This window comes from Phyllostomus discolor, chromosome 1 (genome assembly GCF_004126475.2).
Source record: "Phyllostomus discolor isolate MPI-MPIP mPhyDis1 chromosome 1, mPhyDis1.pri.v3, whole genome shotgun sequence".
Taxonomy (NCBI): Eukaryota; Metazoa; Chordata; class Mammalia; order Chiroptera; family Phyllostomidae; genus Phyllostomus; species Phyllostomus discolor.
In genome coordinates, this window is record NC_040903.2 from 199035963 (window position 1) to 199321412 (window position 285450).

Below are 285450 nucleotides of genomic sequence, written 5' to 3' on the forward strand. Positions count from 1 at the left end.
TTCCCTAGACCCAGAGATGTTAAGTAACTCTCATGATATCACACAGCTAACAGGATTCAGAGATAGGTCTGTCTGATTCCAACACACTTTTCAATTGACTTAGAATTCTTTATTAAGTAGGGAAAATTAAATGCTTCCAAAAGAGTAAGAGTAAGGTTTTGGAAAAGGGGAATTCTGCCTCTCTACTAGTAGGAACATAAATGAACATAACCTTTCTGCAGAGCAGTTTGACATTATGAACTAAAATGTTTTAATTCTGAAAATATTTATATTCTTTTAACTAATAATGCTATTTTAAAAAACTATATAGTACTCCAAAATAAAACTTTTCAAGGATGCTCATAGCAGCAAAGTTTTTAGTAGCAAAAATAGTTTTGATTACATATATGCTAGGAACTAAAATACTAATACAACTACTAAGAATAATGTTTTAGAATTTTTGATGACAAGGAAAATATACTGTCTTAAGTGAGAAAAGCAAATACAAAACACTATTCACAGCAGGATTTCTAATACATATTATTTAAAAGGCTAGAAGGATATATTGGGAAATGATAGTAGTGATTATCTCTGCAGGGTGGGATTATGGCTAATTTATATTTTCTTCTTTTACTTCTTTGAAATCTTCAAGTTTTAGCCATGAGTTTGCAGAACATTTTATTTGTGAAAATTTCAAATGTATTCAAAAGTAGAGAGAATAGAAAAATGAACCTGATGAATTCATCACTGGCTCTAACAATTTTCCATGGAGAGCCAATCTTGTCCATCTTACCCTTTCCTACTCCCTTGCCCAGATTACTTTGGAAGAAATCTCAAATGTCATCTCTCATTTGATGTGAAAATGTTAGCACGTGTCTCTAAAATATAAAGACTCCACTTAAAAAAACCACAACCACAGTACCATTATCATACCTAAATTTAAAAATAATTAATTCCTTAATAGCATAATATCATCAAATATCCAAGCACTATTGGCATTTCCCTGTTTATCTTAATGTTCTTATGTTTTATACATATTTTTATGTGTTCTTGGTTTTGCTTTTTGATCCAAATAAGTTTTACTCATTGTGATTTATTAATAGGCTTCATTTCTCTTTTACTTATAGGTTTCCATCCCTCTAATTTTTTTCCATGCAATATTTTATTGAAGAAACTATATCATTTGCTGGTAGGGTTTTCCATAGCCTTGATTTTGTCTTTGTGATGTTGTCCCTTCTCTGTCATTTCCTGTAAATTCTTCATTAGATTTATGGACTTGATCAGATTAAGGGTTTTGTTTTGCTTGTTTTTGAGGTGGGGTGTGGGAGGGATAAAGCAACTTCAGAGATGGTGGTGTTTACTTCTGTCAAGAAGATTCAAAGTCTGGTGGTCTTTGTTATGATTATAGTGGCCAGTTGTTTTTTTGTTGTTTTTTTTTAAGATTTTTAATTATTCATTTTAGAGAGGGAAGGGAGGGAGGGGGAGAGAGAGAGAAAGAGAGAGAGAGAGAAACATCAATGTGCGGTTGCTGGGGGTTATGGCCTGCAACCCAGGAATGTACCCTGGCTGGGAATCGAACCTGGGACACTTTGGTTCCCAGCCCGCGCTCAATCCACTGAGCTACGCCAGCCAGGGCATAGTGGCCAGTTGTGATCATTGCTTCATCCATAAGTCATTAGGGATAACAACTTGGTGATATTCTATCATTTCTTTTCCATGTATGAGCTGGAATACTTCTGTAAAAGAGAATCTACCCTTCATCAACCATTTGATTACCATTGGGAACAGACAACAAAGAGAGAATGAATGCCTGTTTTTTTTTTCCTTTAATGATTAGTTTTTTAAAATAATTAGGTGGTTTCCTAGCATTCTTCAGAAGTGATTTAATTTTTTTCAGAATATCATTATGAACACAGAGTTAAACATACCTGATGTGCTTTAATCCATTGATGTTTTTAGCTGATTGATGATGAAATTTTCCCACTTTTAGCAAGTGGGAGGCTCTTTGTGTTGACTTCTGAGTCCTTTTGACCCAACCCCAGTAGCCTTTGATAACTTCTGTGCTTTGAGTTATGACAAGATATTCTAGGATCATCATATTCATTTCCAACTTCGGATGTGGGATGACTCATTTCTCTAAGTAGCCCCATTTTCTCTTAGTAGGACAATCTGTGTACTAGGAGGTGGTAAATAACTGATGTTTTATAAAAGGAATAATAGACACTGGATGGGGAATGGCAGTTAAAAATAGGTAGAACTATAAAAATGTTACAGCCCAAGACCCCTTTAGAGACAGGGACCTAGTCCTATATAGGACTAGTCCTATATAGAACTCAACACGAATGTCCACCCATTCAGCAAACTTACTTTACAAAGGTGGGTAACACTTTCAAAAGGTCTACATGCATGGATAAGTTGTTGCTACCTCAAAAATTAATGTAAATAGAATGCTTCACTTGCCTTAACAGTGGCTCTTGGCTTATGGTACAGAAAAGAATCATTTAGAGAACTTGTCAAAATACAGATTTCTGGACTTTGACAAGTTCCCCCTCCAGACTGTCTGAATCTGAAAATAGAATTTGTGTTTTAATAAGGCTTAGAATTTGTATTTTAATGAGATTTCCAAGTGATTTTGAAGAAGGTGGTCCTGCCAACTACCTTTTGGGGTAGTTGCAAGATGGATACACAGATAGACAAAGCAGGGGAGGGGGGATATGCCTCAGAAGAGTGGACCTTGGAGCATACTTCTGATGATTAAACCACATTTAAAAAATTTAGTGATTCTCTTTTTCTGATTGGAAAAGGATTTTATTCTCTGTGGAAACATTTTTAAAATGTATTGACTTTTAGTGTGTATGTGTGAGAGAGAGGCAACAAATCATTGTTGTTTCACTTATTTATGCATTCATTGGTTGCTTCTTGTATGTGCCTGGACTGGAGATTGAACCCACAACCTTGGCATATTGGGATGATGCTCTAACCAACTTAGCTACTCGACTAGGGCTTCTGTGGAAAATTTTTTAAATAATAGAAAGGCAAACAGAAGAACATAAAAGCTACCTGCAAACCTCTTACCCAGAGACAACATCCATTACATTGATATATATGCTTCCAGACTTCTAAAGGGCATATCAATTGCTCAATTGCTTTTTTGTGTGTATGTGCGCCAGCAGACACCATCAGTGACTTGCTTGGAGTCCCTCAGCTAGCAAGTGGGAGAGTCCACACTGCAACCCAGCTACTGGATCCTGAACTTCATTATGCTCAGGGACAGAGGAGATTTTCCCCAGCCCCCAACCCCAGTATTACTTTAGACATAGGTCTACAAAGTACTTTAAGAATTAATTGTAAAATTAAAAAAATTATCTGTGTCTACCACCAGGCTATAGAGTTCTTTTTTTTTTTTAAGATTTTATTTATTTTTAGAGAGGGAAGGAAGGTGGAGAGAGAGAGAGAGAGAGAGAAAGAGAGGGAGGGAGGGAGGGAGAGAGAAAAACGTCGATGTGCGGTTTCTGGGGGTCATGGCCTGCAACCCAGGCATGTGCCCTGACTGGGAATCAAACCTGCAACACTTTGGTTTGCAGCCCACGCTCAATCACCACTGAGCTACGCCAGCCAGGGCTGGCTATAGAGTTCTTAGCAGGGCGGGGATATCATCTTACTTATGTCAGTATCCTGAAAACAAGGTCTGGTGCTCAGTAGTAGCTCAGTACCTGGAACATCGTAGATACCCAACAATTGTTCCCTCCAGTCAGGGAGATAATTAGGACTCCATGGCCTCTCATGAAACTGAGTTGCAGGTGCCCCCGATTTCCCAACACTGACCTGGTATCCTCCCAAAGAAGCAGTTTTGTCGCATCCTAGTGTTCAAGAAACAGAATGCCTTCCTGAAAACCTGATGTGGGAATATGGGAGGGTATTACTGTCCAGACATTTCCTGATGAAGCTCCCTTCAGTCCTGTCAGTTTTCTGGAGAATGGGGCAGCTGAGTGCTGGGGGTACTGGTCTGGCAAAGGGGACCCAGGCAGGGCTCTAACTGTGTGTACTACACCACCTAAAATGACCCAGTGTCCCACCAGGGGCACTTGTACCATAGTTTAGAAAGTCCCCATGTAGACGATGGCATTGTGGATGTAGTGTTTTAGGTGGTCCTTTGTGGGATGTCTTTGAAGGGGCAGATTCTGGAGGAAGGGGGACTGGATGGAAGTCTATGGGAAAGTCTAGAGATGAATGTATGGGGAGCTTGACAGTGTTCGTGGTGATAGGAATGGGGAGGAAGGGGAAGATGGGAAGGGTGTATAGAAGGAGGTATCAATAGGCTGAGTTAGCTAGTGGTGAGTGAACTGAGAAGAATGAAAAGAATGACCTGAATTTGGATCTGGGGACCCTGGAAGAACAGCAGTGCCCAGGCAGGCACAAAGATTCAGGGCCAGGAAGCTGGCTAGGTCCTTCTGGGAAAACCAAAAGAGCAATTCTCTATCACTAATCTTTGTGGGAATATCTTCTCCTTTGCTTCTGTCTAGAATATCTATGGTTAAAGATAAGGATTTGCCCCCCCTCACATTTTAGCAAAAGAGGCATGATAGGTGGATGGCAAAGCCTCCTTTTCCTACAGAAATGCCAACTCACCCACCTGCCCCATCAGCAGGGTGACCAGGGTTTCTGCCAGCAGCTCTCAGGGGAAGCCATAAGACACTTTCCTCTTTCAAGATCAAATCAGCCCTTGACATGACCCACAGTTCCAATTGCCCTTCTTTTCTGATGAGAAGGTGCTCAGTGCCTCCTCTGTCCTCCTTTCCTGGCTACAGAAGGGTGGTGTGAGAGTTAATTTCTCAAGAAAACTAAAAAAGACACAAAGATCCCCAGTCTCCATCTCATGTGAGCTAAGACCTTCTTTGGGTGTAGAGGGTCAGTGCAGACAAAGGCGCTCTGATCACTCTTGATGGTTTCTCGCTCTAATTATAGAAAGTATTTAGCTATTGTTCCCTAATTGCTTGCTGCAGTTGGGTTTGAGCATTGTCTTCTTCTTTTTTTTTTTTTTAAAGCCTGGTTTCTGATGAGTTGTTCTTTTTTTTTCTTTCTTCTTTGGTCCATTGCCATTCCAGCGCCTGGCTGTTCCATTGGAGAAATGAAGGAGGTGGCATGTATTTCTGGAGAAGCCACATTCCCTCACCTAGTTGTTTCCATGGCTTCCCCTCTCTTCCTCTCAGATGCCTAACAGAGAGGAAGAGAATTAACATTTACTGAGCATCCATTTGGTATGTGCCAGGCATGGTGCTAGCTCTCACATAGGTTGTCTTTCTCAATCCTTGCAGCAACCCTGAGAGGTAGATACTATTACACTCAATTTATAGGTGAGGAATCTAAAGCACAGGAAGGTCTCACAGCCAGAAGTAGCTGACCTAGGATTTGAACCCAGTGAATTAGAGCCAAGATCCAAACTCAGGTTTTTCTGATTCATGTTGCCTCTCTCAAGAGAGCCTGAGAGCTTTTATAGACTTTGGTGTTGGTGCTCCGACCACTGTGGGAGATTTGGGGAATCCTGCTCCCTTACCCTGAAAGTGGCTATTTCTAGGTTCTCTGCTGAAGGTCTGGGATTCCTGTGTTGGTTCATGACAGGTGGAGAGATTTTCAGTATAATGGTAGCAATAACAAAGAGGAAAGCCACCTCCCCACCAGGGTCCTACAGGAAACAGCTGGCATGTTCAAGGGTTCCAATGCAGAGTGGAATGAATGGACTGTGTGGAAGAGCTATGGGCAGTTGAGGGAATGAACAAGTGGTAGGGAAGCAGCTGGGTACTAACATGGCAGGAAGCCATCACCACCCTTAGGTCTAAAGCGGTACCATGTGGCAATGGTGTTCCTGAGTCCAGCAAGAGCTGGGACTAGGGCAGCGGTAGCCTGATGGGAGCTGTGGTTGGAGAGGAACCCATCCCCTGCTGCAACACAGACAGGAAGGACAGGTCACACAGGAGTGTGTGTGTGAGTGTGTGTGTGTGTGAGAGAGAGAGAGAGAACAAACATAGACACTTCTGTTCTTCAGTCTCCTGTCTCCTGCTCATGGTCAAACCTAACTAGAAGACAGATGGCAGGGAAGCCCTGGGGAAGCAAGCAGTGCTGGCCAGCGTCCTGGGGCGGAGGGCAGGGCACAGAAGAGTGCAGAAAGCACTTGGGGAGGGTACAGAGGATACTCAGCATGGGGATTACTCACGTGTGTCCTCTGTGCCAATCCTAGGAGGTAGCACGTGGCTTCCATCAGCATGGAATCATGGAACGTGAGACTTGGAAGAGCCCCTTGAGTTCTGCCAGTAAACTCCCTTTGCTTTGCACAAGAGGATCCTGAGTAACTGACTGGTAGGTCCAAGGTCTAAGGCTGGCAGCCAGTTAGTAGCATAGGCAGGACTAGAACCCACTCACCTAGTTCCCAGTTCATCCTGCCCCCTAATCTGAATGCTAAGGTCACTTAATGGTTGGTAATAAAAGATCAAGCACTGAGCCAGCTTCCCTATTTCCTCTTAAAACTGCTCAAAGACCTCAGGGCACAGTTTACTTTGGTTCCAGATACTTGCCTCAAATCATTCCCTCTCTAAATATATCTGTGATCAGAGTGGGCTGCCCGATGCGGAATGCGGGCTCTGGGGTCAGAATCATTGGGTACAATCCCAGCTTTGCCCTTATAGAGTGACCTTGGACAAGTTAGTTAACTCTCTGTGCCTTTGTCTGCTCAATTATAAAATGGAAAATAAAGATATCTATGTGGATTATATGAGAAAATATATTTAAAGCACTGAAAAAATAAATACTTGATACATGATAGCATGTGTATTTATTTATTTGCATAGAAATGTATACGGAATATATATCTCTATATCTCCAATACACTGATTTAGAACTCTGGCTATGCATTCCCATGGTTTTTATTCCTTACTGAGAGAGATCAGCTGTTTTTCACAAGGATTTTTCCTCTCCCTTATGGCAGTTAAGAAAACTTAAGGGTATGTCAGTTATAGCCCAATGAATCTGAAAAAAAAGAAAAAGGAAAAAAACCCTGAAGGGCCTGGGTAATGTATCTTTTGGGAGATTCTTCAGCCAGGCAGAGGCAGATAAGAATTCATATTACTTTTTTTGGCCCCCAGGTTGCAAATTAAGTCCAGATAACTCACCTTGACTTATTTCCTCCCAGGTATTAAAAAAATTTCCTTTAGCCTTTCATCAAGCCAGGTCAGCCTGACCACCTCATGGAGCAGGCCAAGCAAGTTTCCATGTCATGGTTATTGAAACCTAGAAGTGTCCAGAGCCAGCAGACCCCAACTTCTGCTTTTCCACCCCAGCACACAAATGTATAGACACCAATCCTCTGACAAATGATAACTGGCCCTCTGGGGTAGCAGAACCCTGACCTTCTGACCCTAAGTCTGGGGTTGACTGCCTCTGTTCTGCTGGGACATTCTGTCCTGGGGAAGCGCTAATACAAGCTTCCTGGTCTCCAGCTCATGCTTCCTTTAGCTACCGATATGGATGCAACCTCTTTAGGGTGTTGCCCACCTTTGAGATGCTGTTAGCACCAAATGTGGCTTTCCTGCTTCCCTTACCAGAGGCCTCAAGCTCTCCCTCCTGCATAGAACACAGTTTCTTTATCACTTCATCTGTGTTGGTCTTTTCTCCTTGCCTTAAGGAAGAACCTTGTGTTTGGTTTCTTTTGCTTTTCCTCTGGTTGGCTGCTATGTGATGCTTTCTCCCCGATGGTCCATGTCTCAGACAAGATACACAGCGTCCTGCATGAAACCCTCTCTTGAACAGTATTCCAAATACTCAATTTACCAACCCGTCCTTGCTGCCCCAGAAACACAACTGGGACTCTGGCAGATTCTGAAAGAAGATAGTTGCTTCCTTTTATGTCTTTGGTTGCTCAGTGCATTTTGTATTAGCTTCTCTGGTCATATCCCATCTCAGTTTAAAACATGTTTCTCAAACACGCCAAGATCTTTTTCATTCCCGGGTCTTTGCACTTGTTATTCCTTCTGCTTGGAACATACTTCCTCATCTTCCCCATGGCTGACTTCCTCATCCACCAGGTTACGGCATCCTCAGAGACGCCTTGTCTGACTGCTCTGTCCAGTTGTTCTTTACCACACTCCCCTGCTCCTTTCCTTCACAGGCTTTACCATATCATGCAACTATCCTGTTATTTCTTTGCTTGTCTATTGTCTGTCTCCTCCTACCCCACCCAAATGACACTTTCCAAGGGCTGGGACCTTGCCTGTTTTGTTCACCATTATACTCTCTGTGGTTTTACATTGCCCATTTTTAATTTAAATATCTTTATGTCTTTTATGTATTCTGCCATATCTTTATGCTTATTTTATATGACTTTTCCTGTGCTGGAGCTGCTCCTTAATACCCTTCTCCGGGGAGCCGCTATTCAAGCTTTAATTCCCAGCCTACAGGTCAGTTCTTAATTTACAGAGCACTTCAAATTCTCCTGGGCAAAATTAATTCTCCCTTCTTTGTGTTCTTATACCGCTTTGTTCATACCTCTATCCTAACACTTCTCCCACCACTTGGGAATTATTAATTTTCTAATGTTAACATCTATATGTTGCAGACCGAAAATGGTGGAGGCTATATCATGCAACTCCACATGGCTGCTATCTTTGTGTTGCAAATGTCTTCTCTGGCTTGTCTTTTTCTTCATGCTTTTCAGTGAAGAGAAGTTTTTGAATTTAATGCAGTCCAAATTTGTCAAAGTTTACACTACCTAGAGATTATAGAATGTTTTCCTTGATTTTCTTTCAAAAGCTCTGATTTTTGCTTTTCCCCTTTAAAGTCTTTAATCTACCTGGAATTAGGTTTTGTGTGGGGGTGAGTTAGGACTTTAACAGATAACTAGTTGTTCCAGCTTATGCAAGGTCTATCCAGAAAAAGTCCAGCCATTGTTAGTATAACGAGAACAGTTTGCATGACATAGAGGTAACCTGGCAGCCAAGGAGAGTGGACTGGAATGTGCATACATGAACAATGACAACTTCACTGTACTACTGCCACATTCAAAATGACTGAACAAGTAGACCAATGAATCTGCACCAAATTTTGCATTGAGCTTGAACATTCCTCTGTGGAAACTAATTGGATAATTCAGAAGGCTTTTGGGGACAATGCAGGGAGTGCAGTACAAATAAAAGTGTTGTACAAATGCTTCCAAGATTGGCAGCTTCATCACAACAACATGCCCACTCATGCATCTTGTCTCATGCAGAGTTTCTGGCAAAACATCAAATCACCTAGGTGACTCAGCCCCGCTACAGCCCAGATTTGGCTCCCTGAGACTTCTGGTTTTTCCCAAAACTAAAACCACTTTTGAAAGGGAAGAGATTACAGACTGTGGGTGAGATTCAGGAAAATACAATGGGGCAGCTGATGGAGATTCCAACAAAGGATTTTGCAGAATGTTTTGAACAGTGGAAGAGACACTGGGAGGTCTGTGTGAAGTCCCAAGGTGCCTAGTTTGAAGGGGACTGAGGTGCCATTGTCCGATACACAATGTTTGTTGTATCTTCGTCAGTAAATGTTTCTATTTTTCATATTATATGGCTGGATACTCTCTGGACAGACGTCATATACTGAACAGGTTATCTTCCTCCACTGCTCCGTAATGCCAGCTCTGTCGTATCAAGATTCCAAACATGGGAGGACCTGTTCCTGGGCTCTTTGGGCTGTTTCATTTTCCCCTTCTGCCTATCCTTATACTAATGCCACATGTCTTAATTTTTATAGTTTTATAATAAATGGCTATATATGGAAGGGTATGTCCTTAAAACATGTTACTCTTCCTCAAGAGTATTTTGGCTATTGCTTTGCCCTTTGTTTTGACATGTAAATTTTAGATTACTTTGTGAATGTCCAGAAAAGGTCCTGTTGGAAATTTAATTGCATTGAATCGATAGATGAGTCCCACCCCCAATTCTGTCCCCGCCGAAAGTAGCTCAAGAGATGTTTGTAGAATGCACGAACATCTGATGAATGTGTCTAAAGTACATCTCATAACAAACATTCGATAGCCGTCAGTGAATGAATAAATGGGGCCAATGATAATTAAGATGAATCAGCACATTCTTACTATTTAGCAGCTGCAAGTAAATTGCAAATAAATTTTTTCCTCACCTACTTGTTCTAATACTTTATTTAAAAATACATGACCTGTTACAGAGGATATATGAAAACTTATGTTAATCAATGAAATAACCTTCTTGATTAAACAACATATAATGAACAATGCTTCCCTGAATTAGGGAACAGGATGTACGCCTTAAAACAAAGGCTGGGTCTTGGCTGGATGGCTCAGTTGGTTGGAGCGTGGTCCTGTACACCAGAAGGTTGCAGGTTTGATTACCAGTCAGGGCACATACGTAGGTTGTGGGTTTGCTACCTGGTCAGTGCATGTATGGAAGGTAACTGATCATATTTCTCTGTCACATAGATGTTTCTCTGTCTCTCCCTCTAAAAATCATTAAAAACATATCCTCAGGTGAGGATAAAAAAAAAAAAAGGCCTGGGGTTGTCAGGCCTGCCATAAATGCTAACAGCCTTTTGCACATATTACAGGAACTGGCTTCTGAAAAGTAGGCTGACTCCAGCAACTGGTGTTCTCACTCCGGCAGACTTGCTGACTCTCAACCATAAAAAGGGGACCTCTGCTTGATTAGTTTGGAGATAACCATCGGAATGGACTATGTCAACTTACACTAGAGACCTTTCAACCTTCCTCCCACAATCTTTGTTCTACTTTCCCTCTCCCTACTGATAAAAACTCGAGCCTGCACTGAGATGTTAAGATGGGCTTGGCGGCACTTGAATAAACCGCTTTCCTTCTCCCCAGCACATGTCTCAGGAGATTGGCTTTCGTTGAGGAAGGCAGCTGAAACTGCGTTTGGTTAGAAACCCACAACTCGATCCTCTACTGAACACTTTCCTAATTGGAAAGCCTTTCGAAAAACAAATCTTCAGGAAGATTCTGTGTCCGCAACCCGGGGAAAGAATCAAGGCCATCTGATAGGTAAAGTACCTGTGATCCCTCTGCCTCCCCGCGTTCTGCGGTCAGGCGGGACCTCGTGGTTCTTTGTCCCGGGTCCCTACGGCTTAGGGAACCAAAAGAACTACAAGTCCCAGCAGGCCGCGCGGCGCCCCGGCCTAACCAAACGGAATCAGGGGGTGGAGGAGAGCGACACTGCCTGAAAACTCCCCGTTACTGGCGTCGGGAGGCCGGGTACAGAAGCTGGGTTTCCCTCAGGGTGAGTAGGGTGGCCACGCTGGGGCGGGAGCAGAGCTGGGGCCGCCAGGGTCTCGTGGCGCATGCAACCCCGGGCAGCCAGTGTGGAAGCTCCGGGCGCCACCCCTGCTTGGGCTACCGCAGCCACCTCGGGAGCCGGGAGGAGACCCCAGTCAGTGACCTTGTCCCCCTGGGCATTGGCGCTTGGCTCAGGTGACTGGAAGTGCCCTGCCTTCTCTGCAGCGACTCTGCTGCCTGGCGTACCAGTGGGCTGAAGCGTGGACTGGTTGTTTCTTTGGCCCAGCCTTGCCTGTAGGCAGAGCTGAGCTACAGGAGGGCAGCAGGTGGCTCACCCAGACATCCTCACCCCCAGATAGTCTGTGAGCTCCAGGACGCAGGCAGCTGGGGCAGGAGCGTGACCTGAACAAGAGCAGCGGCAATGCAGAAACCCAGATCCTTCTAGCAGCTGGACGTGCGGCATTTGCCAGAGCGCTCCTTACTTCCATCACCTTACCGAGCCCTGTGCTTTCGTGTTTTGGCCGCACAATGAATGAGTGCCTACGACAGCCAGTGTCTGGAGAGCAGCCTTTGAAAGACAGCTAATACAGCTCTCTCCCCAGCTTAAGTGGCATTTACTTTCTACTGACAAGGAAGTCATTCAATTCAACGAGTATTTATCGATTACTTTCACGATGCTTGGCACTTCGGGGATGCTCCAGAAATATTTGCCCAGTTGAAAGTGAACTAGAGTTTATCTGTGCCTTCACATGTTTTCTCTAAGCATTTTCTCATTGCAGTGGTTCTCACATGTAGTGTGTATCGCAATCACCCAGAGGGCTGTTACAACACAGTGTGGGACCCCGTCCCCAAAGTTTCTGATTCAGTGTCTGGGCCTGGAGCAAGAATTTGGCTCCCTTAGAAGGTGGGGTATTGCTGGTTGGGGGACTTATTTTTGAGTTCTACTGTTGTATAGTAAAAAATTCTATGATCTTAAAGCTCCAACTCTTTACACTTGGTTATGGGCTTTTTCCATCCTTGTTTGATGGTTTGATTTTGTAATTATAGTAAACACATAAGTGTTACTTTGTACACTGTTAATTCTCCCCACATTACTTTACAGACAAATCTTAATGTAGTTTATACTTCCTGGAATACATCATATTTTATCTTATTGTGCCATAACTGGCTTGGCTAGTTCTCAGCAGCCCTTAGGGATGCAAGGTTTGACCTCTGCTCAGAGAGTTTGCCTTTCATTTCTTTCTGATGTACACATTTTCTTGTCAGACAAGGGACCTGTAAGAGAAGAATAGTGCTTGATTCAGGCACCCATTCCTTCCCTCTCCCATCCCCCTCAACTTACTGATTTACCTCCTGGGCTTAGATTTTCACACCAGAGGGACTCCAGTGACCCCACCTCAGGCCCAGGAAGCCACTTGTTTACCTTTACCCTGTGCTCTCTTGGTTGGAAAGACACACCTGTATTCAAGTTCAGGCTCCGACACTCACTAGCTTTTCTGCTGGGTTTCTTACCTTTTCTAAAACTCAACTTCCTTATCTGTACAATGGGGTTCTAATAGTGTACACGTCAGAATGTATTGTGCAAGCTGCGTGAGGTGTTTAAGCACTTGGCAGTCTACCTCTCCTGTTGGAAGCTCACACACTTAACCTCCTGCTGGCTCTTGGCACTTGGTTTGCCACTGTTCTCCCTGAGCCCCTCTTTCCCAGAATGGAGACTTTTTATTCCTTGCTTGGGCGAGATTTATTTTCCCTGTCTACTCTGGGACCTTGGCATCCGTCAGGGATTCCTTTATTTCCTCAATATTGATTCAGCCACCTTCTGGCATCAAACACTAGGAGGGGAGGGTGGCCACATTGGGACTGCATCACTCTTGGGCAGGGCAGATTGTAAACCTGCTCAGGCCAACTAGAAGGTCCCTGGGCATTGATTCAGCATCTCTCCAGACTGGAGACACGATGGTACCGTCATCTTGTTTGCTTTTTTATCCATGACAGGCACCAGGTTTCCCTAAAAACCTGATTACTTGAAAGGTATGACTGGGTCTTTTCCAGCCTTGGGAGCAGCCCAGAAAAAAATAATGCTCATTTGTCTAATACTCTGTCTAGGAAATGGGAGGAGGCTGTGGTCCTTTTACAGGATTAAAGCAATGAAAGCCCTAAATGCCTTTCCTCTGGCTATTCTCAACTGTGCACCAGGCAGGGCAAGGTGATTCCCAGCTTATTGTCCCGAATGTGGCCTGGGGAGGAGGCTGGGGATGGATGATAACTGAAAAGGTGTAGCCACTCGCTGGCCCATGAACTGGAAGTGTTTGGTTCCCCATTTAGTTCTGTCCAGGGGATGGATATTTTATTTGACCGTCAACTTCCATTTGTAGAACTTTGCAGACTTTTGCTGTTGCCTCATTTCATCCCCCGCTGGGGTGTTCCCTAATGGTCCGACGAGATGGATTCCATTCTTATCATAGATTTGACATAACACAGCTCTCCTTAGTGTTTCAAAGAATCAGTTGTTTCTGGTGAGGTGATGTGGTTGCTCTGGTGACAGGGTGTTGATTTCCAGGGCTCCCAGCAGCATCTCCCACATGCCTGGCATTGTTTGGGTGCAGCAAGTAGAGGGTCAGAAATCATAGTCCCTGCCCACGGTGACTGATGCAGGTAACCTGGGAACAGTGTTAAGAACGCTGGTGAACGGAGGTGTGCGAATGCCTGTCAAGGAGGTCATGTGCCATGAAGAAAGGGGCCCAAGCTCTCACTCCACTATTGAGTAGCTGTCACCTGGGGCAAATCACACACCCTCTGTGCTCCTGGGGTTGCTCACTTGTACCTGGGCTGATGATAACATTTATCTCGTCCCGCTCGCTTGTGTGGAATGCCTAATGAGATAAGCAGTACAAAGGGCTTTGGAGAGGTTAGTTATTGCTATTATTATCTTATGATTAGGTTTAGGGTCTTGATGGCATCAGACCCCCCCCCCCCCCAAGTGTGTGCTTATTATGACAGGAAACTCAGGTGAAAGTCAAAAAGGCAAGTAAACAGAAGAGGGCAGGTGATTCATTAGCAAAGGGTTTAATAATAAAAGGTGTTTTTCATGGACAGACATATTTCACGGCTGACAGGGTCTTTTAAAATACCCTGAAGGAAGCAGCTCATTTGCATGTTAAAGACTCACTGACACCTTATGGAAAACTCCAGCTCCAGTCTATTTAGACACAGTTTGGCTCCTATATCATCTGTTTTATGTTTTTCAATTTCCACCTCTTTTATTATTGAGGACATTTGCATGAAAACCAGGTCTTGGGAGTTGTGTCTGCTTCACCGCTTCCCCACCTGGAGGTTGTCTCAAGGCTAGGGGTGGCCTCATCACCTAGAGGGACAGACGTGGAGGACGGTGAACTAGGAGGTGGGATTCAGAGGAGGCAAGGGCTGGGATCTGGTGCTGGGAGTGGCCAGAGGAGGATGGCTATCCAATTGTCAGCCTTGCTCTAGGATTCTCAGCTGGGGACCTCTGTTGTTACTGCCTCTGCCCAGGCTCATGGGATATAGTTTATTCATTCATCGATATATTCATCCAGTAAATACTTTTGGAGCACCTACTGTGAGCCAAGCCAAGGTTTGGCAAACTATAGCTTGAGCACCAAATCTGGTCACACCCATTACTTATCCTCTAGACTGCTTTTGGCTTTGAGCTATAATACAGAGTTGAATTGTGACATTAGAGTCTGCAAAGCCAGAAATATTTACTATGTATATGGCCCTTTAGAGGTGTAGTTTGTTGACTCCTGTCCTAGGCAAGGGGAACGGAAAGTACAAAGGCTCTGAGGCCAGGAGGTGCCTGGCATGTTTGAGGAAAAGCAAGGAGGTCAGGGCCATTGGAGTGCAGTGAGCAAGGGGGAAGGAGGGAGGGGCTGAGACCCTGGAGGGAATTGGGCAGTTAGGTCAGGTTGGGCCGTGTAAGTCATGTCAAGGCCTCAGCTCTTCATCTGAGGGAGGTGAGAGCCATTGGAGAGTTGAGAGCAGAGGAATGCACAGTTGGCCTTAAGTTTCCAATGCTTAGAATGGACAGGGAAAAAACAGTCTCACTTATTCATTCAGTCATGTATTTTTATTAACAGACTTACTTATTAGCGAATTGTACCCTTTGCATCTGGTGGAAGAGGCAGATACAGGGCCACTTAGAGATAAAAGCAGTGCGTGATACGACCAGAGAGGAAGGAACAATGAATTCTGATTGGCTCCCTAAAGGCTTCATTGAGGGATGATGGGGGATTGAGTGTGGAGGGATATTTTGGGAGATGACGTTGGAAAGGTGGGTTGGGCAGAGGATGTGGTGGGGGCCTTGAAGGCTGTGCTAGAGAATCTGGACTTTTTGGTAGGTGGAGGGGAGGTAGGAGTGAGGCGAATGTTACTTGTGGGTTAGGATGGTGATAACTCAGGTGGCAAGGTGAAGGTTAGATGGGATGTGGGAAAGAGTTTGTAGTGGGGAATGGTTGAGTGGTTCAGGCAGGATGTGATGGCCTTCTCCTCCTCCTTTATTAATTGTACAACGTTGTGCCAAACCCTGGACCCTGAGGTGCGAGGAGTTCTTGTACGTAAGTTCTTCAGATTTTCAGAGAAGAAATGAAGTTTAAAAAAATAATGGTAAGGAAGTCACATTACTGAGAATGTTAGGCGTTACGTTAAAGCAGCATCTCACAATGCTAATTCTCACAGTGACCCTGTGAGGTAGGTACTGTCAAGAGCTCCATTTTGTATTGGTTTGGCAAAAATGTCTGTTATGCTTTTTCTGTGAAGTAACACATTTTTCATTTTCACCAATAACTTAATTGATTTATATATTTTGAGTATGTCGGCTATCTACCTCTGTTGGCTTCTAGTGGGTAGAGGCCAGGGGTGCTGCTGAACATCTTCCAATACATGAGACAGCCCCACAGCAAAGAGTTATTTGGCCAAAATGTCAGTAGTACCAAGAAACTTCAGAAACCACTTTTGACATGTTTGATCAGTCACAGCACCTTCTCCATACACTACACTAGTCTGTTTTTGCATTTCGGTTGTGTTTTTACCTTTCTTGAAATGACAAAGCATAATACACTGAAAATGGTGTGTATGTTCTTCCATCTTCAATATTAAAATGGCTGTACAAAAATTCACCACTTTTGATGTTTTTTAAAAATGAATGCTGCTGTGGCAGCTGTCACAATACATTCTAACAAAATTATTTCAAATGAAGTTCAAGATAACTAAACATTGTTGTCTTGAGCTACTAGGGCATTGTACGGAAAAAACGTAATGGACTTTTTGGCCAACCCAATAGATGATTACGTGGAGGTCCCAAGGGTCTGTGACCTGCTTGAGGTCACACAGCTGGTGAGCAGTAGAGCCAGGACTCTTTCTGGCTCATACTGCATTCCTTTTTTTTTTTTAGGGGATCAATTCCCTTTTTTTTTTTTTTAAAGTCCTTACCTCAGGATATATTTATTGATTTTAGAGAGAGGGGAGGGGAGGAAGGGAAGAAGAGAGAGAGAGAGACCAAGAGACAGAGAGAGAAACATTGATTGCTTGCCTCCCATACACCCCACAACTGGGGATTGAACCTGTGACCTAGGTATGTTCCCTGACTGGGGATCGAACCTGTAACCTTTTGGCATACGGTACAATGCTCCAACCAACTGAACCACTTGGCCAGGTCTCATACTACATTCTTAACATGGACTTCTCTGCAGGCCCCACAAGGAAGGTGCCTGGATCACCTCTTATGGACCTTTTCGTACTGATGATCTTGAACAAGGACGGTGTGAAAGGAGCTGAGGGCACTCCATGCTTCCAGGTCTGATTGGGAATCTGTGCCTTGGAAGAAACAAGGTGGAGGATGACCTGAGCATGCCACCCTATTGGATAGAAAACACTGTAGACTGAGGGTGTAGAGATCACAGTGAAAGGGTGGGATTAGGTGGGGGCCTGCTGGGCTGTCAGAAGTGGGGCGCACAGAAGTCTGCTGGGAGCTGACAGGCAGGGGAGCAGTGGGACCCTTTGCCACAGCCTGGCGTTGGGTGAAGAAACAACAACAGCAGTGGTGGTAATAGCGGTGGCCACTCTGTTCCTACTGTGCAGGTGGCACCTTGCCAAACATTGTGCACGATTTCTTCATTCCTCAACACCCGTCAGATAGGCACAGCTGTTATCATCCCGTTTTACAAACAAAGTCACAGCATTCAGAGAGCGCAGGTTGCCCCTGCTTACCCAGTTTGTATGTGGCCTCGTCTGGACCCGAACCCAGGCCCTCGGACTCTGGAGTGCATGTTCTCAACCACCAAGTGCCCCTGTCTGAAAGGAACCCTTGGCTTATTAAAATGTTAGCAGAATGATGTAGAGAGAGGGATATTTTCATAAGTAAAGAGAATATAAAGAAAACAATGAGTATGCTATTGTAAAAAGTGCTGAGTCCAGAAAGAGTCAAGAAAAGAGAGAGAAAGAAACAGAACAGGTAGGAAAAATAGGAAGCATAGAAGAAGATGGTAAAGCCAAATCTGAATCCATAAATTGAGACATTAAATGCAAACAGAAAAGAATCAACTATGTGCTGTTTTAGAGAAATAGCATAAAATGTAAGTTGGAAGTAAAAGAATGGAAAAAGATATACTTGTGAATACTTAAAAAAAATCTGTGGCTGCATTATAAGGCATGAGTCAAAGCAGAACATGAAGACGAGGCTGTTTGTAGCAACAGTTTCCACACAAAGGGGAAAAGGAGGCACAGAGCAGTGAGGGGTTGGCCATAGATGGAGTCCAGAGCAGAAGACACCAGGTGACAACCCGAATGTTTCTGAACGTCTGTGTAAGGGTTGCACCTGCAGGTGGCTCGGTGGTGCACTTCTCCTGGGGACACTTCTCTTTGGGAGCTGCAGCTAAGGTCCAGGGTGTTAGTCTAACATGGAATTCCCAGGAATTGAGGGGGAGGCAGCCCACCGAGTGCATGGGCCCCAGAGAGTGACCGTGTGGCCGTGCGGTGAACTGAGGCAGATCCAAGCAGGATGGGAAAAGGCATCAGGCAGGCAGGAGCCCACTGGGTCCCACTGACCGTGAGTGTGGGTTCGGTTACACAGATCCAGTCGATAGGTGGATACTGAGAACCTAACGGTAAAGCACCCTGCAGTGCTGTGAGGGCTGTCGCGGTGTTTGCACTCTAGGAGCCCACAGTCTTGACAAGGGCAAGTCTATTCTAAGCAAAAATCAGCCAAACATGGAGGGCTTACCTGGCTGCTCCTGACCAGCTGCCATTTTGGCTGTGGCCTGACCCCTTCTGACCTGGGCATAGGGGGCTAATGATGCCTGTGTGTGCTTGGTGGTATCATGAGTCACAAGCAACGATTGTTGACCTGCTCTGCTGCTTTTCCTACCTAAAACAGCATCCCTCATCACACATTCATCACCTTTCCTCTTACCCTCTTTGGTTTTCTTCTCAGCACTTAATACCAGCTGGCATTCTCATAAATTACATCTCTTTGCCTATGCTCTGTCATCCCTTCTGAGTCTAAGTGCCTCATGGGCAAGAACTTGGTCTGTTTTGTTCCCTCTGTCCCAGTACCCAGAGCAGTGCTTAGTGCTGCTAGGGAAGAATGAGGTTGAAAGTTGGCTTGTGCTGGGTACTGTGCTAAGTATTTTATACGCATGATCTCATTTTATCCCAGTGACTTTTGAGTTGGGCATGCTTCCGTTTTACAAATGAGGACACTGAGGTGCAATGAGAGTAAGGAAATGACCCAACGTCATACAACCTATTAAGTGGCAGAGCCTGGATTTGAACGCTGGTGTGCCTATGAAACTCGACTGTTCCTCTTTCTCTACTTTCCTTCTGCAGGGTCTGGGGACATGGCCCGAAGGGCCCTCAAGCTCGCTTCATGGACCAGCATGGCGCTTGCTGCCTCTGGCTTCTACCTCTACAGTAACAAGTACTTGGACCCTAATGACTTCGGCGCTGTCAGGGTGGGCAGAGCAGTTGCTACGGTAGGTTTTTTTTTTTTTTTTTTCCATTTGGGGCTGGAGAGGAACTCCAGATTACATACAGGTGTTCTTGGATGTAGCAGATGGACATGCCAGTCACACGTGTGTGGAGATACATATGTACCCTTACATGTGCAGAGCTCCCGCTACACAGTTGCACAGGCATGGCTGTCTACCCTCATGTACTGATCAGTATTCCTGTATGCGCAACCTCTGCTGTCCTATAGTTAGAGAGTGGGATTGCACAGGATCTCTGCTTTATTATTTATTTATTTATTTGTTTGTTTGTTTTTAAGATTTTATTTATTTATTTTTAGAGAGGGAAGGGAGGGAGAAAGAGAGAAAGAGAGAGAAACATCAATGCGGTTGCTGGGGGCCATGACCTGCAACCCAGGCATATGCCCTGACTGGGAATTGAACCTGTGACACTTTGGTTCGCAGCCCAAGCTCAAACCACTGAGCTACGCTAGCCAAGTATTTTTTATTTTTTTAAAAGAGTTTATTTATTTATTTTTAGAGAGAGGAGGGAGAACAAGAGGGAGAGAAACATTGATGTTTGAGAGAAACTTCTGTCAGTTCCCCTTTGCACGTCCCAAACTGGGGACCTGGCCGGCAACCCAGGCATGAGCTCTGAACAGGAATCGACCTGGTGACCCTTCAGTTTGTGGGTCAGCGTCCAACCCACTGATCTATACCAGTCAGAGCTGGACCTCTGCTTTAAAGGCTTTACATTTTAAGTTCCATATCTTATTTTAGTCACAGATTCAGAGAGTGGCGCTCCTTAGCAAATGCCTGGAAGGAAGACTTTGCTGCTTTGACTAAATTCTGCCAGAAAACTTGGTGTCTCCCTCTCTCTCTCTATGAATGGTTCCTGCTGTGGGCTCATACCCAGAGCATCTAGGCCTCAGAGGACTTTGGGGATACCCTCCCATCCCCGAACTGATGGAGAATCTGAGCTGACTATGTGACCATTGATGGTTCTCTCCAGTGGCTCAGGCACGTCATTCTGGTGTGACCATGTCCCCTCTGTGGGAAGCAGCTTTCCCAGACGGGCCTGTTTAATTGTCCCCTTTGCTTGTGGGTGGATCACCACGGGCCTCGTGCCTCTCTCCTCCTCTCTGTGCTGCAGGATGAACTCATCCTTTCTCCCCTCTGGTGAAGCACATTTTGATGCACAGCCTGTCCTGCTTGTTGTCCAACCACTTCCTTACCACTTGGTGTTGTCAAGCCTTCTCCCTGGCCTGGCTCAGAGGGGAGGCCATTGTGGTGCCTGCCCTCTAGGGGGCGCTGAGGCAGAGAATTAGGACGGACAATAGATGAGCAGGCCGTGGACGATGAAATGATTTCCATGTTTACTGAGTGCCTTTTTGGGTCTAAAACTGTCTTATATGCTTTGAGGGGTGAAAACAACCTGTTCCACCTAAACACAGCTTTGAAGGAGCTTCTGGTTGGGAAGTGCTCATGTGAATGGGCCGGAAAACAATCTAAATCTATGTACGGGCTCGAGTTGGGTGACTCAGATGACCGCTGCTGTGGGTGGGACCTCAGACACAGGAGCGAGCCCTTGGCCTGGGAGTCAGGATGAGTGCAGGGGGAGGGCGGGGGGAGCAGGGTTTGATGGAACCTTGAGGACTGGAGTTGGAAAAAGTGGTGGAAGGTTTTTACCAGGGCTTTATAAGTTAGCCACGAGGCTGTGCATTCTTTGAAGGACATGATTGTGACCTTGACCATCCTTCTGCACTGCTTAGTGACCTGGTCTTGCTCGTGAATGGTCTTCAACAAGTACGTGTCAAGTGAATTAAAGCTTTGGAGGTGTAAAGGAACAAACTCCTCTCAATATTGGCTTTGTAAGACCCTTAATTTCTAGGGTCCTCAGTTGCTCAGTTCTAAAAGGGAAGGTTTGGGCTAGGCAATCCCCACAGTCCTCCTCCCTGCCTGAGATATCTGGCAGTGTGTAATCTGATTCACCAGGAGTTTTGGCCAGGGGACCGAGAATAAAAACTTATGTAATTAGAGCAAGCATAAATGTAAAATGATGTTTACTTGTGACACAGAGAGGTGGGATAAGTTTATCCAGCAGCATTCATTCAACCAGTATTTGTTGAGCATTTACTGATATGATGTGAATCAACAGGAAGGACAAGGCCCTGTGCCTATGGAGGTGAAATTCTAGCAGAGGGGAGAGAGTCCACATACGAGGAAATAAATGAGCACGGTACTTTGGGGTGGTGGTTTGTTATGACAGACAACAGAGAGTTCCTGGTGGGCGGGGCAACTTTAGATGGGAACTCTGCTGAAGCGGTACTTGTGCCGAGCTCTGAATGACAGGAAACAGCCAGCCAGGCTAAGAGCTGGGGGGCAGAGCATCTTAGGGGTGGGACTGCCCATTCCCCCAGAAGTACCCACCTATGTCGGGGGCCTGCCACTTTAGTTCTTTGGCAGAGGAGTGATATTTGGTGTCTGGGCACTAAGTGTTCCCCTTCCTTGGTTCTCAGACAGCTGTCATCAGTTACGACTATCTCACCTCCTTGAGGAGTGTCCCCTATGGCTCAGAGGAGTACTCACAGCTTCAGTCTGAGGTAAGAGACCCATGGGACCCATCTGAGGCAGGCCAGGACTGAGAAAGTCCTGAGGTGGCTGCAGAGCCGGCACACTTCCCGTGTGCAGCTGGAGGTGGGCTGGGGACAGTGTGGGGATTGAGGGAGGGGGCCGGGGAGGAAGGAGGGAAGGACCACCTTGTTGGAGGTGCTTTAGCACCCATGGGCTCGGCTGGCAGGCTGACGTCAAACTGGATCCTGTGGTACCAAGGCTGTGAACTGCAAGGTGCTGTTGGGGAGACTCCCGTGCGTTTCTGGGGAGCGCCAGTGTCTGGGATGACTCAGGAGGGACAAGGGCTCTGTTCCTGAGATAACGCAGCTGGCTTCCAAACTGCTTTGTCAGGCAGAACCCAACTGGAAGAGGTTAATTGCTTTTCCGTCCTCTGGAGGCTACGCGGGGGCCTCTTGCAGGCCTCGGAGTGGAGCTGTTGACCCCACACACTCTGTCCTCACTCGGAATAGGGTGGCTGATTTTGATGCTGTGACGAGATTTCCCAGAGAGTTAGGGCACCAAGCAAGAGGGCAATTTTTGTTGATGCAAGTCGAGTTTGGGGTCAAATGTAGATACTTTTGGTTCCTCCAGAGAGAGGTTTGTGATAGATTTATGTGTCTTTGCTCAGCCTGGAATGCCCTTCGCCCCTTAGAAAATCCCCGGTCATCCTTCCACACTCAGCCCAAACACCCCCTTCTCAATCATCCTTGGTGGGTGGAATAATTAAATTTTAAAATTTTATTTATACTTTTCATTATGGACATTTTAGTCATCCATAGGAGTAGAGAGAATAGTATAACAAACCCCTATAGAACTGTTAGCCAGCTTCAGAAATTATTAATATTTTGCCAATGTTGTCTCATCTACTCCCCCCTTTATTTATTTATTCTCTTGTTCATACTCATTCATTCATTCATTATTATTATTTGCTTAAATACTTAAAAGCAAATTTCAAGCTTTGTATTATTTCATGTGTAAATACTTTAGTGCGTGTTTGTAATAGATAAGGACTTAAAAAAAAACCTTAACTACAATACCAGGATGATACCTAACAAAATTAATAAAAAATTAATAATATTCCTTGGTATCTTCTAATAGTCCACATTTAAATCTCCCTTGTTTTACAAAAATGTGTTTTTGAAGTTCGTTCGTTCAATTATGGATCCAAACAAGGTACATGCAGGGTCCCGCAGAAGCAAGGCCTATGTGAGTGTGGTTGGTAGTAATAATATGGGTGTAATAATTTATAGTTTTAATTTGAACATTTTGCCTAAAATGTCATATAGTATGCTTGAATGTGATCTTGTTATGTTACAGAATTATGTGCTTATGGTTTTGTAATAACGGCATTATTTGTGCTAGACCCTGTTTGTTGCATTTGGTTGATGTTTCCTAAATCTTTCCATGCCCCCCCTCTTTTTTTACATTTTTTTGAGCTATGGTTTATTGAAGAAACCAGATCCTTTATCCTATAGAATTTTCCACATTCAGGGTTTGGCTGGTTGCATCTTCAAAGTATCATTTAATGGGAAATAGATTTACATGGTACACAATTCAAAATCTATAATATTTGAACATATAAAATGATTCTCTTATTCCCGTTCCTCAGGTACCCACTTTTCCTGCCAGGCAATCATAATTTCCTGTGTATTATTTCAGAGATAGATTCCTATTTGAATTTAATCACTCTTATCTCCTTTATTCCTGCCACAAATGATAGTTGGTTACATGTGTTTCTGTTTAGATTGTAGATTCTGTTCGATCAGGGATTAGGTCTTTCTTTTTTATATCTTCTACCTCTAGTGATGATGCCCAGGGCTGAGTTGATTTAAGATCTGTTTCAACGCCAGGCTGTACCCTGCTAGCTCCTTGCCTCAGGTGAGGCCCCAGAAGGAGAGTAAGGTGTGGAACCAGAAGTCCTGAGTTTGTGCCTCAGCTTTGGGGAGGTCATTTAACCCTTTGCAGCCTCCGTTTTCCTTGTCTGTAGGCTGGAAATGGTAATACCACTAGATTATTTTGGGAAATGTACATGTAAAGCAGGTATCAAAAATAGGTCAGATGTCTGCTAAAAGGTATGCTCCTTGAGCACAGGGAGTTGGTCTGCGTTGTGTATGGCCATGTCTGAAGCATGGACAGTACGCAGGTTTGTTGAATGACTGAATGAAATGTGAGTTTGTCTTGGAAGATCTCGCAGTCTGTGAGATTTAATGCCTCCCCACTTTTCTCTGCCCTCCTTTGCCCATCTAACTAGTGCTGTGAGCCCTGGAACCCACTAGAGCGACATTCTGCAGAGAGGTCCAGGCCGGAGTACAGGGGCAGAGCGGGCAGGGGGACGGTGCCGTGGAGACAGTCACCTTTCGTGTGTAAGTCATCCGAAAGACAGTGGTGCCGCAGCCCCTGGAGGAGGTGGCAGCTTTGGGGGACGAGGAAGGGAAGTGCAGCCTGGCATTTGAAGAGAGGGCAGCATGTGGTAGTGGGCATCAGATAACAGGGGTGCAGGCTTGTCCCGGACTGGTGCCTTGGAAGGAGGAGCTAGCTGGCACCAAAGAGAATAAGTAAATACTGCAGGAGTGTGTTCTTCCATCAGAACACTTATCTGTTATCATCCAGGTGACCGATAAAGGAATGAGTGAAGGGTAAAACATAATTACCTCACCTGTCAAGCAAGCGTCCCCAGGTCCCAGACTGTGCCAGAGCCAGGAGACAAGCTTGGCAGGCAGCGACTTCAAGAAGCACATTCAAGGTTGGTGCCCAGCCGGCTTGCATCTCAGTGACTCAGCTCCTCATCAGGAGGGGGTGGGAGCCGATGTGAAGGAGTGCTGTCTAGGGGTGCAGTGGCACTTTGCTAGGCAGCTGAGGCTGTGAGGCGGGGCCCAGGTGCTTTGGAGACCCCTGGTGCTCAGGATGCTTAAAAACAGACAATGTGTATGAACTGGTCTGTCCACAGGGCAGAAAGAAGTCCTGGCTGAGGCAGACATTCATGCAGTGGGCTGGGGGGTGTAGGACTGAGTTCATTTTGACCGAGGGGTTGTGGAATAGTGGGCATATGTTAATCCTACAGCTCAGGAACCGTTCTCATCGAGAAGCCGCATCCAAACTTTCTTTTGGGGAACCGCTCATATCTCACTCCACCCTCAGCTCCAAGGGTGGGCGTGTGACTTATTCAGGCCCATTCCTCTGGCCCTAGAGATGGATTCAGGGAGGCCACCTTTGCCAGGCTGGTCAGTGAGCATCAGCTTCCGAACTTTTGGGGGTGTCCCCCACAGGACACTGTCTTTTCTGCTGGTTTGGCTGAGAGTAGAGGATGTTGGTTTAGGGCTGCTGGCAGCCATCTTGCCACCACGAGAGGAAAGCCCATCTGTGAATGGAGCCCGTATTGTGGAGCAGTGTGTCCTTTGGGCCCCTAGATCTAGCCAAGGCTGACACTACACCACCACCAGACTTTCCAGTTGGGTATGTCAGGAAATTCTCTTTTTGCTTAAGATGGTTTGAGGTCAGTTTTATGTTACTTGCAACCAAATGTGTCCTGAGACACTGGGGAGTCTTGGAAAACCAAGCTGGATCTTAAAGTACAATCAGGGTTTCGAAAGGTCACAGAAGGACTGGTAACTCAAAGGAAGAAATGAAATTCAGACATTCTGAGGCCTGAACCGGGTGAGGAGAGGTTTGGATGGTGCTGGGAAGAATTGGCCGTTTTGGACCTGGGTAGCATTGGAGCCAATTGGATGGTGCTGGGAACAGATGGAGCCATTTTGGCTCCCAGTCCACCGTGAAGCACCTCCACTTTCCGATCTGTGAAGTGGGGGCGGTGGTCTTTGCCCCGGCTGAGCTTGTAAGAACAGAGGTGAGAAGCTTGACTTAATTAAACACTGGCTTATTTAAGTCAGCCAGAGGGGCACCTCAGAAGCACAGGGTTTGCCTTGCTGGCTCCTTATCATTTCAATGACCATGTTTATGATTTCTGTTTTCCTTATCTCTACATCTATTAATTGGAATTCTTCTAGCAGGAAGAGGTATACCTTCTCCTTCAGTTCTTTATGGAGTTATTTTTATCACTATGAATGCATGGATATTTATTTTATCTATGAGTTGCAACCCAAAACAATTATTATTCATCTTGCTGCTTCAATATTTCAAACTTTGGCCATTGGGAGCTCCTTCAGGTTGTTTCCTGTGTTTTTTTCTTTTTTTTTTTTTGATATGCCTCATCATTTTTTCAACACTATCTTAACTGTTTAGTACCACAAGATGCCCCAGGCTCTTCTTATATTTTCTTTGTCCCAGCCTTGTAATCAATCACTTCTCCTTTTATTGGAGAATGATATTTATAAACCAAGATGTGGATGCATATTGCTTTGTTTTTGGGCTCTCCCAAGAGACAGGGCCAGGGAATATATATGTATACTTATTCTTGCATACACACATCTACCTGTCCATCCATCCGTCCACCCTCCCACCGACTTACCCATCCATCCATGAAAAACCATGAGTTCGTACTGATATCTTCAATTTCAGTCTAACATCACAGGATTCATTTAGCCTTCTCCCTTTCTTATATGTAACTTACTGCTCGGATAATGAGACACCTGCCTCTTATTATCTACAATATATTAACTTCTTTGTTCAACCCTATTGTATCCCAATGTAGTTAAGACCCCCCAAGGTACACAGAAGCAGGGACAGTGGCCTAAGGTGGGTGATTGAATTCAGTAAGGGGTTTTGAGTGAGGTTTGGAAAGGCAGGTAAGATTGAAACCTTTAGCTTAGGGGACAAGATGATTTTGGTGGAGGGGTAAAATTTTGGAGACCATCCTTAAGAAATGGATCAGTGTCCGGAATGGACTAGAGTAAGGGTGAGTGAAGGAACATACTGGCACATACAATTAGAGCTAGGTCACAGAGGGACCAAATGCCAAGTTTTATACCATAAGGAACCATGGAAAGTTCTAGCAGGTGTCCATCCCACTGCCCATGCAGCTGGATGGGGCTCAGGATAGCTAAGAATGCGGCCCAACACAAAATCATAAATTTACTTAAAACCTTGTTTTTTTGCTCATCAGTTTTCATTAGTGTTTGTGTATTTAATGTGTGGCCCAAGACAATTCTTCTTCCACTGTGGCCCAGGATGCAAAAGGTTGTACACCCCCGTTGGCAAAGTTTTATTAAGCCCTAAGTGAATGAGAATGCTTAAAGTTATCAGTTACTGAATATTTTTTGTTTTTACTCTGTGCCAGACAGTGAGTAGAAGAGTAAGCCTGAGAGAGAGAGACTGAGTGATTACACGTGCCTTTTCCTTTCTTTTTTTTTTTTTAAAGATTTATTTATTTATTTATTTTTAGAGAGAGAAGGGAGGGAGATAATGAGAGAGAGAGAGAAACATCAATGTGCGGTTGCTGGGGGTCATGGCCTGCAACCCAGGCATGTGCCCTGACTGGGAATCAAAGCTGCGACACTTTGGTTTGCAGCCCGCGCTCAATCCACTGAGCTACGCCAGCCAGGGCCTTTTTCTTTCTTAATCGCAGTTCTAATATAGGAGGGGACCTTGGTTGCTGCTTGACTGGGAAGCTTTTTAGCAGAATTCAATTTCTTGTTACCAACTAGGTCACGGGGCTGCTGTGGTATCACATGCTTTAGGTCAGCAGTATGTGTGTGCCATATTAGTTTCTATAATACTTAATGTTTGGGCTTGAGGAGGTAGTGATTAATGTTCTTTTCCCCCTTGCCTGAGGAGCAGAACCAAGGAGTTGCAGGACTCTGCCGGGAAGAGATCAAACTGTCAGCCTTACTACTGATAAACACTGGGCTGGAGCACGTGGGTCTGTGCACAAGTGGGCTTGTTGAACTTCACCCCTAGATTAGCTAGGCTTACCTACCAGGCACAGATGTGGCTGGACAGGTCTCTCGGGTATGCCTGCCTCCTAGGTCAGGGAGGAGCGGAATACCAGTGCTCTGCAGGTATGTGCTGTAGATCCCAACGGGAAGGAGAGAGGAGAAAGGAAGCAGACCATGCTGTGTTTCTTCTCCCAGCTCAGCAGCTGCAATTCCCCCTGCCGCACGCAGTGAGGGGCAGGGCAGGGAGAGGCCTTGCACCTCTCTTGGGGCTCCCTCCATGTGCTTGCATGACACCTAGGGATAGGAGCTACCCCTGCAATACCTACCTTAAGAAGAGCAGGTAGTTTTCAATTTTATGCAAGAACTTTCTGTGCCTACTAAATTTAGCTGACCTTTACACCTGACCTTGTTTAAGGACACAGGTGCTCTGGGCTTGAGTAGGGGATCGCAATTTCAGCATTACTGAAGTTTGCATTGAGAGGGAGGGTCATATGCTGTCAACCTTAGAACCAGGGCATATAGTAGGGTGTTTTGGGGTGAAAGGGACTCAATTTCTGACCAGTGGATATTGGTCAGAGGAGTAGAGTAAGGGGCTAGGTGGGGTGATGACTCTATTTATATAATAATTATTCCATTGAACTTGATAAAGACATCTTCGGCATCAGCTAGCTCCGTCTCTAATGTACAGATGTGTAACTGGGGGTCTAGAGGTGTGATATGATTTGTTTAGGCCCACACAGGTTTGTGGCAGGTCATGGACTTAGTCTTGGACATCCAGGTCTTGCCGAATCTCATATTGTTTGCATTTTATACTTGGTTGTCTCCATTACTCACTTCCAGCTGAAGCACAGCCTGCTGTGCTGCCTGGGGTGGGCTTGGGAAACAAGGAGGGGAGGAAGAAGGACAATAGAGCCTCCTCCCTGGGATTTCTTTACTCTTTCACTCAATCAGCCTAACAGCTGATTCAACAAATATTTGGAATTGGCGCTCCTCAGTGTGGGGGGTGGGGGTGGATGTAGTCCTTCTAAAGGAATTGGTAGTGACCAAAGGGGAGAGGGGAGGGAATTTCTGGGGAAGGGAAGAAAGGTTTGAAGGAACTAGTATAAAGGACACATGGACAATAACAAGGGGGGTGGCGTGGAGATGGGAGGGAGTTGGGGAGGGCTGGGATATGGGTAAAGGGCAGAAAACTGTACTTGAACAACAATTAAGATAAAAAAAATAAAGGAATTGGTAGATGCTAGCTCTGTGCTTTGGGAAAGCAGTTCCACTCTTAAGCTATGGAACAATGGCCAGTTTGGAGGATAGCCATACTACCAGCTTAGTGAAGGTATGGGAATTCAACAGGCGGTTTAAAGACCTTTTTGCTGTGCAAGGGGAACTGTAGTGATGGCCGCCTCTTTAGGGATATTCTCTGAAACCTGGGGACTGTCCTGGCCAAGCCTGGACATGGTCTTCACCATTCTTTCATCTATTTTAACCCACATTAACTGAGCCTGCCGTGTGCCAGGTCCTGTGTGAGGCTCAGGCTCAGAGGATATAAAGGAAAGTAAGAGGTGTCCTCTGTCCTCCAGTGGATCACAGTCTAGTGGTGTGAATTCACCAGTTGCAGAAGGATCCCTTTGTCTTCATTTCAGTGCTGGCCCCAGACAGCACTAACTCCCAGCCATGAGGAATGGGGGCAGGAGCCCTGCACAAGAGGGGCTTGTAACTCAGCCTGGGGGTGGGGGCGCTTGCCCAGGAAGGCCTCCTCCAGAGTGGTGGTGTCTCATTGTGCCACAGCTCTTTTGCATGCACAGTGTCTGTCAGCCTGGGGTGGAAGCTTTTCAGTGAGCCTCCGTGCACTCTGTCCCTCTTTTGCTGGCCATCGTGGAACATTTGCCTGAGAGTGTTCTGCACAGAGGAGGAGGGAAATTGAATCCCTGCCCTCTTGGTGACTGTTTTTTTCAGAGTTTGTGATAATTTTTGCAGGAGCATGAGTTGCATTTAATTCGCTCTGGTTGGGTTATCTAAGGACCAGGCTCCTGGAACAGGGAGTGTGCGGTGGAATCCATCACCTCCTTTTTAGTGTTCTGTGTACCCAAACCTCTCCAAGCACTGCATCACAAACCTGTGCAACTTTCTGCAGTGGCCGTGACCCCAAAGCCCTCTTGTTTGGGGATAGTTCTGTAGGAGTGGGCTTTTAAGCCTTGGTATGATCTGGGGAGAGACTGGGGGGTCCACTCCCATCAGTGGGGACCCTGGAGGAAAATTTGACATGGCTGCAGCTTCCTTTGGAGACGGGGCTCACTGTGCAGTTCTCAGGCAGACCACACAAAGCCCTTGATTGCTCTACACTCACCAGCAACTTATGGACCATGGCCAATAACAATATTCCATCTTGCCATGTCTGCATACCTCTTGTCTTTTTGAAAACATGTGAAATATATAAGACCTAAGGAAAGGTATAAAAATTAATTTAGTGATTACCCTTGTAGTCACTGGCCTAGTTCAAATTGTAGACACCTCGGTGCTTCTTCTCTGACTTCAACCTTCCTCCTACTTAAACAGACGTGAGCACAAGCGTGCCTTCCTTTCCATGCACTTCCTTATAACCAACCATTCCTGTGTTTGCATGGCATTTTCCATTCTGTTGACTCTTTTTCCATTACTTGGTTTTGTTCTAGGGAAAAATATCTGTGAAATTACAGATTTGATAGGGTAACTCTCTCTTTTTTGGGGGCCTAATACTTATGCAAATATGCATTCTGGGTACCACCCAAAATTACCTCTTGTACCACATTTTTGCACACCATCACTGGTGCTGGTCACACTTTGAGAAGCTCAGGCTGCACTGTCTATGGTAGATGCTGGGCCAAACTCTGGCTTGCAGCAACTGTTGCCTCGATCTTTCCCCTGCTGGGTCTAGCTACTCTCTTTCCAGCTCTTCCCTACCCCCCGCTCACCCCGTTTATCTCCTGGGGCTGCTTCAGGTTTGAAGCTCCTTGATGGGATGATGTTTGCTGCTGCTGCTGCTGCTGCTCAGAGGCAGTGATCGCTTTCCAAAGGCCACAGCTGAAATGAAACAAAATAAGCCCCTGGGTTTCCAGTGATGGGGGGCTGTTGCTGTGTGAGGGGCGTCTCTCTCTCTTGATCAACATGAGCACCACATCAGCCAGTTCCTTGTTCATGTGCTTCTGCAGCTCCATGGCCTACACGAGCTGCCTGGACACGCAGGGTTGGCTTCCTCCTGCCGCAGAGCTGCTGTCCACCTGCCCTGCCTCCTGGTTCTTGTGTGGCAGGTGGAGGAGGGCAGAGCACCCTGCTCCCCACAGACAGTACTGTGTTGAGGTACTCCACTAGCCTGCACCCAGTGGGGCAACAGCTGGAGAAAACCCTCAGCTGCTGCCTGTTTCTACCCATCTCACACCCATCCCAGGCTAACCACAGCTGGGCTTCTCACCGCTGATTACTTTTCCCTCTGAAAAGCTCCCAAGTGCTTTCCGCCTCTGCCGAGGGTAGTGAAGGGAAGTGGGACGAAGCTACGTGATGACGGGTTCAGGGTGGGCATTAGCTGGTGCTTCCTTACCGCTAAGGCAGCTTATAGTACTGGAATGGATTACCAAGGACCGTCGTGAGATCTGTATCTGGAAGGTCAGCGTTCCAGAAACAGGAGTGATTCGGTCTGCCTGTCTGTCATGGAGGGGAATGTGACAGCTCACGGGTGGTTCCCAAACTTCAGGCGTTTAGAGTCTCCTGGGGAACCTTATAAAGTGCAGCTTCCTAGACCGTACACTCTGCAGATTTGTTTCCGTGACCTCAGAGCGAGGCCTAGAAAGCCATGTTTTTAATGGGTTCCTGGGTAGGCGTCCGATGCTAAGAACAAGAGTTACACTGACTGGACACTAAGGGACAGGTGCTGTGCTCAGTTCTCTCCCCATTACCTTCTTTAACTTCATAACAACCCTATGAGGTAGGTACTGTTGTTTCATCCCTATTTCACAGATGAAGAAACTGAGGCAGCTTGATTAAGTGGCTTGTTTAAGGGCCCACAGCTGATAATTAGGGGTATGAGTTTCCTGTGACTGCTGTAACAGATAAGCACAAATTAGCTGGCCAGTGACAACAGAAATTTATTCTCTTACAGTTCGGGAGACTAGATGTTGAAAACCAAGGTGCCGAAGGGCCATGCTCCTTCTGGAGGCTCTAGGGAGGGATCCGTCTGGCCACGTCTGGCTGCTTCTGCTGGCTCCAGGCACTCCTGTGGCTGCATCATCCCAACCTCTGCTCGATCTTCCCTTCTCTTTCTTCTAAGGACACTTGTCATTGGTTTTAGGGCCTGCCTGGGCAATCCAGGATGATCTCTTCTCAAGATTCTAAACAAGGTCACAATCACAGGTTCTGAGGGCTAGGACATGGCAATATCTTTTGGGGTGCCATCATTCAACCCACCATGGGGTCTTGGATTTATCCCAGATAGTGCGGCTCCTGAGCTTGTGCCTTTAACTGCTTGACTCCATGGCCCTCTCATCTTTTAGAAGGGCTGAGCTCCTGGGGGTTCCTCTAGGCCAGCAGTCCAGGTGCGGACTTCCTCACTGTCTCGGGGAGTTTGTTAAGCCTCGAGAAACCACTGTTTTCCGCCAGCTCTCTCTCTCCTGCCCCCTCAGCCCTCTGCAGTTTCTCTGGAAACCCTTTGAACTCCAAAATTTCTCACGGCTCACTGTGCTCAGGAGGTCAGGCTGCAGGAGCTGTGACGCCACATCCGGACTGGCTTGGCTGAGCTGCATTCCTCGCGCCTCAGTGGTCATGCCTCCAAAATGGGAATCGCTGGAGTAGCCAGTGGAGAGGGAAGGCCGTGCCCTAACTAATAAAGTTGACGGAAGGCTCTCTGCAGCCGCAAGGGCGATCGAGGTGCTTGTTAACAACAGTAATAACCCAATAGCCTCTTCTTGATTTCCTGCTTCTTACTGTCTTGGCCCCAAGCGGCTATTTTCTAACAAATTAAAATCTACTCAGCCTCCTTCCTGTCCCTGAGTAAAACTACCCTCAAAGCTCTTGCCTGTTACAAGCCTTTTTAATAGACTTTTCCTTGTAGAACCGTGAGACATATGTCCAATTAGCAGAATAACTTCGCTTAAATATACAAATAAACTTGTTAGCTGATAATGCCGGGGCACGCGTGGGGCTAATTTAGGGCAGTGTGGTTCAGGAGCTGGGGCCTGCCCCTCCCCCGCCTACAGTCTGTCTCCAGCCTCCCCTCCCCTCCGGTTTTGTTCCACTGACGGGACAGATCTTCGGGCCCCACACTCTGGAGGACGAAGAGGGACGTCTTCATGCCATGCCCGCTCACGGCACAGCGTACCTAAGCCACTCATTCATGTAGTCGATGGTGCAGCTAGTATTTATTGAGCACCTACTACGTGCCAGGCACTGTGTGAGGTGCTGGGTGTGCAATGGTCTGTTCTTGAGGAGACAAGAAGTGATTACCAGTTGATGGAACTTGGAACGCCCACTGTAGGAGGGCGAGGACTCGGTCAGCGTGCCTGCTGCTTTATCCACCGCACTTGGAACAGCGCTTGGCCCACGCCAGCTTCACTGAGTACTTTTTAGAGAATCAGTGAGGTAAGTGAGCAAGTCGATGTCAGCTCTTGCTGAGGGCCCTAAGAGAGATATGACGTGGTCATGGGATGAAAAGTGACTTAAGTGGGGACGGGCCCTCGGATGGGGGTTTTCAGTTGAAACTGAAAAATGATGAAAAAACCAGCAAGTGAAGAGCTGGGGGAAGACTGTGTGAGGAAGAGGTGGGGTGGGCCATGGAATTTTTGGGACCCATGGCAAAAAGAAAATATGGGGCTCTGGCTGGGGGTAGGGAAATCAGCCGCCCCTTCCTGTGGCCCCGTACCCCAACCAGTGAGTCTATCCAGAGATTGCAGCCTCTGTGCTGGGGTGTGCTTAGCACGTGGACTGGGGGTGGGTGAGAGGTTACTGCCAGGTCGCCTGTTGACCTTGCTGTGATGACGTGGGTCCGGGGTGGGGAGAGGTGCAGAAAGAGCGTGACCCTGACCCTTCCTGTGTCTGCACCCAGCGGAGATGGAGGGCAACGGCAGAACGCAGGCCTCCCTCACCTGGGCGCCGTGCTCACCCCCCGGGTGGGCAGCAGCTGTGGCTGTGGGGCGGCAGTGGGGAGGCCTAGGAGCCGGAGTCCTGGGGGTGAGGAGTGGGAAGCCCACTGGGGAGCTGGGACTTTGTGTGAGCTGAATCTCCCAGTGCGGGCTCCCTTGTCCCATCAGGCTTCACTGGTGAAACACAAATTCAAAGGTAACGTTAAGAATTCCAAGACAGCTACTGTATTAGTTTCCTAAGGCTGCTGTGGCAAACTGCCACATACTTAGTGGCTTAAAACCGTAGGAGTTACCCCTCTTACAGTTCTGGAGGTTAGATGTCCAAAATGCTTCTCACTGGGCTGAACCAAGTGCGCCAGCTTCTGGAGGCGCCCTGCATTCCTCGGCTCTGGTGCCCTTTCTCCATTGCTAAAGCCAGCTGTGTCTGGCCAAGTCCTCGCTCTGCTGTCTCCCGGGTTCTCCTCTTGTCCCTCCCTCTTCCATTTAACAGAACCTTTGTGGTCCACCTGGGTCCACCTGGATAAGCTGAGATGGCCTGTCTGTTTCAGGGTCAGCCGATTAGCAACCTTCATTTCATCCTTAACCTTAGTTCCCTTTTGCCATGTCACAGGCCTTATCGTTGTGGGAGGGGGGAGGTGGCATTATTCTGTCTCCCATATTAAACCACAAGTGCGGGGCCCTTCTGAGTGCGGGGCCCTTCTGAGTGCGGGGCTCGGAGTGGCTGCACCGGTTGCGTGCCCACGAAGCTGGTCCTGGGGCGAGGAAACTGCAAGCCTAAAAGCCCTGAGGCGGGAATGAGCTTGGCTTGTTTGAGGATGAAAGGAGGCCAGCACGATGGACCAGAGTGAAAGACAGGGCGTGTGGCACGGAACGAGACGGGAGAGGCCGGCTCGGGTCAAGGGACACAGGAACAACAGAGGGTTAGGAATGGCAGGCTGGGACCTGCCTTTGAATCTTTAAAAAAAAAAAAACCCTCTGTATGAAAAATTTCAAATACAATGAAAAAGTAGAGAGAATAATATGAGGAACCACATACTTGGCACCTAGATGTAAAATATATTGCTGCAATTCATTCATTCATTCATTTCTGAAGGATTTTAAGTTACAGAAATAACTTTTCACCTGCAATTTCAGTGTGCATCTCTAACAGTGGATAGTTTTCTAAGCATTCACACCACGATCGCCATGGACAAGAAAGTGGTGCTGACCGCAGGAAATGGTGAACTTAACAAGAGTTCTTTACCTTCATTTAATTCCTACGTGTGTTCAGTGGTCTCCCAAGTGCCCTGCCTGTTGCTCTTCACATTGCACCTGAGCTTTGCACCTACTCCCTCTTAGAGGGAGGCCTCTGTCTCCCAGTCTTTCTGAGTTTTGTCCTGTGGTCCTTCCCACCAGCCCCCAAGATCTCAAAGCTGTGAGGAAGTGAAAGAGAGTCCTGTTCCACACCCGGGTCCATGGCCTGAACAGAGATGATGGGGAAGGGAAGGGAAGCAGGCTGGCTGGATAAGTTATTCTGCTTGTGGTCTAACATTGGTTTTTCTGGTCTGCAATTGCTATTCTAGCAATGCCCTCCCTCTTCCAGCCGCAGAGTAACTGCTGAGAACAAATTAATTATGCATCTCCTCAGTGTGTGTGATTCAGGGGCACGTGGAGGGAAGGGTTCTCTTTAGTCTTTCTGGCAACTAGATACCCAGATGGATGCTTTTCAGACCAAAGAGGGTGCATCCTGGGCCCCGGTGGGCATCTGGGTCTGCCTGTGTGGTGGACAAGCAGAGTCACGAGTTGCCAGCAATATTATTAATCTCTTAAACTTGCAGCATGTGCACTGTTTGCTGAGGACTTATCCACTCATAGCTCATTTTTTTGGGATTTCAGGAATGCTGGGGCAACTTTCTTTTCTTAATACCGCCCTAAATCATTGCTGATGCTTGTAATTCCACCATTAGAGATTAATTCCTTTGGCCTAAAACTCAGTTCCCTATTAAAATACAAGTATTCTTGGCAGCTGTGTAGCATGTTTTATTCATTAAGCTTTCTCAGCCATTAGCAGCTGCCCTCCCCAGATGACCCCTCTTGCAACTTTCTTTTTGAATGACTTTCTGTTAAATGGAACTATATTTGGAACCTATTTCATTCCATAGAATTCGGCTCTCAGTTGCTGAGGGTGGAAAAACAGACAGGTGAAGAAACCTCTGCCAAGGCGACAATGACAGAAAATGACTTCCTGTGTTACCACTTCTAGGGAGTATTTGCATTTTAACTGGAATTTTTGGAAACACGGTGCTACTGCAAAGGAACCCGTAGCCCTTCATTCTGTCATGCTAGTAGTCTTAGCCTTAGATCTCTCCTTTATCGGGCTCCCTTACTGAGGCAGAGGTGAGAGGGCCCTGGCAGGGCCACCTTGAGAAGAGGTCCGGTTTGTGTAACACTCAGATTCTTCACTGGTTGGAGCGGCGTTCCCTGTGGGTAGCAGAGAGAGTGGAGCTGATCACGTGTAACGACGTCGTGTCTGGTCTGCAGAAGAGAGATCGAGTGTCAAGACAACTTTAGTTTGAGTGGGGCTGGAATGAAAATGTCTTCAGGAACCCAGTAAACACAGTTGTAGACTGTTAGAGTCAGAAGACACCCTAGATGGGAAAACAAATATATTCCATTTCCCAATTCCAACTGATAAGTAGCGGTTGTCTTAGTGCAGAGTGGAGACAAGTGAGTCTTCGCCTGGGCTCAGTGATTGCATGTCGTGGTAGGTTAGTGAAGTCTGATGTGTGCCGTGGGTGTAGTGGGAGAGGGGAGACGTGTATGTCACCCACTTGCTGTGCCTGATTCTGCTCAGTCTCTCCTGTACAAATGAGCCAGCGGAGGTCCAGAAAGCTGGGGCCGTTTGTTCAGTATTACATTAGCAGGGGGCAGTAAGTTAGGGGCAGAATTGAGTCCTGGTTCAAAGCCTTTTCTTCTGAAGTGTCCAGGTATTCTAAGAAGCATTTCAGTGTGGTTCAAGAGCCCAGTTTCTGGGTTCAAGTCCCAGCTTTGCAACCAGTCAGCTGTGTGCCCTTGGCCAAGTTATTTAATCTTTCTGAGCCATGGCTGCTTCACCTGTGAAATAGGGGATAATAGTTGTGCCTACCTTGTTGAGTGGTTATGGAATTAAATGAGATATTACACACATAAAGTGTTCATATTAGGGCTTAACACGTAATAAGTACTTAATACATGTTAGAGACTTAAAGTGTTACATTTTTATTGCGTTGTCCTTGTCGATTCCTGCCGGGCGTGGACACACAGCCTTCTCACGGTCACCCCTTTCAGTGCCTGCCCCTCAGCACCTGCTTTTCTTTGTTCCTTGTCAAAAGCTCTGGGAACCTCTGGCTTTGAAGTGCTCCTGGGATTCGTAGTTTGGTGATGGAAGGTTTCAGTATAATGACCAAGTGTGAAATGGTGCTGGATCTATACACGTTGGCAGTTCTGGGGCAGCTTTTGTTGTTACACCTCACTCTCCAAAGACATCGGTTTGGGTTTGGAGCATGCCGTGCAGCCTGTGTGTTTCCCCAGGGACCTGCTGCCCAATTTTGTCTGGTCTCCCCTCTGGTGGGGCCATCATGATACCATCTCCCCTGATGTTCTTTGTTGCTGATCCTTTAAGCCAGTGTGTACCCTGCACCCTGACCTAGTTTAGAGACTGGGCATCGGTGCCCAGCTGGTGGCAGTCCCACCCCCTTATGCCCACCTCTCCTGTGGGCCAAGGAAGCGGGGCCCAGTCAGAGCCCCGACCCCAGAGCTGTGCTGCGGTCCTCTCCATGTCTCGCTCCAGCTATGCAGGCCCTTGGTCGTGGTTTTCTTTGGATGACCTTGAGGGGGACCCAGGGAGGCCTTGACAATCAGGAAGAGTCTGTGATAGCCCCTGAAGTCTGGCCTGGGCGGCGGGGGGAGGGACTTTGGGTCGACTCCTGCAGGATGAGTGGTCACTCCTTGTACTATTTGACATGCTCTCACTTTGGGTCACAGTTCTCTTGTACCCTGGCCCTGTCTGGGCCTGCTTTCTTGTTTTCTGTTGTCTGGGCCTCGAGCGGAGCAGATGGTCATAGCCCCAGAGCTGCAGGAGGGGCAGCAGCCCAGTTATTTCCAAGGGAGGCTGGGAGAAGGGGAGGACTGAAAGCCGGGCTGGGGTGGAACTCCTGGCTCTGCTGTTAGTTCTGGGATGGTGGGAGGCAGTAGCTTCCTCTGTGAGAGGGAGAGCAGGAGGAGAGGAGAATGGGCCAGCTCGGGCTAGGAAGAATGAAGGGGACAGGAACTCTGGGTCCAGGCTGAAGAGAATTTGACAGAAGGTGAGAAGGTGAGAGGAGTGGTGAGATTGTGGAGCCACCCCTGCAAAGGCAGGGGGCGCAGAAGATGGCACAGGAGGCGATGGGTCACTGTGGGTGGGGGGTGGGAGATAGCAAGTGAGTGAGGAGGTAAGAGATGAGGCCAGAGGGTGCCTGGGTTGCATCGTGGGGGGCCTGGTAGCTCCCAGGTAGGAGTTGAATTTTATACCAAAGACAGTGGGGACTTGTGGAGGGTTGTCATTGAAGGTCGTTTCCCTGTACCCACTGCGGCAGTGTCCTGTCCCTTCCTGACCTGCCTCCTTGGGCTGCACGGGCTGTGCCCTTGCCAGTGCTCATATTGAGAGGCCTGGGGCCTCCTGGGCTGCCCTTGCTTCCTTCTCCCGGTGGCTCCCCAGTCTCAGTTTGTTTGTGCAACTGGTGCTTTCCAGGCCCTGTGTGTTCATGAATTTGTTCCTAATCTCAGTGTTGTTAGCTGGCTTACTGGGACAGCTCCCGGGAGCCCAGACATGGCCAGCTGCCATGGTGGCCATGCGGTCCAGCTGTGGGGTGTAGCCAAGGCTCCGCTGTGGCGGCAGTCGGGGTTGTGAGCATGTGAGGAGGGCAACAGAGTGGGCCCAGCATTGTAGGCACTGGCTGCCTGGATTTTTTTTTTTTTTAAATACATGAGGCATTCTTAACAGTGTACTTGGAGGGGCAGCCGAATTTGGTAGAAAGGGATCAGTTTTGGAATCAGAAGACAGTGGCTCAAACCCTATACCTACTACTTATTGGCTGAGTAACCCCGGTAAAGCCCCTGACTTTTTAGAGCCTCAGTTCCTGCATCTGCGTGGTGCGGAGAATGATAGTACCCACCACAAGGCTCTTACCTGGATCAGGTGAGCTACTGTGTGGGCAAGGCTTCCCGCGCTGTAAGTGACCGTGCCTTTACTACCGAGGACCATTATCGCAGAGTGTGCCGTGAACAAGAGTTGTTTCCCAGCAGCTCGTGTCGGGTGCTGGTCCAGGGAACCAACAGTTCAAGTACAAACTAACGATCATGGAGAACAGTGTGTGGGAACTCCAAAGCAGGGACCTAGTCATGCTTGCATGGTGCTGACAAATCACTTGGCAACTTAAGTTTGATCCTCATTTGAATATGAAATTATTAACTGAGCTTGGGTGATAGTAAAACACAGGATGACGGAACACATGCGTGCTTGGGGCATTCCCAGCCTTTGTCAGCCTGCTAAGGAAGACATAAACTGGGAGAGGACAGGAGTCTTGTCTGTAAATGACTCGGGTGGGTATTTATGTAGGGTGTGAGTAAAGTGCTATAATTGATTTTAAAAAATAAACAATTTATCTGTTCTGGAATTGTGGTGTAGTCATACAACTTAGTGACTATAGTAAACACTGTTGAAATGTACGCTTCAAAATGGTAAATTTTGTGGTATGTGAATTATATCAATTTAAAAAATAAAAAAATAACTAAGGTAATAACATCACAAAACTTTAGAGTAAAAAAATTACCCATCCTTTTACCAATTCAAACAGTATGATTTCGATGTACTCTCTTCTAACCCTTTCCTGGTGCGTCCATGGTGTTCTAGTAACATAATGAACTGTTTTTCTCATTTAACACGTTATCCTTGGCATTTTTCCCTGTTGTTACGTAATGTTCACTTAAAACAGCAATTTAATACATCATTCTGTAACTGTTGCATAAGTCACTTAACTATTCCTTTTTTTCATGTCTTGGGTTATTTTTTAGGAGAAATTTCTAGATGGTAGATTTTGCCCAGAAAGGGTCCGGCAGAAGTGATGTCTGCTTGAGTGTGGTTGGTAGGGTAGTAATACGGGTGTGATAATTTATAGTTTTAATTCCACCTAAAATGTCGTATGTGTGCTTGGGTGTGATATTATTATGTTACAGAATTATGTGCTTATGATTTTATAATAAAAGATTTTGTCATAAAAAGGGGGGGTTATTTGGGCTGGACGCTGGACATGAAAAGAAAGACAAGGCACAGACTGGATGAAAATATTTTCAAATCCTATATCAGATAAAGTACTTGTATGTGGAGTATTTAAAGGATTCCTACAACTTAATGATAAGAAAACAAACAACCCATTGAAAAATGCACAGGCCTGGCCCGGGAGCTCAGCGGGTTCGAGCGGCACCTGATGTGCCAAGGTCTCAGACTCTGTTCCCAGTGGGGGCACACATGACAGCAAACGCACAAATGACAAAAGAGCAGGGCCACACAGCGATGTCTCTCTCAAATCAGTAAGTTAAACATTTAAAGAAGGACAAAAGATCCAGACATTTCCCCAGAGAGATAGAAAGATGGCAAATAAGCACTTGAAAATATGCTCAACATCTTTACTCTTAGGGAAGCACCAATTTAAACCTCAGTGAAATCACTTTTCACAGCCACTAGAACGATTAAGATGAGGGTGTGGAGGAACTCTCACACCCTGTTGACGGGGATTGAGAATGGTACAATCCCTTTAGAAAACAGTTTAATTTCTTAAAATGTTATATGTATGAAGGGGGCCTCCCCAAATGGAATTTATTTATAAAAATTTGTGTGTTTATTCTTACATGTTTAAACTTCAGTCACCTTCGAAGTACTCTCCATTTGATGCAATACACCTATCGAGATTTTTTTTCACTGCTCAAAAACGGTTTTTGAACTTGTCGATTTTGATGGCTTTTAGTGCTTCTGCTGTTTTTTGTTCCACCTCTTCCACATCGGCAAAACGTTTCCTTTTGGGGACTTGTTTCATCTGGGGAAACAAAAAAAAGTCACTCAGGGTGAGATCGGGTGAATGGGGAGGGTGGGGCCCAGGGGTCATGCCGGTTTTTGGTCCAAGACTGCTGAACACTCCGTGTGGTGTGGGCAGGTGCGCTCCTAAATCACTCGTCATGAAGTGGGAGCATTGAGATTCTTCAGAATAAATTCGCTGAAGCTGAACACAGCCTCTCGACAACACCGCCAGCTGGTACACGGCACAGATGGGTTCCTAGAACACTCTCCTCTCAGGGGAAGCCTGTGCTCCAAGGGACTGGCCCTCCAGAGGATAATACCAGGGTTTTTTGGGTCCCCTCTCATACACCTATCATGCAGTTTGACCATTACTAAGGCAAGCCCCCTCTGGGCATTATAACAAATCCCTCATGAAGAGTGAGAATTGCCAGTCTGGCTGGTGGAAATAGGCCCGATATGAGCCCTGGGTACCGTTAACCCTAGTCGTCCGGGGTTGTTCTTTTTCTGGATTCGGGAGTTTTCCCATCAGCATGTTTGGACTAGTTCTCAGCTGAAGAGGTGAGATGGGCCCTCTGCAGGTCTTCAAGTGTTCCTTCTTTGGCTAGCCTTCTCCTCTCCAGGGCCCCCTCCTGCAAACTCCAGCTGCTTTGGTCTTCCTGGACTCTTAGCTCTGTCTCCTCCACTCAGGGTCCTCTGGCCATTCCCTCCCCTGCTCTGTGGCCTGGAAGCTCTTCAGGCAGGAAACTGCGACAGTCATAGGAATCCCTGCCCTTCACTGCCTGATGTGCAGTACCTTAACGACCATTGCTTTGTAGATCTTGTCATTTTTTTGTTGTTGTTGTTTCACATTGGGATGTAAAATTGGCCCCTGTTTAGGAAGAGATGTCAAGGATGACATCATGATTTACGGTTTCAGCACCCTCAAGTTTAGGGTTGTTTCCTAAGATGGGGCAGACAGTGGGGGAGTAGGTCTGGTGGCGGCGGGAGTGGTGGGGAAGTCATGCTGAGTTCCGGGGAGCTCCTTGGAAACTGGAGTGATGTCAGAGAGGCAGTTGGGTATGGGAGTCTGGAGTCAGGGACGGGTCTGGGCAGGGGATACGTGTTTGTGTTCGCATCTATTACGGATGAGCCCCCCAAGGGAGTATACCTAGAATGTTGCATTCATCAGGTGTTTTTCTTCTCCACTTTTTGATCCTTTGGCATCTGGGACCTTGCTGACACTGGGGAATTGGGTTTACCAATTCATGGAGATAGCCAACACCTAACCTGGAAGCACGCCTTTCATATGCACACCAACCAGTTCAGAGCCCACACTCACCGGGTGCCTCTGTTATTGAGCACTTATGCTCTGGGACACTACCCACCTGCCCTGACTACCCCAGAGGCAGGTGCCAAACAACTAGGGACATGCCCTGTGCTCCCAGGTGGACTGCAGTTATTCAAACCGGTGAATCCCAAGCCTGCTTACTCTGCCTCACCCCTTCTTTCCCATGGGATCCACAATAAAAGCTCTTGCCCACATTTTCCCCACCCTCTCTGTGCTCTGGGCCAACTCTGGTGCTTCCCTGTGCGGTCCTGCATGGCATGCCAAGCCTCCTGCTTCTGGGGAACTGTGAGTAAAACCCTTCCTTTGTGACAGTCGTTTCTATGTCTGTCTGACCACCTCTGATTAAAACGAAGGCTACGTACCCTTACAACACGTACAGAAGTGCCAGCTCTGGCTAAGTGGAGCACATGCATTACCTGCCTCATTAAACCTTCACAGCAATCCTGTGAGGTAGGTGCACGTCTTCCTTTTATAGACGAGGAGACTGAAGTAGACAGAGGTCACGTAACTGCCCGATGGCAGCAGCTTCTGATTGCTGTAGTTGGACAATAGACAGAGGCAAGCTGGTGCTGGCCCTGTATTCCTAACCACATGAGGCCAGCGGAGAGGCAGGACACACCCCAGGAGGGGGAGGAAATTTGTGGCCAGGCCCCTTCAAACCATTTAGAAACTGCAACCTGTTTTGCCCCCGCAAGATATGATGAGTTTTCCTTTGTTGCTGAAATGACAACTTAAAGCAAAGCATGACCCATCAGAAAAGAGACCTTTGAGGCAGTCCTGGACTGATTTCTTGGGATGAGGGGGAGTTACAGGTCCATTTTCATGATGAAAACACGCATGTGCATCACAGCATCCTGCAGAATCGGGGAGGAAATGCTGGGCTCCTCTCTCTGCACCAAAGTCTGCATGGCAGAATCTTGTACACTGGAAGCTGAAAAATCAGCTGAACTTTTCTATCCCCAGAAGATGTCGAAGAAGGGATGATTAAAAAAAATTCTCCCCCCATAGTATAATTGACATAATATTATGTCAACATAAAAATTCAATATATATTGACAAAATACTTATTAGTTTTAAGAAATTCAGAAAATACTGGAAAATCCATAAAGAAGAAAAATACTCATATAATTTCACAGTCCAGAGATACCACTGTTAATATTTCAATGTATTTCCTTTGGATCTTGAGTTTTTTTTTTTTTTTAAACAACAGAAGTTTATTTTCTCACGGTTTTGGAGGCTGTAGAGCTCAGGTCAAAGTTCCAAGGTTTCCGCAGGATTCAGTCTCTGGTGGGAGCCCTCTGCCTGGCTTGCTGATGTTCCCCTTCTCACTGTGTCCTCACATGGCCTTTCCTTGGCGCTTGTGCACAGAGAAAGGGAGCGAGGGAGGGGGAGGGAGGGGGAAGGAGGCGGAGGGAACGCTCTAGCTTTCTGGTGTCTCTCGTGCAAGGATACTAATCCTGTCATCTCAGGGCCCCACTCTTAGGACCTCATTTAACCTCCGTTACCTTCTTACAGGTGCTGTCTCCAAGTGCAGAAACATCGGGGGATTGGTTTTCAACAAGGGAATTTGGCGGAGTGGGGGCACAAACATTCAGTTCATAACACTAAGTACAGGAATTGCCTACTTTCATCCCATAACGAGATTAGGGTCTCCTATTGCATGCTTCTGTGACACCAGGGATATTATCTCTTCTTTATAACTCTTATCATACTTGAAATAATTCAATAAATGTTTATATTCTCTGTGAGAGCATAAGAACCCCAGGACAGGAACTTTGTGTTTCTCACTGTCATAACCATAACAGTCCTTTTATCTTGGCCCCTAATTTATGCTCAATAAATATTTAAGTGAGTATTTCATTCCATATAGAAGTCGGTTAGTTAACTTTTTAAACAAGAGAATTAAGATTTTAATATGTAACTTTTACCCACTCTCAAGAAGTTCTTCTTGACCATTTCCCTTAGAAAAAAGAACAAAGGAGAGTAACTCACACTGTCCTGGGTCTAGAATGGATTTTCTTTCATGAATCATACCATTCATGATATATGCATTTTGTGCTACTTGCGGAGAATACTGAAGTTGCAAAGAAAAAAGTCAAATGGGAAGCTAACTGTTGCCTTATTCTGGGTTGGGAAAGCTAGGAAGAAATCTCTTGGCCCCCATTTCTGCTCTACCCTCCCTCCACCGACCGGCCAAGCCTGAACTCGGGCAAGCACAGTTGGCTCTGAGCTTGGGGGTGGCAGCCCGATGGGTTGCATTGTGTCTTCTTCGCCGAGTTTCCGCTGGTTTCCATGCATGTAGATGACACCGTACACACACAGTCCACTGAGTAAATGAAAGCTGAATTTCAAGGAGGTTAGGTAACTTTCCCAAGGTTACACAGCGTATTGAGTGGTGGAACAAAGACTTGAAACCCTATCTGTCTGATTCACTGCTAGAGGCAGGGTCTTGAATCTTTGACTAGAAGAATTAGTCAAAGATCCTTCTCTGCTTTGGGATCTGTCACCTTCCAGTGACTCATCCTTCCTGTGTTGTGTGGGGTACGTGTGTATGATGTACGACTGTCTCTTTTCTCCCTGGTCACACTCACCACACTCACCACTAACCTCCTCCCCCCCCCCCCCCCCCCCCCCCGGGATATTGCTCAATTCTGAACTCAGTGCTTCAGTCTGGCTTTGGTAACTCTGATGAGTCTGGGGGCTGAGACCCCTGTTGTTGGGGATTAGACATGAGTGAAGACTTGCCCTCCTTAGGCCTTTGCTCCATCCCTCTCAATCAATAACTAATCAGCAGTGAGTTGATCTTATTAGCTAGTCTCTGCCACCCTCGCAAACCCCAAACCAAACTGGCTAATGAGAATGCTTTTAATTAATGTAAGGCAGATTAAAACCCATTACAGCATGGTGATTGGTAATGAGATCATCATAAGGCACGTTATTGAGCTGGGAGTGGAATGAAGTTGGGGAGGCACAGGGAGACGTGCCAGCGGTTCCTGCCATCTTTTGTCAGGGACACAAGGGGGCGTGTGGGGCCTCTGCCATGAGGACGCATTACCGTGACACACCCACACCAGCCCATGAAGCCAGGTGCTGGGTGGAGGCAGGAATCGAGTTCAGAGAGCAAATGGGCGGCCAGTATTAGCGTAGTAGCAGAAGCAGGGAGAACTCTGGGGACGAGAACCTGAAAGTGGTATCTTTAGAATAGGGCTCTGTAGCTATTTGCATTTTGTATGCACGGATGCTTTGCAATTTAGATGACACAGCTTGAAATTAGCTATTATTTCTGTCTGTTAGATTGTGGTCCAGACTCGTTGGACTGAACAAAGTGTAGGGAGTAGATGGGCATGAAGTTGTTTTTTAATTTTCATTTTTCAAGGAAGATTGACTTTTCCCCTCTCCTGTCACTTTCCATCCATTCAGTGGGCACTGACTGTACGCTGGGCCTTGTGCGAAGCTCTTTTTTTATGCATTGCTTTATTTGATCAACACAGTTATCCTTTTTCTCTTCCTTTTACTGATGAGAAAGCTGAGGCTCCGATGTTTAGTAACTTATCCTTGGCTATGTGACAAGTAAGTAGCAAAGCGGGATTTGAACCCAGATCTTTTTGATTTCATAGCCAGTGCTATTAATTGTTATACTTTATGATCCCTTATTGTGCTCAAGACCAGCTACAACTTGCATTGGACTTTTAAGTTGCCTGTACTTGATTCAACTTCCACAGTCACCCTGGCCCACCTGGTGACCTCTCCAGCACAGGTTGTACCTGGGTGTGCCGGGCCTACCTTTACTGCCTGCCATTGGTGATTCTGGTTTCATGGGTGCATGCCCACCTCTCGGTCTGCATTGTAAGCTCCTGGCCTGTGAGGGCCATGGTCATATGTCTTTGTATCCTCACGATGCTTGTATGTAGAGCAATTCAGTGGATGTCTGTTTCTGGCACATGGTTGAGCACCCCAGTGATCTGCCATTTACTGGCTCTGGGACCTTGGGAACATCACGGGACTTCTCAGATAATTTATTCATCCCTAAAGATACATATTGAGATCACTTTACACAGATATTGTGCAGATTTAAAAACAATAACAACCCCCCCCCCCATATTTGAGTGTTTACTATAGGCCAGAAATGATGCTTGGAATAGGATACTAAATAAATGATTATTCAAGTGTTGGCGAGGATGTGGAGAAAAGGGAACCCTCATGCACTGTTGCTGGGAATGTAAACTGGTACAACCACTATGGAAAACAGTATGTAGTTTCCTCAAAAAATTAAAAATAGAACTACCATATGATCCAGCAATTTTATTTCTGGGTGTTTATCTGAAGAAAATTAAAACTCTAATTTGAAAATATGTCTACACCCCCATGTCCGTTGCAGCATTATTTGTAATAGGCAAGATGTGGAAACAACCTAAGTGTCTATCGATGGATAAATGTGTAAAGAAATTGTGGTACATATTCACAATGGAATATTACTCAGTCATAAGAAGAATGACATCTTGCCATTTGCAACAACATGGGTGGCCCTTGAGGCATTATCGTAAGTGAAATAAAACAGATGGAGAGAGACAGATACTATGCGGTCTCTCTGTGTGTAGGATCTAACAAAACAAAATAAAACAAAGCCAAGCCTTAGGGGGTGGGGTGGGTTGGAGGGCGGCGGGATAGAACAAAAAAGAAAAAGAACTCATGGCTATGGGCAGCAGTGTGGGGACTGCGGGGAGAGGGGTGTGGTTGGAGTTGGAAGGGGGCATAAAGGGGATAAATAGTAATGGAAAAAATACATAAATAGTTTTTTAAATAGTTAAAAAAACCAAGCTCATGTATATAGAGAACAGATTGGTGATTGCAAGAGGCAGGAGCGGGGTGGGTTGGGAGAAATGGGTGAACTCTTTTTTAGTTTAAATAAATAAGAATTTTTTTTAAATGATGATATATTATAGCTGTTACTAATTTATAAACCTGAGCTGTCCAATATGGTAGCCATGAGCCACATGTGGTGATTTTCATTTAAATTATTTAACATTAAATAAAAAAAATTCAGCCCCTCAGTTGCACCGGCCCCGTTTCGGGTGCTCAGCGGTCGCAAACCGGACAGCACACACGCGGAGCGTCAGCCTCGCCGCAGAAAGTGCTGCGGGACGGAACCATCGTAAACTGACTTCCGTTTACTTGCGTGTCCCTCCTGGTGCTTATGCCCGTGACGGTGCTCAGAGAGATGTGTGGTCTGAAGGCCCAGGTTCAAGGGAGTGCAGAGTCGGGAGGTCCTGGAAGCTCTGCCTTTCACTGAGCGCGCTTGCGCGGCCAGGGGAAAGGCTCCTGGGTTGGAGAGAATGCCTGTGTATACCCTTCCCTGCTCCTAGCAGGCTTAGCCCCTGAAGGTACCAAGGTAAGTGATGCTGAAAGGGGGGTTTGCACTAAGCCAGTAGTTTCTGGAAATTCGGAGTGGGGCCTGCCTTTCGATCCCAAAGGCCAGTGAAGCTGCAGGAGCTGGAGCTGGAAAGGGACCCTGGAGATCAGAGTGCCCGCTCTGTAATTGAGCATTGAGTCTTTTGGCCTTCAAAGAACATCTTAATTTTCTGGGGAGTGGCTGTGTGTGTGTGTGTGTGTGTGTTTATCTAGAAGCTGGTTGAAGGTGACTTTGGGGCCTCTTCAGTTGAAATACGGGTGCCATTTGCAGTAGCTGCTGACTCATTTTCATGGAGGATGATTTTGTGAGCGTGTGACCTGTAGCCGTCATCAATTACATTATGACACACGGATGATGATTTTGTGAGTGCGTGACCTGTAGTCATCATCGAGCTACATTATGACACACGCAGGGCTTGCCCTGAGGCACACCGAGTGTACTGGGACACACACGATTTGCCCTAACGACCGATGTGCCGAGTACCTGGTGAGTCAGGAGTAGACTGGCCTTGCTGGGCTTGTGTGACCAGAGAGGGTCCACAGAGAACATTACCCAGGCAGTGTCCTGAAGGTGACCATCACTTTGTGCCAAGAGTCACCCTGCCCAGGCCTGTCTTATGCCACAGGTGAGAGACAGCAGAGCCCTTGCTCTCTTCCCTGGTGGGAGGGTGTGGCAGGGTGAGGCCGACACCCCCCCGAGGGCTGCCGGAGGCAGATAAATGCAGATGTGCATTCAGTTTGGACAAAACGGTGGGGTGGGTCTTAACATGCATGCACACGTGTACACACACACACACAAGCACATGCACACATGTGCACATATATACACACATCCACACACAAACACATATAGACGCATGCCGTCATGTTCTCTTTTTCCGAAATGCCCTTCTCTTTCACCTGAATCTACTCAACTTCAACTTCAGGCAGGGTCTAACCTTGTCTATCAGTCTGAGTCCAGTCACGCCAGTAATGGAACGGGGAAAATTTCATACAAAGGTAGTTTACTTCTGAAAGGAGTAAAGGAAGATTCTAAGGCTACAGAAGTAGCACAAAGCAGCTGGGGCAAGGGGACGGAGCTGAGGACGCGGCCACGTGCTTCCCCCCTGCGAGGCTGAGGGAGGTGTGGGCTTCCCTGGGGGTGAGGAGATGCGGTGGAAGGAGCAGCTGGCCGGGTGGCAGTGAAATTGGTAGGATTTGGAGCTGCCATGTAGGAGTGGCCTCCTGGGTGGTCAGAACACCTGCTGGGGGGTGTGGATCCGAGTTGATCTGTAGGAGGGGCCCACCAGGTGGTGGAGAAATTTAGTGAGGGTGGGCGGGTCTGTGAAGGCCACTGAAGTGGGCACTCCCAAGCTGCTGACCTGCTCGCTGCTGTGCTGAAAACAGCACACTGGGACCAGAAAGGGAGACTCTGCTCTGTCATGGCCTCGCAGGGTCTCTCCAGAGCTCCTGCTGACAAAGCCTAATAGCCCGCCATCTGACAGAGGAGAAATGACATAGGCTCCAGCTCCGGCATCACGACCCAGGGCAAAGGGGTGGATTCGGAGCCACGCGAGGCCATGTGTGCATGAGTGGCACAGACACCGCTTCCCTTCCCAGGAGCCAAGCCTTTTCTCTGACTCCAGCCCTCTTGTGCCTTCCATCCGTGCTGCTCACGGATCCTACTGCTGAGTGCCACCCTCTGCTTGTGAGTGGCTTCGTCAGGTCTCTCTGTGTGGTAGAGGGCACAGGACTCAGCCTGCTGCCGGTCCTCAGGGAATTCAGGGGGGTATATCTTTCCTGGGAGGGCAGGACTGTTTCCCAGTCCTGGGCTTCCCTTTGGCATTGACCCTGCAACAGCGTGGAGTGGGGGCTGAGCGTGCCTCCTTGGCGGGGAGATGATGGGCTGCTGGGTGGTCAGGGCAGCCTCACTGGGGTGTCTGGCTAGACCTGGGCTCTGGTCACACTGTACATTAGGACTAATGGACTGTGGATGCCTTTGTGGCCACTTCATCTTCTGCTGATGATTGCGATCCTCTCCTCGGCTGGGTTGGAATCGGGGGACAATTATTTGAGTTGCAAAAAGTCATTTGTTCATTACAGCCTCCATCCTTGTATTGTGAGGATATGCTTGTTCCCTGTCTGAGTGTATTAACCTTCTTACTTCCTTAGGATGAGGGCTTGAGCATGGCCTTGGCTGGCATGGCGCTACTGACCTTTTGTCATCTGACACTGGCCAGCTCAGTCCTCGGTTCTAGATTCTCTTTCTTTAACCCCTGGTGACCCGAGACTGGGTGAGGGTTAAAAAAAAAAGAATCTAGAACATGAGATTGAACATGCTAATTGATGTTCTCAGGTGAGAGAGAGAGGAAGGGAGACAGAGAAAGAAAAACATCGATGTGAGAGAGAAACATCAACTGGTTGTCCCCTGTGAGGGACCTGACCGGGGATCGAACCCGCAGCCTTTTTTGGTGTCTGGATGACGCTCCAACCAACTAAGCCACTTGGCCAGGGCCAGTTCCAAGCTCTTAAGAAAGAGGATCTTGCCCATCCCCCACAACCCTTTGATTCGCCTAGGGTGCACTGTCTTAATTCTTAGAATTACTTCTCCTCTCCCTATAGCCTCCCTTCTGGGGAAAGAGGCTGCCCCTGGCTGGCTTGGATCGGGCACCTGCATCAGGGCCGGAGGACCCTGCCTGGGAGGACGCGGCTGTGTGAATGCAGGGCTCCCTGAGAGCGCACTGCGGCGGGAGGTGGAAGTGTCCCCCAGAGCCAGCGGTGGATGGGCCCCCCGGGGCCTAGGGACACCTGTCCATGCCTGGGCTTGGGGACACTTGCCCCGCTGTGCCGGGAGGGGGCAGACAGGCTTCCTGGCTGCTGGGACAAGGCTGTTCGGGGCTGTAGTGTTTTCTTCTTAGTTTCTAGAGTAACAGTTTTCTGTGTGGTTCACTTGGCAACTAATTATATAGGAGTTTTGAACATTTCTTTCACGTGTGTTACCAACTGTTATTTAACTCTTCATGTGGTTTATTGCCTCCAGTATGTACTTAATCACGTCAGCATTTTTCATAGCACTCGGGAGAGGCTGAGTCCATCACAGAGGTTCATCCTCTCTTGGTTGACGTCGTGGGTGGAAGAGGTACCAGGTCCCCACAGCTCCCTGGACCCTCTGTCTTCTCTGTGTGCTCATGGCCCCGTCTTCCCTCGGGAGCTGTGGCTCCAGGAAGGCAGGGCCTGCAGAGTTCCAGGACCCTCAGCTGAGCTGGGGTGATGCCTGGGGTTGCAGAGCCTGCCGGTAAAGGGGGGCCACCTCCAGCTCTGGAAGGACAGGTGGGCACCAGGTCACAAGTTAAGGCTGCCTTGTCCCCGACAGCCTGCTAGGTGTCTGCTCCATGTGCCGGAAACTTTTTGCTCCAGTTAATATGAGGCCACTGCAAAAGTTCGCTAAGTTAAAAGAGCCCTAGGGTTGGAGTATTTTGTAGACCCCCTCCCTGAGTATTTTGTTTTTGATATTTATCAGCAATTTCTGAGTATTTGTTGAGTATTTTGTTTTTGATATTTATCAGCTATTTCTTTATAAGCAAACCATCTGAGTTCCCTATCTTCAAAGATACCAACACCTGCCTCCCCGAGCTCCTGTAGGAATAAAAAGAAATGATGTATGTGACCATGTTTTATAAACTGTAGGCCTCCAAACAGATCGTATTGTTAGTGTGTCTGAGGGCTGGGTGGCAAATGCATTAACTCGATGTACCCTTGAATGAATCATAAGTCGATTAGATTTGGTTAAAAGCCTTGAACAAATACTCATTTCTGAGGGACTGGGACCCAGACCAGGTAAATTTGATGGAAAGAAAATCAGGAACACCTGGCACGTGAGACGGTGCATGAAGGAGTGTGTGTGTGTGTGTGTGTGTGTGTACCAGGGGTGGGGTGGGGGCGTAAATCAGGGTCGTCAAGCAGTGGGGGCAGGGGAACAGTGTCCACTGGGCAGTGTGCACTCACACCTCTCTGGTCCCGGCCTGTCTCCCTGCAGGTGCACCTCCGTTCTGCCAGGCGTCTCTGTGAACTCTGCTGCGCCAACCGAGGCACCTTCATCAAGGTGGGCCAGCACCTGGCGGCGCTGGAGTACCTGCTGCCCCAGGAGTACACCAGCACGCTGAAGGTGCTGCACAGCCAGGCCCCGCAGAGCAGCATGCAAGAGGTCCGCCAGGTCATCCGCGAGGACCTGGGCAAAGAGGTACCGCCCTCTGCCAGGAGCGTGGGCCCGGGGACAGCGTACTTCTGAGAAGGTCCCGGCAGAGTTGTCTCCAACAGGGGCTGGGGACCCGCCACTACTGTGGAGCCACACCTCACGCAGCTTCCAGTGGTCAGATCTGAGAGGTTAGAAGGAACCTCCGTGCCCTTCAGTAAGAAAGATTAGTTGAATCATATGGGAAAGTTGATATTCTACTCTTTTTGACCTGCAACCTAGTATGATGCACATGGTTCAACCTAATAATATCTATGGACCGTGGAGGGCTTCCCGGGTGCCGCCAGCTGTGCCGTGCTCCCTGTGTTACCTCACTTGATCCTCACGCAAACACATGCGGTCGCTGCTGTCATTAACCCCATTGTGCCGACGAGGGATGGAGGAGGCTTAGGTGCTAAGGTAACATGTCCAAGGGTGAATTAGTTAGTGATTCCAGCACACTGCTCTATGATCCTATCAGTAAACTGTCCAGATCCGTGCACCGGCTTTTCCAGAAGATCTCTGGCAGGCAGTCACCAGCCTCTGCTTGATTACCTCCAGTGACAGGAAGCTTATTCTCTCATCAGCTGCCCAAGGTGGCCTCTTCTTTGTTAGTCATCTCTAATTATAAAAGTGCTTCCTCCTAAGGGCTAAAACCTTCCTCCTCAAATGTCACTTTTCTGATCTTTATTCTGACATGTAGGGCAATGGAGAAAGGGGAGAAGGGCCCTCCTGTCCACAGCCCTGGTTACATGCCTTTGGACTCATGCTAGTGGCCTGCAGGATGTGTAGACCCTAAACTGGGCACAGTGGCACAGACCCTTGGGGACCTGTTCTGGTCATCTTGCTTCTGGGGACAGGGAGGGGCTTGAGCATCTGTCTGCAGGTTGCTGAGCTGTGGGTCAGGCTCAAGCCTACACATTTTGTGCTATAATTTGAGGGTACTTTAAAGATCTACACTGTACTAAAAACAGTTTCTCTCCCCCCTCACCTATTATTCTATTTGACATTCTCCTCTTTGATAGAGAATCTTCTGGGTCTTCTAGAATTTTTCCTGAGCAAAATAATCTTAAAGTCAAGCCTCAGTCAGCTAATACCTTCCCCAAGATTAGTTTACAACCTTTGATGCCTCCCATTTGCTCTCTAATAAAATCCTTACCAGGTTTTTGAGGTCCACCCCGTCCCTTCAAGTTGCTTGTCTGTTTCATGACCATATCTGGGTGGGGCACAGGGGCTCCAGCATTTGGGCTCTGAAGCCAGGGGTGTGGACTGTGCACATGTTATTTATCTGGTTCCTCACTTTCCTCACCTGTAAAATGGGTCATGGTGTCCACCTCATAGGGGTGCTGTGAGGGGAGAAGCAATCATGAAGATAAAGCACTTTAGTGCCGTCCCTGACCCGGGACAGGTGCTCAGCCAATACTAGCTGCTGCTCAGATTTGCTCTGTGCCCTCAGTGCCTAGCCTGTGGCCTTCTGTCTGCCTGGACTGTCTTCACCCCGCTCTCTCCCTGGCATGTGGTTTCTTGTGTTTGTAGACCATTCATGCCTCCATCCATCCATCCACCAAACGCCAGGCCCACTGCTAGGTGTCCCGGCCAAAGCCCAGCTCCTCTGTGGAATCTTCTGTGCCCTGTGCACAACTTTGCCTCCTCCGCTCGTGCATCTTGTGGCTTGGTTAGTTACCCTGAGGTGCTTTCATTGCCAGTTTTAAAGTCCTTGGGGAGGAAGACCATGATGGTCCTTTTGCCCTGTGCCTGCAGCACCAGAACAGTGTCTGATACAGAGTGGGTGCCAGTGTTTGTTCAGTGAACCGACGGATGAACGAGTGACAACTTCCTTAGGCTACTCGGGCAGGGTGGAGAGTAGGGCCAGAGGTTTCATGAAGACTGGTGTTCCATTCCTCTGATCCGCATGGAGCTGGTCCTGGCTCTTTGTCCCCTAACGCAGAGCCAGTACCAGGTGCCTAGCATGTAGCCAAAGGTGCCCTGCTGGCCTTGAGGGGGCCTGGATCACACGGGGTCGGGGAGCATAGAAGCCTCTGTGGACTCCCTTCCCGCTGAGGAACATCTCCTCCGAAATGGGGGAGATTGAGCGAAGGTGAAACCCCATTTAGGGCTGGAGTCAGGAGCAGGCTGCAGGCGGGGAGGAACAGGGTGAGGACGGAGGGACCCCAGGCAGAGGGGCCAGGACTGGCACAGTGGGGGCCCATACATGGCTCCGCTTCTCCCCAGGACTATTGGCTCCTTGCTTCCTATAGTACAAGACTCACCCCCAAATTAAAACTAAATAAATCACTATAATAACAGTGTGAAGTGCATCATTGCTGGCATGTGGCAGCTCAGTGGGGGTGGCTGCAAGGGAGGAAAGCCAGCAGATTAACCCTCGGAGGCAGACTTGTCTGTGGAGAGCTAGAGGAGGGCGGCAAGAGCAGGTCCATGGCTCTCTGTAAGCCAGGGGGTGAGTCGAGAAGTTTGGGGTGTCGGCAGTCATGGTGGGCCCACCCAGCTGGCCAAAGGGTGTTTGGGGTTGGAAGCTTCCATCTGCATCTCTAGGGCCTCTTCTCCAGGTCCCCCAGCCAAGTAGTCCTGAGCATGGTGGTGGGCGGCTCCTGCCCCACAGGCCGTCTTGAGCCTTCTGAGAAAGAGAGGCCAGCGTCAAGGTCACGGTTCTGTGGGGGCGTCCCTCACAGCTGGGAAGCTCAGAAACCTCTGGTTTCTTACCCCGGCCCCCACAGGCACACAGTCGAAGTCTTCCCTCCCCATTCCTCCTCCTCCTCCCTCCGGGGAAGATGGCATTTGTTCCCCGGTGACACACTTTCTCAATCTGTGGGCGGAGGGAGGGGAAAGGGGCTGTGCGGGGAGCAGGGTGGGCGGGGATGGGGGCGGAGGGCGGGGGAAAGTCACTCACGGTGCACTTTCCTCCCCTTCCAGTCCCTGCCTTGACACTGCTCAGGGAGCAGCTCTCCTCCCAGGAAGCTCTTTGAGTGGCCTCACGCATCTGGGGCTCCATGCCTGCCCAGGCACCCTCCGGGGGAGTTCCGTTTGGCCCCTGGTTGCAGGAGCGTGGTTAAAGGAAGCTGATGTTGCACCATCTTCCTTCTAGGTCCACGTTCTTGGATGAGCTCTGAGGTTACCTGGGGCTCAACGACTGCATGGCCGCCGGAAATCTCAGCCTGAAAAGAGGGGAGGGGGCCAGAGAGGAGCTCGAGGCTGGTCTGTTCCTGCCTGTGCTGGTTGGTTACAGCTAAGCCTCTTGGGAACCCCTCTCATTAGCTGAGGGCTTAGAGGGTCACTCATGCTCTCAGACCAATCCCTGTCCGAGGCAGATAGGGCTGTCCTGGCGTGGGTGTGGGCAATGAGAGCCAGGTGGCAGCTCTCTGGGCCCGTGGTTTATGTCGGGTTCTGGTCAGTCCCACGCCTGGACCACAGCCAGTGCCATCAGTGTAGAGGTGAGGGCAAGTGAAGGGATACCTCCCTGGCACAGGGATTGGCTTAGGCAGGAAGTGTGCAGCCGGTCGGGGGGCGGGGGGGCGGTTCGGGGAGGGCAGAACCTGCATAGCTCAGTGAGGGGCGTGTGAGACCCCGGATAGCACAAGACCTCAGATCTTCTGACTCCCAGCCCAGTGCTCGGTCTTCTATGTAACAAAACTTCTGTTTGGCAGAAATCCTTTTGGAAATCAGTTTTCTGTGTTTGCATGCTGTGTCTTAGAAGTTTCTCAGCTAGTGTTACCAGAAAGAATCTTACATTTTTCCTTTCAATATGAATGTTAGGCTTAAGTTCTGAAGGGCTGATTCTGGGAAGCAATTGGGAGCCCCAGCTCTAGGAGATGGGGTCATTTCTGCACTCTCAAAAGTGACCTGAATCTGCCGTGGGTTGGGGACCGTCTCAGGCTTGGTCCTCTGGCTGCCCCTGAGGCTGTGGGTCCTGGTGTGGTGCTGACCTTGGCCAGCAGATGGCGCCTGAGCCTGAGAATCAGGGAGGGGTGTTTAAGGCATGGCCCTTCCCTGCTGAGGGGAGCCCTGTCAGGTGGATGGGACTCAGGTTTGTTCTACTCCTGGGCATGGTCCATACTGTGGAATGAGTGAAGGCTGACACCTCTGCACTCTGCATGGGACAGAGGAGGCCTAAGCCATGAGGCTGTGGGCCACCCTAGTCCCTAGGAGCACTTGGCTCTGATGGAGGGCCTGGTGGGGCTCTTCACAGTGACCACCTACCCATCCTTACACCTTCCTCATCTCGGTTAGGAGTCTTCTGAGGCCCCCTGCACACTCTAACAGCCCATAGTTCTTCCCTTCCTCTTGGGTTCAACATCTTGCCCTTCATTCTTCCATTTCTTGTCTCTGTTTGTTATCCAAGCCACTGGTATTTAGTGAAAGGGGCACAGTGCTGGAAGCTGTGGGTGCAGCCCAGACCTCATCCTGGCCCCTGTAGTCTGGGACCATGGGGAGGCGCACTCCTCACTGGCTGTGTAATAGCTGGCTGTGTGAGTATCCATGGAGCTTGTGGATGAGAGAGGGAGAGGGTTGAGTGTGGAAGGGGAGTAGGAATGGGAGGAGGGGAGAGAGGTTACATTTGGGTGGATGGGAGCTTTCTGAAGCAGGTGGCCTCTGACCCAGGCTCCCAGAGCTGGGTGAGACGGGGGAGATGGAGGTTGGAGGACAGGGTTACCGATGAATACAATGGGCTAAGCAAAGGTGGAAAGCATAAAGCACAGAGTCCATGGTGAATAGTCTTGTTGACTAGAATCTAGCATTCTGGTTGGTGAGTAGTGGAGCTGAGGTTGCAAAGTTGGGGCTGAAGTCACATTATGAAGGGTCTTTGAATGTTCTTTTTATAACATGAGCCCAAGGGTGAGGAGAACTTGGAGGAGGATCTGAGCAAAGTAGGATGAAATGGGGAGAGATGTAGTAGTATGGGAGGTGATGTCATCCTTACAGGTGGGGAACGGTAGAGGCGGGGAGGTTTGTGGTTTGCTGGGGAGCTTGGGCATAGGAGTTCCAGAGGGGCTTAGGAAGAGATGTGAGAATTGTCAACTGCACTGGCACAGTTACCTCTGGTCACGGACACACACACGTCTCCCTCTTTCCTCCCTCCCTCCCCAGCACATACAGAGTGTCCAATCTCACTGTAATATATTTTAGTAAATAATTCAATTTTGTTATTCTGGAATAAGGTTGGATCAGATAAGGTTCTTTCTGAATCTGCTTTTCTCTGCGCCCATGACATTCAGCTCTGAAATTCTGTGAAAAACCTAAGGAAGTCAGGTCAGCTATTGGCGTGGACACAGAAATATCTTTGTTAGGGACACTGCTTATACTGGTGGTGGGATATCAGGATTCAACTTGTGTACTCTGAAACATTTTTAACTAGTTGTTTACCGCTGAGCCCCATGGGGTGGGGATCTAGACTTGACCTTGTTTTGTAACTTACCATAGTACCCAAGGATACTTCTGGATGTGGCAGGTGCTCAGTGTTGTTGGTGGACCCTTTGACTGCAGTGGCTGTGAAAATGCAGAAGAGAACCATTGTGCATCAGATTGGAAGATGCACACCCCATTGTTTCATATGCACCTACAGGTGCAGGTGGAGGCTGATGTTTTTGTCACGTTTTGCTCAAGGTGTGTGCAAAAGTTTAGAAAAGACAAAAGGAAGATCTCTCAAGAACACCAAGCATTTATCAAGCTTGATGGGGTGACAGAAAAGATAGTGTCAGTGTCAGGACCGGCAGGAGCAAAGGTGGAAGGTGGGGGGTGTGGCAGGAGACCGCCTGGCCTGTGCAAGGGGTTCCTGGGGGTGGGAACATTGGGAGGGGCAGTGCAGAGACTAGAGCAGGGGCTTTTGTGGAGGCCTCGGGCCGGGGGACAGGGTGGTGGGCATAGATAATGAATGGCAAACTCTGGGAGGACGCTTGTCACCTCTGTGAGCCTGCATACAGGACCTCTGCTGGAAACCTTTGTGGGAACCAGGAAAAGGCACCCCGCTGGGCATCCCTTCCTCCAGGCTGTGGTAGCTCCCCCAGGGCTGGATTTCATTCTTCTGTGAGTCGGAGAAACAGAGCCAATGGGATATGTGTGTGTATATGATAAGTAAGTGCAGAGAAGATTGACTGATTTTAAGGAATTGGCTTGTCGCTTACGAAGGCTGGCAAGTCAGACATCTTCAGAGTGGGCCATCAGAATGGAGACCCAGGAGAGCTTATGTCACAGTTCATGTCTGAAGGCTGTTTGCTGGCAGAATTCCCTCTTGCCCTGGGAGGTCTGTCTTGTTCTATTCAGGTCTTCAACTGATTGGATGAGGCCCACCCACATTATGGAGGGCAATCTGCTTTTCTCAAAATTCACAGATTTAAATGTAAATCTCGCCCCAAAACACTCTTATAGAAACAGCAGAATAATCCAAGTTGATACACAAAATTAACCCTCATGCTTCCCCACACGGCCCTTGGTCAGGACTATACATTTGTACCCTGGTTCTGTGCCCATGACATTTAAACTTCCTGTTGAGCCTTTGAGGTGCGCAGAAGCCAAACTGCCTGTTGCTTTATTAAATTTGTGACCTTGGGAATGTTTTTTATCTTCTGTCTCTCAGTTTCCTCATCTGTAAGATCAGGATACTGACAGCATCTGCCACATAGGCTAGTGGCAGGGATTAATGAACTGTTGAATGTGGAGTACATAGAGCATGCCTGGCACAGAGCAAATGGCCAGCAAATATTAGCCATTATTTCTGTGTTATGTTGGATGCTCTATCTGTGTGAGGAACTGAGGTTCTGAGAGACTGACAATAAATGGTAGAGTTGGGTCTTTAACCAGGCTTTCTGATACCTGGTACAGTTCTCTGTCCCAGGTACTATTTTGCCAGAAGAATCCTCTTTTCCCCTCTCTGATCAGTCCCCAGCAATCCATCCAGTGGCCAGCCCCTTCCCTCCCACTGTTAGAACCCTCCCACAGGCTGCCTTGGGAGGAGCCTGCCCCCAGGCGTCTGGACTGCCTCTCCCTGCTCCCCGTGATCCTCACTCTGCGGGACTGCTGGCAGCTCACCCAAGAAGTTTTGACATCTGTGGTTTCCAGAGGTCCATTAGCAGCACCTGCTGCTAACTCCATGGAGGAGGGGGTGGAGGAAAAGCCCTGGGGGCCCAGGGTCACAGGTTGGTGGCTGTGCTATGTTCAGGACCCACCCAGCCTTGCTCACCCGCCAGGTGGCAGCTGCACGCAGCTTTTCTTGTCCTGGGAGGAGCTGGGTGTGGGGTGTAGGCAGGGACGAACAGGCCCTGGGTTGGACTAGGGCTGGGGAAGTGCTTAGGGTAGAGGGGCGAGAGGAGCCCCTCCTGCCCCCAGGGTCAGTGGGGCCCCCTGGCTGGCAGAAAACTCTCCTTCCCTGGTGGCACGTGCCCCATGCCCTCACAGTCCTCGCTGCTTTCTTTCTGGAGCTGATCCAGCTGCTCCTGTCCTTCTCCTGTCTAGGCTGGCTCACTCTTTCCCGCCCGCTGGCGGCTCCGCAGGCCTGCGCTGAGGACTCCGCTGAGGGCTTCAGCCACCTGCAGGTTTGCTTCCTTGGGTCTTCAGCAGGACCTTCGTTTGTTCTGGCGCCTGGTTCCTTTGTCTCCCCAGACAGTGCCCCAGAAGGCCATGGTGTGAGTGTTCTGGGAATGGAACCAGAGGAGCTGGCGGCCACCAAGCTGTGTGTGGGGAGGACTGGGGGGCAGGGGAGCCATTCCCCTCTCCTGACTCAGCCTCCTCCAGCCTTCCCAGCAGCTCTCAATAAAAAATGCATTTATATTAAAAACACTATGAAGAATAAAAACGCATTTTCCCCCAATAATGCCGAACATCAAAAGGAGATTTTTATCAATTATGAGAGAGCGATTTTGGCCATAGATGGCAATTTAGCGAGCGAGAGATGGATGGTCGGAAGCATTAATGTCAGCCAGGACGGATGGTGTGCCATTAGTCACCGAGGGGAGAGGCTGGGGCGGCGTGGTGGCGCTGGCTCATCCTCCCCAGGCCCGTCTGGCCCTGGCCTGCGCCCTGCAGCTGCTGCCCTCCCCCTGGTGGCCCTGCACCCTTGTCCCTGCCGTGCGGGGCTCGTGCTCCCGTCTCCGTCTCCGAGTCACCTTCAGTCCAGTCACTCTGCAGCTTCCAGGTGAACCCTCCCTGCCTGGAGCGCGTCCCCGCCGTGCCTGTGGAGTAGGGACCCTGGAGGGCAACTCCGGACGGAGCTGCTCCATGTGCTTTCCAGCCCCAGGCCTTCTCCACGCCTCTCAGGTCCACCTCGGGGGGTGGGGCCCCCCTGTGGGGCTTCCCTCCCTAAACCTGCATGTGCCCCTGGGCCTGGCCTCTCCTTTTCTTCTCCACCCATTGGGCTCTTTCTCATGTTTTAAGCTCTGGGTCTAACACCAACACATGCATCCTCTGAATGCTTGCTGGGCATCAGACCCTGTTTAGTAGTTTCAGGGGGATCAACGTCTCACTACAACCCTCTGAAACAGGCACTGGTACTTAGTTGACAGATGGGAAACTGAGGCACAGTTTCCGGTGAAATTGTCTCTCTCGCCTCCTCACACGTCCCCTGTCAGGATTCCTGGCTGTCTTGTCTCCCCTGGGTGCTTCTGTCCGCTGCTGCGGCTCTTGTGCAGGTCTTCATGCTGCTGAGGTGTGTCGCGTCCCCCATGGGTCCTCGTGTGGGCTCTGCACATGGTCGGTGTTAGTAAACGTGGCTGAGTTGAACTGATGAGCTACTTTGAACGCCCCTGTCCCTTTGCCACCTTCACTGACCTCCCAGCCAGGTGGCACTGCATCCAGAGCACTTGGCTTGACCCACGGGTGGTCCTCTCACTTCAGCCTTGTTCTCTGGGCATCTCAGTGCTCAATTCACGTCCTCAGGAGGGCAGGTCTCCTCCCACTCATCCTGGGGTTCCTTTAGAGCACTGCCCATCACACAGAAATTGCTCTGTAAAGGACTGTTCTGTGCACCGAGACCCTCCGTCGACCTCACGGTGTGGCTTTCTGGGGCCTGGAGTGGACGGGGAGCCAGCTCTGCCTTGGTGTTGGTTCCACCTTTCCCTGGGGCGTTCTCGTAGGAGCCTGTGGAGGGCCGTGGAACGGCGTGTCTGGGGCTATCAGAACTCTGGGCCAAGGGCAGGGGCAGGGTCTGATTCTAGGAGCAAAAGGATCATTTCTGAGGCATATGGCATAAAGGTCAAAAAATAGGCGTGGAGTCAGAGAGCCTTTCACCAGTCCCAAATGCTGCCGTATTCTAACTATTATTTGTCCTTTCTGAGCCTCAGTCTCCTCATCTCTAAACTGTCTTGGATCCCAGCTCCTGGGGTCCAAGGCGTTATGGATGAGACGAGACAAATTCACACAGACTACCGAGTCCGGTGGAGGGAAAGGGACGGCTCGGCCACTCTCTCAAGAGGAGAATGCCTCGACCCTTGCCTTGACAGGCTTTTATTGGGTTCAATTTGCACAGGAATACGGGGTGTATATGTAAAACTCATCAGTCATTGTCTGGCAGAAATGATTAAACAATAGATAACATTCGAAGAACTCTGAGGGCTTATTCTGAGTCAGGGTCAGATAGTTAAAGGGCCATAAAACTTTGGGGAACAAACTCACTTCCTGCTTGGACCATTATCACTTAAATTGAGGGTATTAGAAAAACAGGTTTCATAGAGTTTTATGCATTCTTTCTTAGGCCTGATTTCCCTAGGGAACCCGCCCTTTCCAGCACAGGGCAGCACGGCCCTCTGTCATTGATTCAGGCTTAAGTCAGGCAGGGGAAGTAAGGCAGCCAAGAGATTAGGAGACGTCTTGCAGACAGAATGAAGACTCAGGCTATGTGAAAGCCGAGGGGCGAGGGTCCATTACGCCCTTTTTTGTAGCCCCCCAAGTCCTTCCATGAGGACCCCTTCACAACCATGCCTGTCTTTGGTTGTCCCTCCTTTGAGGAAACTTACTTGTCATTGGCTAACCAGTCATCCGCCCGGGGCCAAGCAGGGTGAAGAGAAAGGGGGCAGAAGTGGTGCCCCTACAAGGAAGATAAGCTTTGTCTCCTAAGTGGCTTAGGGTCCCAAGGTCCTTCACTCAGCCTTAGCCACAGGGCATTATAGCTTCTGAAACCAGGCAGGGAGGTTCCCAACACTAAACAGGCCTGATAATAGAACCTTCACATTAGTAGGGCTGTGATGAGGATGGAAAGATATAACTCACCTGAAGTGAAGTGCCTGGGGGTAGTAAATCCCAGGAGCTGTGAGACCAGGACCTCAGATTATATCCTGGTGCATGTATCTTCCTGGGGGTTGAAAAGCACCAGCTCTTTTTCAGTGGCCAGTGCTTTAGACTCGCCAACGTTAAGTCAAATCAACTAGTAGTGTGTGTGTGCGCATGTCTGTGCACAAGCGTATTGTTCAGGAGAGCCACTAACTCGTGAGTTGTAAGGGTTTAGAAATCATCTCACCCGCCCCTGTGGTTCATGAGCTCAGGGAGGGGGAGTGACTTGCCCAGTGTGGCACAACTGGGTGGTGGCAGAAGCAGGACTAGAACCCAGGCCTCCAGACTCCCGATCCGGTTTCATCCCTCCTGGACTGTTGTGTCTGCAGCTGGAAGCTCAGGGCCTGGAATGAGATGGCCGGCACGCAGGAATGGGTCTGGTTTTGTCGTCAAAGACACCCAAAGGGCTTCTAGTGGCTTTCACCCTATGTGGGACTTTGTAGTGTTCTGTGGATTTCAAAGAAGCTGCATTTTCCTAAGTTTATCCCTCATGGGGGTAGGATTCTAGGGTGCTCTTTGCACCCTCCAGCCAGCCCTCCCACTTCCCTGGGCTAGGGTGACTATATTCACGCACTCGCCATATCACCCTCTGTGCACAGACCGTGCTTGGGTACTCCCCCTCTTTGGGGTCTGACTTGCAGCTGCTGAGTCTGGGCTGTTCTGTGGAGACAGGCCTTGGCTCATGGTGGCCCCATTCACTGACATGGGACAGTTGCCTACCACGTGCTATGCTCACTAGCAAATACAGATTTGCTGAGCAGCTGATATATTCTTACCTCTGTGCCAGTGCTGTGGGGGGTACAGAGAATGTTACAGCCACGCCCCTCCCGCCTGCCCTCCCAGAGCCAGGCAGACAGAACGGCACATGGAGGGAGTAATTACAGAGCAGTTAAGTGCTCGGCTGTGGGGCTGGTGCAGGAGAAGTTCAGGGGAAGTTCATGAGAGAGTTCTTGGGGGAGGTGGGTCTTGGGCTGGCCCCTGAAGGATGAGTAAGATTTAAGGAGTAGAAGTATGAGGGCATCCAAGGCTGGGCTGTGTGGTGGCGGGGGCCTGAGAGCAGACCTGTGGGGCTGGGATGGAAGGGAACTTGGGTTGTTGTAACAAAATACCATAACTGAGCAGCTTAAACAACAAAAACCCATCGTCTCACAGCTCTAGGGGCTAGAAGTCCGGGATCCAGTGGGCAGGGTTGGTTCCCCCGAGGGCTGCGAGGGAGAACCTACTGCACGCCTCTCTCCCTGCTCCTGGTGGTTTGCAGGCTGCCTTTGGCATCCCTTGGCTTGCAGAGGCGTCACCCTGATCTCTGCCTTCGTGCTCACCTGGCGCTCTCCCTGGGTGCCTGGCGTTTTTGTGTCCGAATTTCCCTGTTTTGTAAGGACGCACTCATATTGGACAAGGACCCACTCTATGCCAGTATGACCTCTTCTTCACTAATTATATCTGCAACGGCACTACTTCCGAATATGGTCACCCTCTGAAGCACTGAGAGGTGCAATTCGGGCTGTAACAGAAAGGTGCATTACGTCTTTCGTAGTTGTGAGGGTCAGACCTGCAGCTTGAATGAGCTGAGGCCAAAAGGCAGATGTCGTGTGTCATGTAACTGAAGTTTAGCAAGTGCTGGGGTAGAGTTGGTTTTGGGGGGGCTCTTCCAGGATCCCTCTTTGTCTCTTCTCCCTGCAGCTCAGCTCTATTCACAGATCGATCCTCCATGAACAGCCGCCACTGGCGGCTCTCAGCCTCGCCTCTTCCCACCCGTTTCACTTTATAGGATTCCAGATTAGGACTCTGACCCAATTAATGTAAGTTAGACGCTATACTGGGTTGAACGGTGTCCCCCTCGTGCCTCCCCCGATTCATGCCTACCTAGACCCCGAGAGTGTGCACTGAGGTTTTAGAAGATGACAGGAAGTAACTTAAGATGAGTTTACGCTGGGTTAGGGCGAGCCCTCAATGATACGTGTGGTGATAGAAACAGACTAGAGCAACGCAGCCACGGACCAAGGAACTGCAAAGGTTGCTGGCAGCCACGAGGAGCTGGGAAGAGGCAAGGAGGCTTCTTCCCTGGAGCCTGCAGGGGAAACGCAGGGCTGCCAGCACCTGGATTTCAGACTTCCAGCTGCCCGAACTGTGAGACAGTAAATTTCTGCTGTTTGCAGCCACCCGGTGTGTGGTAATTTGTTATGGTAGCCCTGGAAAACAAGTACCGATGTCTGCTCTCAGACCGATGGAACAAGATGTGACCCCTCTCATTTAAACCCCAACGTTAGAGTTGGACTGGGATAGGAAGCAGCAAGGCAGGAAAAGGCATCAAGCTAGGTAAAGCGGAAAAACCATCCGTAGTCATGTCAGTGGATAGTAATGCTACACTTTCTGTTTACTTGTTACTTGTCGTGTAGTACATACTGGCTGGATGTTTTATAGGCATTGTTTCTAACTCATAATAATTCTGCAGGGTTGGTAGATTTTACCATTCCAGTTTTCCAGAGGAGGAAGCAGAAGCCCTGAGAGGTTAGGTAGTAGCCAAAGTCACGTAGGTAGAAGAAGCAGAACCACTTCTGAGCTCTGTTGCCTAAGCCTCACCCCTCCGGCTCGGCAGCTGCTAGTGCTGAGCCAGGCTGGTTCCTGGAGGGCAGTCGCATGGCTGTTGGAGGTGGGCCTGGTGCAAGTTTTAGGGCGACACTACAGGCTGCAGGTCTGAGAAGTGGTGTTAAGTCAAATCAGCTAATTGTGTGTGTTTGTGTATGTGTATGTATGCATGCATACGTGTGTGTCTGTGTGCAAGCCCCTGTGACTGAAGGAGAGACATTTCAGGCAGAGTCAGCCAGCAGTGCAGGATGGATGCAGGGGCCGAGGCAGGAGCCGAGGCAGGAGCCACTCGAGGAGCCTCTTCCCATCATCTGCATCTGGGGAATGGAGCCTTCTTAGCCGGACCTGGGGTGGGGCCCGTTGTTTTCCCCTCGCCATCCCTGTGGAGCTCAGAGTAAGTGTCTCAGGCTGGGCAGTGAGTCAGGAGGCCACAAACCCAAGGACAAACGGCACAGCCACTGTTCTTGAAGGAGCTGCCCTGACGGCTGACCCCACACCCTCTGGGACTGCCAGAGGGGCAGCAGGTCCCCCTCTTCTTGAACAGAACTCAAGGCCCACCTTCGCCTCCCCAGGGAGAGTGGAGGGAGTGTCCTGCAGGCTGCTGGTGGCGTGGGCAGGCTGGACGTGACTGCAGTGGTTCTGATGCCTTCTTCCTGTGTCCTGGTGAGGCCCGGGGTGGAAGCAATGGCTTGAAGGAGCCGCAGGTCCTGCCCCGTCTCACAGTGAACGTGATTACCAACTTTGATCCCGTGTTCACAGGGTGAGAAGGGATGGCTCCAAGACAAGGGCTCTGGGGAAGGTGGTTTTGTGGGAAGGTCAGGAGCTGCCAGTGCAGGGGTGGAGACGTGGTGCAGGAAGAGAAGGCAGCTGGTGACTCTGGTCTTAGACCAGCTGCCACGCCCGTGCAGACGGAGATGAATCCTGTGGGGAGGCAGGGAAATGCGTTGTCTCCTGTAACCCTCCAGCTGCCCAAGGCTGGAGAGGTTGAGTCACGTGCCTGAGGTCGCACAGAGAGTACGAGGCTGAGTCCAGAACCCACGCTCCTAACCCGTGCCCTGCCACTCTCTGAAAGCAGCCCTGTGCTCCTCACAGAGTTTCCCGGCCTTGCAGGTTAGGGCCTCTCGCTGCACTCCCAGGGGGAGGTGGGCCAGGCAGGTGGAGAACCCCAGCAGGTCAAGGAACTGGTTGTTTATTACGTGTTCTCTGTCCCTGCAGTGTGTTAGATGTTTTCACACATAAGATCTCATTTAGGACCCACAACAGCTCGGTGAGGTATGTGTCCCGTTCCCCATGTTTCCCAGGTGTAGAGGCCGAGGTTCGGAGATGCTGAGTAACTCATTCAGGATCACGCAGCAGGACAGCGAGCGCCTCAGCTGGGAACGGAACCTGAGTATTGCTTGACCACAGAGGAAACTGTACTCCAATCACCGGGGGGCGGGGGGCCTGGGTTCACGGCCACGGTGATGGGCCTGTGAGGCCCAGTCTGCCTCTGAGGGCCATGTTCTTCCCTCTGGCATCACACCAGTCTGCCCTCTCCCCTTCAGTCCGGGACTTGTGCTGCCTGCCAGCCAGTTAGATGGTGGCAGAGGGGGAGCTCTGAGAGGTGCGGGTGGCTGAGCTCTTCTCCTTGACCTCCCCTCTGGACAAGGTGCCGCCCCTCTGTGTGCACAGGCTGGGGCTGGGGCTGAGGGTGAGGGTGGTCTGCCGTCCCTCATGGCTTCTCAGAGCTGGGCCCTTCTCCAGGGAAGAGCCCCCTCTCCTTCTGCTGCCCCCCGCTTGCCGTCTACCTGATGCAGCAGAGGGAGGCCAGCCCTCCACGTCTGCCTGATTTATGTTCATCGTTGAAACAATAATGTTTAATCTCGAAAGGGCTAATCAATTTTTTATGCTGATTATGAATAGGCCAGCTGTGCCTGCTTCTTTATTCATGGAGCTTCGGGAACAAGCCGGCGTCCCAGGCCAGGCTCCCTCAGCGATTTCCGCCGTGGGAGGCCCTGCGTCGGGACTGCTCCTTGGTGGCCTTGCCTGCGCCACTTTGGAGGCGACTCCCGGTGTGGGTTCATGTGTGTGAGCATGCGTTTGTCTTCGGGGGGCAAGCTGATACCAGGTGGAGAACCAGGTTTCAGTGTGTGTGTGTGCGTGTGCATGCGTGCCTGTGTGTGCACAGAGGGTGGTTGGGATGGGCTGGGGCACAGTGCAGGGAGTGCAGGATAGGAGGTTAGAGTTACAGGATCACAGGGTCAGGACGTGCTCCAACACCCTCCCGTTACGTGTGGGGAATTAAGACCCCGAAGGGACAGAGGTAGGACTAGCACCCTAGTCCCCTTACTCAGAGGGCGGGACTCCTTCCACAGTGGTACAAATGGACGGAGAGAGTCAGAAGAAGGTACTGCATATACTCCTGACACAACTCTGACATCTCCGAGGAGCTTATGTTTTAAGTACAGAATGGGCTACAGACATAACTCCTAGGAGGTCAAGACAAGACGAGGGCAAGTGTTCAGGTGGGGGCCACAGCTCTCAGGAGTGCCCGAGTGGGCTGCACAGAGGGCGCGAGTGCACAGAGGGGGGAGGTGACCCTGGAGCAGGGCTGAGGGCTGTGCATGGGAGAAGCAGCCGCAAGGCCTGGAGAGGCCACTCTGGGTGGAGTGCCTGAGCCGACAAGTGGAGGCAGGGCTGAGGATGACGTCGTTGGTTGGCATTGGGGAGCTATCTGAACCTTGAGGGAGACTGTAGGGGCTGGTGTCTCCTGGGCCTGGAGCTGGAAGCAAGGAGCCTTGGGCCCATGTCGTCGGGGCAGGAACCCGGCGGGGGCACACAGCTTGGCTGTCCCACAGGCGGGGGCTCCTGCGTGTTTGCACCCTCCGCCGCCTTTCTCCCTCTGGGACTTCACTGATCGTTCGTTCATTCATTTGCTGACTCAGCACATGTTTACTGAGCTTCTGTTGTGTGGGCCCCAGGGGCTGTGTGGGTGAGCACGACACTGTCACTGGGCATGGCAGCTGTGGCACAAGCGATCAAAACAATGAAGATGTTATGGCACTTGTGGTAAGGGCCATGAGGGGGAAGTTTAGGGTGCTGAGTTCGGGGTGGCCCGGGGGGCCTTTCGGAGGAAGTGGTGGGTAAGCGGAGACCAGGGATGATAGTTAGGGGAAGGGAGGGTTGGACAGAGAGAAAGAAGAGTGCAGAGCCTCCGGGTGGGGAGAGCGTGGGTTTGTCCAGGGACGGAAAGGGAGTGCCGGCGGCAGGGCAGAGGGACACGGGGAGAGGGAGCTGGGGAGGGGCGCCCGGCCTGTGCAGGAGGTCCCTGGTTGGCAGCCACTTACGGGCGCCGTGGGTAGAGTGACATACCCGGGCTGCAGTGGCTTCTGCAGGGCACCGGTGGGACAAGGAGACCAACTAGGCTTTGTGGTTGTCCAGGCTAGGGGGATGGTGGCTCTGATGAAGAGTGTAGGGACGCATTTGGGAGACAGTCGGCGAATTAAGTGGACAGGGGCCGAGGGAGAGGGAGATGCGACAACAATGGACTCCCAGGTTCTGGCATGACAGTGGGGGCAGCCTCAGAAGTGGCCGCAGGGTGAAGGGGACGGTGGGGGCGGGTGTGTTAGCAGGTCATCCCACTGTCAGTTTGGGGGAAGATTTTTCTTTTTTAAATGGGGCTGGGATTTGCACGGTGTCCCCCTCTCTCCTCAGAGCAGAAGGGGTGGGTTGGTGATCAGAGAAGGCTGGTGAGTCCTTTGTGGGGCAGAATAGTTTGGGGTTCTGCACCCAGAGGCTGGGACCCCATCGGGTTTCTGGTTTACAAATATGAAAAAAATGTCATCAGCACCCTGATCTAGTGAGAACACTCTGTGTGTGTGTGTGTGTGTGTGTGTGTGTGTGTCTCCATGTCCCTGTAAGTGGCTTTGGAGCAGGAGAGGCCGCAGCTTTAACAGCTGGAGCAGCCTCTGCAAATCACCTGTGTCACCACCACAGTGGTGAGAAGTCTCTGGCAGCCCCACTGCCCTCCTCGTCTTTGCTGTGAGAAGTGAGGACGGTGGTTCTGTGGGAGGTTTAAGAGGAAACGGGGCTCCTGGGGAGGAGCCACTGGGGAAGATGTCATTACAGCCAGGTAGCCGTTAGGATTTGGCCTGGGGGCTGGGGAGGAATGATATGTAAGAGGCAGCCAGGGGAGGAGAAGACCCCTTCCTCCTGGACCAGAAACAGGGACGGGTGCTGAGTTGTCACCTGGCACAGCAGAGCTGGAAGCCGCGATGTGCCCTCCTGGTGCCACATCGTGGAGTTCACCCTTGTCTCGTGTCCCCCACACTGAGTGTGCACCCTCTTCTCTTGCTCCTCAGCTTTCTACTCTCACCTCAGCCCTGGGAAATACAGCAAACAGGTAAAAATAGACGTGTGCTGAGAGTGGTTACATGAATGCTCTGTCTACATCAGGGGTCGGCAAGCTGTTTCCGTCAAGGGCCTGTGTTAGGTCCCTATTGCTGCTGAAGCAAATTGCCATAAATCTGGTGGCTCAAAACAATACACACTTGTTATCTTACCATTCTGTGGGCCAGACATTCAAAAATTCAGGTGTTGGCTGAATTTTTACCTTTTTTCCCCAGTACCGTTTAGCCCCCTTACACAGCACCCCCACTGCAGTTAGCACACTGTCGTCCATGCCCATGAGTCCCTCTTCCTCTCGGCGTTCCTTTCAGAGGCTGTGCGGGAGATTCTCTCTCTTGGCCTTGACTAGCTTCTGGAGGCTGCCGGAATCCCTTAGCTGGTGACCCCGCCCTTCACCATCAAAGCCAGCAGTGGAATCTTTACGTCTTTCTCCCTCCCCCCCCCCCCCCGCCCCGCCCCCAGCTGTCTCTCATCCTTTGACCTCTGTGTCCTCTGTCATTCCTCCGCTCTGACCTTCCTGCCTCCCTTTTATAGGGACCCTTGGGAGACGCTGGGCTTCCCCCGCGCTAGTCAAGGTACTCTTTCCATTTCAAGAGCCTTAACTTAATCACACATTTGGGGTTAAGGACATGGACATCTTTGGGGGGTGGCGTTTTGCTGCCTACCGCAAGGCCAGACAGTCGATATTTTAGGTTTTGCAGACCACACACTCTGTCACAACAGCTAAACCCTGCCGTTGCGGAGCAGGGTGAGAGCGGACTAGACAGCGTGTGCTGAATGAGCACGCTGTGTCCTGATAAAACTTCCCTCATGGACACGGGAGTAATTTCCTGTAATTTTCACATGTCACAGAATACTTTTCCTCCTATTTTCCTCAAACACTTAAAAACATGGAAAAGCATCCTTAGCTCTCTTGGGCTATACGGAAAACAGGCCTCGGCTTGGATTTGGCCCACAGGCTAGAGCGTGATGCCCCCTGCTCTAGATGCATAATTTCCTTTGACGTTTGGAATGCCCCTACCAAGTGGGTGTTGTTATTACCACTCCCATTCTGCAGAAGGTCAGTGAAGCGAAATAGTTCGCCACATGGCTACATGGTGGCAGAAAGGGCTGCCGGCATGAGAGCTGGTGTTTTTCACCGCTGCTCCCCTTTGCTGGGTCAAGCTAGACCCAGTAGTGTGTGTGTGCTTCTCCTAAATGTGGGCATTGTCCTCCCAGGAAACTCAGGAAGTCTGGGTTTACCTCCTTTGAAAATCCCTGGGCCCTGCTGTTACCACGTGCAGAGAGAATCTGGAAAACTTGCTGAGAGAGACATGCACAGGTGTTCCAGGAAGATTGCAAGGGCTTGGGTACTGGAACTCTCTGTCTGGGGCTCTGAGGCACGGGGACCCAGCCAAGGCCCGTCTGCTGTGTGGCTGTTTGCCACCTCCCGGGAGTGGAGGGAGTCTGTCCTCATGGCAAATGCTGCTGTCGTAAGTAAAGGAGGCTCTGTTTTCTCTCCTATGTTTTCAGGCATGGGAACACCTGAAGGTTGTTGGAAAAAGGCCTTTGGGGTTTTGTGAAGGTGAGCTCATCAGGTTTTCGAATCCCTGGGCCTTGCTGGAAATGTGTGTGAGCCCCTGTGGCTGGCCTTTCTCCCTATGGGCGGAGCTGTGGATGTAGGAACCCTCCCCGGTGTTGGGGGGACCCGGGGAGCCCAGGCCGTCCTGGAACCTGGGTTGGGTTTGCTGGCCATCTTCTGTCTGGCTCTCTCCTGTCGCCCTCTCAATCCTCTCATTAATGGTTCGCATGAGCTGCTCCCTCTGCCCGGGTGGCCCGTCCTTCATTTCTGCAGCTAGGTAGCTGGCTCCCTGGCCTTCAGTCTCAGTCCTTCGATACCGCCTCAGAGGAGCCCTCCCTGCCCAGGTTTAATCCTCCGAACACAGGCGCTAAATGGTGCCAGCTACCTCCCCCCTCATAGTATTGATCACAGATGGCTATATTGTGTTTATTTGTGCTTACTTGATTAATTCCTGTGTCCCCACTGGACTTCAGGTTCCCATGGTGACTCCAGAGGGCGGAGGCTGTACCCGATTTGGACTCACTCCGCACTGAGTCCCCAGTAGACCAGCACCGTGCCCTCACATATTCGTAACTCAGCACCCATTTGACAGACGAGTAAACAAGTGGCCTGTAGCAAATATGTTCCTCCCTCTAGAATGGGGCAATTATGTCTCCTCTACCTAACTCAAGAGAAGGTTGAGAATTACGTGAGAGCACTTTGAGGGCAACAAACACGCGTAAGTAAGGAGTTATCCGTGGTGGGACGTTCAGTCCTACAGAGCAGAGATATCCGGACATCCCTTATGCGAGCCCACACTCAAATTCAGAGAAGAGGGGGTGCGTCTTCACGTGAGCTGACTCGCAGGGGAAGGTGTAGAGCTCAGCCTGCCTGAGTCTCAGGCCTGAGTCCTGGCACCAGCACCTGTCTCTCGGCCCTCTTATGGGTTGCGAGCACTTGGCCCCTTAGCACCTCACGCCTCCCGGGACGGCCCATCACCTCTGCACTCAGACCTCCCGCCCAGGGGCTGTCTGCCTGGGCGGCTCCGGCTGTGGGGGTCCCTGGCTTCACACTGCAGTGTCTAGGATCTGTGGGTGCTTCTGCCCCAGAGATCTCTGTCACAGGCAGAGACACAGGCAGCGTCACCCTGTGAGGCTGTACAAGTTATTAAGATGAGGAACATTGAAAGGTTAGATTTATGACAGCCAACAGTGGATTATGAAGAATAATTTATCAAATGTCAGCGCCTGCAGCCTACAATTTACAGAAGGTTTGCTTAAGCTGAGGAGATCTGATTGGACTGCCCCCTCCCCCATCCCTAATGAATGACAGATCTAATGGATGGCTTCCCAGGCTGGCCAGCCACACTGGGTGTTTATCTGCTTTTTTATTAATCATTATTATCACAATATTTCCACAGAGTCCCTCCTCCCACAGCTCTCGAAGTGCCCAGCACCAGGGGGGCTTCTTTGGCCCGCTTGAAGGAACTGTAGCCACTTCTGATGGGCGTTTTACTTATCCTGGAGTATCTGGAAGGTCCAAAGTCCCCTCACCAAGAAGAAGTTAGGGAAAAATGAAACTCATGTCCATTTGATCATTTGGAAATAGCACTTACTACGTGTCAGGTGCCTTGGATGCAGAGCTGAGCAAAAACAGACATCTGTGTGGTCCTGACGGGAGGAGGGACATTAAGCAAATTCAAACCAAGGCAGAAGTGCAGCTGTGGACTTGCCCTTGAGGGGAGTACTTGAACTCTGGGAACGTACACAGGGAGGCTTCCTTGAGCAGGTGACCATTGAGCCGTGGCTTGAAGGATGAGTTTACCTGAATGAGGAGGGAGAAGAGCCTTCTGGACACGGGACAGCATGTGCAAAGGCCCTGTGGTGCGCAGGGAGGGAGTGTGCCGGTGGTGGAAGAGGCCCAGAGAGCTGGAGTCAGTGCGGGGTGGGGGGGGGGCGGGGGGGGGGGGGATGGGGCAGGAGAGGTAGGTGGGGTCAAGCCTGTGGGTTATGATAAGGGTTTTGGTGCCCGGGGAGCTGGTGAAATGGCTTGAGCAGAGAGAAGTTATGCGGTTGGCTTATGTTTGGAAACTCACCTGTGTGTGGAGGCTGGCGTAGAGGAGAAAGGAGTGTGAGTGGGCGGGTCAGGCAGGAGGTTGTCACTGTCGCTGGGTAAAGGGGGACCGTGGCTCCTACTCGCTGACAGGAAGGAATGAGAGCCTGGAGCTGCTGACCCTGTCCAGTGCCCTTTTCATTGGACCGTGCTGCCCTCTTCCTGGAGGCATCAGATGGGGCACCTGCTCCATAAGCCAGGTATGGGGGGTCTCCTATAGGCTGTACTCCAGACACATTATGTGTATTGCTTCATAAAACAACTCTATGAGGTGGCTACTGAAATTCCCCTTCTACAGAGGAGAAAACTGAGATACAGAGGGGTTACATACTGCCCGAGCTGGGGCACCCAGGGAGCCAGAATTTGAGCCTGGGTGTTTGACTGAGGGCCTGCGTCCGAATCACTCTGCCCTGATGGTCTCAGGTTCCGCTGCCGGCCCCTTCCTTCCTTTCTTCCCAGCTTGGCAGTAGCAGCACCTCATAGCTCTGCAGAATGGACAGTTTGATCTCTCCAAGCCTCAGAGAGAACACAAACTCCGTGGAAGACAGGGTCTGCGTGTTCTTGAGCTGTTACTGTTATTATTTTTATTATAATAAATTGCTGTGAGTGGGAAGCTGGGGGCGGGGTACTCCCACGTCGAGGCAGGGCAGCTGGGGCGTGGGGAGCGGGAGAGACACTCGATGACTGTGCCCTCCCCGGGCCCCCCAGGGTCTACATGGTGATACTGGAGCGTCGGGCGCAGCAGCCCGGGCAGGAGTCACTGTCTCCAGCAGGCCTGCTGACGTGCAGGTGTGTTCTACAAGGGCTGCTGCCTTCTGCCGGACTGAGGTCTGTCTGCTTGTGGCCAGGGACTGCGTCTGTTATGTTGGCCCACGTGCCCAGCGGGGTTTCCGCCATGTGGTGTTCTTCTAGCCTGCAGTAAGTGCAGGGTGGGCAAAAGTAGGCTTACAGTTGTTTGCATGGAAAATAATACAACGATTAATACACAAATAAACTGTTTCATATACTCACGACTGTGAACGTACTTCCCCCACCGTGTCTGTTGACTGGCTGAAGCTGAGGAATGGCAAATTGGTTTCATTTCCCACGTTCACGCTGGTCCCTTGATAGTGGCTGCTGGGAGCTCTGTGTGGAGAGGGATTCTGGGGCTCGGCCTGGGCCCAGCAGAAAGGAATGCTGGGATTGGGAGGTCTGGTACAGGTGTGTTTGGGGTGTATGAATTAGCCATTGCTGCGTAACAAATTACCCCAGAACTTAGCGTCTTCAAACAACAAACATTTGCTCTCTTAGTTTGTGTGGGTCAGGCTCCGGCTCAGAGTCTCTCCCGAGGGGGCGGTGAGGCCGTCCGCCGGGGCTGCGCCACCTGGAGGCCTGCGGGGGCCTCCCGAGTGCCCTCCTGGCGAGGTAGCCTGCTCCCCTGGGGCCGGCGATCTGAGAGATGGCCCGGTGACAGCGCAGAAGTCGCACAGGACCCTTCCTCCACACGCGGTTTGTCAGGAGGGGCACCGAGCCCAGCTCACATGCCAGCAGCAGGGAGCCGGCTCCACCTTGCACAAGCAGGAGTAGTTAAGCACTTAGGAACGTCCTCTGAAACCGCCGCAGGGGGAGCAAGAGTGCGTGTGCCACCCGTTTGCCCTCACTGGCAGTCAGGTGTGACTGTAGGAAGTACAGGAACGACTTCCTGCCACCTTGTTTTGGGCAGCGTATGGACCCTGGCCAGTGTTTTCTGCTCTTAAAAGCACCCCTAAACCCCCCCCCCCCAAAAAAAAAGCAGACCATAGAAAGCTAGAGAAACTTTTTTCCTGATTATTTTTCCTTTTTTTAGACAAGGACATCGATATATTTGAATCATGGGCCGACAGTAATTAAAAAGCACATAACTAGTCATTCTAAAATGCAGTTGTTTTGCTTAATTGATTTTTGCCGCCGGACCCAGAGGAAAACAAAAAGGACCGGGGGAGCGAAAGCCTCAGACGGGGAGACAGGTTGCTGCGAGCGGCTGGAGGCTGCCGAGGGCCCCGCTGGAGTCTAATTGCTGCCCGCGCGGCAGTTTGTTTCTGCTGATGTTCCTCCGCCGCCGGGAGGGCTGGGGGGCCGGGCCTCACTGGAGGGGGTGTCGTTTGTTTCAGCCACGTGGGGGGTGTAATTCTGCTTTCAGGACAGGGTCTGCTTTTCCTTACTATCTATCAGCTTAAAATACTTCCGCTGAACACTTTGAATCAAGGTTCCATTTAGAGATACTTTATTCATATTTAATTACAGGCTGTAGCACCCATCTTTAATTACCTTTTTTATAAGCCAGCAAGGAACATCCACTAGCAATCAATTACTCTGTGTGTGTGTGTGTGTGTGTGTGTGTGTGTGTAAGCACAGGAGGGCATGGGCGTGTGACTTGCTCCCTGATAGAGAGAGGAGGTGGTAGGCCGGCCGGGGTGGGGTTGGGTGGGGTACCCGCCTGACAGGCTCCCTGGGTGGCGTGAGTGGTGCACCCTCATCTCCCATGCTTCTCTTTCCTTCCTCTGGTCACGCTGGGAATTTGGACAAGTGTTCAGAGCTGGGCCTCGTTCAGGGTGCTGAGTTGGCTCGGGCGCCTCCATTCCCCGGTGGGAGCAGGGAATTATGGGATGCCCCTCATCTCATCCCCTGGGGATGTGGCAGACCAGGCTTCATCTACCCTGGAGATCGGGATGCTTGTCTCGGCCCTTTCCTTTCTTCACCTCCCTTTGGCGTGCTCTTGGCAGCTATTTTTGTCACACAGCCCTAGTGATGCCATGTCACTCTTTGGTTGCAGTGACTCTACAGTGTCCCTGCAATGACACTGATTTGAAGACTGGTTGTGCTTCTCAGAGAATGAGCCAATATTCCCAGGGAGTGAGGTGAGATCACTCCCAAGGTCTTTTGCAGTGGGGAGACAGGCCGTTCTAACTGTCTGGGAGGCGAGGGTCCTAGTCCAGAGCTCTTGGCACTCCTTTAGGGACTAGCAGAGGGTTTCCAAAGGAACTTAATATTCATCTCATTATGTAATGGCCAGAACATTGCTAAGTAATACCTCCCTTAATTCCTGGATCCCCGTCCCAGCAAGAGAGTGGAGAGAGGATGGCAGTCATACTTACTGAGCCTCTTGGGGACTCCGGGCACCATGCCTGTGTTTCTTTAATTTATCCCAACTGGGGTGAGAACATATTGTATCAGTCAGAGCCCCTTCAATTGTGTGTGACAGAAAAGAATTCAAACCGCCTTGAGCAAAAAACAAAAACAAAAACAAAAAACAACAACAACAAAAAGGAATTATAGGGTGGGCATTCAGGTATGGCTAGACCAAGGGAGCTCAGCCATTGTGATAAGGATTTACTCTCTCTGTCTCTTGGCTTTGCTTTCCTCTTTGTTTCTTCTATGTGACCCCTGGCATCTCTAGGCTTCAAGTTCAATTTTAGCAGAAAGAAAGAATCCCTTCTCCTATAGTTGAAACAAAAGGAAAACAATTGAGTCCAATTGGACCAACTGGGTCATATGCCTGTCTCAGAACCAATCAGTGTGACCCAGGGTATTTAGGGTTCTGATTGGCTAGGTCTGGGTCTCACACCCACCCTGGGGTAACAGGCAGAATCCACCTGGGTAAACCCCACACATGACATGTGCTTTTACATTTGAGGCCTTTGGATTAGCAGAGTGTGAGAGCAGGAAGGTCCAGCCATTCAAAAGGAAGAAAGAGTTCATCCAGTTCTTCTCCAATGGACAGAATAATGGATTCATTCCTTCAACACATCTTTGTTACTGACTCATTCTAGGCCTGTTCTAGGTGCAGGGAATTCAAAGCAAACAAAATAGATAAAAGTCCCTGCCCACTGGGAGCTGATATTCTAATGACGTGTATGTGGATGGTGGCCTTTGTGTTCTCTTAATCCAAGGTCCAGGATAAAAGGTCTTGTGCAGAGAGACCCAGGGCTTCAGGGTGGATGATGGGGGAAGAATATGGCTGTCAGGGGGCCTGAACTCATAAAGGACGGAAAAAGATGGGTGAATAGTTGGGGAAGAAGGGATCAGTAGGCACCGGGAGGGGTACAGACAAAAACCCAATGAGGAAGAAGGGGGGCAAGGAAGCCAGTCCATACCCATCTTTCGTGACAGTGAAGTGTAGGCCCCTCCCACATTGCCTGGACCTTTGGCTTCTGCAGGATGTTGATAAATGGGATGGAGTTTAGTGAAAGCTAAAAAAATTGATGACAAGGCTGGAGGGAGTGATTTATGAGACAAGATTAGCAGAGTGACGGTGCTGCCTAGCAAACGGGGAGGGGATGGTGGCTGCGGGTCATGTGACTTTGGAAGTCCTCGGAGAGGAGAGGGCCTGAGGGGCTGGGTATCTGCTGCTGAAGGGGACAAAGGGAGGCAGGGGGCACAGGCTGAAGAGGCCTTGGCCTGTGAGCTGGGGGATGTGTGAGGAGGAGGGGAGGCGTGTGCCTGCACACTTGCCTCTGCACAGGTGTGCGCGCGGATGTCTGGGCTCTGCAGAGTCGGGAGGCTGTCCAGGGACTTCACGGAATGGAGAGGATGAGAATTTCAGCCTTGGTCAGTCTTGCAAAAGCCTTTTGGGGGCCTCCTTCCCATCTGGTGGTATATTTATATCTGGACCATGTAGGTGTGAACACTCAAGCCAGAAAGACTTTTTCCTTCAGGAAAATCAGTATGACATTTCTGAGAGGGAAGGAGGGAAGGCAGAAGGGAAGAGAAGATGGGAGAATAAAAGTATGTGTTCTACTTCGTAGAGGAAGTGAGGCACAGAAGGAACAGGGGGTCCGCCCCAGGCTGCCTGTGGGTGGCATTGCAGGTGAGGACCTAGGACAAGGCTTGGACCTACAGGCCCGGGATGGACTCTCTGCCGGGTGGCTGGGCTGAGGATGGGCTCAGGGACCCCTGTTGAGGCTGCTGCTCAGGCCGGAACAAGAGGTGGTTGTGGGGTCTGCAGCCTCCCACAAGGGTCCCTTAAGCTCTCCAGGTTGGTGGGGTTAGAAATCTCCCACCTGACCCCTGTCTTGGGTTGCCCTGGGTTCTGTAAACTTTTGATCACATCCATATGTGAGAGCCTTGGGGACACAGTGGTGGGTAATTAAACGGGAGGATTAGGAGCCGTTCTAAACATTCTAGAGAGCACTTGTTTTGCCTTAAGTTGGAGGTGGTCAGAACACCTTTGCACATGTATGAGAACATACCCTTCACACCTGTTTTCTGACTCTCCATATGCCTGGTGCGACTCTCTGTGGCAGCAAAGGGCCCAGGCAAGGAGCTGGGCTGGCATACAACTGACAGAGCAGAAAATCTGTTGTGGGGGCATCAGGTGGCACTGGCCTGGCCCATCCTCCTGGCCCCTCTCGCTGAACTGAGTCCTCTTAATGGCTCTATCCTCTTTCCACTCTTGACAGATCCCTGATTTGTTCGTGAGCTTTGATGAAACCCCTCTGGGGGCTGCCTCCCTGGCACAGGTCCATAAGGCGGTGCTGCATGACGGTCGGACGGTGGCCGTGAAGGTCCAGCACCCAAAGGTACAGACGCAGAGCTCGAAGGACATTCTCCTGATGGAGGTGAGGACCTGCCCCTTTCGCCTCCCTGCGTTTTCATTCTGTGTTTCCCTGCGATCCAGGCAGCGCCAGTGAACCTGGTTCAAGGCCGGTGGGTAGATGTGTCCCCTTGAGCAGCAGAGTGGGAGAGAGGAGCTTGTGACAATGCTGAGACCACAAGACCCTATGGCTGGGTTGGTCGGTTCTTCTTGATCCGTTCCTGGGGACTGCACTGGATGGTCTCAGAACACAATGAGCACCACTGGGGCCAAGGGGACCTGGGCAGAATGTTGAGAAGTGAGACAAACCAAAGGTGATTTCCTCAGGGTAGAAGAGTTACCTTGTAGTTTGTGAAATTATAACAAAAGAGAGCGTGTGGCCAACCAAGGGATACAAAAATGACAGGCAGATCACAAAGAAATATTTATGCAGATTTCACGTGTGCCCGTTTGATATGCTTTGAACGAACAAACGTGCGTGTGTAGAAATGGCCCTCGGAAAAGCTCTAGTGGAGACTGTGTCTCTGGACGTTGGATGTTTCGAGCTCTGTGCCCGGAGCAAAGGAGGGGGGCTGAGCCCGCTATGGCTTGGGCGGTAGCCAGCACCCTCCATGAGAGGTCCGAGGTCCATTTAAGCTGCCAGCATGTCCGGTCCCTTCCTTTTCTCTTTGCCTTTCCTTTGCTCCCTTTCCTCGTGTTGGACTCTTAGCTTATTCTTTCAACTCTGCCTAAACACACTCACTGAGTGTCTCTTCTGCATCAGGTGAAGGAGCAACATCTGCATCCCTGGGGAATTCCTCATGTCGTGGAGCAGCAGGTCTCTATGCAGACAGCCGTAGTGTGGGGACAGGAGCCCCATCCAGGGGGTGTCTAACGTGCCGGGAACACTATGCCTGGACTGATGAGGGCATCGAGGGGGCTTCACTGGGGAGCCCATGAGACAGCCAGGCAGGGGAAGGGCGGCCCAGCCTGTGCGAAGGCCCCCGGTCTTAGAGGAAGAGGTTGGAGAACTTTCACTGGTTCAGATGGTGTGAGCTGGAATGGTAGCAGGGGAGGTGCTGGGGAGGTAGTCAGGACAGAGCATGGAGGGCCTTGTCTTCCAGGCTCAGGCATGGAGAGTTTCACGTAATAAATACGTATTTACTACGGAACTGAGCTGATCTGATTTCCTCTTGTTGTTGGTGAGGATGTTATGATGAGATATGCATTAGAAATAAAAGTCTGTTGGCCACTCGGAGGGTGTATCTGAAGGAAGAAAGACTGTAGCTAGGGAGACTAATTGAGGGGCTGCTACAGTACTCCGAGAGAGAAATAATGATGTGAACCAAAGCAGTGGAATGGGGGTGGAGGAAAGGGGTGGGTCCCAGGAGTAGCATTGTTTGGACTATATTACCAGCTTTACAGGGGGTGGGGCCAAATACTGGTGTGAATGAGAAGGAAGAGACTAAAATAATCTGTGGGTTTCTGGCTTAAAAGTTTTGATTTCTTTAACCGTATGTGTCAGTCTGAGCCCAGCTGGGAAGAAAGAAACTGCTCTGGGTATTTCAGAGGGAATTTGAAAGAGAAAACGGGGCTCACAGGGGGTGGAACTGCTGGGAAACCCAGCGGGTTGTGAGACAATCCTCAACAGTTGGAAGCTACCCTCAAGGTGCAGGGGCAAAGAATAGGCGGATTCTGGAGCCCAGGAGCTGGGGCCCCTGGCAGAAGTTGGGATGATGGTGAGCTGGCCTGACGGGAGATGTCACAGGTGTCACCTGGAGGTTGGCCACAGATGCTGTTTGAGGTAGCAGGTTTCCACCTTTTCCTGTTCCCCGGTGTTACAGCCACGTGGCCCGTTGGCCAAACCTAGTAGGCAGCCAGATGGCAAGAGAGCCTGGGAAATGTAGTTTTTTTTAAATGAGAGTAATGGGGTTGGAATGGATTTCACTTTCAGAGCGAAGTGAAATGGTGATTGAGCAACAGTGTCGGGTGAGAGAGTGCTGTCGAGAGTTTTGGGTTGGGAAAGTTCCATCAGCCTGCAGATTTAGGGTTTATCAACAGGGGAACTCATGGGAGCCGAACCTGGGGGGGTAGCTGAGATCACGTAGCAAAGTTACGTAGAGTGAAAAAAAGAGGTGAGGAAAGAACCTGGAGGAGTGTCATCCTTTGGGGAATGCGCCCAGGAGGACAGAGCAGTGAACCTGGGCTTGAGCAGAGAGCACTGTTATCAAGGGCTGAGTCATGAACCACTCAGAATGTAGTGGCTTAGAACAACAGTCCTGTGTTTTGCTCATGAATCTGTGATTGGCAGAGCTTGGTGGAGACGCTCGTCTTTGTTTTGTGCACCACCGGCTGGGTAGCTTGACTGGGCCTGGAGAATGCACGTGGGGTGGCTCCCTCACGTGGCTGGCCAGTGGGTGCTGGCTGTTGGCTGGGAGCTCAGCTGGGGTGTGGGCCACGGCCTCGGATCTCCTCCCTGCCAGCCGCTCTGTGGCCTCGTGGCCTTCCTCACAGCATGGCGGCCAGGTTCTCAGAGCGAGTGTCCTAAGAGAATGAGGTGGAAAGCACGTCACGGGTTTATGGCCACGTCTTGGCGGTCATGTAAGTCACTCCCTCCTTACTCCTTTGGAGAGAGCAGGAGTCACACAGGCCCCTTTGGTCGAAGACCCTGCTTCTTGGGGAGGGCATGGCGAGGTTCTAGACGAGCATTAGAATGGGAGATATTGTTGCAGCTGTTTTGGAAAGTACAGTCTGCCAGAACTGCTCAATGTCGTCAAAGGGGAGAGAAAGTGAGTACAGTTCTTAAAAGGGTGTTTTGGATTTGGTTATTTAGATTTCTTGGGAAGAGCGAGGGGAGTGGTTGAGGCGGGTGAGGTAGGACTGAGCCCCAGGGAATGGAGACAGCTAACATGGGACGCTCTTCAAGGCCATCCCTTTGTGGTGAGGGCGCGTGAGGGTGGAAGTGAGAGCAGAGCACCGGGAGAGGCCAGGTAGCTGACGGGGATGGCGGCAGCAGGGGAGGGCACTGCAGCTTCCGGAGAGGAAGGACCTGACAGACGTGGTCCAGGAGGAGACTCAAGGGACTGGGCTGCAGGGACGCAGGTGGAAACCTCAGCCTTGGCCAGCCTTTGTTTTGAGACTGGAGGGAAGTGGGGAGGCCGGGCAAAGACAAGTGTGGGGGGCAGGGGGGACAGGGTGGGGAGGTGGGCAGCTGTATTGTACCAGCCTGATGGCCTCTATTTTTTCCTTTTAAGTAGGAGGCAAGACCATCTGCTGAGAAAGAGGAGATATGAGGTGGCTTTGGAGGCTCTAGTGGGGGCGAAGGTTTGGAACAGCTGCTGTGTGCATTGGAAAAGGGAGCAGGGTGGCTGAGTGGCCCTGGGAAGCCACCTGGAAACCTGCATTTTCTGGAGCACCTATCAGTGTCAATGGAATGGCCCTTGCTGGGAGTGACCCAGGGTCTCGGAGGATCCCTGGGTGTCTGTCCTGAGACCCAGCAGCCACTCCTGCATCAGGTGGGAACCTGTCTCTGGCCAGCAGTGCTGTGAGGACCCGCTTGGGCGGGAGGACAGCTGACACCCGTTTTCTCTGCTCAGAGCCTCGCTGGCTCCCTAAGTAATGGTGGCTGTGAGGTCAATGGCAATAATAGCAGTAATAAAGATTTGGCATCTTCTGGAGATAAGCATCGGATGCTTTGCTTGGGAAGTGCAGCCTAGTGGCCGTGTACAGAATACAAAGTGGCTCCTTCACGGTGCCAGAGGCAGAGCTGGGGCTGGGAGCATGAGGCGGCTCGGGGACCTGCACTCACAGCCTTCAGGAGAGAAGCTGGAAGCGAGGCCTGAAGTCAGCACCTCTGTGGACCATCAGTATTAGCAGCGACACCAGATGGCCCTGCCTTCTCTCCAAGCTGCGTCTCTGGAGGGAAAGATTCTACCTGGGTCACCGTGCTCTGCTGGAAAGCTAAGAAGAGCCTGACTGGAAGACTCGCTTTATTTTATATTTGAAATGAGTATTTTTTTTCCTGAGTCCAGACCTAAAATGGTGCCTTGGTTTTTAGGAGTGACAACCCCTAAAATGGTGCTCAGGGATGCTTGGCAGGAGAAGAACAGTTTCTAGGGAGTATTAGGGCCACCTCAGCCACTGGAAACTTGCAGACGGGGGCTGTGAGGCCAGTATTCTTGCCTTCAGGTGCTTCCTCGCCCATAGCTTCCAGGTGTTGTGTGCCCTCATCCTTATCTCCCACTGCCCATGACTTCATCTCTCCTCTCCAGTCCTGGGATTGATCACAGCGTGGTCCCGAGAGGAAGGCTCTCTGATGGAAGTAATTCAGACTAAGGAGAGAGTGGCTAATAAGCTTAACCTCTGGATATGTGCAGTTTGAAGAAGTGAGCTTATAAATCCAAACACATATCTGCTGTAAGGTCTTACAGGAGTGAGACTTTTGAGAGTGAGGAGGTGGGGACTACCATTGTATCAGTTAGGGTGTTGTTGGCCACAGGTATCAGGGAATGCAGCTAAAAGTGGGGCAAATAATAGTAACCTGTGTTATCTCACATTTCAAGACTTCTGGCAGTAGTGGCGACTTCTCCAGTGTTGATTAATCCAGCACTTCAACGCGCTTTTTAACAACCTCAGTTCCTTTTGTCTCCCACTTTGCCATCCTGACGTGTCCTTCCAAGGTAGTGCCCCTCGTGGTCCCACGTCAGCTGCAGCCGTTTCTGCTATCACGAGTAGATGGCATCTAGATGCCAAAGAGGTCCTGTTTCCCCCCATGCCCCTTATCAAAAAGGAGCCCCGCAGTAGCATTCCCTTCATTCTTCACTGGCCAGAAGTAGGACACATGCCCTGCCAGAGAGATGAGACTGCTCTGATTGGCCCGTTGGCCAATCATGATTCACCTTCTCAGGCTAAGGCCTGCCTTCCTTGAAGGACGTGAAAGACGTAACATATTTGAGGTTCTGTTAGCCAGGAAGGTGGGGGAAATGGCTTTTGTGTTGGCACTTAACAGCATGTGCCACCCTAGTGTTCTGTGTCTGTTGTGAACCTGGCCCTCCCCTTGGGGAGAGCAGGGGACAGTCTCAGGGACAGACTGTTGCATGGTGGCGGAGAGACGAAGGCCGAATCTCAGGAAGTGGTGTTTGACGAACCTGATGGTGTTGGTGACTTTGCACAACAGAGAAAGGCACGGCCAAGGGTGTTTTTCAGCTTTGTCATTATCACCTGATATTGTCCCTTTAATAGCTGGGGCACCTCTACTTGTAGATGCACGGCCAAGGACTTTTATTGATTTGAGTGGCTGTCCAGAGCCAGACTAATTGGGCCCAGAGATTGGAACAATGATTCAGCAGGAAGGGGTGAACTGACAAGGCAGAGTCCATCCGTCTGCTGGCGGGCTGGCTTTGCAGCATTTCCTGCCAGCTCAGGGCAGCAGGGAGCTCAGCTGACGGGACCCCACTGCCGTCCTCACCGTTTGAGAGCGGGGTAGGACTCGGATGGCTGGGGAGCTGGTGGTAAGATCATAGCCCCCAGGTCCCCGGTGGTGACACCACCCTGTGCCACTCACTCTCTGTTACCTCTCCAGCTTCTGAGTCTGATGCTGAACACCCCCTTACTCAACACCCTGTAAAGAATCTAGCTCATGGCCAGGTACCCTGCCCTCCCTGTACCACCTGTCGCCGAGGTGTGCTGCGATGTTGGGATGGGACTCTGTCCTGAGCACCAGATGCTGGTCCACCATTTGATCTCACCCGGCCCATCCCAGGGCCTCTAAAAATGAAGACCTGTGACAGTCCTGTTTTTGACCTATTTGAACATTTCCGTGCATGCTGTCCATCATCTGGTTTCTTTCCCGAGTGTGTTGACTGAGCAGCAGGCAGCTAGGTAATGTTTGTGTTTGGCACAGAACCCAACTGTTGATTTTAGTTGTTAAGGTATATATTTTTAAAAACCCAGCAATGTAGGCAACCCCACGGAAGCTTCTCTTCACCCTGTAATTCTGTTTTCTGAACAGTGTGCACTTCAATAACTTATCAGAGAAAGATAAACCTGTGAATGGCGAGTTATTTACATTGTTCTGAATTGATTTTCAATCCTTGTCGAACATCCATTTTTACAGTGTGGATCTGTGCAGGTATTCTATTTAGTGTGCTGTTTTCCATAGAACATCATTTCTTTTATAACATTGTAATAACTCGATAATGGGAACTCGCCTTTCAGTTGCATTTTTACAGTTTACAGAGCTCTCCTTCTGCCTTATCTCAAGCTTCCTACTGTAGCGTCCTGTATTGTATTGCACGAGACAGGCTACATAAAGGAAGAAGAAGAAGAAGAAAAACCCAAAACAAACCTGGGTCCAAGTCCTGCATTTGAAATGACAAGCTGTGTGACCTTGAGAAGTGCCTTTACCTCCTGGAACCAGTTTCCTTCCTTGTAAAATGGGCAAGAAGAGCATGAGATGAGAGCACATGTATAAAGCACCTTGTAGCACAGTACCTGGCATGTAGTAGGCACTAAATAATGATCATTCTAATTTTTTGCTATTATAAATAGCAACCATGTTTTTAAAAAGATTTTATTTATTTATTTTTAGAGAGGGAAGTGAGGGAGAAAGAGAGAGAGAGAAACATCAATGTGCGATTGCTGGGGGCCGTGGCCTGCAACCCAGGCATGTACTCTGACTGGGAATTGAACCTGCGATGCTTTGGTTTGCAGCCCATGCTCAATCCACTGAGCTACGGCAGCCAGGGCTGCAATCATGTTTTTATGTGTCTCTTAAGTTTTCCATTATATTTCTGTATGGCCCACAATTAATTTTTCCTTCTATGAGCCAATGACCCTTTAGGAAAATAATTTCATTATTCTACCTTGAAGGAAGTATTAATTGTTGAGTGTACCTTGATTGATTCATAAGGTTCCAAATCAAGTAGAGAATTCTCAGGCATTCCAAAACTATAGTTCCCAAAAATTCGGTGATAATCTCTTTCCCACTAAAAGCTCAGAAACAGAAAAACTGAATCCATTGGAATAACACCCCTGTGAACGTATAATTGTCTCTGGGGAGAGGACAAACCCTTTGAAATGTCATTTGTTCATTCATTTGTTCATTCACTCACTTATTCCCATGAACATTCAGCAAACATCTGCTGAGTATTGACTATGTGCTAGACAATGCTGAAAACATTGGCTGTTGGGAGAATTTTATGGAGAAGATACATTTCAGAAGAAAAATCAAAAAGTCAAATTGATAACAACACCTGTTTTATTTTAGTTGATTGCATCTGTTGTTAAAAAAACCAACAACAAAAACCAACAACCTTAAGTGAATCTACTAGGGTAGGCTCTTAAGAAGGGAAATGAATGAAAACAGAAGGTGAAACCGAATTTTATTTCACTTTCCTCAGCCAAGAAAAGTCTAAAATGGCAGCTGTCCAAACCGTTTTAGACTTGGACCAGACAATGCCTAATCGGACCCCTCCCCGCAACTGCCTTGAAGTCCAGGGAGTTGGTAAACCCTCTGTGTTACATGCAAAATTATGTGAGCATGTCCATTTTCTGGGCTTCAGAGCTGGCACCGAATTTTCAAATTGGCAACTGCCTGTAACAGGGATGGTGCCCTCTTCGAGAGCCAAGAACCGTGGACCTCCACTTAAACTGACCTTCGTAGTAAAGTAACCGAGGGAGTGACTCACCCTCCACCCACAGAATGCTTTAGGGAACGAGCTTTGTGAGTGCCGCACCGTTGTTTGGGGGGGGGGTTTATGAATTATTTCACTGATTAGTTAGTAGAAGTTAATATCAGTCAATAAAATCTTTGACTGCTTTTATGATTAAGGACATTAGGCATTAAAAATAACCAATAGTACTATTAATAACTATATAATGGATGAGTAGCAGAAAAATCTTTCAAGTGCCGATCAGTGCTGTTTGGATATTAATGATAATTAAAAACTTAACAAACAACAGTGACCATATAGTGAGTGAGGAGGATTTATTGTTTAGCCAGAAGCCTCTTCCCCAGGTGTAGGCCCCATGAGGTTGCATGTGACTTCCTGTGTATACCCACAGCTGGCCCAGGGTCATGACCCCAGCAGGTGGTCCGTAAGTATTGATTGAACAAGTGACTCAGCCTCATTGTGGCCCCTTCCCTTGTCCCTACTGGGCAAGAACCGCTGGCATCTAGGCTGGAGCTGAAGTCTGAAGAGAATTCTTACCTGAGCTCTGAGCCCAGAGGGGAATGCAGGCACCTATGATGACGTGTGTGCCCCTGGCCCTGGCCCGGGCAGGGGGGTCCTGTTTCCTGTGCACCAGCTCTGCCTCCTCTTTGGTGGCAGCTCAGGGCCCTCCGAGGGCATCGAGACAAGATGTGACGGCTGGAGGATGCTGTGCCCGGGTGTCTGGGTCTGCCACCTGCAGTCTGGGCCTGGCTGCTGCCACCTCCGCCTTCTAGTTGCCCGTGACACAGACGGAAACAAAACATAAACCAAATCGATTATCGTAAGGTCACAGGTGTAGCTTGTGAAAGACTAGACAAGACTTAAAAGAAATTAGACTGCAGCCGAGTGAAATGGAAAAGAGTCTTGAGAGAAATTGAATGTAATAACCCCGTGTGATGATTATTTTGGAACGGCGTCTGGTACATAGCCTAGAACTTGTGTTTAAAAACAAAACCGTACGTGCTTTTGTAGTTCATGGCTCTGCTTTGGCTTTATTCCTTTTGTACCACTTGTACTTACCACAGTGCCGGGCATAACATTACAGACCAGGGCGAAAAGCTAGGTGGGGCCCAGTACATCCTCCTGGATAGACTGGGTAGGGTCTTGGTCTGCTAGGCCTCCCGTAATGAAATGCCACTGACTAAGTGACTTAAACTGCGACATTTTTTTCTCGTGGTTCTGGAGGCTGGAAGTCCAAGATGAAGGTGTCAGCCGATTCAGTTCCTGGGGTGGACTTTCTCCCTGGCTGGTAGACAGCTGCCTTCTCTTGGTGTCCTTGCATGGCAGGGAGAGAGTGGGCTCTGGTCTCTCTCCACCTGTAAGAACACTAATCCCATCACAGGGGCCCACCTTCATGGTCTTACCTAAACCTAATTAGCCCCCCACAGGCCCCACGTCCCAACACTGGGGTCACACTGGGGTTAGGGCTTCCAGATACAAATTTGGGGAAGGGGGACACAAGCCCTTGGTCCATAACAGTTGGGGAAGGCACAGGTGGGCCCCTGGCTCCTTAGTTCTTGCTCGTGTCCTGCTGCTCTGGCCAGGGCGAAGATGGGTATTCTCAGAGAACTGGACGATAATCTGTACCAAGAGCGACTGGGAGGATTGGTCGGTGGTCTCCCCAGGAGGGCTTATCGGAGAGCAGGAGAGTTGCCTACTATGCTTCCCTCCTGGAATGCCGCAACCTTTCCCACGGCCCTGGCGCCAGCCTCACTCACCCACTAGAGAGCCATTGTTGGTGACCTTGTGAGGCCGTCTGGGATCCGCAGCTCCGGTGGGGAGGTAGCCCCAGAGCCGAGTCCCTGCCCGCAGAGGGGCCGGAGCGTGCTCTGCAGATGTCACTGGACTCTGGTCCTCTGCCAGTGACATTTAATTTCACACCATTAAACTGACAGCTGAAATGCCAGATAAATCTTCCCAACCCCCCTTTTTATCCAGCCCTCACTCAAGAATCCCCGGGGGTGCCAAATTGCCAACATTCCGAGCTTTTCATCCACGTGGTCCAATCCCTTATCTCTTACTTCTCCTGTATCACCTAACCTTGTTTTCTCATTCCAATTTAATTTTTAGCACAAAATAGTTTAGATGTACAAAAAAGTACAGAAAGTAACGTAAGTGCTGAGGTACCAACCGCTCGGCCTCAGACACGAACTAAACCGCAGGTCCGGTGCGGTAGCACGCTCCAGCCCCCTGGGAGCAGCACCACGAAGCCCGGGTCAGGGGGCAGCAAAGGCAGTTCAGCCACGTGCTTAAGAGCGAGGGTCTGGGGGCTGGGCAGGCCCAAGTGAATTCTATTTCTGCTTCCTCGATGGGCCAGAAAAATCTGAAAACCTTGCAGAGCCTCTGCTTCCTCATCTGTGAAATGGGGAGATGGTAGAGTGTACCTCCCAGAGCAGTGGAGATGAAGTGGAGTAACTCAGTAAAGTGTCGAGCCAGCGCCGGCCATGTGGGGAGCACTCGGCAAGTGGTAGTTGTTGTTACTGCTGGTGGCTGGTGGCTTTTTATTGTCTTGGATTTGGATTACGTTGACGGGCCCCAGGGGAGCAGTTTTCCCACCCACCCTTACTCCAGAGGAGGTCTGGGGAGTCGTCAACATTTAGACCCAGGCAGGCGGGCAGGGTGCTTTGGTGGGGTGCTGTGAGCTGACGGATGGGGTGCTTGGTGGATTTCAGATGCTCCTTCTGGCCGTCAAGCAGCTGTTTCCAGAGTTCGAGTTCATGTGGCTGGTGGATGAAGCCAAGAAGAACCTGCCCTTGGAGCTGGATTTCCTCAACGAAGGGAGGAATGCGGAGAAGGTGGCCCAAATGCTCAAGCAGTTTGACTTCCTAAAGGTAGGAGGGGGCAGGGCAATGGGGGCATGGTGGCTTGTGGGAGAGTGCTGGGGGGGGGGCTGATCCCAGCCCCAGGCACCCCCCCCCACCCCCGCAGGACGTGAGTGGGGACGTCTTCCTGAGGGGTGCACATTGAAGCCCTGGAAGGCACCACTACAGAGAAATACCAAATGTAATTGTTGCCCTGTCAGTCAATCAGACAGATGTTTATTGAGTGATTTACAGTTTCAAGACACTGAGTGCTACCCAAAGGCCTGTAAGCTGTAGTCTCTGCCTCCATGAAACACAGTGCGATGGTGATGGTGATGGTGGTAATGGTGGTGATGATGATGACAGCGAATGCTACTCTATTATGGCACTGTTCCTATACTTTATGTATATTATAGTAGCTCATTTACTGTACAGTCAGTTCTGCCAAAACAAACGTGTGTGTCCTTAGAAATATCCACAGCATGCAAAGTCACTCAACAGAAACCACTGGGTTCATGGGGAAAACAGGTTATGCTTAAAACACTCAGAACATCACCAGTGACACAGAAAGTGAAACGAGATAGGAATCTGATAGAAGTGGTAGCATAGTTTTGCACACATTAAATAGTTATGCAATACATGAGACGCCAGGACACGTGGCACTTCACCTTGACATCGGCTTGCGAAGCGGGCCTCAGAAGAGGAGCCACTTGCGAGTTACCGTGAGGTGGTGGGAGGAGGGCCGCCTGCAATGGGACAGGGAGTTGTGACACCAGGTGTGTGTGGGGGTGGCCCACATCACACGGGGAGGTGTCTGAGATACGTGTGTGTTGTGTTTTCCTGGGGGGTGTGGCTCAGCTGGGCGCAGCTTTCTGTGTTCGCGTGGCATTTGTTGTGGGTGGTAGCACACATTAGTAAGTGCAAAATTGGCACTATGATCGACTTGTTCCCTAACTTGTCACTAGCACGGGAACAAATCTGTGTTTTCGAGTATTACAGTAGAACTGCCTATGTGATAGAAGACGCTTGTTGTGGGAAACAGACCGTACACGGTTGCAGCCTGGTGACAGGTCCTGCTGGCGAGAGCTCCAACGGTTCAGAAGAAGGGACGCCCACGGCCGACGAGGGCAGGAAGGCTCTGCTGAGGAGTTGGCACTGGCGCTGGTCTCCGGGGGCTGTCCAGATGACCCCCCACAGGGCTCATGGGGGTTGGAATGAGATGTACGTCAACACTGCTGTTCTAACGCAGTTTGTCCTTTGCGGGCTTTGTATCCATTTACCCGGCGGCACCTCTTCATGGTGCAGGGGTTGGGGCCCGGTGGCCCTGTGTAGTCTATATAGAGAGGTTGGCTGTCAATTCTCAGAAGGGATCAGCCCGTCTCTCTTGACTCAGGACATCTGGAGAATGTGGGAGGGGAATTGGAAAGTGGTTAAGAGCTTTTCCAGGGCTGTCAAGAAGCACCCACCCCTCTTGGGGAGGGCATCTCGGGACATTGAGTGGGAAGGTCTCTTGCTCTGGACTGAGGTGTTCATGTGGCTTAGAAGACATCGTGGGAAATGGAGGTAGTGTTTCTACTTCTGCTATCCGGATTGATTAACAGAGGTGGGGAGACCGAGGGAGTGTCTACACTGGCCACCTAGGAATCAATCCTAAGAATCACAAAGTTTGGCTGATGAGAAGAAAAGCCACGACTGGGGTGATCAGTGCAGTGCTGTGACACGTTGCTTCTGGAGGGAGGTGGAGCCCCTGGCAGCAGTGAGCTCTTCGAGTGAGCTGGGAGTCAGGTCTGTCTCCGCGGCCCGAGTCTGCTTGCCTGGCTTCTGCTCAGCTGCCATGATAGAGGGGCCCGGAGGGTCTGTACACCCAGATGTGTGGACTGGGTCTGGTAACACTGCCCCAGCCTTGAAGTTCCCATCACCAGCTCACAGAGCCTGGCTCTCAGACAGGTAATAATATTAACTAATTGTCTGATGCTGTAGAGTCTAAAATAAGCATCCACTTGCATATCCTGTGTCTTTCGTTTTTTATCCCACATTTCTCGAGCATTTCCTGAGCCTGTGCTGTGCTAGGAGCTGGGGCGCGTGTAGATGAAGTGGTTGGCTCCTGCCTGGAGACAGACACACACATATGCTACAATACAGGCTGGTCACGCTGTGGCAGAGACTTGCTTATCTGTGTGTCTGTGGATGCCCAAGGGGACGTACTTAAAGCCACCCGGGATACGGAGCTCAGAGTGGGCTTATGAGAAGTGTTGGTTATATCAGGGAATAGGCAGTATTCACCGGATGTTCCTTTTGCTGCAGTGAGCGCTGTGCAGGTACGAGGACATCAAATCCTTGCAACAACCGCCGTCCCATTCTGTACGTGCAGTCAGAGTGGAGGTGCTCGGGCTGCAGCCCACATTTGCTGACTTCGACTCGGGTACCCGTCTGAGGACATTCTGTTGCCTCTTGCACGGCAGGGGTGCTCTTCAGAGCTAGAACTATGAGCCAGACAAACAGAACCATCTCCTCCACCGTTCCCATGGAAACAGCAAAATTGTCCCCTGGCTGGGGCCAACTAGCATCTGCCAGACCAAGACATGTAATAATAATAATAACACAAAATTTTGAAATGCGGGTGCCAAATGGGTAAAAAAATTAATGTAACAATTTGACCTCCCGCTTCTTAAAACCCGCACACCACTCCTAAGACAAGGGTAGAGGTAAGGCTCCTGAGTACTTAATTTTGCCTAAACAAATAACAAGTGGGAAGCAGATTCTGTGCTGCAAATTCAGTTCGGCTCTTAAAACTGGAGATAGATTGCTCTCGCACACTGGCGCCCCATCGCAACATCTGTGCGTAATTAAGCCTCAGCAAAGAGTTTACCTCTCGGTGTGTGAGGCATCTTCCAGTGGGCTGTAACAGCCTCAGCCCCGTGCTATCAGTCTCCGAGCCTCAGACCAGCGCTGAATGCAAATGCGGTGCTGGGGAGACTGGGAGAGGGCAAGGAGGCAGCCAGGCTGAACGGGCTGAGCGGTCAAGCCCAGGGTGTTTGTGCATTTGGCATCAGAGTGTGTGTGCTGGGAGACAGGGCAGGGCACGCAGTGAGGTCTGTGACTGGCCTGGGAGGCAGGCAGCACAAGGTAGGGGGGAGAAGCCTTGTAACCCCAGAATCTGGGGCTGGAAGAGATGGGAGTGTGTCTCCATATGGAGGTGGGGGTGGGTGGGGACATCATCTCCTGAGTAGGGCCACTCCACTGTTTCTTTTCTTTTTTTTAACTTTTATTGAATTTGGGGGTAACATTGGTTAATACCCTTATACGGATTTCAGGTGTCCAGTTCTATAATACTTCATCCGTGTACCACATTGTGTGTTCACCCCCTCCGCTCTGCAGTTTCCTAATGTGAGGTTTGGAGCCCAGGACTCTCCAGATGTTGTGGATGAACCCCGTTCGATGAAGTGCATGCTTTTGGAGAAGTGCCAGTTTCCTGAGACTCTCAGAGATTAACAACCACTGATGTATAATAATATCAGTTAAGATTTTTTACACACTTATGTTGTGTTAGATAATTTTAAAGTGCATTACACATGTTTATGTGTTAGTCCTTATAACAGCCCCACAAGGGAGTCGTCATTATTATCCCCATGTCACCAGTGGGAACCCTGGGCCTCAAGAGATGAAGCCATTTGTCCAAGGCCACACAGCTTCTTGGCCAGGGGCAGAGGGAGGCTCTGAATGGAGGCAGCCTGCTCCAGAGCCTGCGTGTTAAACCACGGTGCTATTCTGCCCAGGTGGTAACTTGTGGGGCAGATCTAAATGATGCTGAGCTGTCTGTGACATTAACTGTGAGCTCTGGTTGTGTGTCAGGACCTCATGTGAAATGCTACATGGCTGTCACATGGCAGCTGATGTTTGTCCAGCAGCTGCTACGTGAGTGCTTCCGTGTTGAGCACCAGGTATCCATCCACACATGCCACTAGGGAGCTGGGCATGTTGCTTCCGTTGTCATGGCCATCATCATCCCTCAGGTGGGGCAACTGGTGCTCAGAGTGGCTTTGAAACGTAGCCACTGTCACAGAGCTTGGAGGTGGCAGGGCTGGGGCTCCAGCCCAGCAGTCTGAGTCTGAGACTGAGCTCTGCCCTACTGGGCTCGGGAGATGGGGGTGTGTGGCCCTGGGTGGCAGGCACTGGTCCAGACAAGCCAGGGCTGGCTTCACAGGTGTGCTGACCGAAACACAGGAACAGCGGAAGCCAGCCTGTGAGACCGAGGCCCAGGGTCTTGAGCTGGACCTTTCCGTAATCTGCACTCTCTTGGGGTTGGGACTGGCCCCACTGTGGGTGCAGGTAGAGGCCACAGGAGTGGGGCCTCTGCTTTGTGACAGGAGACCCTGGACACACAGGTCCTAATGGCCAGGGTGTGACCTTGTCTGTGGGGTCAGCAGATGCCCTGGCCGTGAGCCTTCCAGGGTTTGGTCATGTCGGGGAGCTGTAGGACAGTGGCTTTTATTACCTCTTTAAAATTTTTCTCTTTCATCTTTCCTGTCCTTGATAGAAGCAAAGGAAGGCTCAGTGGTGAAACATGCATGTTTGGGCAAAGTGAATTTCACCTTACACCCAAACCCTCCTGCCCACATGGTGATTTAGTGTCAAGTCCAAGTTCCCTGTCAAGCCAAGTTCCTCCTAACTGAGCAGGGAGCAGTTTCACATTGTGCAGTCATTTCTGTGTTATATCTATCGGGGGGCAATGTCCTTTTTGAGCTCCCCTGACAAATGCCTCTGTCTCCCAGGTTTGATATTTCTGTCATTTCAGACCTAAGCAACTGAAGCAAGGGGCGCCTTCTGTTGTCACACTGGGTTGGTTGCATTTGGGGGGAGGTGGAGGGAGGCGATGGAGGGGGAAACCCAGGACACCCCTGATCTTGGTTGGCAAACCTGGAAAGCCTCTGGGTTTCTCTTTCCATCGGGGGCTCTTTCCTGGCTGTTTGCACATTGCCCCAGGTAGGCCCTGCCTGCCTCCCTGTCTGACTGCCTCTCTCCAGAGTCTCGAGTGCCCACTGCGAAGCTTCAGTTCCAAACACCCTGAGGGATGAACTTAACCCCAAAATATGTCCCTTTCATTTGGAAGCCACAAACGATAGCAGCAAACTTGCACTTATATTTTTATTTTAATTATTTTGAAGCAGGTTTTTTATTTTCAAAGTATATTTTATGATTATGCTATTATAGTTGTCCTATTTTTTTCTCCCTTTTCTCCCCCTTTGCCCTGTACCCCCTCCTTCCAGCATTCCCCTTTCCTCTTAGTTCATGTCCATGGGTTGTACACGTAAGTTCTTTGGCTTCTCCATTTTTTATGCCATTCTTAACCTCCCTCTGTCTATTTTGTACCTACCATTGATGCTTCTTACTCCCTGGAGCTTTTACCTTCATTCTCCCCTTCCTGCTTCCCTCCATGTGATCTCCATTTCTGTGATTCTGTTCCTGTCCTAGTTGTTTGCTTAGTTTGTTTTTGTTTTTCAGGTTCAGTTGTTGATAGTTGTAAGTTTGTTGTCTTTTTACTGTTCATAGTTTTTGATCTTTTTCTTAGATAAGTCCATTTAACATTTCATATAATAAGGGCTTGGTGATGAGGAACTCCTTTAACTTGACCTTATCTGGGAAGCACTTGATCTGCCCTTCCATTCTAAATGAAAGCTTTGCTGGGTAGAGCAATCTTGGATGTAGGTCCTCCCCTTTCATGACTTTGAATACTGCTTTCCCGCCCCCTCTTGTTTGTAAGTTTTCTTTTGAGAAATCAGCTGACAGTCTTATGGGAACTCCTTTGTAGGTAACTGTCTCCTTTTCTCTTGCTGCTTTTAAGATTTTTCCTTATCTTTAATTTTGGGTAATTTCATTTAATTATGATGTGCCTTGGCGTGTTTCTCCTTGGATCTACCTTCTTTGGGACTCTCTGGGTGACCTGGACTTGCATGTCTAGTTTTTTCACCAGATTGGGGAAGTTTTCCTTTTATTATTTTTTCAAATAAGTTTTCAATTTCTTGTTCTTCCTCTTCTCCTTCTGGCACCCCTATGATTTGGATGTTGGAATGTTTAAAGTTGTCCTGGAGGTTCTTAAGCCTCTCCTCATTTTTTTTGAATTCTTGTTTCTTCATTTTGTTCTGGTTGAATGTTTATTTCTTCCTTCTGTTCCAAGTTTTTGATTTGAATCTCAGTTTCCTTCCCTTCACTGTTGGTTCCCTGTTTATTTTTCTTTATTTCACTTTGCATAGCCTTCACTTTTTCCTCTATTTTGTGATCATATTCAACCATTTCAGTGAGCATCCTGATTACCAGTGTTTTGAACTCTGCATCTGATAGGTTGGCTATCTCCTTGTCGCTTAGTTCTTTTTCTGGAATTTTGATCTTTTCTTTCATTTGGGCCATATTTCTTTGTCTTGGCATACCTGTTATGTTGTAAGGCGCAGAGCCTTAGGTATTTGCCAGGGAGGGCAAGCCACTTTGCAGCATTGTGGCGCTTATGTGGGGGGAGGGGTCAGAGAGGCAACCCTGCTGCTTGCTTGGCTCTCGCCCCACTTGCATCCAGTCCCACCACTTTCCACAAGTGGATTGTGCCCTTTCAGGTGCTGGTTCCCAGGTAGGTGGGTTTGTGTGCATTCTAGAATCCTGTGGGTCTTTCCAACAAACTTTCCTGTTAGGCTGGGAGTTTCTCCCACTGCTGCAACCTCTGCAGGTTTTTGTAGCCAGAGGTTTTGAGTCTTTAGTTTCCCCACGCTGGAACCCTGGGTTGTGCAGTCTGTCTCGCTCCCCAGTTGTTCCTCCTGGTTTATCCTCATGCGAATGTGGGACTGCCCAGTCTGTAGCTGCCTCATCATGTGTCCTTGCCACTCCAGCTTCTCGTCTCTGCCCCTCCTACCAGTCTGGATGAATGTTTCTTTAACTCCTTGGTTGTAGGACTTCTATGCAGTTAGATTTTTCTGGCAATTCTAGTTGTTTTTCATTTTTAAATTGGTTGTTATCCTTCTTTTTTGGTAGCGTGAGGAAGTGAAGCATATCTACCTACGCCTCCATCTTGGCTGGAAGCCCGTACTTATATTTTTAAAGATACCTTTTAAGAAATGCCATGTAGCCCTAGCCAGGTGACTTAGTTGATTGGAGCATTGTCCTGCACACCAAAATGTTGCGGGTTTGATCTCTTGTCAGGGCACATACCTAGGTAGCGGGTTTGACCCCTGGTTGGGGCAGGTACGGGAGGCAGCCTATCCATGTTTCTCTCTTACATCAGTGTTTCTCTCTCTCTTCCTCCTCCTCCCTCCATTCCTGTCTTTTTAAAACCAATAAACATATCTACCCTCAGGTGAGGCTTAAAAAAATCCAAGCAAGACTGAATTTTAAGTTCAAGGTAACAAAAAATCACAGATTTCTCTGTTGGCCCAGATTTTCAAATGGCAAAAACCGCAGGAAAGTAGCAAACATAAATGACACCTTGATTGCGTGGAACCTTTGTTCTAGGAAGCCCAGAGCATTACACTTGTGTGTAAGCCCTAGTTACGCTCAGTCTCTGTATTGAGGGGGGGCAGGAACAGTCTCCTCTCCAATGAGAACTAAGCATAGAAGAGCCCATGGGCTGGACTGAGTCACAACAGATATTAGCAGAACTGGGAGCAGCAAACAGGTGTTTGGACTTCAGGGCTGCTCTCTTGCTGCAAGGTGAGTTTTGGGGGTCGAGATGAGGGAAGTCCTAATTCCCCCCAACACTTCACTTCCCTTGTTTGTTTGTAAGTAGAAATATACCCATCACGTTGTTGGGGACAGGTGGCATGCTGATACCCGGTGACGACTCCTTCCTGGCTGTGGTGGGACTGATGGGTGGCGCTCACTCCCATGGCAGCCGGGGAGCCCTGGCGCAGTCCAGTCTCTTGCCTGTCCTTGGGGAGACCTCTTCCCTTTTTGGCAGCTGGATGTTCTCAGAGTCAGAGGGGCTTGGAGAGCATATCAGGTAGGAACGCATTTGTCTACAGGTGACTGTCAGACTGATTTAGAGGGTCTTAACCAAGAAAGGATTTATTTTCCTCACGTGGCAGGAAGGCTCGCAGAAGTTGCCTGCTGATACTGTCTTAGTGCTTTAACAAGATCAGGGCTGGCATCTCTGACTTTCTTGAGCTTTTCCTCATGTCGCAAGATAGCTGCTGCAGAATAAGAAGAGTTGCATCACCTACAAACACCTCATTTTTTAAAATCTAGAAAATAAAAACCTTCCCAGGCCCCCTAGTAGGCCTCTACCTAGGGTCTCGTAAGCCAGAACTGTGTCACGGGCCATACCTATTGCAGGGCCAGCGGGGAAAGTATTTAGTTTTTCCTGTCGCTGAGAAAGAGAGGAGGATTGGGAGTGGGTGTTGGGTTAGGGTCCAGCGTCGTTTGCCACAGGGTCTTGTGTGTAGGAAATGGACACGGGAAAACTTATGACTTCCTGACCCAAAAAGTTATCATCCAATAAACATTCATTTGCTCATACATGTATACATTCACACACAGGTACAGTGCACCAATGGCCCAGATGTAGAAACTGAGGCAGAGGGTTGGGGTTCACGTTAGGTGCCTGAAATGGGCCTGGTGAGAGAGCGAAATAGCTTTTAACACCAATTCTTGCTCAGGTATGAGAGGTTCCACACACTTCTCCTGAAGTCCCAGTTTTAGGTTTGGCTTTTAATAGTATCGGGAAGGCACCAAGTGGGGCAGGGAAGCCATTCTCTGGTCCCCAAGCGGGAGGGGTTGCTAAAGGAGGGGCCGGGGGCTTGGCTTGGGGAGGCGAAGCAGCCCTCCTCTCCTGTCCTGCCTCCCTCTTCCCGCCTGTCACCGCCGAAGCCCCTCCAGGCCTTCTCTCCTGTTCCTGGGAGGAGTGCCTCTCGGTGGTCCTTACCCCCAGTTCCCGGCCCTCCAGACTTTCCTGACCTGCCCTTTCCCACTCCAGGTCCCCCAAATCTACTGGGAGCTGTCCACGAAGCGGGTCCTCCTGATGGAGTTTGTGGATGGTGGGCAGGTCAATGACCGAAACTACATGGAGAGAAACAAGATTGACGTCAACCAGGTGAGGCTGACATGTCATGGCCGTGTGCCAGGGATGCAGGTTGGGTAGGGCCGGCCCGCGAGGACAGCTGTGCCAGGTGAGGTCTCAGTGCCCTGAAAGGGGGCCTGTTGTGTGAAGAATTATAAAATCGGAGTATGAAGCATCCTTCCAGGCCATTTGGTACAACCCTCTACCCTGTCTCCTAAAGCTGGGGTTGCCAGCGCACAGAGGGGTGCAGGCACGTACAAGCCTCTCCTTATAGCTCCTGCCTGGACAAGTGATCGCCATCTAGCTTCTTGCACTGTCCATGGGGCAGAGCGGCTGCAGAGAATGATGGTGTGAAATCCATGCAACTTAATCCTTCTGCCTCTTGGGGTCTGGACACAGCACCCTCCCTCTTCCCCCTCCCTGCTCCCTGCCACTCCCCAGATCTGAAGGTATCAGGCAAAAGGGAAATGGCAGTAGCCAACTGTTTCCATTTCACAGAAACAAGGAAAAAGGGGCCCCTGTGTCTCACCCCGTGGGTCTCAGGGAAAGCTGGCCTGTGGTGGAACCTGGACCCCATTTTCTTCTTGGTCCTCATAGGGTCCCGCAATTGGGGTGGATTCGTCCTTTTCAACAACATTCATCGTTTTTACAGCCCCTGCTGTGTCCCAGGTGTGGAGGTTAGAGGGGAACTCGCAGCCTGCGTTGGAGTTAGATGCACAACCACTGGGCTTCCCTGCAAGAGTTCTGCTTGGGGGCAAAGGATAGAAAACTACTGTTCTAGCTCCACCCTCTGCTCTACAGACAGGGAGAAAAGTTCAGAGGGAGAGAGAGCAAATGTCTTTCCCAGGGTCACGTGGCCAGTAGCACAACTCGGGGCTTCTGACCCCGCTCCCCTCTGTCAGCCTCTAGGGTAGGCCTGGGGAGGGTGGGCAGAGCTGCCTGCAGGGGAGGGAGGGGGAGATCTGCTTGCCCATCCTCTCCCCTGTTGGTTGGTGTAGGGGTATGCCCTGTAGCTAGCTGGGGGTCTTTTTCCCACCAGGACCCTTGAGTACAAAATCCTGGGGTCCAGTGGAAAAAGGGGTGGGGGCGGTGACCTTTGGCTTGTTTTGAACAGCCTCAAAGGGAAGCAGGGGCTGTCTGCCTGCTGGTCAGGAAAGATCCCAGAGGCCTCACCCCCTCTGCCCTACCCCACCCCACCCCAGGTTACTGGCGTGTCAGCTGCCGTGGCATTTTCATTTGGGCAGTGTCCCCAAATCCATTAAACTCTTTGGATCCAGTGAGCTCAGGCAGTAATGGCATTTAACCAGAGGCAGCTTTGATTTCAGAGATGAGCACAATACAAACAAAGATGTGCTCTGGTATAGCTGTTTGTTTGTGGCTGAGCGAGGGCTTGGTAAGAGGGGACAGCTGGGTTGGAGGTGGTCAAAATCGGTGGGCGCCGAGGCAGGGTCTCACCCGCTCCTTGTCTCTGCAGGGCAGACAAGATCCGTGTTCTGTGCAGAGTGGAACCTCTGTTGACATGCTTTGAATCAGTCCGTGGGTAAATAAACCGGCCTTACGCCCTGGGCTGGCTTCTGTGAGGCAGGGCTGGTGTAGAGCATTGGTTTTCTGTGAACATACATAGTTGGGCAAGCTGATATCAGAGCAATTTGGGAAAACAGTAACAATAACAGTAATTATTATATGCAACTAACATGTGCCAAGCATGCGACACGTCTAGTCTCTGCTCCTTACTATTGTCCCGCTGAGGATGTGTTATTAACCCCATTCACAGGTGAGAAAGCTAAAGCTCAGAGAGCTTAAACCACTTGCCCAACATCACACACCTAGCAGAAGCAGAGCCAGGATTTGAACCCAGGTCTGGCTGTGTGCTTCTCTACCTTCTCCATCTCCCTCCCAGCGGTTGGCCTTGGGCTGCAGTGGAATCTGGGCCACCTGATCGATGGCCACATCAGTAACCCCGCAAGGCAGGAGCTGGAGGACTGGCTGAGAAACCTTACCTGGCGGCCCAGGCAGTATCTGACTGCAGTCCTTCTCCTCCCAGCCTACGTCAAGGGTCGTCTCAACTGTCTCATGCAAATGTTGCCCCATTTGAGAGAGATGTGTGGACTGAGTTAGTGCACCAGCAGGGCTTAGCATAACGCCTGGAATATGGTTAGTTCTCAGAATCGGTAACTAGTTGATTATTGTTGTTGTTTTCATTGTTAGTATCACCCTTGGGCTCTGTCCTTTCCTCCTTTACCTCCTTTTACACGGGTATTGGCTGACCGATGACTCCCCGTGCCAGGCCCTTTCTGCACTGGGACCTTAGGAGGGAGGTCTTATTGTCTCCATGTGCACAGTGAAGCGTCAGAGACTCAGACCTAACTCATGTAAGGGCCCAGATCCGAACCGTCTGCCTCAGTGAGTTTTCACAGGGGTGCACCATGCAGTCACCAGCCAGCAACTGTGCAAATCGTTTCCACCCCCTGGCAGGCTCCCTCATGCCCCTCCCAGTCGATGCCCTCACCTTGACTTCTGTCACCCAGGTCACTTTTGCTCATTACTGAACTTCAGGTAAATGGAGTCATACTGAATGGTCTCTTAGGGCTGGCATCTTTGTCATCAGTCAGCTGTGGCTCTTTTGGAAGCTCTGTTCTCTTCCATTGGTCTGTGGGTCTACCCTTACCATAATACTGTGCTGTCTTAATTCCTTAGGAATTTCTAAGGAATCAATTGCTTAATTCATTAACTGCCTGCCCTGGCTTCTAGCATCTGTATGACCTAGGGAGCTCTTTGGTATTCTGAGATGATGCCATGAGCTACTTCTGCAGAAAACCCAGGCTGGCCAGGGGGCTGTGGACCGTGTGCCCCACTGCGCTGTGGCGGAGCATTGGTGGTGCTGGGAGCAGACCAGCATTGGGCCCTGCTTTGTAGAAATCAATCTGTTATGCCTCTTACTAACCAACACCAAAGCCAGAGGCCTCACGGAAGGCCGATGGTGTGCATGTGTGTGTATGAGCGTGCACACACAGAGTGTGAAAGAAGCCATGTTGCTGAGTTTCTCTGGGGTTCTAAAGTCCCCCTGGGACTGTGGGACTCAGGGAGCCCCTCCCTAGGGACTCTTCCTCCTGAGGACAGCCTGGCGGTGTGTGTTCCTTGGGGAGGGAAGTATAAGGGACAGATAAGAGTGACAAGGACCAAATCCTGGGGCGGGGGGTGGGGGAGGTCGGGTAGGGGGGCGCCAGGTTAGGAAACAAGAGACCTGGTTTCACACTTCAGCTCTGCCAGGGGCTCACTGTGTAATCTTGGACAAATCACTCTCCCTCTCTGGGCCTCAATTTTTTTATTGAAGGTTTTGGGCTAGCCGGATATTTGAGAGAACAGTGATTCTCAGCTTGCTGGGAGCAGGAACCTGAGCCATCTATTTCAGAATCACTAGGGGGCTTATTTAACAAGGCAGATTCCCCGGCCCCACCCCAAATCGACTAAGCAGAATCTGGGTTGGGATGGGTTGAAGAATCTGCATTTTAATCAATTCTCCAGGTAAGTTCTAATACTCAGTGAAGTTCAGGAATCACCTGCCACAAGGCCAGAGGGCCTGGGCGCCTATGATGTTTTGCACCTCTGGACACAAGGCAGCCCTGCCCAGGTGTCCTCACCTGCCAGGGAGCATGGGGCCCTGGGGAGCCAGCCGCCCACAGGGGCCCTGTTTGCCTGTATTTCTGAGCTCAGAAGCAGATATTACGGAGGGCCTGACCTGATGATCATATTTGCCAGTCACTTTAAGAGCTGGCGACAGTGACTGTCATTGATTTCATTAAAAGTAAAGGTCGTGCAGGAGTACACGTTCCCAGGCCGGATGGAGCCTCCTCAAACCACAGGGCGACTATTGATTGCGGGACCTTTATCGAAGGTTAATTGGATTTCAGTGAGTGTGTATTTAAGACCCAGCCTGGGCTGAGGCCCAATTGAATTTGTGTGAAATTAGCCCTAAGAAAGGTGACAGAGGCTTGAGTTTGGGGTTGGCAGGACGGGGACTGGAGGCCTGGTGGGCAGCCATCTGCAGTCTGCGAAGAATGGGGTGGGGGGCACGCAAAGACTCCAGTCTGTTCCAGAGGCCTGGGAGCCAGCTGGGAGAGGGGGGTGGGGGCACCCGGTGGTGGTTATGTGGACTTTGACTCGGCCCTCTGTTCTCCATGGCCCTCCTGGTCCGTGGCATGGCCGCCAGAGGCTGTCGTCCTTTTACTTGTGTCAGGGTTAGGAGGGGAACTAGGGGCTTAGTTCTTACTCTGAAAGTCTTTCTACTAATCCTCCTGCTTTGGGCCCCCAACTCCTGTTTTCAGAGGTGCCAGTTGTCCTCAGCTGCATCCTCTCTGGGTCTGAGTCCCTCATTTATAGAGTTGGAGGGATCACAATACTTACATCACAGGGTCGTTTGCAAGCTGTGAAGTTCTGTAAAAAAAAAAGTCATTTATAATCCGTGAGGTTATTATTCACAGAGGCATGTCTCCCTCCAAGGAATCTTTGAGAATTTTCTCTGCTCCCCTCCTGTCCACCTACCTCTGTTGTCTGAGTGATGCTCATCGATCAGCGTGTGGTGACTTCCCTTCGCCACCTCCTTAGACTTTCCCTTGCCCCGCCTGTGCCACCAAGGACTGAATAAGACGTTTCTCTTTTGCTCAGCACATCTCCCACTGACCAGACACTGACCGGACTTCTCAGGCTCTGTGGTGGGCAGTGCTCCCGAGACCAGGGAAACGAAGCTGCAGAGGCATGCAGACCCTAGTTACTGAAGTCACTGCGAAGAAAACACCTTCCATCACCGTCCCTCCGTAACTTCTGGGACCACATCTTGAGAGGCTCAGGGTTATTGAGGGGGTGGGGGGGAGTCGAGGGCACAAGATGAGTTCCTGGAGATTCATTCCCTAGTAGCAGGGCTGCCAGGAATGGGGACCAGTGTCACTCTGGACTCAGCGTCCCTGGGCTTGGTGCTGCCTCTGCCACTTACCAGCCGTGCCTGTTTGGCGGAGCTAGTCATCCTTTGGAAGCTCCAGCTTCTTGTTGTCAAGTAGGGTGCCAGAGCGACCTGCAGGCCTGTTGATGACAGACACACGAAGCAGCGGGCGCAATGCCCATAGTACCTGCTCGACACGTTACCACACTGGAATTCCGACCCTCGCGCACAGAAAATACATGCCAGAAGGAGGGGAAACGTGTAGGAAAGAAACCCTTTCCCCATTTTTTGTATGGGCCCAGGTGAGGTGGGAGATGTGGAAAGAGTTCTTTGGAGTGAGTTGCGGCCCGAGGCAGGGAATGTCAGATGTCTACAGTTGTGCCTCCCTTCACCGCATTTTCCCATAGTCATGTCCCTGGGGACCCACTCCCAGTCCCTCTGGCAACGAGGACCCTTTGAGGCTCTCAGGTGACATCCCTGTTTAAGCCTCATCTAGAGAGGCTATCACCAGCACCCAGATGCCGCAAAACTAGAGTACGTCCCCCAGCTTCCTGTAATGAACTCAGCACCTGTCTCCTTCCAACATCACATGTGGTCGGAGAGGCTCCCGGTGCCTTCATGTTCAGGGGTTTTACTCAGTGTTTGCCAGTCCAAGATCAACCCCTCCATGCATACATGTGGCCGTGGGCTGGGCAGCAGCAAGTATTGAAGTTTATGTATTCCAGGGGTGGTTCCTGGGGGGAAAGGGGGTGGGGAGAGGAAAATGCTCTAGGCTGTGGTCTGGTCTGATCTTTCAGGCTGTTGGTTCGTCTGATGAGGCCTGGGTAGAAACTGAGGGTGTGGGCAGAGAGTTTGAATTATCAACCTCCTTATGCTTAATACTGGGCCACTTATGTGATTATTAATATCCTGCAACACCAACCTCCTGTTTCTTTCAGAGATCTTGGCCTTGCTTCCATGACATCCCCCTGCCCCCCGAAACATAAATAGATTTTCCCTTGGGGGTGGGAATAAATTAATCTGTGCAATTACAGAATAATTGAAGTACTTTCAGCCAATTCAAGTTTTCAGAAAAATCTAAAAATAACTCCTTGATTTACATATTATTTACTAAATTAATTCTTTACTCACCACTTTTATAGATTCCTGGCTTCCCTCCTCTTTACTGTTAGAGAATAAAGGCACTGCATAATTACCAAAATCACTTATGTGAGTAGTACAATCCTTTTTACATGGAACAATTAACACGCTCGTCACTGAGATTTCTTCTAAAAATTGCTGTGCTGTGGCTTTCGTTAGCAGTGTGTTTTTGGTTAGACAAACAGCCCTGGGTTTCCCTGCGATTCATCTCCAAATGTAATGACTTCTCGGATGCTGTGGGGCCTTCGGAGGCTTTTGGTGGAACTTCCCTGTACGTGGGAAGGCAGGACGTCCTGGTGATCGAGAGCTTGTTTCCTGGAACCCAAGTGGGGCCACCTGGGTTCGGATCCTGGTATTCCGAATTGCTGGCCAGGGGCCCAAGCTTCTCCCCGTTTTGGAATCTTGCTTCCTTTCCCTGTCTACTGCCGAGGGTGGCTGGGAGTCCCTGCACAGTGCCTGGACTGCGCCTGGCATGGAATGTTAGCTGTCACCTTTCTAAGATGATGTCACTTCCTGCCTTTATGCAGATACCACCGTTCACAGGGCAAGGGGAAGCCTTAGGGGACTGAGGAGACATTTTCCAGAAAAGATATACTGATGGTCAAACGGGTACATGAAGAGGTACCTGACATCACTAATCAAGGACATGAACATCAAAACCACAACGAGAGATCTCCACATACCTGTTAGAACGGCTGCTATTGAAACACGAGATAACAAGCGCCGGAGAGGATGCAGAGAAAAGGGAGCCCTTGTGCACTGTTTGGTGGGAATGGAAGCTGGTGTAGCTGCTATGGAAGACGGTGTGGAGGTTCCTCAAAAAACTGAAAATAGAACTGCTGATACCATATGACTCAACAGTTGTAGTTCTGGGTATATATGAACCCTGTCCAGAAACTATCCAGCCACGTACTATGAAAAATAGAGACGTTTTCTGAAGAAGATACAAGAAACACTGTGCATAGGACAATGACACCTCAGTCCTCTTCAAAGTAGGCACTTTGGGACCTCACACAATTCTCCCAGTCGCCATCAGCTGCCCCGTCGTATTTTCCTGAATCTCACCGACAGTCTGAAATCTTTCCCTTTTCAAAGGCGATTTTTATTTTGGGAAAATCCAGAAGTTGCAGGGGGTCAAATCTGGGCTGTAGGGGGGCTGAGTCACCTGGGTGATTTGACATTTTGCCAAAAATCTGCAAGAGACGTGATGCACAAGCGGGCATGTTGTTGTGTTGAAACTGACAGTCACCAGGTGCCCATATTTGCGGCCTTCTGAATCATCTGAATAGTTTCCATGGAGGAATGTTCGAGCTTCATGCAAAATCTGATGGAGATTTGTTGCTGTACTCGCTCAGTCATTTTGAATGTAATGGCCACACAGCACACATGGTCACTGTACCACCTCCACTGACTAGAACAGTGAAGTCGCCATTGTTCACACATGCACATTCCAGTCCACTCTCCTTGGCTGCCAGGTTACACTGATAACACGCAAACTGTTCTTATTAGATTGACAATGGCTGGACTTTTCCTGGACAGACCTGGTATGGCCAAAGGAAATGAGAACAATATCTTGGAGAGATACCTGCACCTCCATGTTCATCGCGACATTAATTTCAATTATTTGTTCTTTTTTCTTTGTTTTTATGGTTGTCAAGTGATCTTTAATTGAAATATTTTCCTTTGTAGTTCTTAACTAGACGGGCATTCCACTGCACCACTGCTGATGTCACCTATGATGTCATTAGGGTGGTGGCCATCAACACTGCAGCCCGCAGACTAGGCAGTCCCCAGGATCTCTCTAGGGTTCCAGAGAGTTTTCTAGTGCCGCACCTGTCGGACAATGTCGATAACCTCCTCAAATGTGGTATTTCCACTGTGCGTGATGGTTTTTTTCTTTTCTTCCTTCTGTCTCTTCACAGTTCTTTGAGGGCTTTGATGATCAGGGCAGGGGCAGAAGGTGCACCTCAGTCTCGGCTGTCTGTTCTGAATGGTCCATTTCACTGTAATCCTGGGACCCTTCCAATCACCAGTTGCTTTGGTGATGTCATTGCCAACCATGTTTGGAGAGAGGCCCAGGGGGCCAATCTTGGGGGCCAGGGCCAGGCATGGCATTAGCTTCCCCACTGGTGCACCTCACGTGTACAAGTTTGATCTTGTTGGCGTCAAGCTTTGGCAGAATGGTGGGGGCGGCTCATGTTGAATGAGCCTGGATTTGGGACAGCCAAAGAAAATTGCACCTCAGCCTCCTCCAAGCCAGAAGCCAAAAGCCAAAAGCCAAAAGGTCAATTGTTTGCTCTTCATAATGAGGCATAGCTGAAGTATCTTAGAAGGGGTAGGACAGAGGGTTGTGTGCTCAGTGACAGCCTTAGACGTCTCCTGGGACCCGCAGTGTCTTCGTGAGTTGGAGGGAACTGGCTGCCTTTTTCTGAGCAAATTGGCTCCCAGAGACTGTTTAGTACAATTCTGACAAATGTAAAGAAAAATTACCCCAAATTTAGAAATGAGGCCAGGAGTACGCAGTGTGTTTTTAAAGTCATATTTGAACATTGTTCAACCAGCTCCCCCGAGGATTTTTTAATATTTAGGGGAATGTATTTTTGTTAGACTTTGCTGTTGAAAAATTAATTAAGGGAGTGCGGGCTGTGTACCAAAGTATCACAGGTTCAATTCCCAGTCAGGGGACATGCCTGAGTTGCAGGCCATGACCCCAAGCAACTGCACATTGATGTTTCTCTCTCTCTCTCTCTCCCTCTAAAAATAAATAAATAAAGTCTTAAAAAAAAAAGAGAACTCAGTTGTTTAAAAAAAAGAAAGAAAAATTAATTAAGGGCCCAGAATGAAGTCATATGTCAACCTGTAGATCTTATCCAGTAGAGATGCAAATAATTTCTGCCCCATACGGTTGTGATAATCCTCCAAGGTTATGATTTCCTTATTGCCTTGAAGGACAATGGCCAGTTTTGTATCTGATTCAGGAATCTTAGGCTTTTATTCCTGTTTCAATGTCCACAAACACCCAGTCCTTCAACGTTCTCTTTGAGCCACTCTACCTTCATGTTTGATCCTTTACTGATGAGCTAAATACATTTTTAAAGCTTTTTAAAAATTGTTGTTCAGTTACAGCTGTCCCCATTTTCCCCCTGTTATTCTCCCCTGCCCTACCCACCCCCCACCTCCCACATTCAGTCCTCCTCACCCCCATTGTCTTTGTCCCTGGGTCCCTTCTCCTTCTCTCCCCTGTTTCCCCCACCTCCTCCCCTCTGGTCACTGTCAGTTTGTCCTTTATTTCCATGTCTCTGGTTTTAACACACATTCACTCTATATTTGTACGAGTGTCATGCTTTTAACTTTTTGAAACTTACACTTTGAAGGTGATAACAGGTATATTTTTTCCAAGTTTGAGATAATTAGCTACCCTGTTACAAACGCACACATTTTGTGGTGTGGCACATAAAGGTGCCTTCCCATATGTGATCACATTTTGATTTTGAATCTTGGGGTTTCCCTGTGAGGCAGAGGAGCAGACAGGGTCAGTCCCACTTAACAGCCGAGGGAACTCAGACCTGGACTGAGAAGGGAGGTGACTTGTCCCCCAGCTCCCCCAGACCCCAAGTGGCAATACCAAGATGGCTCCAGAGGGAAGCTGGGTGCATAGGCTAGTTCTCCCTCCTGTCTTTGCCTGGCACACCTGCTATCCTGGTGAAGTCTGGCTGAAACGAACATCAAGAGCAGCCCCTAGGTGGAAAGACATACAGGTCGGGGCAGACGGATGGGGTATCGCAAAGGGGAGGGCCGCTCTGGGCGCTTTGCTTGTGTGTGTACGAGCTGCAGGGGCCCGCACCTGCTCCTCCTCCGGTGGCAGCAGCTTGCTCTCATGGGCAAGAACTCCCCCATCCCGAGTCCCCAGACCCCCTGGGGCCATCCTTCAATGTGGTAATAGGGGGCCCAGAGCGATCAGCAATATTTCAGGAGGCTTAAGGGAGATCGTACATCTCCCCATGACAGGTCTGCCCAGACTAAATGAAATGTCATTTCTCTGCTTTTGGCTGGAATTCCGTCAGCGCAGTCTGGCTGCGCTGCTTATCTTGGGCTGATCAGGAGCTCTGATGGACCTTATATACATCCTTGACAAATAAAAATGAATGATTGCTTAATAAATGCAATTGGTGTGGCAAACACAGCCTTTCAGAGCGTGGCTCCACGGAGCTGCAAAGCGCCTAACAAAAGGGGTTCCCAGAGGCACAGAGGTAGGGACTCGCCGGCTGTCCCGGGACCGGCTCTGGCTGGAGCCCCTTTCCCAGGTCACAGGAAGTGGTGGCCCTGGAAGCCCTGACAGGCCAGCCTGAGTCTGAGAATGTGACTCGGTTCAGAGTCCTGCTCCAAATGCCAACAGATGCCGAGCACTGGGCGTTGGTTTCACCTGAGGGGAATGTCAGAAGCCCGGAAGCTGGCGTGGTGGCAGGGCTTCAGACAATCCCTTTGCCCCTGGCTTCTTCAGCTCTTAAAAGGGCTCAATGAAACCTGGTCTGCTGCTCTCCCAGGAGTGTTATGAGGGATTGGGAACAATAGGGGCACCGTGGGAGGTCACTAGGTCCCTAGCACCACGATGTTCTCTCTTGCCCCTACGGTAGCCCTTGTGAGCGGCACTGCTATTATTTCTACTTTACTGAGGCTGAGAGTCACACTTGCTTAAAGGCACAGAGTTCAGCTGAGTGCAGAAGTCAGTGGGTAACCAGTGCAGAATGATGGTTACTCGGAGGCCGTGGGGTCACACCTGGTTTGAATCCTGGCTCTGTCCCTTTCTAGCCAGGTGGCTCTGGGGAGTTAAACCTCAGTGTGTTTCAGTCTCTCATCTGTAAGGTGGGGTTACAATTTTACCTACTGATAAGGCTTTTTAATAAGGATGATATCTGTTGTTACGAAAGTAGGATGATTCTTGATTGATTTGGGGCCCAATTATAACTGGTTGGGATTCAGGGGAAATTGATGGGGTAGGATGAGCATCAGAGGCAGGAACCATGGCATCTCAAAAAACAAAACAAAACAAAAAAACCCAAACAAAAAACATAGCGACAAAGGTCTCATTTGTGTTGAAAGCTGAGTCCTACATTCACATGTTTGGCCTGTTGCAGGCCAGTGGATGCATAATGGAGCCAGCCTATGGTATGTAAGTGACACCTCAGTAAAGCTGTTTAACAAAGTAGAGCCAGTCCCTGCCACCTTTGAAGCTTATGATAGTGGGCTAGATGGTCAGTAATCATATCATGACATAAATAGTGTGCGTGTGCCGTGAGAATAAAGTACAGCATTCTATGAGAGTGTATGGTGGGAGGACCTCGTCGAGTCTGGAAGGTCAGGGAAGGTTTCCCCAGGGAGGCGATGCTGAGCTGGCATGGGAGGAAAGAGAGGCGTGAACCAGGTGAAGGGGAGATGGGAAGAACGATTCTGGCAGAGGCAGTATCACACTCAAAGGCCCTGAGGTAGGAAGGCATGGGGGTCATTGGAGAAGAGAAAGAGAACAGATGTGGCTGGAGTGTCATTGTGCAAGATGCGACCAGGAAGGGAGGCTGGGCTTGGTGGTGCAAGAGTTTGTGGGCCAAGGAAAGCTCTTGAGTCTTTATCTTTAGACACTAACCTTGTGTTCCCCACCCAATGAGCCCAGCTCCCCTCTGCTGGCTGGGGTGTGTTTGTGAGTGACCATGGGGTCCAGCTGAGGCTGAGAGAAATGCCCAGGGCAGTGAGTATGTCCTGGGGCATTCGCTTCCTGGGTTGAGCATCTCTTTGTCCCATGGAAACCTCTTGGCAGACCATCTGTGGGCTCAGGTCTGGCTCTGTTCAGCAGTTGCTCCCTCGCTGGGAAGAGGCTTTTAGCTTTAATAAAAAGGGAGTAGAGATAAGAAGACCGCCTCGGCAGGGAGAGCAGCAGTGACAGGATGATTTAAACGGCCTCTCCAGTGTCATTTCTTCTGTGCAGACATCATAAATCAGATCAGCATTGGGCTCTGATAGGAGCGGTGCAGGGAAAGGGGCCTGCAGGGAGAGAGGAGACGGGCCTGTGACTCTGGGTCCTCCTGGGACTGGCCTGGAGTAGGGGGGGCGGGGGGGGGGGGTCACCTGTTCCTGGTCCTCAGCTCCCTAGCCTTACTCTTTGGAGGAAGAGCAAGTGGACTGACTCCTCCAACCCAGATTTCCAGTCCACATTCAACTTTGGGGGGGAAAAATGAAAAGGGACTGATAAGAGAAACTGGGAAGAGAAAAATCGGGGCAGAGCGGAGGGGCGGGTGTGGGAGATGGGTGTTGCAGCCACCAAAAAAAACAGAAGCAGCGGTTCTTCTGCTGTGGCATGTATTAAAATCACCATGGGAACTTACAATACTGATGCCTGGGTACCACCCACGACATTTCTGGGTTCTAGGTGGTTCTGACGTGCAGCTGAAGTTGAAGAGCACTGGATGAGAATGCAGCTTCTAGTTTAAACTCAGGAACTCCGCAGTCTCAAGCCTTCACTTCCACCACGGCTGCTCAGACCCCCTTGGTCCCCCTGGCCTTCCTCTTGACCGAGGCCAGATTGAGGGACCAGAGTGGACGTCTCCGAGACAGGTGTTCATGCTGATCAGCCCCCACTCACCTCTCTTCTCTTCCAGATCTCTCGCCACCTGGGCAAGATGTACAGTGAGATGATCTTTGTCAATGGCTTCGTGCACTGCGACCCCCACCCGGGCAACGTGCTGGTGCGGAAGCAGCCAGGCACTGGAAAGGCAGAGATTATCCTGTTGGACCATGGGCTCTACCAGGTAGGAGAGGCCTTTCCTACCCAGCCAGCCCCAGGGCCTAGTCCTGCCTGGATTGGAGCTCACTGGTCTCCCCTGTGGGCTACAGAAATGGGAGGCAGATGGCCAAGGGGCCTGGAGAGGCCCTTTCCTGGCTCCAGAGCTGTCGTTTTGTATAAATCACAGTCATACACTCTGAGACTCAGCTCCCTGCAGGGTAAGGAGAGGTTGGTAATGCCTCCTTTGTGGGCTGCTGTCAGGAGCACATGGGAGTGTACCTGGACGTGGGAAAGTGCTTTGTCAGCTGTAAAACAGCCTTGTTTTCCCGGGGAGCCCAGGCCAGCCCAGGCCAGCCCAGACCCTGGGATGCGAGCTGTCCTTTGATGAGCTGGGACTTGATAAGAAGGGGTAATCCAGCCCCAGTGATAGGTGGTGGGTGGCAGGAAAGGGGGCTGGGAACTGAGAGGGGCTCTGTCCTCTGGCATTGGGATGCAGAGCTGGTTCAGATGAGCTGCAACTTCCAGCCGGAAGTTGGGAAGTTCACTGCCAGCCCTGGGACCCGGGGTCTGGTTTGATTCCAGGAGGCAGATGGTCCTGGGGGAGGTTTTCCCTACGGCCTCTTGCTCCTTCTCTCAGGGCCCTAATTCCACATCCCCAAATCTTGGCCCCCTTTCCAGGGCTCAGTGATGCTGAGCACCACTGAGCATGTGCTGGGCACATTAGTTTAAGGTAGGCCGGCTGCTGTCACACGGAGCTCCCGAATAAATGATGACCCACACACAGCAGATGTCTAACACTTGATCCTGTGCCAGTCCTGAAGCGGGGCAGGAGGCCAAAGGCTGGTCTGGCTGAGACTCCACCTCCCAGGCCTTCCTGGGGAAGGCCTTGCCACCTGCAGCCAAAGGGGTCGTCAGGGCTCGGAGGAGCATGTGTGGGCGAGGTCAGGACGTGGAGCTTCTGCTACATTCCCCCCGCCAGAGCTCCGGCTGAAGACGACGTCGAACTAGGGGGGATATGGGGAGTGCGATTTTGGTGGGCACTTGGTAATTTCTGCCACTTAGGACCAAGGCTGGCTGTATAGTAGCTTTGAACTTGGACCTTCAGGGATGGCTGAACTTTGAGAGGGAAGCAGACGTTGTGCAGGAGCCATGGTCTTCATCCCCTTCACAGTGGTCACTCCAGCCAGGGACTGGGTCTTCGGTAGGGAGAGATGGCTGAGATGTGATGATGGCTGCCCCTCCCACCGCCCCCCCCCGGCCCCCCCCACCCCCCCGCAGGTGCTCACGGAAGAGTTCCGCCTGGATTACTGCCACCTCTGGCAGTCGCTGATCTGGACGGACATGAAGAGGGTGAAGAAGTACAGCCAGCGCCTGGGAGCTGGCGATCTCTACCCGTTGTTTGCCTGCATGCTGACCGCCCGCTCGTGGAACTCGGTCAACAGGGGCATCAGCCAAGCCCCAGTCACTGCCACTGAGGTAGGTGGCCCCTCCTGGCCCAGCCCTCTCCCGAACAGAAGGGGCAGGACCAGGGATGGCCTTTGGGCCCCTTCCTATCCAGGGTCTGAGGTTCTGTCTGGTGGGAGTTGTGGGCAGAAGGGGAGCTACACCGGATGAGAAGGAGGGAGGGGAGGAGAGACAGTGTCCCTGGACAGAAGGAGGGACAGGGAGTGACATCCCCTTCCTGCCCTTCTTATCAACCTGGAGTACAAACAGGTCACACTAACCATGTGATCAGACTTCTGAGGCTTTCAGTGCAACCTGCTCACACAAGATTTTGGGCTTCCACAAGGCTCCCTCCTAGGGCCTCTGAGAGTCCCCAGAGACTGTCTCATTCATACACCTGGCACCACGTCTGCTGTCTCCTCCTGGGGACTGTCTCCGTTGTGTGGTTCCTCTGGGGGACCCCACTGGGGAGAGTGCTTCAGTTCTCGCGCTGTCTCTTGTCCCGTTGCTCTACGGAGTTTTTAGTGAAACGGCTTTTTGGTCTTTCTCGGTAGTTCATTTTTTCATCGGAACTAGACAGTAGTTCTACAGAGTCTGGGCTGAGACCCATCCAAGTGACGTCTCCTCCCTGCACTCATTTTCACGGCTGTCCCACCACAGGGGCTTCTACAGCCATTCATTCCTCCTGGCTCAGCGCTCCCTCCCTCCCTGGCCTCTCAGTCCACCGTGGGATGGACTTCTGCCTTCCCAGCCTGTCAGTTTGCCGGGCGGAGGCAGACGTGTCCGTGTCCTTGTGGGGATGGGCTCGGGCGAACCATAAGGGACAGGGTCCTGCTTGTGCAGTTGGAAAGACCTGGGTTCTGGTTCCAACACCCGCTCTTCCTGGTGGCATGGCCGTGGCTAGCTCTTGTCACCTCTTTGAGCCTCAGAGGGGTGCCCTGTAAGCTGCCTTGTGGCAGGTGGCTTTAGGAATGGCTGGATCCAGAGTGTCCAATGATGTCACTAAAGAGGGCACCTGTTGCCATCGCTTGTCTGCTTTCCTCCAAGTTTGCATCGTTCTCCAGCAAGCTTGGTGGCAGAAGATGACCACCAGCTGCCCCAGGCCTACATGGCTTTGGAGCTTGTCCTCTGGGAAGCGGACAGACAGCCTCCCTCCTTTGTTGAATGGGGATGGAAATTTCCACTTTACCGATGATGCACGGGAAGTGCCTCTCCACAGCTCCTGAAGCTCATTCACTGAGCAAACATTTGTTTTTGCTGGACCCTGGAGTAGGTGCCAAGGACCCAGCGGTGAGCGGACAAACAGTCCTTCTTTGTAATTTGCACTGTGGTTGAGGGAGACAGACAGTAGTAAACCAGCGAACAAACAGGTAAATGGAATCATTGCAGGTTGTACGTATCAGGAGGAAACAAGCTTGTGTTGGGGGTGCCATAAACTGAATGCTCAGAGGAGAGATCTCTGACGAGTTGACATTTAAACCGAGGCCCGGAGGACAAGAAAGGCACCAGCCGCAGGAAGAGCTGGGAGGAAGCATCCCAGGCGGAGCACGCACAGTGTGCCAAGGCCTGGGGGAGAGAGAGCTTGCTGGGGTCCGGAGTGTGGCGAGGTGGCTGGTGGAATGGGAGGAACTGAGCACCACGCGGAGAGAGCATCACTCTGGGCGTATAAGCCATGGAAAGAAGTTTGGATTACTTCTAAGTGCAAAGCAAAGCCTTTGAGAGGCTTTAAACAGGAGAAGGACATGCTCAGACTGGCTATTTTAAGTGTCTCTCCGGAGCGGGGCAAGGTGAGCGACGGGGTGATTAGCTAGGAGGCTGGGGCAGAGCTCCACATGGAGAGGTGCTGGGGGCTCAGACTATGCTCATGGCAGTGGAGGTGGAGAGAAGCAGGTGGACTTGAGTGTGAGAGGCTTTCCCGTCGGCCTGGATGTCGAGAGGATGAAAAGTTGTGCCACAGCTCTTTGGGGTGAATCACATGACCAGGGAGGGGGGTGCCGCTCCCTGATATAGGGAGGACTTTGAGAAGGCCATATTTAGGGTTGGGGGTGTCAGCAGGTCTCTCGAGCATTCAGACAGAGAGGTGTCATGGGCCATTAAGCCTGGAGCTCAAAGAAGGGGTCCAAGCCTGAGAGAGAAATCTGGGAGTCCTCAGCAGACAGGTGGTACTTACAGCCACAGGAAGGGACAAGCTCCCCTGGCCCAAGTGGGTACTCAATAAATGATGTCTGATTTTATTAACTAAATTTGAATTTTATTTTTGCATCCTTATTCATTGGTAAAGACCCAGCATAAACGCTCCTGTAGTCATCTGCTTGGGTTGCCGCCACAGAACGCCTCCAGCTGGGCGTCTTAGCGACAGAACTGTGTTCTCTCTCGGTTCTGCAGCTCGAGTGCATATCAAGGCATCACCGGGGTTGGCTTCTGGAGGGAGCTCTCTCCCCGGCTGGCAGACGGTCGCCTCCTTGTGGTGTCCTCACACGGCCTTCCTTCTGTGTGTGCACACTCCTGGCATCTCCTCCTCTTCTCTTAGGGACGCCAGTCCTATTGAATTCAGTGTCCCACCCCCTTACGAATGCACTTAACTTTAATGATCTCTTTAAAGGCCCTGTCTCTAAGTAATCACGCTGCAGTTAGAACTTCGACTTAGGGATTCTGTGGGGGCACAATCCAGTCCAGAGCACCAGCCTGGGAAGCCTCTCCTTGTACCTTTGCCAAAAGTGATCCCTTAATACTTGTGTCATGTGTGTGCAAGCACCTTATACTCCGTCTCCTGTGCTTACGTGAACTCTCTGACTCGTTGGTGAGGGCCTGAACCGTGGGCATTCTGTCTGGTCCATCTTTTATAAAGCCTCTCCTGTTCTGCGGCCAGGTCTAGCGGAGAGGGGTTTGTGTAGGTTCCGGAGACATAGACTGCATTTGCTTGCTTTGGACAAAAAAAGCCCAGGTGGAGAATACTTAGCCACTCTTGGCCAGCCGGGTCTCTGAGATGGAAGGGCCCACTTTCCTGAGTCCTAGTCTAACTTAGAAGTCAGGGACCCTGCAACTAAAACTGGCTTCAGCAATTAGGAACCTGTGCTCTCCGTGCAAGAAGCCTGGAGGTGGGTGGGCGCAGGTTGCCGACTGAGCAGAGCAGGTCGACCGTCTCAGGGCTCTGGGCCGACTCCCCCGTGATTCTCCTGGTCTCCTCTCATGATCCCAAGATGCCTCTGTGGGTCCAAGCTTTACATCTTTGTTCTGTGGTGATCAGAAGTGGCAATGAGGGCTCTTCTCATATATTGTTTCTCAAGAGCAAAAAAAACCCCTCCTCAGAAGTCCCCCCAAAAGACTTCTCCTCGTGTCTCATTGGCCAGAATCATGTCACATGTTCATGCCTAAACCAATCACTTGGCAGGGGCATTGAGCTCAGAGCCGGTATTGACTGAGATCCGTCAGTGACCTGGGACTAGGGAGGGGCTCTGTCTCCCAGAAGAGCACAGCCCCAAGGGGCCAAAAGAACAAAAAGGGGGTTCTTTTTACGAAGGAGAATGGGGGGGAAGGCTGTCAGATGGGCACCCAGTGGGGTCTACTGCCGACACCCACCATCCTGACTCACCCAGATGTGTCCAAGCTTGCAGGCTGTGACATCCCCCTGAGGCAGTCTGGGTGGGCTCGGGTGCTTTCCCTTCGGCTTGAGACGGGCTGCCTCCAGGCCAGTCCCTGCCTTGCTAAAAGGGGGGTCCCCGTGGTGAGCGGGGCTTTGGTGAGGGCTTAGCCCTCTGGCAAGGCGGCCTGCAGCTGTGGCGGGAGGTGGTGGGCAGGCAGACGGTTGCAGTCTGACGGCTCCCCCCCGAGGGGCGTTTCAGGTCCCCGAGCAGCGCAGTTATCAGCGCTGCACACGTGCTCCCGAAAGGGCAGCGAGCCCTGCTTCTGCTGCAGAACGCGGCCAGGCGGCGCAGCCCTTGGCAGCGCCGGGGCGCCCCTCGTGACTCCCGTTGGCACCGAGCGCTTCCCCATGCCTTATCTCCCTCCGATGGCCCTCTTGGTGTCGCTGGGAGGTGGACACAGAGGGTACTGGCAGTGCCAGTTTGTAGGTGAGGACACTGGCTCGGAGGAGATGGGGGAGGACTTGTCCAGGCTCACAGAGCCCGCTGGGAGGGGAGGGGCAGGATGGCCTGGTGGTGGGGCTGTGGGCTCGGGAGTGGGACTTCCTGAGCTGGGATCCTGACTCACCACTTCCCAGCTGTGGACGTCGGGCAAGTCACTTTAGCTCCCAGGGTCTCAGGTTCCCCTCTCAAAGCCCGTAACACCCTTGCCTGGTTAGGGTTGTCTCGAGGATTCAATGAGTTAACACACGCAAGCATTTTCAAAGCGCCTGGCCTACTTGGTGCATGTGCAGTATGTGTTGGCTGTTGTCACTGTCCCTGTCATTCTCATTGTTTCTCTGGAGACCAAGGAGGGACCAGAGCCTCACTGCCGTACTCAGGACTCTAGTGGGGGCAGTTGTCTGCCCAGAGCCATGGAGAGCTCAGGGACGGGGAAGGGTGGGAAGCCAGAGCCCAGCACGGGGCAAGGGCTGGCTAGCCCTGAATGCTGTTCTGGGCATCAGGGCCTTGGGCACGGATAGGCTGAGATGGGCTCCGAGGGGAGCACAGCGACAGGCAGGGCTGTGTGGGTGGCGGGGGCTCTGGGTGTGGTGCCAACCGAGGCAGGGCCTAGGCAGGACTTCAGAGCTCGGTTGGGGTCGGGAGCTCAGATCTATGACCTGCAGGAGCCTGGGCTTGGCTGAAGGGATGGGGGACGTGACTCAGCCGGTGCCGGCTTCCAGGGCTCCTTCCGAGGCTGGCCTGAAAGTGGTGGCCAGGAAAGAAGCCTTGAAGAGTAACTCGAGGGTGGGCACCTGGGCTGAGAGGCTCCAGCCTCATCACATGGTTGGTGGGAAGGTGGATTTCCTGCTGCAGTTGGTACTGGTGTGGAGGCCTGGACGATGGGCATTCATCAAACATCAAATGTGAAGTCTCCTTGTACTAAGCTTCCCTTTCAGGCTTTCAGGAGGGTTTCCAGTAGCACCAAGGCAGCTGCGCCAGCAGCTCCCTCCTGGAGCGTTCTCGCAGCCCCTCGGGTCACAGGCTTGGATACCTGCCATCCTGAGCTCCATTTCCCATACCCACTATTTCTGTTTCCCTGCGGCTGCTTTAGGACTCAGAGATCCGCAACAACGCAGCCAACTACCTCCCCCAGATCAGCCAGCTCCTCAACCACGTGCCACGCCAGATGCTGCTCATCTTCAAGACCAACGACCTGCTGCGCGGCATCGAGGCCGCCCTGGGCACCCGCGCCAGCGCCAGCTCCTTCCTCAACATGTCACGTTGCTGCGTCAGAGCGCTGGCCACGTGAGTGTGGGCTCCGGCTCCTCTGCCCCTCCAGCTCCTGGGCCTGCCCCAGGAGTCCCGCTCCCCTCCGCTTTCTCCCGCTGGTCCCCAGGGCCCTGCCCCTGCGTCCCAGTCTCCAGATCTCCCTGCAGGAATTTAGGGGCAGGGAACTGCTCCAGCACACTGGCTGCTGCCTCGGGGCAGTGCTCCGGGTGGTCCAGAGGGCCACCCGCACTTGAAGATGGTGGATTCTAGGTCCTCACCCTCCCAGTCAAGCTTTTCAAGTGATTCTTACCCTCAGTAAAGTTTGAAATGTTTTCTGAAAGTCTCAGTCCCACCCAAGTGTCCCCTGGGCTTTGGATCAGGATGGCCTGGTGCATATTCCACCTCTGCCTGGGCCCCGGGACCTGTCTCCCCAGGAGTTCTTTCCCCTACAGGTATGGTTGTGACACGGGAAAGGGTGGCAGCTGACTCTGGGTTCTCCCAGGATCTCAGATCTCAGGATCATCAGGTGATGAGATGCTTCATCACCCCTGTGGTGTGGACGGACAGCGGAAGGGCACTTCCTCAGGGAGGCAGGGACAGAGGAGCGAGAGTGCTAGGCCCTTTTCCCTGAGGGTGGCATGGGTGTGGGCAGGCTCGTGCTGTGGCCAAATGCTCCCCGCTGAGAGGGGAGGCCTCCACCGGTTCCATCTCCCGGCCCACCCGTCGCACGCAGGGGAGGGGCCATTCTCGCCAACTACTTGGTGAAGGGAGAGTTGACCACCTGTGTCATGTACCCACTGCCAAATATCAGATTAGGTCAGAGAAGAGTAGACTGCACACGGAAAGGGCCGAACACGATGTATCTTCCTTGGAGGGTCCAGGAAAGGAAGCTGGGAGTAGGTTACATCACAAACACCAGTTTTCACCGTGTCCTTTTGTCGGCGCAGAGAGACGGAGCTGGGCTGCCTCCGTAAGGGCCTCAGCCCCCTGGGACCACCTGACCAGGTCTCCAGGTGACCCTTGCCTTCAGAAAGTGTGGGGAAGCTTTTATATTTGAGTTTGGGAGGTTCTGGTTTGATAAATGCTAACTATACTCTCGGGAAAATAGAAGCTTTGAAACATTGTACCCAGTGGGTCCACTGGGCCTTTGATTCCCTGTGACACGGCTGCCTGTGCCTCCTTACCCCACTTACCTGGAAAACCCGGGTGGCTGAGTCCCTCTGGTCCCCGACGGGCAGTGGAATGGTCACATAACCAGGATTCGTGCACTGGGGCGGGGGGCTGGGAGCTGGCACAGCCACTCTCTTCTGTTTTTCCGAATGATCCCAAGCGTTTCTTGCCTCTTCATCTCTGGTTCTCTCCTCTCTTCTCGCCCCTCCTGCAGGCACAACAGGAAGACTACCTGTTCGTTCTTCAGAAGGACCCAGATCTCCTTCAGCGAGGCCTTTAGCTTATGGCAGATCGACCTCCACGAACTCATTCTGCGGGTGAAGGCGCTAAGGCTGACCAGCTGGGTCTTGGCCCTGCTTTGCAGGCTGTTGCCTGCTCCACACTGAGTGGACCTCCTGCCCCCTGCCATTTTTCGGTGGGCTCTGTAGTGGCAAGGGGTCTTTTCACTCATTCTTTCGGCACGTCTCTACCAGTTGCCCTGTTTCTGCCACGGGGTGGCCTGGAGCCCGTGGTCACTGCCCAGGGCACCGTCCTGCTCCGCCTCTGGAATTCCTGCCCCGCGCTGCAGCCCCTGTCTCGGGGCCCACACGCTGAACCGTGTCATAGGTTTCTGTCCTTATGGAGGGCGATGGCCCGCAGTCTGCTGTCCCACTCCCTGCAGGTGCCACTGGATTAGATGTCCTCTCACTCCCATGAGCCCCTCCCGAGTCAGGATGGACCACGAGTCCCACTGGGGGCTCATTTAACTTGCAGGCAGTTTGATTTTGTTGGAGGGGAGCGTGGTCTCTGAGCTTGCTGGGGAGCAGGTCCCCTCCCCTTGCCCCGCCACGCCCCAGAGGTGTCGCCCCTTAGCGCGAGTCTCTGCTGCAGCTGTGAGTTCACTGCTGTCACGGGGACCCCTTTGGTGTCTTATGTGCTGTGTTCGGTGAGACCCCTCAGGGTTGCAGGGCAGCTCTCAGTCGGTGGGATTTTTATTCCAGGCTGGGCGTGAATCCGCTTTGGCTGTTGGCCGTCGGGTAGGAGTGGCCCCGGACACCACATGCCGTTGTGTCCTGCTTGGCTTTTTGCTTCTGTGTTTCTCCAGCCTGCCCCTGTGGGGCCACTTCCAGCTTCTGGTAGGTTTCTCTCATCTTCCAAGACTTAGACCTTGCTTGCTGTTGTTCAGAAGCCCAAGGCCAGAACCCAGAGGCTCAGCAGAAACCTCAGACTTTGGTTCTCCTGGGTTCTCACCTAATTCCCAGTGACCTGGCACCTGCCTTGTCCTACTAATTGCTTCCCGACCTAGCCCTTTGGTTCATCATCCGATGGCCGCTGTGCTGGAGACTGGAGACTGAACCTCACTTACTGTGGCTAGGGTTCCACTCGGAAACCTCCCTGTCACCTGTCCAGACTCTGCTGCACCTTTTTGCCTGCTGCCAGCCTGCCCCCTCCCAGCACGGTCGTCTGCACCTGTTTCTGGGACACCCCAGGCTCCGGCTGTAACTCCCGGGCCTGTACGGTCTCCTGGGGCTGCTGGGTTGAAGTCCCCCAACTTCTGTTAACCCTCCCTTTGTTAACTAGTAGGAAGTCTGAGTTTGTTGGAGGGGAGCATGGCCTCTGAGCTTGCTGGAGAACAGGCCCCCTCTCCTTGCCGGCCACTCCCCAGAGCTGTCAGCCCCCAGATTTGGGAGGTCCTGGCTTTCCCTGAGCACAGCTGCTCTCAGACAATGATTACATTTGAGTCTCTCTGATCCCATTCTACCCGATTCATGGGGCGGAAAACCCCCAAGTTTTAGCCTAATTTCTGTTCTCATTAATCCTAGTACAATGAGTAGATTTTCCACGGACCAGAGACGATTTGCAATCCCTTTATTTCCTGAAAGAATTAATTGTTCTTAGTGACCATTTGGATGTACCTAGGCACCTGAGAGAATAATTTGCAAGATCTGATATTAATCATGAGGATGCACACTGTGCGTTATATTTTATGGTGTCTTTTGTAGTTACTGGAGTAAATATAAATGTCCTTTTCTTCAAGGTAATGGTTACTTGCTTTTCACTTCTGGTTTAATGGCTGGTTTCCTGCCGGCCTGGGATGTGGAACAGCAGCGCGCTGCCAGTGGGCCCCAGCACCCAGAACAGATATCCGGGGAGTGGGGAGGGACCGGGAGAGTTTGGGTGCAGGGCGGTTTGAAAGTAGGAGAGGAGTAGGCTGATGACTGTTGAGTGCCTCCCGCATGTGCGAGAACAGGCTGGGCTCTTCGTAAGTAAATTCTGTCATTGGTTTGTCCCATCAGCTCTGTGAGGGGTCATTAGCCTCCTCTTCAGAGATGGGAGCCACGGCTCAGAGAGGTTTAGTAATTTGCCTGAAGCCACACAGCTGCCTCAGTTTTTATCCCATAGTGCTGTGACATGGGTTGTGCCGCTTGTTCTTTGGGCTGTCATATGCGCCTGCACTGGGTCTGAAACACCGTGATTTTGCAGGCAGTTGGATTTTCAGTGGGAATGGAGGAGCGGATGGGTAACGGAGACAGAAAGTCTTGGAAAATGCAGGCTGAGTCCAGCAGGTTCCCCGGGGCCCAAGGCAGCATGGACCTGGACTACTACACTCTGCAGTGCAAATCTGACACCGACCACTCAGCGCTGGTGCAGACCCCACTGGCTTAAGGTCACGGTTCCCCCTGAGACTGCTGTCACTTCACACACAGCTGCAGGTTTGGGGGTCCCCAGGCCACCCGCGGTTCTGACCAATTGACTATGAATTTGGAGGCTCCCCTAACCCCTTCAGATTTAGTCATTTCCTAGAATGACTCAGAATTCAGAAAGTCACTGTATTTGTGAATACAGTTTTATTGTAAAGGATACCAATCAGCACCAGCCAAACGGCATCAGGCGAGGCCTGGGCGGCCCCTGAGTGCAGGGCTCCCGAGTCCTCACCTGTAGAATCGGGACACACCCCCTCTCGGTGCAGCAGCGTGCTCACGGAGCTTCATGTTCAGCTTTTGTCAGGGCTTCGTTACACAGGCATGACTGATGAGTCACTGACCACATGCTCGCACTTGAACTCCAGCCCCCACCTGTTCCCAGGTAGATGGGGCTGGCGTAGCCCCCATCCTGAGTCACCTAGAGGAACTCAGGTGCAATCCAAGGGGCACAATGTGAATATCAAAGACACTCCTGTCGCTGGGAAATTCCAGGGAGTCAGAGGTTTTCTCCCAGGAGCCAGGGACAAAGGCCAGACAAATTCTTCATCCGATAGCAATCACTCTGGTGTCTTTTCATCCTGTGCCCTTGGCCTGAAATGCGTCTTTACTGTCCGACTGCTGACCCCTGCCTTCTGCTTGGCCTGGGTGGAGGCGTCTCTGGAGCTCAGAGCTGCAGGAGGTCGTCTCTCCGGCTGTCTGCTCTGCGGTTCACAGAGAGCTCCTGTGGACCTCTGCGTGGGACCTTTGTCCTGCTTTTTCCTCTGTCCTGTGGGACTTGCCGTGAACTCATTTGGGTTTGGAGCTTTGCGGTCAGTTCTGCGACTTGTTTCTCCCAGCACTGCCAGGGTGTCAGGAGGGCACCACAAACTTACTTTGAAGAGTGCTTTCTCTTTCAACACTTGGATACTTAGTCACCTTAGGTTGGCTTCTTTCGTTGGGGCAGCACGGCTCTTTCCCTTCCCTTCCGCTCCTCAGGTGGAGGAGAGAGGCCTTCTAACTCTGCGTCCATTGGGTGGAGTGCCCTCAGGTATGTTCCCAGCCAACAGTAAGTGCAAATGTCCTGGCTTGTAGGAAGTGCTCGATAAACATGCAGATATTTAGGATCTTGGAATACTTTGTTTGCAGGGATGTTGACATCTGTGTGTTAAAGAAGCTTCCCATGCCACTCATCCTCCATGAGGAATGCTGCCTTGTTTGGTTGCCGGGTTCATTTCCTCAGAGCCGGGGCATTGCAGGTGGCACTTTCAGCATGACAGGCTCCCTAGGGTCCTCCTGCCACAGCTGCAGGGCTTTGAGAATGCAAGTGTCTAATGCCATCTCAGAAAACAAAAGCGGTTCCAACAGGCCCTGGAGCAGATCCTCAGGGGCAGGACCGGCTGAGAGGTGTGGAATGACCCACAGTGCTAGCAAATGGGAGGCGTTGCATAGAGCCACACCAAGTGACACTTGGGTCTTAAGTGGTCTTAAGGGTGCAGCCACGAGGAGCTGGGGGCTAAGTAGGAAACTGGTCAGGGGGCAGTTCTTCACAGAAGGGGTAAAGCCGCAGCGAGGGGCGTGTTCCTTGCAGCCTGGCCTATTGGAGCCTCGATGTTTGCAGGGCTGGATGGGGCACCTGTATTTAACAAGAGGCCTGGAGTGCCAGAGGTGACCAGGTGCCGCTGCTACAGGCAGCTGGCCACAGGGGAACTGTGGAAGGCTCACTCCCCTAAGCCTTCTGACTGCAAACATTTTGGTAAGAGCCCATTCGTTCAAAAAGGCTCTGCTCTCACCTCCTTTCCTTCCGCCCTCCCCCACCCCGTCCTTCCCGTTATGAAGCTGCACGGACTAGCTTGGCTTTCTCTCCTTTTCTGAAGGAAGGATGAGGTCAGCCCTCAGCAGAGTAAAAATTAAACCTTAGACTGGGCTGCGATGTCCATTTCCCCGCGCCGAGCGCCTCCTGGCCTGGTTTCCTTGGAGCGTGCCTCAGCGCCCGCCAGCAGCTCACTTCCCCCCGCAGCCAGGTCACCGCGCTCCGCTCCCGGGCAGCCCCGCCTGCCCAGGGCACAAAGCACTCTTTCTGCTGAGTTCTGCCTCTGGCTTAATAGTGGCGGAGCTCCTGTGATGTTTTCTTCCTGTGTTTTCCTCTCCCAGGTGTGAGAGGAAGGCCAGGCCGGTGAAGCGGTGCAGTGATGGGTGCAAGCCCCTGACTGCTGCCGTTTCAGCTCCCATTTCCTCATCTCTCCCTGCGCTTTCATTCTAGAGCAGCGCCTCTCAGACTCACGTGGAAAGGAGTAAGCTGGACTCCCATTAAAACACAGATTCTGACTTAGCAGGTCTGGGTGGGGCTGAATGCCTGCATTTCAAACAAGCTCCTCGGGGGCTGCTGATGCTGGCAGTCAGAGGACCACAAGGAGTTGCAAGGATCCAGATCAGTGGTCCCAGGACTGGCAGCATCAGCATAACCTGGGAGGGTGTTAGAGATGTAGATTCTCAGACTCCGCTCTGGAAGTCCTGAACAGAAACTCAGGTGGGCCCAGCAACATTTCAGTAAACCCTCCAGGGGATGTTGATGCACACACGGTTGGAAACCCTGGTCTCTGGTTCTTAACCCTGCCGGCACGCCGGGATCACCAGGAGAGCTGCTCATGCCCAAGATTCTGATTTATCGTACTTCTCCCTCATTGGTGGTTTTGCTTTCCACAGTTTTGGTTACACGTGAGCAGTCTTGGTCTGAAGATATTAAACAGAAAATTCCAAAAATTAACAATTTACAAGTTTTAAAATGTGTGCCATTCTGAAATCTTGTGTCGTCCTGCTCTGTGCTGCTGGGATGGGCATCATCCCTTTTCCAGGAGGCCCATGCTCCATCTGCTATCTGCCCTTAGTCACGTAGTAGCATTTTTGGTTGTCAGATGGTTAGCAGAGGGAGGGAGAGAGAGAAGGAGGTAGAGGGGGGCAGGCCACATTCACATAACCTTTGTTACAGCATATTGTTATAATTGTTCTATTTTATTATTCTTGTTGTTAATCTCTTACCATGCTTGATTTGTAAATTAGTTTTATTGTAGGTATGTGTGTAGAGGAAAACACATTGTATATGTAGGAATTAATACTATTTGCTGTTTCAGGAATCCACTGTGGGTCTTGGATATAAGGGAGAGCTACAGTTGTAACTGGTTTGAATAAGGGCCAGGAATTTAAAAAAAAAATATGAATTGGTCCCATCAAGGATGCTGTATTCCACTGAGTTGTCATGTCTGCTTAGTCTGCTGTGCTCTTTGACAATTCCTCAGACTACCTTTGTTTCCCATGACCTTGAAAGACCATGACCTTGAAAGACCATGACCATTGGAAGAGTACGAGTGAGGTATTTTGTAGAACATCTCTCAGTTTTGGTTTGTCTGATGTTTTTTCTGGTCAGACTGGGGCTATGTGTTGGGGAGGAACACCACAGGGGTGAAGCACCCCTTGTTTCATGTCATATTTGGGGAAACACTGACATGACTTACTTGTTCTTTAAAGCTCTCCAGCAGGGTTGGAATCCCTGCTTTATGTCCACATACCTGCCATGTGTCTTCTGGAGAAGGAAGGAATGCAGTTTGTGAACTCTTCCATGTGTGGGCTTTGGTGTACCCTCTTTGCAATTAAGGAGGCCTGGCTATTTTCAAATTAAAAGGCTCCCAGGAAACTACAAAATGCAGATATGCCAATGCAAGGTTTTAAACAAATGGCAGTGTAGTGTAGTTTTAATGTTTACATTGACCACAGATTAACTCTCCTAGCACACACACAAATGTAATGACCAATGGATATAATATCAGGAGCATGAGCATCGAGCTCCATCCCCCAAAAGACAGGCCTGGCACTAGGGTTTCATTTTCCAGGTGTATTTGGAGTTCCAGTTGGGGTTTGTAGGGAGCTTTCTTATTAGACATTGCTGAATGGTGGGCACTCTTTGCATCAGCCTGAGCTGGTAGCTGCCTCCCAGTGCTCAGAGGAGACAAGTCAGTGTCTCATTGGGATCATTTCAAGCCATGATCCCAACCGTGAATGATGGAAGTGGTTTCTGGTCTTTCTCTAGATGGGTATAATGGAGAAGGAGGGGCTGGAGGATGGAGTGCTAGCAGCATGGATTTCCTTTATTCAGGCTAGCAGTGGGTGGGCTCCCCAGGCTGGTGCATTAGGGACAGAGATTCTTGCTGTTTCATGCATTCTTGGAACTGCTAGGACTGTGTGTAGTTGGTGATAGTGGGGGTCTTCTGCCCTGGTTTTTTGGAGGCTTGCCCCTTTTCGTGCCAAATGTAAGCATACACACATTGGAGCATCTGCAAATGCTGAGGCAGGCAGTATAGGGTACTACTTAAGGGTCTGGGCTCTAGAGTTGGCTTTAGTTCAAATCCTAATCACGAGCAAGTAATGCAACCCCTCTGGGCCTCAGTTCCTCAATTTGAAAAGTGGGGATAATGATACCTACTTCATAGTGTCCTTGGGAGAATTAAGTTAGATAATATATGTAATGTACTTATAAAAGTACTTGGAGAAGAGAAACCATGGTAAGTGCTCAATAAACGTTCGATTTCTTTCATTAGTCCCTATGGTAGACACTATCCCCAAACCCCTTAACTCTTGCCTGCCCTCTACTTGAGTGGCTGAAGAAGTGAGGTCTTGCTTTCCCAGACTCCCTTGCAGCTAGGGGTGGCATGTGGCGTAAGAGAAGTGAAGGGGAATCTTATAGAACACTTCTGGAAATTTTTTCTTTACAAATTTGTCAGTGTGGACCCTTTTTCCTTCCAGCAGGGGAGGCTGGTATGTGGTTTTGGATGTGTAAAAGTATAGCAGCCCCTTTGTGGTTTTAAGGCAGTAAGCACAACATGATGTTTTATTTGGGCATCTAGCATTCTTGGATGCTGGGCAGGCCTCCTCTCAGGCATTTATGGGTGTGAAATGAAGTTTATTACCCATATAGTACCTAGCAAAAGGATTCCCCAAGGAGAAGGGCTCAGGTTTGGTCTGGAGTGAAAAATGAATGAGACGTGGGGTTGGGGTGGCTCTGGTTTTTTCTCTGGTTGAGGGTTGGAATCGGGATGAGGGCTCCTGTGGGCGGGCTAGGGTTTGCACAGTTTGAATTTCCCGAGAGCCAAGGGAGGGAGCATCCGCACGTTCTTATCAGCTTGCCCAGGAATGGGGCAAAAGGAAGAGGGGTGGGGGTGGAGCTTGAAAGCTGTCAACAATCAACATCGGAAATGGAATCAGACTCTATCACCCATGAAAATCCAACAGGCTGGAAATAGCCCACCAGAAAGATGGAAGGAGCCTGGGAATGAGCCCCCTGCTGAGTGGTGAGTGTGGCCATGGGCTGTTTTCCAGAGTGGACACGATAAAGATTTCTTAAGGGGATGAATGGGAACAGATGCTTTTAGAGCATGGAGAAGCTTTCTTGTGAGTGTTCTTTATGCTCCCTGCGCCCATGGCTTGAAGGTGGTAGTCAGGAGCCCCATGTCAGTCACAGTGATCCTAACCACTGAGTAGCGTAAAACAGCACACATTTCTTGTTTTACAGTTCAGAAATCAGAAATCCAAAAATCAAGTACCAGCCAGGCTGCATTCATTCCTCCTGGAAGCTCTAGAGGAGAGTCCACTCCCTTACCTGTTCCGGTTTCTAGGGGCCGCCTACATTCCTTGGCTCATGGCTGCATCACTCCAGCCTCTGCCTCCTTTGCAACATCTTTTCTCATTCTGACGCTCCTACCTGCCTCTTATAAGCACCTTGTGATTACTTTGGGCCCGCCTGGGTAATCTAGGAAAATCTCTCCATCTAAAGAGCCTTAACTTAACCACTCCTGCAAGGCCTTTGACCATGTAAGGTAACATTTCTAGGTTCCAGCAATTAGGAAGTGGACATATTTGAGAGGGGTCATTCCCAACCCTGTGGTAGGCTTGGGAATACTAGGCTAGGCTTTGTTCTAGTAGAAGAACTAGCTACAGCCCTGGCTGGCGTAGCTCAGTAGATTGAGCGTGGGCTGCGAACCAAAGTGTCGCAGATTCAATTCCCAGTCAGGGTACATGCCTGGGTTGCAGGCCATGACCCCCAGCAACCACACATTGATGTTTCTCTCTATCTCCCTCCCTTCCCACTCTAAAAATAAATAAAACCTCGAAAAAAAAGAACTAGCTATCAATAGATGATAAAATAATAGCCATAATAATAATAGCTAATGCTGAGTACTGACTGTGTACTAGTCTCTTTGCATGGATTCAGTTTCTCCTAGTTTATCTGACAACCCTATGAGGACTAGGGAACGCTATGACTGCCCTTGTACAGTTGAGTAACCTGAAGCACAGAGGGCTCAGGTTACCTGCTAGAGGCACCCAGGCAGTGAATGGTGGAGACAGGTTTGAGCCAAGGTGGTCTGCAGCCAGAGTTTGGGCTCTCAACCCCTGACTCTGCGTTTCCCTTTGCTGGAGTGGACTGCTTCCACAGGGCCTGTGAGAGGTGGGAGCTCCCTGTCTTCCTGTAGCCTTCTTGGCCTGGAGCTGGTGGGGTCCTGCAGTGAGGTGCTTCTGTGCCTCCTGCAGTGCATGCAGCTGGGCAGCGGCAGCCCCTGGACAGTCACCTCTCTGCAGAGGGTAAGTCTTTATGTCCCAGAGCTCACCTGAACATTGGGGTCTCAGACTCCAAGCCCCTTGGGAAGCTCTAGTTGCTGGGATATACGCCCTGCTTGGGAAGTCCTTGTGAGGGGAGCTAACATCGGCAGAGATTTTGCTCCATGGTTAAGTAGGAGCATAGAGGAGGTTCTGCTTTTTTTACTTCTTCCTCTCCCTCCCAAGTATGCAGGGAGAAGTGCACTACTGGGAGGAAATTGGAGCATTCAGGACATTTTAATGAGCTGATCTGAAGTGAGATTGGACTTGTAACAGTTCATTGCCATCATCATGTGACAGCAGGATGTGTCCAGCATAAGCTCTGATTTTTTTCCTTCCCAGTGCTGGACAGGGTTCTCTGGTCAGGGTTCTGGGGTGCCCACCCTGGGCCAGGCAGCAGGAGGTCAGGTACATCGTTCTCGTTCTGCTGTCACTGGGCATGGTGCTTTGGTTTCTGAGCTTCTGCTTCCCCTGCTGTGAAATGGGGTGCCTGTCCTTAATTTGCCTTTCTCAGAGGGCTATGGTGACCATGAATGCACAATAACAGTGAGAGTGGCAGGCAAAGCAACACTGAAAAACTAACAGACAGCACAGCATACGAGAGGACAGTCTATCTACTTAACATTCCTTGCAGCTTTAACGGAACTCCTTTTTCTTTCAGGGACACCCATTTCCGAAAGTGTGCTGATCCAGCATCTCCCACAGACTCTGGGGGTAGGCAGACAGCCACCTCTCTGGCCACAGAGGTTGGTTGTAGAATGGGCTCATGACCCTAAGGACCTTCCTGTACCTTTCAGCTAGGGCTGTGGAGAATGACTACCTTGCCACTTATTGCTAAGCTCCAGTGGTTATTTTGCCTGCCTCACCCTTCAAACCCCTGGATCCAGCCACTCCTGCAGGCCTGATCCATCCTTGATCTTTTAATTACAGGAGTCAATAAATCTGCCTTCCTCCTTTTTGTGTGTGTGTGAGTTACTTAAAATTGAGTATCTAATTTTTAACCCAAAGAGTCACTACCATAGCAGCTATTATGTTTAAGGGCCCCAGACCCATGTTTGGAGGATGTGGAGAGCCTAGAGGAAGTCTGGAGGAGAATGATAGAGATGTCTACAGGGGTAGAAATAAGGAGGTGATTACAGACTGGACACTCTCCAGAGAGCTGTACGAGGACAAGCAAGGTTAAATTATAATACATTCTTATTGTCATTGCTGTTGCTGAGACAATGAGAGTAAGGGCTACTGGTTGGGTACTTTATATGCCATTTTCTGGTCAAAACCATCACAAAGGCCCCTGCCATTCTGGCTGCATGCCAGTTTTGTGGAGTGCTTTTTACAACAGTCATGCCTCACGGGGTTCTTAGAAACTGGCTATTTGACTGAAATAGGTTTAATTCTCTCATTGATGCTTCTACTTGCCGTCCTCACAGGTCACCCTCAGAGGGCTGGCAGGAGCTGTTTCTCTAATCACAGTGTTATTTTGATGGAGACATCCCTGGGGTTACGTAAGATAAACAAAGTCTCACGGAGGTGTTCCCTATTGGCCTGAGTTGCTGGCCAGTTCATGGAACCCATTTTAACCAGGAACGAGTTGTGGACATGGACTGTGTGTGTGGAAGCGTCTCTCTCGCTAATTTCACGTGTCTGTTTGAGTGAGCTAGAGCTCACATGGGGGTCGTCACCTCTTTTCCTTGTCTGGGTCGTGAGGTCTCTAAATAGGCTGACCTTGATGTGTTACAGATGCTAAATGTGCATGCAGATGGGCTCACCCCTCTCTGGCCTGCGCTCGTTCACTCCGCCTCTCTCTGCCTTTCCTCATCCCCACGCCCTCTGCTTCCTCTGTCGGTGACAGCACTCAAGTCCTGCCTTCTGTAGGGAGCTTTGTAAAACCACCCTGAGCTTGTTCCGTCTGCCTCCTCCTCCTCCTCCCAGTTCTCCTGATACTTCTCTCCACTGCCACTGCCCCCACTCAACTGTCTGCCTGCCCAGTGCAGTCCTCGGAGGGCCAGGAGAGACTTCTTCGTCTCTCATACGCTCTTTGACACCAGGACAGTGAAAGCCATAGCAGGCCTTTTGTTGGTCACTGTGTGGTCATGTACGCATGCCTGAATTCATGCATTCTTTCAGTGCCCATTTAATGGGGGGAGGAGAGGAGAGACAAGATGAATTGGACAAGACGTCTGCCTGTGAGGAACTGTGGTCCCTCTGATGAAAGGAACTGGCTTGGGTAAGGAGAGGGGTTGCTGCCAGTGGAGGCAGTGGTGGAATGGGAGTCTCCAGCCTGGGAGGAAAGAGAGGGATTTGAACTCTTGGGACCAGTGACACAGGTCGGCAGCTCCACCTGGAATCAAGATTTGATGAGACCATTTCTATGCTGCTTTTCTAGGCCCGTGTTTCCCCAAATTTCATTTTGACCAAGGTGCCTGCATTCACTGTCTCAGTGGATTGTGCCACCAGCTGCCACCCAGGTCCAAAAGCTGGGAGGCAGCTTTTACCCCTCCTTGACCTTCAGAGCAGCCCCCATAGACTCTCCCTCCTTGTGTTCTTGTATTCACCAACCCTCCTCTGCCTCTCTGCCAACACCGTCCTGGCTTAAATCATGTAACCTCACTGTTTTCCTCACCTCCCATCTTGTCCCGCCAAACCAGCTCTTGTTCAATTCACCTAAAGCCAGCTGGCCTGTAGTCGCATTGCCAAAAACCCTTTGCCTAAGGATCAGTTCTCCCAAAGACCAGTTCATCTCAAATTGAGCATTCTTGAATGTGTTCAGATCTTTTTGATCTTCCTATTATTTCTTGCCTTTCTTTTTCATGTTTTAAAGCTTTTGGAAACCAATTCATGCAAGTGCATTTGACTTAAATTTGTATTTCTAAAAGTATTTATTAAACAAGCAGCTTTTAAAAAATGATTATTTTATATTCCTATAGATATATATTTTCTAGGTATCCTACTTTCATTAACTTTAAAGATAACCAATATTTTGCCATTTTTTCTAAAGATACTTTTCTCAAAATATAGATGTCCTAGCAAGAAATATTCAAAGCCCTAATTATAATTAATTATTATGCATTGAGTCTTTTTGATCCTTTAATGAAGAGCACATAGGTTTCAGATGAAAATGGTAGGCATTAATTTGAGTTTTGTGTGATGCATATTATTTTATGAACTACGAACTGTGAAAAAGGATGGTTATGTGCAATATGAAAGTATATATTGCCTTCTAATGGTATACACATATGCTCTAATGGTATATACATATATATGGTATACTGAGTGAGTGAGATTCTAAGATGAGGTCCTAGTACTGTCACTTGTGGCAAAACAATTTATCTCATGCTTGAACTGTTAACCATTCAGAGGGAGACATTTGCCTCAAATTTTAAACAGGGAAACCAATGGAAGGAAATAGACTATTATTGGTAAAGCTAATGAGATTTGACCTAGGAAAGCAGATAGGATTTGTCTGGGGTTCCGAAACAGATATGGCAAATATCTGGCAGGGGGCTGCCACCCGCTACTGTGGCCAATGCAAACATCACAAATCCATCACTGCGTCCTTTTGGGGTGAGCTGGGGTACGGGTCCAGAATCCTTAACACAGCATACCAATCAGCTGCTGCGGAAGGAGCAGTGTTGGCATGTAATGCCCAGTTGCTAATTTTGCTGTCAAAACAGGATCCTTTCTTTACCTGGTATCATTTCAGGGCTCTCATTAATGCACATAGGAGGACAAGTAAGCTAACTTCTTTACCATGACGGCACAGTCCTAACTTTCAGGTGATGGGGAAGAGACATCTTGGGCTCACTTGGGCAGATAGACTCAAAGGCATTACGGTGTCATTTCCCAGCTTAGAGGACTGCATGGACACTGCATGGCCACGTTTTCTGTTGCAGGCAGTTGGAGCTTCTGCGGCATGGGGCACCATCCTGAGTCTGTGTATTGGATTCCACAGTGCTCAGTGTGGGCAGCTGCCATGTGAAGCTAGGAGGGATCCTGGCACAGGGGTTCGGGGACTTGTGGGTCACTTAGAGCAAATCTCTTCCTCCCCACCCTCTGATTTCTCACCTGCAAAGTAAGGAGATTGGGTTAAATCAGTGGTTCTCAGTGGGGTGCTCTTATCCCCTGCACTTCCTGGAAAGGTGTGGGGACATTTTTGATTATCAGGATGACTGGGGGGTTGTCACTGACACCGAGTGGGTGGCACCAGGGATGCTAGATGTCTTCTACGGGCAGCACAGCTTCATTCAACAATAATATTCTTGTGACCTGTGTGATTTCCAAACGCCCCACAGGATATCCATGTGGTGAAAATCCTGTTTACAATGAACCGAGTCAACAAGTTAATTCTGTTTTACATATAAAGGCAAGGCATTTTTTTTGCATGGTTTTTAAAACCCATTGACTATTCCAGGAATGCAATTACCTTGAGAGTGGAGGGATGATTTGTTTCTTTAGGAATTATTGTTCACCACTTTGGAAAAGCATATAACTAATGACAAAAAAAGAGCCTAATTTTGAACGGCCAGTGCAACCCACCTGTGTCAGTGTGACTTTTAAAAATTAAATTATATCGGTAGATTATAGTTTCTATGGATTTCATTTCAGGATGGTAGGGGCAAGACCAAATATTTGTTGTAAAAGGGTGTGTGAGGTCTAAAGATTCTCCACAGGTCCTTTTTGAGCTCTAACACACCTGAGACTATGAGACTAGAAAGGAGATTCATGTGGCTGGATGAACAGCAGTAGAAACGGGTCGAGGCAAATCAATGTCCCCATGTCGGGCAGAGCCACAGCGGAGAGTGCCCACTGCTGCACAACGCTGGTACTGTCTGAGGTCTTCGGTTTTGGGCTCCGCCTCTAGATGGGACTCAGGATCAGAACCCCCTGGCTCGTTAGACAGCCACGTGAGTCTTGCACCGTTGGTGAGGGGTGCCACCCAAGGTGCACCTCCCGCACACGGAGCTTTGCTCATGGCTCTGCTCCTTCTCTCTGTCATCCTTCCTCCTGCCCTGCTTCCATGAGGTAATTTTAGTAGAATTAAACTTGAACAGTCCCAAATTATATAATTAATTACATTCAGCTTCAATTACAATCACTAATTGATCTAAGCCTGCTAGCACAACACTCGTTATTTGGCACACAATTATTGAGCTTTTACTTTGTGCTGGGAATAAAGTAGGAAATGGCCAATTTTTCCCAAGGAAGGAGGATGGAGGCTGAGTGTTTGTGGTCGTCAAGGGTGTGGTGGGGGAAGTGGCAGGTGGGTCAACCTTGCTGGCTTCTAGTTCATCTACGAACGATCGTATGCTAAACATCCCGCATGGCCACATGCTGGGATCGGGCAGGCTGGTTTTGGCACCAGATGTCCCTTGTTGTACTCTGCGTCTTGCTGATTTTTCTCTTATTTGACTGTTGAATAATAGCTAGCTTAGAAATTAATATATACAATGAACACCTGCCATTTAAGGTGCTCTTAATCACTTCACTGGTCTTCCTGCTCCTCACTCACAAGGCTCTTTCCTTTCTCTCTATAATCGAAGGCCTGTTGGCCCAAACCTGAATATATACGCTCCTGTGAAATTAAGAGTCTGATTGTGCCCGTCTGGGGGGGCCTGGGATTCTGCATTTCCAGCAAGGCCCCAGTTGTCACTGACGCTGCTGGTCTCCAGAGTGCTCTGTGAACAGCAAGGTGCTAGGGCCACTAGGTTGCCTTTCTTTCAGGTGCCATCATTCCTAGAGGGAGAGCTGAAGCCAAATTATTAAACAGCTAGCTTTAGGAGATTGTCCAGTTGTGGTTCTCCTAGAGCAGGACAGTTACTCTGCAATTACATTGGGGTTACTTCCTCCTTGTCCTCCTGTGTTCCTTCACGGGGCAGGGTGTGTTTCCTCATTTCTCCTGGTAGCGGTTGTATGCAGTAGCTCACCAGGTGAGTTCAGGTGCGGTAATGAAGGTGACACGTCCTTGAGGTTGGTTAGGCATTTGTTAAGTGAGTTATTCACATAATACTTCCTGTCTACCTCGGATGAGGGCCCTAAAAAAATAAAGACACACACACACACAGAGGTAAACAAAGGTGTTCCCTGGGGTAGGGAAGGCAGGCATGCAAACCAAAGCATGGGATTACAAAGCGATCAGCACCCTGTGTGGAGTAACCTGTCCCTGCTCTATTCCAGGGACACTAAGGATGAGCAGTGTCCTGGCGTCAGGGTGATTGTATGTCCACTTTCCAGGGGTGTGGGCAGGATGGTGCACTTGGCAGCTTGACTCAGAGAGCCCTCTGGGAATCAGTGGCCAACACGGAAAGGACCCTACTCCCGGAGTTTCTCCACTTCTGGCTCCTTCCCCACTTGCCTCTGCTTTTCTCCTTGTCCTCTGCAGAGACTCAGCTTCCAGCAGCGCTGAACGGAGCTGCTGGGCAATCAACCAGGAAAGAGGTGCTGGCAATTGGGCTGTTTCTCAAAGAGGAAAGAGGAAGAGCTGTAATTACATCTATTGTCATTGCAGCCGGTCTGATGGCAGCTCATCAGGCTGAGAATCTCGGAGGTGGGACCCCTTCTCCTCCAACCTGTGCCTTCCTGCTCATACTCTGCAGCACAAGCAGAGCGTGTTTTTATGGGGATGAGCACCTCAGCCCCCACCGGGTCCTCCCTGTTCTGACTCTCCCCAAGCAGTGGCTGTGGCCAGAAGGCCCCGTGCCTCCTGTCTCAGACTTGAGCCCACCCAGCCAAGAGGAAGAGGTCTTATCAGAGTCCTTCTCTGTGTCTCCTGAGTCCTGAGGGTTTCAGTGGAGCCAAGGCATCTGAGGGGCCATCTTGCCTTTGATGCTGTCCAGCCATGCAGGCTTCCACTGGGCAGGACTGGTCCTCGGTCAGCTGGAGCCACTGCTTCCCTTCCTGCAGACATTCACCGAGTTTGCCTGGGTGCCAACCCTCCTTCTCCTCCGCTCCCACCCTGTCAGGGCGGGCAGCTCCGCCTTGACTTCTGTGCGCAGCGATCACGGGAGCGCTATTGTAGAACCATGCTGGGAAATGGGGGGGCTCTGAGGCCAGAAACCTGGAGACCGTTCGTTTTTTTCTTTCTGGGACCCTACCTCCAGTACGGAGGCGGCTCTACCTAGAAAATGGTCACAGGTGTCCTCTGACGTCAAACCCCTCTGGACTCTGAGACTTGAAATGGGTGCAAAGAGGAAGGTGTAGGACTGTTTCTCTGGGACCCAGGGATGTCTCAGCTTTCATAACTTTCCTCTGACTCTCTCCCCTCCCACCAGCCTGGGAAATTTTTTTTTTAGTTGTGGTTGGTTTGGGGGAAGTGGTGGAGAGTGTAGGGGGAAGACAGAATCTTGCTTTTATTCCTAATGTTTTCTCCCAAATTCTTTGGTTAAGTTTTGAGTCTATTCCATTCCTTGAAGGAAAATCCAAATAATAAGCTTTTTGAAATCGGAAGTTGGTAAGCAGGTGCTCAGTAAATACTTGTTGAGTGAATGATAGTCCAGATTTTTCAATTATACTCCAAAAATAATGGGGCCACATTTTAAATCCCTCCTCTCTCTCTCATGTGTGCACCTGTGTGCACACACACACTCAGGCACACACCATTTTTAACAATTTAGTCGTCTTTAAGCAGACATAGACTGTACATTAGTTTTCTATTTCGGTGTAACAAATTACCATAAACTTAGCGACTTAAAACAGCACACATTTCTCTCACACTTTTGGTGGGGTCAGGAGCCCTGCACCTCAGTAGGGTCCTCAGCTCAGGGTCTCCCATGGCTGCGGTCCAGGCTGAGCACAGTGCCAGCCTGGCTGTGTTCTTGGGATCCTCTTCTGAGCTCCTGCAGGCTGTTGGCGGAACTGGCCTCCTGACAGTTGTAGGATCGAGGCCCTCAGCTTTCAAAGGTGCCCCTCTCCACAGGCAGTTCACTATGTGGCCGTTTTACTTCTTCAAGGCCAGCAGGCGAATATCTATCTTCAAGAAGGACCCAGTCCCTCTTTTAAGGCCTTACCTGATTCATCGGATCCCAGCTTGGATAATCTCCATTTTGGTTAATTCCAAATCAACGATGTAGCATAATCCTTCCATCTTTGCCTAGGAACCAACCAAATCACAAGGTGACACCTCACCCTGTTAGTCTCACCCACATTTAGAAGGGAGGGAATTATAGAAGATGCATAGGGTTGTGTGGGGGGAATTTGGGGGGGTGGGGAGTGGGGGTGGAAATCTTGGGGGACATTGAGGAGTTCAGCCTATCACAGAATGTGTCTTCCACGTCCATGTACCTATTTTAGCCTAGTGTGTGTATGTCTGTATATTTACAAACAGAAACTGCCAGGGATGTTTCTGTATTAGAGTTGATCTAAATTCAGAGAAGGTGGGGACCTTGTTGAGGGCAATCCCTGGCTACAGCACCATCAAGTCAATGACAACGATAGTTTCTGCGTGCCAGCTGCTTTTCAGTACTTTCACATCCATTATTTTGTCTAATTATCACAACTACAGCGTTTTACAAGAAGAGCTGGAATATGAACCTGTGCATTGCGACTCTGGCTGCTCTCTTAACTCTTGCATCCTAAATGGAATGTAGCAAAATATGCACAGATAAACAAATGCATGATAAATGATTTAAAATAATGACCCTGATGGCAAATATTATGCCCACATGTTCTTTCTCTCTGTCTCTCTCTCTGTTTCCTGCTCTCTCCCATTCCCTCCCTCCCTCCTGCTCTCTGACATTAAATGCTTGGTTACTCAAGGCCACGGTTACAGATGTTAAGTAAACAGCATCTCCCACTCCCCCATCCACTTTTTCCAAGACTGACAAAATACAAGAGACCATCAGGGAAGGCGGCTTCTTGGAGTCTCAGGTGCGGTAGCCATGCAGGCGCCTGGCCTGGCCCCCTCCCTCCCTGTGGTCACCCCTTGGTGCTGCTTTGACCACGAGTGGCTCCGTGTTGCCCCGCCTCCTCCCTGGTGCATGGACATCTCTGCTCCATGCAAGTCTGGAAGAGACATCTGAGCAGCTCCAACAAGGGCCTCTCTTTGGCCCCTGCAGAAACGGGCTCTGAGGCATAGGAGGCTGAGAGGCCAGCTAGACATGGCTTCGCTGTTTCCCTCCCTCCTTCGGACCACCGACCCCCCTTGGCTTCTGACCCATCCCAGCCTCTCAGTGACCCTGCCCAAAGGTCTTCCCCACGTCCTGCTTTGCCAAGAACAACTGCAGCCCTGGGCCTGCTCCACAAGGGCGCAAAGACCAGCTTGCTTACCTGGGCCAGGCAGGTACCACTTCTGAGTCCAACTGCTGAGGGATTTATATTCATACATACAGTGTTTGCATGTTAAGCCAACAGAAATATGTATTTTTTGCTTCTGTAAAGAAATACAAGCTTCCTGTTTTCCTCCCCCTAGAAACATACAGCTGTCTTTCATTTGTTTCTTCTGAGTATGCAGAAGAAATAGGCAGTCTTTTTCCACTCAGAAACTTATTCCAGGTGGTTGCGATGGAGATTACCCCGCCCATCCCCCCCAAGCACAGGAGTGGGAACACGGGCCAGGCCTTGCCACTCAGATCGCCTCGTCCCTCTGGCCACAGCCCCTGGGAGGAGGCAAAGCTGTAAATGAGAAGCATGAAGTCACAAGCTGTGTTGAGAATTGAGGGCCTACCCTGGAGATGAAACTGCTGTAGAGCAGGTGGGGGTTAGCAGTAAGACAGTAATAGCCAACGTGTAAAATACATCACGTACTGCATCTGTAATAATTTATAATTGTATGAGGTCAGTATTGTTACTGTTCCTTATTTACACGCAAATAAATGCATATAGAGGGTTTAAGAGTTTGCCCAGGGCAAATATTTTGTATTGCTCCTTACCACCCTGTATGAAATCCATAGAAAACTATAATCTACCTACATAATTTAATTTTTAAAAGCTGGGGTGAGAAGCTGGGCTTTAGTTTTGGTGTTATCACTACTGCACTGTAACTGCTTTGATGAGAGCTGATTAAGACTGCATCAAAGTAATAGAAGATCCCGTCTCCATGCTCATGAAGAGATACAGGAAGAGCATACTTAGGGTGCGGCACAGTGGCCTTCCGAGGTGGGGGCCAGAGCACTTACCTGACTGAGGTCCGGATGGTGGGCCAGGAGGCATGGGCACTCATCTTGGCCTTGCCACCACCTTCCAGGAATCTTGGACAAGTTACTGTCCACTCTGACCACCCCATCCTCATTGTGCAGAGAGGGAGCTGGCTCCCATAACTCACGTTCCTTCCATCTCAGAAATTCCAGTCTCCAGTCAGGGCTCTGCCTCTGTTAACAAGGGAGATTAGCACATGCCATGGACAGCACTTTTCCTGTAACAACAGGGACAAGGTGTTAGAGAAAAATCAACAAATAACTGGTGTCCGCTAGACAGACTTTTTTGATGGTTACTAGGAACTAGGGTCTTGGAAAAGAGGAATTATGGAGAGAACTGGCTCACTGAAATGTTGTCCCTTTAGGTGGCCCGTTTCCTTCTTCTGCCATCTGTCCCTTGTTCCTGGTTCCCTTTGAACAGCCAGCATCCAGCTGTTCAGGGTTCTCTGTCTCGTGGAATGACCCACGCCTTCCTTGCTGAAGGATGTGATCTCTTGGTGGTCCTGCCTGTATTAAGTTACTGTGGTTTTCCACCACCTTTCAAGGCGGTACTAGTAGGCATCCTCTGGGTTGCAGACATAAGCCTCTTGGGTCCCCACTGAGTAGCATCAGTCTAATTTTCCCTTAACAGTCAAGATCAGTCTGAACTGAATTAAAATCAGAATAACTTTCATGAGGTTCCAGATAGGAACATAGCCCGCCAACACCTTGATTTTATCTTTGTGATATCCTGAGCAGAGAACCTAGCAAGGTCATGCCTGACTTCTGGCCGACAGACCTGTGAGCTAATAAGTAGGTGTTGCTTTAAGCCGCCCAGTGCGTGGTAATTTGTTGCACAGCAATGGAGAGCTAATACACGTTCAGAGATCAGAAAGCTACAGAAACAGAATGTTCAAAATTAGAATCATCAGTAGTGGGACAACTGGATATCACGTTCGTGTAGATGTGATGTGAAGTTCAATAGGAAGTTCAGAGCTCCGCTTTAAAGCATTTTGACCAGTCATGTTCATCTGAATGAGACCAAGCTTTTAGATTATGTGACTGTTTGCATTTGTTGAAAAGCATAAAACTGTGAAGTAAAAAGGATGGTGTTTACTATACATACGTAAATTATACCTCAATAAATCTGGCTTTAAAAAACAAGCCTTTAGGTCTACCTGATTTTGCGGGAAATACGAGGGATAGTTAAATGACAGCATAAGGAAACAGGCATATTTAGAATGTCGGACAGCCTATATGACAGCTGGCCTGGTCTTTTCAAATGGTCAATGCCGCAAGGATGGACTGTCCTAGATAAGACCAGACTTAGGAGGCATTGTGAACAAATTAACTGCCTGTCACTTGTTGGATCCTGATTTCAAAGAAATGGCTCTAAAATACATTTGTAGGACAACTGTAGAAATTTAAATAGGAAGGAAGATTTAGGTGATATTGGGGGAATTGCTGCTATCATTGTTCACTACGGTATTGGTGCTGTTTGTTGTTAATGGGAGAAATATCCCTACTCTGTGGAGATACATGTGGAAATATTTATGAGTGAAGTGCCATGAGGTTTTAAATTTACTATGAAAGGGTTTAGTAATAAGGCAAAACATGGCGTAATTATTACTGATGGTTGAAATTTGGTGGATGGTACTTGGGTATTCATTGTACTTCCTTCTTCCCTGCGTGTTTGAAATTAGAATTGAACTTAAAACAAAAAACCAGGAGAAAGCTGCTGCTGACCCACATAGCTGCCCTACACAGGCCATAGCCCCAGAGTGGGGGTGTGGACTGCAGACCATTGAGCCTAAGGCCCACTGCAAAATCTCGTACCCCAGCCACAGCCACTGGAATGGAGGAAGGGCTGCCGCCTCTCCTCTTCCTTTCCAACCCTGCGTGTGTGCTTGGCCAGACTGCATCCAGGATGCTGCTGGCCGGGGTGTTGTGCCACTCAGGTAATAGAATTAAGCCTCAGAGCTCCATCGTTCCTATGTGTTCACACAGTCATGTGCTTTTGTAACCATCTCTGCAAAAGTGAGATATTTCAAATGCAGATTATGAAGACTGCCCTTTCTGCTCTGATTTTCCCTGTTTCACGCTTTCCCTGCATCGGATGGTATTGGAGTGGCCATGGGAATTTTGGGGATCCAGCTGAGAGGAAGTTGGACTGGAGATGCGTTTAGTTGGTATTTAGTGGGATACGCTTCCGTGGTTCACAGTCATTTGCTAGTTGTGCTGTGGCAGGAATGGCTTGCTTCCATAAATACTGTTTACCACTTACTGTGTTGACTCCCTGGCTTTGTGACACCAACGTGCAGGGCCAGAGGTCATATCACAATGTGATCATGTCCTGTGCCCAACACGAGAAATATCTGGTAGAATAGGAGAAAAAAAGATTAACATGTACAGAGGCAGAAGCTGGTCTGTATAATATTCTTCCACTAACCAGATGAATAAAATTGTAAGAGGTGGAAGATTTGGTACTCACTGATGCCTGGTATAATGGAAGCTTTCTCCAACAGAAAAATGCTTAATAACCTAGCTTCTACATTTATAAACACACCAAATACTTTTTTATGGGCATTATGAATCATGGAGTTGATTAGAATTCCTGTATTTATAGGGCAAAACCTGTAGTAGTACTGCAAATAGTAGGTCTTAAGTGTTTTATGCATATCAACTATCAACAATAAAAATAAATTTTAATGAGCCATGCTAAAGGAAAAAATTTAATTATCTTTTTATTCTTCAGAAGATACATAAATCTGGTCCTATGAAAAAGTGATCAAAGATCATATATTCCCCCTAAATAGGGGGGAAAAGCCTATTATAAAGATATGTTGGGAAATTGAATAATTATATTATTTTCCTCAGGTTTTGTGATTTTTGTGTTATTTCAGATAAATAAATAAGTATCCCCGAAATCACCCATAAGTAGAGATGGCATATGCCTCGCTTGCCCGGTCTCAGTTTACACCTCCTATCCTGGTGTATCACTCTCGCCACACTTCACTCTCAGTGGTGTCCTGGCTGGGATGATGAGCTGTCTGGTCAACCCACCCCCAGAGTGCGTGGTAGCCCGTGAGAGGTTCAACCCAGCCTGTGATGAAACTGAACCCACTTCTTTGGCTGATGACCAGACGAAGTAGTTGACTTGCGTGTAGGGGCCTTGAGGAAAGAAAAAAGTGTGTTTTTAGTAATAAATGAGTGTCAGTGAGACAGGCCACGATCGCGCCACATGAGGTCGTGGGAAGTGGAACAAACTGGAGGTGCACTAGCTTCGCTTTCCCATCTCAAGCCAAGGCGGGGGCACTGCTTATCGGGAGGAATGGTGGGTGAACCACTGTGATATTTATCTAATTGTTTTCTCTCTCTCTCTTTGCTGTGTAATGACATGCACCAATGTTACAGGCACGCGCATCATGACTTGACTCTGTAGAACTTAACACGTTGCATTTGCCATCTGCCTCTGCCTCCTGAACTGTGAGTTCTCTGAGGGCAAGGACCATGTCTGATTTCTACCTGTGTCCCTGCACACAGTCCAACTCTAAATGTTTGTTGGGTGAATGAGTAAACTCTGTGGAGACCTACACTGACTTCTGGTGCTCTCTCCTCCACAGATTCTGGTTGTCAACGTTGAAAACTATAATCTTTATGAAGGCAGGAACTAGATTTACTTGAATCAACACCGGAACCCCAAAGCAGAGCATTGGTATACAGCATGCGCTAATAAATATCAGTTTGATGAATGAATGAATGAATGATTCAGTTTTTATGTCAGTCACCTGAGGGCCAATTTCTTATATTGATCATCCCCATTAGTTGTGGCCTGTTGTGAAATGAATGTTCCTGTCTCCTCTCCCCGCTAAATTTGTATGTTGAAACCCTAATCCCCAATGTGTTGGTGCTTAGAGATGGGGCTTTGGGGAGGTAATTATGGTTAGATTGTTTCATGGGGGTGGGGCCATCATGACAGGGTTGGTGTCTTTATAAGAAGAGGAAGTGTGCATGTACCAAGGAAAGGCCGTGTGGGGACATAGCAGGAAGGTGGCTGGCTGCAGGGCAGGAAGAGAGCTCTCACCAGGAGCCCAGCCTGCTGGCACCTTGATCTTGGATTTTCTAAACTCTAGAACTGGGAGAAATTGATTTCTCTTATTTAAACCCCTCAGTGTATGGCATTTTGTGTGTCAGCTGAGCAGACGAAGACAGGTGGCCTCCCTGGCCCTGGCGTAGGGTTGGAGTGTTCTCTCCCACTGGCAGAGGAAGGGTTCGTGGAGGGGGCAGGTTTTGGAGACCTTGTGGAATGAAGTCAGGAAGCACCTCGAGAGCTGTCAGGGCTTCCTGTGTGTCTTGGCAAAGTGCCCTCCCTTACCTGCAGTTTCTTTAGAGCATTTCTCCCCAGCTGTTGCCTTCATGATGGATGACATTCCTGTGCCAGGGAATGTATTCCCCGGGATGCTCAGGTTTGGATAAAGTCTAAAAAAAAATTGGGTGGGAGAAAGTAAAGTGAGATAGTAATTCGTAAATGCCCCAATCACTAAGAATACACCAGTTCTAATGATTAACTTGGGTTGTGCCGTATTCAAAATGTGTTGTGAGTTATGCAGCTATTGAAGTAGCTGTCATGCCATTTTCTCTTCCACTCAAGAGCACATATTCAATTCAAGTGACTGTGATGTTTTTTTAGGGAAGATATTGAATTTACTCTTGTTTTCCAAAACGTAGCTCATTCACAAATTTTAATATTCTTACTGTTAATAGGAACAAATTACCTTTCAACTGATTGAGACACACTAAGATAGAGATTCAAGTATTCCTTTGTTTTAGCATTGCCTCCTTCTACAGCCACTTAAAGCAGTAATTGCTCTTAAAGAATAACATGTCACTCCCTCTCCACTTGTCTGTGTGATGATGGAGTGGTGTCAGGTGTGATATGGAGTTGCTTGAGTGTGTCTGTGTGTGTGCATGTAGAGAGAGTTGCGGGGTGGGGGGGGATGTGGGGCAGGGCTGCTAGAAAGGGGGTGGGCAGAGAAGGGGGGGCTGAGTGCTCCAAAGCCTGACAGTTTTGCTTGGGCCCCACAAAAAGGCTCAGAGGCAGGTCTGATGTTCTGTGTCCTGGGTGGCAACAGTCACCATCTCTCCTCATCTTTAGACCTTATTGTTTTTTGATCACTGATTGGCTCTGGGGCGCCATCTTCTGAAGACATTGGGGCCTGGCCCAACTTGGCCTACTTTCTGGTGTCTGGAACCCAGGTGACCTCTGGGAAAGAGTGAGTGGTTTCGTGGTGGCAGGAAGTTAAGAGCTTGGGGTTGGATGCACCCGGGCTTGACTTCTGGTTCTATCACCAGCTGCATGAGCTTGGGCAGGTTGCTGGATGTTGCTGAACCTCAGTTTCTTCATAAGTAAATGGGGTTGATCATAAAAGTTTCTACCTCAAAGAATCGTATTAAAACCAACATAGTCTTTAATAGGTCTTAGCACATAATAAACCTTCAATAAGTGTGAGTTATTATTTTTTCTGTATGTTTGCTCATTCTTCTGATATACTGAAGACCAGGTATAAAAAGACTTTGGTTGGGACATTTCCCAGTCATCATTGACAGTCTGTCATTCAGCCTGGGATGAGTTTACCATCAGAACAAAAACCCAAGTGAGTGGGTGGGGCATAGTACTGTGCCGTTTCAATCCAGGAGGCTTGCCTTTATTGTCTGAGTGACACGTGGGATGCACAGAGCATCCTGTGGGTGTCGAGCTTTTATGAGTCCTCAACGTGCAGGAAAAAGGCAAAAGTCCAACCCTGAGAGGGGTTGTTGAAATCCAAAGCTCGAGTTCTAGAAAGCGGGAGTCTGGGTGGTCTCCAGAGAGCAGTCCTTTGCTGACAGAGGGGAATATGGGAGTGCCAGGCTTCAAGGAGAGGGATATAATCAGCCAGCAAATGTCTGGTCCCTGGTACACAGCTTGGCAGCCCCCTCACCTGGTACAGCGAGCTGTGCCTGGGAAGCCGTGCCTGCCTCCCAGAACAGGCCAGCCTGGGCTCAGATTTTAGCCATGAGCAAGAGGATGCAGTGTTTGGAGGATGGTCACAAATCCCAGGATCTTTGTAGGCCAAGGTGCCTCTCTGGGTCTCGGTTTTCTCACCTGTGAAATGAGAGAATAAATGGTCCCTGACATGGTTTTAGATACTTTCCCCACAAGCATCTTTGCTGTAGACAGCTTTGCCGGAAGCATTTTTGCTGCCAACATTTTTGCTACATAACTAATTGGATGTAGGGTAATTTTGCCATAAAAAGATAAAATCTTGAAAAGTTAAAGAGGTACATTAAAAATGACTTAACAAAATTAAAAAGACTTTATTATGAAGTACGAAATATTTAAATACACTTACAATGTGTGTAGGTTCATGGTAATACTGTGCAAATAGCTGATTTTGTATTGTGGGTTGTACCCAAGCACTTGTCTTCATTCTGTGGGGCTCAAACCTGTGTCCTCAAAGAGGGTCCTCGGCCTCTCTTTCTGCTCCCAATGTAGTGCGTTTCAAAATAAGAAAACAACTGTCGGGGCCAGTCATTGTCATCTGAAGGACACGCTAACTACTCTAAGACCACCACCACAGTGCAGATTGGCAATTATTGCAGGAGAGTTGGGGGGATGTAAAGTACAGCTCAGGGAATGTAGCCAATAATATTGTAATAACCGTGCATGGTGCCAGGTGGGTAGTGGAAATAAAGGGGGATCACTTTGTGAAGTGTATGGGTATCTAACTACTATGCTGTACATCTGACACTAATACAAAATAATATTGAATGTAAAAAAGAAAGGACCATCACCTCGACTGTTTGTCATGGTATAAACAGGTATGAGGCCTAACAGGAATAACTGTGATAACTTCATTAATGGAGGAATGAAACGAAACAAACAACTCCCCTCCAAATATCAACCAGTTATTTTATTTTATTTTTTTTATGGCAGAATTGCCTTATGGCCACTTAGTTATGGGATGAAGATGTTCGCAGCAAAAATACTTCTGCCAAAGATGCTGCTGCAAAAACACTGGAGACGCCCTGAGACACCTTCCACTGCTGACACTCTGTGGCTGGCAGATCGTGAGGGAGAACGAGATGGTTAGTGTTGGGCGGCTTGCTCTTTTTGCATCGCGCTGTTTCTCCCCCTTGCCACTTGCTCCAGGTTCCGGGACATTCTCGCTGCTGCTGGATGGTTTAGAGCTCCACAGTGGTCACCATGGTCACCAGTTGTGATTACAGTGAAATTTTGCTCCTTATCTGCCTATCTCTGTCCATCCTTGAGGCTGGGTTTCTCGTTTCTCCTCTTAGCGTCCACTCATGGCAGCGGTGTCACTAGGTCATTCATATAGTCCTTCCTTCCTTCATTCCTTCATTCATTCATTAGGTACCAGGCATGGTGCTAAGGGCAGAGGATATAGTAAGAGAGAAATGGGCATCGTCTTGTGCTTGTGGAGTGAGCGTGGTGGTAGAGGAGACAAATGTAATGACAGTTCAATGAAAAAGGAACCAGCTTGGTGAGGGCAGTTACTGGGGGCGGGTAAGGTAAGGGGGAAGGAGGGTGGGGCAGGTAAGATCTCTCTGAGGACCAGACATCTGAGCTGAGACTTCAGGGGTAAGGAGGAAGGAGACAAAGAAGCACGTGTTTATGTGTGCGGTGGGCAGGGAGTGTGAGAATGGCGGTGGGCGGGGGCAGGGAATGTCAGCTCCGTGAAGGCACGGATTTCCGACTCTCATTGGTTGCCGTGCCCCTCAAAGGGTAGGCACTCAATGAAGAGCTGTTGAATGGAACAGTAAGTTGAGTCACCCAGGTGAAGTCCCTGTGGCCTGAAAGAGTCTGGAAGAAAGCCGGTGCCCTGCTGTTTTCAGAAGCTCACAGCAGCAAGCGTAGATAGAGGTCAGGGTGTTGGTTAGGAGGCTTGCCTAGTTTGGTTTCTCCCCAAAGCAGAGGCTGAGACCGGGATCTGGGTGCAGGGAGTTTTTATTTGGGAAGCACAGGTGTGGGGCTGGGGGAAGTGAGAAGAAAAGAGGGGAAAGCCAATAAGGAAAGCGTGGGTTAATGAATGGGGGCTGCGTGAATCCTCTGGGGACCTCTGAGTAATCCTGTGGAATGCGCCTGAGCATTGTCCTCCCAGTGGTGGGGACGGGTATTTGTCCATGGCTCCTGCCCTCACTGGTTGAGGAGTGTCCTGGGAGCTTCAAATCCCTAACACCTGTGCACTGCCCTGGCTCGGGCTGAGAAAGCCCTTAGGCAGAGGAGCCACGTGGGGTGGGAAGGGGCCATCTCCTCAACAACCCTCCACCACAGCTGCAGCTGCACTCAGAGGAGGCTAGAGAGTCTGGGGTGGGCATCAAGGGGGTCTGCTGATGAGGTGATGCAGGGCTCTGAACGAGAGAGGATTGTGGTTTTGGTTACAGTGGTGGCACTGGATGTGGAAAGAAGTAGGCAGACTGGAGGTATTTTCTGAGTGTGGAAGGTGATCGACAATAAAGGGTCAAAGCTCTTCCTCTCTCCGGGTCTCCCCTGTCAGTCCACAGGTATGCACTGTTGGGGGCCTGGCGTGCTGGGAAGCAGACTCTGAAGCTCAGTTCTCGGAGCAGGCTGTTGAAGGAGTGTCCTCGCACCAACACCTGCCGAAGGGAGGGGAGAGATGCAGCAGTGGGCAAATGGAGAACCACTGATTGGCCAGCCAGAGCTGAGCTAGTTCTGTTCTTTAGAGTTGTCCTGGGCGGGGCCCAGATGCTGGACTCCATCAGCCCAAAGCTGTGTCTGACCTGGGAAGGGCCTGTGACGGGGGCAGGCAGCTCCGTGCAGCCAAGCCAAGTGCTGTCCCAGAGCCTTTTGCATGCCAGGCACTGCTGTAGGTGCTGGGAGGGTAGCAGTGAATGGGGTGAGGAGATGAGGGGGAGGAACACACATCAGGTGGAAGGGCAAAGCAGGAGAACAGGGTAGCTGAAGATGATGGCTAGGCGGGGGATGGAGGGGGGATGGAAGTGAGGGAAGCTTGGAAGTAAAAAGCAACTTGACCGTGACAATTTGGTGGTGGGCTGCTTCTCCTTGTCCTGGACTCCCCAGGAGTTACCATCTGACCCATCTCTTGGCTGCAATTGCCTACCTCTCTGCCAGGGTAGGGGCAGCCCCCATCCTGGGCACAGCCTTGGGACCTTCTGCTTTCTGGTTGGCAGGCAAGCTGGGGGTGGGGGGTGGAGCTGGAGGTTGGCACGTCTTCATGCTGGTGCTGTCTCCTTCCACTCAGAACAGCTGGCACAGCGTCGGGCCTGATCATTAACCCAGAGACGGGCGGTGGGTGGGTGGAGCCGGGCCTGGGCCCCAGTCAGAGCCAACACTGTGTTTATGTGTCTGCCCTCACTCGTTCAGGCAGTCTGCTGGCCAGTCTCACCTGGGCTCATGCCTGTAGACTCCCCCTTTTGGGGAACAGGTGTAGGGGAGGCACCCCAGTCGGTCCAGGCTCTGCCTGCTGCCTTCCCCCATGCCAGGCCCTTGTGGCTGGAGTCACGGATCATTACCTCGGGAGGGCAGCACAGCCTCGCCTGTGCAAGGACATGCTGATGGCAGACTGGCGGGGCGAGGGGCCAGAGGCCAGGCGAGGCGCTGTGGTCCCCGGGGGGCAGGTCCTTGCCAGCCTCACTGCTCCTGGCAATTGAAGGCACATTCCCAGGGGTGTGCTGCTGGGGGTCCCCTGGCCTGAGGGCACCGAGGTCCGGAAGAGTGGAGCTCTTTGCTGGGCTCCGACCTTGGCCTCGGGGGATTTAGGCAGATTTGGTGTGAAAACAAAATACATTCAACACTGAATTAACTGGTGACTAGTCCCTCTGTTTCTGACATTTCCCAGCGGCCTCCTGGTGAACGCAGACAAGAAGTGGTGGTGATGCGGGGAGCAGGGAGTTGCCAGATGAAGAGCCTTGGAAGCCCAGTGCTCCTCTGCCACATGGAATAAAAACAGTTCTGACTCCTGACCACATTGTAAGGAAGGCAAAGATGGCTCTCACTGGGGGCATGGGGGTTTGGGGTGGGGTGTACTGTGAGTGGGGGTGGGCTGTTTTGCTGCTGCCTCTACCCTGAGCTCCTGAACAGCCCTGGGCTAAGGGGCTCCTCCCTTTTCCCTTCTGTGGCTCCTGCAGGGCTGAGCTGGCAGAGGCCCCTGGGACTGCTTTGGGTGGCTGCACGTACCAAATAAAAGTACGGGATACCCCGTTAAGTTTGAATTTCAGGTAAATAAACATTTTTTTAAAGGATAAGTATGTCTCATGCATTTTTGGAAACATATATACTTATACGAAAATAATTCCTTTTCTGAAATTTAATGAGTTTGACTAATACATGGGACATACTTATCCTAAAAAGTCTGTCATTTAGCTGAAATTCAAGTTCAAGTGGCATTCTGGATTTTATCTGACAACAGTGCTTGAGAGCCACATCTCCGCTGGTGCTTTGTGCAGGGAGCAGAAAGGGTGGGCAGAGCCCTCAGGACACGGGACACTGGGGACATTCGGGCACCCACCCTGCCCCACTCTCAATGTTGTGAGTCCCGCTCCTGTTCAGAGGTGGGTGGTGGGTGTTAGGAACCAGAGGACCTGGGCTCTGAGTCCCCGTGCTGACTTTTTTCTTTTTTGTAAGGCAAGAGTCTGATTTGAACTCCGATTGCTTAGGCATCCATTTGAAATAGGCGCGTCCACAGCAAAGAGGGCTACCTAGAGCAAACACGGCGCCAGCCACTGGGCTGCACAGACCTCGTCTCCCCACTGTGGCTCCTTTGTTCTAACTGATTCTTTTGTCTACTTCTTTGTTTTCTAACACCCTGCCCCCCTCGATCCACTTTAAATTCCCCTCTTCTGTTTTAAATTCACCAATAAAGAGTGAGCTCTGGAAAACTTAGGCTCCCACCCTAGGCGGAACCTGCGAGCGAGCTCTCCTTCTCCCTCTCACCCCTCCCTCTCCCTCCCTCTAGCCCTCCTTCCTCCTCTCTCCCTCTGGAGACCTTCCTGTGTGGCCCCAGGTGTGATGGGTAATTCCTAGGTCGAGTAAGTCACAAACCTTTTTTTTTTTCCAGTTTCCTGATGGTTATTGTTGAAGGCTGTCTTAAAATTGTAGTAAGAACCACAATGGCTTGTCCAGCCCTAGTTGAAAGGCTGAGATCAGCACAAAACACCCTGCCCTTCCAACACTGAGTTGGGCACAGCTAGCTGCCCTGGGGTCGGCTTCCTCACCTTCAGATGGGTGTAATGGCAGGTGTAAAGCCCGCCGGGTTAGCATGTGGTTGGCACGTCATCGTCCTAGTACATTCAGTCTGTGCATTTTAAGAAGCATAGAGCAGGAGTCTGAGACTCAGATGCCTACCGATGCTGGGTGTGTGTGCTGGGGGGTGGTGTGGGGGGATCCGTATGTAAAATGAGAGCATCCCCCCAGAGGGCACAATCCAAGCAGCGGGTAGGGAGCAGGTGTGATTTGGTTCTAGCTGGTTGTTGCCACATGGTGAAGTGAGGTCAGACCATACACATTTTCAAAAATAATCTGGATATCTGGATTTTCACACAAAAATGTGATTTAAAAATAATGGCAACTAATTCATATATTTCTTTAAATAACCTTTTAAACACTGCAGCTGTAACTAATACATAAAACCTAACGGTTACATAGTGCTTACCATGTGCCAAGTTTTATTCTAAGAGCTTCATGTGTATTAACTCATTCAGCCACCCCATGAGATAGATGTTATTATGATTCCATTTCACACATGAAGAAGTGCAGGCAGACAGGCCAAGGACTGATGGCATACTTGGCCCGAGGACAGTCAGTGTATCGTTGAAGGCCGTTCCTGTCTGAGCTTGCCTGGCCCTGGTTACACTGAGCTATACCGGGGCAGGACAAAGGCTGAAACACAAGCTCAGGAGAGAGAGAGATGTGGGTTCAAGGCCCAGCCTCTTCCCTTCCTTCTCAGCTGTGTATCATGTGCTGGGAAACATCGGACAGCCGGCTCTCCAAGGTGTTTGCCTGTTTCCACGGTGTAAGTACTCCCGCCAGGGCCAGTGTCAAGCCACCAGGGTGCTGTTACTGACGGTGGAGCTGGGGAGAGATGCACACAATGGAGTCTAGCACGCCACGGCCACTGTGTGGCCTCGGACAGCTGATCCACTTCGCGGCCTCCTTGCCAGTGTGTAGAACTGAAATGGGAGTGCCTCCCTCTCAAGGTGGAGGAGGTTTTGTGAGCATGTGCTTCCACTAACCCTAGCTCTCAGTAAACCACATCTATTGTTATTGTGATTACTGCCCAGTGTGAATCTGTCCTTTGTCACCAGGCTTTGGCCTCATGCTCGGGTACCTAGTAAGTGCTTAATAAATGTTGAATGAATTTTTTTCCTTATGCCCTTCCCTTACAGAAATCATTCCTATTCTTCAAGCCCAGGCCAGTTCTGCCTCTTCCATGATGCCCTTCTGATCGCTCTTAACCCCTCCTTGAAATTTTGCCAGTTAGTGTGGGAAGGTCTCTAAGGATATTGGGGGCCCAGGGCATGGGCACCCCCTTGTGACGAAGAGCAGCAGCAATCTCCAGGGGCAGTAGGTTGGCCTGGTTGCAGGCACTAGGACAGGTGTCACAGCGTGAGGTGAATCTTGTGTCTTCTGTGGCAGTAAATGACTCTGCCTGTAAAATCGAGGCGTTAACTCCTTTCCTGTCTCCCAGGTGGCTGAGGGGCAGATAAGGGACCACTGAGAGAATGATGCCTTGAAAATTACTGCATCACATACACGAGGTACTAACTCACCTGTAGAATGGGAGTAACGAGCATTTCTATCTCATAGGGGTTTCGTGAGGATTAAATGAGTTAATTTATGTAAAATACTTGGAATGTGCTTGTTGTGTATTACATATTACATGTGAGCTATTATTAGTATAAATAATATTAAAGAATGATAAACTGTCAGCTTGAAAGTCCCTTTCAGGAGTCTGGATGGGGGGCTCTTTTGAGTGGGATTCTGCTGGTGTTTCCTCCTTGCTGTGCTCAGAACCCAAAGCCACTGTGGGCCTGAGCCCACCCCTCCCCCTCCGTAGGCAGACCCCTGTGGGTATGTGCACCTCACACACGGACTCGTGAGAATTTGGAGACAGTAGCAGTGGGCTGGACGTGCTGTCCATGACTGTGGCCTGGAGAGCACACAGATACCTCCGTCCGAGCACTTCTTTCTTATATGCACAAGGAGTTTTCGTGCCCTAAGAGGGCCTGAGGCCTACATCGGACTGGCTCCGAGCTCAGACGAGGCAACATAGGCATCATGACAAAAATGCCGGGTTGGGGTCAGAAAGCCTGAGTGTAGGGTCTGGCTCCGCCAGTCACTCAGCCACTCGGAGCCCCAGTGTTCTCATCTGTGAAAGGGAGAGATTCAGCATGATCTCTGAATGCTTTTTCCGTCTCTACAACACTGTCTGTCCTTTGGTCCTCTTCCTCTCCTGACCCTGGAGGTTAGCAGAGATGGAGGAAGCTAGAGTTTGAAGGGTCTCTTTCTTGGTTTCTGCCCATGCAGGATATAAGCAGCTGATTGCAGCGAGCCTCTTATGGAGAGATTGAGTGTAGTGAGGGGAACCTTAGCCCATTTGTGAGGAGCAAAGAATAATGGTGGTGAGAGCTCATGGCAAGAGAAGGGGAGGTGGGGAGGAAGTCTGAAGAGCTTCTGGCACAGAGGGGGCGCTCCTTAGTGGTTTGCTCTGCATCCTTTCCTTTGGGAAACCCTCATGCCCTAGTAAGTATTTCAGGTAAGGCTGTTAACCAGGGAGCTGTGCCCATCTCTGCCCAGCAGTGGGTGCATGACCCAAGCTGGGGATCATAAACCATCCTCAGGGACCAGTATGGATGGTGGGGGAGAGAGCCGAAGGCTCCTCTCTCTGGCTTTGCTGGCTGTGTGAATGAGGTGAGCCTGGAGCTGCCTGGGCCACCTTGGTTGCCACATGGGAAGAACCTGCGTGAAAATGGGGCAAACTCAAGGAAAAGCAAAAGAGAAGCAGAAGGTCCTAGACATAATTGGAGCTCCTAGATGCGGCCATGCCTGCAGCCGGCCCCACCCTTGAATCTCCCATTTATTTGTACCAATCAGTTCCTCCTTTTGATTATTCCAATTTGATTGGATTTCTATTGATTGCAGTTGGCAGAGTCATGGCAAATATAGTGTCTAATACAGGCAGTAGCACTTCAGGATGATATACTAGATCCTTTCTGCTCAGTGTGGTCCAAGGACCAGCAGCCTGGGCATCCCCGGGGAACTTGTTAGAAATGCAGAATCTCAGGCCCATCTCAGGCCTGTGGAACCAGAACCTGCAAGCTAGAAAGATCCCGGGCTATCCATGAACACACTGAGGTCTGAGAAGCATTACTCTAGACCAGTGGTTCTCGGCCACAGCTGTACGTTTAAAAGTTCCAATACTTGGGCCATACTCCAGACCGATTAATCTGAAACTCTGGGGTGGACCCTAGCACTGGCGTTCTTAAAAGATGCCCAGATGATAACAATGCACAGCCAAAGCTGAGAGCCACTGCTCTGGTGTGATTTGCCCAGTGGGAGCTCAATCGTCTAATGTTTTGTGACTTAGCTTAGAGTGGAAGCCTTCTTCTGTGGAGGGCACAGTGAGGGGGCTCCCCAGTGGTGGTAGGGACCCACAGGAATGAAATGGGAGCTGCCCCTGCCGGGCCAGAGAACAGCTGGGCTGTGTCCCACAGACAGAACCCACGGGCACAGCCCCGAAATACCTTCCCCGTCCACTACAGTGTCTTCTTCCCCCGAATCCCTAACCCAGGGTGACAGGAAAACCTCAAGCTTTCAAAGGTTCGAGTCCTGCTGACCCAGGGACTTACCCCAACCCAAATCCCAAACTGAACCTGAATGTTGATTTTTTATTGAACCGCGAACTACCACCCACCACCCCAAATATGTTGGGAGTTTTAATTTTCCTTCTAAAAATTATCATTATGGTGAATCAGTTCACTCTGGAATGAGCCCAGAGGCTTTCTAAAACCGGCCAACTGGAAGAAAACGGGGACATCGAAACATTCTCCAGCTGGAACCCGAGCGCATTCGGAGATGGTGCTCCAGTGGTCGCTGTGGGAACGTGGCCTGTGGCCTCCCGTTTCCAGCGGTGGGTCAGAGGCGGTGATCTCCTGCCTTTGCGTCTCTGTCTGAGCGAGGACCTTGCCAGGACCCACGGGGCACCTGCGACCAGTGGCGGATGGGTCCAGGTGGCATCGTTAGGATGTTAGCAGGGGGCCGCAGTCCATGTGCGTGGAAAAGCCAGTAAGATGGAGGCGTCCTCTTTGGGAGAGGGAGAACCGGGAGGGGCAGGGAGTTTGGGGGGCTGCTTCCTGTTTGTTCTTTATGGTTTTAACTGCTGCCTAGGGCTCTGCTGGGGAGCAGGGGGTGTGGGAGGGCTTGAGGAAAGAGCTGAAGTTGGCCTACCCCTGCTCACCGTAGTCAGCGGCTCATTAGGGATTCTAATCAGGCAGAAATATTTTCCCATCAGCTCATTACAAACTCTAACAAGGTCCCAGCTCCAGGTCGTGGCTGCTTTTCTCCTGCTGGGGATAACGACAGCAGCTTGTTGGAGCCTTTGGTAACTAATTTGTTACAACATGCGGTTCACAGCGGCAGGAGAGCTTTGGGGAGGAGGAGGAGGAGGACTGAGCAGAGGAAGAGTTGGAGGGAGCGTCCCCTTTGCAGAGGACAGGAAGGCAAGAATGCCCGGTGCTCTGGGGAAGCCAAGCCCACACCCTAATTGGCACCTACGATCTTCTGGGCCCGGCCCTGTGTGAAGTGCACACCAGCTCCAGCTGTGTGTGGAAGCAGGCAGCAGCATGAGCACCTGCTGACTGGGGACGAGTTTTTTATCCTGTGAGGACAGTCCCCAAGACCAGTGCTTCGCATGCTTGCCTGGCCCCGGAGGCTAATCTTCGAACGTAGTGATTTGAAAAATATTTGCATGCCATAGTTTTCCAACTCAAAAACTATTAATGTGTTCCTGATTCCCATTGTCTTACATCTAAACTTGTTTACTTGTTTATCAAGCCTCTCCCCAAAATAACCCTACTAAAACCAGGTGTATTTTGCTCTGGCTGGTGTGGCTCAGTTGGTTGGAGCATCATCCCATAACCAAAAGGTTGATGGTTTGATTCCTGGTCAGGGCACATACCTAGATTGTGGATTCATTGATGTTTCTCTTTTTCCCTTCTCATCTCTCTAAAAGTAATAGTAAAAAAAAGTGCTTGGATGAGGAAAGAAATAAATAACAAACAAAGTAAATAAAACTAGCTGTATTTCAAGTACTTCCCCCATCTGAAATCCTCTGTTTGAAATTCTTAAGGTCCTGGTCTGTTTAATAGTTCATAAAAATTGTTGTTTTTACCCTTTTCTTGCTTTGTTCTGTCCATTCACCAAAGCCGAACCAGAGCATTGCATCTTGCATAAACCCTTTCATGGCTGTGCTCACTGCCACAGGGTGCCCACAACAGGGTTTATAGCAGGGAACAGCCAGCTGCCACCTGTGGGCCCGACCTGACTCTCCATCTTCTTATAAGTAAACTTCCTCTGGAACACAGCCACGCTCGCACACTTTCTCATTGTCTATGGCTGCTTTTGCACCACCACAGAAGAGCTGAATGGTTGCAAGACAGACTGTATGACCCACAAAACCGAGCACATTTACTGTCTGCCCCTGTGCAGAAAGAGCTTACCTGGCCCAGCTTAAACTATGAAATTTATAATACACTCCCTTAAATTTTTCTCAGAAGCCTTGTCAGATTCTTCTCTTTTCCTCACCTCTCCTGTCCACTCTGCACACTTCCCAGCTTTTCCTGCTCTGAGCTGCCATCACATTTTACCTGTTTGTTTCTTGTGATGTTTCCTCTTTGTAAAAGTTTAAATAGTCATTTATGTGCCTATTTTGTGTAATCCTGTCTGTAACTTCCTTTTGTGGACAAAACCTCTTGAGATCCATCTCTGCAGCTTCTTAACTCTTAGCACAAAAGTTCAGCAGTGGGGAAAGAACCTCGTGGGTTGCAGAGCCTGCCGTGGCTCCTGAGTGACCTCCCTGGAGCTGCCACAAGGGATGTCACTAGCTTCTGGAAGTTCTGTGCAGCGTATGACATCACGAGGATTGGTGTTCCTTGTGGACTAAGGCCATCCAATCCCATCCTTGAATTGGGAGCCAGATCCTGCTTTCCTATTAGTGAGACCACTGTGTCATAGGGGGAGGGGTGCCTTACAACTTTGTGGATGGGTTGTGGGAGGCTGCTGACTTGGGTCATTTCCATCCCTCCCTTTTTCTTGGACACGAGCCCTTCTTATAGATTCCAGGTGTAGGCCCATCAATTCTATGGAGACACCAGAGAAAAAGAAAAGCTTCCTGTCTTTTGATCCTCAATTATACAAAATCACAATGACACTGTGGTAGGCAGAATGACGGCCTCCAGAGGTGTCCATGTCCTGGTCTCCGGAAACTGTGACTACAGTACTTTACAATGCAAATGGGAGTTTGAAGATACGATTAAGGTTGAGGATTTTGAGATGGGAGGTTATCTTGGATTGTCTGATTGGGTCCACTTTACTCTCCTAAGTCCTTAAAAGTAAAATAGGGAGGCAGGAGAGCAGGCCTGACAGCTGTGACCTGAGGAGGACTCAACCCATTGTTGCTGGCTTCAAAGACAGAGGAAGGGGACACGGCCTAAGGAATGCAGGCAGCTTCTAGCACCTCGATTTCAGCTCAGCGAGACCCATGTCAGACCTCTCACCTCTAGAACAGTCAGATAATAAATCTGTGTTAAGTCAGCGGTCCCCAACATTTTTGGCACCAAGGACTGGTTTCGTGGAAGACAATGTTTCCATGGACTGGCGGTAGGGAGATGGCTTTATAGCCTGCCACCAGATATAGCTTACTTGTCACTTGCCACTCACTGATAGGGTTTTGATATGAGCCTCCAAGCAGTTGATTAATTATGGTCTCTATGCAGTCAAACCTCTCTGCCAATGATAAGCTGTATTTGCAGCCTCTCCCCAGGGCTAGCATCACTGCCTCAGCTTCATGTGAGATCGTCAGGCATTAGGTTCTCATAAGGAGCATGCAACCTAGATCCCTGGCATGCTCAGTTCACAGTAGGGTTTCGCTCCTGTGAGAATCTAATGCTGCTGCAGATCTCACAGGAGGCAGAGCTCAGGCAGTAATGCGAGCCATGGGGAGCAGCTTCACTCACTGGCCTGCCCCCCTGCCTGCCTGCCTGCTGCTAACCTCTGGCTGTGCAACCCAGTTCCTGACAGGGGACCAGTCCTTGGCCTGGGGGTTGAGGACCCCTGTGTTAAGACACTACATTTGTGGTAATTTGTTAGAACAGCAGTAGAAAACTAGCACATAGACCCCTGGCACCCCGCCTTTTTTTAGTCTGAAATAGCTGACCCTACCACTGACTCTAAATGATTCAGTGACTCAGAGAGGCGGAGCGGGCAGGTGGAGGCCCGAGGGTCATCTGTCCATCTATTTCAGAAGAAAAACAGTGTTGTCCAGCATTCTGGAGCTGGGCAGGTTGTCTTAGAAATCTGGTTGACCTTGGCCCTAAGAATAAGTTAAATTGGGCAAATGCTGGCTGTCTATTTGGGGAAGGGATGGGCTGGCCTGGTGGTTTTTTTTTTTTTCTGTTGCATGTGTATAGTGTACAAATTTCAGGTATTTGGCACCAGCTGGTAGAATCCTGGTTCTCAGAGAATCTGGAACGCTGTAGTTCAGGGTCTGGGGTAGTTTCCCTGGGCATTATTTTTTATTAGAATGAATGAATGAGCTCTGTATCAGTTATCTATTGACATAATACTACATTAAAAAAACACCCCCTAAACCTCACTGACTTAAAACAGCAGTTACTCATCATTGCTCACAGGTTTATAGATGAGCTGGCAAGCTCTGCGGATCTGGGCTGGGCTCAGCTGGGCTTGCTTACTCATCTGTGGCCAGTTGGTAGGCTGGCCAAAGGCTAATTAGTTTCAGATGACCTCAGCTGGGGACACTCACCTCTTCTCCATGTTCTCTCTCATCTTCCAGAAGACTAGGTGATCTTGTCTTCATATGGATGAGTAGAAAGAGGGAGGGAGGGAGAGAGAGAGAGTGACAATGATGGTCACACCCCTTGATGCTTAGGTGTGGAACTGGTGTGCCATCGGTCCTGCTGCTGCATTCTATCAGTCAAAGGAAGTCACAAGGCAGCTTAGATTCAAAGAACAAACAGTAAGATAGACCACGAGACTCAACCCCTTGATGGGAGGACCTACCAAGCAAGTCACATTGCACTTGGTATGGGAAGGATGGCGAAGTGGAGCCATTTTTGCAGTCCATCTGCCACAGACTCTGTGGGAAGGAAAAATGTCCTTTGTGCCCCATGCCTCCTGAAGGCTGAAGTGAACGAGGCCACTTCCCACATCTGGCTCCTCTCCTGGCAGTGGGAGCCACCAGAGCCTCCAGATCCTCTTCCCTGACCTGTCCCCCCAGCCCCCAAAGCCATGATTCTTCCTATGAATTGCCAGCCGCCAGCCCCTCCCTCCTCTTGTCTTCTGCTCCCAGCCTGAGGGATGTCGTGGGCGACTGGCTGGCTTGATGAATGCTGCTTCGGTAAACCTTCCTCTGGCCTCTGCAGCAGCATCAGCGTGAAATGAACTTGCTAATACTCTGAGAGCCACAGACCTTTCCTCTTCCCCAGCACGATGTATCAAATCGATCTGGCTGGGTGAGCTGCGACAAACCCCCGCAGAAAAAAGCATCAGCAAATTTAAAGCCTCGTTCGAGGTCTTGATTCGCCATAAACTAAGTTGCCGGCGGCAGGCATCGACACCTCTTCACTGCCGCCGATACTGGATTTATCGGCTTGCCGTTATGATGCTGATATTGACCAAGACTGAGTTCCAAATGAAAAGGCCCACGGGCAGTATATCTTCATTGCGCAAGTAATCCGAGGACTTGCTAATCCTTCCTTGTCCCACTCAATAATGTTGCAGAAACTCTTTTGGAGCAGAGAGACCATCACTCAGGCACAACAAGACGCTCTTTCCCATCAGGCCGCCTGAACCGGGCATGGAGGTGGCAGGGTGTTGAGAACATGACCGAAGTGTTGAAGATCTATTTATGCCCAAACCAGATACCATAACACATTGAACTTTTTTTGGGAAACGGCCCAGAAATAAACATGACAGGATTTCGCATGGGACCTGCTCCTGAACAGTGTCTACTTCCCTTTCTGCCCTGGTCCTTGGCTTTGCCTACCTCCCACCCGGCTAATGAGTCCTAGTCTCGGGGAACACTGAGGCCACCGTTAGGGCTGGCCCCTGACAATGAAATTGAAGTGACATCTGGTTCCTGCTAATTTCAAGGCCCACTAGCAGGAAAGAAGGGAATATTTATTTTCTGCTCATTTACTTTCTCATTGAAATAGTCTGCAGCCCTCACTTTAGGGAGGATATGTGTGCAGTGGAGTCACACACAGTGATGTTTGAGTGATTTGGGGGGTCAGGACCCCTGGGGACACCGGCTGGGAGCAGATGAACACAGGGCCAAGGAAGGGGCCCGGAGTGGCAGGGTTGGGGAGCATGGCAGAGGGGCAATTTTCCAGCCCAGCTTCCTTACCCAGCTCTGTCATGCTTGATGGCCTCTAAAAGGCCTGTTCTAGGAGGAACACGGAGGCAGTGGGGAGAGGCCAAGGATGGCAGAGCCGCAGGAAGAGGGACTGTCACAGACACGCTCTCCTGCCAGTGGGTATGCAGGTGCAGGATGTCCCAGATGCTGATCCACAGCGGGACTCCTGCTCTGTTCTCCTTTCTGAGACTTGGGTTGTCCTGAGCAGTGTGATCCCCACTAGCCTTCCTGGCTCGCCACTCTGGGGACGGGAGAAATTGATGACGGCATCAGCCACACCCACAAGACATACTGACACAGGGGTTCAGAGTGCAAGCTTGGCAGCCAGCAAGTTCTGGGTTTGAAATCTGGTTTCAGCACTTACCAGCTGGGTGACCTTGGGCAAGTCATGTCCTTTTCTAAACCACAGCTTTCTCATCTGTAAAAAGGAGGAGATAATAGCAATCCCATGGCAGACCGTGCTGATTGCCTCCCTTTCTTCCTTGACAACAGAATATTAATTTTGCTTAGGTATTGCTTCCCATGATCCCTGGGGAGTTGGGTGGGCCCAGTTCCTGATCCCAGAGTGAACATGTGATCAGTTCTGGCCAATGAGATGGAAAGGGAATATATCTGGGATGGTTTTGGAAAAGATTTTCCCCCCCTGACAAGAGAAGGTGGACAAAGACTATTTCTCTGCTCCGACACTTGCTTCCTTCTTGGTATGAAGTTAGCGGATCGGAGAAACCTCCCTGAGTGTACAGTGCCTTGCCTCCTGAGGTGGACAGGAATTTGTTGGTCAGTGCTGGCCATTTTAGACCAAGAGACTATGCAGACACCTATCCGGTCTTCATGGGACAGTTATAGAAAAAGCCATTAACTGCCCTTGTCTCAACCAAGGAAAAAGAACCCCTGTTTGTTAGTGCTGCTGTGGATTGGTTATTCTGTCCCTTGCAGCCAAAGGACTGCTAAACAATGCAAGTACCTACTGCATGGGTTTGACGGGAGAATTAAATGAGATTGTCAGAGGGGCTTCTGGACAGAGACTTGAAATTTTGTTTCTCCAGTCTCTGCAAAGTCTTGACGGTAGGTTTGTGAGATTTGCTCCTTGGGAACAATGATGAAAGAAAGAAGCTGGGAAAAGAAAGGAAGGAGCGGGACACTCTACTTTTCTTGTTCTGTTTTGGGCAGAAGGCAATTCAGGTCTTCGCTGGGTGGTTCTTCGTCCAGCCGGCCTGTGCCTTCTGCCAGGTCAGGCACCATCCATCTCGTGGGCTGTGATGGAAATGTCATTATGTGGCACATGACCGTGTATTTTGAAGGTTTTATATCAATGTTCCTGAGGGCTATTGGTCTCTAGTTTTCTCTTTCTTTCTTTCTTTTGAGGGAGTACTGTCTTTGGTTTTAGTATTAGGGTAATGCTTACTTCATAAATTGAGACAAAATGCACCCTCCTCTTCTATTTTCAAGAAAAAAATATTTAGAATTATATTATTTCTTCCTTAAATGTTTGATAGAATTTGCCAGTGAAATCACCTAGTCCTGTGGATTCCTTTTTTTTGAGGGGGGATAACTATAAATTCTATTTCTTTAACAATTATAGTACTGTTTGGTTTATCTATTTCATCTTGGGTGAGTTTGGGTAGTTTGTGGTTTTTAAAGAAGTAGTCCATTTCATCTATGAGGGGGACCCCCCAAACTGGAATTTATTAAAAAAATATGTATTTATTCTTACATGTTTAAACTTTAGTTACCTTCGAAGTACTCTCCATTTGATGCAATGTACCTGTCAAGACATTTTTGCCACTGCTCAAAACAGTTTTAGAACTTGTTGATTTTGATGCCTTTTAGTGCTTCTGCTGTTTTTTTGTTTTGTTTTGTTTTGTTTCAACTTTTCCACATTGGGAAAACATTCCCCTTTGAGGCCTTTTTTCATCTGGGGAAACAAAAAAGTTGCTTGGTGTGAGATCTGATGAATAGGAGGATGGGGCACAGGGGTCATGCTGTTTTCGGTCAGAAACTATTGGGAACCGCCCTGACTGGTATCAGAAGCTGAAACCCCCCCGCCTAGGCTAAGGCTAAGGGAACGCCCTTGGAACCGTAAGCCAGCAAGGAGACAAAAGCTTATCTTCCTGGCAGGAATGCTGCTTCTGCTGCTTTATTCATAACTGAACCCCCAAAAGCTTGGTTGGTTAGCCAAAGACAGGTAAGATTCCCCACGGGGGGAACGACCTAAGCCAGGCACGATCACTTTGGGAGGCCCCCCAAAAGAAGGATTTGGGGGGCTGCAGCAAAAGAGGGTGACGGACCCTCGCTCCTCGGCTTTGACATAGCCTGAGTTCTCATCTGGGAGAAAATCTCCTTATTGCCTTAGTTCCCTTGCTCCAGCTAAGCCAGGTGCAGCTCTGTGCTGAAAGGGCAGATTCCCTGGGTGATCAGGCCTAAGAAAGGACATGTAAATTACTGTGAAACCTTCTTTGTTTAGAATGCTCTCAGTTGAATGAGAGGGGTCCAAGGAGGAAGTTAGTTTGTTACTCAAAGTCTTACAGCTCTTTGACCCCCACTCAATAGAGTTCCTTGTTTTCTATAGTTCCTTACTTCCCCCGGATAAGTACTGTACTTTACCTGAATTATTATGCAAAATGAGCCCAATAAAAGCAGGTATGGACAGTAAATCAGGGCGCTCCCCACTAGGGGGGGTGGCCATTTCATCCCTACTTCCCCACAGAAACTAGTCTTGTCTCTGTGCATGTGTTTTTTCTCTCGCGTGTTTTTCGGTGAGCCATCCACAGCGTTCCGTGGTCACTGCTGGCCGGTGACCCACGCGCAACAAGAAACTGCTGAACACTCAGTGCGGTGTGGGCAGGTGCGCTCATAAGTCACCCATCATGGAATGGGCAAAGGCCTTGAAAGAGTCTTCAAAAAAAAAATTCACTGAAGCTAAATGCAGCCTCTCACAACAACACCATCTGGTACTGATGCAGATGGGTTCCCAGAACACTCACCTATCAGGGGAAGCCTGCACTACTAGAGGCCCACCCTCCAGAAGATAATTTTGGGTTTTGGGGGGTTCCCTTTCATAAGTTGTTTATATGTGTAGAATTGTTTATAGTAATTCCTACTACCCTTTTACTGTCTGTAGAGTTCAGAGTGATAGCACATCTTTCAATCTTCATATCAGTAATTTGTGTCTCTTCCCTCTTTTTTTTTGTCTTTCTAGAAGCTTTTCAATTTTATTGATCTTTTCATATAGCCAGCTTTTGGGTTTTTTGATTTCCTTTATATTTTTCTGTTTTCAATTTCACTGATTTCTGCTCTTTATTATTTCCTTCCTTTTGCTTGCTCTCTGATTATCTTGTTCTTTTTCTAGTTTTTTACTGTGGAAACTTAGATTATTGACTTGAGACCTTGATTATATTCTAATTATAATTTATTGCTATATGTTTCTCTAGAAGTATGGCCTTAGCTATACTTCTAAATATAGCTTGTGAGATACAAATTTTGATATGTGTCTTCATTTTTGTTTATTTAAAAATTATGTTCTAATTTCCCTGTTCCAAGAATTTAGAGATTTTCCTGTTATGATCAAGTTTAATTTCATTGTGATCAGAGAACATTTCTTTGTACAGTTTCAATTCTTTTGAACTTGTTAAAGTTTACTTTATGACCCACAGCGTGGTCTATCTTTGTAAATGGTCCAAGAATGCGTATTCTTTTACTCTTGGATGGAGTGTACTATCGAAGAGAATCTGTATTCTCCCATTATTGGGTGGAGTGCTCTGTGAATGTGAGTCAGATCCAGTTGTTCAGTGATTTGTTTAGATCTGGTACAGTCTTGCTGCTCTTCCATTCATTAGTCCTGGTTGTCACTAAGAGTGACTTGCCTACTTCTTTTGGTTCTAATCATTTCTTCCCTCCATGAGACAGCAGAGGCTTTGCTATCAGGGACGTGTTTGGGATTGCAAATTCTTGGTGAATTGACCCCTGGTAATTTTCTCATTTCTGAAATCTTTTGTGTCTGATGTTAATATACCCACTCTGATGTTCTTTTCTTTAGTATTTGCATTGTATACTTTCCCCCTTTTAAAAAGTTGTAACTTACCTTTATCATTGTATTTGAAGTGAGTTTCTTGTAGATAGCATATAGTGGGGTCAGAAGTTTTAAAAAATTACTCTGACAACAACTTGATGTGTTTAGGCCATTTTCACTCAATGTAATTATTCATAAGTTTGGGCTAGCCTACCATTTTGTTATTTGTTTTTTGTTTGTACCCTTTTTTTGTTCTGATTCCCTTTTCTTGCCACTAGTTAGACTACTTAAACAGGTTTTAGTGCTTCATTTTAATTTATTTTTTAAGTTTATTTCTTTCTATATTTTTTAGTGGTTGTTTTAGGGATTACAGTATGCATCTTAACTTTTCACAGACTTCACAGAGTCAGCATTTTGCCATTGCAGGTGAAGGGCAGACATCTTCCACACCATTTCCTCTTACTCTCCCTGTTTTCTGTTGTAGTTGTCACACGTAGTACATTTAGGTACAGTGGAAACTTCACCAGATGATGTCATAATTCTTCTTTGGTTATCAAACATATTTTAAAGAACTTAAGTGATGGCCCTGGCCGGTGTGACTCAGTTGTTTGGGCGTCATCCAGCAAACTCAAAGATCGTGAGTTCAGTTCCCTGTCAGGGTACACGCCTGGGTTGTGTGTTCGGTCTCCAGCTGGGGTGCGTGCAAGAGGCAGCTGAAAGATATTTCTTTCTCACATCAATGTTTCTCTCCCTCTCTTCCCCTCTCTCTAAAATCAATAAAAATTAAAAAAATCTTAATAGATGAAGACTAGTTTATTATGTTAACCAGCTATTTATCCTCTCTGTTGCTCTTCCTTCATTCTCACGTTCCAACTTTTCTTCTGGTGTTATTTGAAGAACTGGTATATCTGAAGAACTTCCTTTAGTAATTCTTTTAGAGCAGATCTGCTGGCAATAGATTCTCTTGGTTTCCCTTCATCTGAGAAGGTCTTTCTTTCATCTTAAATTATGCAGAATATTTTCTGATGAGTGTGAATTCCTGGTTGACAATTTTTGACTCTCAGCGTTATAAAAATGGTGTGCCACTTCCTCCTGGTTTCCATAGTTTCTTATGACAAAACTGCAGTCATTTGAATTATTGTTCTATAAATAATGATTTTTTCTCTGTTGCTTTCAATACTTTTATTTTGTGTTTAGTTTTTAGCAAATTGATTATGATGTGTTTGGGCATGGGTTTCTTTGGGTTTATCCTGTTTTGAGTTTGCTGATCTTGAATTTTTAGGTTTATTTTTTCCCTGGATTTGGGAAGTTTTCAGACATTGTTTATTCAAAAAAAATTCTTTCTGTTTGGGGCTCTAATAACACTAAGGCTCTGTTCATTTTTTATTTTTCATTTCATTTATTTCTGTTGTTCATTTTTGATAATTTTATTCATCTCTGTTGTTTGTTGATTTACTCTTCTGTCATCAATATTCTTCTATCAAGTCCTACTGTATTTTTCATTTCTAAACTTTTCATTTGGTTCTTCTTAACATCTTTTATTTCTTTGCTCAGACTTTCTATTTTTACCTTAATTTCCAGTGTTAGTGATTATTTGTTAGGGCATTTTTATAATACCTACTTTAAAGCAGTTTTTTTTAAAGCATATTTATTTATTTAAAGATTTTATTTATTTTTAGAGAGGGGGAAGAGAGGGGGAAAGAGAGGGAGAGAAACATCAATGTGTGGTTGCCTCTCACATGTCCCCTATTGGGGACCTGCCCCACAACCCAGGCATGTGCCCTGCCTGGGAATTGAACCGGTGACTTTTGGTTTGCAGGACGATGCCCAATCCACTGAGCTACACCAATCAGGGCTGGTGTCACCTTTCTTTCTTCTTCTTCTTCTTTTTTAATAATTTTATTTTAATTATTGTTCAAGTATAATTTTCTATCTTTTACTCCCATCCCAGCCCACCCACCCCGCCCTCCCCACCTCCCTCCCATTTCCACCCAACCCTAGTTTTTGTCCATGTGTCATTTATACTTGTTCCTGTAAACCCTTCCCCTTTTCCCCTGAAATTCCCCTGAAATTCCCTCTTCTTTCCCCTCTGAACAGTGTTAGCCTGTTCTCTATTTCAGTGTCTTTGGTTATATCTGCTTCTTTGTTTTGTTGATTAGATTCCTGTTAAAAGTGAGATCATATGGTATTCGTCTTTCACCACTTGGCTTATTTCACTTAGCATAATGCTTTCCAGCTCCATCCATGCTGTCACAAAGGGTAGGAGCTCCTTTCTTTCTGCTGCATAGAACTCCATTGTGTAAATGTACCATAGTTTTTTGATCCATTCATTTACTGATGGGCACCTAGGTTGCTTCCAACACTTGGCTATTGTAAATTGTGCTGCTATGAACATTGGGGTGCATAGGTTCTTTTAGGCTGGTGTTTCAGGGTTCTTAGGATATAGTCCTAGCAGTGGAATTGCTGGGTCAAAAGGCAGATCCAATTTTAGTTTTCTGAGGAAGCTCCAAACTGCTTTCCATATTGGTTGTACCAGTCTGCAGTCCCACCAACAGTGCACTAGGGTCCCCTTTTCTCCACAACCTCTCCAACACTTGTTGTTTGTTGCTTTGTTTATGATGGCCATTCTGACTGGTGTGAAGTGGTATCTCATTGTGGTTTTAATTTTCATCTCTCTGATAGCTAGTGATATCGAGCATCTTTTCATGTGTCTCTGGATCCTCTGTATGTCCTCCATGGAGAAGTGTCTGTTCAAATCCTTTGCCCATTTTTTAATTGGGTTGCTTGTCTTCTTAGAGTGGAGTCGTGTAAATTCTTTATATATTTTAGAGATCAAACCCTTGTCTGAGGTATCATTGGCAAATGTTTTCCCATACAGTTGGTTCTCTTTTTATTTTAATGCTGTTTTCTTTAGCCATGCAGAAACTTTTTATTTTGATGAGATCCCATTTGTTTATTCTTTCCTTTATGTCCCTTGCTCTGGGGGGCATATCAGTAAAAATGTTGCTGCATGAAATATCTGAGATTTTCCTGCCTATGTTCTTCTCTAGGACTTTAATAGTGTCATGGCTTATATTTAAATCTTTTATTCACCTTGAATTTATTTTTGTGTATGGTGTAAATTGGTGCTTGAGTTTCATTTTTTTGTATTTAGCTGTCCAGTTCTCCTAACACCATTTGTTGAAGAGGCTATTGTTACCCCATTTTATGTTGCTGCCCCTTGTGTCAAATATTAATTGACTGTAGAGACTTGGGCTTATTTCTGGGCTCTCTGTTCTGTTTCACTGGTCCACGTGCCTGTTTTTATGCCAGTACCAGGCCGGCGTCACCTTTCTTGATCCCCAAGAGGAGCTACAGGCTTCTTCTGGAACACACTCTCTGTGCCCCTGTGCCTTTTTTGAGTTTGGGCTGCATTGAGTTTAGACTGGGAGATACTAGATGGAAAAATGGTAAACACACTATTTCCTTTTGAGAGTACTCAAATAGCTGCCCCATGCATTCTGTTCAGGATTTCTAGCTGCATTCAGTGGGAGAAACAGGGTGAAGTGCTCTTGTTTCATCTTACCTGGAATAGGAACTCCAGTATTCTCTTAGATTTAATAATAATCTCTATTTCTACACACCACACTAAACATTTTATGTGACTTACCTTGTGTTTTAACAATCTGATGAATATGTGGCTTCTGTTTAAAGGAAAAGTATTCTTTCATGACCCTTAGAGTTGATTTAAGTTATTTCTCTTTTCTCATTTTGTTTCGTAAACATGTACTGACATACAACTAGGTCTTAGCTTCCCGTGTTACAGTGTTTAAACAACTCCTAAATAAAATGAAATTTATCAAGTAAATGCAAACAAAAGTGCAACACAGAATAATTCAAACCAGCATCACTTATTTCATGTGACAGATGACGATGTTTCCTGAAACTAAGTAACTGTGCATACTGTGAGTTGTCGTGAGTGACAGTGGTGCAGGTTTTTGTCACCTCACTGCTCCCTCATGCTGAGCCATGCTCAGCTCTCCCACTGATTTCTCTATGTAACCACTGCACCACCCTGAAGCTTCCATTGGTACAGCATGATGTGGTATCGTCTGGCCTATCTTTAACTCAAAGCAGCATTTATGTATGTCAGTCCCCCTGCCCCCTTGCCAGCCTAAGGTCATTAAAATTGTAGTTGGTGACAACACTTGTGCAAATGGCATCAAAAACTTTGATACTGAAATCTTTCAGTAGGACTTTGTTATGAGCCAGTGATCTGAAATATGTTAATATTAGAATTTTAAGCCTGGTATCCAGTTGAAAACTCTTACATTAAAACTGTAGTTTTAAAGGATTCTGAACTAACAAGCAAAATAGAGACAGACTCACAGATAGAGAGCAGGTTGACAGCTATGGGGGCTTAGGGGGTGGAGGGATCCAGCAAAAAGGAAAAAGGACTCATGGACATGGACAACAGTGTGGTGATTGTGGGGGCAGAGAGGAGGGTTTAAGGGAGATAAATGGTAATGGAAAAAGTACAATAAAAAATAAAAATAACCTTTTATTGATTCTAGAAAGAGGGGAAGGGAGGGAGAAAGAGAGGGAGAGAAACATTGATGTGAGAGAAACAGTGATTGGCTGCCTCTTCCATGTGGCCCAACTGGAGACTAAGTCAGCAACCTAGGCAGGTGCCCTGACCGGGAATCGAACCCGTGACCTCTTAGTTTCCAGGATGACTCTCAACCCCCTCAGCCACACTGGTCAGGGCTAAAGGATTCTTAAGACTGAGAAATATATTTGTGGATTCCCATTTCAGAAACATTACAATATTATTAAATTTCATTCTTTAACACAGCTTACTATCTTGTGTGCAGTGCAGGGTCCTTTCAGTGGATGAAAGTGAGACCCATTCTGCGGTGCTGGTAGTGAAGTATTCAGGAAGACTTGTTACGAAGATGTTCTCCAACAAGCTAAACACTTTATTTTCCCGCTTTATAATGAGAAAACGGAGGCTTAGAGAGGTTAAGTAACGTGGCCAAGGTCTCAGAGCTGACAAATGGCAGAGTAGGGGTACTCTGAAAGTGGCCAAGTCTGGGCCCACATTCTCCATTCGTAAATGTGCCTCAGTCCAGGCCACTGCTTTCTCCACATAAGCTCACGCCTTGATCTGTTTTTTTTTTTTTCTTTTTTTTTAAAGTGGGCGGAGGCTACATGGAGCCCTCCGAACTGCCTTACACAGTCTCCCTTCAGTCCTTGACCTAAGTCCTTTATGTTCCCCCAGACTAAAGAAAGACTTGTTTTGTTACGCCACTAAGACAAGAAATTGTACGAGGAACATAGAACGGTTGAGCAAAGGGGACGGCTGGGAGTCCGCTGCAGTCATGTGGACCGGGGTGGAGGAGGAAGGAGGAGTTTGCTGGATTGTCAGCTGTGGACTCCTAGTAGGTGTCTACTCTAGATGTCCTGCCCCTATGGCCTATAGTCACTCTTCTTGCTTTGCCCAACTCCCTCGCTCAAACAGCACCTAACACAAGAAGACATTGGCTCATATTGGACTCCCAGGTACACAAGAGCTCTTGATTTTCTGGAAGTTTCCCAGAAAGAGAAATGGAGACCATAGCCTTTAAGTTGCAGTACAAGCTCCTGGCTTGGAGAAGCTGGCATGTCCTCACTAGGCGGGGGGCTCTCAGGCTCAAGTGAAGAAGGGGAGGCAGGGTCAGGTTCAGAGAAGTGCTTCCTTCTGAAACATCTTGGGTGGAATCCCTTTTCCCTGCTGGTGTGCCACACTCACAGGAACAGGCCTCGTCCCAGGAGCATGATTCTTCACAAGCTAAGTGACAGCTGCATTGATTTTAAGACTATTGAGACATTCTGTATTAAGCTGGGGGCACTTAGAGCACTTTGTCCCTGGCCCTGCTCTTCTCTGGCCTAGTGTTCCCACTCAGCTGTGGCGATCGTGCTCTGCAAGGGACTCCTTGAAACTGCCCTTCTGGGGGGCAGGGGCCTCCTAGACCTATTTCTTGGGCATAGTTAGATTGGAGGCCAGGAAGCTGCAGGCCTCGCCCTGTCTCTCCTGCCCCAGTGTTGTGTTGTGTTGGGTCCTGCCGCAGACACTGTTTTGGGAGCTAGAGGATGTGACGAGGCACAGGGTGGGCTCCCCGCACTTGACAGCTCCCACACAGGAGCACAGACAGGCTCCCCAGGGTGGTTCTGGGGGTCCTTTCATTTTTTTTAAACTGCGGTGAAATTCACATAACATGAAATTAACCATTTTAAAGTCTACAATTCAGTGGCATTTAGTGTATTCAGAATGTTGTGCAATCACCATTTTTCTCTGGTTTCAAAACTTCTTCCCCAGAACATTCTATGCCGTTTAAGTAATTGCTCCCCATTCCCCACATTTACCATCCCCCAACCTCTGGCAACCGTTAATCTGCTGTCTGTCTCTCTGGATTTGCCTATTCTGGATCTTTTGTATAAAAGGAATCATATGATATGTACCCTTTTGTACCTGGTTCCTTTCACTTAGCACATTTCCCAAGTTCACCCACACTGTAGCATGTGACAGGACCTCATTCCTTTTCATGTCTGATTTCTCTTAATGAGGTAGTTGTTCTCAGATCTGACACATCGTAACATGCCTCTTCCATCTTCTCCTCCGTTTCCTTTAACCTTTCCCTCTTCTAAAGGAGGTTGTGGGAGAGAGGAACATAGAAAGATTTGATTGTGATCTTGGTCACAATCCATCTTTAATCGAGATCACATAGCAAGATTAGGGTCAACACAGTGTTTTCAGTCTCTTCACTAGGGATGGCAGAGGGTAAAGGCCCTCATTCGATCACACAACATTTACTGAGCACCTACTGTGTGCCGCTGGAGGGAGGAGACTGTGGTGGTTGGATCACTGGGTAACATGAGATTCTAACCCTCTCAGAGCATGCATGTCAGGGGGATGACAAAGGTGTGAGCCAACCATGGCAGTGCAGGGCAGTGAATGTTTCTGTGAGACGTTCATTCAGGGTGCTGTGGAAGCACAGAGCCAGGGTGTTAACTGAGTCAGGCTTCTGGAAGGGACTGAGTGCTTTGAGCTAAACTCTGAGGGCAAGAAAGAACTGCCCAGAAGGAGGAGGCCAGGAAGGGAACAGCTTACGGGAGGCTCCAAACCTCATGGTGAGCCCCGGATACCCGTGGAGACACCAAAGGAAACACAATAAAAAACAAAAATGAGTGCCAGGTAGTCCTGACTTCTTTGCAGTGAGACGACATGGGGAGGCCCATTCATTGGCTGGTGAGCTCATTCCCAGCAGATGTGTCTCTGGGATAGGAACACGGGGTGTCTGCCAACATGACCTGGAAGGCACAAGCTGCTGGAGTGCTCCATCGGAGGGAGTGGGGTGTGGGGGTGAAGAGCTGGACTCGAGCCAGACGGCCTGATCTTGAATTTTGCTGGATTCTCTCACTTATCAGCTGGGCGACCTTCAGGAAAATATTTCACATCACGGTGTCTTGGTTTTGTCATCTATAAAAAGGAAATCATGATAGTCTCTGCTTGTTAAGATTGTTATGAGGATCACACGAGTCGACTCAATACATGTGAAGCACTGGGAGAGCGCCTGGCAGCAGATCGGCGCCGTCACTAGTGTAAGTGCTCAGTAAATCTCAGCTTCTGTTGTCCCCCTGGACTGATCACAGACACCACTCACTGGAGGTGAGAGCCTTGAGGGGCGCTCTGTGCCAGGCCCTGGGTGATTTGTACATCATCTCATTTACCTCTCCTGACAGCTTGGTGAGGGAGGTTAAAGACACTTGATGGGTGAGTAATCAGGCTTGGAGGAATCCTCTCCCAGATCTATAGCTACTCAGGAGTGCAGTCAGCATTTGGACCTGGGTTTGCCCAGTTCCAGAGGCCTGCTCTTAACCACTCCAGTGCCTCGTAGGTGGGCTTCACGTGCCTCAGGGCTGTGTGTCGGAGGGGCAGGATGACTTCTGAGGTCCGTTGGTATTTCAACACGTTTGGCATTTTGGGGGGATTTATCCCCTTCCCTTATGACTCAAGTGATCATCCCCCAGTTTGAACACATCCTCTCATCCGTGCCCTGCTATCTGTGTGTCTAAGACTAATTTTGTTTGTTCCCTAAACCAGAATACAGGGGAGGGGACACAAATCTAACTAGGTGCAGGGGACACGCTTAGATTCTGGGGAAGGTGGTGGGGCTTGCAGAGTGGATTGCAGCATGTCCTTGGGTTCTAATTGAATTTTAAGTGGAAACTGAATCTCAACTCGTGGTCATAGAAATGGCCCGAGGAGGAGTGGCTTCAGACAGGACCCCAGAGTCAGTCACCTACCTGAAGGGCACACGGCTCTCCTGTGAGAGCTGTAGGAGCGTCCTCTGGGGTGAGGGCATGGGTCCCTTTCAGGACCCTGCGGTTTTCTAGCCATTAAAAGTCTGGGTTGGGGTCTCTGGACTTCCAAGGGTTAACTCTGCAGGTCACTTGCTGCAGGAGTTGGCATTTATTTGTGGCTGCTGTTTCTGCCTTCATCATGATGGAGGGGTAATTTTTGCTAAGAGCTGTTTAGAGTGCCTGAGCCAGTAATTGGCTGGAGAGAGTGGCCATAATCACATTTCCTGCTTCTATCAGGGACTTGGATCCTGAAAGATATCAAAGCATCCTGCTGGAGGCTTCCCAAGTGGAAGCTTTCAGGGAAGGACCAGAAACAGCTATTTGCAGTGTACATGATATGGGACGAGGTGGCAAGCGGTCTTTAGGAACTTGGAGGTTCAAGGCTGTCCATAGTGTAACTGTTGATGTTGGGAGTGGAGGAGGCAGAGGAATGGGAGGTCCCCGTTGGTAGTTTACATTCTTAGATATGGTCCACGCTGGTGGGGTGTGAGCCTGGTGGGCAGTCAGCTCCTTGGGGTGCTTGATGTGAGCGGTGAGAGGTAAAATGCCTCTGGGACCTCTAAGGATGCAGGTATTATCTTGGAACTCTCCCTGCAATGAGAAAGGAGGCAGGGAGGTTCTGCTTTTGTTTTTCCCTCCCTCCCTTTTTCTCCAAGAATTTACTGAGCGCTTACTCTATACTAGAGTTGGATGATATACCTGTGGGGAAAACACATCAAGGAGTTTTACACTATGCCGGGAGGTACCCAACAGTTATAACATAGAGTGGTAATGAGGTTTATGCAAGGAGCTAGAGTAGCCAAGGAAGGAGCAACTGACTGATTAGACTGGGGGTGGGCAAGGATGAGAAGGTACAGGGAGGGTCAGGGAAGGGTTCATAATGGAACTGGCATTTGAAGGAACATTAGAGGAGTTTACCAGGTGGCGAGGTGGAGGAAGGCTAGCAGAAAGAGGAAACAGCACAAGGAAGGGCATGGAGGTATAGAAACAAATTGGATAGGAAATGTGGTATGCAGCCTTCTAATAGAATGTGTGCAATAACGACATGAAATAAATGCTGCTTCTCAGCAATACACTGATGGTGGTCTTGGACATTTCGACTATCCATGACTTTAAGGAAACTACACTGGATATTAGTTAATATCCCAATAAATGTATGGTAATACACCATGAGTGTATTTCATTAGGCAACTGAGGGTTTTTGTGCACCTGGAACATAACACGTCATGAGTGAGAGAGAGAAGGACGAGATGAAGATAGGGCCAACTTGATACTGGACTTGCCACATGTGTTGTGACTTTTCTTTTTCTCTACTTTTTATAGTGGAAAAGTCTCTACCACTCATTAAAGTAGAGAGTCTAGTATAAGGAAGCTTTATATACCCATAACCCAACTTTAATAACCACCAACACTTCCATTTTTGTTTCATTTGTTCCTTTAACTTTCTTTTTTAATTGCTGTAGTGTCTGGAAGCAAACCCAGTGCCCATATACTATCTCAGTATAATTTCTTTTAAAAAAGTAGAACCAAAAAATATACCAGATAATTTCTTTTTAAAAGATATAAGCACAATATCATTTTCACACTCAACAAAATAAAAAGTATTTAATATCATTTAAAATCTGATCCATGTTCAGTTTTCACTGTCTCAGAAGTGTCTTCTTACAATTGGTTGGTTAATATCGGAATCCAAGCACAGTCCACATACAGCATATGGATGATGCGTCTCTTGAGTCTCTTTTAATCGATATTAGTTCTCCACCCACCCCCCAACTTAAGAAGAGCTAATTATTTTTTAATTAAAAAAAGACAGTAGTTAGAGGTAGAGGCTTGATCAGATTCAAGTTCTCTTTCTTTTGGCAGGAGGACTTCACAGGTGGTGCCGTATGATTCTTACTGAACAGTGAATACTTAGCTGTTCACTGTTAGTGAGGTTAACTTTGGTCACGGGGTTCAGGTGATGTCAGGCTAACCCATTCACTATAGAGTTGGTATTGAGGTTTTTAAGCAGGAGTGGCCAAGGCAGATTTGTTGCACCAAGATCAACCTGGTGACTGTATGGAGCATGAGCCGATGTAGTGATTTTGGAGGTGATGCGACCAGCTGAAAGCAGTTGCCATGGTCTAGGTGACAGATAAAGAGTCTGCCTAAGAGGACAGACCAGAGGGTCCCCATTTGAGAGGGATAAAGTACGTGGTGGCTGTCTGCTGAGTGTTGAGGGAAAGGAGGAGGATACAGTCCATTGGTCGGCTGCTTTGTGTCTTTCTCTAGATGTATCATGCTTTAGGTAATCTCACCCATTCCCGTGGTTTTAAATTCCCTTATATGCTTCTAACCCCCCAAGTGGTGTCTCTGGCCTTCAGCGTCTACCCTGAACGTCACACTCTTAATATCCAACTGCCTGCTGGACGTCTTCACGGGGATCCCAAACGTCCATGTCCAAAACTGTGCTCTTGTCCACACGAATGTGCTTCTTCCCTCTCCTGGCAATAGCGCGTCTAGCTGTTCAGACAGACCCCCAAGTTTCCTTGTTTCTTGCCTATCCCTCGCGCTCCAATCACATTCTGCAGATCTTCCTTCAAAACACATCTGCATCTGAACAGTTCTCAGCAGCCTTGGCCCAGGCCAATCATCTTTCAGCTCATCCCAAGGTCTCAGTTTCCACCCTTGCTGTGGTCCAGATGAGACATGCAGCATGTACAGTCAATAAACATTGGTTTTCTTGATCTCATGTGCCTTACACCAACTCTGGGAGGTAAGTTGGACGGGTGTTGATATCCCATTTTACAGGTAGCAAATCGAGACCGGGGATTGATTCTGAATTTCTTTGAGCCATAGATCTTTCACCTGGGGAGCTGGGTTGGCCCCCACATTGTTTCCTCCCAGCAGGCGGCCTCCTGCACCTTTCTGGGCGTGCTGCGCTGATGGTGTCAGCAGGCGCCAACACCGGAGAAACGGGGCCTAAACATTTACCGCACGGTCTGTGTCACATGCCGGGAGGGTGCCGCCACCTTTGCTTTTGTTATGCTTTTGAAAACATTTAGAAGCAAAATGTCTGAAAGCCGAACAATAGACTTACATGCTATCAAGGGTATCTGATCAAATTATATAATCCCTAATTACATCTTGCCTTTTAGATGTAACCTTTGTTGCTCTATTTCTAGCACCTCCGAGTGTCTGTCATTACTGTTTTTTTCTTCTTGGTTGAACACAGGCCTGGCAGGCTGGAGGACGCCGGTGGCCAGTCAAGGCTCGTGATTCGCCTTTGCCTCCATTGTCTTACGTTTATGAGACTTTTTACCTTCACGGTAGCACCAACACTTTCTCCTACCCTTCCCCAGTTATGAAAAATAAACAGCAAATTCAACTAAATGGTTAGGCAGCTGTCCAGCTAAACAGGGCTGGACTGATGAGGGCGGTGGTCCTGCGGACCCTGACTGTCGAGTGGAGGCAGCGTGGTTTTGCCACGGCTCGGTGGAGTCTGCTTGTGTCCAAAGCCTGGAAGCAGCCATCCGCGGCTGTGGTGTAAGGCACTGAAGACTGTGAGAATGTAGCTCTTCAGAAGGTGTGACTTGGGCTGTCAACTGGCTGCACTGGTCCTACACTCGTGTCTAACCAGGAGGTGGCACCCTTCCTCTGCCCAGTGGGCAGTGGTGGGTCATTACTGTGGGGAGGGAAAAGATGAGCTTCCATGGCGTGGGCTGCCATTCCAGAGGCTGTGAGATGCGTGTTTTCCTCTTCCACACAGACACTCAGTTCTCTTGAACGAAACTGTCTGGACTTCAATTCTACAGCTGCGGGAGCCACATCTCTCCTCCTTCAGAGGTGCCACTGCCACCCCTGTTTCTCTAGGGTTCTCTTCCCCCAGCTTGAGCAGTGGGTACGAGGAGAGTGATGGGAGCAGAGCCCTGGGATGAGGGCAGAGTGGGCATGGAAAAGAAGACAAGACGGTCAAGGGGCTGTAGCTTGCGATGGTTCCATCTCTCTCTCCCGGTTATGAGCTGCCCTTCTGCTCTCGTTCCTGTCACCAAGCTGTCCTGCGTTTGTGCACACAGAGCTCAGTCCCAGTCCTGCCGGTCACCTGCGCTATTTGTCTTAAGCTCTCTCTTTTGCTTTACATGGATTGTGGGGAATCTAAGGCCTGAACTGGGAAGAAAGAAGAAAGGGATAGGAGAAAGGGATAAGAAATATGGGAGAAGAAAACTTGAGGAAAGAGACAGCTGATCAGTCAGCAGATAAACACAGAGAAGAAAGGCAGAGAGAGGCGCACAGAGTTACACTGAAAGGTAATACCACACACACGCAGGGCGGGGGCATTGGTTTGGAGGCAGAAGGATGGAGCTGCGTCCCAGCTTGTCTACTTCCAGCTCCGTGAAGTTGGGAAAGTCACTTGACTGCTCTGAGCCTCAGTCTCCCCATCTGGAAATGGGAATCATTGCACTTCATCCACAGCACTGTGATGAGAACCGAATGGAAGGCAGGGAAGAGGTCCTTTTGTAAGTGACACGGCTCTAGATGAAATGGATGTTACCTAATGTCAACCAGACCTTAAGAAAGAGGATGTCCTGGTCCACGCTGAATCCTAGGGCTGGGGCACAGGTGCTCTTGGCATCCCGAGAAGGAAACCTTAGTCCCCTGGACCCTGATCCCAGTTTCTCAGAGAATTTTGTAAGAGGAGGTTTGCTTGCTTTCAGCTCCTGGGCAGGGAAGCCTCCTCGCCTGGGGTGGCATTGTGTGTGTGTGTGTGTGTGTGTGTGTGTGTGTTTGTGAGAGAGAGAGAGAGCATATATTTCTACACTACTCTCTCCCAGAATGAGCATTCATGGTTAACGTTTTATGTAGTTTACTATGTGCCAGGTGCTTTTCTAAGTGCACTCCATGAACTAATGTGGAATCCTCATAACTCCCTTATGAAGTAGGTACTACTGTTAGCCTCATTTTACAGACATTGAGATTGAAGCACAGAGGAGGTTAACGCTCAGGCCACCTTATGCAAAGTTCTGCTCCTAACCACTCTGCTGTACTGCTTCTCGAGTGAGCTCCTGGCAGGAAACAGGAGGCTGCCTCAGAGGAGAATTTAACTGACATGCACCTCTCATTCTAGGGGCACACTCTGGGGGTCTGTCCCTGCACTCACGGTGTTGGGGGCTGTTCCAGGTGGGGAAGCCTCCCTGGCAGGCCATAACTCCTTTTCCTTGTAGCGAGGTGGCAATTTCAGCAACTGAGATGGGGAGAAGGACTTCATGTGCCCTTTATTCCTGATCAAGCGCCGCACCCAGACAATGTCCAGACACAAGTAGCCACCCTGCTTCCAGCCTTGCTTCCGGAAGTGGGAACACCTCTTGTCTGAAGGTGCTGGACTCCAGAGCTGGGCTTGGTTTTGCAGCTGGGAGCCTGCAGCAGATTGTGCAGTGAGGTTGTTCCCACAGAATGAAGCCTACTCCCTGATTTTAGTTAATTTCTTCAGGGCAGAAACTGGGGGTCCAGAGTGAAATCCAATGGCAATTCCATTTTGCCTTGTTTCATATCAGAAAGTGATATGCAAGTGACTAGGTGAGCAAGATTCGGAACAAAGACACAGCAGGGAGGACTTTGCAGGTAGCTTGGTTTTGCTTCTGTGAAGGTGCACCTGACACCCGCTGCCTGGAAGCCAGGCTCACAGTCGACTGGTCTCACTTTTCCCCCAGAGCAGGGAATCTCTGCATGGGCTCCTGGGCCAGAGGTCAAAGGCCCCATGCAGGGCACCGTCCTGAGGATCTTTTCCAACATGCTTGTTGTTCTGGCCTTCTCTCCTGTTGCGTTGAGAGGTTCTTTTTCTAAGAGAGGTGCTGGGGCGCTTTACTCCCTGCGTCCTATCATCCGTGAGAACATCTGATTATGACCTTACATTTGAAAAACAATCTGCCTTAATTTGCAATTATGTCAAACTTGATTTCCTTCAGACCTTTGTGGGCATCTTCTTAGACTCCTGGGCAGGCATCGCGTGTTGCTGTGTGAGGTCTGACGCCAGTCTGCCGTTTGTTCTTTGTTTCTTTCTGAGGTCTAGTACTTTCTCTAGGATGTGCCTTCATGGTGTCTGTCGTGATTCATGTGTTTTGATTATTCTTTTTCTTTGATGCTCAATAACTTATCTAGGCAATGTCTTAATGTCTTTTATTGTAGAATAATTATTCTCGGTATACATGAGGCACCATTTTGATTTTCTAATTCTTTCTTCATTTCAGTGAGATTTTCCTGTATTATGTTTCAGAATTTTTATTGATTTTATTTTTTCAAACCTTAGTGGCACCAATTATCCTTACATCTTTGTCCTCTGCTTCTATCTTTTATCCCATTGCTTCAATCTCTTTGTTTTATGTTCTCCTCATTCCCTGTGATGACATCAGGCTGTCCCCCAATCCTATTAATTCTATTTTTCAGCTGGGTCTATTTCATTCCATTCATCTGTTTCCAATTTTTTATTAGATTTGTAAGAAGTTATTTTGGTTCACAATTTGTTTCCTCAACTCTGTGAAATGTCTTGTAATTTTATTTCATTGTTCTATCATCTCCTGTTCATTGATTATATACGTGTGTGTGTGTGTGTGTGTGTGTGTGTATAATTTTATTTATTCTTAGAGAGAGGGGAAGGGAGGAGAAAGAGAAGGAGAGAAACATCTATGCATGAGTGAAACATTGCTCAGTTGCCTCTCATACACACCCTGACTAGGTCCTGGGCCCACAACCTCGGCATGTGCCAGACTGGGAATCGAACTGGCAAACTTTCACTCTGTGGGATGATACCCTACTAACTGAGCTACACTAGTCAGGGTGATTTTATATTTGTATTAAGTTTTTCTATAGAATAGGACTGTCACAAGAAAACTACTTCTATTTCTTGGGTTGTGTTTTTTCTCCCAACTGCTGGATTTGTTTATAATCTTTCTTTTCCCCATTATCTCTCTCCCTGGAAAGACGATAAGCCCCAGTAGCCCTTTCCACCTCTGCTGAGGCCGCACAGTGTGATGAAGGGGCTTCTACTCACTGGAGCTTTCCCACAGCTTTCCTGGGTCTGTCTTCCTCTCCTCGGCCATGCCTCCCCAGATTATAGGGTGTTTGTGAGAATTCTCAGGAATCTTTGGATTCAACCACACTAGAGTATCGTTTCTTTTCTGGACTGCCATTTTGGAATTCTATGACGTACAGCTCTACCCCTGTTCTTCTTTGGTTGCTGCTCCTGACTTTTGCTGGCATTTCACATTTTCACTTTATTTCAGTGAGTATGTGAAAAGGGAGAGTGTGTTCTTGCTCTTCTCAGGTGATTGCACCCACAAGTCTGCAATATTTTTATAATCAGAAAAATGCTATATGACTATTAAAATAGAAGAAAGAGACTTTGGTTATCTCTAGTTTTTTGACCAATTATTCTTTTATGATATTGAGTGTATTAACATCTGCCTGTATGAATAATTTTAATAAGGCCACTCTTTTTAGCTTGGCTGCATATGCAAAAACATATTGGGACAAATAAAAAGAGAGCAAGGTTTACCACATTTTTTCTCAGTACATGAACTGTACCTTTCTAGACAATTCTGAAACTAACCTCTTAGAGGACTTTAAGCAATGTTTAGATTTGCTTATTTAATTTTTGCATTTCATTATATTGATCTTGGCTAACATTTCTCTTCTTTGGGTGCCCAAACTTTGGAGAGCTTCTTCATCCATGGGGAAACTTTAGTTTTGTTCTCAAGGTCTTTCAACTGATTGGATGAGGTGCACCCACTTGTTCAAGGATAAGGTTTACTTAAAGCCATCTGACTGTAGATACTGACCACCTACAAAATACTTTCAACACAACACCTAGATTAGTATTTAACTGGATAACTGGGTGATTGTGTAGCCACATTGGCACCTGAAATTAACCATCACCAATTGGGAACAGGGAGGGAGGAAAGAGAACAATGTCAGGGGGGTGGGTTTGGTGTGTTACTCCTTCCAGAATTTTTTGGGTTGGCCAGAGGGTTCATTTGTTTTTTTCCCCCTAAAATGGTTCTAGTAGCGCTTAGTTGTCTTTTACTCCATTTCAAACAGTTGTTAGGTTGTATTGTGACAGCTGTCATATCAGCTTGCATTGAAAAACACACATCAAAATTGGTGAATTTTTGTGTAGCCATTTAATATTGAAGGTGAAAGAAAAAATGCAATATCTTTTGGTATCTTATACTTTATTATTTCGAGAAAGGCAAAAATACAATTGAAATGCAAAAAAAGATTTGTGCAGTATATGGAGAAGGTGCTGTGACTGATCAAATGTGTCAAAAGTGGTTTGTGAAGTTTCATGCTGTAGATCTCTCACTGGGCAATGCTCCAAGGTCAGGTAGACCAGTTGAAGTTGATAGTGAGCAAATCAAGACATTAACTGAGAACAATCAATGTTCTACCAGGTGGGAGATAGCCGACATACTCAAATATCCAAATCAATAAAGTTATTGGTGAACATGAAAAATGTGCCTTTTATTTTATGGAAAAACCCATACGGACTTTTTTGCTAACCTAGTAAGAGGTTAAAAACATTTCTGCTCCTTCAGCCTGGCAGATGCGACCGACAATGAAAGCAGTCACGTTTACGTAACTCAGCCAGGGGGTTCCCTGGAAACGTTTTACCACGACACTGTCCATGCGGAGATGTACTGTGGGTAACCTGTTGGAGATTTATAATACGCATCCCCATGTTAAAACCCTGACCAATTGCACAGCAAAGAAACTTGTTCATTTTTTTAAATTCATTTTTTATCAAACTCATTTGGCCGTGATATTTCCCTTTCTTTCCCCCACGTACAATGACATCCACCAGCAGAGCGTGCTTAGGGAAGGCTGGCCTAAACTCCTCTCCCTGAAGTCCGATCCCGGGTCACTTGGATACCACTGAGACTTCCATGATATCACGAGAAGAACAATGTTTTCAGTCACGCTGTGCATAAACATTCCCTGCTTGCTCGAGTTCATAAAAAGTCCAAGGTTGACTGACACAAGACAGTGGAACTTTGCGGCTCGTGTCTTGTTCACATGACCAAATCTTTTGAGAGATAGAAAATTCAAACCCTTTTCACCAAACCTTTGAGCCAAGTGGCCTCAGGAAAGTGCTGTTTTGCATACCCCAGGACGGCACCACCAGGTACCCTCGGGGCATTTGAGCCTGTGGAGAAGCTTGGTTTTACATCCTTGCGAGCTGGCCCCCCAGGCAGCAGGAAGCAGTGATGTTCTCGTCCAACAGTTTCCTCTGCTAGTTCTTGAGTATCTGCTGGGGGCTGGCCACAGTGCGTGTGTGTGGAAATGAATAAAAAGAGATAGTGTAAATTAATGGACTTTTGTGGGGCTAGGATTTGACTTAGTAACAGAGGCCCCTCAAATAATAGCGCCTTAGATAAGACAAGGGTTTATTTTTCTCTCATGTAACAGTCTGTTATTAGACAGACCCGAGTTAGTGTGGGGCTCCAAAGCACAACGGACCCAAGTTCTGCCATTTCTAAGGCGTTTCTCTCATCTTCTCATCCAAAAATAGGTGAAGAGCATGTCCTCATTCCAGATAGGAAGGAGGCAAAAGTGGTACTAAAAAGGGCACTTTTGGATACAACCCAGAAGTTTCCTACGTCACCTACAATACAACCTACCAGTCACATAGCCACAGATAACTCCAAAGAGGGGGAGGCTGAGAAATGTAACCCTAATTCCAGGTGGTCACGAAACCCAGCAAAAAAGCGAGGCTCCCATTATTCTGTAAAACGGGAGAGTGGGATCTGGGGAACAACTAACATTCTCTTCTGCAGGGTTATATAAAATAAGTAACACACTTATTAAGGCCTTGGCTTTTTCTGAGCAAGGATGCTGCACAGGCCTTTTATTCCAAGGGCTGGAGGACTAAGGGATTTGATGCCAAGAGCCAAGAACCACAGGGTGAGTAACATTGATACCTCTGAGTGGATAGGAACCATCCCAGGACAGAAGATGTTTGAGGCTGACACTCCTGTTTGCAAAGAACTCCCAAAGTACTTTTATTTTTAATAGCAACTTAACTCATTGCATTATAATTACTTCTCAGCGTAGATGTGTCTGCCTCCCCAATTATCCCCGCTCCTCTAGGGTGGGGACTCTGTTCTGTGCCTGACTCGTGATAGGTACTTAGTAGACGCTGGCTGACTCCAGTGTGGGGAGTTCACACCCACTCACATTCCCACTTCCACCTCCAAAATGACCTGCACCCTGACATTCTCTTAGTTAGAAGTACTAAAAGGTGACTCCAAATACCAGCTGAGGACTTGGGTGCATGCCATCAACTCTGTTCTTGGGATGCCTGGCTGTTGGTTGCTTGCTTTACCAAATCTAACTTCATATGGGGCATATCTGCTTTAGTGTCTGGATACCACCTGTTTCGACCACCTCTTGCTATGTACCAAACTACCCCAAACCTGAGTGGCATGAAATAACTGTTTGTTGTGCTCAAGGACTCTTGGTCAGGGATTTGGATGGGGCATGGTAGGGATGGGTTGTTTCTGTTCCACAATGTTGGGGCCTCAGCTGGAAGGCTCAGAGTCTGGGGCTGACTCAACCTCAGGGGGCTGGCATTATCTGAAGGTTCCTTCACTCTCCTGTCTGACAGTTGATGCTGGCTGTTTCCTAGGGCCTTCACTGGGACTATTGCTGGAACACCTACATGTGGTTTCTCCGTGTAGCTTGGGCTTCTGCACAGCATAGAGGCTGAGTTCCAATGGTGAACTTCCCCAAAACGATAGCAGGTAGAAGCCGCATTGCTTAATTCTAACTTAACATGGGAAGCTACACACAATCACTTCCACCATTTTTGTTATTTGTGGCAATTACAGAGGCCCTTTCCGCCTCAAGAGGAGAGGAAATACTCTCTATTTCTTGATGGGATAGATGTGGTTCATTGAGAGGACTGAGGAGTGAGGATTCCTGGATTCACTGAGGGATTCTGGCAGAACGACACCATCAGCCACATTCCCCTAGTTCCAGAGGGCCCTAGAAGAGCCAGGAGCTTGGGCAAGTCCCTGGTATCCCCCGGCATCCTGACAAGCACCATGGCACAGGGGAATTCTCCCTTGACTGGGGGTGATGAGGTCTATAATCTGATTGCCATGTGACATAGGACCGGGTACTTGATCCATCTGAGCCTCAGTTTCCCCTATCTGACAGATAAGAAGTTTGGACTAAATCAGTTTTCTAATCCTTTATAGTAGAGGATTCTTCTCCTTTTTAATTTGTACTCTTTCCAAACCCAGTTCAGGTAGAGCCCAGCTCATGTGAACTGAACACAGGTCAGTGAAAGGAGTCTTGAGCATATACAAGCCCACCTGTCCTTTCCTGCTCCCTGCGGATTCTCCGTGGCACCACAGTGCTCCTCAGCACATTTGGAAAACCCCTGGGCCAGGGTCTTTCCTAAGGGTCTCCGGGATAGGACTGGGGTGAGAAAGGAAAGACTCACCACCCTTCTCTCAGATTTCCTTCCTCAGAGCAGTTTCTGCTTCCTTCCTGCTCCTTACTTTAGCTCCCACCCCTACCTCTAGCACTGAAGTGTTGGTAGGTGTTCTGGATGAGCCAAAATCCCCAGAACACCTGGGGAGAGCAATCGTTCAGAAGCATGAATATCTGTTGGTATTGTTTGAATCTGACACCCTTTCAGCTTCCTGTTATTTGTGCCAAATCAGCCAGGTCTGGGGAGAAGTGTGGGACTCTGAGGAAAGGCCCAGGGGCTTTGGGGACCGTGGTCTCCACAGTGTTACCTTCCAGACCTCAGCTGGTGACTCTAGGACTCCCTAGCAGAAGAGAGGAGCCCAGCCTGCTCTCACAGCTCTTTCCTTTTGCTGAAGCTCTTGCACGCCTTCCCACCCCACTTCCCAGCCCACTCCCACCCCCACTTTTTCTCTCCCACATTTTTTGCTCCATATCTTTGTTTCTCTGTGCCATCTCTCTTTTTCAAAAAATCAATCCACAGAGTGATTAGATTTGCAAATGAGCGGGCAGAAAACTGGGAACAAAGGGAGCCAGAGCCGAAGAGGGAGCAGGTATAATTACTGTAATTAACTCAAGCAGCAGGGACGCAGCCCCTGTAGGCTGCAGCAAGGTGCTGTTTAGGCCCAGCAGGAGATGCTGAGGGGAGCCAGGCACCCATCAGGAAACTCAGGCAGCTCCCCCTTCCCCAGGTGCTTTATGGGGCCCTGGCTGGGGAAGCTCCTTTAGAAGCAGGTGCCTCTGTGAGGATCCATCTTTTCTCCTGTCCTGGGCTCTGCAGGAGTTAGGAGGAGGGATCCAGGCTCAGAAGACATGATATGGTTTCCTGCCCAGCAGAGTTAGGGCCAGGAACAAACTTACCATACTTCTCTCATTTCTTGCCTGGACACTTAGCTCTTTTCCTGCTTTATAACATCCTGAGAGCCTGCTCCAGTATCCCTGGGATCCAACACTTCTAGAGGCCTTCGGGAGAAAACATGCCTCTGATCCCATTGAACTGTCATCTGTGTCCTCAAGCATTCCCAGATATACATCTCCTGGCACTTGAACACTTCCAATGCACCTTTGCAACTTTACCTTTCACAGCTGCCCCTCATCACTTCATCTTCTAACTGAATTGGACTGTGTGCTGCACCCTGAATGTGACCTACATTTTTCCATTTCTGTGCCTTCACATGTCAGGTGGTACCTTTCCTCCTTTGTGCACGTTCCCAAATGCCAGTTGGTAGAATGTCATCCACCTTTTGCAATATGTATACTTGAAATTAAAACCACTTCCGTTAACTCTCTATGGACCTCACCTGCCAAAAGAGCCTATAACCCTTGTCTCTTTTATGGATCTTACCTTACTGTACCCTTCCCTACTTCCTATCCTTTGGGGAAGACAGACAGGCTGCAGCATCAGATTCAGCCAGTTCTTTCTCCTTAAAATTTCTAAAATTCATCTTTTCACTCCTCTCTATCCCTACTCCTAATTTCTTAATTCAGTCCCTGTTACTTTCAAGTATGGATTAATCCCACATCCTCCTGATTGGTCTGCCCTTCTTTTTTTCTAACCTATTCTTCACACAAAAATCTAATCATATCTCTGCCCTGATTTGTCTTTGAATAGCACCCTATAGTGATCAGGACACAGAGTCCAAACTCTAGGGCATGATATGCAAATTTTTCCTTGCTTGTTTCTTTAGCCTCATTCCTACCCACTGCTACTTTCTCCAGATTTTATTGAATCCTTCCAGAGGTACCCTATGCATAAACAAGTATACATGTCCCCTCTGCTTTATACATATGGTACCCTTTGCTACACAGTTTTGCACCTTACTTTTGTCACTTATTGTCCTACAGATTGCTCCCTATAGATGGATCTCCTTCTTTTAAAGGCAGAGTCTGCACTCCTAACCCCTGCTCTATTCTGCCTCAGTGAATGACAGCCAAGTTATTATTGGCTCTAATTGATGTTCAGCAAATAGCTGAGGAGTTGAATACATTATGTTGAAACTGCACCCAGGTGGCTGGAGTCATGTTTTGATGATGGAAGGAAACATGCTGCTTCATATTCAATTTGGGGTCTGGTGGAATCCAGATGGTTCTATCTTCTCCTTACACTTCTCTGAAAAGGTTCTTCTTGCCCCCTGCTCTATGGTAGGCTGAGATATAGTAGTATTGAGTTGGCCAAAAAATCCATTTAGTTTTTTTTTCTGTAAAATAAAAGACATTTTTAATTTTTACCAATGACTTTATTGAATGGATATTTAAGTATGTTGGCTATGTCCTGCATGGTATAACATTGATTGTTTTCAATTAATGACTCTATTTGATCACTATCAGCTTCAACTGGTTTACCCAACCATGGAGCAGTGTCTAGGGAGAAATCTCTAGCACAAAACTTCGCAAACCACTTGTGACATGTTTGATCAGTCACAGCGCCCTCTCCATACACTGCACAAATCTTTTTTTGCATGTCAGCGGTATTTTTACCCTTCTTGAAATAGTAAAGCATAATATGCTGAAAATGTTGTATATTTTCTTCCATATTCAATATTAAAATTGTTGTACAAAAATTCACCAATTTTGATGTTGGGTTTTGCAACCTTTAATCATCTAACTTAACAAATAATAGAACTGGAATTCACAATACTCAAGCAGCAAATAATTAGAAGAGCTTGAACTCAAGTTTCATTGTTTGGTGTATAGCTTTAAAAAAATCTTTATAGCTTTCACAATACAATCTAACAAAATTGCTTCAAATGAAGTTAAAGACAAGCAAATGCTACTAGAGCTATCTTATGGAAAAAAACAAACAAACAGAATTTTGGCCAACCCAATATTTTAACCGCAGCTCTTGTCTCTTCTCTCCCATTTCATAAAAATTCAATTTACATGACAAAACCCCACTCACTGTATGAAAGGATGCACACCTGAACCCATTTGAAGAAGCACCATAAGGAGATATGAAGTGTGCCTGGATACCACCTGGCATCTAGAAGCTCAGCAAATACTTTTTGGATGAACTTGGGGCACACTGTGTCTTGTGTAATCATTATCTACTCTCTGCTTCTCCCAGAATGTCCTGGTTGTTTAACATCTAGTTAGGACTGATTGAGTAATGCTGTCAGAGATGAGCATATGGAGATATTTATCGACACGTTATTTCTAAAAGTAAAGCATTAGAAATACCCTAAATGTTCATAGCAACCAAACAGTTAAATAGATGGTGAAAGATTAATATATAGGCTTAGTATTAGTTTGTTGGGGCTGCTGTAACAAAAATACCTTAGACTGGGTGGCTTATAAATAAAAATTAATTTCTCACAGTTCTGGAGGCTGCGAAGTCCAAGATCAAGGCACCAGCAGATTTGGTGTCTGGTGAGAAACTGCTTCCTGGTTCATAGCTGGCTGTCTTCTTGCTTGTCCTCACATCCCAAAGTTTCAGCCTCTCAACACCATCACATTGGGGGTTAGGATTTAACTTGAATTTTGAGGGAGACACAAACATCCAGTCTACAGCAAGGAGATAGCTCTCACAAATGTGTGTGTTTGTGATCTAGGCTAACGTGGCTCCCAAAGGCAAGCCTACCACCTCTGTCCCTTACCACAACTTCACAAGCTAACACTCAGCATGAGATACAAGTTCACTATTTCACTCTCTTCTGGTTCTCACAGCAGCCCCACAGAGGGGCTTTACTTGCCTTATTCCTACAGAAGAACTAGTCAAGGCCCTATGGCTATGGCATAGAAGAAGCTAGGATTTGAGTTCAGATCTTCCTGACTCTAAGCCTCAGCTCCAGCTGCACACAGGGTTACAGCTCTGTTCCCAACACATGCTCTGCAGAACCCGGCTCCTGCAGAGTGTTACAAGGAAAAAGGGTTCCCTGTTCTCAGGGATATTTACATTGGTTCTCCACATATTTGCAATTTGGTTGTAGTTTAAAGTAGGGGACTGCTCACACAGTAGTTTCTAGCATCCACCTGTGGCTGAGAGAGGGATTTTGCTTGTTTTTTTTTTTTGTATGTGTGTTTTGTTTTTAATAGCTGGTGGCTGGGTTGACACTTTGGGATCATTCCATGGGAGCTGATCATTATTTGATCGGAGTATAAGGTAGCCCTTTTGGTGGACTATCTGGGTCATAGATATTTGGAATATTAGAGTGAGGAGTGCTTCAGAAAGGAAAATTTGGGCTATCTCTTTATTTTAGAAATGAGGATGTTGAGACAGAGGCAGACCAACACCTTATGTAAGGACAGATCTTGGTTTGGCTGAGAGGGGGCTAGAACCCAGGACCTAGGCCTTCTGCCTCCTAGACCAGAGTTCTTCACCTCTTCTGTGAATATGAGAACTGTTTTCTAAATTTCCTAGTAATCCAAGGGTGGTTATATATCTGTTCTCCCTCCGTTTCCATTTCTCTGTGTTTTAGCTCATGTTCATGCACTCTCTGTTTCAAGTGCTCCTCCCAACTGTGTTTGAGTTCACAGCAAGATGGCAGGTTGATCATAGACAAGGGCGCTTAGAGAGTTCAGCAGAGGGATCCTCAGGGTACAGGGGGTACAGCTGAATACAGTCTTGCATCAACTCTGATAGGGACAGTTGTGCATCATTACACATTAGATTTGTAACTGTAAAGATAAGATTTTACAGTTGAATCATATCAGGAATGCTTTCTACTTAAAGACCACCACAGTCACCCTTTGCCTTATTCATTCCATCTCTAGGAATTTATCTGGCAAGGATGTGTGTATAGAAATGTTTTTAAAACATTGTATGCAATAGCAAGAGACTACAAACCACCTAAATACCTACGAATGGGGGTGGTTATGAAAACTATGGTGTGTTCATGCAGTGGAGTACACAGACCCATGAGATGTAACATGGCAGATCTTATGGGCTGGTACAGTGTGAACTACAAGATCTATTAAGTGAAAATATAAGGTATATGCCTGTCTTGGCTTGAAATCAGAGCCTTAGAAAAAGATCTGGGTGAAGGTGGTTTATATGGAAAGTGATCCCAGGAAAAATGAATGGCGAGTGAACAGAGCGAGACAGGAAATTCAAATAAAGGGTTTGTTTGTGAGTTGTTGCTATATGTAAGGGAAGCCCAAGTAAGTCCAGATTTTTTAAAAACACAGACTGTCTGTCTCCCAGAATTGTCTCTCTGTTGGTAAAATGGAAGGCTGGGCATTTATTAATGAATCCCACCCTGCATTGGTTAAGGTTGTCCCAGAGACTTAACTGCCTCTTACTTCTGGCTGCATTTGATTTTGGAGAAAGCCCTCGTGTTCAAGGTGGGGCTCTGTCAGTGTGCTGGAAAGGGACTGTCCAGGGGAGTTGCAGCAGAAATCCCAGGTGGTCTGATAAGATGGGATGCTAGGCACCAAAAGTATCTGTATAATATAAAAAATGTCTACTTGCCTGTAAACAGAGTATATGTGTGTGTTTGTGAGTGTATACTTACATACAGATCCATACGTGAATACCAGTATACAGATGTATGTTCACACACGGTTTTCCAATAAGCGTAAAATCCCTGGGAACAGAGGTTACCTTGGGGTAGAGAGCTGGGATTTTTGCAGGTCTGGCCATTTGGTATGGCAGAGGACTGATTTTTCCATGTGTAACTTTTTGTGCTAGTTGCTGTTTTTTGACCTCATGAATGTATTTCTTTAACAATGTTTTAATTAATTTTACTGAGGCATAACATATATAATAAAACACACTAATTGTAGGTGTGCAGTGTAATGAATTTCAATAGACACACGCTGAAATAAGCATACTTACAGTCCAGAAATGTAACATTTCCACCCAGTTCCCTGTCGGCCAGTTGTATTCCCTCCTCTTGCTCCCCGTGAACACTGTTGTGCTTTACATCATCTTCGCTTACATTTGTCTTTCCCAGCATTCCTATAAAAGGAACCAAACACTATATACTTTTCTGTGTCTGGCTTATTTTGCTCTGCATAATGTTTCTGTGAATGATCCATTGCATATATTTCTATCAATAGCTTGCTCCCTTTTACTGCTGCATTTCTTTTGTAGGAATGTAATACATTTTGCTTCCTATTCACTTTTCAATGGACTTATGGATTGTGTCTGGTTTTGAGTTATTGTGAATGAAAGTTATGAAAAAGTCATGAACACTTACAGTAAGTCTTTGTGAAGACATATGTTTTCATTTTTCTCGTGTAAATACCTACGGGATTGCTCAGTCATATAGTAATGGAATATTTCACTTTATAAGAAATTGCCAAATTTTTCCAAAGAGCTATGTTATTTTCATTTCTACTAGCAAAGTACGAGAATTCTGGTTGTTCCACAATCTTGCCAACACTTGGTATTCTTTTTAAGTTTAGCTCTTCTAGTGGATGGTAGTAGTTCCTCACGGTTTTGATTCGCATTTCCCCAATGATAATGATGTTGAGCACATTTTCATTTGCACACTTGCCATTTATATTTCCTCTTTTGTGAAGTGCCTGTTCGAAATTTTTTGTATGCTTAATTAAGTTAATATCTTATAATTGAGCTATGAGAGTTCTTTATATATTCCAGGTATAAGCCTTTTGCGTGCTATATGTATGCAATACATATTTTTTATGGCTTGCTCTTTCTTTCTTTTCTAATGCCACCTTTCAAAGACTAGGAAGCCTTAATTTTGATATAGTCCAATTTGTCAAATTCTTCTTCCTAGAATATATGCTTTTTGTGTACTAAGAGTTCTTTGCCTGTACCATGGTCATAACATTTTCTCCTGTGTTTTCATTTAGAAGTTTTTAGTTCAGCATTTACAGATTAAGCCAATGAACAATTTTAAGTTAATTTTTATGTATAGTGTAAGGCAATATTCAAAGTTTATTTTATTCCTGGGATATTCAATTGTTCTCATAACATTTGTTGAAAATCCTTTCACATTGGATTCCTTTGGCGTTTTTGTCAAAAATTAATTGACCATATATGAGTAGGTCTATTTCTGCAGTCTTTATTCTGTTCCATTGACCTCTGTGTCTATCTTATGTTAATTGCACACTGTTTTATTATTGGTAGACTATGGAAAATCTTAAAATAGTGTATCAGGGGTGTCCAACCCTTGACCTGTGGGCCACATGTGGCCCAGGATGGCTATTAATGCAGTCCAACACAAAATCGTAAATTTACTTAAAACATTATGAGACTTTTTTGTGATTACATGTCACAATGTATTTAATGTGTGGCCCAAGACAACTCTTCTTTTTCCAGTGTGGCCCAGAGATCCAAAAGGTTGGACACCCCTGTTCTTATACTATTTTAGGATGTAGTGCAGGAGGTAGTCTAAATTGATCAACTTTGTTCTTCTTTTTCAAAGTTTTTTTTTTTTTTTTTGCTATTTTAAGTCCTTAACATTTATGTATAAATTTTATTGCCAGTTTGTCAATTTCTATTAAGAAACAACCTGGTGGCATTATGACTGAAGTTATATTGAATACCTATATCTTAACAAAACTGTTTTTCAATCTATAAGCTTTGTACATATCCTCATTTATTTAGATCTTGAATTTTTTCAGGGACTATTTTATTATTTTCAGTGTAGAGATTTAATGTGTTTTGTTAACTTTATCCATAAGTGTTTTACTTTTTTTTATGTTATTATAAATGGTATTTGTGGTAGCCAGCCTCTACACTGGTTCCCAGTAATCCTTCCCTTCTAATGTTAATGCCTTCATGTAACAGCATGGCCTCTGTTCCAATTCCCATACCCATTTTGTACCAGAGCTGCTCTGCACGGGCAATAGAATATGTCAGAAGTAGAATGCTACTTTTAAGACTAGGTAATAGAAGGCATCACGGCCTCCTCTTTGCTCTCCTTGCATTGGTTGCTCTGAAAGACATGGGAGCCAGTCTGTTGCAAGTCCAGTATGGTGAAGTACAGAGAGCTCCATAAATGAGGAACTGAGGCCTCCACCAGCAAGCCAGGAATGACTGGTCTTGGAAATGGATCCCCTGGCCCCAGTCAAGCCTTCGGATGACAGCAGCCTTTGTTGACATCTTGACTGCAACATCCTGAGTGGCCCTGAGCTGAAGGACCACCCACTGCAGCTGCTGCCAGATTCCTGACTCTCAGAAATTGTGTGAGATCATGAACATCTGTTGTTTTAAGTTGGTAATTTTTTGTGCAGCACTCGAGAACTAATACAATATTATTTTTTAAATTAACAGTATCTATTTTATTTCAATTTCCAATTCTTCAATATCCAAATAGCATATAGAAATTCTATTTTCCTATTTTTCAAATCTAGACCTTGTGCCCTGTGTCCCTACTCAAATCAGTGCCTTTGCAGACACCCTAGGGTTTTCTGTACGGTCAAGCATGACATCTGCGACAAAGACAGTTTTACTTCTTTTCAAATCTTGATGCCTTTTATTTATTCTACTGCCCTATTAAACCAGCTAGGACTTTGAGTGTTATGTCGAATAATACTGAAATGTTGAATCTCAGTATGTTGAAAATGGTGAGAGCAGACATTCTGGCCTTGTTCTTGATCTTGAGGGGAAAGCCCTCAGTCTTTCACTGTAAGAACAATATCGGGTGTAGTTTTCCCACAGACGTTATGTATTGGTTTGAGGAAATTTTCTTTTGTTCTTAAGAAATTTTCCCAATTCCTGTTGTTAATACTAGGCTTATAGTTTAGTTATGTTAATGGATAGTTGTTATAGTGAGACCTATACATATACATAGAGTTACTATATTTAAATTCATATAAAACTATATTTACATGTTTAAGTTACACTTTTGAAATCAGAAGATAAAGTAAAGCTTAAGTTTACAACAAAGAAAAGAAAAATACCCAGCGCAAAAATAGAGTTAACAGTAAAAATATCACTTTCTGTTGTTCTTGATACAACATGTAGACATTTTTTTGTCAGAAAGCTACATCTTCTTACTCTGATTAAAAGATGGACGGTTCAATACCATTTTGCCAGAAACTTGTTTGGCTGGATCATAAACTGACATTTTTGAGAGCAAATCTAAGGTATTTTCAATCAAGTTTTTGCCATGGGATAGTAGGTTTCCTGGTTTCCACTAGGGAAATATATCCTTTTTTTTTTTTCCTTTTTGCCACTCATTCAGCATTCCCTCCCTCTTACCCTTCCAAACGAAGAGAACAATCATCAGTGGCGATTGGCGGTTGTAAAAACAACACCAAAAGCCGTCTCCACATTCAGGGGAGAATACTGTGCCTCCTCCTCGTGGTTCAGGAGCTCTACACATTCAGAGAAACTTTCTAGTAGCGAACCATAGAAATAATCCTGGACAGTACAGTCTTTCAGAAATGTATTCATATGGTCCTGTAAAGATTCTGCTTCTGGCCGCACTTTATTACTGAGGGTGCTCAGAACTCTGAAGATCGTGAAGAGTTGGTGAACTTCTGAATACCAGTGGGAAAATGGCTTGCGGTATGGCTAACTCTGCAAGTATGGTGTCTGTCCTCCCAAGGTCAGCGGGAGTGGAGTAGTGAGCTGATTGGCCCCAAAATTACTGCTAGAGATCTCTCTATACCAGTGCTATTGCTTCGTGTATGTGTCCTCTAGTAGGTACCCCAAAAGCTCTGGCAAGGCCAAAGCCAGCCAGTTTGATTGTTCCTTTGTTATCAATAGGTCTTGAGGTGTAAGTCTCTGTAAGGTGTCTTCTAGAGTGACAGAACACAATCCCTTGCACGGTTTGGTACAAATCACAAGTGATGAACCCATGAACTGGTCAGAAGGGGTAGCATCCAAGTTATTTCTTGAGATCCCAAGTATTCAAAGACAAGATATAACCTGGAATCCTCGTGAGTGCCTCTTGAAGACTGACTGTATTTGAATGACAAAGTTCTTCTAACAGAAATTTCCAGAATTACTGTACTAGGAAACATTCCCTCTTTATTTTCCCATCTGATTTTCTTCATGGCTACCACATGGCCTGTAGTTTCGTATCTTCCCTGATATAACTCCATAGGTATTTTCTCCAGTTTTTCCCTGTTTTGTATATAATATTCCATGGCTACCTGATAGGTGTGGTAGATCCCAGCTTATTATTGTGGTGGGTGGAGGTGGCAGGGCTGGGGAGTTTGGGAGAGTGGTGAAGACAGAAGTGGCTGCTACCTTGTCCGTGTCGCTCTTTCCTAAACTCCCGAAACCCTGAGTCCATTGAGATCACTGTATTTTTTTTTGTTGTGTTAATATGGTGAATTACATTGATAGATATTTGAATGTCATTGCATTTCTGAGATAAGCCCTACTTAGTCATCACATATAAATTGCTTTTGAAAATACTTGATGAATACTTTCTCTCTCCTATTGTTTCAGGCACATCTGCATTCCACGCATGTGAGCTTGGCCAGGAGATGCTGCTCCCCACTGGCTGCTGCATGGATTCACAGCAGCCCTGTAACAGGAACCCCCCACAGGTTCTATTACTCAGGGTTCTCTTTGCCCACTGCTGATAACGACTATGGCTCTCCATGCCAGAGTTTGGCAAAAAGGAAAAGAACTATTTATAGTTATTCAAAAGTTACACAGGTTCAGAATAATGGCAGAATGTCACCGTTAAGTCCCAACGTCCCTTTAAAACACCCACAAGCAGACACACACAGTCCCGCCTCCTCTTGCCAAACCAGGCCAGTCCTGGGTACTGTATCTCAGGAAAAGAAAATAGAAGTCTGCAGCTCGGCTAGGCTCCTGTTCTTAATCCAAAGCTGCATGGCACTTCCGCATGGCGGGCCAGTGGGAGTCCTTCTGCATTCTTTCAAACCACATGGCCAAGACCCTGCACTGCTGCTCCATGGCCAAGAGGCTTCTCCTTCCCCAGCCACGTGGTCAAGAACTGCGATAGAGAGAGAGAGAGAGAGAGAGAGAGAGCCTTTCACGGCTCTTCTACTCTCCTTCCCACATGGTCCAGAGCTCTAGCATGGCTAAGAGAGAGCTCCCTTTCTGCTCCCAAACCACATGGTTAAGCCTCCAGTATGGCTGCCATGCTTAGGTTTAAATCCCGGCACTGATCTTCCTCTGTAACCCCATTTCCGACTCCTTCCACACTAGGTTATACTTGCTAGTAGTCTGGTTTCTTCTGCCTTTCTTGGCTGCCATTGCTAGTCCGGGCAAACGTGGCTCCTTGAAGTTGGAGCCGCTTCTACTGCAAGCTGCTCTCACAAGCTCAGGAAGCCTCCCTGGCTATATTGTGGGTTAGAGTCATGCCCATCTCCCTGGCTCTGAGCAGGCACAGCTTTACACATTACTAAAACACTGGCCAAGTTCTCCACATGCGCAAAGTAGCTCTCAGCGGCCCTCCTCCACTTCCCTCACCCCCTAAGCAATAGCGGTGGAGGCTTTGGGATTTGTGGGGATCTCTAGCTCAGGACTCTGTTACAGGCCCTTGGGCCTGAAATGTGCACAGGTAGGTTTTTGTAACCTCCTATGATCCCTGGGAGAAGTGCCCAGACTGAGACATGTGGGAATCTTGATAAATTGTTGACAATTTCCTGCTACCTTGAATCAATATATTTGTTCAAATCAAATATTTGTTCAGTTTTAATTTGGAGGAGGAGCCGAAAACTGGGAGCGTGAGTGGGAGGATGGAGAGGGAAGACTGCTGCTGGAACCTCAGAGTAGGGGGAATGTGTGGATACTGGCTACCCGAAAATGATAAATATTTACTGTTGAAGGTATGGCCCTTTTGGGTCTTAGCCACACCTCCAGGATCATCTTACAGTATTCCTTAAACCACACACTCTACTTTTGCAGAGAAGTTTGGAAAATACATTTTTCCTCTGTCTCCTTAAGTTTCCAAAGATACACTAGCTCCCTAGTGATGGTTGGGTGCCCTTTTCCTGATGTATCGGTGCATCTGGCAGCTGTGTGGGAGACCCACCCTTAATCTGAGTCTGGTCTGACTATTTCTTTGTGCTTTGAGCTCGGTAGGAGTTTGATCAGTATTTTTGGAAAGCCCAGTGTCCCCTTCTTTGGGAATTCAAGAAAATGGGTATGAGATATTATAAAAATTTAATTTTACTCAAGAGCTTTAAGAGCAGGGGAAACCTCTCTTTGCTTGCCTTGGAGGCTAGGATCAGTATGCATATGTTATGAGCAGAGAGGCTGAGGCATGGGATTCTGAAAATGGAACTTCCAGTGGCTGAAATAATAGGAAAGAGTCCAAGTGGCTCCACTGAGTCCCAAACAGCTGCCAACTTCTCAAGGTTAATATGCAGAGAAAGGGCTAGAACCTCTTGGCTTTCTCCTGCACCCAGTCAGCTCTGGATCTAGGAGTCTTTGAAAATAGCTGGTGAGCAGATGAGAGCAATGCAGTCTCTCCTTCTCTCAGCAACCCAATTTTTCATTCTCTTCCCCCATCCCTCTTCCATGTAGACTGGGACAGTCAGATGACAAAAGAGTTCTACTTGAACACAAGCGCACCCAGGTATTTATAGTAAGGAACTGGTCTGGCTGAGCCAGCTGCTAAAAGTAGAAGGTCTGACTTAATCCATTCAGGAAGATTGCGGCCCAATGCATTTAGGGATAAAATAAATCAATTCAGATCTGATATTTAGAAAACATATCCCAGATTGGGATGGCAGACCTCTCCTGAGAAATGCTATAGATTTTTCCAAAGTAGCAGCAAAGTGGGGATGGGCTTTGCAGGCAAAAGACTTAAAATTAGCCTGTACGTCAGAAGATCTTTTAAAGTCTGTTCTAACTTTCCTCCAGGAAAACTGGTCTAAGTCCTCTAAGCTTTGCACTACAGGCATGTCAGTAAAGCTTGCAGAGCCCATACAGAAGGTTCAGGGCTCTAACTTATGTTTGAGGAATACTGACTCTCTGTCAATTTTATGGTTGATGCTCATTCAATTTTCCCATGTGCATAAGTTCTTTGAATGAATGAACCAATGCACGACATTTATTGAACACTTTTAATGGGTGCTGTATACCACACTAGGCCCTTCTTGAGCTATTTTATTTAGGCCTCCCTGCAACCCTGGCACATGCTCTCCATTTTACTGATTTACAAACTGAGACTCAGCTAACACTTTCCAAACCCATGCTGCTTATGAATGGACGGCTAAAATTTGAACTCATGTCTAGCACTGGGGTGGACACCAGTAGTTCTGCAGTCCTCTAGGCATTTTATTCTGGGCTGTGCAATTCTAGGCCTCAAAGAGTGTTTCCTTTAAGAAGAAGTCTCTCTTGACTACTCCTCTTTTACTATTTTTTCCTCCTTTGAGTTCAACAACATAATTGTACTGTTCAACTTCATGTCTACTCTATGTTGTCTTACTGTCATCCATTGTTAGGAATGTGTTAAGTTGCAAGGAGAAAACCTCAATCCATGTGGTGGTTTAAAAAACATGGCTGCAAGTTCTTTATACTCCTCCCACTGAGAGTTGGGGTTTGTGTCACCTCTCCTTAAATCTGGTGACTGCTTCAACCACCTGTGTAATGCAGAAATGACACTGCACGACTCCAGCCCGAGGCAAGGTCATAAAGAGCCACGCAGCCTCTGCTCAGGCCTTTCAGAGTGCCTGCTCCTCGAAGGCAGCCATGGCACTGCAAAAAGCCTGCACTGCATTGAGGGGTTGTCTGCAGAGGAACTCTGGTCAACAGTCACATCTGAGTCCAGTCTTTGGTCATCCCAGTTCAGGCACGAGACACACGAGTGAAGAAACCAGCCTGAAAGTGGACGCTTCAGGCCCCGCTGTTCTAGGTTCTTGGTGTCTGAGTCACTTCCGGCTGTTTGGGTCTCCTGGGTGAAGGCCTTGGGCATCATGGAGTAGAGACAGCCCGCTCCAGCAGAACCCTGTCTGAGTTCCTGACCTGCAGACTCTGGGAGCTTAATTAAACAACTATGTTATGTCACCAAGTTTCAAAGTAGCTTGTGATGTCGTAAAAGTAACTGGAATGTCCTACTAGCAGTGATTTATAGCACTAGACTAGTAAGAAATTATTTCTACTCTTTCTCTTATAGAGTGTGTATGAGTGTGTGTGTGTGTGCATATGTTTAATACAGTGAGCGATCTGGAGGTAGGCTCTTGTTGGCACTAAGTCACTTCTCAACAAAGTCATCAGGGGCCCAGGATCTTTCCATATGTCCACGTCCCCATCCTTAGTACGCTGGCTTTTGTCCTCATGCTTGTTGCTTCACAGTTTTGGCATGAATGCTGTAGCTCTAGGCATTGAATCGGCATTCAAGTTAGGGAGAAGAAAGGAAAGGACAGGCAGAGCCATCTATATGGTTTTATTAAGAAAGCAAAAGCTTGCTCAGAAGTTCCCAGGTCTTTACTGTGTCACAACTAGAATTTTGTCACATGCCACCTCCAATGAGAATGAGTACCGTGTTTTTTCAGACCATACGACACACCTAGGTTTTAGAGGAGGAAAATAGGAAAAAGAATTTTGAAGCAAAAGATGTGGTAACATATTTAATAACATAAATAACATAATATTTCGCCAATGTAAAAGTAAACAGAACTCAACAGCAGCATCAACAACCATTATTCCTCCCAAATTTGCGGGGCAGGGGTGGGGTGGTGCGTTTTATGGTCCAAAAAATACGATATTTACCTGGCATATTGCTGTCCTCAATACAACCTGGATTCACTTAGCAAGGACACCAGAGAACATAAACACAATCTGGGAAAGACCATTGTCTACCACATACCTCAGTTATTTTACACGTTTTTATTTTTCTGGTTGGCTCGATGAGATGGTGAGTCTTTGAAAACAGAGATAAGGCCCGTTACTTCTCTGGAATGCTTCGCAGCAGCCAACACAGCACTGAGAAGGTCACTTCTGCGTAACATGGCCACTTAGCAATGACACAGGAGAGTATGGAGGGGGTTTCCCAGAGCAGAGGTCTTCACAATTTTCACCCTGCATGTCCCTTGAAAGAATTTTGAGTTGCAGTGCACCCCCTTGCACATTTTTAACTGGATATCTGCAGTTTTCCTTATTACTTTAAAAAGTTGGAAAGAATATGATTTTTGACATATTGACATCGAAAGATAAACCTTTACATTGCTTTTTTAAAAAATTCCAGTGAAATCTAAATATGGTAGTGATTTGATACTACGACCTTTTGTTTAAAGCTACAAAAAAATAAGCTTTTCTTCAATAATCAAAATTTTTTACATCATTCCTTTTCTCCTTGTTTTTATTTTACATTCTCCACTGAATTTTATCCCAATGTATTACATTTTTATGCTTGAAAGTTTTTTATTGATTTCTGTATCATATTTTTCTGCAGCAAAAACATATGTATAAACAAAAGTAGCATTTTAAAGCAGTAATGTGACTAAAAAAGTTTAAGTATGAAACATTTCTTCTGGATTGAATTATTATTAAAATTATTATACAGTTAAAAAGCATAAGTATGTCTTACATTTTGATATATAATTATTAAACACAGAAGTGAAAGTCATTAAAAATGTATCTGCTATGAGATGGATGGGATTTTAAAAAATTACTTCATGTTTCTGGGTGAGTATCACTTATTACTAGAATGAGTCTGAGTTTGGCATCAACTGCAAGCCTGTTTTTTGGTTTATTAAGACATAAGTGCTGACGGATGTTAACTAGACTTATTGTGGTGATCATTTCACCATACATGGAAACGTTGAATTATTACATTGAAATTAAACTAATATAATGTCATATCTCAATTATACCTCAACTTAAAAAAGACATAAGTGCTGAAAACATCGTTCACATAAGTAAATGGAAATGTAAGGAATATTGTTACATTTGAATTATTTGAGCTACTTCCAAGTCATATATTAAAAAATCACACAGTGATCTATCATGAAAAAATATTTTTAATGCTCTATCAGCTGACAGCTCAGTGAGGCCTAGACCCTTGAATTACTGGAAACCATCTGACTTGGGAAAGAACTGGTAACCAGTCACTGGAATTGTTCACTTGCAGGTGGGTTTTTACCCGCTCATTAGAGACGTACACAACCTCCACATTTCTATTGACTTCCCTGCTTGAGCCCCGGGAGTGTGCCCTCCAGGGCACATCATATGAAAATTTGGGAGGAGCGAAAACCGTGTCTTCCTTTGGGTTTAGTGGGAGGAGAAAATAAAGAAGATTGGAGGCGGGGAGAGAACTGGCCTGTGCCCCACCTGCAGGCAGATCAACTTTGGGAGAGTGTGCGACCGGAAACTGAGGATTTGCCCTCAAACCAAGTTTGCTTGAACACCCCCAGAGCATGTGTACCCCAATTTGAAGGCTGTTGTTCTAAAGGCTGTTAGAACTCAAGACATGTTAATACTCTGGGAGAGGATGGATTTGCTTGAGTTTTCCTTGAGGCATATTGGCTCTCAAGGAAGTGCTCTGGGCTAAGGGCCTTATAGGGACCAACCTTAAGAGGGAGGAAGCATTATCCCTATTTTGCCAATGAGGGTGCATAGGTTAAGGGAAGTGGCAGGCTTCAAGTACCAACATGGGGATTCAAACCCAGGGCTGTGGGCTTACAGAGCCCAAGCTCTGTAGCTGCCGTGTCAGATGGAGCCCGGCTTTGGATACAGCGAACACAGATCCTTGCCTGAGCTGGTGCCCACACTGTTGTTCCTTGCATCCTTGTTTTCTTCTTGGGAAGTTTCTCTAAAGCATGGTTCTCAAACACAGACGTGTGGGCCCCACATCCAGAATTTTTGAGTCAATAGGTCTGGGTGAGGCCGGAAATCTGCATTTCCCAGGCCTGGGTTTCACGCTTTGAGAACCACTTCTCTTAAGTGTGTCCAGCGTGGTGGGAGACAGCCCCATTTTTAATGCACTTAGGGACTGTATATATTTTTCCCTTTAAGTTCCTTTTAGGACTGAACTTTTTCCCTGACTGAAAGTGAGTTTGTGAAAATTGCACATTGCATGTGTATTTCAATACCTGAAACAACTTGGGAAAAACTGGTGCTGCAGAAATTTTTGCTGAAGATTTTTTGAGTGACATTGCCCATGGGCATGCCTGTGTAAGGGGAAACTGTGTTGACACATTTTTATTTATTCCTGAGCACTTTGCACATGAATTTCCCTATGTCTTTGCCAAGTTGTTCCCCCTGTTTGGGTGGAACATTCTGTCTTCCACTCTTCACCCATTGGTTCAATATTCAGGACTCATCTCAAGATAATGTCTTTTTTTACGAAGTTTCCTGGCTGAATAAAGTTCCTCTTCCCTGAACTCCTCTACCCCTGCACAGCAATCTACAAGCACAACCTTGCATGATCTACACAGTATCTCTCCCACTAGATGATAAACTTGATATTAGTAAGTGCTCAATCAATAATAACAACCAGCTAATATTTCCTAGCACTTACTATATACTAAGCATTGGTTGAACACTTTATATATAGTTCTTTATTAAATCCTTACAATAGTCTCATGAGGCAGATACTGTTGTCCTCCCGATTTTATGTTTGAGGAAACTGAGTACAGAAAGGTAACTTAGCCAAGGGCACATAGCTCTTCAGGGACAGATCTTCTTTGAAATCCCCGTAACCCAGGACTGACCCTTAGACTGTCAGCCCATGAAGTTCTTTGCCACTGAGGTACCTGACTCACATCAAGAGATGCCAGTCCATTGATTTGAGTGGTGAGAAATGCCGAGGTGGGTGGACACTCTGGGCAGCCCATTCTTTCTCGTGGCAGGTTTCTAGGGAAGCCAAAGGATAAGCCGCCATTGGACTATCCAGCCCGATAAATTTAGACCAGAGAATTAGTAGCATGGGTCCAATCTGTAGTGGCCTCGGATTAAGACAATCTATTGCTGTAACAAAGGTGTCTCCAGAGTAAAGGGGCACGCCCCTGGGCACTGTTGCTTCATGGATGGGAACAGGGACTCTGCAGCTACACTGTGTGGTTCTAATGTCCGCTCTGCTCCTTGCTAACTATGTGACCTGGGGCAAGTTACTCATCTGAATGGAATGTTGGCAATAATGGAACCTGTCTCATAGGCTTGTTTTGATGGCCAAGTTCTTTAGCATATGTAAGGAAATTAGAAGTGTGCCAAGTATATAACAAGAACTGTGGAAATAGTTGCTATTGTGACTATTAGCATTGTATTCTCAAGGGCCTGATACATGGTAGGTGCTCAATGCCCATTTCTGAATGATTGAATAAATGAATGGATGATTAGTTGAACTAGAACTTTGTTAGACTCTGCTGACATTTACTTGACAGCAGCGACTTTCAAAAGTGTTTTGATAGTGACTGATAGTAAAGAAACACATTTTAAATTAAGACTAATACACATGTACACACATGTAGACATACATGTCTTCCTGGGGCACATGGATGCAACTCTTTATGAAGCGCCAATTTTCTCAGGGCTGTGTGGACCAGAGCTGTGGCCTAAAAGTAACTGTGCCATGGACCTTGTGTCTCTTTGGCAGAGTTTAAACTTGGCTGAGGAAATGCTGTCTCTTCTCAGGTCTCTACTTCATTTAACACTTTGCCTAAGGTTGACTAGTACCTGCTGTGGGGATGGTCTTGACCTGCCCCTGAACTCTTGACCCACCCAGATAGAAATCACCAGCACTCCTTTTCCTGACGTGGGCTGTTGGCTCTTGGGCCCAATTCTGCACTGGGGAAGGCTTTGACTGGCAGTGAGCCCCGATTCCTGAGTTTCTGGTGGCTGGCCAGGGTGAGCAGGAAAAAGCGCTTTTTTGGTTGGAGAACAGTGGTGGGCTGGGCTGCAACGTGGTTGAACAGCATGGCTGGGTGGAGTGTGTCCTGATGTGCATTCAGAAGGGTGTGAAAAAGAAAAAAAAGGAGCATATGGCCTCTAGACAGAGGTGCCCTTTTGCAACAGACTGGCCAGAGTTCCCTTTGCTGCCCTTTCTCTGGTCATTCTCTTTTCCTGGGTGAACAGTAAGGACAGAAGCCTCGGGAAACTTTCTACCAGCTCAGTTTTTGTCAAGGCTTGTGTATAAACGCTATGTATGATACTACTCCAGGTCAAAAAAGAGAAAGGGAAAAGGCCAGAGGAGCTCTTAATGTGAAAATGCTAACTGGATGACCCTTGCTACTATTTATCAGGCATCTCTGAGCTTCGACACCTGTGGGTTCTGCCTCCTGACTCAGGATGGCAGCTGTGTCTCTGCTCTGTAGCTTGTGGTCCACATGACTTCTATCTTTTTCATTCAAACATTTTAAAGTCTATTCCACTGTTTCTCCTAAATGTTAATGCTACTAGCCTTCTCGAACCATGACCATTTGGGGCTCTTGTTTTTTTCCGATTAACAAGGTGAATACCTCTATCTGTCTCCCCTGTTCCTTTCTGGCCCTCTATTCTCCATTACTTTTCACAAATGATAATGTTAGGAAAAGTTCCGCAAGGACTCAGTAATGCAGACTCTTACAATTTGCCAATTTTGTATGTGTTCACATTTTCCAAGCATTCCCTAGCCTCTTTGTTGTCGATAGATGTTTTTGCAAAGTCTTCATTACTTCCTAATTGTTTAACTGTGTTTCTTGGCCCCCTCTCCCTTTCCTTTCCTGTACTTTATTTGAGCAGTGGTCATGGATTTTTGGATTTCACAGAGCAAAAGTTAAAAAAAGAAAGAAGGAAAGGCAGGATAACTTACAAATGGTTGCCATCTTTTTTATTTTTCCAGATAATGACAACTACTCTTTGCCTTCACCCTCACATCGTAAAAGAAGCTGCCCAGCGGAGATGTGTTCTCAGAGAAGCTCAGCTTTCTCTCTGATTCCAGTTCAGTGCAATCTCTTGGTCACTTGCTGTGGGCTCAGCACGGTGGTGGGCACAAAAGAAGGACTGGATGTTTGCCTGTACTCTCAGGGGTCCCACAGAGGAGACAAGACAAGCAGCTGTGTAGGGCTGTAACTTCCCCACAAAGGTAATAAAGGTAAAGATCACATCCTTACGTCTCTAATGCCCACTGCACCGGCACGGTGTCTGAACCATCTTGCTCGCTCTGTCAATGTTTGATCACTCTAAAGGGATTACGGGACAGTACAGAATCAGATATACATAGATGCTTAATTGAAGTCAGTCATGAACCAGTGCTGTAAGGCACCGAACCCTGACTGGCAGGTTAGAGCAGGAGGGGGTGGCTCACTGCTGCCTCAAAGTGGCAGGTGGTAAGATTTGAGATGAGTCCTGGGGAATGAGCAGACATCACGTGACCTGGCACTAAATAGTGGGGTCTTGCTGGAAAGCAGCTTAAGGCTCAGGTAATGATATTCAAGAGAGGTTATGTCTTTGTTTTGCAGGCTAATCACTATTTGGAGCATGGGATGGTGATGGATAGTAACAACTTTTTAGGGCCATGGTTTAAAACCGGGGTCAATTTTGCTCCCTTGGGGACATCTGGTAATGTCTGGAGACATTTTTGGTTCTTATATCTGGGGGAGAGGTGACACTGGCATGTAATTCTAGCATATGGTAGAGGGCAAGGGTGCTGCTAAACATCTTACAACGCACAGGGCAGTCTGTTGCCCACCAAACAATCAAATGTCAACACGCTATAGCTTAGGAACTGACGGAGGGGGATTGATAAGAAAAGGGAACTAAATATGGTGCTACCAGTGGTATTTTGTGGTCACGAGCTGTGTCTGAAAGGCAAAGTGGCTACTATGGGGTATTGTTTATTTCTCTCCTTCTTTCCAAGGAACTCCCAATTCCCAGCCACCTTCCTATCACACTTCTCTTTCCTGACTTGCATTGCCAGGTATCTTTCTCCTCTCCTATTGGCTTTTCTTTGGCTTAATGCCTCCAGAACTTCTTCTGGCCTCCTGCAAGTCAAGACCTAACCGGGGTGTGGGGGGCTACCTAGGGAACTCTGGGAGGCTGTTTGGACATGGAATAGAATTTGGAGATGAATGCAATGACCTTGGCCTGAGATACACCTTTACTTTCATGTCATCTAGGCTCAAAGTCCCCTGTTAAGCCTCATGATTTATGTTATTTCTTCAGAGGGACATTTTTGGCTTTGTTACATTTCTAACCTTTCAAGTCCAAGTTAGACTTTGCCCCCTAACCCCAACCCAGGGGCATGGCAACCACATTTGTTCACCATATGGGTAACAACAGAACACAGAGATGAGTTTTCAAAAGTATAGTACCTGTAACATAAATTTTCAATATTTTAATAAGTATTCTCTGGAAAAAAAGAGTTCAGAAAAAGATATTTCAGCGATCACTTATGTCTAGGATACTACTGGGTTAAGCAGATACTTTATTGCCAGACTTCTTAGAGCCTTTATTGGTCATATGGGCATTTTGAATTTCCAAGAGGAAGAAGTGGTATTCTATATTTTTATACTTCACTGACCACGGGGCACAGTTTGTAGAACATGTATCATTGACGTAGTCTGTGAATGATCATTGCAGTAGAGGAGTATGGGCTTTGGAGCTCTGTCTGCCTGGATTCACATCTCTGCCTCCACCCCTGCATAACTTGTTTCTTTGGATAAGTACTTAACTTTTTGAAGCCTCAGCTTCCTCATCGGAACAATATAGTTATAGGCAAATAATATCCCTCACAAAGTATTGGGTGTTGCCTCCTAATGTCACATTTTCATTGTTTGTCACATGGTTCTGTAATTTGCTGTTGACAAGAATGCCTTTCCTATTGGACCAAAACCACTGAAGGCATGGTGGATGGTATCTTGTGATCTTTGTGTTCTCAGTTCTTCCCCCAGTTCCCGGCACATCATGGCCCTCAGTAAATGCTAACTGAATGAGTCAAGGGTACTTTGTGTGTGTGTGTGTGTGTATGCTGGTCTCAGTGAATGCTGATTTTCACCTGGCTCCTCCACTTAACCCTCCTCAGTCAGTAAAACCTTTTTGAAAGACATAGGAAGAAAGTGTAGTAAAGCCATAGAGTAATGGTAACTTTGACCTTGACATTTCATTTGGCTAAAGGCTGCATGAGGATCCATGCTTCATGTGTGTAACAATTACCCAGTGTATATCTGAAGCTTGCTTAAGGAAGGTGCGCTTACCTATTTGGAGCCCTGTGACACAGGATGACATTGGTTAATTCTCATCTGGAGCATTCTATTTGATTTGAGACATGGGCTGTTGGGAGGGAGGGAGCATTGTTTTCTTTAACATCCCTAACCCTGAGTGCTTCTGGAGAGGGTGAGAGAGTCGTTCACAAGCTGATGAGGCTCTTCCTGGGAGGGCACTGCAGAACCTGGGTGCCCCAAATTACAATGTATGGTGTAAGAAATGGCGATGTGAGTGCTAGAGAGAAAACCAGGGACACATGTTAACCTTCTTAAGAGCAGCATTCTGTAAAGGAAACGGCTTTAAACTTGGGTTTCAGCATCTGTGTGACTGGATGAATTTCCTGCCCCATGGGTCTGAGTTTCCTTGTCTTGAAAATGAAGGTTTGGGACTGGAAGATGTTTGCAGATCTCTTTGTGTGATAAAGCACAACTCAAACAGTTGAGGGCTGTGTTGGAGAGTCTAGACTGCAGAATTTTTTGTAGATTTTGTAGGGCAGAACTTGGACCAATACAGTGGGAAGAGAAGAGGCTGGATGGCTGATCAAGGAGAAAAAGCCATTTTGGAGGGAGGGAGAAGGTGGACACATCCTGTCCTCAGAAGTGTTACCAGAGCCACCTGCCTGAGCTGTTTTAGAGATGACTTTTAAGACTTTGTTTTCATTAAAAAAGTAAATGTTTTATTTTATAACAGTTTTAGATGTATGGAAAAATTATGAAGAGAATACAGAGAATCCCCATATGCCCTATATGTAGTTTCCCCTGGTATTAACATTTTACACGAGTATGGTACCTTCATTGTGATTGATGAACCAACATGGATACATTAGTATTAACTGAAGTTCATACTTTATTCAGATTTCCTTAATTTTTACCCATTCTTTTTCAGTTCCAAGGTCCCATCCAGGATAGCACATTGCATTTAGGTTCTTCTTGGCTATGACACTTCCTCGGACTTTCCTTGTTTTGGATGGCCTTGGCGGTTGTGCAGAGTGCTGCTTGGGCATTTGGTAGACGGTCCCGAAGTTGGACTTTGTCATGTGTTTCCCATGGTTAGACGGGGTTGTGGGTTTGGGGGAGGAAGACCAGAGAGGTGAAGGGCGCTTCTCATCACACCTTCTCAGTATAACTTCTCACTGATGGCGCTGATCTCGACTACCTGGCTAAGGCAGCATTTGTGAGGTTTCTCCAATGTAAAGGTATTACTGTTATTATGTTCACCTGTTTTAGTATTGTACTATTTAGGAGGAAGTCACTAGGTACTGCCCACCCTCATGAAGTGGGAAGTTATGCTCCACTTTCTTGGGAGGAGTCTTCAGTTTTAAATGAAAAAATATTTATTTCTACTTGCCTCGCAAGTCTCTTACAGAACCAAGGTGCTGTGAGCGAGCCCATTCTTGTTTTTTTGTTGTTGTTTGTTTTGTTTTTGGTCAACAGCAGACAGCTAATGAAGGCATGGGACTTAGAGAGGCTACCACAATGCTGAATTTGCTAACTACTCTTCTCTGCTTCTCTGAGAGCTGAAACAAATCCATCATGAATGAGGGTTATGACTGAGGAGCCAGGGAGGCTGAGGCAGAGGGCAGGCTGGCAGAGAGGCGCAGGACTCAAGTGGCCTAAAGGGAAACAGCGCGGTGAGGAGGGAATAATGAGGAGTTGGGTCTCCAGGACTAACTGAACTTTTCTCTCCATCAGCATGTCTCCTGGATTACTGCTTGCACCTCTGCTAATGGGGGTTGAGATGGAACATTCGGCCTGGGACAGTGGCTGGGAGGAAGGGCTGTTCCGAGTCCCTGGCCTTTTGTCCCCAACCTGCTGTCATCGTCCTGCAAATCAGGCTTTTGTGGGTCTTGGTTTTTCTGCTGCTCACAGACAGAGTTGAAAGTTCATTTGTGTCCAAGTCTGCCAGGAAGTGGCTGTGTGAGCTTTGCTCTCACCTGTAAAATGATGTGTTAGTTTGAACCAAAGAGTGGAAGTACAGGGGCTGGTGATGCTTGACCTGTTTTCATACTTTGGGCAGATATTGCTAATTAATATGTGGCCTCAGAATCCTTCTCAACATATTAACTACGTCACTTAGGGTGGGCAAGCAAGGAAATGATTTGCCATCCCTAGACTTTAATGGGCTTCTTTGGTGATACAACTGTTAGCTTTTAAGATTCAGGTTTGCACAATTCCTCTGCTATTCAATCAGTAAATACTTCGTACTTCCATGGGTCAGGTTGGGTACACGTTGGCAAATAGAAGAGCCACAGTCTCTGTCTTTGTGGAGCTCACAGACCTTAAATTCTTTGATCAATGTCCTGAGTTGTGTCCCAGTAGCTCTTAGCAGATCTTAGTGCAGGTTAGGGCCATGAAGTCATCTGACTGTGGGAGGGGTAGGAAGTAGATTTGATTAAGCACCTTGGGCAAGTTTCAACCGTGGTATCTCATCTAATCCTTACAGCCACCTTATAAATCAGGAAGTAGTAGTTACAATTTACAAAGGAGAAAAGCACAGCACACAGAAGAAGTTGCCCAAGGGCCCAGAGGGATAAGTGGTAATGAGGAGATTAGATCTTTGGTGCATCTCACGCCAAAGGCAATGGTTTTTATACTATACCTCATTCATGGTTCGAAGTGATCTGTTCATTAATATAAAAAGAGAGTGATTTCCATAAAGGAGGAGGGCATATTAGAGTTCATGCTGGGGAGAAGGGGAGAGGCCGGGCGGACATGGATGCTGACCTGCAGCTGCTGGAGGCTTTGGCTTGGGATGCTGTGTGGGGCTGATGCAGCTAGTCAGACAGCGGAGCAGGCTTTGGCCAGACTGTGCTGTAAATGAGGCCAGCCCAGGACATGTGCCTCTTCCTGCCCCTGGATCATTTATCATATCATATCACCCTGATTTCCTCCTCGGCCTGCTGTTGGCTTGCAATGTAGCCAATTCTTTCCTGGTTTCCAAGCTGCTCAAAGCGCTAAGATTTCTCCCTATGCTCTTGTGTTGCCTTGAGATAGGGTGCATCCTGGAGAGATGTGTTTAGGAAAGAGACAGGAGGAGGCAAGTATTGGGCACTATGGAGTTGAACTTGCCATCCTCGATGTGGCCTGGCCCCAGGTGCTGACCTCTGTCAGGGCCCTATCACCCAGGTCAGCCTCGCTCCCTTTGCACACTTAGTACAATGCTTTCCACAAGAATGTTGCAGTCTAGCTGCTGACCACCAGAGATTTGCTCAGAGACACGATGTTCAGTGTTTGGGGGCCCAGAGAGTCCATAATAGGCTCAAGCTGGGTGAAAGAAAGGACTTTCCTGGAAAACAGAAAAGAAAATCATTAAAGTTTCATTGGATATTTTCAGAGACAAGGAAGGACTTTCCTTTTCCTCATAGAGAAGCTCTTATTTTCTTCGTTTCCTAAATAACAGCTTAGTACAGTGGGAATCTCTTCTCCTTCATGAGCGAACCAACCATTCCAAGTGGTCGTAGTTGTCTTTGCCTCAGTTTCCCTGAGAGTAAATCCTGAAGCACGGACTGGAGGGCAGACAGTGTATTTGGGAGGATGGTGAGTGCTGGATGCACCACCGACAGCCTCCCCCAGGAATGAAAGGCTGAGTTGTTATGTGCTGGGAGTGCTGGTGCCCAGAGCCCTCCCAGATCAGCCGTCATGGGAGGGCCTCAGTTGCAAAGAGCTGCTCACTTCAAGGCCACACCCACTTCCGGTCCATCCAATGACTGGTGGAAGTCAGGATACAAAACTCTGGCCCCCTCTCTCCAAGGCCAGATGACACGGACATGTCATCTCAGTCGCACAACTCCTCCAAGGTCAGTGGAGGCTCACCTGCTGCTCCCATGCCTTTCTTTCCACAGGTGTTTATCCCTAGAGTTCTCCGTAATAAGCCTAACCTGTGAGCAGAGGTGCCAGACGGTCTGGGAAAGCAAATGCTAGGATGAGATATTGGAGCTGGACCACCATTGCCTGGCTGGCAGCGAGGACCAAGTTATTGGAGCAGGTGCAGCGGTGCAAGCTTTAATCCACGGTGACGTGGGATGTGTGCCAGTGGAAAAGAATGGACGAGCAGTGCAATGTATCAACCTTTGGAAAACGCAGGGTGAGTAGGTCCTAGCCACGAGGATGGTAGAATTGAGTAGCTGTTGCTAAGCTCAAGAATATGCTGACAAAAGCTATTGAAGGGTTAAGAGTGCTTAATCCCAACTATATAGCTAAGGATGAAGGCCAGAGGACTTCCTGGGTAGCGTGTGAAGACGTTTTCCTCTCCAGCAGAAGTAGAGCAGGGAAAGCTGAGGCCTGGGCCTGGGACTCGTTCGTTAGAAGAGCTGAGTTCAAAGAAAAGTGCAACTCTCAACCAAAGCAAGTGCTTTAAGCAAGATCAGGGCCCTGGCTAGGAAAGAATGGGGCCCTGCCACATGGGACGGGGACTTCTGAGGGAGGTATGAAGGTGGCACCAGCCCGTTATCACACCACTTACTCTTTGGGTCCCACATCTCACATGCGGATCATAACTCAACTGCTGTTGATCCCCTCCTTATCAATGGCTAAAATGAATTGAGTGGGTTTGAAACACCAACTTTACAGTTTGCTTTGTAATGTTTATCATGGTAGCTTTGCTGGAAAAACATCTGATTGTGCTACAATGTTGCTGAAAAAGCCCCTCACCGGGCTGGTAATAGCTAGATATACTCTCCTTGGTGGCAGGAACTTTGAGCCCATAATCTGTGCCAGACACTGGTCAAGGTGCTGGGGACGGCGTGAACCAGGCAGGCGCTGCCTTTGACCCCCCTCACATTCACATCTCAGAAAAGTTTTATGGTCTTCTGCACATCTATCTCATGGTGTTAACATTTGACTGCACATTCATTCACTCATTCATTCACTCATTCATCAATATTTGAGTACCAACTGGATTTCAGGCACTGGGCTTGGTTTAGGCATACAACAGTGAGTATCAGTAACTCACAGGACAGTGTGCAGGGGGAGGGGGCAGATAAACGAAAAGCACAAGCATATCAAGCTGTACCAAGGGGTCGCTGGTGTCCCCTTCTGAGAGGGAAGCAGGTGGGGAAGGGAAGCAGGATCTGAAAGGCAAGCGGGTGTTCACTGACAGGGGACTGCTATCCTCACAGTGGGAACAGGAGTGCCCCAAGGGCGGAGGAAGCCACGATGTTCTGGGAGCCCCAAGAAGGCCAGTGAGCCGGCAACCAGGGAGAAGGGGCATCTAGAAAGTGCTCCTGTCGCATCGAACACTTAGGACATCTAATCATAGCTTTTGTTTAAACAAAGACCTTTTTTCCAGTGTAACTCAATCCTGGGCTTGCAGCGCGCGTGGCTTCCTTTCCCAGCGAGGAAGGGACAGCAGACAGCCACGCCCCCCCAGGGCCCCGCCCAGAGTGGCCCTGCCTGGGTGTCAGTCCGGAGCAGTGTCGGTGCTCCCTGGGAGCTACCAGGTGGTAGAGTAACCCCACATGGAGGGAAAGATTGGCATCCTCTGAGTCCCTCCCCCCACCCCGTGCAGTGGAGCGGCTGTTTGCGCAAGTCAAACATTGATTCAGCTGCGGATGGGAAGGGGCGCAGGGGTGGGGGTCCAGGGGCCCGGGGCTGGGAGTGGGAAGGCGGAGGGAGGGGAAAACTGTCAGGGAGGCGCCTTGGGGGAGGCCACTCAATGGTTAACTTCCCCCACGTGTGTCTCTACCCTCTCCGCTCACACACAGGCTGTATTTATAGATGGGATAATTGCAGGGGCTTTGAAAGCAGCCCGCTTTCAGCAGCGGGGGCTGGTGGGTGGGGGTGGGGAGGCCTGGGTCCCACCTGCTCCAGGGAGCTGCCCCTCCCCCATTCTCCCTTTTTCCTTCTTAAGCCTCCTAACCAGACCCAGCGAGGGATAGGGCCCCACCAAGCAGCGTCTTTCACTTGGTATTTTAAGCACCTCACATCGGAAACCGCCCCCCCCCCCCCCCCCAACAGCCTTAGGCAGTGAGTACAGTAATTTCCCCAGCAGTTCAGCGGGGCCTTTCCTGACCACCTCAGCCAAGGGGGCCCCTGCACCCCAGTGCCAGCCTCTCCCACAGCCACGCCAGAGCCTCCACGTGTTTCATTTGTTTTGTGGCACTTCATCATGATCGGAAAATTATCTTGTTAATTTTTTTTACTTGTGTATTTAGTGCCTGCGTTGTCTCTCCTGTTTGCTGAATGCCTGGCCTAGAATAGGCGTTCAGTAAATATTTGTCCAATAAGCGAATGCTTATTTGACTAGGAAACTGAGGCTCGGTGGGGTGAAGTCATTTTCAGGGTTGCAGGGTGAGGAAGTGGCAGAGCTGCAGTTACCCAGGTCGGACTGTCTTCAAGGTGTAGGTTCCCCCATCAGGCCAGGCTGCCAAAGGTGTGTATGTGTGTGTTTAGGGTGGGGGTGCCATTTTCGAGGGATGGTGCTCCCTCCTGGTCCTGGCTGAAGGGGCAGATGCGCTTCAGCTGTGGCTAATTGTTGCTGGATCTTTCCAGGACAAGCCGGATATCTGGGTTTTTATGTGAAATGTCCTGGCTTTTAAATGCTGGCAACAAACCCACATTGAAAACAACAACAACAACACACACGCTGCACAGAGCACGGGCCATGCACAGCACAGCTGCAGGCTGGATGGGGCCTACGGTGTGCAGCCTCTGCCCTCTCCTCACCTGCCCTGTGTTGAAAACACGGGTAATGCTGACCCCTTCCGGGGATGCTGCACTTTGGGCATTCCACAGCCCTGCCTTACCTAACACTTCTTGTACCATTCACAACGGTCCGGGAAGCAGGTAGGGGAAATCGCTGCACCCATTCTAGAGATTAGCAAACAGAGGCCGCGAGCGACTCTATGAAGCCACAGGGGAGTGGCAAAGAGCTCTCACTCTGATCCCTATGCCCGGCAGCCCAGTGTTGAATGCCCTGCCCAGGACCACCTCTCTCCGTGCGTTTCATCTCTCCCTCTACTGGGACACAGGAGACAGGCCCTGCGAATGAGGTGAGGCGAGCTCATGCTGTGTCACCCACCGGTTTGGGTGCCCCCAACGGAATTTCTGGCCAGCTCTGTGGAGAGCAGCCCATGCCGATTCTTGTTTGGAGACGCAGTTATCAAAATATTGTCATGCTGAGTAATGAGAGAGCTCTATCGACGCACTTTTATTCCAGTTAGGCTTTAACAGGTGTCAGCCCAACAAAAGAAGGGGGAGCCTTGGCTAGTCTGCAAGCTCCTGTATGGCACGGAGACTCCCTTATTGCAGCCCCAAGGGTAGGCTGACAGCAGCTGATGGCTGAGTAAGTGAATGAATGAATGAATTCCCAAGGGCCCATGGGCAAGGGGAGCAGGGTAGAGGACCTCTGAATAATGTCATAACAACAGTTAGCATTTTTTGTGCACCTTTTACCTGTCTGTCGAGGTAATCTGTAAATCTAGAACAGTGACTGGCACTCTGTAACTGCTTGGGACATATTAACTGTTAGTATTTTATTTAATCCTCACAGCACCCCTGGTAGAGGCATTATTATTATTATGCAGACAGGGAAACCGAGTCACCAGGAGGCTGAGCAACTTGCCCAGGTAACCCAGCAGGTAAGTGATGGCCCAGGGCTTGACCCCCCAGCTGCCTGGCCTCAGAGTTCATGCTCAACCCACCAGGGAATACCAAAGGAGGGGGATTGCTAGAGAGAGACACGGGACGTGAGGAAGGACATTTGGGAGAGTCAAGAAAGAAAGGGGGCGTGAGGGAACCAGGCTGAGAGGGGGTGGCAAACAGAGGCCGCCGCCCGAAGGGCAGTGTGAGCTGGGTCAGAACGCAGTCCGAGGCATCCATCTCCCCGGGCTCTTTCCCGCGTGAGCGTGATGGAAACTGACAGGTCCAGGATTAATCTAAAGGTTTCAGCTCTCTGAGTACCAGGTGGAAATTTGCCTGAAGCATGGCCAGAGCATGATTTGTGAGCAGAGCCTGACCTTGGCCGCCAGCTGGCCTGGGTACCCTCCACACTTGTCCAGGGAGGCTGGCCGGGCCAGTGCCCCTGCTGAGACAGGTCAAAAGGGTTTAAAAACAGGCAAGAAACAAGAGGATGGATCGATTTTTCTCAGTGAACTTAATGCTCTGTGAAGGAAGTGTGTAATTATATGAACTTCCGTGTGTGGGAAGAGGCCTAGCCCTGTCTGATTCTCCGTGCCCCTCACTATTGATTACCCATGGGGGGGTCTGCGACCTATTTCAGAACATGTCTCCACAGCTCCTGCTTTTAAGGGAAGTGGGGAGAGCCAGGTGGTTTTGAGTATTTTTTGCCCATTGCCCATAGTAAGGGAAACCTTTGGTATCAGTGCACAGTATACAAATACAAGATGGTGGTGGGAGCCATAGTGTCCCAGGTCCCATCAGGCCAGGCCTGAGAGCCGGAGCTGCAGGTGAGTGTGGTGGGGCCACAGCAAAGCCCAGCCATGACCTTCAGGGAGGCTGAGCTGGCCTGGTCCTGGCGGGAGATGAGTTGAACGAATTGGTGGTTAGAGCTGTCTCCTTGAGCTAGACAGGCCAAGTGAATCTAGGAAGGTGCTTAAAAAGAATTAGGGTAGACTAACTCCAATTTTTCTTCCTTGTTGGCCTATGGTGACCAAGTTTTGCCCAATGAGCTTCACAAATAAGACTGTTTCTAAGAAAGATGTTTTCTTCCTGATAAGTAAGAAGTGTAAAAAAAAACCCTATTTTTGCTGTTCTTTCTTGTTTTGTAATATTGTTTGGATATGTTGTGTGATGATAAGATGTATGGAATGTGGCAGCCATATTGTGACTATGAGGGAAATGTGATATAATTAGGGTGGCAAAGGATTTATGGAACTAGGTACCAAAGACATGCCTGAGCTGGGGCGCTTACCCCATGAGCACATACCTGTACTTCTTGTCAGTAATAACTGTCCCCAGAGTTTAAGCCACATATTTCTACTCCTTGCAGCTGAAATGATCCTAGCTGATGTAGAAGCATAAACTTGGGGGCTGTATTCCTGGGTTCCAGAAGGTTCAGACTTTTCAGAAGAGATTTCTAGAACCAGTGTTGGGTGACTCAGGCCCATAGGCTGGCTTGCACCTTACTCCTTTGGTGTGAAGGAAGCTAGTGTGGGGACCTCAGAGCCTTGGCTCAGGATCTCTGTTTCTTGGTGTGTTTTTCTCTATTCGATTTCCTTGCTTCATTCCTCTTCCATAAGAAAAAAAATTCCCTTGAAGATTAAAGTGAAACTCTGCTGTCAATTCAATCAGGAAATGTCATGGCCAAGTGCCATGGAAGAGCCACACGTATGGAGACAAATTCCCAAGGTGCATGGTGTGAAGGGGAGGGGTTAGGGGACCTCTAAAGAGCTAACATTAATTGTACACCCATCATGTAAGACATAAAAAAGTTTACTCTGGACCCTCAGTTTTACCCCATTATCCTTATGCTAGTGCAATAAGGTGTGCCATCTTGATTACTGGAACTTTAAAGTAACTTTAAACATTGGAATGTGTAAGTCCACCAACTTTGTTCTTTTTCAGGATTATTTTGGCTACTCTGAGTCCCTTGAATTTTCATATAAATTTTAGGGTCAACTTGTGAGTTTCCGTAAAAAAGGCAGCTGGGATTTTGATAGGGGCCATATTAATGCTGGGGGTCTGTTTGGGGTGCATTGCTATGTTAACAATATTTTCATCATGAACGTGGGATCGCTTTCCATTTCTTAGGTCTTTAATTGATTCAAGGATGTTTTATAGCTTTCAGAGTACAAGCTTTGCACATCTTTTGTTAAGTGTAGTCCCACGTAGTTTATTCTTTTTGATGCCATTGTAAATGGAATTGTTTCCTTAATTTCATTTTCAGTTGTTCCTTGCAAGTGTGTAGAATACAATTGATTTTCGTATATCGACCTCGTATCCTGCAATGCTGCTGAACTCATTTATTTCTTCTGGGTAATTCTTAATGGGATAAGTATTTTTTTTTCCTCCTAATTCTACTTATTTCTGATCTCCAAGCTTTCTGAGTCATCCTTGGCTCCATAAATATTTTTTAAACATAAGTAGACTGAACATTTAAAAAGCCAAAACAAAATAAAACAAAACAAAATGAAAAAACTCAAAACAACCCCTGATGGAACTAGACAGTCCCCCATTCTTTATTGGTTTCACTTGTGCTTTGAGTATGAGCCATATGGATGGGAAATAATCTTAGGTATCGGGGGAAGGAAATAAAAAGGGATCCACTTACCCAGGAAATGAGAAGGGAGGGCCTCAGGAGAGGAGAGAGTAAAGGAGAGTGAACAAGAAAGGGAACATGACCAGTGCCTTGAGGTGAGTTCCCCAAGGGAGTGTGGGAAGAGAAGAGTGATAGATGGGGAGGGGAGGGGAGGGTTCAGAAAAAGGCACACCAGCATCTGTGTCCCCCAGCCTGGTCGTTCAAGGTAGCAGGTGCCAACCACTTGCCTCGAAGGATACTTTGGTGTGGGTGTGGCAGGGAGGGAGAGATATGATGGCCCCTCAGTTTCAGTGTCTACATCAATGACTATTCATTGCACGCCTGTTATGTGTTCAACACTTACATTCATGACTTTGAAAATGATTGTGGACGGTGGACCATGGTATCTCCCTTTTACAGGCAGGGGATTGAGTCTCAGGGAGGTTCAGAAATTTCCCAGTTCGGGAAGGACAAAGTGAAAGACTGAGAGCTGGCTTCTTTAACGTCTAAGTCTGTCTTCCCCTCACGTGCCTCACAGCCTCCTGAGTCCTGGTTGGGAAGCTGTGCTCTGCTGGCTGGCTCTACTGTCCCTCCTGCAGCCACTGCCTCCCAAGCCTCCTAAGCCTCTTCCGCAAGTTCTCTCAGGGCAGGTGTCTCTCTTTGTGCCTTATATCACCTTTTTGCAAGGCATCCTCAACTCTGCTCTGGCTTGATCAGCAAGAGTTTTCTGCTTTATTTAACACTCTCCTAGGTCCAGGTGGGAGAACTGGGGTTGGGAAATGTGAAACATACTCCCTCTTGCCTTCCAAGTTCTACCACCATTCCTTTAAGTCAGTGGGGAGATGAGCCTTCTCCCTGTGTTTGGGTGCTCTGGCCTGTTCGATTCAGTTCTCAGACTATAGGAGCATGGCCACCCTGCCAGGCTTCAGCTTGGCTAACAATATTTGGTCACCTGGAAAAGCAGCTGGGGCATAACTGGGTCTCAAAAATATTTCTTGAATGGCGAATGGGTGGGTTCCAGTCCTTGCCCCAGCACCAGCATGATTGGGCTGTAATCTGTTAGTCACTCTCAAAATGGGAGGCAGTCCAGGTTAGGATAGGGCCCAGGGGTGTCTGGCCTGTGACCCATGGGCCACATGCAACCCAGGATAGCTGAATCCAGCCCAACACAAAATCACAAATCTACTTAAATCATTGTGAGATCTTTTTGTGATTATGTGTCTCAATGTATTTAATGTGTGGCTCGAGACAACTCTTTTTCTTCCAGTGTCACACAGAGATGCCAAAAGGTTAGACACCCCTGGCAGGCGATGGGTCTCCCTGTTATAATAGATCCCAGCTTCCTAAGCTTAGCTGTCTGTGGAGGGAATCAATACGTATTGTTCTCTGAGGAGGCGCCAGGGACAGACTAGTCAATGAGTCTTGGTACTCATAGACTTTCAAATTTAGAGGGGGAAACAGTCATAATGTGAAGTTACAAGTATCCAAATCCTGGGCTCTGTGTCGTCTGTGACCATGAGGGTTTTTATAACTAAACAACACCTGTCATCTTGCCTGCTCCTTTCTCCTTTCTGCTCTTAGCTTTCTATGTCACTTCCCTCCTGAGGGTCACCCTCCCCTGCCTCTCTCCCCTCAACACTGGGTGTGAGTTTACCTTCCTTCCTGGGACAGGCTTCCCACCTCCTTCCTTCTGAGAAGCTCCAGGAACTGTTCTGCACGAGGCTCTTGTTGGTCTCCAGCTGTGAGTCCCTCTTTCCTGCCCGTCTCCACCCGTGCATCCTGGTGGAGCTCCCCTGGTCAGGTGCGCTCTGCAGAGCACTCTCTGCCCTCTGAAGGGCGATGCTGGGGACAGCTGCTGTGGAAGAGCATCCCTGAGGCTTAATTCTTCCTGTGGGAATTGCACGTGACCGAGTTCCCACCCTTGGAGGGAAAACATTTCCTTTGGATGATTTCCATCACTGTCTCCTTCACTGAATGGGTCTTTAAGGACATTCAGTGGGCCAGGTAATAGAGCCAGGGGCTGGAGATGTGTGTGGTGATCAGTCCCCGTCCCTGTTCTTGACCTTTCGGGGGGATAGGATGTACCTGTCCAATGATAGTGACATATGGAATCATAGAGTCTCAAGGCCATCATTTGTTCTACAGCACTTCTCAAACTTCTTTGGTTATGAACTAATAGTAAAAATATATAATAGTGTATAATAGATACTATTAATGACATAATAGTATATAAGTTATATAATATTATATAATACTATACTAATAAAACATATATTTTACATCATGTCCCAATATGCACATATATATTATTCATATATGTGCATATATAATTAAGTAAATGAATGTATAATGAAAGTTTTACAATGCAATATTCACCCTTAATATGCCTACATTTTCTCTTTTAAAAATGCTGACCCTACAACTCACTGAATTGATCCCGCGACTCAATACCTGAATGTGAAGTTTCGAACTGCCGTTTGGAAAATACCCTTGTACTCTAACAACCTACCTGGAGCTTTCAGCCTCTCCGCAGTTGTTGACCAGTTGTCTGGTCTTGGATTTCTCTGGTGGTCGGGGACTTGGGATCTGCCCAGGAAGTCTGTTCTATCTTTGGACAGCTTTGTCTGTTAACAAAGATTCCCTGGTGAAAATCCTGTCTTCCACACATGCCTGGCTCGGCCTTCTTCCTCAGAAACACCCCCCAGCCCAGCACAGGTGCGCCCCCCTCCCCCCCATGCTCCTGTGTCCCTGTGTCACATCGTAACTCGGGACCAGCTGCTGCGTGAATGCAAGCGCGCCAGCTCGTCAGAGCCAGTTTCCAAATTTTTAGGAATTTGGGGAGCTGATTATTAAAGTCATAGTTAAGAATTAAATTTTATCACTTACAAATAAATTATATGAAAAACAAAAGTGATCAGTACTCAGAACTCGCCACTTCCTACTTACTTCATGCCACTTGACTATCACGTACACCCTGGAAGTTGTTTGTGTCTGTTGTGTGTGTGTGGTGGAAATACCCTGCGGTGGCACGCTATTGCCATCTCTTCCTAGCTCTGCATTCAGTGATGCCACATCGGTAGCCTGAAACTGGCCGTGGCAAGGATATTTACACCGTGGAAATACAGCAGGGCCTCACCTCCTGGCAAGCCCGTTTTTAAGCACTTAGCACACTGTTGCTCTGGAGTCGCACTGCTTGGGTTTCATCTCAGCTCCAGTACCTGCTAGCTGTGTGACTCGGGCACATTACTTACCATCTCGGAGCTTCAGTTTTTCTTCAAGGTACATCCTTCTGAGGTTGCTTTGAGGATTAAATGAACTAAGGCACATAAAGTACCTAGAACAGTGCTGGCACATGGCGCCTGTGTAGGTGTGAGCTGTCATCCAGGCTGTTACTGATCATTCATTCACCCTGGCAGGGTGTGATTTCCAAGAGTCACTCGGCATGCTCATTGTTCCCTGTCTTGCCTTCCCATTTGACATACGGGTTTGTCTTCCCTTCCCAGCTAGATCACAGGAGCCTGAGAGTAGGGGTGTTTTTTCTCCCAGCTGCTAGGGCCTAGTCCTGAGCTGGGTGCAGGATAGATGCTCCGTCTCACTGACCACTGGGAACCTTCCAGACTCCCCAGGGACCCTTGCCGTTCGCAGTGTGGTGCCCTTCTCCCGCGGAGGGCTCTGCGCTTGGCCAGTAGACTTGAAGATGAGTAAGCATTTGGGTTGAGGCATCCCAGCTGCCACCAGGTGGTTGGCCTATAAATCACCAAGCCTTACCCTCCCTGAAACCCTATAGAGCTGAAGCGTGAACAGCATCCTGTGTCAGTGGTGAAGCATCTGGCCCCACCCCCGGCTCTGGACAAGGCCTCCCAGAACTCAGTGAGGCCCTGGCTCCCTTCTTGGGTGCAGCTACTGTGCTATTAGAAGTTCAGAGACTCTCCTGCCTCATCACAGCTCCCCTAGTGCCTATATTTTACCATTAGGGATTCGTTCCTTTGAGGGTGACAATGCTTTCTCCACGAGTTTCTATTTTAAAATGGTAGTATCTTGGCAGAGTGGGGTATTATTAAGCCTCTAAAATCTCACTGTGAGTGAACTCACCAGCTACATTCTCGCTGCTCCACTGCCGTCCCTCATCAAAGTGAGTATCGCTGTGCTGGAGTTAACGCTGTGTAGTGTCAGGTTTTCCAGCCCCGCCCCCATCTGGCTGTGCTGTCAGCACCAGGGAGCCTGCTGCAGAGTTAGAAAAATTTAATTTGCTAGTTACTGACCCTCCCGCTCCCATTCAAAGTGAATTTCACTCATGCAATCTCATTTAAGTAAGTAAATGTTTATATATATAAAATAAAATTTCCCCTAAACTATATATTTCCTGGATCCCTCTCTGAACTGACAGAAATATAATCTTCCGAAATGGGGGCCAGGAATCCTTATTTCAAAATATCCTCTCCCGGTGATTCTAAATATACGGGCAGGTGTAGGAATTAGTGGAGTAGCAGACTGATGTGTCTCAGTGGTGGATACTATCTTTGATTCGTTTTCCTGTTCCTGCAGCTCCTTGCCTGGGGCGTGGTACATACCCGACATGCTGGAAGTGCTCAATAAGTGATGGTTAAACTGAACTGGAAGAGGCTAGGAGTTGGGCAGAACTGGATTTGAATCTAAGTTTTGCCACTTCCTGTGTACCTTGGGCAGGTGATTTCTCCCTTCCTGGCAAATCGGGATGATAATGTATACGAAAATAGGGTTGTTTAAAGGCCAGTGGGATGGCGCCACTCCCTGTCGCACCTCCTTTCCCCGGCTGTGAGGGGGGAGGGGAGGCCCAGGAAGTTTTGTATCAATTACTGTGGGGGGGCAGGGAGCGGAGGAACTATAAGCCTGCTGCACGCACTGGCCTTCCCCTGCTACCACAGGTCTCACGACACTGCCTTGGGGCCATGCAGATGAAAAGCTGGGGACATCGGCAGGGCTGGAATCGATCTTTTCTCTGCTGCCTGTGGCCAGATTGATCGGCTTCCTGCTTGATACCTGCAATTAGGAGACCAACTGAAGCTAATTGCTAGCTCTACCTGCCCAGCTCCTGAGGACTCTGTGGGGGAGGTGGCCTTAGAGAAAGCCAAGTGGCCAGCAGGGAGCTTGCAGAGGAGGGGTAGGTGTGGGTGGCGTGGCATCTGCAGAGGGCACCACTCTGGGGACAGGACTGGGTGGGTTGCTGTCTGCCATCTTCATCTGGAGGGGGGAGAGCTGCGGCCACCTTCCCTCCCCACAGTCTTACTGTGCCTTGCTGACACCCACTTCTTCTAATCCTAGGCTTAATAATCATCACCTGGGTGCATCTTCTTAAATATTTTATTGAAGAGGAAGACTCTGGAGTGCTTGGGGGTAAGGATGGCCCAGGCATCACTAGTGTGTGGCTGTTGGCCTCTTCCTTGGGAAGAAGGGGTGGGGCTGTCACACTTGAGGGTCAAGGTTTCTGGCTGAGGTCTCAGGTGGAGCCCGGGGCCAGTTCTCGGTGTGGTGAGAGGCGAAGAGTGCAGGCTCTGCTGCTTTGCATTTGGTTACTTCGGGGCTCAGCCGTCCTAGGGAGCGGTGCTCCCTGAGATTTCAGTCTCTTCACCTGTAAAATGGGACAACGATATCTACTCTACAAGGGGGTAGCGATCCAATGAGAAAACCCAGGAATAGCACCTAGCATAGTCCTCAGAACATAGTAGTTGCTCAATAAATGGTAACTATTGTCACTGCTGTAATTTTTTCTTATTTTCTCCTCTAGTCTAAGACCCCCCTCCCCTGCCATTTTAATGTGTCTGAAATCATGTCATGTCTTCCCATAACTGTATACTTTAGGTGTAGTGTTTTGCCTCATCTTCCCCCAAGAGTGGTTATTAAATCAACGATGACTTCTATAACTAAGAGTTTCCCAGACCTGAAAAAATGTGGTATCAGTGTTCTTCCCAGGCCTCAGCTGGGATTGCACTGATGTGCAGATTTATTTGGCCAGTAACCTCTTTTTAGGTATTAAAAGTGTATTAGCAGCTAATTGAGCAAAACTAAAACAACATTGAAGAAAGGGGAAGATTTACAGAAAAGTAGGTAACTGTGCAGACCTTATCACGGAAGGGAAAGATATTTAGGAACTCCTGTGATCTGGAATTCTCCAGAGCCCGTGTTTCTTGTTTCATCTGGCTCACCTGCTGGCCTCTTCTTTGGAACAGCCCCTCTCCTCCCGTGGGGTCACCCACCTGCAGTGTCAGGGCATTGGCTGACTTGCAACAGGGCGTCTCGGGGATCCTGGCTACAGGATCAGTTTACAAAATACACTCAATTAAACCAAACAGAGCCTAACCTGAGGGTCTTGAAAATGTTAGTGAATAGGAAAACATAGTATAATTCTGGCCCATCCACTCATAACCATTGCATAAGACCCTTGAAGGTATTCTGAGTCTCCTTGGTTAGTTTTACACATGCACGTGTACTGTGCAATCAGGGAACCTGACAGTCCTGAGAAAGTGACTCTTATTGAAATCATTCCAGAGAATTAATACCTCGCAGCAGGCCCCCTGCAGCCAAAGGAGGCTTCCAAGTCCACCGTGGTTCCCAGGAGCTGGTCTGTGTGCAAAGTCCTCCCAGGGGCTTGCCTCTCAGTCCCACGTTCTCGTCGGGGTAGGCAGTGGATGCTGCTCTCCCTAGAGCGAAGTGGTATGTGCTAATACTACTCTTCCCGATACCGCCACTGCGGCAGGGGGCAGGCACCTGATTCAGCCCTCCCAGCATTTCTATTACAGGGATTCTTTTATCGGTACCATTTGGCAGATGAGGAAATGTAATCCCAGAAGGCTTGTTTTATGATTCCCACGCTGGGTTGACTCCACACTGCAGAGTCTGACGTTCTCTGCCAAGATCACTGCCCCTTGGCTGCCCTGGGGCAGGGTCCTGAGCGTGAGGGGAGATGTGCTGGGGGAGGGGTATCCTGAACTGCGTTGGTCCCATCTGAGCCCTGCTTCTGCCCTGCGTTGCCGCTGCTGACAGTTCCTCCTAGGGCTGCTCGTCGCACAGTCCCAGGAAGCATTGTGCACACCCTGGTCTGTGGCAGAGGATGGCAGACTTGTAAAGGGCCAGGTGATATTCTGGTCTGCAGGCTGCATGGTCTCTGTTGCGACAACTCAACTCTGCTGTTGCAGCCTGAAAACAGCCACGGACAACTTGTGAATGAACAGGCAGGGCTCCATTTCAGTAATACTTGACTTACAAAAGCAGGGAGCAGGCTGCAGACGGCTGGCCTCAGCTCTGTGGCAGGCAAAGGGGTGACGTGCACAGAAACAAGCATGTGGGAGGTGCCTCCAGGAGGGGTGCAGTGAGGGAGCCCTGCTTTTTGGTGACTCAGAAGTATTCCTGAGAGAGAGAGAGAGAGGTCAGCTGGTTTGAAGGAAGCTGGTGTGTGTGTGTGTGGTACATGTGTACTCACATAAATTAATCATGTTCCTTATTAAAACCACCCCAGTTTAATAATCCTTAAAACAACAGCAAACATTTCCACACTGTCAGGAGAGCCCTGCAGGGAGGGAGGGGTGGTGTGCCTCACGGTCCGGCTGAGTCTCAGGGGTGTTTGGGGGAAGGGAGTCTCCCTGGTCACTGAGCCAGTGGTTCCGGGCCACGCTCTTCCCCCGTTTAAAGGTCAGGCTCCGGTGCAGGCGAAAGTCTTTTCTTAGTCCAAGTGCAGCTGAGAGATGCAGAGACTGACTTTTCCAGAGCATTTAGAGGAAACCAAATGGAGAAATGCTACATTATAAGAAAAAGAAACACACACATCTATTTTACCACATCCAGATTTCTGACCCTGCCCCTGCCAGATTGTTTCCATGGGTCTTGGAAGTCTTTCTTTCCTTTTCTATACAGTTTTCTGGTACTTTCTAATTAAGTCTTGCTTCAGGCCTGAGGACACCGCATGTCCCTAGGTGATCAGTGGCTCATGGTGTGCAGCATTATGAGTGACCTATATGGTGGAACTCATTTTCAACATACAAAGGGGGCCCGTGGCCATGACGTGCCAATTGGCTCTAAATAAATAAGGCATGCAGTACAAGGCACACGGAGTCCATTTAGAAAGAAGGAAAATAAAAATCAGGTGTAGTCCTTGCGTTCTGGGCCAGCCACGGCACATCGTGATGTCACTCTCCATGTACACAAGCCCCACCTAGGTACACAATGCCCTTTCCTGTAACATGCTCGGTGTGTTTCTTGCACCATAATTATAAATCCATTTCAGTGGTAGTGACAATGCAGTAATGGAAGGGTCATCCTGTCACAGCAGGATAAGCACTGAGAGGTGTTTGGTGAGGGGGCAGCGAGGGGGCAGAGACTACAGGGGCAGGCAAGGTGCTGGGCTGTGGCTCTGCTGCTTTCTGGGTGTCATGGCCTGGTGTGCTGTCTGGGAGCAGTGGCAGGAGAGGGTAGGGTGGGCAGACACAGATATCTGAGGTGCCCTTGCCTTCCCTTGCCTTGACAGGGAGGTGACAACTGTTCTGCAAAAGGAGACAGGACAGGGGTGGGAGCTGGTGCCCCCTTCTCATCCTCTGCAGCCGCCCATCCACCCTGGTCCATGACACTTGTCTGTGACCACCCAGACCCAAGTCTAGTCATGTGCAAGGGGATCATCTGTCCCCACGGCTGCAGGGCCCTGCAGCCCTGGAGCCCATGTGATACAGAAGCCAAACTCGGGGTCACGGGCTGGTAGTGTGTGTGTCGGGGTAGGAAGGGGGTAGAATGGTGCAGAGTGGAGGGCAGGGCTCTGGTGTCACTGGGCGCTCTGACTGTCCTCTGGGTTGTGGGCACAGCTCGCCCTTTGGATTCTGGGGCTCCTGGGCCCCCCGAGGCGGTGTCTGGCAGCGGGAGGTCGGCAGCAGCTCCTTGGATGCTCCACAGGCCGTGGGTGGAGAGTGGAGCAGAGTGCGCTTGTCTCCTGATCTCCGTGTCACTCAGCATTGCTACAACCGAGGACAAGTTTCTCCTGCTCCCACATTGTGTGGGGACACAGTGCCTTATAGCTTCCGGTGGTCACAGCAGGACCCACGCCCATTTTCTTCATTAGTTCTGCCACCAGAGCTGCCCGAATAGCACAGGGTTCAGGGCCTGTTAGAACAAAGTGGGTTCAAATACAAGCTTCTTCGTGTACTGGCTGTGTGACCTTGAACAAGCGATGAAACTTCTCTATGCCTCTTTCCTCTGCAAAGGGGAATAGCAATGGCTGTCTTTGGAGCGGGTGGGAAGCAGTAACTGAAGTTAATGTACGTTAATCACCCAGCTGGCTTCATAGCTGCCATTGGGGTCAGTGCTGGAGGCTTCCTTTCTCTCTTGATTTTGCTCACATCTGTGCTCTGGGACTGTGCTCTTCGAGGTGGCGCCCGGGCATCTGCTGTTCAGGGAAGGATCAAGGTCAGTGCCTTTAGCTCCCTGTTTGATCCTGTGATGGCCATCTGGTCACCACCACTCGCCGTTCACACCGGCAGCTTGTTTCCCAGGCCTGACAGCTACAAGAGTGCTAGCGGGTCACGTGGATGGCCATGACCTGTTTCCTGGCTCTTGACTTTACCTGCTTACCGGGAACCTCAGCCACGCAAAGCACCTCTATCCCTGGCACATCTGGCAGTGCCTGGGGGCAGGGGTCTTGAGCGATGTGTCAGAGCTGGCCCACAGCCCCAGGGCTCTGCAGCTGTTGCTCTGGTTCCTGAGTCCCTTGCCAGGCACCGCCCACCTCCGCTGTTTACCAGTGGGCATCACCACCCTTCCCACGGAGCCACCAAGGCTGTCCCTGAGTCTGTGCTGAATCAGGGATTGGCAGGAATAGGGTGAAGACAGAGAATTCCTTTGAATGTACTTTGGGGGTCACGCTCTGATGGGATGCACGTAGTGTCCTAAAGCAGTTCATCTTTTCTGATCTCAAGATTTTCTCTTGAGATGTCTCTTTTCACTTTTAATTTCTAGCATCTCTCCCACCCTCCAGGCTCCAGACCCGGGTCCCCTGAGGACTAGCTGGGAGTAGGTCTGACAGCCTGCCTGGATCCATCCCTCCTTCCCAACCCTGGGCTTGCGTGGATGGCGAGATCTCCCAGGAAGGTCCTCAGACCTCACAAAGCAGTTCTGGCAGGCCTGTCCTGCTGGGCTGCCCGCCAAGCCCGATGCCCAGGCTCAGTGGGAGGCTTCGTGCCCATGCAGTCATTTCCCATTTGCTTGGGGACCATCATGGGTGACCTGGCTTTCTTTGATCCAAACTAAATAATCCTGTGTCCTACAACTGTCTGCTTCCAAACTGCTAATGCACTTTGTAATACTCCTCTGATCCTTTCAAGTTCAGCTGGTTTTGCTTGGTGTGGGGGCCAGCTGGGGTCCCAGGACAGCGTCTGGGCAATGCTGAATGGCGCGGGCAGTTGCAGCGCTGGCTGCACGCCGGGTCATCTGTGTTAGGTGATCCTTACAGGGCTGTGCCCTGGCCAGGGGGCTTCTCTGGAATCACGGGGTGTTCGGGCAGTCAGCAGGGCTCTGGCCCTCCCTCTTCCTCCCAACGCAGGTGGGTTTTCCTCCCTGCCAGCCAATCCTGGGGCAAGCTCACCCTAGGAACCCACCTTCACCTTTCTGAAGGCCAGTGGTCCGAGTGTGGTCAGGGTCTGGTCTGAGGCCCACTTCCCCAGAGTCACCCTGGGGTTCTTGTTAAAGTGCAGAGTTCTGAGTCCTTCCCAAGCTTAGCACCATTATATCCACTCAGCTCAGCACTTCAGGTGCAGGGCATGGCAGAAAAGTTTTAAGATCTTTAGGGACCTGTGGGAGCATTTCAGCCCCCAGGAGGAAAAAATGCTGGCCACAATATGTGAAAAGAAAATTGCTAAATCAAAATTAATACATGCTTAATTAAATGTCTAGAAAATGTAACTGTCTACTCGTCAACCACAAGTCAATTCACTCTTGCATAGTTACACAGAATTTATATTCAGTGTGGGATGTGGATGGCTATTAATATGTTCCTTATGAGGTGGGGCAATGCCCCCACAGTAAGAATACCCGGGGCCCTCTACAGTCTCAGGATGGCTCTGTCCAGAACCGACAAGATCTGAATCTCTGGGGCTGGGACAAGGAATCCGAAACATGGTTCTCCTAGTTTTCCTGAGATTCCCACAGTGCTGACTGAGGATGTTATTGAAGGACAAGAGTTGTACCCAGGAGGCTGGCAGTTCCCAAACCTCGCTGATCATGAGAACTTCCATGGAATGTAAAAATAAAAACACAGTGGCCTGGGCCCCACTCCAGGACTACTAAAAACACTCATTGGGCCTGGGGCCTGGGAATCTTCCTTTTTAGAAAGTTCTCTAGGGGATTCTAATGATTAACTAGGTTTGGGAACCCTCAGGGTTGAGGAAGGGGGCCAGCCCAGCACTTCTCAAACTTGAATGTGCACAGAGATCGCCTGGGATCCTGTTAAACCTCGGATTTGATTTGGCTGCTCTTGGTTGGAGACCCAGATTCATTTGTTCCTCTCTTAAGTTCATTCTGTTGGGATGGAGCTGCAGATTAGTGTTTCTAACCAGCCTAGTGCTGCTGCTACTGCTTGTCCACCAACCACACTTTGAGCGTCAAGGACCTGGACCCTGGGTTGGGACGCGGGGTTAACCACTTACCAGTGAGGAGAGCTTAGGACCTTCTAGGACCACCTGGAAGCCCCAGCAAAGAGATGGCAGTCAGCTTGCCTAGAGGGTTTGGAGTTTAAACGTGGAGCCCAGGGACGGCGAGGTTTGGTCCATTCAGTGCCCTCTGCTCGGCTCGCCTGTGGATTTGAGTGACCTCCCCTAGGACCAGAACTGCCTGGGTCTCTCCGATTGCAGCCAGGGACTGGTTTGCCTGGCCAGCAGAGTCCGAGTTGTGGCTGGTGTTTTTCTCCTGGCTTGATAGTCCCCAGAGATACACGGCGTGATCAGATATTGTTCCTCAGACTGGGCCTGTTGGAAATCCTATGAGCTCACTAGTATCCTTTAATAATGTCCTTAAATTAGTCAGAGTGGATTCTGCTGTTTGCAAGTAAGAACCCTGACCCACATGTGTATGGAAGCCATAGAAAGTGCTAGAAAAGGCTGCTCCCTCTTACTGTCTGCGCTGGGTCCTGCAGCTGGCAATTTCAAGTTCTTCTTTTTACCATCAAATGCTCCTATAATTTATTTTCTTACACTGTGTTTGTTTTATGTTGACAATTTGTTTGAAAGCCTCTTGAGGGCAGGAGTGGGTCTTCATTCATATCTTGATTCATTGACTTAGTCAAAAACTTATTAAATGTCACCTGTGTAGCACCAGCTGTCTTAACATGGGTTTTCCAGAAAGCAGAACCTGAGACAAATGGCTTATCTGGGAGTCCTTTACTGTGGCATGACCCCAGGGACCAGGAGTGGGGGACAGGAAGAACAAAGCAAGAAGGAGAGAGAGCCCCAGTCAGGACGCATTACTGAGTTGACTACAGCTACGGGTGACTACATGATAGACTGATGGGCCGCTGAGAGGCCATATGAAACCTGTCCCAGGATTGCCTGTCCAGGGTGGGAGAGGGAGGAAGAAGCATCTATCCATCCACTTCTATGCCCCACATGTATTAGTTTCCTCGGGCTCCTGTAACAAATGAACGCCAACACAGAAATGTATTCTCTCACCGTCCAGGAGACCAGAAGTCTGAAATCAAGTTGTTGGCAGGGATATGCTCCCTCTGAAGGCTCTAGGGGAGAATCCTTCCTTGCCTCTTCCAGCTTCTAGTGGTGGTTGGCAATCCTTGGGCTCCTAGGTTTGTGGCAGCATCATTGTAATTTCTGCCTCTGTCTTTCCTTGGCTGTCTTCCTGTGCGTGCATGTGTGTCTCCAAGTCCTTCTCTCCTTATAAGGGTACCAGCCACCGGATTTGGGAACCACCCTAATAAAACATGACTGTATCCTCACTTAGTCACATCTTCTAAGGCCCTACTTCCAAGTAGGGTCACATTTATAGGCGGAGGGGTACAGGGGAAAATTCTGTTTCTCCTTCTACTCACAGAACTACTCTGAATACTTTCCTTCTGAACCAAATGTGTGTATTTTCCTCCCACGTCAAGCAGTTCCCCAACACCAGCTAGCTGTCCTACAATTCAACTCATTTCTGACACTACCCGGGGCTAGTGTCAGATCTCACAGGTTACAACTGCCCGCCTTCCTTTCAGGTGCCAATCACAAGTCCAGGCTGTGGTCTGTGCCTTTGACAGGCTGGCTATGGATCAGAGGTTCCTGTAGCTTTCTCCTCAGGTTCAATAATTTGCTAGAATGGCTTAGAGAACTCAGAAAACTGTGTACTTATGAGGTTACCAGTTTATTATAAAAGGATGCAAATCAAGAACAACCAGATAGAGAAGATGCAAGGTATCAGGGAAGGGGTGTGCCTCTCAGCACCTCCATGTGTTCACCAACCTGGGAGCCAGTGCTTTTGGGATGTTTATGAAGGCTTCTTCATCGTAGGTATGGCTGATTAAATCAACCTCCCGCCCCTCTCCCCTCCATGGACCTTTGGGGAGGGGTGTGGGTGGGGCTGAAAGTTCAAACTCTTTAGTCACTTGGTTGGTTTCCCTGGCAAGAAGCCCCCCTACCCTGAGGCTACCCAAGAGCCCTCCCTGCTCCCCCGCCCCCAACAGACATCTCATTAGCATACAACAGATATTTAGGACTTAGGAGATTGCAAGAGTTTTAGGAGCTGTGGGCCAGGAAATGGGACCATACATATTTCTTATGTTACAGGGAGTTAGGACTTCAGTACATCTTTGTGAGGGAAGTGGCTCAATCCACAACACCAGAGTTAAAAGTCATCCCCACTCTGCTAACTCTACTGGAGTTCCTGGTTCCATGGACATGGGAGCCAAGGCTTTGGTGTGACACAAACAGAGGAGCCTTGGTGGGAGGTGAGAAGTCCTGGGCATGGACCTAAGGCGAACAAGGTGTCAAGTTGCACCTATGTGAACCTGTTGGGGTTACACCGAGCTGCCTGCTGCAGTGGGGCCTGGAATAAGAAATGAGGGCAGAGGATCTGAAGTGGTGCGTACGAGGTGTCCATACTGACACTGATGATACTGACAGTGATAATGCTCAGGCTCTTTCATTCAGAGAGGTACCCTCTCTGACATTCAGCCTTACTCTGTGCCAGCCCCTGAGCTAAATACGTAGATGAATCTTTTCACTGACGTTTCCCAACAATGGTATGAAGCAGGTGCTGTTATCCCCATCTTACTGATAAAGAACCTGAGGCTCAAGTGGCCTGTCTTGCTAGGGATAAAATCTGCCTTACTGAAGAATGTAAGTTTCATAGAAGAGATTCAATGCTATAAGTAGTCTCAGCACCTAGAATGAGTTCTGGTATACAGTTGGCGCCCCATAAGTGCTTGTAGACTGTTTAAATTATGTAGCTGGGATTTGAGTCCAGGTAGTCTGATGCCCAGACCCATGCATGTAACCTGAGAGAATCAGCGATGGTCAGGACAGACAGGTGCCTTCTCTTTCATTTGGGACACAGGCCTTAATACCTAATTCTAAATATCTGGTCTTGGGCCAGCCCTTGCTCAGGTGGTAGGTATACAATAGGTGCTGCATGCACATTTGATGGGTTGGTACTGGGTTCACATGCTTCAGGATTTGCCCTTTCTGTCTGGTCTGGCCCATCCTTAATGATTACACTCTGGTCTCTTTTGCGAAGGCCAGCCTTCGCCTGCCAGATGCATTTCATGACACTAATAAACATTCACACCTACCCAGAGCATTTAGACAGAAAACAGAGCCTGGAAGCTCCATGCAGCAATGTGCTTCCCCTCCCGCGAGCCTGGGGAACGTTAACTGAAACACACACGCTCTGGAAACGCTGCAGCATTATTGGAACTGATGCATGCTCACTCCAACCAATCTATTTTTATTTGAAGCACTTACATTGCATGAAACTGAGCATAATAACTACAGTCAATAGAGATGTATTTGTTTTTATTTAAACTCATAAATGTGCTAATGCCAATAAAGGTTTTTTCCCCTCTGAAAAGGAAGACCTGTGTGGAGGAGATGGAAATTTATACATCCAGTCAGCCAGGAGGGCCCATCTTATCAGGAGCCATTTTTGAATTGCCGCTGATTTATGGTGGCAGGCGGGAGGCTGAGTTGGTGAGGCTGGGAGGAGGGGACGGAGCAAACCCATAGATGTAGTTAATTTATTTCACTCCCTTTACAGAGCCCAGGACTTAAGACTGGGGAGTGGGAGGCAGAGAGTAGGGTGTCTGTGCATGATTTGGATTCTAGGAATATGAAGGCCACTAGATCCTCATTGTTCTCGGTTTTGTCCAAATATGCTTTGGAAATGTGGGAATTAGATGGAGTATGAGAACAGCCAGGCTTTGGAAGATTTAGGTTCACTACTTTCTAGCAGTGTCATTGTCACTTGGGTCTTGGACTTTCTCTTCTGTGAACAGGACATCAATATAGGCCTCACTTGGGGGTTAAGAGCACAGGTTCTTTAGTGCCAGACTCCTTGGATTCCACTCCCGGCTCTGTGTCTGCCACTTACAGCTTTGTGACCTTGGGCAAGTTACTTGACCTCTCTGGGCTTTGGATGTTTCCTTGATCTGTGAGGGGATGCTAATACACATACCGGTGATATTGTGACTTATAATAAGAAATATATATTTGGACTTCATCCCGTTTCTAGCGCAGAGCTCCTAAACCCTTGAAACTTCCCAAGTGGTAAGAGCTACAGCTGTCTCTTGTTGTGTTAATGAGCAGACTTTTGGAAAGGATGGTGGTTGCCTCAATCACCAATGGCCAATGAGCTAATCAATCATACCTATGTAATAAAGCCTCCATAGAAACCCGACAGGATGGGGTTTGGAGAGCTTCTGGGTTGGCGGACCCATGGAGGTGCCGGGGAAATGGCGCACCTGGAGAGAGCATGGCGGTCTGTGACATTTCCCCATACATCGTCCTATGATTTCTCCTGTCTGGTTATTCCTGGATTAAGTCCTTTTATAATGAACTGGTACTCTGATAAGAAGAATGTTTCTATGAGTTCTGTGAGCCTCTCTAGGAAATTAATTGAACCCAAGGAGGGGATAGCAGGAACTTCCAATCTGTAGCTGTTGGTCAGAAGTACAGGTGACAACCTAGACTTACCAGTGAACTGGGGTCTGAAGTTGGGGGAGGGGCTGGTCTTGTAAGACTGAGCCCTTAACCTGTGGGATCTGATGTTATCTCTGGGTAGATAGTACCAGAATGGAGTTGAAGTGTAGGCCATTCCAACTGGTGTCAGGGAATTGCTTGGTGTGGGGGAAAAATCCCCACACATTGGTAATGGGTGACTAGAGTCTTAATACCTTATAGATTCACAGTTCTGAGATGTAAAGAAGTAATGCATATAGAGGACTTAGAACAGGGTCTGGCACATAACTAGCATTTTAGTAGGTCTTCTGTTATTGGAGTTAGAAAGGCAAGTTAAAAAGCATTTAGTCCAAAGCCCTTCATTTTACAGAAGAAGAAACTGAGCTCCAGTGATGTGTCCTGCACTGGTTTCCAACTGCAGCTGTAGCAAGTGACAATAACACAGGTGGCTCAAAGGAACATACATTTATCCTCTGACAGGTCTGGGTGTCAGAAGTCCACACTTAAGTCTTATGGAGCTAAAAATCAAGGTGTCCAGAGGGTGGTTCCTTCTGGAGGTCCCAGGGGAGAATCTGCTCCTTGCCTGCTCAGCTTCTAGAGGTCCACACTCCTTGGCTTATGGCCACACCACATTACCTTCTCTTGCTGATCTCCTACCTCCTTCTTACAAGCACCCTTGTGATTGCATCAGGTCCACCTGGATAATACACGGAACTTTCCCATCACAAGACCCTTAACTTACTTGTAAAGTCCCCTTTACCATGTAAGGGGACACAGTCACAGGCTCTGGGGATTAGGGCATGGACTTCTTTTGGGGCTTTGGGAGAGCAATGTTCAGTCTTTCCCAAGTTCCGAGGTCGCATAGCTGGTTAGCAGCATGGATTGGTTTTGAGGAAGAGATTTCTGGAATCAAAGGCTCTTGAGATGACTTGATGGCTACCTGCCGGCACCTGGCCAGGAAGAAAAGGTGTCCTCAAATGTGTGAGGCCTTCTCTCTTAGAGGAGTGTCTGCTACACCAGGTTCCCACCTTCCCGTTCAGGGAATTCCTACCTCAGTGAGGCCACAGGACCTTACTGAGGCTGCTGCATGGAGCTTCCTGAAGGCTTGTCCTCTCAGTGGCCTGCCAGCTGGGGCCTCAGGGGCATGAGGGGCAGGCTTGATCCAAAGCTCAGCTGGTGTGGAGCTGGGGCCCTGGCATAATACACCCCGGGCTGCAGGGTAGGTGGTGGGGAAGAAAAGCTCACTTAGCTGGGTCTGCTGTGGGGATGGAGGTAGACAGGGTCCCAGGGAGGCTCAGGAAGATGATAGACCACTGAGTTCTTTGGATCAGTGGTTTCCAAACCATACCATCCTTGGCTTTTTAAAATTTTATTTTTTATTTTTTAAGTACATGCATTAGGATTGCTATTGTTAAAACAAAACAAAACAAATGTTGGTGAGGCTGTGGAGAAATTGGAACCCTGTGTACTGTTGGGATGTAACAGTTCAGCCACTGTGGAAACCAGTATGGCAATTCCTCATAAAACTAAGCATAGAATCACCACATGATCCAATAATCCCACTCCTGGGTATATGCCCAAGATCACTGAAAGCAGGAGCACGAATATTTGTACACCCATCTCCATAGCCCCATTCTTCACTGTAGCTGAACGGTGGAAGCAACCCAAGTGTCCATCGATGGATAAATCAAATATATACAAACAAGGAAATGTTCATCCCTAGAAAGGAAGAAAACTCAGGCACATGCCACAACATAGAGCAACCTTAAAGACATTAATGCTAAGTGAAATAAGCTAGTCACAAAAAGACAACTTCTGTAAGATTCCTCTTACGAGGTTCCTAGAGTTGTCAGATCCATGGAGACAGACAGACAGGAAGGTGGTTACGGGAGCCAGGAAGGCAGGAATGGGAGTGACCGTTTAATGGGACAGAGTTTCCGTGTTGCAAGGCAGGAACATTCTGGAGGTGGATGGTCAGGATGGTTGCACAAATGTGAAGGTACTATTGTCTCTGAATTTGCATGTAAAATGGTTAAAATGGTTTTTAAAAACCCCAAGCTCCCCAAACCTGGAAATTAAGACAACTGTGTGTGGAGCTGCTGAGGTTGAAGTGGGACGAAGTGCCTGTGCTCTGACTGCCCCCCAAAATAATACTTTATTTATGTATTATTTTTATTGTATTTTTTTCATTACCATTTGTCTCCCTTATACTCTCTTCCCCCCTGCCATTACCACATTGTTGTCCATGTCCAGGAGTCCTTTTTGTTTTGTGCTTGGTCCCTCCACCCCCAAGTGCCCTCCCACCCTTAGCTGTCAGCCTGCTCTCTGTCTCTATTTTGCTTGTTCGATCAGTTTGTTCATTAGCTTCCACATATATAGTCTCCTTTCCCTCCTCCATGGAGGCCCTGAGTTAACTCCTAGGATTCTGGGGCTCCGGACAGTATCAGAAAACACTGTTTAAATCCTCGCCAAGCTGAGTAACGGAGCCTGGCTACCTGTAGCTCACATCCAAGGCACCTTGTTTGCACTACAGATTCTCTACTGTGGGAAAGACCCTCTGCCTTTGGATGGGCTCTGAGTGGCAGGGGTGGTGGAGAAACACTGGCCTGGGAGAACAATAGGGCAACACTTGCCTCTCTGGTGTCTGTCTTTGGACCCTTGGAGTGTTGTGGCTGCATCAAGTCACGCCAAGTCCAACTGCAGGGAGACTCTGGTCCTCTGCTGGAGGAGGGGAGCTGAGGAGTGGGGCACGCTTCTGCTGGCACTTCCCCAGTTGGACCTGGGGGGCTTCCTTGCAGGTGTGTCTCAGCAGCAGCCCAGTGACATGCGGGAGGAGAGGCACTGCAAGGAGAAGGTGCAGAGCGTCCTCAGCTGGCCAGCTCCTGGCCAGCCTGCAGCTGACACTCCAAGTCTGCCTTTTCCTTGGCCTCAGCCCATAGGCTTTGCCCATCAGCAGACAGTCACAGGCTGTGTGAGACTGTAGCTTTCTCTTCTTCCAACCGTCACCTCTCCTCTCTCTTCCTCCACCTGCTCTGAAACCTTCCTTCACTTCCTTCCCCTGGTTGGTCCTTGTGGGCAGACAGCTTGACCAGACAGGCTGCTGGAAGTTGTCCAAGGCTCAGCCAGGTGGCTTTTGAAAGGGGAGCCACAGCTTGGGACAACTGAGCCATCTCTGTTCCGCTGCCCCACCCTCCTCCCCCCCGCTTTTTTGGCTGCCCTGAACTTGTGCCTCTGGCCACTGAACCAGGCATTGGTTTTGTCAAGTTGCAATGGAAGGGGTTGGTAATAATAAAAGCCTGTCACCTGTCTAAAGGGGTCAAGAAATAGCTGTCACTAGGTGGTACACAGAAAGGCTCCTTTGAGTGACACAGCCTGTAGTATTTCAGGACATTGGAAACAAGACCGCTTCCATGTCCTTTGAAGAGGGGTCAGGGAGTAAGGATGGGCCACAAGGGTTACGTGGGTGGATTAGCAATCTTTTAGTTGTGAGGGGAGGGGGAAGGCTCAAGAAAAAAACTAGGATTTTATAGTCAAAAAGTCCAGATAGAGATTTAACCTGAGGCCAGATCTCCTTCCTCAAGTGATGTCATCAGTAACTTCTCTCTCTCCACCTCTCAGTCCTGCTTTCTCTGTGCTGGCTCCTTTCCCCCCACATGTTGGCAGCGTGGCTTCCAGAAACTCCAGGCTTGCACCCATCTGCTCAGCAGTGAGGCAGACAAGCAGGCTGCTTTGGTGACAGCAGAAGTTTCATGCAGGAGATAAATTTGGAAGAATGAGGATAAAAGTTTAAAAAATAGATTGGGTTCAGATTGTGGGTGTTCTTAAGTGCCAGGCTAAGGGTTTGGGCTTTCTTGAAGGTTTTTGAATTGGAAGGCGACTTGGTTAAAATGGTAACTTGGGAAGCTAGTATTGGGGTAGTGAGGTCAGGGGCTGTGAGGTCATTAGAGGGTGCTATAGAACAGTGGTCTGAAACCTTTTTGGCTCCAGGGACTGGTTTCATAGAAGACAATTTTTCCATGGACCTGCAGGAGATGGGATGGTTTCAAGATGATTCAAGAGCCTTACACTCAAGCTCACCTCCCATTGTGTGGCCCAGTTCCCAACAGGCCTGGACTGGCACCAGTCCATGGCTGGGAGGTTGGTGACCCCTGGTATAGAAGTCTAGGGGTGAGGGGGCCTGGAGCGACCCTAGAGGGTGTCCCATCCACTGTGTTGTTCAGATTGGCCCAGTGACCTATATGTAGAGTCTGGAGGCACAGCGGGGGCTGAAAGAACTCTAAAGCTTGAGTGGACGGGTTGGTAGATGCCTGGGCAGATATCCCAAGCCTTAGACTAAACCGTGCCCATGATGGAAGTTTCATGGAGAGAAGGTGCAAATGTGAGGAGCCCCAGTGAGGATATACATGCATGAAATTCCATCTGCAGATCCCAGCAAGATCGAGGTGGCCCTTGCCTCCAGCCTGCTCTTGGGGTCCCAAGGGTGCTGCCTACATATCAGCAGGGCTGAGGACCCAATACTCCCCACCTCTGACCCTGCGGGGTACCTGGCATCAATCAGGTAATTGTTTCTACTAGAAAACTTTTAGTGTATCTTCCTCTTTCAGAGAAAACTGGAAGCAGAGTCTTCAAGTAGTTCATTGGGTTAGGAAAAGTTGGCACCAAAGAATATTTTCCCATCTACCACGGGGCACTTTGTCTTTAATCTTATCTTATGGGAAGTTGATTGGCAGGGGGAAATTGAGCTTTCATACATTTAAAACAAAGTTATTGAATATCTACTGCATGTTAAAGTTTGTGGTTGGTATTCGGACCAAAAGATGAATACAATGAAATTAGATCATTTGATTCTTTTCATTGCCTTTGATAGAAACCAACCCTGGCTAATGTAAGCCAAATAGGCAATTAATAGGGAGGATATTAGGATGGCGGCCAGAATCTTCCAAAGAGGAGACCAGCCAGGCCACTGGAAGAACAGGAAGCAGACCTGCCTCTGGTTTCCAGTTGCTGCTTATCAGGAGTTTTTGAGGAATTCCCAAAGATCTCTAGACTCACATTCCCTTAAGTCTCAAATTCTCAAGATAGAGAATCTGATTGGCTCAGGTGTCTTTCCTGGGGCTGATAAACTGTGACTGGAGGTTAAAGGTCAGACAGCAAACCCCAGGTACCCCAGGGAAATGGGCCACTCCCCAAGAAAGGGAAAGAAACCACTGTTGTGAGTCAGACAGCTTCCAGATATTAACATTTACTACACAATCTCCTCTCCTGGAGGCCTCTAGACTAATCTCACTTGTTCTTGGTTTGGGGTGGATGGGGAAGCCCGGTCCAACATCTCTCTCGATTCCAGAATTTTCATACTTGTGGAATGAATTTTCCCATTTCTTGGCAGGAAATCATTTCTTCTAGGCACTTAGAAATGCTCATCCGATCTTTGAGCAAAACAAGGTAAACGGACCTTATTTCATTGATTTCCAGGCCACTTACAAGGCTGGCAACCCTACACAGTGCTTTGATGCCAAAGGGGCTTTCTGGGTATTGCCTGAATTTGTGAGCCAGCTCCCCATCAGGACCTTCTGCGGCAGCTTCAGCAGCAGGTACCAGGGAAGACTCCGCCTGCCTCCTTCCTTTTTTATTTACAATCAGTTTCATTTATGGCCATCTATTTATTTCCCTTCTGGACAGTGTTTATGATTGGTGTTTCTGTTGTAAGTGGGTCAGAGCCTAAATAGGTCATGTTGGCTCTCTAAATGTGGTAATCCCGAAATGAACTGGGCAGGGGAGGGGAGGGAGAAGTGCTTAACTGGCATCTGAAGGGAGAGGGAAGGTGAGCTTGGGCTCAGGGTCCCCCTTGTGCGGAGACCTCTGGGGGTAGGGGCCAGAAACCCCTAAGTGAGTGGGTGGGGAAGTGGCCACAGGTGTTGAACAGAGTGAGAGGGGGTGTGTGAGTGAGCAGTTCTGCTGCCTCCTGACCTGAACTGTGAGGGCGGTAAGAGCAGGGAGGGATTCTGGGTCTTTCAGCAGCTGGAAATATGTATGGAGAGGGTAGAGGCAGGAGGACGCATGTGAGGAGTTTCCATGGGCTGAATTATATCCACCCCCGCCCCCCCCCCCCCACTAAATTCATATGTTGAAGTCCTAAGTCTCCGTTCCTCAGAATGTGACTGCATTTGGCGATAGGAACTTTGCAGAGGTCATTCAGCCAGATCGAGGCTATGTGGGCGGACCCTAATCCACTGTGACTGGTGTCCTTATAAGAAGGGAACACAGTACAACATACAGATGATGCATTATAGAACTGCACACCTGAAACCTACATAACTTTATTAACCAAGGTCATCCCAATAAATTCAATAAAAAATAGACAAAGTAAATAAAGAAGAGCTCAGGACTCAGGCACATACTGAGGGAAGACCATGTGAAGACCAGGAAGAAGGAGGCCATCTACAAGCTAAGAGAAGCTAGAAGAAACCAACCTTGCTGACACCTTGATCTTGCACTTCCAGCCTCCGGAACTGTGAGGCAGTCAGTGTGAAGCCCCCCAGTCTGAGGTCCTTTGTTAGGGCAGCCCCAGCGAACTAGCACCGGGGCCTTCTGTGAGGGAATACTGCTAAGTTATTTGAAAATGGTGTGATTTGTTTGGGTGTTGCTTTTACTTTTTATTCTGCAGGACCTGAGCAGTGTTTAGTGTAGGGTAAGTTATTCCCCACTACCGTGAAAAGACTCTTCTGAGTATTCTATTCAATGCCCGATGGCTTTTGTGCTTTTGCAGTCTGGCTGGTGGGACAGACACTATTCCCAGCCCTGAGTGGGTGTTGGGTGCTGTTTCCTCTAGTGAACAGGTGCTTTTAGGTGGTTGTTTTCCCAGTCCCTGTTAGTTTCCTGACTTTCATGAAGACTTCAGGGGGACCCTTTGCTGTCTCTGCAGTTCTCTGTCTCAGTCCCTCTCCTTTATAGTAATGACTTTCCAATGGCAGCTGCCCAGGGTACTCAGCAGCCTCCTCAACTCAGGGAGGGCTGTTGGGTTCCACTCGCATTATGGCCAGGGAACTCTCAAGGCACTAAGCTGGGGCACTCTTGGGGCTGACCTCAGCTATTTCCTGTCCTTCAGTTGCCACTGGCTTTCATTGTCTGGTGTCATTTTTTATGCATATGCATTTATTCCTTGGTTGTTTCAGGTAGGAGGGTAAATCTGCTCCTGTTAGTCCATCTTGGAATAGAAGTTCAAATAATGTTTTTTTTTTTTAAATACTGTTTTTAAAATTGCATTTAAAGGTCTTCAGAGGGGGATCATTTTCTCGAGTTGCCACAGTCCTTGCCATTTTCTGTGTCCTGTTTCATTACTGTAGCTCATTTCCTTCATAGATGTTATTCACTGGTCCCCTGGCCATTTTTAATTGCAACACTTGGAAGACATGGGCCATAGAACAGATAACTTTGGTGGGTGTGGGAGAGGGTAGAAAGGAGGGTTCCTTGAATGGGGATACCAACATGACACTTGAATCTCTGTATCCCGAGTGCATGGCACACATGCCATTTTATTGAAGGAAGAAAGGAAGGATCAGGAAAAAAATGAATTATTGTTTGGGTTGACCAATGGATTTATGGATTTTTAACTTAAGTAGATATTTCTAAATACCCTCCAAAATGCCCATCGTCTTTTATACCCCCATTAACTCTGTGTGAAACCATCACGCATTTGAAAATATTGTTGGTACCTCCCTGGGTCTTTTCTCCTTTAACTTAAACCTCTTAAGCTCTGCATAGTATGGTATAGCAGGTGCTGAAGATTTATTGCCAAATCCCATAGGCCTACCCTTAGGCCACTTCAACGTAGTTCCTGGGCATGGTGTCTTCCAGTGTGTCTCTGCCCCAAGGCATTCTCAAGCCTTAGGAGCACACTGCCCACTTGTGCAAGATAGAAATGTTGGCAGAATCACACCCTGGTGTGTCCCTCAACCAGTGAGGGATGGGAGGTGATGGATCAGTCTTGCATTGGGAACCAGCCCTGCTGTGTGTTCTGCAAGTCTCTCCAAAAGTCCTCCAGCTGGGATTGAATCCTAGTGTTCCCACAGTGATGAGCCATTCATTGACACACTTTTAACTGGCACCCCTCCCTTCCCTGTTCTAATTTTCCATGCCCTCGCTGTGCTTCCTGGGATTATCTCCCAAGAAACTACCTGATCCTGAATTCCTGACTCCAGGTCTGCTTTGGGGGTGGTGGGGTGGTGAGAATCCAAACTAAGGCAGGTGGCTCTGGTAAGGAAGCTTCCCGGAACTCAGAGAATCCTCTGTGCTGTGCTCCTCCCCCAACCCTACCCCCAATACAAACACATATGTGTGGTAGGAGAGATGTCAGAAGAAGGTGCTTGGCTAGCAGAGTCTTGGTTGCCAGTGGACCCATATCCGTGGTGGTCATATTGACATTCTTTCTGTGATGAGCAGGTCAGTGCAGCTGGGAGGAGGCCTGACTGGGCCCTCGCTCCTGAGGTGGCTTGGATCTGTTCAGATACCCAGGTGCTGACACAGGAAGCTGCAGGCAAGGTGTGATGTGATAGAACTGAGCCCTGCCACTGGGTCTAATGATTTAATTTTCTGCTTAAAACAAGGCTCCTCATTTCTAGAGAATCATTAAGTAGAGCTAAGGTAGGTCCTTTTCTGTGTGGATCTATATGACTACTGACAGGTACCCTGTGAGCAATTGGAGATGCAATTGGCACCTGTCTTATTTTCTTAGTAGCTTTTTTGTGAGCTCATTTTTTAAAAATAGGTAATATATTCATGTGGTTCAGAATTGTCTTCTTGCCCCTGCCTTCACCCTGGACATCCACCCAGTCTCAGCTCTCACCCCATTCCAGGCACCTCTGTCATTGGTTTCTTAGGGTTTATGCTGCCAGAGTTTCTTTATGTTTGTGTCAATAGATATAAATAAAGATTCATATGCCCTGCCTCCTGCCCTGCTCCACAATCAAAGTTATTGCATAGCACCTGGTTTTCTGCTTATTTCTCTTTGTGATATATCTTGGAGATGCTTTCATATTTGTGAATAGAAAGCTTCGTCATTATTTAATAGGTTCATAGAATTCCGAAGTATGAGTGTATCACAATTCATTCAACCAGTGTGGTTTGGGTTTCTGATCTTTGCTATTCAATATTGTGTCAATTAATAATAACTTTGTGCGTAGGTCATTTTACACATTTATAAGCATATTTATAGGATACATTCAAGAATGGGATTGCAGGACCATAGGGTTTATTTATTTGTAGTTTTGATAGATTTTACTCAGTTGTCCTCCACTGGGGTTGTGTGAGTTTACATTATGAGCAGGAAGTAAGACAGTGACTGTTTCTCTACAGCTTCATTGACAAAGTCTATATAATCAAAGTGTTGGGCTTTTGCCGATATGATGGGTGAAAAATGGCATTGTAGTGTATTTTAATTTGCATTTATCTTAATTGCAATGGAGATGGAGCATATTTTCATAGGTTTAAGAGTCATTTTCTGTGAACTCTCTCACATTATTTTTCCATTTTCCAGTGTACTTTATTCTTACCCATTCTGGTAGTTCTTTTTCTTACAGATTCTGATAGTTCTTTATATATGAGGAAGATAAGCTCTTTATCTATGAGTGGAAAAAAATTCTTTTTCCAGTTTATTATTTGTCTTTTGACTACTTTTACCACTGTTTTTTCCATAATGAAGTTATTTTTATTTAAAATATTTTTTGTACAGTCATATTTATCAGCTAAAAAATATGTTCTGGGTTTTATGCATTGTTAGAAAAGACATCTTCCACTGTGCTTGGTATCCTTAGTATAATGCAAGGCGCAGTTTAGCTAAGGGACTGTTAGAATTAGTTGGTTCCCAAAGCCCTCCTCCAAGTGCTTTTCCCTAAAATCTCTGGTTCCCTCACCCCCCAATTTCAGATTGGGCAATGTGATCAATTTTGATCAAATGAGTAAAGGAATTTACTTTCTGGTGTGACTGATAGACTTAACTTTCCCAAAAGGTAATTCTATTTAAATAAGGAGCTGACTCAACTGAAATGACTTCTCGAATTGTGAGGAAGTTGGGAAACACGGAAAAGAGGCCAAGGATGCAGTGGTAAGTGAGACCAAAGGTGGTTCTGTGCTCTAGGCTTCCACCCCTCATTTCACCGGTCTAGAATCCCAGAACTGACTTGGAAGGGAACCTTCCATCCTGAGCTTCATTTTTGATGGTAGTAGCTGCAGAGCTTATATGGGCTTCTATTCTGTTGCAAAGTAGAGAGAATTTATCTTATTTATATACCTGTTGCTACCTGTCTGGCTTCTTCCTCCCATTCTAATCCTATTCCCTAGACCAGGAGCCCAATGGAGGTTACTGGACAAGAGGGGGCCAGACAATAAGATAGTATTGTGGAGTTCTATTGGAGAAGGGAGTTGTGTATTCATCTGGGCCCAAAGTCTGTGAGTTCCTTGATCTCCCTGCCTTCAGTTTCCTTAATTATTGAATCAGAGGGAACATCATTCAAGTCCCTAATATTTTTAAGCTTGCAAACCAGGTGGGTTCTCTTGGTTGAGCGTGGGTAGGAAGGAAGTTAAAAGCCCTCTGAAGATGCCTCAGGCTTTTGTTTCTCAAACCTTTCCCCTCATGGACCCCAGAGAGCTTGATTAATCTCAGCATCTGCTCCCACTCCCTGTCCCTCCTCACCACCCTGCATGATGTCCCAGTGGAGCCAGATAGTCATTTACTAAATGAATAGTTCATGCACTTCATTGCATTTATTAATTTGTAATTTTACTGGCCTATAAGGAATGACTGAAAGTTTTAATAAGACAATCAGTTCCATTAGTGTATTTTGTGCTTGAACATTAAAAAAATTTATTAAAAAAATGAAATGATTTGTGTTGGGTCTTGGATGCTGGTCTCTGTCCTGCCCCCACCCTTATTTTGGGCCCTGAGATTCAGGGCTGCTGATGCTAAAGCTTCAAGTTTCAAGGTGTTTTTCAGAACTGTGGGCCACATAAATAAAGCACATTATAAGTCTGTTTTTTTGCTGTTTGCTTTAGAGTTCCTAGGAAGTCACAAGGACAGAGTTTCTGAGCTGTCTGTGACTGTTTCCTATGGAGGTTGTGAGGGCCAGTTCCCAGTGCTGGCTGCAAGCTCTTTGACAATATGACTTGTGTGACAGTGGGGAGTTAAAATTGGGTTTTGCCTGCTCTCTCTCTAGCCTTGATGTGGAAAGCTTCCAAGGTTAGGATTAGGAAAAGATTTCTGAGAGGGAAAAGAGTTCCTCAACTTCACAGGGCTAGTTAGAATGCCTAGTTTTGCTGCCAAAATCTACAGACTCCCGGTCAACTTTTATCAAACTCCTTTGTGCAAAGCAAGGCCTGTCCTGCAGGAGCTGGTCCCACCAAGTTTCTGTGGAGCCAGGCAGGCCCTATTCTCTACAACTGAGATCCTGCTGGTGGGTCTCTCTCCAGATCTTGAACCTGAGGGGAGAAGGCCTGGTGGCCTCTCTCTTGCTTATTTAGAAAGGAGGGAGGAGAAGAGGCACCTAAAAAGGCAGATTTGTGTTTGGTGACAATAGGTCCCAATGGATAGGTTTCTTCCTGGATAGAAATAGAACTACTCCCCTAAGGATGGGACAGGGCTGGCATTTCAGTGGCTGGAAACTTACAGCTCACATTGGGAAGAGGAGGACCCTGCAAGTACCTCCTACTAGGGCAAGCAGCATTACACAGTATGAAGAGCACTGCAACAGGACTTTGCAGAACCATGTAATTTTGGCTCTGCAAATACCATGCAATGGTGAAATCATATGGTATTTGCATTTCTCTGTCTGACTTATTTCATAATACCCTCCAGGTCCATCCAGGTTGTTACAAATGGTAAGATTTCATTCCTTTTTTATGGCTGAGTAATATTCTGTTGCATATATGTACCACATCTTCTTTATCCAGTTGTCTGTTGATAGATATTTAGGTTGCTCCGTATCTTGGCAGTTGTAAGTGGTGGTACAATGGCCATAAGGATGCATATATCTTTTCAAATTAGTGTTTTGGATTTCTTCGGATAAATATCCAGAAGTAGAATTGCTGGGTCATATGTAGTTCTACTTTTACTTTTTTTTGAGGAACCACCATACTGTTTTCCACAGTGGTGGCACCAGTCTGCATTCCCACTGACAGTGTGCTAGGGTTCCCTTTTCTCCACATCCTGACCAACACTTGTTTGTTGATTTATGGATCGTGGCCATTCTGATGGTGATATACACTGTGGTTTTAATTTGCTTTTCTCTGATAATTGGTGATGTTGAACATCTTTTCCTATGTGCATTGGCCATCCTCTTTGGAGATGTGTCTCTTCAGGTCTGGAGTCCCAGTTTCTTCATCTGTGGGTTTCCTACTTCATCCTTGCTACTCAGAGGTTGGTCCATGGACCAGGGGCATGGGTATAACCTGGGAGCTTTTTAGAGATGCAGAATCTTGGTCCACTCTAGATGTACTGAATCAGAATCTATATGTTAGCAAGATCCCAGGTGATTGGTGGGTATGCTGAAGACTGAGGTGTCCTGCTCTACACAACTGCCTCTCTGCTCTAGATCTTTCTATGACCTGACTCAGAGGTAAGAGTCCATGAGCAGGGACAACAGTGGTGCGAGGTTTGGTTTGATTAGAAGACGTCTGGGCTTTTGGGTCTTATTGGAATGTCCTCTGCTTGGCTCCCAGGTGGCAGTAGTAATCTACAGCAGGGAGAGAGGCCAGATATATAAAAGGATTCAGAGGTAACAAAAAAAAGAGGAGACCATAGGGAAAATATGAAGAGATTTTGATAAACCCAGAAGGACAAGTTTCCTGGGTAGGTAAGCATAGTTGAAAATAGGAGGAATTTTAGGCAGATTTATGCCGAAGGCTGTGATGTGTTAGGGAGTGGTGGTGGAATGATGCTTGAAGCCCTGCAACCCGTCTCCTGGGAGGCTGGGAGAGAAGCTCAAAGATATCTTTTTTTCGGCTGAATGTGAGAAGTCTTTGCCAGATCAGATGTTCAACTTTAAAACAAATGGAGGAAAAACGATCAAATGCAGTCAACTAGAAAAATCCACTTTTCCTATTTCATAAAAAGCAAGAGCCCATGTGATAATCTCTCCCTTGGCACATGTTAGAGATTTCGTTATCGTTTCTTTGCTTGCGGCCAATTCTGCCACACCCAGCTGGGAACCTGGGCTACAGTGACTTCATTTCTATTGGGTCAGCATGCCAGTTCCAAGCCAGTGGGTCTACAGCTGAATTCTAGTGGTTTTCCAGGGAGAAGGGCAGGCCTGCCTGTGAATGAGAGGAGGGGAGAGAGATAAGAGGGGAGAGGAGACAGGACACATTGCTCCTCCCCTCCTGAAACACGGAGAAGTGTACTTTCTCAGCATGGACGGTGGAGGAGGGTTGGATCTGTCCCCTTCCTAAGCCAGGACTGAGAGATCCTTTCATGCCAGGATCAGGGCTTCCCAGCTGTATTCTAGAGATAAACACAGTACCTGTAAACCCTAGAGATGCTCAATAAATATTTGCTGATTAAACTTTGACATAATGAAAACCACTGAGGTAATAGAAAGCTCATGAGAGATGCAGTCAGGAGCTGTGAGTTCTAAGAATGAACATTGCCTATACATATAACTCCCCCCATCATGCTTACCATAAGGAAATGAAATTAAAGTGAAGAATAAAATGTCTTCCCATTTTACTCAAGAGGGCTTAGACTTGAGGGCTCTGTAGGGGTTGAGGTCAGAGCACAGAGTTGGGTGTGGGTGACCTTGGAGTTAACCTTGACTCCTCTTCCCTTCACACTTTACATGCAATTCATTGGCCAATCCCGACTCAGCTACCTCTGCTGCCACTACTCTGATCCAAGGCCTTGTTATAGTTCACCTGGATTCCTGCAGTGACCTCTTGACTGGCCTCCCTGCTTCCTCCCTTATACTGTCAAGTCTCTTCCCAAGTTAATAGCCAGTATGATGCTGGCCAAACGTAAATCTCTTCATGTTTCTCACTTCTCTGCCCAGAAATCTTCAGTGATTTTGCCCATCTCACTGAGAATAAAAGCTGAAGTTCTCACAATGACCTCAGACCTCCCCACTCCTCAACCTCTCTGGCCTCATCAACTTTCCTTGCTCACTCTGGCCCAGACTAGCTGGCCTTGGTGGTCTTCAACAGCACCAGGCTTGTTTATGCCTCAGGACCTTTGTTTTGCACTTGCTATTTTCTCCACTTGAAAACCTCTTGCTCCATTTTCCCCTAACCTTCTCCATGTCCACACTCATCGTCACTTGCATGTGTGGCTTTTCTTGACTTTCCTATTGAAAGTCAAACACTGTCCTTATCTCCCACTTGGTACTCCCTAGCCCCCTTTTGCACTTTATTTCTCTTCATTGTACTTATGGCCATGTAACATATTTTATATTTTACTTATTTGTCTCCATCACTAGGAGTTAAGCCCTGTGAGTGTTTTGTTTATTGCCATATGGTCAGCTCATGGCACTCTGCCTGTAGTATAAAGATTTGGTGAATGATTGAATTATTCAGGCTTTGACCTTATATAATCCTGTTGTGAGACTTGGGTCAGAGGTATGGAGTACAAAGGGCTCAGGCTCACCTGGGGACATTGCAGGTTTTATCATGAAGTAGGTAACTCCATTAAGGTGTTACAAGGTAGGAATTGGTGTTGTGTTCGGTCAGTTTGTCTCCAGGGCCCCTGGGTGAGGGATATGCCATCAGGCAAAATTTATTACATTGCCTTGGCAACTGCTTCCTGATTTTCACTTGTTAATTTGCCATATTTTCCTCTTACTCTGGATTATACCTCCTCCTTTCTCCCTCCCTCCCCTCATTCATGCCTCCACTTCCCCATTCATCATTTACTGAGCCTCTCTATGCCCTTCCTCCCACACACTGCCCAGCACTGGGAACTGAAGTGAATGACTGCTTCTTTGGTTTTCAAAGTACTGACCCTGCAGACTCCTAGTTTCTGCTCTTTTAAGTCCCAGTGGCACTGATGAACTCCACTCACAAGGCAGGGGAGCCACACACTGAGTCCCTACCAGTCTTTGCTTGGAAGTGCTTTAGTGTTTGTGTTCCAAGCAAAGAATAGCTCTTGCTGATATCAATACTCAGCAGGAATTGTCTCTTGTCCCTGGGCTCTCTTGACACAGCTTATAGTTAAGGACACAGACCTGCTGTCCATGGCTTTGGGTTTGAGTGCTGACCTTGCTTACTAGCTCTGTGTCTTGAGCAAGTTGCCTTACCTCTTTCAGAGGCTCTGAGTCTGCCACCTTATCTAAAATGAGGGCAATATGACCTATCTTCTGGGGTTACTTAATGAGGACCGAATGAGATCATGCAGGTTTAGCACTTAATATAGAGGCTGGCATCCAGGAAACACTCACTGAATTGTAGTTGCTGTGGCGATTGCCATTATTATGTTGTTGTCACTGATAGTCAACTCCCTGGCTTCTCTTTCCAACTAGGCAGCCCCTGACTGTGCTTGTGCCTTTGTGTGTAGATAGGTTGGTGGGGGGGGGGGTGCGGAATTTACAAGTTGTCGTTGTAATCTCATCAAGTAATAAATGGGAGATTTATAGCTTCAGGGCAATGAATTCTACAGCTTTGCCCAGCATTATCTCAGTTCCAGGAACAAATGCATCCCTATAATGGATTATAATCTTTAGGTATTTGGAATATAAAACAGTTCCTTGGTACCCTGTTGTGTTATGAGAAAACAATAACTGTTTAAAATGCAACCCACAGGCAGCTCTCTGGATAGGGTCAGCTCTTTTGCTATTGGCCTGTGATGTCCTTCAGAGAAAAGTTAGGGGAACAGATATTCTTAACCTCCCCACAGTGTCCTAAGAAGAGAAGACAATCTAAATGTTGGGGCTGATCTTGACAATGGTGGCAGTAAAGGCTTTTAAACTCCCATTTAACCACCAGGATCCAGGCCCAGTGGCCCAGTCCTCCTAGACAAAGAAACCACTCTGTCCTCTGCCCTCAGTAGCACTAGGTTCATGCCTCTTTTGCCACGTGTCTCCCCTTATGTCATGATCCCATTTCTGTGTCTCTACCCAGCTCTGCAAGGCAGGGAGATCCTTGAGGGCAGGGGTAATGTTCAGGTATCTTTGCATCCTGAGGCTCAACACAGGATGTGGCTCTGAGATAGTGGGAGGGTGGGAAACAGTGTTGAGTGCCTGCCTATCAGGTTCTGGGCACTGGCATAGGATGTGTTACTCAGTCCTCACTGAAGGCCTCTAGGAAGCTGTCCTCTTCCTCACAGAAGCCAACAGCCTGAGATTTTATGAAACCACTTGACAATTTAGTAATTAATGGCAGAGCCATGATGCAAACTCAGTTCTGATTCCAAAGTCTGAGCTTGGTTGTGTTCTTCCTTTCTCTTTCTTTCTTTTTCCCCTCAATGGAGTATGATGATTAAGAGCATGGACTCTGGAGCTGGATTGCTTGGCTTCAAGTCTTAGCCTCATTGTTTACAAAATGTGTGAATTTGTGCATGTTACTCAGCTTCTCTCCATCTTAGTTTCTCCATCTACAAAGCTAAATGACAATAGTACTTCCCTAGATGACCGTGCTATGGATTAAATGAGATAATTTAAATAAAAGCCTTAGAATGGTGTCTGGTAAAATTATCATTGGCTATTACCATGATAATTTTCTCTTCTTCCTTCCAAAGTCATACCACATGTGCTTTTCATACCATCTGCCTCTGGTGTCGAATGAATGAATTAGGGTGTCTGGCAGGCCCCTGGGCTCTCCTCCCAGGTGGGTCTAGCAGGCAGCTTTGGGTGCATGTTCACTTGATATTTCAGCTGGCACCTTTTGTCTCTCCTGGCTTCAGAGAACTGTTGAGAGATTACTTACTTAACCTCTAGGAGGTCATAGCTGAGTATGAGAACATGGTTTAACATACAACCCCAGTCTGGTTCTCTAAGACATGCCCCTGAATTTAATTTACTCCCCAGACTGACACCTTCCCCTAGCAGCATAACAGGAGGCAGTATAGCATAGTGGTCCTGAGCAAGGACACTGGAACCAGACTGTCTGGGCGTGACTCCCAGCTGTGCCACTTGGTAGCTCTGTGACTGTGACCTTGGGTAAGCTATTTAATCTCTCTGAACCCTGGTTTTCTCATCTGTAACATGGAGACAATAATAGTAATATGCCTTATAGCTTATTGTTGTAAAGATTAAATGAGGTTAACGTCCATAAAATCCTGAATCAGTGCCTGCCATGTTGTGAATGCTTAGTAGGAATTGGTTGTTGTTATTACTGTCTTCCCCCCTTGGGGGTTGAACCTGGTAAATGTAATGCATGGACAAGGAGAGAAAAAGCTACTAGAGGTCAGGGTTATTGGCAAATGAGGGAGAAAGCAGGCAGAATGATGCACATTCAGTTCCTTCTCCCACACTGGTTGATAAGTTACTCCTCTTGAAGAGAGGGGCAGAGAGATAGGGGCAGAGAGATAGGGGCAGAGAGGAAGAGGCTGCTGGGGTGGTCTTCTGCTCTATGGGAATTGATGCCCCAGGCCAAGGTTCTCCTGACAGGTACCACAGATGCACTAGGTCACAACAGAAGATGCAGTAAGGATGCTCTCTGTTGTCATGGAGCTTATGTGAAATGCAAAGTTGCTCTTGCTTTAAGTTATTTTTACACAAATATAAGGTTACTCTGACTTTTGAACAACTTAAGACTGAGTGTCCTGACTTTGTTAGGGGACCCGAGCCTGCTTTATTGTCACCTGCTTAACCCAAAGGGCTTATGACTCTTTTTGTTATACATCCTCCAGGTCTGTCTGAGGGGACCCAGGACTGTGAAGGGGCCCATGACAGGCACTGCTCTCATAACCTTTCCATGCAAACAGAGGCAGCACTGCAGGTCAAACTGGTTTCCTCTTCTTAGCCCTTGTAAGAATCACCAGGAAGGGAGGGAATGACTATGATTTACCTTATCAACACAAATTAGGGACTGTATTTACACTTTACAGATGAGGAAACTGAAGTTCAGGAGAGTTAAGCAGCTAAGGTCCAGAGATCTTATTCAAGGTCACTTGGCTAGTGAACACTGGAGTTAGGGTTGTACCTGGGGCTGCCCGCAGAGGTTTGGGAGCAGGGGAGTGATGGAGGCGGAGGGAAGACTGCTTGCCTGGTGGTATCTTGGGCGGGTGGAGATGGAGAAGCTGGAGATAAGAATTGCAGGAGGAGGCTGTTGCAGCAGCAGCAGCCCAGATGAGAGGCAATGGAGGCTCGAACCAGAGTAGTGCCAGTGGGAGTAGAAAGGGAGAAACAGATGTGAGAGATGTCAGGAAGGAATGACAGACTTTGGTGGCTGATTGGATGTGGGGGCGAGGGGATTTCTCACCCATTCACGGGAAAAAATTGCCACCTCCCTCTTCCTGCTAACTTCAGCACAATGGCAGGAGTGTATCAGTGACAAAGAGCTGGTGTGACAAAGAGCTGGCATGATCTGAGTCTGGAAGTGTCTATAGAAAGTAATGAAGTACAGGCAGCTGAATGTGAATGAGGAAAAAACGCGTGTCTCTAAGTAGTCCCATTGCAAAATGCACAAGGAAACCAGCATTTATTTTTTTAAAAAAGATCTGCTGAGAACACAGTGCCCCATCCCTTCCAGGGGCTGAATTGCTCCCGCCCACCTGTCTGTCATGGGAGCTGCTTGTTCTTGAACAGAGGATTAAAACAATGCCAAGAAGCAGCCCCAGGAGACTTCAAGCTCTTTTGGTCATTAGGTCAGCCTGAACTTCAGCACATCTGAGATGGGATGTGCTGTGCTGCTAAAATATATAGATGTTCAGGGAGATTAAAATAAAGATTCATGAAAGCTACCACTGGCCAATTCCATAGCATAGCAAGTTCACTAACTGTGTGAACTGCCACAGGGCACTTGGCCATTTGGGGCCTTCATCTCCTTACTTGTAAACATAGGGCCTGAATGAGATAGGAACTCCACTGTCTCTCCCTGGGCTGCCCTGTGATTCTGTGGCCTAACAGGACTGGTGAGGGCGGCTCCAATCACTGGGGAAGGATCTTACAGATTTTTATTGAGATGGTATATCTGGAATCAAAGCTTTCAGGGGAACATCTTTTTTTTTTTTCTTCTCGCTAAGCTCCAGTATTTCTTACCCACCCATCCCCATCACCTACCTATGAAACAGAGCTGCTCTGACAGATGGCTTTCTTTCTAGGCTGGGGGTTACTTTCATCTTCACTTTCCACTGGGTGGAATGTAGGGTTAATGTAATCTTGACGTAATTCACATTTACTGGAGTCTTTGCTGTTTCTCTGGTGGGCAGTTGAGCGGCATGGTTAAGAAGGAGGCAGGTGAGTTAATGTGTGAGGCCAGGATGGGAACCCAGGAAGTCTAGCTCATGCTGAGGCTCATGTCTACTCACTACTTCGTGTCAGTGCCTTTGTGTTAGTCAGCTCAGGCTACCATAACAAAATATCATAGACTGGATGGGTTTAAAGATAGGAATTTATTCTCCATAGTTCTGGAGGCCAAAAGTCCAAGATCAAGGTGCCAGCAGGTTTAGTTTCCCTGAGGCCTCTCTCCTTGCCTTGCAGATGGCCACTTTCTCCCTATGTCTTCACGTGGTCTTTCCTTTGTATATGAGGATCTTGGGTGTCTCTCTCTCTTTTGAAAAGCACACTAGTCCAATGGGATTAGGGCCCCATCCTTATAACTGCATTTACCTTTCTTATCTCCTTAAAGGCCCTGTCCACAAATACATCCACATTGGGGTTAGGACTTCAACATAGAAATTTGGAGGGACCACAGTTAGCCCTTAACAACCTTCCTCATGCATTTGTTGAGAGGATGAAATGAGTGTGCATGTGAGATGCATACCTAGAACAGTAGTTCTGGGCATACAGTTACTGCTCAGGGCTACTGTTGTTATTTCTTGATGCGGATATAAGGAAGGGACTAAAACTATTATCAGATGCAAGAACGCTCAAGGAGAATGTTTCCTCTGTTCCCCATGTCCACTACTGCCCTCCTTACCACCTGAACCACCAACGTTCCCGGAGTCCTTCAACAGCCTCCTGACTGTTCTCTTGGGTTCCACACTCGTGCACTATAGTTCATTAGTCACACGAGTATGATCTAATGATCTTTTAAAACTTAAGTCAGATAATGCCACCCATTTACCCAAAAAATCCGCTGGCTCTCCATTAAACTTTGATGGATGTCCTGATTTCTACGCCTGGTTTCCAGTCTCTACAGGACCCAGCCGCTGTCCTTTTCAGCTACCTCATCTCTTGTTGGAGTGCCCCTTGCTCACTGTGCTCCAGGCGTCCTGGCCTCCTGTCAGTTTTTTAAAAATATTTTATTTATTTATTTTTATAGAGGGGAAGGGAGAGAGATAGTGAGGGAGAGAAACATCAGTGTGTGGTTGCTTCTCATGTGCCCCCTACTGGGGACCTGGCCCGAAACCCAGGCATGTGCCCTGACCGGGAATCAAACCTACAACCCTTTGGTTCGCAGGCCAGCACTCAATCCACTGAGCCACACCAGCCAGGGCATTTTTTTTTTTTAAAACACTGAGCAAATTTTACTCTTAGGGCCTTTGAACTTGCTTGTCCTGAATTTTCAAACTCATTTCCCCCCAAATATCTGTTGTGCTTGCTACCCTCTCTTATCCAGGTTTAAGTTCATAATGCACCTCTCCACCACTCTACTTACAGCACCTTCTCCTCCCATAGTTACTCCCCACTCTGTTACCTTGTTTTATTTTTTCTTAGTGCTTATCGCTGCCTAAATGACTTCATCTTATTTGTTTGTTTATTTGCTTGCCTATTCACTTTCTTTCTCACTAGACTATACACTATAAATGAAGGGATGTTTTATTTTTGGTTCACTGTTATAACTCCAGTGCCTGGCACAGGTCATAAGCTGAGAACACACATTATTTGAATGAATGAATGAATAAATGAATAAATGAATGATATTGAACGTGGAGATTCAAGTAGATTGGACTGTCCAGGGTCAACATCCCCAGATGGAGGGTGCAGAGCAGGCCTAGCCTTGGCCATCTTCATTCATCTCTTGGTCCTGATGGATTTCACCTGCACTGCCCAGGCCCATGCTGTCCAAACTGGAGATTACTTTCCAAAACACAGTACCATTCTCCCTATGGTGATATTCTAAATATATAACAACCAGTGTAACAACGACACTGCCCATTCCTCTATAAACAGCCTGTATAGCTGAACTAATGTGTATTTGCCAAATGTCAGCTCTGACTTCCCCATCAATCCCCTCCCAAGAAAACTATGGAGTTTTCCCTATTGCCAACGATGAAGTGGTTGTACTTACATGCCCATCCACCACGCCTCCCCCATGTAGTCTTTTCCAGTGGAATGCTTCACTTTCCCAAGTGCAGCTGAAGCCCCTTGTATCTTGGTACATATGAGCCTTCCAACTATACTTATTTATTCAATGAATATTTATTGAATGCCTTTCATGTGTCAGACGCTGTGTTGGGTGCTGGGGATAGAGTAATGAACAGAGGCATGTTACCTCCTTTATAGAACTGACATTCAAGAATATTCCAGTATTTCTCTTTGGTTCTTTATAAAGTACAATATTGAATTACAGAGTTATTGAGGTGTTGGGGATGGGAGTAAAGAAGGAAAAAACACACTCAAGAGAAAGGGGTGTGTCTCCTGCTTAGTTATTGCCGGTACCAACTTCTGCCCCAGGAGGTGGGACCTTTTTTCCTGTTCTTTTCATCTAGCCTGAGTCCTGCCCCAAATGTGTTGCTTGCTCACCTGCAGCCGCACCAAACTATCTGACTGACTGCATGCATTGCTGCTCCCTGGAGGTACTTCCCCCACTGTCCTGGGTCCTGTCAACACTGATGTTGCCTTAAATCGTATTGGACTGTTCCAGGCTTTTTTGACAAGAGTTTAAGATTTTCATTTTCCAAGACCTGCCTTCTTTTTTACCTTCTCTTATTTTTTTTTTCTCAGCAGAACACTGAGTCTCAACGTGACTTTCAGTGAAGTGGCTCCACATTCTGGCAGATACAGAGCCCCAGAAGCCTCTTGCCTTTACTTCGCCCACATAAGACATCCTGTGACACCAGTAGGAATGTGTGTGTGCCTGATCTTTTAATTGTAGGCGTGTACCAGCTACTAGTGGAATTCAGTCAGATCCCTTTCCACCAGACCTGCTTTGGTAGTTCTTTTTTTCTGCTAACTCTTTGCTCTTGGTAATTTTGTCTCCTGAATCATGACTGATTCTGGTATGCACCCTCATTTGGCTCTTGATGGCTCCACTCCAACACTCAGGAAAGTGTTTTGCTTAGGAAGTTTTGGATTGCAGATAATGGAAAACTCAACCCAAATTGGCAAAGCTGAAAAGGGGAATTTGTTTGCTTTGTAACTAAATGGTTCAGGCAAGGCTTGAATCAAGACTCAATGATATGACCACAATCTGGCTTCTCTTCCCATTCCTTGACATTCACCTTGATTGTCAAGCAGTCTTTTCTCTTGTGTCAAAGATGACTGTAAACATCTCCCCTGGCGGCTTCTTCAGTCATATCCACTAGAAAGAGAAACTTTGCTTCCCCAAACATTCAGTTGAGTCTTATGGGTTCTGATTGGCCTGATTTTGATCCCGTGCTATATTGGTCAGTTGGAACTGCCATAACAAAGTACCATAGACTGAGTCATTTACAAGCAACAAAACTTTATCTCTCACAATTCTGGAAGCTGTAAGTCTGAGATCAGGGTGCCAGCATGGTTGGGTTTGGGTGAAGGTCTTCTTCTGGGTAGTATCCTCACATGGTGGAACGAGAGTAAACTAACTCATTGGCTCCTTATTAGTGTACTAATCCCATTCATAAGGGCTCCACCCTCATGACCTAATTACCCCTCAAACCCCTTACCTCCAAATATATCACATTGGGAATTAATTTTAACATATGAATTTGGCAGATTGGGGGACACAAACACTCAGTCTGTAATGTGTGCCTCTTCTTCAACCAATCACTGTGGCCAGAGTAGAGGGGATACAGAGAATCACTTGGGCCAGTCGGGACTCAACTCCTCTTGCTGGGGGTGAAGTCAACCTCCAGCAAATTGCCTGGATGGAACATTCAGGATGATGTTATTAAAGGCAAAGTGGGAATAGATGCCCCCTACAGCTACTTGACCTTCGCCTCACAATTCTGCCCTTGCCACCAGAATTGATAATGGCGTTCAATATGATTTCTCTGGTACGTTTTGAGCATGCCTTTATTTTTCATCTTATAAGTCCTTCTATTTCCCCTGCCCTGCCCCGCCCCTTTTTTCCTTCTTAGGAGTATGGCCTCAGAGCTGGTGTGCCACGTGACCCCATAGCAGATCATTGTAATAGCTTAGATTTTTACAATGTAAAATATACATTTTATGCAATAATCGTGGTAAAAAACTGTGCAGGTTAATAGTGATATTTACACTGAAAGTAGGTAAAATAGTCCAAGTTTGTCAAGCCTTGGAGATACTCTTCTGATTTTCCTTGGCTTGATATTTGTGACATTTATCATAGTTTGTACCCTTTAACTCTTGGTTTTATCTCCATAGAAGTTTTCCTAGAATTATGGGACTTAACCTTGGTAATTATCTAAACTAATGCTCTCATGTTGCTTGTTAGAAGAGAGGACCAAATAGGTTATGTGATCTGCTCAAGGTCATACAGCCATGCTCTCAGCCCACTGCTGTCATTGTCCTGGTGGACTTGGAGGGGATGGGCTGTGTTCACCAAGTGGCAGTAGATGCCAGGACTGAGTTTTCTGAGCTCCAGGTGCTACCTGTGCCCTGGCATTCCCATAGGGGTTGCTGAGGCTCCATTACAGATTTAAAACCACTCTGTCTCTTTTAAAAGAAAAAATATAATTTTATTACTAACACTGATGAAGTGAAGCACATTTTTTTATTCTAGCAGATTATAAAAGGAATATCAGCCAGAAGTACAATTACATATTTTCTAGCTATTCATAAATTTTAATTTATGGCTAAACTAATCCTACTCATGTTTCTAAATCTGGACCAAAATTTTATTTTCTGCATTACTCTTTTCTGAAATTTAAAAGATTCTTTGGGACTTCAGGGCTGTTAGGCATCAAATATGCTTGCAGTTAGCTTCCTTCAACTGATGGCACTTACTCATTTACTCACTTAACAAGCATTTGGTTGGGTCCTTCAAATTAGGAAGTCATTTGTATGGGTGCTTTTGTTCTCAGTTTGCCAAAAACAAACAAACAAAAAAACAAACAAATAAACAAACACACACTCTGGGAACTTGAGGTTCATTTTCTTTGCGCTAGTCATCTACTTCATGTGGTAGTGGTTATCACAGTAATGATAACATACACGTGTGTATGTATTTATGTGTATGTATATATACACATACACATATTTCTAAACATGTTACATATATTAGCTAAATCAGTGTCCACAACAACCTTATGAGTAAGTATTACTATTATACACATGTTACAGATGGGAAAATGGAAGTCCAGGAAGGTCATATCACTTACCCACAACTGCACATCTGGTAAATGGTAGCTGGGATTTGTACCTGCGCAGTCTGGCCCCAGCGTCCGTGTTCTAAGCCTCTGGAGATGGAGAGGGCCCCGTGTAGATGCTATATAGACTGTGCAGACATTGGACTGTCTTTTGAATATTTTTCCCATATAAGAAGAGGGTGATTTTTCACTTTTAAAGAGGAATAAAACCAACACTATTTCCAGTTTACTCTGGGGAAATTGCTGAAAAAAATTAATGAACAGTTGGTTCCAACCTCTAGTTATAGAAGTCTGTGAGCTTATCTTTTCTTCTCTTTCAAGGACTGTTTTAACGGTTTTTAAACACATCTCATCCAGATACTGAATCTAGTTTATTCTCTTGCAGAGTTGCCTTTATCTGGATCTGAGAAATATTTCTCTTCCCAGTTCATTCCAACCTGTACCACTTCAGGGCAGGCAACGTGAACTCACCAGAAGAGTGCTGGCCTGAGCCTGTGCTCTTTCTTAGGGCACCAGGAAAATACCCTAGATCTTTTAAAACATCTCTTTGGTAGAGGATAATAAAAATCTCAATTACAGTAGACTACATTTAAAAAGTGGTTTTTCCCACACAAGAGAAGCCCAGAGGTGGGAGTTGGTGCCCATAGCCAGTATAGATGGTATAGATGCTCACGGATGCCCCTGGACACCATGGCTTCTTCTGTTCTTTTGCTTTGTTTTTTATATGATGTCACTTTCATCCTCATGATTGCAGGATGGTTGCTGTGCCTCCAGAAGCTGTGATCCTGCTCCTGGAAGAAAGCAGGAGGGAGGGGGAAACAAGAAGAGAAAAGCCAGCATCAGGAAAATAGAAACCTCTTTCAGACTTCTGCTTATGCCTCATTGGCTGGAACTGGGTCACATGACTCCTAGCTATGGGGAAGTCTGGGAAGGTTAATGCTCTCAACTGAGTGTATTGTAGCCCTAAGCAAAACAAGGGTTTTGTGGAGAGGAGGGAGCACAGACTAGAATGAGGAGCAACTAGAAGTTCTGGCACATGCCACAGTCTACTTCATTTCTTCTAAACTTAAAAACACAAAGATGAATAAACACACACAATCGTTCAGTTTCTGTTCTCTTCCTTTCTGGTTGGGTAGTACAACTCTTCCTCAGTTTACTTCTATTACTATTAAATGGGACATCATTATCAATGTATAGTTACTTAGAACATTTTGACCGTTAATGTGTACACAAAGTAATGAACGATTCTTTTTGATTGTTGCAGACGTCGCATGTCAAGGATGTGGGGTGAGGCATGACCGTCACTGTAGGGAGAAGGAACACGGGGAACACACACAGTCTGGACCAGAAGGCCTGGCGGGCCGGGTCTGGGTTCTGTTTTCAGTTCAGTGTGTGGCTTGGGAGACGTAACTTCATCTGAGGATCACAATTTATTCTACTTTGTTGTATACAAGTCAGTGATATAATGGGCTAAAACCATTTGTTTTTGGGAAAAGAGCTATTTAAGGACATCAGTATTAGGTAAAGTTCATGTTCATTAATACAGACCCTACTGGGGGAACCCTAATTTGAGTTAGTCATAACTCACTTGGAAGCTGAATCTCGCAGGGACTCTTTCATCTTCTTAAGAGAATAAACTATTTGTAGGCACTGTGGAAAGCACTTTTAACAGTAAAAGAAATGACAAATAGAATTTTTTCTTAGCTACTCAGGATTTTTGCTTGGCAATACATAGTTACCATAGTTATCTTTTTTAAAAATGAAAAAAATGTATTTCTTTAAAAATGTTGCATAATTCAGAATTTTTAAACAAATTCAAATGGATCTCCTCTTTATTTATACACTTCACTGAGTTCTTGCTGCATTCTTGTCCCAGTAGGAAAACCCATCTGATGACACCTTAGGATTCACTTCTGGGTCAGCTGGAAGAATGATGACCTTCACGAGGGCAGTGACTTCTGTTTTCTCCTCACTGTTTCCTTGTCACTTAGGAAACACCTTGGTGTGGTATATGAGATTAGTCCTCAGTAGACTAAAGAGCTGCTGTATCACTCACCTTACCTGCCTATGTTATGAGTTGACATACACAATCCACCCATCGTTAAGCATGGTGTATAGTAAGTGTTTAGGGCAGCTATAATTGTTAGAAGGCAGATTGTGGGATGATTAAGGGCCCAGGACCTGATGTCTGATACTCTAGGACTGCAGTTTCAGTGCTAACATTTGCTAGCTGGGCAACTCCCTTCTCTCTGACCTTCAACTTCTCATCTGTAGAATGGCAATAATAATACATACTCCATGGGGTTGTTGTGAGGATTAAGTGAGACACTGAAGGTAAGGTGTCTGATTGACACAGGGACTGGCACATATTAAATCCTCCATAAGTGGTAGCTACCACTATTTTAGCATTTATTGCCAGTGAGGAAGTGTGTCTCATCCAGATGTCAATAGATTCAACTTTGCCTATACAATCCAAATCTGACCAATGCAGGATATGCTCCCGAGTATTCCCAGACCAGATCCTGAAATTATTAGAGTCAAGAAGCTTAATGTTTCCCTGGCTGGTGTAGCTCAGTGGATTGAGCACTGCCCTGCAAACCAAAGTGTTGCCGGTTTGATTCCCTGTCAGGGCACATAGCTGAATTGCAGGCCAGGTTCCCAATATGGGGCATGTGAAAGGCAACCACACATTGATGTTTCTCTCCCTCTCTTTCTCCTTCCCTTCCCCTCTCTCTAAAAAAGGAAATAAATAAATTCTTAAAAAAAAAAAGGTGCTGAATCCACCTTCAGTGTGGAGGATGTTGGCTAACACTCCCCTAAGGTCATTTAGGTAAAGCTTCATTTGCCCTCCAAGGAAGACAGAGAAAAGAGCTTTAGCTATTAACTTTCTAACACCAGGTGGCTCAGTTGTCTTGAGAAAGCATGATAGACATTTATTTGCAAAAGGCTGTGACAGAGCCTTTTGCTTGTTGCCGGCCTATGCAACCCTCCTAGATTTTGTTTGTGCCACATCTCCTGATCCTGAGTGGCACCATTTACTTATAGGAGGAAATGGAGTCCCCTTCTGATTCCTAACGTAGTTTCGAGCAGTGAGACTGTGAGTCTTTGCGTGTACTGCTGAGGGTGAAAGCACTCTAATACCACCCTGGGAAACAGCTATAGATCTGCTATTGATTTGCTCACATTTTCCCTTCCATATTAGGCAGTCAGCTAGGTGAGCACCACTCCCAATATGATTGGTGTTTAATATTGGTACTGTACTTTGTGTTTTTAAAAAGCTTCAAAAATCAATTCCTCATTAACTTGATTGAAAGAGAAGTTACACTTCCTCTGCTATGTTCTGAAGAGGACATAGATCACTGCAGGCACTTAATAAATATGAAACATTCAATCCTCACCATTCCCCCACCCCAAATAGGTCACCAGAACTCGTTTTCTTAGGGATGCAAGTCATCACTTCTAGACCGATGTTGCTTTCTGTAAATCTCAAACTTTCCAAACTTTAAAGACCCCCAAACAGATGATGTAAAATGAGCCTACTGGTCACCCAGTTCAGAAGTCAGTTGGGTTCATTGCTCTCAGCGCTATTGTTGTGAATCTGTGAACAGGAGGTTGAACAATAAAGTTACCTGGGGTTCGGTGGCATGCATTATCAGTAGTTGAGCAGCATCTCTCCAGGAAAGAAGAAGCTCATATTATATAGTAGACAGGATTGTAGGAAGTAGAGGCCCTCAGCTGTAGTGCTGTCATTCTTCTAAGACTATTCACAGAAACACACAAATGGCACAGACATGTCATGTCCTATCTAGTCTCCCAGATGGAATAATATTTCAAAACTTTGGAATATTGTCCTACATAAGAAACCATGATGTTCATTTTATTCCTCTGAAGTTTCCATAATGAGATTGCTCAGTCTGGGACATCTACTTGTTAGACCTCTCAGAAAATTTAACTGTAGAATAAAGATGGGCTTGTGTGGGAGTCTGAGAGGGTGCCACTCAATCACACTTCCTGGCTCCCAGTCTTCATTTCTCAGGGACAGGTTAAGAGAGTGAGTGAGCTAGTGTAAGACACAATACGAAGGGGGAAGGTACATCTGGATAAGGTGCCTGCTTAAGGCTTAACTTTTCCAAGGAAATGCAAGAAGCTGTGCTACTGAGGCATTTTCAGGCTGCCTCTGTGGTTCTGCCTAAGCAATGTATAATATGGAATAAGTGCTGTTTGGTTACAGAAAGAACACTGATAAATGTCTGACCATTAAGGTCAGACCATGGAGAAGGGACCAACACACAGCTCTGAAGCAACTGGCTGAGAACTTAATTTAACATCAGACAGAGACACACTCTTACATTCTGGTTAATGCAATTTGGACAAAGCTCAAATTCAGTGAAGGATCTATTACAGAGAAATATTACTATTTACTTTAAGCCATTTTTCCCCTTTGCTTGCCAACTGGGTCTACCCACCTGTTTGAAAAGTGTCAGAGAAGACGGTATAAAGTCTTTACCATCAGACTTCAAGAGTATTCTAGATCTTGGTAACGATGTCGTTTCACACTATAATGTGTTCCATGAGAGGTTTTTGCAGGACTGTCTGAATGAGAATTAAACCACACCATATCCACATGAGCCTAGGATTTTCTTTTCTTTCTCTCTTTCTTTAGCACATTGGAAGAAGAAAGGGATAATTAAGAGTGATTAGGCTAGTCAGTGGTGTTAGATGTGTAGAGATGGCTCAGGATCCTGACACCTAGACATCTCTTGCTAAACATCACAACATAATGTCTTTTGATACCCAGGTGCTATCAGCTGTTTGTGCACCCCCCACCCCCCAATTCATGTATTGAGACCCTAACCCCCAATGTGATGTTATTTGGATGGTTTTTGAGAAGTGATCAGATCAAGGATACAATAGGAAGACAGGTGTCTTCAAACCAGGAAGAGGGCCTTACTGACATGACACATGGGATCTGCTGGCACCTTGACCTGGGACTGCCCAGCCTCCAGAACTACAACTAGCCTTAGTGATAGGAGTTCTGTTCAGTTAGTCTTCAGGTGGTTCTCAAAGTGGGTTGTTCCATAATTCAGTTGCAATTTTGATGTGGTTTAGCGAGGAGATGAACACAGTGTTTACTCCACCATTGGACCAGAACTCAGACCTGTGAGAAATAAGTGTGTGCTGTGTAAGCCACCCAGGCTACCGTGTCCTGTTGCAACAGCTGGAATGGACTAAGACAGCACTCATCCCTCTGAAACTCTTCTCAGTCATCATTTCTTCTGTGCTCCATTGTATGGGACTGTCATTCATTGCTAGATTAAGTTGGGGAATTGTTTGTCAAGGGACTCATACCTAGCACCCTCCCGTATTGAACAGGCATTCACTCTGGGTCAGTGTATGGGATTAAAGTAACCTTGACCTTTACATTCTGTTCATGGCTAAGGTCTTCTGCAGCTCAGTGATTGATTCTCTGGCAATTATTACACAGCCATGCCTTTGCACACACCATCATTTCTGCCTTGAATGCTCTTGTTTCTCTTTTACTAGAATATTTTACATTCATAAAGCTTTAGTTTCATCTTGTATTTCCTTCGTGAGACCAGGCTCTTTGGACATATTACCAGTACTATATACTTGTCAGTCATCGTATCCTGTGTCAGGACATTGCTTGTGCTATTGTTTTATGTCACCTAATGATGCGGCAGAGGGGTTAACACAAACTACATAGGTATAAAGACAGGGTTGAGTTAATTTATGTGGAAGTGATTATTGTAAGCCGTTCAACTATTAAAATATATGCAAAGTAAAATATAACATTTTTGAAGCATTCAGGTTTTATAATGTCATCTCCCCAGTAATGATCAAAAATTACCAAATGCAGAAACTCTTGACACTTGGTCTTTTCCAGAGTCTAGTCCTGTGTCTCAAAAGAATATGTGCTCAAAAATGGCTGGTTGGTTGATTGCTTTCCATATTTAAACTTCTGCCAGCTGCTGAACTATTACCAGCATATCCCATGATGCTTTCGTATAGACAGGGAGCCCAGTGAAGTGTGGATGAATTCTTCCTAAAAGGTTAGGTGTTGATTGACTGATTAGCTCCTTGGCAAGGAAAGCATTTCTCTCTTAACATCATTACAGTTGGATCTTTCGGGAGTCTGTTTCTGAGAGGTACAGAACTGTTCAAACATGTTTCACAGTAGGAAGGTTTTCATTACCACAGAAGGCATTTAGTGTCTTCAAGGCTCTATCAAAATACCCTGATACCCAGGCCATCTGGAAAGGGAGCACTCACAGATGATTCTCTGACACTCATCATCCATGCAAAGCCCAGGCAGCCCAGAGGGGGATTCCTCATGTACCTTCCTCTTCGTTACCAGGCCTTAGTTACAGGGGACAAGGGGAAAGTTCTGTAGGGGAATTCTGCATTTGTGTCTCCTCTTCCTTAAATTCAGGTTATTGAGGTGTAATTTCTATACAGCCAAGTTGCTTATCTCCTTTTAGGGCTCATCTTATGAGCTAAAAGGTAAGGGATATGGTGATGCTAGGTTATCCTGTATTCTTTCTTCTTGGTCAGCTCTGCCCATGTAGCTTTATCTGGAATTTCAGGCTTTTGTTAAGTTTTCATAGATTGAAATCATTAAATTGCCAGATACATCAGTCACTTGTGTTCTCCCTGCTCTCAGCCCCCTGACTCCTCAGCTGATCTGAGCCGCTTTTAGGCCACATTATATGGGACAAAGGCACCCCTGACTTCCAATTTGCTGAAGTGAGTAGGTCATTCTGCAACTCGTGGCCTTTTCCTTTCCTCTATCCCCCTTTTTTTCTCATCAGTATGTAAAACTTTTTGTTGTTATTATTGAGTATTCTCAGTGATTCCACAACAGAAAGATCGGAGGAGATGATGTCATGAATTGGGCAAATGTGAGGCACCAAGAGAGGAAAAATTTGATTTATGTAAGAGGAAGTGATTTGCTGGAAATTTGAAGAAGTCATCTTGAAGGGGTCCAAGTGCTCCATTTTCTTTATGGCAAGAACCTTACCTCCTTCTTGCCAGTGTGGTCAAATCAGGTCCTCCCCCGCTCTGTTTCCTCTTGCATCCCATTTGCGGGTAATCATAAACTGTGACGTCATTAAGCAATCTGGACCTGGGGCCAATTGGTCACAGAAACAAGGGCAGAAGTTTCCATTTGCTTACAGCACCTGAAGCACCTGGGACTACCCTGTCATTACAGCCACTGTTACCGTTATTGTTGCTTCCTGCCAATACTCCTGGATACCTTGTGACAGAGAACACAAGAAATTACATTTCAGATGGGGTCATGCCTTTTCTTCTTCTCCTTTTGAAAGGTTTTTGTGCACGTAGTGCGGGGCTTTCAAGGGAAATTCACTAGGGCCTCGCTCTGGACCATGACCTCATGTAGCAGATTGGCGTTTGGCACTCCACAGGCCTGTCTTGGGTCCTGTCCACGGGGGTTAGTGACTGCACATACTGGAAGGTCTTCATTCCAGTGCTTTGTTGCCATTGGAACAGATGGGGTGACATTATACACTGTGGCCCTAAGTTAATGGAGAGTGATTTAAAAAAACCCACAAACATAATAGAAGTTGTACATCTAAATGAGGGTTGTGCCCTTCAAAAGTTGTAGCATGGAAGGCGATGCCTTTAATCCACTGACACTTTTCAAAGCCAAGCAGTGTTGTAACTTCTGATGTGAAGTTGCCTTCAGGGTCTGTGGCACATTAAAAATATGTAAAATATTCACCGTGTTTTCTCCTGATTACAAAAGTTATATAGGTTTATTGCAGAAAGTTCAGAAAGCACAGGGGGATACAATTAAAAAATAAATTATCCATAATCTCCATACCCTGAGAAGACCCCAGTCAAAACTAATATACATCTTCCTGTACATTTTTAGGCATCTGAGAACATGGGTGTAAATATATACATGGCATGTGCATGCTTATTCATTGGATGGGGCAGTGATCTTTATACTGTCATTTAGAATGCTTGAAAACATGTTGTGGCATGTTGCTTTGACTATCCTCGATGGTCCAAGTATTTGTCTTGAAGGGGACAGGTTTTATTTTTGGAAAGAGCCAGAAGTCACTTAGAGCCAAGCATAGGTATCTCCATTACCAAACTGACTAATGTATTTTGGGAAAACCTACAAACTCATGTGACTATAGAATTTTTAGTTTGGTTTTCTTGGGTTAGTCAACCTGACTTAATGTTATATTCAAAAGCAGAGTTTCATGGATGTTTTAAGCCCTGGCAAATCATAGGCTTAAGTATATGGCTTTTAAAGGTGAGTCATTTGAAGGAGAGGGCACTCCTTTAGATACAAAGTTTCTGGTTCTGTATTTAAGAAACATGTACCACTCGCTGCAAAGCAAGGTAGAAGATGTTCTCCCACTGTTTTGGAGCTTCTGTGTTTTAAGTGGTATGGTGATCAGGTAGCATCCTCATTTTTTTGAAAGCCATTTTTGGCAGGATATTGAACCTCTCTTAGCCTGGCCAGGGTGTTAGTCTAATAGTTAATACTGCTTCTTACTTCATGAATGTTAGCTGAGGCCAGCTCTCCTTTACTTTATGTAAATGTTTGGTTTTCCCTTGCTGTGGGGCCACTGAAAGATGGTGTGTATGTGGGGGGGTATGTTTTCAAAATAATCACTTACCATTTATTCATTTTGAAATAATAGTTCCTAATAGATTAATTAATATGCATGAATAATTCAGTGCAATTATGAAAGAAGACAGGAACCATCAATTAGGACCTTGGAGTTCGCTTTCCTGTCACCCTCCACCCCCAGGGTCTACTGTACAGATGATGGCCTCCTTGCTGGTCTCCTGGACAGTTACAGAGATCCTGGCAGGCCCGATACGGCTTTATTAATACAAACATGCTGGCAGCCTCTCCTGTATTATGAATGGTAATTTAATACTAGAAATTAATGTCTTGATCCCCAACCTTGCTGATCCCACCTTTGCCTCCAATTGATGTGGGTGATAACCTGGGAAAAATGGAAGTGAGGACCTGGCGTGGCTCTGGAATCCTTTTCAGCCAAGAAGGTAAATTTCCCTTTCCTAATTTATGTATCAGATTTTGTCTAGACTCCTTCAACCAGTTCTTCAGTCCTAAGACTCCTTTGGTTTCATGGGGCTTATACTTTGTGGGGATCTAGATTCAACTTTATTTATTAAGCCCCTATTATGGAGCAGATAGGGTAAAAGGCATTCTCACATTATTCCTATATCAATTCAATTTTTGTGTAATGATGGAATTGAGGTTCAGAGGGGGTTAGTAACTGGCCCTAGATCATATAATTAATTAATGTGGAGGTGGGTTTAAATCTAAGTGCCTATTGGGATTTCAAGGTCAGGATGTATTCCACATTGCTTTGCTTTACATCATGCATCTCTCATCTGTCATTCATTCATTCATTCATTCAGTACATTAATAAATTTGTTACCTATTTATTATCTGTCTCATCCCATTAAAATATCAGTTCCCCAAAGGCAGGAACTTGTCTTGGCCATACTGTATCTCCAGCCCCTAGAACCAAGTCTTGCATACAGCAGGTGCTCAACAATGGTTTTGCAATGAGTAGTAGAGAGAGACCACATGTATTAAAATCCTGGTTTAGTCACTTTCTAGCTGTGTGATGCTAGGCAAGTGACTCAGTCTCTCTGTGCCTGTTTTCTTACCTGAAAAGTTGGGAAAAATAATAGGGTCTAGTCAAGGAATGTGCATATAGGATCCATGGTCATGGAAAACAAGGTGGGGATTGACTGTGGGAGTGGGTGGAGGGTGGGTGTGGTAGGGGAGAGCAATGGGGGAAAAATTGGGACAACTGTAATAGAACAACAATAAAAAAACAATATATATACCAAATTGCATATGGAAATTTAATAAGTATGTAAAGACAGCATCTTAAATTAGTGAAGAAAAGACAAGGTACTTAATGTTTAATAATTTAACAGGGTTAAGAGGACTAGATAGTGTTATGTAAAAAAATAAAATTAAATCCATTCCTCATACCAGGATAAATTCTGAATGGATGAAAGATTTAAGTGTGGTAAAAGATAACATCATACAAGAAATAATAGAAAACATGGCTTAATTGCTTTATATAATCTGGGCGTGGGGGAACCTTCCTAATTATGACAAAATGCAAAAGCAATAACAAAATGAATGATAAATTAAAAAAATTTTGGACTTGTAAAGATTAAGGTGCTTAGAATAGAACTTTGTTCAGGTGAAGTGGTTAACAATTGCTAACTTTTCTTATTGTCTGTTGGATGAACGAATGAAATGTCTGAGTGCCTTTTGTGTCCTAGACTTGAGACAGAGCAGTAAGCAGTACGTTCGTTGTCCCAGTGCCAGTGGAGGACAGGGCGGACAGCAGGGCAAGTGCTCCGAGAGAGGAGGTGTAGGATGCTGGGTGGGGGTGCCGATGAGAGAGGGTCCGGGATGGCTTCCTGGAGTAGCTGATATCTAGACTAAAACCGGGGGGACGAATAAGCATCCAGGTGGAGGAGGGCAAGGGAGGGATGAGGGTCCAGATGGAAGGAGGCAAGCATGGCAGAGGCCCCAGAAGTAAGAGCAAGATGGCCTGCCTACCAATGGCGATGCTTTCAGTTGCAAGTCATATAAGGCCCAAATAAAAGTGGTTTTAATAATAAGGAAAATACCAGGTCCTTTTCAGCAACAGGGAGTCTAAGTTTAGGAATGCCAGGGTTGGTTAATGCTGTGGCTCAAGTCTTAAAAATTTCCCTCATTCCATTTTGCCATCCTTTGCATCTTGGCTTATCCTGTTGGGCTGGCCTCCCCTTATGGTCCTAAGATGATCCCAAGATGGTGTCACATGCAGACAGCCACATGCCTATTCAGGAGAGAGAAAAAGATTCCAGAAGTCCAGGTTTTCCCATCAGGTCTCATTGGTCGGAATGGCATCATGGTGCCCCCCCACCCCCCTTTTTAAACCATTCGCTAGTAAGGGAAGCAGTGTTACCATGCAGCTTAGACCAATCAACATTCACTCCTTGGGGTGGAGGCCAGCCCTCCATAATGCTGTGTTTGCCTGATACTGGAACCAAACTGGGCTTACTTTATGAAGGACGATGTGGGTGAGGTGAGAGTGCTCCTGGGCAGGCAACGAACAGAAACCCTGCAGTCCCTTTTGTGCCCGAACCATGCTGCTCCTGTATCGCATAGGGCTGGCTCCCCGACGCAAGGGGAGATGACCTGGGAGAACATCTTGCTGCCCAGAGAGGGCATAAGAATGCTGCAGTAGCACTCAGATGGTTCTCATTGAGAGAAACAAAAATGGTTTCTGCATCTGCCTTTTAGACCATGGCAGGTAACAGTTTTTATTTGAGAGAATGCATCCTTTCATTTTAGTGAACATTTATACTTTCGAGTCATTTTTCCTCTATTGTCCAACCAGCTTCTCTTACTAATTTGATGACATGCGTAGTTGAGGGTAACAGGGTATGTATACATATATATAGAAAGTAGGTTGGGGTAGGGTAGGTAGGAGGAAGAAAAATATAAAGGAATCATGGGATCTTAAATTTTCTTGCTTCCTTGATGAACTCTCCTCCACTCAGGTGCTACTTGAACACTGCTGGGGACAGGGAGCTCAGCATCTCAAAAAGCAGCTTTTCTGTTGGAAGTTTAATCTTCTCTCTCTTTGTTCTCTCTCTGAGCTTCTAGTAAGAAAAGTTCTTTGATGTCCCACAATTCCCATCCTTCCTCTGGACACCTGTAGTCCTACTTGCACCTACAGTCCACAAGTTCGTTATTTCTCTGGGTCCATTGTCCAAAACCGAGAGCCCAGGCTCACTCTAGTCACCTGCAAACACCTGCTGGGTCCACCATGGAAGACTTGCCACCGCAGCTTAACAATCTGCTTATTTCATCTTAACTTACTCGGTGGATCTTCCTGGATACCAGGCCTTCCCTGACTTCAGGTGCCGGGCCCCACATGCCTCATGAGATCTTCAAATCTCTTCAGTTTCTGACTAGATCATCACGTAATTCTAAGACAGGTCTTCCACTCTGCTCTGTTACCTCCCCTCTCCGAGGCCAGGGGAATTCATGTGCCTCCCTTGCCCCAATTCTCCTTCCATCCCATCAGTATAATGGGGGAGGATGATGAGAATATATCTGTACATTTTGCTGTCACTCCTTTATCAATCTTGGTCCTGAACGTCTTGCCTTCCCCCTCCTCCTAGCTCACTGAGAATTTTGTACTGAGCCATGCCCACCCAGCTTTTGGAGGCAGAGATGTTGTGGCTCATCCCCACTGTCTTTCCAGTGCTAATGATGGGCTTCACTACATCCCCCACCTTTCTGTCTGGTCTGGTTAATGGTTAGTGATGTGCACCTGGGAGTAGTGGGCCAGGGTGATAGAACAGAGCCGAGATCCCAGCCCACGACGGCCCCTGTGACCTGGTGCTGCTGCCTCCACTCTCCGGCCTTCAGAGATGAGATGAAGAGCATTCTCTTCTTACCACATATGCTTTCCTTGGGAACACCTGGTGTGTGGCATGTTGGGGTGGCATGGCAGTGTCACCCGCTGAGCCAGAGAGGAAAGCGCCCTCCTGTCAGACTGGCTCTGTGCCTTGTTTACAGTATATTTTTATCTCACTTTTGCTTTTTTCTTTTTACTTTATTTCTGAAATTTAAATATTTGATGTCAGTTTAGTTATTTTTCTGACAGTCCCCCTTCCCTTCCAGAGACAGAGAGTGAAAGAGATGCAAACCCACCAGGGCATCCGTCTCCCACTTTTAATTACTCCCTTTTCCTTGTGCATGCCCCTAGCATGACTGCAGGCTGTTCTGTTCTGTCCCTTCACCCCTGCCCATTCTGTGCCAGCCCCTCACTGTTACCCCCCAGCCATCCCCATGTGGTCCTGCTGAGCCACAGCTGGGGACACTGTTTCAGGGAGAATGCCGGACCCTTCTTTAAAACTGGGTGAATGAGAGGGCAACCCTCTCACATGAATTTTATTTGCTTTCTGTGAATTCATTGTATGTAACTGCATCTTAGTGTAATAATTTCCCTTAAATGAGAACTAACTCTAAACACTCCTCTCGAGGACCTAAATCCTAGCAAGAAGGCTGGCTGGATTAGAGGCCAGGATCTGGTATTTCTAGCCCTGATTTTGCCTCCTGACTCAGACAGGCTCTCTGTGCCCCATCTGGTCCACAGAGGAAAGGCTGTCTCTTACTCCCACACTCCATGGTGATCAGACGCTGTGAGGAGAGAGCTTGGTGCTCTCTGGTGGAAGGGAAGTTTATGAATTTCAATGAGGTTATTTGGATTACTTACTGCTCCTCCCTTGGAGCCCATCTCCTCTTCCTACAAGCCCTTGTTAGCAGAGGGCCATCAGCCTTTCTTTTTCACTGGTCCACTTCTACTGTATTGCTTGCCACCTCCTGGTTTGTACACAAGCCTGCACTGTCCTAGTTGGTCAACCCATGCAAGTCCTGGTTGCCCTGTGTAGTAGGGGCCCCTTTCTACTTCTTACCCTGGCCCCCAGCTCTGCTGGACTCAGAGGAAGGTGTGTTGCATCAGCCCGTGGTGGCCTCGCTCCCTCTCCAGTTGGTGGCCAGACAGAGCTGAGGCCCTCTCCCCTCCCAGGACCACACCCTGCAGAAGGGCATAGGTACCTGATGTTGGGATGGTGCATTTTAGTTTTCATGGCATGTCATCTCATCTGCCTTACCTTGTTTCATTCCCACCATAACCTTGTGAAACATGAGTAATTGGAAAGACATTTAGCTTCCTTTCATAGAAAATGTAATTGAGGTTCTGAGAGGTTAAATAATGTGCTCAGCCTCCAGTTAGTGGAGAGAACCCAGGACTCCCGACTGGGATGCAGGCTTCTTGTCTGTGCACCCCACTGGCTGGAAGGCCTGTAATCTCCATAGAGTGGTCTCTCTGCTTGTTCACATTGTGCCTGGCACTGCCTTCCTTACACCCTCCTCTCCTGCGGGCCTGCCAGGTGCAGGGTCCTGTACTTCATTAAGCACTAAGCTGTAGACAGGGCAGGAGGTCCAGAGAGTGGACCACCAGGTGTTTGTGTGGGTAAAAAGGTAGGGGTTGTGGGGTGTGTGGGAGGGAGGAGGCTAAGGAACACATGTTCCATATTAGTCTTTATTTCAATGAAGTTGTTTGAGTTCATGCTTTATTGCAGTGCTTTAAAATAATGTGTTTCTAACGGTGCCCCCGGGGGTAGCACTTGCACTTTTGAGATCCTATTGCTGGAGCGGCTCACGAGACCAACCACAATAATAGAAAATGAGGCACCCCCTGGTGCACCATCTGAATTTATAATAGCAATTTTTACGATGCCCCGAGGCCAGCTCTGTTTGTATTTGAGAACGTGCACGAGCGTGGCACTGAGGAGGCTCCTCCCTTCCTGTCCTGTTACGATCTTGCCCTCTTTCACCTGGGGAAAGGGCTTCTTCAGGCTGCTGAGTCTGGCTCTCACTGCTGGTCTCAGAGCAGAGGACTGGTCTTCTCTCCCACTGTGGTCTCTGTGTCGGGAAGAGGGTGGTGGAGGGGCGTGGTCTCCTCCTGTCTGTCAGTCCTCCCCTCCTTCCTCCTGCCTCCCCACCTTGTGTGCAAAACAGAAAGGCCCTGTGGGGTCTCCCGTGCCTTCACCGTCAAAGCGGTGAAATATGAAATGACAACATAATGAAATGAACTTGGTCTCATTAAGATTCCAAATGGCTGTTTTTTTTTTTTCTTTCTCCAATTCAGTCAGAGACCCACACCATGGTGCAGACGGCAGAAGTGGGTCAATGCTGCCAGTGGAGGAGGGGGAGTGTGGCAGGAGAAGTGAGGGCAAGGGGCCAATGTGGTTCAGGCTGGGACAGCAGGCCCAGGGACATAGTAGCGAGCTGAAGAAGAGCTGAATCATCTATCAGGATTTCTGGAGGCAAGAACACAGGGTTTGGCGGGCACCCCTGGAGAGTCAGCCACACAAAAAGCTTTCCTGGACCCAGGAGAGGGGTGGGGTGGAATGGTTACACGAAAACGAGAAATTCCCACTTCCTCCCTAGTTACCCAGTGATTGCCCTGGAAATATTTGATGTGAAAAGTGAACAACAGCACCCCCTTCCCTTTCCCTTTATTATCCCTTTAAAAATAAAGCGCGCTGTACAGAGTGTGTGAGCAGCATTTGCATGCTGGTTATGCATTCTCCACGGGGTTGTGTGTCATGTCGCTTCATGGCCGAAGCCTGGGGAGGCCACTGCTGTTCATTCAGCCACTGATCAGACACTATTGACTCCCTACCATGTGCCAGGCACTGTGAGAGGCATCAGAGTCCAAGACGAAGCCAGCATTTGTGTGTGTGTCCTGTGACCATGATCTCATCTCCTGGCTTGCTTTTTTGTGCAGAGAGCATCTTAGGTCAATTTATCTGTGTGAACTGCTGTCATTTATAAGGGGGTCTTCAGTCACTGGACATTTTCCTAGAGGCAAAGTCTAGCCCAACGGTTGTCTACTCTGGCTGCACATTTCAATCATTCGGCTGCTTTTAGAACGTGCTGATGCCTCGGCCCAAGGCGAGGGTTGACACTCACTGTGTGCATACAGATCAGGTCGGACTCATGCCTTACTGGTCAGTGTATATTTTAATCATTATCCTTGACACTGCCCCGGACTAATAAAACAAAAATTCCCAGTGATGGAGGCTTGACCATCAATACAGCTTTTGCAAAAGCTCCCCAGGTGATTCTAATGTGCAGCCAGGGGTGGTTAGGGGGGACAAGACCCATGTGTGTTATTTAAACTGTCAAGGCCTGAATGCCACTAAGGTCCCATGAGCCAGTGTTGGGGACAGCTGAAGTCCTGCCCTCATGCCCCACCTAGGGTGCCTGGATATAAGGTGATGTCATTGCCAAAGAGGGCCGGTCATTGTGAAGCTGCCACTTAGCATAAAGTGAGTGAAGGAAAAGCTGAAGCTTTCAGCTTTAGGACCTGAGAGGTGTTAGAAGCAGAAAAAGGCCTGACTAAGTCCCTTCTTTTTACATATAAAAACACTCTGGGTCAGGAGCTTTCTGATTTCCATGGGTGGTTATCTGGCACCTGCCCCAGCGCCCTCAGGTAGCCCACTTGAGAATTCTTAAAAATTTTTTTCAATTACACTTTACATTCAGTATTATTTTGTATTAGTTTCAGGTGTACAGCATACAGTATCGTAGTTAGACAATCATGCACGTCACAAAGTGGCATTCCCTGATATTCCAGTACCCACCTGGTACCACACATAGTCATTACGATGTTATTGACTCTATTTCCTATGCTGCACTTTACATGCCCATGACTATTTTGTAATGAGAATTATTTTTATAGCCGGAGAATATGAGACAAGGAAGCTGCAAGGATGGGCTTTTTAGCAAGTGCCTCTCAAGACAGGGACATTATCAGGCCAGGAGAAACTCTTAAATCTTTATAGTTGTGCTAAATGTGTGAATTATTACCTATAAAAAAACAAATTCTTCAAGGAAATAGTTTGCTGTTGTGGAGTGCCGTATGGAAGCGGAGGACAACCTGTTTGCTGTGGTGTGGTGGCTCAGACACCATGGAAGGAGGACATCGCTGTAACTGCAGGGTGTCGGACTCTCTGTGTGGCAATCCAGGTCCCCCTGCTGGTGCAGCTGGCTCCGTGGCACCAATTGTCTCATGAATTCCTGACATCTTGGCCTCGTGACCTGCACCACTTGCTTATCCCAGGTAAGCCTCGCCTACTGGCTTCCTCTTCTGAATTTCCTTGTTAGAGGATCCGACTGGCCTTGAGGTGCCTGCTTTTGGAACCTGTCTCCTGGAACCAAGAATCTGAGAGATCTGGTCCTCCTACCCTTGTTTCCATACCCCACCCCCAGTGGCCTTCTGCTGCCTCCTCCTACCCCACAGGACTCAGGAACAACTGTTTCTTGTATGGGCCTGGCATAGTCCTGGGCACCTTTCCTAATGCCATCTGGTTTAGTCATTGCAGTTCTGAGTTAAGTATAATCTCCATTTTATGGATGAGGAAACTGAGGCTCAAGAGAAGTATATCCCAGAACTTGATGAGGCAGAGATAGGAAGTTCAAACTTAATGTAATACTTCTAGTATATATTGTCTGTTGCTTTAACTCTTCTGGTTATGATAGGTTACTGGGGGAAAAAGATAAATGATCTGGGAGCAATAGAAATTAGCTACTAAGTTCTCAGAAAGTGATTATGGTGAGACTCAATGATCATTCAGGGTACAGGACTATTGCATCTATTAGAGCATAGTGTTACTTTTCCCTTCTCTTTCTTCTCACCTCAGGTGTCCTACACATTCTTCATCTTGTCAGGGGATTTGGGTGGCAGGAAAAGCAAGGTTCTCAGACTGTCCCAGAAGACAAAGCCCACTTACAGCTAAGACTCAGGAAGCAGATAAAGGACAAGCAAAGGACACAGCCTTGCTTGGCCAGGCAAGGTGGGAAGGTTGTAACTTATCCATATGTGTCAGCCAAGAACTCTTAAAGGACCTAAGCAAGATGTGGATTTGCTGCATGAAGAAGCCAGTAGTGGGAGATGCATGGAATGGGGAAGCCTGGAGACAGAATGAAAGAGCCTCCCCTAGAGGATGCCAGTGATGATGCAGGCTCCACCAGAGATCTAGCAGCCTTCACTCCCTCCTCCAATGGGTCAGACTTGATCCTAGGACTGCTGGATGTGGAGGATGCAAGTTCTGGGAACTGTCATTTGCTCCTAGGTGGTAAGGTTATGAGGAGGCAATGGAGGCATTTCTCTGGCATCAGGTGTATCCACATTCTTTATGAGGTATTGAGGAATGCACTGTTCCTAATGGGAGTGTAAACCAACCTTTGTATAATGGTACACAAGGTGATGTTCTGAGTGTAAACAATTATATGCACACATACTGCTATGTCTGGTCATGTTCACATCTACACTTACACACACAGTTATTGTGGGATGATGCATTGGCACCTGGCACAGGGGTGCTTTGAAGGATCCAGGACATGAGATTCAGTGAGGGTAGTAGACAGCTGGTTCTTATGAGTATGAATTTTGGAGTAAAACCTAGGACTTGTAAAATCAGAGAGATCCTGCACCTTGTAAGTCTAGAAGTTAAGTTTATATGAGTGTGCTAGGGTAGGAAATATCAAGGAAGCACCTTGGAGCCAAAAGTGATGTCCAGAATCTGCCCATCAGTTGGAGAGATGTCACCAGTACTACAAGTGAGAGTCAGTTAGGTGTGCACCGATCTTAGGGCAAAGGCTGTGTCCCGTTCCCTGCTGGGGTTGTAGATCTAGCTGTAGCCAGGGACAGTGGAGACTTGGGCCATTTCTTCTTCCTCCCTCCCCTGTTGTTAAACTGATGGCAGGAAATCAGCTCCTGGAAAGAGATGGCCATTTCCAAGTTATTTATAGCACAAGATTTCAGGCAGAAGATGACAGAGAAAAATAATCCAGATTTTGCATTGTATTGTTACATTTTGTTCAATCATTTATTTACTCAAAAATGTATTATGACATGCCTGTGATGAGCAAGGAGCTGGGCAATGTGCTGCCATGAATATAAAGATGAAAAAGACTCTTGGTCTCAAGGAGTGTACAGTCTAGAGGGGAAGAGACACATGCAAACAAATAACTCTAGTGTGAGTTAAAAATAGCCTGTTGTGAGAACAAAAGGAAAGAAGTGAATAATTAAGCATTATGGGGGAGACTTAGAGGCAGTGTCATGGAGGAGGTGACCTTTGACCTGGGTCTTGAAGCGTGAGTATGATTTTAATTGGGTGGCGAGATGAAGAGGAGAAAGTAGTCAGGAGGGAATTTGAAGATGAGGAAACAGCATGAGTAAGAGCGTGGAGGTGTAGAAAAGTATGTAGCGAGTCTGCGGAAAGGCAATGAATCCAATGTGGCTAGCATTTAGGGGGCTGCTGAGGAGATGAGATTGGAAATACTTAGTATATTCGATGAGAAGCATCCAAGTAATTATATAATCCTCCCACTTAAACTGGGTAGTAGGTAAGGGACCTAGGGGGGGGACCAGGTCTAGAAATAATACATTATCTTACGCACATGCAGTTGCTTCAACACATTTTTCCTTTTCTCTTTCCCTTGCAGCCATATGACTCTGTTTTTTTGCATGTGTGAGAATGTGAACATATCTTCTGTGCCTGTGAGCTCATGCTCTATTTACCTTACCTACATATTGTCAGACCTTCCTGAACACCAGTATCCCACCACCTGACCCCCATTGTATGTATCTCCTCACACCAGCACAGTGGGGCATGCAGAGGGACAGGTGACCACTAAACAAATATCATTGAACTTGGTAGGAGGAAACAGACATGGATTGCAAATCAGCTGCAAAGTCATGCATTCTGCAAGTTGGCTAAAATAATTTCAGGCCCTGGACCTTCTGCCGAAGTGAAAAATGACGTTTATAGGAGGGAAGCTTAGAATTAATCCTCTAAAATGGTAGTAAAGCAAATTTTTTCCTGGCTCTGCTGTGATTGCTATTCCTCCCATTTCTGTCACTCCTTATTATTGTAATGAGTTCTGCTCTCCAAAGTGGATAAAGTCACCATTCAGATAAGATCAGTTTTGTCTGGTGCAGCCACTGTTGATCTGATCGCAGTTTGGACTGAGGTTTTTGAGTTCACCTTGGGTACTTCTAGGGGGAAAGGGAAATAAAAATGTCTACCTGGCACAAAAGTAGCTGCAATCATTAGCCAGTTGCCTTCAGGCTCACTCTCTCTAGCAGATTCTTTGGATGGTTTTTGGACTTTGGGGCGCTTTTTATCCCCACCTTTTGCACTGTGCCAGTATTTGAATTGCAGTGGAGGTGATTTCACTTAGGGATCATCTGTCTGCAATTCCTGGTGGAGTTGTCACTGATTGCGAAAGGCATTAAGTCCAGCACACCGGCCAAGCAGCACGGGGAGCTCTCCGTGGTGCTGAGAAAACTGGCGGCCCTGTGAGAGGGTAGCTGTTGGGAGCTCTCCATGGTGCTGGAATTTGAGAGGAACTTGTGCACAAACATCTCTAAGGATCATTATTGCCCCACAGGAGGGTTGAGTTAAAACCAGAGTAGCAAGCTGTTGAGGGGTTGCTGTATGGAAGTCCACCCTAGAAGCTAACGACCACATTTACATTTGCTCTTATTCTATGATGCCAACTGATTGTTTCAGAATGCTTCATTGATTTAGTTTTCTTCCTGGTGGTGAGGGCAAAAAGTAGATGGTTGTGTTAATTACAGGGAGTATATATATTGCTCACCCGAAGCACAGACATGATGAAAGGACCACAATTCACTTATTCTAAAAACATTCAGGGCACCTTTAATACGCTAAGCAATGGGCTACGTGCTGAGTTTTGGGAAAACTCATGCTCACACAGTAATCAGATGACTTGTGACTCCAGGAAGTCTTTTTCCCCTGACAAGTACTGATACATAGTAACTGACAGCTATGGACTTCAGGTCGTTGTTGTAGCCAAGAAGAGACCAGGAGCTGGACAAAGTCCTGGGAATGCTGGGGCTCCCTTGTGACTTCTATAAACTGAAAGTGAGTATTACAGTAGAAGACCATTGTGTGGCTTGAGAGGGTTCTAAAGGAAGCACAGGGCACTGTAACTGTACATGAACTGAATCTTCATCTTTGACTGTTTTTAAATCTCTTTGGGGCTTGAATCAGCTTCCTTCTTGCATCTATACCTCTCAGTTTGCATAGGGGTCTCTGCACTGATTGCCCAGGGGAGAGGGCTGGGATATGCCTGATGCTGATGTGTGCATGGGTGCTCATAAAAGGGTGCACCCAGAGATATAATGGTTATACTTGCACAGCATATAGTATATTCTATGATTTTTTAGGAGCGCTTTACATATATTAAGTCATTTATTTCTCACAACAACCGTTCGAGGTAGGTACTATTATTATAACTACAGTCATGCATTCCTTAACAGCAGGGATATGTTCTGAGGCGTGTCATTAGGAGATTTTGTCATTGTGTGAACATTATGGTGTCTATAGTTCTACAAACCTAGGTGGTATAGCCTACTATTGTAATTGTATGTGCTATGCTTTTACATGACTGGCAGAGCAGTGGGTTTGTTTACACCAGCATCACCACAAACAAGTGAGAATTGCATTGTTGTGGTATGACATTAAGATAGCTCCATTATAAACTTATGGGATGGCCATCATATATGTGGTCCTTGTTGACTGAAACGTCGTCATGTGGACCATTACTGTATTTCATAAAGTGGAAAAATTAGGAACAGAAAAGCTATATAACTTACCAAAGGTCACACAGCTAGTAAATAGCAGAACTAGGATTTGACACCAGGTAGGTAGTCTGCCTCCAGAGTTTACTCTTTTAGTTACTATGCTATAAAAACCCAAAGATTACAACCTCCTGGGAAGCGGCTACACATTCCTGAAGGTATGAAAAGTATTTGGATGACTTGATTCTCCCCTGCTGTCATGTCCTTCCTGTAACAAAGGTTTGCCACCTCGTTTCATTTACAGACTAACTTCTAAGAATAACATGCTTTAATGTTATTTCTGAAATTTTATTATTCATGGTTGGCTACTTTTTATTAGTCAAGATTCAGGTTGATTTTTTTTTTTTTTAGAGAAGCCTTTTCTGACCATTCCATCTAAAATGGCTCTCCCTTCCCCTAGTCACTTTTTATTGCACCTTACAGTTCTGTTTTCTTCACAGTAATGATCACTCCTTGAAAGTACCTAATTTGTTTATGGGCTTTATGGTTTTCTATGCATCATCCCCATTAGAATGTAAGGTAATGAAGACAGATTTGTTTGTCTTGTTTACTGCCATATTCCCTCTATTTGGAATTGATATGATCAATAAATGAATTAATGCCCAAGAATAGTTTGGTATACTCTTGGAGGAAAATCCAGAGAAAGGGAGAAAGTTAATAAAGTCTCCTGGATTAGGAAAGATTTGCAAGATCAAGTTTAAAAAGCAGGGAGGGGGGAATTAATTGTATGGCTTATAAAAAGAGACCTGGATGAGGGACCTCTTCCAATCACCAAGGGCCACCAGCTCCTGGGAGCCAATGCAAGGAGATATTGGTAGTTCTATTTGCAAGTCTAGTATGTCTCACAATTCCACCAGAGTTTTTATCTTGTTAACTCACTTTGGAGGCTGACATGAAGGAAAATGGAGTGTGATTTAGGAGAGGGAGGCAGTTAGCCCAACCCACAAGCATGTTGTCATTATTCCTTGACTTTACCAGGAAGTTCAAAGGACATCTTGTGTTTTCTCCACTGTGGAGACATTACCCACCCCCAGCAACACCATCCTTACATTCTTCAGGCCTTTGCAGCAATTCTAAGAGGGGATGGGATCATCAGTTTTCAACGTGACCCACACTTATTACATGAATTTGAAGATAAATTGGAGAAAAGGGGATGGGGTGTGGAAGAGCAGAGTAGAGAGTTAATATGTAAAAGTTAAGAATGTGAGGCTATTGATATGTTTGGATTCTTCAGAGGTGATTTAGTCATATTTGGTTAGTTTTTTTGGACTTCTAGATAATTTTCTTTCCAGTTTTTGGCATTGATAGTGCTTACTTACTTACTTACCAGAGGCTGCAAAGCAGAGAGAAGACTCGAACTAGTTAATTTGGAGTTTGGATGCAGATGCATTGGAGCATTTTGTGGGGGAAGAGGTTGATTCCGTGATCCCCATAGTTACACGCCAGAGTTTTATATTTGGAGATTTTCTTAGTCAACGACTGCCTGGAATCTATTTTCACTCCCAGTGTGCAGAGGGCATTAATCACTGAAATCTGTTTCTCACAGTTACCCTTCACAGAGGTCCCTGGTTTGCTTCCAGAACAGCCTTTGATGCAAAACTTCTGTTTTCTTATGTCTGTATTTGCAACTGTCCAATGGGGAATTTTTTTTAAAAAATGAGACAAGAAAAAAGGGCTTCTTAAGGGGTTGCAGACATGGAAGGGGGGCAGGTGGCCAGAGAAGAGGTGAACTACCTATTGGAAAGGGGAGAAAGAAAGTAGAAAACTAAAACTAATCTCTATGAGAAGAAATTAGGGGATGAAGGTCCCTGGGGTTGGATCCTGCTGATGGATACCTTTGCTGGTATGGAGAGGGAGAAGGATGTACACAGGTATGGAACCCAGAAAGCCCTAGATTAGAGTCCCTTTTCTGAACCTCCTTTCCCAGCCATACTGAATACTTCCAAACATTAAATGAGAAAATATATGTGGAATGTCTGGCACAGAATAGATGCTAAACAAATGGAAATCATTATGGGCTTCCTAAGTACTCAAACTTTTTTTTTTAGCCATTTGTTACATATGTATTGAGAACAGTTAAGCCCTGACAAAGATTATATAGATGTGGTAACTGTCCTCCCAGGGTACAGGCCTTTCTAGTGATGAAAAGAGAAGCAGTCATCTTCAGGAATATTTCTCAGTGACCTAGTGCTATCACTCTGCACTTACATTTGCACCTACTGTGTACCCAGCCCTCCCCAGCTTTGTGGGAGGGGAATATACTTGTAGGAAGAGAAGCAAGTGGGCTTAAGCGATGATGATTCAGAATATGCAAGGCCAGGCTGGGGTAGTGCAAGGCAGAAAGAAATTACCTCATTTATTTATTCAGCAGACACATATAGCCTAGCAGCAAAATCTCAGCCCAAGCAAAGGGCTCTGGTGGGATTTCCAGGTTAGTGGAGGCTTGGCATTTGAGAGAAAGTGAGAAAGCAGTGGCTTGCAAGCTTACAAGCTCTTGAAGTTGTGGGCTGAAGAGGTGAAGATGGAGCAGATGAAGGCTGTGCAAAGGGAAGGAAAAAAGGAAATCACAAGTTGCAGGGAGAGTGGCTCAAGCAGTGGGTTAGGGAGCTGAGCAAAGTGCTGGGGCGGCTGAGTGGTATCAGGAAAACAGATGGGGATCCTTGAGAAGGAGGGTGCAGATGGCGGTGGTGCCGAGGAGGCAGCGTGGGGTGAAGAACAGTCCCAGCTCGGCCACTCCAGGAGGAGAAGGGCTGGAACACAGCTCCCCACGCTGGGAGAGCTGTGTGACTCATATGGCCCCGAACACGGTATCTGAGTGGGGTACCAGGAAGAAGAGTGGAGGAGGCTGTGTGATTCTATGTGATGGACTTTGGAAGTTAGACATGAGCGTCAAGCATCTGGGAATTCCTGGTGAGGAAAGAAAGCTCTCCTACCAGTTAAAGAACACCAGCCCCTGGCTATATTCAAATCCAGTCTCCTAGGTTAAATTTCTAGCTGCTTGTTTGGCCTTGGGCAGGTGATCTGATTGCTCTTGGAGATGGTTTCCCCATCTGTAAAATGAAACCATTGGGTTAAGTGATACTTAAAATATTCTCAAGCTCTAACATTTTGTGATTCTGCAGACTGTTTGAAGGTTTGTACTGCAGAGGACAGAGTAGACTTATTATTCTACTACCACTAGAATTGCCTGTGAAGAGTAACAGACGCAGTGATGAATTCTCTATGCACACTGGTGGGAAGATAGGTTTTAAGCAGTTGTTGTCTAAGATATTAGGAAATGGAGGATTTTGACTTAATGAAATGTATCTCAATATTAGAGTTGTCCAATGATGAGCTGGGTTGTTTTGTAAGGTAGTAAGCTCCTTGTTGCAAGAAGTGATCAATCACAGATTGAGTGATGACATTTTGGGGGTTGTTATAAAAGGAATTCTGCCCCCTGCCTCACCTTTAATAAACATAATAAAACACTTATGCTTTCCTGCAGACTTGTTGAGCATGTGATTAAGTGATAAATGGAGGCGGATCCCATCATTTATTTCTTAAAACATGATATTATTCACATAATAGGCTTTCTGCGGGGGAAAAAAGATTTTGTGGTAAAATAATTTTGGAAAATATTGGATTAAACAATTTTAAGCATGTTTCTTTAATGAAGGACTTGTCAGAGGCTGAAATATATTAATGTACATTATGAATTTTCTACATATATTGGACAATAGAGTCTTTTTCATGGAGTATCTGATAGAAATAGTGACCTACTAAACCTACTTTGAGAAACATTGCTTTAAATGATTGTCTTATATTCCAAGTCCTTTGCCCCTCAAAGAAGGCATTACAAATTCTGTTTCATCCTTGGTTAGGTCTGATGCAGAAGCCTGATTTGGGGTCTAATATCCTAGGAGAGGAGGGGTGGGCTTCTGGATGATACTGTTAGACCGACTCAGCTGGTGACCTTAGATGAGTCCCTCCTTGGGTCTCATTTTCATTATACGTCAAATGGAGAGAACTATTTTGAGTCTCACTCTTTTTAGGCTTGAGGTGTTATGGTGGGGTCTAGGGCAGTATCCGTGGCATTTGAATTTGAATTTGAGTCATCTGGGCATCTTGTTGAAGTGCAGATTCTGATTCAGCAGGTCTGCTGGGGTGGGCACGTGGGTGGGGGTTGAGGGTCTGCATCGCTAACACACTCAAAAGCAATGCTGGTGCTGCTGTGGCCACACAGAGTAGTGAGAGTCCAGGAAGTCACGCAGGTGGCCCTTGGCAGGAGCGTCTCCTCATATGGAGCAGCAACAATCTTTCCCTGGAGATTGGGTCTGTGTTTTTGAAAGGTATTCATGTGAGAAAATAAAACCAGGCATCCCTTTTGTGTCCCTGTGGCATGGCCTACCATAGGTCCCTCCTAGGGAATCCCTCTTCCTCTTCCGCTTCCCCACCCCCATCGCCTACGGCTCCCCAGTCAGTTAAGCTATTTTTTGAGTTTGAGTTAAAACCATTTCAGACATATTTTTAACTGCGTCCTGTTTGAAAAGCTGTTAGCTTTTGGCAATCATTCCATCTTCAGCTTGAATCTTGGGGAGGGTGTTTCTTTCTTTTTTTTTCCCCCCCACAACCGGGCAAAAGTCTATCTTTTAAAAATAGTTCTAGTGCGTGGGTCAGAGAGGATGGTTGCTGGGGATGAGGAAGGAGATGGGGCGTGGTTTGGTCTCCACAAGATCATGATGCTGGTGTTGCCTTTCCTGTCTGCACTGGGGGCTGAGCTGACTCTACATGAAGGGCTGGGGATGGTACCAGGGCTGTCCAGCAAGAGGGAGAGAGAGCTGATGGGAAAGAGGGCTGGCTAGGGGCACAGGGCAACGGGCCTCAGCAGTGGGCCTGGTTGAACCTCTACAAACAGAGTCACCAGGAATGAGAGCAGAGTTGATGCCTTTCCTGACCTGGGTCCCGTGACATTCCAGAGCCAGCACATTTCCATTGCCATTATCAGGAAGCTTTTATTAAGGCCCGCCTGGGAGTAATGTCCATGGGAATTTTTTAAAAAATTATCAAACATGTATATAGCCTTTATACTGTGAAAACCACTATTTGAGCACTTTAAAAATACTGACTCATTTCATCCACATCACAACCCTATGAGGCAGGCCCTATCATAGTTTTCATTGCATAGAAGGGGAAACCGAGGCACAGGACAGTCAAGCAACTTGCCTGAGGTGCTGAAGCTTGTACGTGGTAAAGCTGGGTTCCAGCCTGTGCAGCCTGAACTTGGACTTGGTGGCCTTCACCACTCACGCGGTGTGTGCTGCTTTTCCCAGAGACTCAGGCCCTGACCTCTGGGCCTTCAGTTGAAGAGTGGCTCTGCCCGCCCAGGCTGCCTTTACCTGTCTTGGTGGGAGGAATGAAATTGAACACATACAAGAACTTCCATCATAAGTGGAGAAAATGATGAATTTTTTGAAAGCAGCCATCAAGTGTTAATAGGTAACTCCCCGCTGCTCAAACACTGAAACCCATTAAACACTCCAAATATACCTGGACCATGTTAAAATTTGATCCCCAAGCAGGAAATTTTAAAATTGTTCTGAAAATTATCAGAGTGGGAGGAAATAGTTTCCTTTTCAGCTTTGTTTGTGGTCAAGCGTTTTGGTGAGATACTCTGTAATCATCAGTCTAATCAAGTTGCTTGTCCTGGGTGCTCTGGGAGGACGCTGCAGGGGACCATTCCACAGCATAGCCTGGATCTCCCTGAGGCTGCAGACTGGACGAGAGTCCTGCCCTGAGGGCTGGTTCCTCTCCGATGGTAAAAGGCTGCTGAATTCAGGGAGATGGCTGGGAGGCTTCTACTGGCTGTTGAGTCCCTGAAGATACTTCATTTCAGTGGAATTAGTAGGAAGAGGAAATGAGGGTAGAAAGCTCCCCATTGCTGTTGAAAGTTGGAAACTTTTGGCCTTCTTGGGAGCTAGTCTCTCTTGCGTCCTCTTGGGGGTGAGGGCAGATAACTTGGGGGAAGGGATGCTGGGAGCTAGAAACATTCCCTGGGAGCTAACCAACTCAGGGCATGCAGTCTCAGGCTCCCCTTTGGATTTAGGCCCTCATGTGCCTGCTAATCTTATATTCATTTGTTCTCCTTTTGTTCTGCATGAGAACACACTTCTGCTGAGCAGGTGCCTGGCTTTCAGAATTTGGGGAGTGCTGCTGTGGGCACCCTGTGTCCTCTTGCTGGGCTGCAGGCACAACTATTTCTGTCTAAGTCCTCTCCTTGGAGACGCCAGGCCCTCTGTGGTGCTGTCTGCACTGCATGGTGCATATCTAATAATACTAATTAATAAGCAGTCACTTATTAATAACACTGGAAACATCATCATGTAGGTGACAGAAAGTCAAATAAACTCTGGTAGACCAGCCGTGCAGCATGGTTCGGGCGGGGGGAGGAGGAGAGGAGAGAAGAGCACCAGGGATATTTTTGAGGGACAGTGGGCAAAGTGCTTTGAACTGGTAGCATTTGAGGCTAAATTTGAAATCTGCTCAGGAGCAAGGCATGTGGGGACTTGAGACCTTGTCGCTCCTCAAGTACTGGTTGGGGGTTAGCAGAACTGTCTAATGCTCAGTTTCTAGTGACTTGGGCTTGTCTTGAGAAGCCTTTGGTGTTCCCAGGGTTGGTTTGGGTAGAGCAGTGGAAACTCAGAAAGAACAGTGTGTCTACCCACTTACTTAATGGATGATGAGGCCACTGACCATTAGCATCATCTTCTAAAGGCCATTGAAAGAGTCAGTAACTAAAATCATGAATCTTTTCAATAATGTTAAAAACATTAAGTCCCAGCCAAAACACCCCCTGGAATTCCCATACACGAGTCATCAGGGCAACTGGAATGCATGTTAAGTCTGTTTACCTGTACCCCTGATTTTATAGGCATAGTCATGTTCATAAATATGCAATGGAATCTACTTCAATAAATAACATAATAAAGCCAACTTGCTGTGAAGATTAAGTGAGATAATGCATCAGTGCTTGCCCAGTGCTTACCTCAGTGCCTGGCAGGGGGTGACAATGCCAAGGTGTAGGGCGGATAGCCGCTACACATGGGTAGGGTCAAACCCATGGTGTATAGCCAGTTTCTGATCTGATTAGTCGCTGCCCATACCAATTCAGATACTAAATATTTTAAATCCACTCTGATAATGACAACCAATACCCTGTACTGCAAATGTTCAATTTGCTCTTATAGCTATTTCTGATCTCATTGTCCCAGGATAGGTTTGAGGATGGTATCTTTTCCATTTTACAGATGACAAAACTGAGGCTTGAAATGTTAGTGGCTTGGCCAAGGTCTCACCACCAGCAAATAGTAAAGCTGGGATTTGAACCCAAGTGTCCTCTTGGCAGAGCCTTGTGATCTTAACCACAATGCTGACAAGTAGATGACCAACAGGGTGATGTGTGGTGGTGGTGATTATTATTATTGTTGTCATTATCATCATTATACTAGCTTGATTGTTTTCTCGGAGTGTCATGGACAACTTATCCTTTTGACTGGTGATGAAACTGTTCCTTGCTTTATCCTCAAAGTAATGCTATGACACACTTAAGAAAAGCTGAAACAGACTCTGTCTCGTTTTGTCCTCCCTATGAATGAGTGAAGGCAGAAGCCACACATCCCAGGGAAGGAAGGTGGGGCCACAAGGGAAACTTCTAAACTAATGGTCTCTGACTGTGGCCTGCTTAGCCCAGGACACAGGGACTAAGGTTTTAGTCGCCCCCACTGAGCCTTCCCTTAAGAAAATCACTGTTGCCCTGGCTGGGTGGCTCAGTTGGTTGGAGTATCATTCTGTACACCAAAAGGTTGTGAGTTTGGTTCCCAGACAGGGCATGTACCTAGGCTGCAGGGTCAATCCCTGTTGGGGCATATATGGGAAACAACCGATTCAATGTTTCTCTCTCACATCTTTTTCTTTTCCTCTTGGGAGGGAGGGGGGAGGAGAAGGGAGAGGAGCGGCTCAGATTGAGATCGGAGGGGAGAGGCGAGCTCTTTTCTCGGAGAGGAGATGCGCGTCTCTATCAGGCCATCTCTACGAGACCTCTCATGCCTAGCGCCCTCTTCCTTTTCTTTCCTTTCCTTTTCTCTCCTTCATCCTTCCTCTCTTCTTTCTCTTCTTTCTTTCTTTTTCTTTCTTTCTTTCTTTCTTCTTCTTTCTTCTTTCTTTCTTCTTTCTTTCTTTCTTTCTTTCTCTCTCTCTCTCCTCTCTCACTCCCCCCCATTTCTCTGTCCCTTCCTCTGTCTCTAAAATCAATAAAAATCATATCCTTGGGTGAAAATTTAAAACAAAAAGAAATCAGTGTCACTGCTGACATGGCACCATCATTTGGGCAAATCCCCAACAGAGTTTTGTGCTTATGGTTGCATTATGTAAGGAGACCTGCCTTACGGTCTTTGAAGTTGTCTGTCTCTGCTGTTCTGTACATATCCATCCTCGTAAATCTGGAACTCTCCAGTGGAATACAGGATCACAGGGAGAAGAGTGGAGGTTAGTGAAATTGCCATGGAAGAATGAGTAAAGTGAGCCCAGAGATCTCATGATAAAAGACAGACTAAAATGATATACCGGAGTAATTGAAATATAGCTAATACTTAAGAAGCCCACATCCACACTAATAGAATAAAATGATAATAACCAGTATATTCAAAATACACAAGGTAAAGAGG

At 47.7% G+C, this 285450-nt stretch overlaps 1 protein-coding gene, 1 non-coding gene and 1 pseudogene across 4 annotated transcripts; 1 reads left to right on the forward strand and 2 right to left on the reverse strand.

The window, feature by feature from the left end:
* Positions 1 to 11160: 11160 nt before the first annotated feature.
* ADCK1 (aarF domain containing kinase 1) lies at positions 11161 to 124947 on the forward strand. Of its 3 annotated transcripts, XM_028506803.2 has the most exons (12): positions 11161 to 11267; positions 19121 to 19266; positions 21759 to 21842; positions 51605 to 51808; positions 78113 to 78271; positions 88610 to 88768; positions 97689 to 97805; positions 110496 to 110645; positions 111899 to 112096; positions 117239 to 117432; positions 118781 to 118975; positions 119020 to 124947. In XM_028506803.2, exons 2-11 carry the CDS (start codon positions 19132 to 19134, stop codon positions 118950 to 118952), a joined length of 1572 nt encoding a protein of 523 aa, XP_028362604.1. In that variant the 5' UTR covers positions 11161 to 11267; positions 19121 to 19131; the 3' UTR covers positions 118953 to 118975; positions 119020 to 124947. The 3 variants fall into 3 exon arrangements, with proteins under 3 accessions (XP_028362604.1, XP_035868650.1, XP_035868654.1); XM_036012757.1 differs by having other exon boundaries at positions 118781 to 124947; XM_036012761.1 differs by lacking the exons at positions 11161 to 11267; positions 19121 to 19266 and adding an exon at positions 21374 to 21478 and having other exon boundaries at positions 118781 to 124947.
* A 66397-nt stretch (positions 124948 to 191344) lies between these two features.
* On the reverse strand, positions 191345 to 196317 carry LOC114492143 (annotated as a pseudogene).
* LOC114493507 lies at positions 191640 to 191848 on the reverse strand. Its single transcript, XR_003684157.1, has one exon. It is a non-coding gene; the product is annotated as a small nucleolar RNA U3 (small nucleolar RNA).
* Positions 196318 to 285450: the final 89133 nt, after the last annotated feature.

Bases quoted from the DNA above. Each gene is read 5' to 3' on its own strand.
- ADCK1 (XM_036012757.1), top strand. From the start codon at position 19,132: ATGGCCCGAAGGGCCCTCAAGCTCGCTTCATGGACCAGCATGGCGCTT. The intron at 21,843-51,604 runs GTAAGAGACCCA...GTCTCCCTGCAG, and splicing joins ACTCACAGCTTCAGTCTGAG to GTGCACCTCCGTTCTGCCAG. The intron at 112,097-117,238 runs GTAGGTGGCCCC...CGGCTGCTTTAG, and splicing joins CCCCAGTCACTGCCACTGAG to GACTCAGAGATCCGCAACAA.